This window comes from Pseudophryne corroboree, chromosome 3 (genome assembly GCF_028390025.1).
Source record: "Pseudophryne corroboree isolate aPseCor3 chromosome 3, aPseCor3.hap2, whole genome shotgun sequence".
NCBI classification, from domain to species: domain Eukaryota; kingdom Metazoa; phylum Chordata; class Amphibia; order Anura; family Myobatrachidae; genus Pseudophryne; species Pseudophryne corroboree.
This window is the reverse complement of record NC_086446.1, coordinates 520,158,966-520,447,323: the sequence shown is the minus strand read 5'-3', so window position 1 is coordinate 520,447,323 and position 288,358 is coordinate 520,158,966. Positions and strand designations below refer to the sequence as shown.

The 288,358-nt window shown below is 45.9% G+C and overlaps 1 protein-coding gene across 3 annotated transcripts; it reads left to right on the top strand.

Annotated features, from left to right (window-relative positions):
• The first annotated feature begins 98,973 nt into the window (after positions 1 to 98,973).
• On the top strand, positions 98,974 to 286,704 carry LOC135056213 (alpha-N-acetylgalactosaminide alpha-2,6-sialyltransferase 2-like). Of its 3 annotated transcripts, none has more exons than XM_063961098.1 (9): positions 98,974 to 99,383; positions 173,450 to 173,798; positions 208,755 to 208,920; positions 239,867 to 240,032; positions 240,122 to 240,260; positions 247,558 to 247,661; positions 261,451 to 261,534; positions 267,265 to 267,364; positions 285,558 to 286,704. In XM_063961098.1, the coding sequence occupies exons 1-9, from the start codon at positions 99,223 to 99,225 to the stop codon at positions 285,588 to 285,590; spliced, it is 1,302 nt and encodes a 433-aa protein (XP_063817168.1). In that variant the 5' UTR covers positions 98,974 to 99,222; the 3' UTR covers positions 285,591 to 286,704. The 3 variants fall into 3 exon arrangements, with proteins under 3 accessions (XP_063817168.1, XP_063817166.1, XP_063817167.1); XM_063961096.1 differs by lacking the exon at positions 285,558 to 286,704 and adding an exon at positions 274,411 to 275,039; XM_063961097.1 differs by lacking the exons at positions 267,265 to 267,364; positions 285,558 to 286,704 and adding an exon at positions 266,160 to 266,301.
• Positions 286,705 to 288,358: the final 1,654 nt, after the last annotated feature.

Below are 288,358 nucleotides of genomic sequence, written 5' to 3'. Positions count from 1 at the left end.
TGCTAGGTTCTCTTTAATGTATTCCTCCATAGAATGCGTCTCAGGCAGAGACAACGGATAAGTTCGGCCTCGAGGTGGAACCTTCCCTGGAACGAGATCAATCGGGCAGTCCCATTCTCTATGAGGAGGAAGGATATCAGCAGAAGCTTTACTGAACACATCCGTGAAATCTTGATATGGAGGAGGTGGAACATCAGACGACCTGGGGGAGGAAGAACAGACAGGCAATACTTTAAACAAACATGTCTCTGCACAGGAGGAACCCCATGCCAGGATTTGCGTAGTCGTCCAATCAATTGTAGGATTGTGAAGACGGAGCCATGGAAGGCCCAGGACCACAGGATGTGTGGCTCTTGGAATCACTAAAAGTGAAATAAGTTCGGAATGAAGAACTCCCACTCTCAGACGAACTGGTAGAGTCCTTAGAGCAAAAACAGTATCAAAAATTTTACTGCCATCCACGGCAGTTAAGGAAAAGGAGGAAGGAAGTCTCTCGGTGGGTAGGGACCACCGTTTAACATAGGCTTCAGTAATAAAGTTCCCAGCTGCTCCGGAATCAAGGAGAGCAATGACGTTCCGATAACGTTGAGCAACTTGAAGCGAGACTGGGAGATTACAATCATGAGGAGATGGAGAGGAGATCATTACTCCTAGCCGGCCCTCTCCTGGGCGAGCTAGGGTTTGGAGTTTTCCCGGACGTTCGGGACAGGCATTGATGGTGTGAGACGGAGCTGCACAGTAAAGACAAAGAGACTCAGAGAGACGTCTTCGGCGCTCAGCAGGAGTTAAACGGGAACGGCCAATTTGCATGGGCTCATCTTTAGATGGTGACAGTTGACGAGGAGGAGGAGCAGAAGATTTTGGAGCAGATGATCTTCCACGCTCAGTTGCTCTCTCTCTGAAACGTAAATCAACTTTCGTGCAGAGTGAGATTAGCTCATCTAACTTAGAAGGTAAGTCTCTGGTAGCTAACTCATCTTTAATAAGCTCAGATAAGCCATGCCAGAATGCAGCATACAGGGCCTCGTCGTTCCATGCCAGTTCGGATGCCAGGATCTGGAACTGTATCAGATATTGTCCTACAGTACGTGACCCCTGGCGTAAACGGAGAATCTCGGATGAAGCTGAGGTTACCCGGCCTGGCTCGTCGAAGATGCGCCTGAATGTTGACACGAATGCAGTGTAAGAAGATAGCAGGGTGTCGGACCTCTCCCATAACGGTGATGCCCAGTCAAGGGCGGAGCCACTGAGAAGAGAGATGATGTAGGCAATTTTTGTACGGTCACTGGGAAAATTGCCAGGTTGTAGCTCAAACTGAATCTCACACTGGTTGAGAAATCCCCTGCAGAATCTTGGAGATCCGTCAAATTTTGCTGGCGTTGGAAGATGAAGACGTGGAGCAGAAATGGGTAAGGTGGGTGGGGTTATAGCTGGAGTCACTGTGGTTGACGCACCAGATGCGCCTGATCCACGGAGAGTTGTCTGAATCCCATCCAGCCGAGTAGAGAGATCCTGGAGACAGCGGATGATGTGGCCCTGTGCAGCCTCCTGATGTTCTAGTCGGGCTGCCAGTTCTTGCATCGGCCTGGCCGCTTGATCCTGGTCTCCGGCTGGATTCATTAGGTCAGTGCTTACTGTCACAACTGAGGGCCTGAGCTGACGGGAGGCAGCCTCAGTTGTAGGGGCTGAGATGTACCGGAACCTGGGAGGTTGTATCAGACCCCTGGACATGTAAGTAACATGAATAATAACTGCCCGAAGGCGTGACCACGACAACTTAGATAAAAGTCAATGATGTTTATTATGACAACTCCGCAACACAGCAGCAGTAAAAGAAAACGTAAAAGTCAGCAAATAATAAATACAGTTCCTGGGTACTACAGGATGGCAGGAGCCACAGGGCACTGGTAGTGTGAGATAGTTCTTATGATCTTCTAGATGGAAAGTCCTTACCAGGCCCGACTGTAGCAATGGAGATAACCCAGGATTGTGCCAGCTGGTGTTCCAGGAAAAGCTGGGTTGCTGAAGGTAAAACAGCTGCTGTGGATACTGGCTGGAACCAGACTGTTGTTAGCACGGAGTGGATACTGGCTGGAACCAGTTAAATAATAAATGAACTTGGGAGCGATGAAATATGAACTGAAATGTAGAACTTGAGAGCGGAGAAATAATAATACCGGTGGAGAGTGGTAAAGTGTAGAAAGGACACCGGCCCTTTAAGGGAAGCTGTACTCTGCTGGAAGCAGGTAATGTTGTAGCTGGAAACAGATGAATCCACAATGGATTGGAGAGTCAGGCTACACCGCAGGTGGAATGCTGGTGCGGGTCTCTATGGTGGAAGTCTTGAGACAGGAGCTGGAACCTGGAAGACAATCACAGGAGAGAGACAAACAGGAACTAGGTTTGACAACCAAAGCACTGACGCCTTCCTTGCTCAGGCACAGTGTATTTATACCTGCAGCAAGGAAGGGATTGGCTAGGCAATTATGCAGATTAACAATACTGACAACAGATTGGAGGAAATGATCAGCTGACAGAATCCAAGATGGCTGCGCCCATGCAGACACTTGGAGGGAAGTTTGGTTTGTAATCCATGTGGTAATGAAAACAGTAATGGCGGCGCCGGCCACTGGAGACAGGAGACGCCAGGCTGACAAGTGCACATCCAACCACGCGGACACAGCGGAGGCCGCGGCTGACGTAATCGCCACTCTGACACTCTGCATGCAGAAGCTCAGGGACGGCGGCGGAGGCCGCGGGAGACGCCATGCCAGATGTAATAAGGCGTTACTGTGACAGCGTCTCAGAGAGACAGGAGAGGATGCAGGAATGTGAACATTAGGATAACAGATGGGATCCGGTCCTGGAGCGCTGAGCCAGCCTTAGGAGGCATCTGATGGGTAAGAAATGGCGTCCAGATACCCGGATCGTGACACACAGGTTGAACCAGGTGTCTAAATTTGATGCCTATCCCATGCCACGCGTTGATGAGATGATCGAGCAACTGACCCAAAGCCAATACTGGACCACTCCTGACCTTACTAAAGGCTATTGACAGATTACCCTCATCAAGGCTGCCAAGGTGAAACTTTTCCACCTCAGATGGCCTGTTTCAGTATCGAGTCTTGCCTAAGTTTAGGACTGGACCAAGAGGAAGCCCAGGGAGGTGTTGGGACACAGCAGGTTGTCATTCGGCCTTAGCACGGCCGGTTTTGGGTCCCTGGAGTTTGGATGGAATAGAGAGTGGGCAGGCCCCCATAAATGCAGGTCCGGTTCAGGTTTTGGAGCAGGCGCTCCCAGCAATCAGGCACACCTGTGCCACAGTTTTTTAAAGCTCGTTAGGGCAGGGGCTCAGGCCTCCTGATGCCAACTAGTGGCCAGGCGATAGAGGGCGGGCCAGTGGGTTAGAGACAGGGAGCATGAGATTTGTGTACATGCTGTTTGTGTACTGGTGCCTGGCTAAGGTACCCTGTAAACTTGCCGTGATAAAGACCTGTTTGCTGTGCTGTGGAAGTAAACAGACTGCTTTTCTCATACAACTGTGTCAGCGTCTTGTCTGGTGGAAGGTCGCTTTGTTACTATATATATATATATATATATATATATACACTGCTAAAAAAATAAATAAAGGGAACACTTAAATAACACAACCTAGATCTGAATGAATGAAATATTCTTATTAAATACTTTGTTCTTTACATAGTTGAATGTGCTGACAACAAAATCACACAAAAATTATCAATGGAAATCAAATTTATTAACCCATGGAGGTCTGGATTTGGAGTCACACTCAAAATTAAAGTGGGAAAACACACTACAGGCTGGTCCAACTTTGATGTAATATCCTTAAAACAAGTCAAAATGAGGCTCAGTAGTGTGTGTGGCCTCCACATGCCTGTATGACCTCTCTACAACGCCTGGGCATGCTCCTGGTGAGGTGGCGGATGGTCTCCTGAGGGATCTCCTCCCAGACCTGGACTAAAGCATCCACCAACTCCTGGACAGTCTGTGGTGCAACGTTGGTGGATGGAGCGAGACATGATGTCCCAGATGTGCTCTATTGGATTCAGGTCTGGGGAACAGGCGGGCCAGTCCATAGCATCAATGCCTTCATCTTGCAGGAACTGCTGACACACTCTAGCCACATAAGGTCTAGCACTGTCTTGCATTAGGAGGAACCCAGGGCCAACCGCACCAGCATATGGTCTCACAAGGGGTCTGAGGATCTCATCTTGCTACCTAATGGCAGTCAGGCTACCTCTGGCGAGCACATGGAGGGCTGTGCGGCCCCCCAAAGAAATGCCACCCCACACCATTACTGACACACTGCCAAACTGGTCATGCTGGAGGATGTTGCAGGCAGCAGAACGTTCTCCTTGGCGTCTCCAGACTCTGTCACCTCTGTCACATGTGCTCAGTGAGAACCTGCTTTCATCTGTGAAGAGCACAGGGCGCCAGTATCGTATTTGCCAATCTTGGAGTTCTCTGGCAAATGCCAAACGTCCTGCACAGTGTTGAGCTGTAAGCACAACCCCCACCTGTGGACGTCGGGCCCTTATACCACCCTTATGGAGTCTGTTTCTGATCGTTTGAGTAGACACATGCACATTTGTGGCTTGCTGGAGGTCATTTTGCAGGGCTCTGGCAGTGCTCCTCCTGTTCCTCCTTGCACAAAGGTGGAGGTAGCGGTCCTGCTGCTGGGTTGTTGCCCTCCTACGGCCTCCTCTACATCCCCTAATGTACTGGCCTGTCTCCTGGTAGCGCCTCCATGCTCTGGACACTATGCTGACAGACACAGCAAACCTTCTTGCCACAGCTCGCATTGATGTGCCATCCTGGATGAGCTGCACTACCTGAGCCACTTGTGTGGGTTGTAGACTCCGTCTCATGCTACCACTAGAGTGAAAGCACCGCCAGCTTTCAAAAGTGACCAAAACATCAGCCAGAAAGCATAGGAGCTGAGAAGTGGGCTGTGGTCACCACCTGCAGAACAACTCCTTTATTGGGGGTGTCTTGATAATTGCCTATAATTTCCACCTGTTGTCTATTCCATTTGCACAACAGCATGTGAAATTGATTGTCAATCAGTGTTGCTTCCTAAGTGGACAGTTTGATTTCACAGAAGTGTGATTGACTTGGAGTTACATTGTGTTGTTTTTTGAGCAGTATATATATATATATATATATATATATAGTATGGAGAGCACTAAGGGGGCATGTGCCCCGGGTGCAGGATTTGAGGGGGCGCCAAAGAGTAACAGAGGAGCAGGGTTTTTTGTTTTGTTTTTTACCAGCAGTGCTGTGCTACTCCAGTGAGACAGCAGACGGCTCCCGAGGCAATGTCTCTGATCCACCTGTCTACCAGCAGCTGGCTCTGACGCTCTGCGTGTGAGGTCCAGTACCTGAAATCTCTCCTATGCCGGCTACTGTCTTAAACTCTCTTCTTTGCCATGCAGTGCTGCGACTAGTGTGCAGTGCACCATGCAAGCTATAGAAGCGAGTCGTTGATGCTGTGTTTTTCAGCAGGCTATGATTCTGGCTACCTGCCCAGCACCAACGGATAACAAGCTGCAGGCTACACACCATTGAGAGGACACAATGTACCAGGCTTTTGTTTGTTAACAGGTGCAGTCATCGATGTTAGAGAAATAAAAGGCTCACTTTGCTGCTAGCTATCCACTTGACAGTGGAAACTAAGAGCCTGGACAACCTCCAACTCTCACCGAGTATCACTACAGCAGTTTTGTTGTGAGTTTAAACACAGACTTTATTATCGGCACTGTGCTCCCAGTTAGCAGTATCAACCTCCGCTTTGCCTCCCAGAAGCCGGGATTTGGTGTAGCTTATAGGGGGATGTTGTGTACCATATAGGGTATGTAGTGTAGTAATGTATTGCAATATATAGGGACATAAGATATTGAGAATTTTAAAAGTAATAAAAAAAACATATCTAACAAAAGCTGAACGAGCATTGAAAGATCTCTCCAATAATAAGGAGATAGTCCTTAAAAGTGTGGATAAAGGGGGGGGGGGGTGTATTTTTATATTGTATCGGTCATATTACATTAATGAAGCCATAGGAGTGCGCAGCTAATTTTATTAGGGGGTGCAACCCCGGAGGGGCATGTCTAATACTACCTTTTGGACGTATCTAGCACCGCCCATAGACATGTCTAGAACTATTTTACAATCTCTCAGTAAAATCACATGGCTTAATCTAATTTCTCCCTAATAATAAAGTAGATATAGTACACCCCAGAGTAAAAAAATGAAATATAATGGTGCGACCACCAGGCAGTACTTACGGTCCGCTACGGCATAACCCTGAGTGCTAGCCAGTGATCGCGCTGAGCCCCAAAAATAGTGGGTCCCAGGGACCCCTCACTTTTAAAAAATTGGGGTCCTACCCGTCCTTTTTTGGGTCCCATCAAAATAAAGGTTATTAATCTTATTACTTATTAAGACACAGACTTGATTTGGACACTACAAAACTGTTGCAATAAGGGGGAGGGGATGACGATACTGCTGGGCTGTGTAGCACACATGACACTCTGCCCCAGAGCTGTAACTAGACATTTTAGTGGCCTGTGTCAGAAAGTGAATTGGTGCCTCCCCCTCTGTACTACATCGAAATCAGGGACAGTGCGCGCCGAAGGCGCGCAGCAAAATGTAGGGGCATGTCTTCATGTAAAAGGGGCGTGACCGCATAAGAGTACCAATTCACATTACACCACACAGTTAGTGTTAGTTATTTGCATTACATCACACAGTAATGCCACTTATACATTGCGCCAGGTAGAGCCCCTTAGACAGTGTGTGTGTGTGTGTGTGTGTGTTACTCATAGACAGTGCGTGCAGACAGTCTTCCCCTTTGCCATCCCCAACGCTGCAGTGGACATTACAGGTCTCGCCACCAGCAACTCCCGATCTCTGCATCCTGACAGGCTGTATATGGCCTCTATGCTATAGGGATCAGTCACAACAGAGCTGCACATGTCCATAACTCAGGCCAGAATACCACATACATAGATAGTTACCGTTATACGTTCCACACAAACCAGACTTCTGCCAAGCTACAAACCCACCAATTAACCTGTGCATGTGGCCCCATCCATGGCACTTCATTACCCATCTTAGCTAAACAAACCCACTGCATAAATAATAAGTTTGCTGTAAGTTTTTACATCACGAATGAGTGAGGAAATCTGAATAATTGTTTATCCTATAAGTAAAATAAGAATTTACTTACCGATAATTCTATTTCTCGTAGTCCGTAGTGGATGCTGGGAACTCCGTAAGGACCATGGGGAATAGCGGCTCCGCAGGAGACTGGGCACAAAAGTAAAGCTTTAGGACTACCTGGTGTGCACTGGCTCCTCCCCCTATGACCCTCCTCCAAGCCTCAGTTAGGATACTGTGCCCGGACGAGCGTACACAATAAGGAAGGATTTTGAATCCCGGGTAAGACTCATACCAGCCACACCAATCACACCGTACAACCTGTGATCTGAACCCAGTTAACAGCATGATAACAGAGGAGCCTCTGAAAAGATGGCTCACAACAATAATAACCCGATTTTTGTAACAATAACTATGTACAAGTATTGCAGACAATCCGCACTTGGGATGGGCGCCCAGCATCCACTACGGACTACGAGAAATAGAATTATCGGTAAGTAAATTCTTATTTTCTCTGACGTCCTAGTGGATGCTGGGAACTCCGTAAGGACCATGGGGATTATACCAAAGCTCCCAAACGGGCGGGAGAGTGCGGATGACTCTGCAGCACCGAATGAGAGAACTCCAGGTCCTCCTCAGCCAGGGTATCAAATTTGTAGAATTTAGCAAACGTGTTTGCCCCTGACCAAGTAGCTGCTCGGCAAAGTTGTAAAGCCGAGACCCCTCGGGCAGCCGCCCAAGATGAGCCCACCTTCCTTGTGGAATGGGCTTTTACAGATTTTGACTGTGGCAGGCCTGCCACAGAATGTGCAAGCTGAATTGTACTACAAATATAACGAGCAATAGTCTGCTTAGAAGCAGGAGCACCCAGCTTGTTGGGTGCATACAGGATAAACAGCAAGTCAGATTTTCTGACTCCAGCCGTCCTGGAAACTTATATTTTCAGGGCCCTGACTACGTCCAGCAACTTGGAGTCCTCCAAGTCTCTAGTAGCCGCAGGTACCACAATAGGCTGGTTCAAGTGAAACGCTGAAACCACCTTAGGGAGAAATTGAGGACGAGTCCTCAATTCTGCCCTGTCCGTATGAAAAATTAGGTAAGGGCTTTTATAGGATAAAGCCGCCAATTCTGAGACACGCCTGGCTGAAGCCAGGGCCAACAGCATTACCACTTTCCATGTGAGATATTTTAAGTCCACAGTGGTGAGTGGTTCAACCAATGTGATTTTAGGAACCCCAAAACTACATTGAGATCCCAAGGTGCCACTGGAGGCACAAAAGGAGGCTGTATATGCAGTACCCCCTTGACAAACGTCTGAACTTCAGGAACTGAAGCCAGTTCTTTCTGGAAGAAAATCGACAGGGCCGAAATTTGAACCTTAATGGACCCCAATTTTAGGCCCATAGACACTCCTGTTTACAGGAAATGCAGGAATCGACCTAATTGAAATTCCTCCATCGGGGCCTTACTGGCCTCGCACCACGCAACATATTTTCGCCAAATGCGGTGATAATGCTTTGCGGTTACATCCTTCCTGGCTTGACCAGGGTAGGGATGACTTCATCCGGAATGCCTTTTTCCTTCAGGATCCGGCGTTCAACCGCCCTGCCGTCAAACGCAGCCGCGGTAAGTCTTGGAATAGACAGGGTCCTTGCTGGAGCAGGTCCCTTCTTAGAGGTAGAGGCCACGGGTCCTCCGTGAGCATCTCTTGAAGTTCCGGGTACCAAGTCCTTCTTGGCCAAACCGGAGCCACGAGTATAGTTCTTACTCCCCTCCATCTTATAATTCTCAGTACTTTTGGTATGAGAGGAAGAGGAGGGAACACATACACTGACTGGTACACCCACGGTGTTACCAGAGCGTCCACAGCTATTGCCTGAGGGTCCCTTGACCTGGCGCAATACCTGTCCAACTTTTTGTTTAGGCGGGACGCCATCATGTCCACCTTTGGTTTTTCCCAATGGTTTACAATCATGTGGAAGACTTCTGGGTGAAGTCCACACTCTCCCGGGTGGAGGTCGTGCCTGCTGAGGAAGTCTGCTTCCCAGTTGTCCACTCCCGGAATGAACACTGCTGACAGTGCTATCACATGATTTTCCGCCCAGCGAAAAATCCTTGCAGCTTCTGCCATTGCCCTCCTGCTTCTTGTGCCGCCCTGTCTGTTTACGTGGGCGACTGCCGTGATATTGTCCGACAGGATTAGCACCGGCTGACCTTGAAGCAGAGATATTGCTTGGCTTAGGGCATTGTAAATGGCCCTTAGCTCCAAATATTTATGTGAAGTGATGTCTCCAGGCTTGACCACAAGCCCTGGAAATTTTTTCCCTGTGTGACTGCTCCCCAGCCTCTCAGGCTGGCATCCGTGGTCACCAGGACCCAGTCCTGAATGCCGAATCTGCGGCCCTCTAGAAGATGAGCACTCTGTAACCACCACAGGAGAGACACCCTTGTCTTTGGTGACAGGGTTATCCGCTGATGCATCTGAAGATGCGATCCGGACCATTTGTCCAGCAGGTCCCACTGGAAAGTTCTTGCGTGGAATCTGCAGAATGGAATTTCTTCGTAGGAAGCCACCATTTTTCCCAGGACCCTTGTGCTCACTGACACTTGGCCTGGTTTTAGGAGGTTTCTGACTAGTTCGGATAACCCCCTGGCTTTCTCCTCCGGGAGAAAACACCTTTTTCCGGACTGTGTCCAGGATCAACCCTAGGAATAGAAGGCGTGTCGTCGGGATCAGCTGCGATTTTGGAATATTGAGAATCCAACCGTGCTGCCGCAGCACTATCTGAGATAGTGCTACCCCGACTTCCAACTGTTCCCTGGATCTTGCCCTTATCAGGAGATCGTCCAAGTAAGGGATAACTAAAACTCCCTTCTTTCGAAGGAGTATCATCATTTCGGCCATTACCTTGGTAAAGACCCGGGGTGCCGTGGACAATCCAATCGGCAGCGTCTGAAACTGATAGTGACAGTTCTGTACCACAAACCTGAGGTACCCTTGGAGAAGGGTAAATTGGGACATGTAGGTAAGCATCTTTGATGTCCAGAGAGACCATATAGTCCCCTTCTTCCAGGTTTGCAATCACTGCTCTGAGTGACTCCATCTTGAATTTGAACCTTTGTATGTAAGTGTTCAAGGATTTTAGATTTAAAAATGGTCTTACCGAGCCGTCCGGCTTCGGTACCACAATAGTGTGGAATAGTACCCCTTTCCCTGTTGCAGGAGGGGTACCTTGATTATCACCTGCTGGGAATACAGCCTGTGAATGGCTTGCAATACTGTCTCCCTTTCTGAGGGAGACGTCGGTAAAGCAGACTTTATGAAACGGCGAGGGGGAGACGTCTCGAATTTCTTGAGACGGGCCCCCACCGTGCCTGAGACCGCTTGTAAAGCCCCAGCGTCATGCTGAGGACTTTGCGGAGGCGGGAGAGGGCTTTTGTTCCTGGGAATTGGCTGTTTGCTGCAGCCTTTTTCCTCTCCTTCTGCCACGGGGCAGAAATGAGGCGCCTTTTGCCCGCTTGTCCTTATGGGGCCGAAAGGACTGCGCCTGATAATACGGCGTCTTCTTAGGTTGAGAAGCTACCTGGGGTAAAAAATGTGGATTTTCCAGTGGCCACCAGGTCTGTTAGACCTACCCCAAATAACTCCTCCCTTTTATAAGGCGATACTTCCATATGCCTTTTGGAATCATCATCACCTGACCACTGTCTTGTCCATAACCCTCTTCTGGCAGAAATGGACAGCGCACTTACTCTTGATGCCAGTCGGCAAATATCCCTCTGTGCATCACGCATATATAGAAAAACATCTTTTAAATGCTCTATAGTTAGTAATATACTGTCCCTATCTAGGGTATCAATATTGTCAGTCAGGGAATCCGACCAAGCCACCCCAGCACTGCACATCCAGGCTGAGGCGATTGCTGGTCGCAGTATCACACCCGTGTGAGTGTATATACATTTTAGGATATTTTACTGCTTTCTGTCAGCAGGTTCCTTAAGGGCGGCCATATCCGGGGACGGTAGTGCCACCTGTTTAGACAAGCGTGTGAGCGCTTTATTCACCCTAAGGGGTGTTTCCCAACGTGCCCTATCCTCTGGCGGGAAGGGGTATGATGCTAATAACTTTTTAGGAATTAACAGTTTTTATCGCGGGAAACCCACGCATCATCACACACTTCATTTAATTCCTCAGATGCAGGAAAAACTACAGGCAGTTTTTTCTCACCCAACCTAATACCTAATACCCTTTTTAATGAGTGAGGAAATCTGAATAATTGTTTATCCCATAACTAAAAATAGTATAACCACTATCCTGCCATGGGGTGTAGTACGGGTGACCGGCGGTCTCCTGACCGCCGGTCACCTTACCGACGCCGGGATCCCGGCAGCATACCGACGCCGGGATCCCGGCGGGGAGGGGCGAGTGCAGCAAGCCCCTTGCGGGCTCGCTGCGCTCGCCACGCTGCGGGCTCGGTGGCGACCTGTGGTCGCCACGGGTTTTATTCCCACTCTATGGGTGTCGTGGACACCCACGAGTGGAAATAGTCCCTGTTGGTCGGCATGCCGACCATCGGGATAGTGAGCCGTCGGGCTCACGGAGGAGGTCATGTGACTGTCGGTCAGCCGACCGGCGGTCACATGACTACCACCCCTGCCATGAACCCTCCAACTTCTCCACAGTGGCCTTAACGTCATAGCTATCCATCTCATACACTGGGCAAACACAGGAGCTGCCCACCTCATACCCGGGGTACACACTCAGCACCTGCCCACCTCATACCCTGGACACACACACACAGAAGCTGCCCACCTCATACCCCGGGCACACACACACACACAGCACCTGTCCACCTCATACCCTGGACACACACACACACACACACACACACACACACACACACACACACACACACACACACAAGCTACCCACCTCATACCCCAGACACACACACACAGCATCTGTCCACCTCATACCCTGGACACACACACACACACACAGAAGCTGCCCACCTCATACCCCAGACACACACACACAGCATCTGTCCACCTCATACCCTGGACACACACACACACACACACACACACACACACACACACACACACACACACACACACACACACAGCATCTGTCCACCTCATACCCTGGACACACACACAGCACCTGCCCACTTCATACCCTGGACACACACAGAAGCTGCCCACCTCATACCCCAGACACACACACCTCATACCCCAGACACACACACACAGCAGCTGCTCATCTCATAATCCTCCACCTCTTATACCCCGGGCACCCACTGACCCTCTCCCCTTACAATCCGGGCACACACGCATGTAACTGGCCCCCTCCACTTACACCCTGGCACAGTGCGAGCACCTCCTCACTGGCAGAGCCCATATGCAGGCACAAATACAGCGGGCAGCAAGTGGTCAGTACACGGCAGCGCAGAGACCGGGATATGGTGTGAGATATACACTGTACACACACCGTCCGGCGCTCAGTTCTGCTGACCGTAGCGGCGGGGACACTGACCTATGTAGAGGCGGGCCGCTCAGTACATGAGTGCGGGAACGATCCGAGGGCGCCGAAGCGAAGGTATCCAACAACAGCAGCGCTCAGTCTGCCGCGTCCATAAGTGACGAATCGGCGCCTCCGTGTTACTCCCCTCCTCCCCCCACAGTGGAATCACTCATTTAACAAGATTGTAATTGGCTGCAGCGGAGCGCGTCCCCAGGGACCCTCCCATTTTAGAGAAGTGAGTCCCCTGAACTCAAAACCGGGTAAAATACGCGCTATAGCGCGTTTTTGCGATCACTGCTAGCTGAGTGCTGAGTGCCACTGTACCCTATCACTGCTTACACTTCCCCAATCTATCCCTGACCCAGTGGTGGAACTAGAGAGTGATGGGCCTAGGTGCATATGCATTCCCATCCCGACCCCCACCCCATACACACCCCTTGCACCCCCCAGCATTACACCCTAATTTTGAGTGGGCCACTCTGAAAAGTATGGGAGATTTACTGAGCCAAATGGGAGGCGATCATGAGCCTGCCTGGCGGAATACCGGCGCCACAGGCTTTTCTTCACACCCATAGAGGGAGAATAGATCTTGTGGCGAGCCGGCGAGCCTGCAAGGGGTTTTCTAGCACTCGCCCAGCTGCAGGACATACTGGTGGTCGGTATCCCACTGTCGGGATCATGACCGCCGGTAAGAGGTATGTATTCCGGGACGAACATTTCCATTTTAATATAACACAAGTAAGTTTATAATTTACACATGTGCCATCAGAGCCTCATTTGCCTCTTTCTATGCCAACAGACCCCTTCTCTGCAGTACACCAGCATTTGTCACATATGTCCCCATGCTCACCAGCTACTGACAGTAGTGCCCCTTATTCACAATATGAGTCAAAATTCACATTATGCCACACAGTATGAGCCGAAATTCACATCACGCCACACAGTATGAGCCAAAATTCACATTACGCCACACGGTATGAGCCGAAATTCACATTACCCTACACAGTATGAGACAAAACTCACATTATGCCACACAGTATGAGCCAAATTCACTTTTTGCCATACAGTATGAGCTGAAATTAATGTTACGCAACACAGTATGATCCAAAACTCACGTTATGTCACACAGTATGAGCCGGAATTCACATTATGGCAAACAGTATGCCCCCAGCAGTGCCAGATACACATAATACCCTCGTGGTGCTCACCGCTATTCTAAAAGTATAACACATTATTAATAATAAATATTTTGGGGGATATAAGTAATGCATAGTAATAAAAAAAAAATCTAAAGTTAACATATATTAAAACAGAGCTGTCTCAGTGACACACTGACAGATAGGAGTGTGTCTTACCCTCTCTGCTGAGTGCTGAACTGTCTCAGGCTCACTCAGCTGTGTCCTCCGCTCCGGCGGCGGCTCCGATTCCTCCTGAGATGAACGCTACCTGGGCTGGGCCTGTGATGTTGGCGTGGCTGGCGGCGGCAGTTGCAGGACAGTGAGGACACGGCGCAGGAGCAAACACAGGATTTCTATGGGGGGGTTTCCATATATATATATATATATATATATATATAAACAGAGAACCCAGCACTCACCAAAGTAAACTCACTTATCCTCAACAATTCAATAAATAAATGATGGGGGTTTAGTTGGTGGATTGGCCAATGCACGGAAGCCTGTATACTGATTCAAGGTACCCCACCTTCATACAGGTCCTACACTATCACAGAGTCTTAAAACCTGACTACCACACTGCTGCATCATCTGCCTGCTAGATGTAATGTGTACCTGCCACAGACTTTATGGCTTTTAAAGGCACACTAGTCACCTATTGCACTGGCTCAAAGATGATTGCTAAAAAACAGCTGAGGTGACTAGTGTGCCTTTAAAAGCCATAAAGTCTGTGGCAGGTACACATTACATCTAGCAGGCAGATGATGCAGCAGTGTGGTAGTCAGGTTTTAAGACTCTGTGATAGTGTAGGACCTGTATGAAGGTGGGGTACCTTGAATCGGTATACAGGCTTCCGTGCATTGGCCAATCCACCAACTAAACCCCCATCATTTATTTATTGAATTGTTGAGGATAAGTGAGTTTACTTTGGTGAGTGCTGGGTTCTCTGTTTGTATTTATTAGAGCGATGTGGTCATGGGCTTCATGCACCCCGCCCTGTGAGTGGTAAGTACAGCTGTGTACCCCGCTTCTGTGGTGGAGAGTGCAGTGTTACATGCACCCCACCCTGTGAGTGGTAAGTGCATAGCTGTGCCCCGCTTCTGGTGCGGTGAGTGCTGTGGTTTTTACTTTGTGTGTATATATATATATACATACACACACACACACACACATATAGACAAGGTGTGGAGGCGGCACTCAGAGGCTTTCACACGGTGTATAAATCAAGCCAGGTGTGGTTATTCAAGTCAACGTTTCGGGGGACGAACCCCCTTCCTCAGGACACTACAAACAGTCCCCGAAACATTGACTTGAATAAACTCACCTGGCTTGATTTATACACCGCCTCTGTATCGGGGCTGCACCAGGGCAAATACACCTTGGGGGATGTTGGAGTGCCGGAGTGCCGGACTGCTGGATGTACTAATATCTATCTATCTATCTATCTATCTATCTATCTATCTATATATATATATATATATATATGTTCGCAAAGCCGTCACTCCACTGCTGTACATAAATTACTTGCGGCCGGTGCCCTCCAGGTGTATTCGTCCAGAACGGTCAGTCACGACTCACAATACAGGTCACGGGTAGGCGGCACTTACGGCGGGTATGAATAATCACACGAACCCCAGCAGTTTGATCAACGTTTCAATCTTGTATTCAGATTTTATTTTTATTTTATTTTTTTCAACAAAAACAATGGGCGGAACTCTTAGGAGATGTTAATAATTAAACCACATCACAGCATGTCACCAATCACATAGTACACACACACACACACACACACACACACACACACACACACACACACACACACACACACGCAGGAAACACACATAACAGTATACATACACATACATGACATACTTACATACATAAACACACAGACATAGCAGTAGTACACAACATGCATACATAAAGTAGACACACATAGTAGCATACATATACACAGCAGACACAGCTGACACCATAGTACATACTGCACACACACACATCTCTTTCACAAAATATAAAACACAGCCACCATATGTAGACGCTGCCAGCCCCTGCCGGGTCAGCTAGAGCCCGCCCGGCCAGCATCTTTAATCAAAGACGCCCGCGTACCGATCCCCCCCACCAGACCCGCCACTACCGCCGTCACCACCTGACGTGCGTCCCATACCTGCAGACAGGAGACCGTGCACCGACTCGGCCAGTCCACCCCCATGAGAAGGGAAATGCCTGAGGAGCTGCTCGCCTCTCACTCACCCCGCTGCGTGCGCGTAGCCGCGGGAGAAGACTGGAGGGCGCGGGCGGGAGGTGGAGCTTAACCTCAGTCACCCCCTGTGCGTCCGCTGGGCAACCATGGCCCATTAGTGACAGCAGCATATGATGATGTGCCTCTAGTCTATTCTATAAATATATTGTCCATGGCGGCGGGCGCAGCAGCTCAGTTTGACGGTGACAGACTGCAATGAGCAGCGCTGGCACAGCAGCAAGCTGAGATTGAGGGCTTATCATAGCCTGCGGCGATCATCGCAGGCAGGGGGTGCAGGACATTAGGGGGTGCCTGTGCGCACCAGGCACCCCCCGTGCGCACGCCTATGTACAGAAGACGTACAGTCCCTCTACACCGCAATACCACACAAAATGGGTATAGAAAGTGTAGAAAAGTGTTAACTACGGATCCTGGGATTAATAATGAATTGACTAACTATATTTATGAATGTCTAAAATTTGTGCTTAAACGCAACTATTATACTTTCCTTGATGAGTAGTATGTGCAGACCTGCGGGACGGCTATGGGCACGATTTGTGTGCCAACCCTCACAAATATTTACATGGGAAAGTGGGAAAGTGAAATAGCTACTTATGAAAATGCCAAACATATTGTCATTTTTAAACATTTTATAAATTATATACTAATTGCATGGGATGGAGCAGAAAGCGTGTTTGAGGGATTCATTGAGTCGATTAACATTAATTCATTTAATCTCAAATTTACACATATGATCCATAGTGACAAAATAGAGTTTCTAGACCTTATTTTTGACACTCATTTTCTTACCAATGGAAATTGAGACATACACTTTAAAAAAAAAAAAGGTGAATGTTAATAGTTACTTAGAAGTTACATATTGTCATTACTCTCAGTGGAAGAGAAACATCCTGTATTCCCAATTTTCTATATTAAGAAGAAATTGCACAAATCTAGATGTGTTTGATCAGCAGGCAGAAATATATGTAGATAGATTCCAAAAAAGGTGGTATCCTATGGAAATCATTCAGCAGTCTAGAAAAAAAGTGAAGGACAGTGAGATAGAGGAACTCTTATGCTGGGTACACACTAGTAGATATATCTGCAGATCAACTGATCTGCAGATATATTTACGGACGGATCAGGCAGTGTGTTGTGCATACACACTGCCCAATCCATGGGGACTGACGTCAGGAACTGGGCGGGCGTTTACATGTGCCCACCCAGTTTAGCTGTCAGTCACCGCTGGATGCTGCAGCATTTGTTTGGGCTGTCAGCTGACCACCCGTACACTCACTGTGATGCACCAATATATCGGTAGATATACTGATCATCTGCTTTGTTGCAGGGCCAATGTGATATGTCTGTGAACGATGGTGTTCACAGACATATATCGTTCACACACACTGGCCGACGGACCCGTGATATATCAGACGTTCAACAGATTGGCCGATATATCTGCCAGTGTGTTCGCACCATTAGTGTATAAGGACAAAGAGAATTCCGACCATTGACAACAAAGAATTAGAAATCGGTCTGCCTGTTTATTACCAATTATAATAGTGATGCCCCTATCATTCAGAAGATCTTGAAAAATAATTGCCACCTTCTCCAAATGGATCCTGTCTTAGTTGAGCAACTACCTGATCATCCTAATACTATTTTTTGAAAGGCTAGAAATATTAAATCACATGTGGCACAGAGTAGATAGGAACCAATAAGGGTCACAGATAGCAAAGGGATAAGTGTCTTGAACAACATAAAGGAAAGCTTTGCATGTGGGAGCTGCAAAGATTGTAAATTAGTTTATAAGAATCATAAAACCTTTAGTAATAGTGAGGGTGAGAGGATGTACACTATTAGGAGTTTCATTAATTGCACTTCCTTGTTTATAGTGTATAGGATTACATGACCTTGTGGCTATATGTATATAGGAAAGACCAAGAGAGTTCTGAAAATTCGTATTTTGGAACATATGCGCAATATAAAAAATTGAGTTCTAAATCACAGTTTACCCCATCATTTCAGGATTGCCATAATAGCGATCCATAAGCTTTAAAATTTAAAGGGATAGAACACTGGAATTAGGATAAGAGGGGATGACAGGGAAAAAGACTTAGGGAGTAATTCCGATCTGATCGCTGCTGTGCGTTTTCGCACAGTGGATGATCAGATCAGAACTGCGCATGCATATGCACCGCAATGCACAGGCACGACGGACAGCTGCAAAGTGGATCGCTGGTCAGCAACGTGTTTGTGCGAAGGATCCATTCGCAAGGAGATTGACAAGAAGAGGGTGATTGTGGGTGTCAACTGACCGTTTTCAGGGAGTGTCATGAAAAACGCACATGGGACCAAGCGTTTGAAGGGAGGGTGTCTGACGTCAAATACGGTCCCGAGCAGGCTGATCTGATCACAGCGGCTGAGTAAGTCCTGGGCTGCGCAGAGACTGCACAAAATCAGTTTGTGCATCTCTGCTACACATGCGTTCGCACACTTGCACAGCGAAAATACACTCTCCCTGTAGGCAGCGACTATCTGAACGCAGGACAGCAAAAATCGCTGCCTAACGATCAGATCTGAATTACCCCCTTAATTAGTATGGAACATACTGAATCCTGGCTCTAAATACTCAGACCCCAAAAGGCTTAAATGAAGAGTGTCACAACTGAGGGCCTGAGCTGACGGGAGGCAGCCTCAGTTGTAGGGGCTGAGATGTACCGGAACCTGGGAGGTTGTATCAGACCCCTGGACATGTAAGTAACATGAATAATAACTGCCCGAAGGCGTGACCACGACAACTTGGATAAAAGTCAATGATGTTTATTATGACAACTCCGCAACACAGCAGCAGTAAAAGAAAACGTAAAAGTCAGCAAAGAATAAATACAGTTCCTGGGTACTACAGGATGGCAGGAGCCACAGGGCACTGGTAGTGTGAGATAGCTCTTATGATCTTCTAGATGGAAAGTCCTTACCAGGCCCGACTGTAGCAATGGAGATAACCCAGGATTGTGCCAGCTGGTGTTCCAGGAAAAGCTGGGTTGCTGAAGATAAAACAGCTGCTGTGGATACTGGCTGGAACCAGACTGTTGTTAGCACGGAGTGGATACTGGCTGGAACCAGTTAAATAATAAATGAACTTGGGAGCGATGAAATATGAACTGAAATGTAGAACTTGAGAGCGGAGAAATAATAATACCGGTGGAGAGTGGTAAAGTGTAGAAAGGACACCGGCCCTTTAAGGGAAGCTGTACTCTGCTGGAAGCTGAGCTGGAAGCAGGTAATGTTGTAGCTGGAAACAGAAGAATCCACAATGGATTGGAGAGTCAGGCTACACCGCAGGTGGAATGCTGGTGCGGGTCTCTATGGTGGAAGTCTTGAGACAGGAGCTGGAACCTGGAAGACAATCACAGGAGAGAGACAAACAGGAACTAGGTTTGACAACCAAAGCACTGACGCCTTCCTTGCTCAGGCACAGTGTACTTATACCTGCAGCAAGGAAGGGATTGGCTAGGCAATTATGCAGATTAACAATACTGACAACAGATTGGAGGAAATGATCAGCTGACAGAATCCAAGATGGCTGCGCCCATGCAGACACTTGGAGGGAAGTTTGGTTTGTAATCCATGTGGTAATGAAAACAGTAATGGCGGCGCCGGCCACTGGAGACAGGAGACGCCAGGCTGACAAGTGCACATCCAACCACGCGGACACAGCGGAGGCCGCGGCTGACGTAATCGCCACTCTGACACTCTGCATGCAGAAGCTCAGGGACGGCGGCGGAGGCCGCGGGAGACGCCATGCCAGATGTAATAAGGCGTTACTGTGACAGCGTCTCAGAGAGACAGGAGAGGATGCAGGAATGTGAACATTAGGATAACAGATGGGATCCGGTCCTGGAGCGCTGAGCCAGCCGTAGGAGGCATCTGATGGGTAAGAAATGGCGTCCAGATACCCGGATCGTGACAGCACCCCCCCCTTTAGGAGTGGCCCCAGGACACTTCTTTGGCTTTTGAGGAAACTTGGAATGGAATCTCCGGACCAAGGCAGGAGCATGGACATCAGAAGCATTGGTCCATGAACGTTCCTCAGGACCATAACCTTTCCAGTCAATAAGATATTGTAGTTGACCGTAACGGTGACGTGAGTCCAGGATCTTGGCCACTTCATACTCAACGCCTCGTTGAGTTTGGACTTTCGGAGTTGGAGGAAGTGAGGAATGAAACCGATTCAAGATCAGCGGTTTCAACAGGGAAACATGGAATGTCCTGGGTATTTTTAAGAAGGGAGGCAACTGGTGTCTGTAAGCAACAGGATTGATGACTTGTTCAATCTTGAAAGGACCGATATAGCGAGGTGCAAACTTCATACTGGGAACTCTTAACCTCAAATTCTTCGTGGATAACCATACCCGATCACCCACCTTGAGAGCAGGAACTGCTCGACGCTTCTTATCCGCAAACTTCTTGTACCTGAACGATGCCTTGAGCAGAGCTGATCGTACGCTCTTCCAGATATTGGCAAACTGATGCAAGGTGATATCCACTGCGGGAACAGAAGTTGCTGGAAGCGGTTGGAACTCAGGGACTTTAGGGTGGAATCCAAAGTTAGTGAAGAATGGTGTTGAAGCAGATGAAGAATGATACTGGTTGTTATGACAGAACTCGGCCCAGGGAAGTAATTGAACCCAGTCATCTTGAGAGGAGGACACATAGATGCGGAGGAAGGCCTCCAAGTCCTGATTCACCCTCTCGGTTTGACCATTGGTCTGAGGATGGTAAGCCGTGGAAAACTTTAGCTTGACTTGGAGGACTTGACATAAACTTCGCCAGAATTTGGCTGTGAATTGAACTCCTCGATCTGAGATAATTTCTTCAGGAAGACCGTGGAGTCGGAAGATCTCTTGTATGAATACTTGAGCCAACTTGGAAGCTGACGGAAGACCGGTGAGAGGAATGAAGTGTGCCATCTTGGTGAACCGGTCAACTACCACCCAGATGGTATTGAACTTGTTGCACATGGGTAAGTCTGTAATGAAATCCATCGACAAGTGGGTCCAGGGTCGACAGGGAACGGATAGTGGAACCAGTTGCCCCGCAGGCGACTGGCGGGATACTTTATGTTGGGCACACTTTGGGCAAGATGCAATAAACTCCAAGACGTCCTTTTTCAGAGTTGGCCACCAATAGGACCTAGAGATAAACTCCAGGGTTTTTTGGATACCTGTATGTCCGGCAAAACGGGAAGCATGGGCCCAATGCATGAGCTTCTTCCTTAGCATCGGCTTTACAAAACTTTTCCCTGATGGGGGCGTAGAGTCCATCCCTACCGTGGAGAATGCCAACGGATTTATAATAGGATGCTTGTCTGAAGACTCTGACTCATTTTCTTGCTCCCATGAGCGGGAAAGGGCATTGGCCTTGCGATTCTGAGAGCCCGGACAGAACTGGAGTTTAAAGTCGAACCTGGAAAAGAAAAGTGCCCATCTGGCCTGACGAGGGTTGAGACATTGTGCGCCCTTCAGGTATAAAAGGTTCTTGTGGTCTGTAAGTATGGTGATTGAATGAGAAGCTCCCTCCAACAGATACCTCCACTCTTCTAGAGCGAGCTTGATGGCTAGCAACTCCTGGTCGCCAATGGCATAGTTGCGCTCAGCTGGGGAGAACTTCCGGGAGAAGAAACTGCAAGGGTGTAAATGGCCATCTTTAGCCCTCTGAGATAACACCGCTCCTACTCCAACGGAGGAGGCATCCACCTCTAAGATGAAAGGAGAGTCGATGTCAGGCTGTTTCAGAACAGGCGCAGAGATGAACCTTTGTTTTAAAAGATGAAATGCTTGCATGGCTTCTTCAGACCACTTGGACGGGTTAGCACCCTTCTTAGTGAAAGCAGTAATAGGCGCCACAATGGTGGAAAAGTCTCGTATAAACTTTCGGTAATAGTTGGCGAACCCTAAGAACCTCTGGACCCCTTTGAGGGTTAAGGGTACCGGCCAATTTTGGATTGCTTGTAGTTTCTCAGGATCCATCTCTAGTCCGGAACCGGACACAATGTACCCTAGAAACGGAATGGACTTGACTTCAAAGACGCATTTCTCTAATTTGCAATAGAGATGATTGACACGGAGACGGGACAGAACCTCTTTAACCCAAAAACGATGTTCCTCTAAATCGTTGGCAAAAATGAGGATATCGTCTAGATAGACCACGACATGACGGTATAGAATGTCTCTGAAGATCTCATTGACAAAATGCTGGAAGACAGCTGGAGCATTGCTCAATCCGAAGGGCATGACGAGGTACTCATAATGTCCGTCACGGGTCTTAAAGGCGGTCTTCCACTCGTCACCCTCACGGATCCGGATGAGATTGTATGCACCTCGCAAGTCCAGCTTTGTAAAGATAGTAGCTCCGCTAACTCTGTCAAAGAGCTCAGTAATCAGGGGTAAAGGATAACGGTTCTTGATGGTAATGTCGTTCAAACCTCTGTAGTCGATGCACGGCCGCAGACCACCATCTTTCTTTTTTACAAAAAAGAAGCCTGCGCCGGCTGGAGAAGAAGGTCGAATGAACCCCTTTGCTAGGTTCTCTTTAATATATTCCTCCATAGAATGCGTCTCAGGCAGAGACAACGGATAAGTTCGGCCTCGAGGTGGAACCTTCCCTGGAACGAGATCAATCGGACAGTCCCATTCTCTATGAGGAGGAAGGATATCAGCAGAAGCTTTACTGAACACATCCGTGAAATCTTGATATGGAGGAGGTGGAACATCAGACGACCTGGGGGAGGAAGAACAGACAGGCAATACTTTAAACAAACATGTCTCAGCACAGGAGGAACCCCATGCCAGGATTTGCGTAGTCGTCCAATCAATTGTAGGATTGTGAAGACGGAGCCATGGAAGGCCCAGGACCACAGGATGTGTGGCTCTTGGAATCACTAAAAAAGAAATAAGTTCGGAATGAAGAACTCCCACTCTCAGACGAACTGGTAGAGTCCTTAAAGAAATAACTGCATCAAAAATTTTGCTGCCATCCACGGCAGTTAAAGAAATGGACGAAGGAAGTCTCTCGGTGGGTAGGGACCACCGTTTAACATAGGCTTCGGTAATAAAGTTCCCAGCTGCTCCGGAATCAAGGAGAGCAATGACGTTCCGATAACGTTGAGCAACTTGAAGCGAGACTGGGAGATTACAATCTTGAGGAGATGGAGAGGAGATCATTACTCCTAGCCGGCCCTCTCCTTGGCGAGCTAGGATTTGGAGTTTCCCGGACGTTTGGGACAGGCATTAATGGTGTGAGACGGAGCTGCACAATAGAGACAGAGAGACTCGGAGAGACGTCTTCGGCGCTCAGCAGGAGTTAAACGGGAACGGCCAAGTTGCATGGGCTCATCTTTAGATGGTGACAGTTGACGAGGAGGAGGAGCAGAAGATTTTGGAGCAGATGATCTTCCACGCTCAGTTGCTCTCTCTCTGAAACGTAAATCAACTTTCGTGCAGAGTGAGATTAGCTCATCTAACTTAGAAGGTAAGTCTCTGGTAGCTAACTCATCTTTAATACGCTCAGATAAGCCATGCCAGAATGCAGCATACAGGGCCTCGTCGTTCCATGCCAGTTCGGATGCCAGGATCTGGAACTGTATCAGATATTGTCCTACAGTACGTGACCCCTGGCGTAAACGGAGAATCTCGGATGAAGCTGAGGTTACCCGGCCTGGCTCGTCGAAGATGCGCCTGAATGTTGACACGAAGGCAGTGTAGGAAGATAGCAGGGTGTCGGACCTCTCCCATAACGGTGATGCCCAATCAAGGGCTGAGCCACTGAAAAGAGAAATAATGTAGGCAATTTTTGTACGGTCACTGGGAAAATTGCCAGGTTGTAGCTCAAACTGAATCTCACACTGGTTGAGAAATCCCCTGCAGAATCTTGGAGATCCGTCAAATTTTGCTGGCGTTGGAAGATGAAGACGTGGAGCAGAAATGGGTAAGGTGGGTGGGGTTATAGCTGGAGTCACTGTGGTTGACGCACCAGACGCGCCTGATCCACGGAGAGTTGTCTGAATCCCATCCAGCCGAGTAGAGAGATCCTGGAGACAGCGGATGATGTGGCCCTGTGCAGCCTCCTGATGTTCTAGTCGGGCTGCCAGTTCTTGCATCGGCCTGGCCGCTTGATCCTGGTCTCCGGCTGGATTCATTAGGTCAGTGCTTACTGTCACAACTGAGGGCCTGAGCTGACGGGAGGCAGCCTCAGTTGTAGGGGCTGAGATGTACCGGAACCTGGGAGGTTGTATCAGACCCCTGGACATGTAAGTAACATGAATAATAACTGCCCGAAGGCGTGACCACGACAACTTGGATAAAAGTCAATGATGTTTATTATGACAACTCCGCAACACAGCAGCAGTAAAAGAAAACGTAAAAGTCAGCAAAGAATAAATACAGTTCCTGGGTACTACAGGATGGCAGGAGCCACAGGGCACTGGTAGTGTGAGATAGTTCTTATGATCTTCTAGATGGAAAGTCCTTACCAGGCCCGACTGTAGCAATGGAGATAACCCAGGATTGTGCCAGCTGGTGTTCCAGGAAAAGCTGGGTTGCTGAAGATAAAACAGCTGCTGTGGATACTGGCTGGAACCAGACTGTTGTTAGCACGGAGTGGATACTGGCTGGAACCAGTTAAATAATAAATGAACTTGGGAGCGATGAAATATGAACTGAAATGTAGAACTTGAGAGCGGAGAAATAATAATACCGGTGGAGAGTGGTAAAGTGTAGAAAGGACACCGGCCCTTTAAGGGAAGCTGTACTCTGCTGGAAGCTGAGCTGGAAGCAGGTAATGTTGTAGCTGGAAACAGAAGAATCCACAATGGATTGGAGAGTCAGGCTACACCGCAGGTGGAATGCTGGTGCGGGTCTCTATGGTGGAAGTCTTGAGACAGGAGCTGGAACCTGGAAGACAATCACAGGAGAGAGACAAACAGGAACTAGGTTTGACAACCAAAGCACTGACGCCTTCCTTGCTCAGGCACAGTGTACTTATACCTGCAGCAAGGAAGGGATTGGCTAGGCAATTATGCAGATTAACAATACTGACAACAGATTGGAGGAAATGATCAGCTGACAGAATCCAAGATGGCTGCGCCCATGCAGACACTTGGAGGGAAGTTTGGTTTGTAATCCATGTGGTAATGAAAACAGTAATGGCGGCGCCGGCCACTGGAGACAGGAGACGCCAGGCTGACAAGTGCACATCCAACCACGCGGACACAGCGGAGGCCGCGGCTGACGTAATCGCCACTCTGACACTCTGCATGCAGAAGCTCAGGGACGGCGGCGGAGGCCGCGGGAGACGCCATGCCAGATGTAATAAGGCGTTACTGTGACAGCGTCTCAGAGAGACAGGATATGATGCAGGAATGTGAACATTAGGATAACAGATGGGATCCGGTCCTGGAGCGCTGAGCCAGCCTTAGGAGGCATCTGATGGGTAAGAAATGGCGTCAAGATACCCGGATCGTGACAAAGAGTTTGAAATCACCACATTCATTTGATTATTTGAATAAACTGTGGTTTATCTACATGGTTTATACTAAGGCTAGCTGGTTATGAATGTTTGTCCTCCTCTGCGATTGGCCAGGCAATAAAGGTGTGTCAGAACGTCACAGAGCACAGCCCTCTAACGAAACACATTAGAGCGGAGCTTTGTGACATCACAATTCCCCGACGCCCACTGTACTGTTTTCAGCGGCTGTTATGATCCAACCTGCGGCGATCTCCATTGGCGGTCAGTGCCAGCTGATAGGAGTTCGTGTTGCCCTGTAACAGTGTACCTGTGTATGCCAGTTGAATTATATATCAGATCAAGTGGTAACCAGCCAACACTGGTTACATTGCAGTATAAGCAGTATAGATTTTATATTGTGCAGTGCCTTTTTTATGTTTTAAAATCAAAGCATTTATGCACTATGCTTTTTTGACATATCCCCTTCCGGGGAACGTGGCTGCAACGCTGACAGCTTCATTTCACTTGGCGGGCTCAACCTCTATATGGGTAAGTTTCTCTCTAGCACTCCTCACACCTTGACAAAGGGGTTAACAACCCCGAAACGTCTGAATTCCTGTTGTGGTACTTTTCAATACTATTTGCTATTAACAAGTCTCTGAGTGCCGCAGCCACCTTGCATATATATATATTAAAATAATTCTATCCTTAGATGTTTTATTATAGCCAGCACCAGAATATATTCATTAGATCACTAATTGACACTGTCATGAATGATACCCAAAGATATGTGATAAGATCTCTAGAATCACCAATATAGGTCTACATCTATAACAGCTGCCTTCCCTGTAACAATGAGCACACTAACTGTTATTCAACCAAGACTTCAGCTTAGTAAGGGTTTTATCATTAAAGTTGGAGAGTAGTGGGCTCCATTCTTTGTAGTGCAGTGACCCCCAGCCAAATGATGTGTAGCACTCATAGGTAAGACCTAACATCACTAACACTACCTGCCATACCGCTAATATCACCACCACTGTGTATCTACAATGCCACTATGCATAAACTTGCAAGCCTGGTCAGGGGCAGATTGGGATGGAAAACCAGCCCGGGAAATTATGGAAGCAGCCCTAATGGGGGTGTAGTCTGCTGAGGGGGTGGGGTCTGTTGAGGGGGACTCAATCCCTCCTTATACGGCCTGATTATACGCATTTGCTGCCTTCCTTTCGTCTTTTGCTGCAGTTGTGTCTGTGACCAGGGATGGATTGGGAACTAAAAGTGGCCCTGTAAAATGTTGTAGAAGTGGGCTGACATGGGCAGCACAGGAGGTGTAACATACCGTGTGGCCACGGCAGCATCACTGGATGGCAGAGTTACTGTACTGCAGAGATGGAATATCAGAATGAATGGAGACAATGCAGTGAACTGAGTGCGGTGGTATGCCTATTATGTGGGGTTGGGGCCACATGACAACATACAAAACAGGCCCCACAGACATGTTGGCCTACCAGGAATCTTCCTGGTGAGTAATATGTCCAATCGGCCACTGAGCCTGGTTAAGAATCAATGCATGGCCTAATCTTCCTTTCACATTCTGCTGGTGCCTATTGTACACCGCATAGGTTCTACACCAATAGGTCATCTCAGCAGGTTATGGGCCGAGGCTGTGAAGTATACAGTAAATTCCTGTGTTTGGATCAGCACACAAAATGCACCATGCAGCAGCTAGCATAACCTTCATAAAACTAAGAGGGTCAGATTTTAAACCACATGGAAGAACACTATGGAGATACAGCTGAAGCATGCAAAGCACAATCACAAGTAATCAAGATGACAATCCAAATCCTGATGAAGTAGATAGAGAGATGGGAAACATTGGCTTAGCTGTGGAGCAGTATGTGTATTCAAATATTTATGGGAAAGTGTTACACATGATAGGTGGATAGCCGTACAGGCTGCGTATGAAAATAAAGGTCTCAAGAGACATACACTCTACTGTACCAAACTGAAAGCATGCAGAGACATGAACGAATATATTGACAAGATGTTGTCCATATTTCAGCAATTGATATATGGGCCAGTATTTACTAAGAATCCGAGTTTGTCCGATTTGCGTTTTTTTTTCTAAGTCCCAATCCGGGAATACACTAAGCACTAATCTCGGCAGTGTTTGGACTATTCGTAATGGTTTGAATGACAACGTACACAAATACGAATGAATAGACCATCGGTCAAACGCGGCTGTTATTACATAGAATACGGGAATTCACTATTCATTCGTATTTGGGTGTTAGTCTCTGAGTGCTCAAATGCGGTCGTATTTTTTTGCGATTCGTTAAAAAAAGCGGCAAAAAATAGACCTGCTTTTTTCAGTCGTGTTTACATGTGTTGCAAATAAAAAATCACTCACACCTGAATTAGGATGCCTATAAAAGGATGTTAGGCCCATTTCAATACACCTACACTCAGAAATAGCAGCAGGACTGTGGGCCAGTGATCTTTTGTGTGCTGTGGGATTCCTCAGACTCAGACATCAGCCTGTAAGTAACCAGGGCCAAGAAACTGAACATGGTCAGCAGGTTGTACAGGTTCCGCGGAGGCTGCGCAGGCCTCGTTTTTTTAGGGGGCGTTTAAACTTGAATGCATTGTCCGATGATAAGGTCATACAGATGTTCCGTCTAAATCGTAACAACATTTTCCGTCTGTATGACCTTGTCAAACTGGGCCTAGACCCTGAGACAGCACGCTCTCGCTCTGTCTCAGGCCTGCACAAACTCCTGGCTGTGTTGCACTTTCTGGCTACTGGCAGCTTTCAGGCTGTGTCTGGGGATGTCATAGGAATCTCACAGCCCTCATTTTCCAGAATCTTAACACAGGTGATGTATACCTAACTACCTCTTCTGTTTTGTGTTTGTTTTAATTTCTCAGTGGCCAGTTCTGTCCTAAAATCTCATGTTTATTGTTCTTTAAAATATACACACAGGTGTTGGCTGTTTTGCAGCCCCACATCGAGGCCTCAATCTGCTTCCCTACGCAGGAGTCTCAGTAGCATGCCGTCAGGGTAGATTTCTATGAGCTGGCTGGCATGCCCAATGTGCTTGGAGCCATAGATTGCACACACATTCAGCTGAGACCACCTAGGGGCAGGCAGCACATATATACAAATCGCCATTTCGAACACTCCACAAATGTGCAGGTGGTTTGTGATGCAAATCTCAAAATAATGAGTGTTGTTGCTGGTTACCCTGGGGGCTGCCATGACTCCTTCATCCTCAGTCAGTCGTCCCTCTTTGATAAGTTTGAGGACGGACAAATGCCAGATGGATGGCTGCTGGGTATGTAATTTGAGATGTGTAGGCCTGCGTATACTTTGTCCAAATACAGGTGCAGATGTATTAACCTGTAGAAGGCATAAGGAAGTGAGAAACCAGTGATCTGTGCAAGGTGATAAAGGCACCAGCCAATCAGCTCCAATATGTAAATGAACATTTAGGAACAGATTGTCTGCTGCCTTTATTACCTTGCACATATCACTGGTTTTTCACTTCCTTATGCCTTCTACAGGTTAATACATCTGCCCCACAGTGTGTTACTTATGTGTTGCTCTATCTTAACATGAATCACGTTACTATATCTGTCTTTTAGGTGATGGAGGATATGGCTGTCTCTCTTGGCTTCTAACTCCATTGTCCCGACCTGATACCCCTGCTGAACACAATTACAATCATGCACATAAGTCCACGCGGAATGTGATAGAAAGATGTTTTGGTGTGCTGAAATCTAGGTTTCGGTGTCTGGATAAGTCTGGTGGCCTTTTGTTGTATAGTCCCTCCAAGGTGACTCAAATTGTGTTCTGCTGCTGCTTTCTTCATAACATGTGTTTGCAACAACATCTGCCACATGTTGAGGAGTAGGAGGAGAAGGAAGAAAGCAGCCAGCAAGCAGAGGAATTAGAGACATCTGGTGATACTTGGAGTACAGATGTAGGGAGGCAGGTTAGGCAAGAGATCATCAATCGCTATTTCTAAGGTAAGTTTGGTTTGCTTATTTCATTTGTTGTGTAATCATACATAGATGTTTTACCTTTTTTCTCCCAAAACCATTACTCAGAATGTGTCTGTCTCCTTGACACATACAAACATACCCTCGCTTTATGAAAAACAAATGTCGCATGTGTATTGTGTGTATTTTTATACTCAAAACAACAGATTATGAGTGGCATGCATTAAGTCTGGATAAGTGATCGTAAACTTGCAGTGCTAATTTCTTACAAGCCCACATAATCCATTTAGTATTTCACTTTATCATTGTGTGTAACGTCCTAATGCACAGGTTCACAAACTCGGCCCTCAGGACCACACACAGTGCATGTTTTTCACGTAACCCGGTAGAAGCACAGGTGTATGAATTACTCACAGACATATGTTAAAAGGTTCACAGGTGGAGCTAATTATGTCACTTGTGATTCTGTGAGGAGACCTGCAAAACATGCACTGTGTGGGTTCCTGAGGGCCGAGTTTGAGAACCTGTGTTCCCAAAAAACACTCCTCAACATATAATATGTTAGCCTTGAGGAATACATGTGTCCCTATATGTGATGCACCATCATATTTAAGACACACAAACTTACTGTAATCAGGAATAATTTATTTCCTAATGTTTGATGCTGTAAACTTGATGATGTGTAAGTAAATACACAGTTTGCCACACATATACATTATTATACACATTCTTTGATTTTTGTTGTAAAAGTACATATTTGTTTGTTTCAGCATCATGTGTAAAAACATTCTTACTAAATTTTTAACACACACAAACATGTCCCAACAATACTGACATTCATTTTGTAAATGTTTTTAAAACAAAACAAAGCCAACATATTACAAGCTTTTTACGCAACTCAATTGTGTTCTTCTTGTAATGTTGTATAGAGAAGAAAGCTAAAATATGTATCAATAACATTGTAATTTGGATTGTCTGCAGGAAAAGAGAATGATTGGAATCTAGAAAGAGTAATGATTAGAAAAAAGTCAAGTGGTCAGTTTACTTCCTGCTAAAGACATTCTGCCTGGCTGGCAATTATTGTGTCTGCAGGAAAAGAGAATGATTGGAATCTAGAAAGAGTAATGATTAGAAAAAAATAAAGTGGTCAGTTTACTTCCTGCTAACATGTATGTGTGGCTCCATCAACATTTCCCTCCACCAATACAAAAAAAAATGGTAAAGAATAAATGTGCGTACAAATTTTATGTTTTTGTTTGTACCACTTATAATTAATGATGTTGAAAAAATTGTCAAGGAGCTAAGTGTTATATATTTTTTGCCAAAAATACACTTACTAACTATTTTGAGTTACTTATCACAAATGTCTAACTTGTATTTTTTTCACGTTTTTTTTGGTGGCTGCTTGTCCTGCCCTTTGCCTTTAGCACTGTCATGTTGTCGTGCTCTGGTGGAGCGTCTTGGTGGTGATGAGACTGGCGTGATATTTGGAGTAGTCGTACCAGAACTGCTGCTTGTTTGCTGTTGGTGCATGCATCTGAGTGTTTCATTTAGGTTAGTGAGGGTGGCATTGAGTTCACGTGTAGCAGCATTTTGATTGTCTACTATTCGGAATAAACTTTCATTAATCTTTTGATTGTTTTGAAAAATGCTCATATAACTTTGCTGTTGTCTGTGCTGTTCTTCCATTATGCGCTGTAAGTTGCCCATGACCTGTGTAATGTCTGTACGCATGAGTTCCATGGTATTGCCTATTCTGGTTGTTTGTTCATTTTGTCTACTCAGATTTCTTGATATTCTTCTGAGGTGAGATGGTAGGCTTGCAAACATTTGTATCTGCTTACGCAGGCAATCTTCATTAGTGGCCTGCTGTCTAGCCCAAATGGACCAAAACACCTGATCAGGGCCTTGTGTTCCTGGTGTTGTTGGGCTGTGTTGTGGTGGTGGTGTGCTTTGCTGTGGTGGTGTACTCACAGGTGCTGGGGGGCTCATTCCTTGCATTAATGGCTGCATTTCTAAGATGTTTGTCTCCTCCATGTCACTGTGTTGCTGTTGTTGCGGAGGGATGCTGTTCCCAGTACTAGAAGCTGAAATGTTAAACAAATCTCCGTTAGCTATCCATATGTTTGAGAAATGTAAACAAATCACTACACATGGAACACATGTCATTCACTGTTGCTTTCAACTATTCTGCCTAGCAACATCATCACTCATAGCTTAAATACATACATATGCCTGTTTGTGGCAAATGTGTCTGGTTACTTAATTGTGAAAGCAAACACTTTAGTTTTATTGTAGCTCACACATACTACACCATAAAAACACATTGGAATACATAATGTGTAACCTTATAGCTTTGTTCAAACAAACAGTAATGTTTTTATATGTATTTTGCAATGTTACCTCAAACACACATGTGAAATTTGGAAAAACAAACTTTCTTTTTGCAATAAAACCAACATGCTTTTTTGTTGCAGCATCTTACACACAATGTCATACTGTATGGCTCAAGTGGACATACATATCTTTACTGGATGTGGACAAGGCCATTTAGCTTGGATTCCATTTCAGCTTTTACTTACTGCGGTAAGTATTTAAGTTTTTGATGTGTTTTGACTTAATGCGGTTATGAAATATTTTGATTATGTTCTGAAATTTTTCACATTTATTTCAGTTTGATACTCACAATCAAGATGAGGGGAGTGTGGATGACGTCTTGGAGGTGTGTCCAAAATTTGGAGTGGGGGGACAGAACATACGGACGATAATCTTCGTGGCGGGGTAGCCTGCTGTGTTTGGGCCGGGACATACGACCTTGCTTTCTTTTCGGCCACAGGTTTTTTGTGGTGATGTCTTACAGAAGTGCCACTTCTGCTGCTCCATACTTCTTTTGATGGACCTTTTAATGAAAGTGCAATTTTGTTATGGCCATTCCTTTACAAGCATACCCTATACTACAATGGACACTTTACCTGCTTCCGCAGCATCATCATCATCAGATGTGATAGGAGTTACTGGCCGACGAGTAGTGCTGCTTTTTTCTAACACTGTATAAAATTAAATAAATTTTTTTTTTCATGCTATTGTGTATACATCCACCCATTATGCTTATAAACATTTATTATTTTAGAAATGCTTGGTTTTTATTTATTAAAAACATAAGGACCGGAAATACAAAAATAAAAAACAAAAAACTAAAAACATTGTCCAATACACATATGCACTATGGCAACATCAACACAGGAAAACATGTACAGGACACTGACATAGGCCACAAGTTAAAGAAAAAAAAACACACACAGCTTCATTTTGTATTGAAAGGATAAATATTACAGATGCAATATATAAATTGCTCTGTGATGTGGCACTCCAAAGACACATTACCATTATATGAGCCAAAACAAAATGTAGCAATTTAAAAAAAAAATTACACTGCAGTGTGGTGCCACGGTACAAATACAAGCAAAAAATTATCAAAGAAATAGTGTTATTTTAATTAAATAATTAACATTATCTAATAATGACATTACACATGTAAGTGGTTTCCAAACCACTTTCCAGTACTCCAGCCTCTAACATGACAACCACTGTTTTTTAAACATTGCACATGGATCACTAAAATATAAAACATAGTCACAATTAAAAAAAAAAAAAACGCCCAAAAGGAAAACATTATTGCAGGACAATTCAGAGACACACCAAGTCCAAACTACACATGCAAAATATCTGTCAGAAAAACACATGACATACAATAAAGTAAGATGTTACATTGGCTTTTGTATAAAACATTAACCAAAACAATGTATTTGCTGACACACACTTGAAGATGGGAGTAATATGCAACGTCACATGACACACATTAAAATAAAAATAAAAAAAATCATAGAATGTAAATGCAAATACACATACTCACCATTCTTCCTGGGCCTATCTGAATCCCAGACATGGGTTGCAGAGACAACTTCTGGAGGTATTACACTCCGCATGGGCTCCTCATACTCCAGATATCTTGCAATATAGGGCTGCCCACCACCGGTTTGCCGAGCCGACTTGGCCTCCTTGGCCATTTTGGACTTGACACGTCGCTTTATGTCATAGTACCGTTTGCGGCACGTGTCCTCCGTCCGCTTGACCACCCCCTCACTATTGACAGCAGCAACAACTTTCGCCCACAACACCGTCTTCCTCCGTGTTGGCACCTTGGCGGACTCAGGGCCAAATAGCTGCCTCTGATACTTCATCAGCTCACGCACCAATGCCACATTTTCAGCAAAACTAAACTTTACATTCCGCCCAGTCTTAGTAGTGGTGCGTGGCTGCGGAGCACTCTGACTGTCACTATCACTTGAGGCTGCTGTAGCAACCTCACCCACCTCCTCCACCTCACTAACCTCACTAACACTCACCTCCTCCACCTGACCAACCTCCTCCCCCTCACTCACACCCTCCACCTCACCCTCCTCTGAGTCACACATAACTGTGTGTCTAAACAGTTAACACAGGGGAAAAAAAGACAAACAACACACTCCTCCACTACCACTACACAACTCCCCCCCCCCCCCCCCCCACACACACACACACACACACACACACACACACACACAAACACTGACAAGGGACTATAAAGAAAAATAACTTGGACTAAAAATGAGACAAAACCACAAAATACAAGACAACAAGAATGACAAGACGACTTTCAAATACAATACCACACTCAGAAATCGCTACCAACACTCCTCACCAAACCACAAATTCCCCTACCTCCACAGCACAACCTCCCTCCTCCTCACCACTAACTAAACCCACGAGGTGCGGACGGTTTGGAGCGTATTTATATGGTTGCGCACAGACACTCCTACCATCTGAAAGACAACGAATCACGAACGGGGATGAAAATCGAAACTGAAAGTTAAAATGCGGCCGCTGGAAAAAAAAACCCTGCCGCGTTCAACTTAGGAAAAAAAACAGAAAATACAACAAAAACACGTACGCAAACGACAATGACGGCCGTAAATGTGCCAAAAAAACCCGACTGCCATCGGCATCGGAAAACACGACAACCATAAAGTCGACTGCTTCGTAACTTTGCGTATATGGGCCCTCATTCCGAGTTGATCGGTCGCAAGGCGAATTTAGCAGAGTTACACACGCTAAGCCGCCGCCTACTGGGAGTGAATCTTAGCTTCTTAAAATTGCGACCGATGTATTCGCAATATTGCGATTACTAACTACTTAGCAGTTTCAGAGTAGCTCCAGACTTACTCTGCCTGTGCGATCATTTCTGTGCTTGTCGTTCCTGGTTGACGTCACAAACACACCCAGCGTTCGCCCAGGCACTCCCACCGTTTCCCCGGCCACTCCTGCGTTTTTTCCGGAAACGGTAGCGTTTTCAGCCACACGCCCCTGAAACGCCGTGTTTCCGCCCAGTAACACCCATTTCCTGTCAATCACATTACGATCGCCGGAGCGAAGAAAAAGCCGTGAGTAAAAATACTTTCTTCATAGTAAAGTTTCTTGGCGCAGTCGCAGTGCGAACATTGCGCATGCGTACTAAGCGGATTTTCACTGCGATGCGATGAAAAATACAGAGCGAACAACTCGGAATGAGGGCCATGGATTCAAAAAGTTGCATGAAAATGCACCCGATACAAAACAAGTTTAAACACTACACAAACCGACTCAAACACGAATATTAGTAAATATTGCCCATGGAGTCCAAGTCAATGACAAGGAAGACGCAATAGCAATGCTACAAAATCTAACATCAGAATTTGATTTCTGAGCAGTGGCTTTAGAATCCTGTGCAGCTAAGCTATCAACAGAGATTGTAAGGGCTAAACTGTTGAAACAAATGCTGAGTATTGTCCTTTACTCACAAAGAATACCAAACCCAAAAGGCTTAAATACAAGTGTTTGTATGTCACAAGTGAGACATACTTTAAGTCCTCTGAATGCATACTGAAAGATGTAAGTGGTGTGCAGCAAAAGGAGTGTGACAAGAGAAACAAGAGTGTTTTCTCTTACGACCTAGAGGATGCTGGGGTCCACATTAGTACCATGGGGTATAAACGGGTCCACCAGGAGCCATTGGCACTTTAACAGTTTGAGAATATGGGCTGGCTCCTCCCTCTATGCCCCTCCTGCCAGACTCCATTTAGAAAATGTGCCCGGAGGAGTCGGTCACAGCTAGGGGAGCTCTACAGAGCTTTTCTAGAAAAGTTTAACTTAGAGTTTTTATTTTACAGGGAGGCAACTGGCAACAGCCTCCCTGCAGCGAGGGACTAAGGGGGGGAGCAGTGTCCGCCCTGCGGAGTCTGAGCCACTGTCTCCGCTGACTGGACACTGTGCTCCAGAGGGGTCTGATCGATCTCCGCCACAGGGGACCGCTCACCCCAGCAGCATGCCACCAACCCCTTACAGAGGTGAAGAAGTGGTGACTGAGACACCGACCCCCCTAGCAAGCGGGGGGCTGGTGTGAAGATGGTGGCAGCGGGGAGGGAGCACAGTATTAACTGCGCTCCTGGAAGGCTCAGCGGTACATGGTGCGGCGCTGTGAGGAGCGCCTTGGGTCAGCGCTTACCCCCCACACTGGTTCACAAGCCTGTCGGGGTCCTCGGATCTCAGCCAGCACTAATTCCTCAGGCCAGTATAATCCATGAAGAGCGGGAAGTCAGCGCCATTAAGGGGGCGGAGCTTCACCTCAGAGCAGACGCAGCAGCATTTCAGCGCCATTTTCCTGCCTGCACAGCGCTGAGAGGAAGAACAGATCCCTCCACAGCAACTCCAGCTATCTGTACACTGTACCAGGGGGTTGTAGAAGGAAGGGGAGGCTGTAATACGACTGTGTGTCCTATTAAGGTGCACAGTCAGCGCTGACAAGGGGTCTCCCTTTGCTAAAAGTGCTGTGTGTGGGTTGGCTCCAATCTCTGTGTCTCTCTTGCCTTTCTTGGGGAGGGGGGGGGAGTCACCTGTCTGCCCTCACCTGTGTGTGTGTAGAGTGTTTGGTGGTCTCCTTTAGCTATGTCCAGGGACACTGTGTCATATTCTGCAGAGGATTTATCCTCCCAGGATGATCCCATTCCATGTAATCAGGATAGCACTGGTTTAGCACAGATACCAGCAAGGGAACCTGAGTGGTTACCTCTATCAAATCTTGGATTTCTCAGATTTCTGACAGGGTTGCAAGTAATGAATCTGCAACCAAGGTATTACAGAGCTCTATGGCAGTATGGCCGGTCTCTGGTACCTCAGGACGCCCCGCTATATACCCCCATAAGCGTGCGCTTGTGCATGTCACACAAGACGACACGGATACCGATTCTGACACCACAGACGGTGAAGGGGATGTGTTTTCGGGGGTCCGCATCTCTTGCAAAGGGGGTGCAATTGTTGATAGAGACTATCAGGGATGTGTTGAATGTTAATGATACCACACCGCAGCAGGTTGAGGAGGCCTTTTTCACTGAAAATAAAAAAGCCTTGCTAACCTTCCCTGCGTCAAAGGAATTGAATGCTATATTTGAAAAAGCATGGGAAAACCCTTAGAAAATATTCCAGGTCCCTAAAAGGGTCCAGGTGGCATTTCCTTTCCCTGAGGAGGATAGGAAAAAATGGGAAAACCCGCCAATTGTTGACGCATCTGTGTCCAGACTCTTAAAGAAGGTGGTTTACCTGTTCCAGGATCTACCGCCTTAAAGGAGCTGGCTGATAGAAAAATTGATAACACGCTTAAATCAATGTACACTGCTTCAGGGGCCATATTACGTCCCACTATTGCTACAGCATGGATTGCAAAGGAAATAGTAAAGTGGTCGGCTACCTTACTTGAGGATTTGGATACGATGGATAGGGATGACGTTGCATTATATTTACACAACATACATGATTCAGCAGGTTTTATGGTAGAATCCATGAAAGACCTGGGTTCCATGGCTGCGGGAATTTCTTCCATGTCTGTTTCAGCTCGTTGGGGACTGTGGCTGCGCCAGTGGTCGGCCATCGCGGAATCCAGAAGAAGCGTGGAGTCCCTAACCTATACAGGTCAGGCTCTCTTTGGGGAAGCTCTAGATGCATGGATATCCACGGCTACAGCGGGTAAGTCTCAGTTTCTTCCCTCAGCAGCACCTGCTTTGAAGAAATCCTTCTCTTCATCTGCAACGCAGTCCTTTCGGCCTAACAAGCCTAGAAAGGCCAGACCGTCCAATACCTTCTATATGGGAGGTCGAGTTAAGTCCAAGAAACCTGCCACTGCAGGTTCCCAGGAACAAAAGCCTACTTCAGGTATGCCACAGCCCTCCGCATGATGGTGGAACGCGCGGCCTGGAGGTGGGTCCAGTGGGAGCAAGACTCAGACACTTCAGTCACGTCTGGGTATCGTCCGGCCTGGATCCCTGGGTGATAGATATTGTGTCCCAGGGTTACAGGCTGGAATTTCAAAGTCTCCCCCCTCATCGTTTTTTCAAATCAGGCTTGCCAACTCTGTTGGGAGACAGCACTGTACTACAAGAAGCTGTCCAGAAGTTGGTGGAGGCATAGGTTATTGTGCCAGTACCACCTCACATGCAGAACAAAGGTTACTATTCAAACCTTTTCCTGTTGCCGAAACCGGATGGTTCGGTCAGGCCCATTCTGAACCTAAAATCATTCAACCTCTTTCTAAAGGAGTTCAAGTTCAAGATGGAGTCTCTCAGGGCGGTGATATCAGGTCTGGAAGAGGGGGAATTCCTGGTATCCCTGGATATCAAGGATGCGTACCTCCACATTCTGATCTGGCTGCCGCATCCGGCTTATCTCCATTTCGCATTGCTGGACTGTCATTTCCAGTTCCAGGCCCTGCCATTCGGCCTCTCCACAGCACCAAGGGTGTTTACCAAGGTGATGGCAGAAATAATGGTTCTCCTCCGCAAACAAGGTGTGAACATCAGTCCATATCTGGACGATCTGCTGATAAAGGCATCGTCCAAGGAGAAGCTGCTGCAGTCCATTGTTATCACAACACGCCTCCTCAAGAGTCATGGTTGGATTCTGAACCTTCCAAAGTCACATTTGGAACCAACCCAGAGGTTGTCCTTTCTGGGAATGATCCTGTACACAGAAGTACAGAGGGTGTTTTTCCACAGGAAAAGGCGTTGGTGATACAAGCTATGGTCCGGGATGTGCTGAAGCCAGCCCGGGTGTCGGTTCATCAATGCATTCGCCTATTGGGAAAGATGGTGGCCTCTTATGAGGCTCTCCAGTAGGGGAGGTTCCATGCTCGGTCCTTCCAACTTGATCTCCTGGACAAGTGGTCGGGATCTCATCTCCACATGCACCAGAGAATTCATCTGTCACCAAAGGCCAGGATTTCACTCCTCTGGTCGCTCCAATTGCCTCACCTTCTGGAGGGCCGCAGGTTCCGGATTCAGGACTGGGTCCTTCTAACCACGGATGTGAGCCTTCGGGGCTGGGGAGCAGTCACTCAAGGAGTAACCTTCCAAGGATGGTGGTCAAGCCTGGAAGCCGGCCTGCCCATCAACATCCTGGAAGTAAGAGCCGTCTACAAAGGTCTTCTTCAGGCGGCCCCTCTTCTAAGAAATCGGGCCATTCAAGTGCAGTTGGACAACGTAACAACAGTGGCTTACATACACCGACAATGCGGAACGAAGAGCAGAGCGGCAATGTCAGAGGTGACAAGAATACTCCTCTGGACAGAAAAGCACGCATTGGTGCTGTCAGCCATCTTCGTTCCAGGAGTAGACAACTGGGAAGCAGACTTCCTCAGCAGACACGATCTCCATCCAGGGGAGTGGGGTCTCCATCCGGAGGTGTTCAAGGAAATAATGGACCTTTGGGGATTACCCCAAATAGACATGATGGCCTCTCGTCTCAACAAGAAGCTTCGGCGTTATTGTTCCAGGTCGAGGGACCCACAGGCAGTGGCTGTGGACGCCCTGGTGTCTCCGTGGGTGTTCCAGTCAGTGTATGTGTTTCCACTACTCCCACTCATCCCAAGAATCCTAAAGCTCATAAGGAGAACAAGGGTTCAAGCAATCCTCGTTGCCCCCAGACTGGCCAAGAAGGGCTTGGTACGTGGACCTTCTGAATCTACTGCAAGAAGAACCGAGGCCTCTTCCTCTTCGGGAGGACCTGCTGCAGCAGGGGCCGTTCGCCTATCAAGACTTACCGCAGCTACGTTTGACAGCATGGAAGTTGAGCGCCTAATACTTGCTCAGAAGGGCATTCCGAAGAAGGTCATTCCTACCCTCATACAGACTAGGAAAGGGGTAACGTCTAAACATTACCATCGTATTTGGAAGAAATATGTCTCTTGGTGTGAATCCAAGAAGTTTCCTAAGGTGACGTTTCAACTCAGACGCTTTCTCCTCTTCCTGTAAGCAGGTGGGGATATGGGCCTGAAGTTAGGATCTGGGAAGGTCCAGATTTCGGCCCTATCCATTTTCTTTCAGAAACAATTGGCTGCCCTCCCTGAGGTTCAGACTTTTTTGAAGGGAGTTCTGCACATTCAACCTCCCTTTGTACTGCCTACGGCGCCTTGGGACCTTAATGTGGTGTTGCAGTTCCTCCAGTTGGATTGGTTTGAGCCTCTACAGGGGGTTGAGGTCAAATTTCTTACATGGAAGGTGGTCACGTTGTTGGCTTAGCTTCTGCTAGACGCGTGTCCGAATTGGGGGTTTTATCCTGTAAAAGCCCTTACTTGATTTTCCACGAAGATAGAGCTGAGCTCCGGACACGTCAGCAGTTCCTTCCGAAGGTTGTGTCGGCATTTCATATCAACCAACCTATTGTGGTGCCAGTGGCTACTGACTCCTCAATTTCATCAAAGTCCTTGGATGTTGTAAGGGCTCTGAGGATATATGTGAAGAGAACTTCTCGTCACAGAAAGTCGGACTCTCTGTTTGTCCTATATGATCCCAAGAAAATTGGGTGTCCTGCTTCTAAGCAGTCTATTTCTCGCTGGATTAGGTTCACTATCCAGCACACTTATTCTACGCCAGGACTGCCGTCTGTCCAAAATCTGTTAAGGCCCACTGTACTCGTAAGGTGGGGTCTTCCTGGGCGGCTGCCTGGGGTGTCTCGGCACTGCAACTTTGCCGAGCTGCAACATGGTCTGGGTCGAATACGTTTGCAAAGTTTTACAAGTTTGATACTTTGACCTCTGATGATCTGAAGTTCAGTCATTCAGTTCTGCAGGAGCCTCTGCGCTCTCCCTCCCGTTCTGGGAGCTTTGGTACATCCCCATGGTACTAATGTGGACCCCAGCATTCTCTAGGATGTAAGAGAAAATAGAATTTTGGTTACCTACCGGTAAATCCTTTTCTCGTAGTCCGTAGAGGATGCTGGGCGCCCGCCCAGCGCTTCGTTTCCTGCAATTGTTATTTGGTTCAGTACAACTTCGTTTTAGTTGAGTACTGCATTGTTGCTTTGTAAGTAATGTTTCAGCAGTTGCTGATTGTTCAAGCTAAGTTAGATTGACGTGCCTTGCAGTGGCGCACGCAGGGGGGGTTTCTGAGTACCCAGAAACCCCCCCTGTTAGGACAAATTCTTGTTCTCTGAGACAGCTTTGTCTCTGTCTCAATACAAACCGAGATCGCGACCGCTACCGCGATCGCGATCACAGCTACAGCGCGCCACTAGTGTTTGCCTGAACTTCCGGAAGCAGCCGCACGTGCAGCGCACAGGAGGACTAGGCATCGTCATGCACGGTGCGGCTGCTTCCGGAAGATGGAAGGAGGCCCGCATCAGAGACCCCACCAGCGGATAGAACGGACCGGCAGCCACACAGAGAGCCCTCTCCAGCCGACACACTCACCCCTCGGCGGCTGGCGTAGAGCGCGGACTGCAGTCAGTGACAGTGAGTCACTGTCACTCCTGCTGCAGAATCCGCGCTGTGGATATTACAAGCTCCTCTGATGGGAGCTTTCACGGACACCGCCTGTCAGACTCCGGCAGCTCTGAACACACACAGCAGCTCTCCCCCATGCTGGGAACAGGGGGAGGGACACAAGGCACAGTGCAGTAGCGTCTAAAGGAGGGTGAGCTGGCCTGTGATGACTGAGAAGGTATGCTCCCCCTGTACAACATGTGTGTGTGTGTGTGTCAGTGTGCATCAGGTCCCTATACAGTGTATGTGTGTGTGTCAGTGTGTATCTGGTCCCTATACAGTGTATGTGTGTGTGTCAGTGTGCATCTGGTCCCTATACAGTGTATGTGTGTGTGTCAGTGTGCATCTGGTCCCTATACAGTGTATGTGTGTGTGTCAGTGTGCATCTGGTCCCTATACAGTGTATATGTGTGTGTCAGTGTGCATCTGGTCCCTATACAGTGTATATGTGTGTGTCAGTGTGCATCTGGTCCCTATACAATGTGTGTGTCAGTCAGTGTGCATCTGGTTCCTATACAGTGTGTGTGTGTGTCAGTCAGTGTGCATCTGGTTCCTATACAGTGTGTGTGTGTGTGTGTGTGTGTGTGTGTGTGTGTGTGTGTGTGTGTCTTTATACTGTATATTGATTTTTTTTTATACACACACACACACAATGTATGTGTGTGTGTATATAGCCAATCCATTTACTGGGCACACTTTATTTTAAAGACGCCATGTGCATACTATACACGTGTGTGTGTGTGTGTGTGTGTGTGTGTGTGTGTGTGTGTGTGTGTGTGTGCGTGTGTGTGTATATATATATATATATATATATATATGGTAAACAAATTGAGAGCGCACTTGTAAGTGGTTAAAGAGCACAATCTTTACATAAAACATATGCTCACGTACATTCAAATTTAAAATGAGCAGCATGAATGGATCGCTGCAACTTAGCTGCTCCGGTTGTAAGGCAGACTTGTCTCAGTGTCTGCTCTGGTCTCGGCAGATGACGTCACAGCGTCCACGTCTAGGCCACGCCTAACGCATTTCGTCCAATGGGGGACTTCGTCAGGAGGAATGTACGTGAGCATATGTTTTAAGTAAAGATTGTGCTTTTTAACCACTTATAAGTGCGCTCCCCATTTGTTTACCAGTTGCGATACTCGGAGGGCTTGGAGGGATCAGAGCGACATTCTAAACTCTGGAGTCTGAAGGACTTTTTGCGCAAGGACTTATTTGTGTGTGTGTGTGTGTATATATATATATATATATATATATAGTCCATGAGGCAGCACTCCCATATGTAAATAAAAGCCCCGATGCCTTCCGATGGTGCCCGCCGGCCAGGAGCCCATATATAGCAAGTGGTGTCGGCGGCACTCAGGTAATGAAAAGTCTTTTCACTACCTGAGTGCCAACACTGCTTCCTATATTTTACATATATATTTAAAATACGGAAACCCCCCCAAGTAAATCCTGCGTTTGCCACTGCCTTGTATGTGTGAGCTGGTGTGAATCTCGCCACTATCTGTATCTAATCCTTCTCTCGAAGATATCCGTCTCCTCGGGGACAGTTTCTAGACTGAGTCTGGTAGGAGGGGCATAGAGGGAGGAGCCAGCCCACACTCTCAAACTCTTAAAGTGCCAATGGCTCCTGGTGGACCCGTCTATACCCCATGGTACTAATGTGGACCCCAGCATCCTCTACGGACTACGAGAAAAGGATTTACCGGTAGGTAACCAAAATCCTATTTTCTGTGGGAATGCAAGATTTGTACTTCCAGCACAGCCTGATGTTATGTACAGTGTTGCCTCTTTACAAAACCTGACTAAGCAAGATGTAACAATTTGGAATAAACACATTTTGTACCATGCTTGGTACTTTTTCAAGGATGACTAGTCAACCAATAGTGGGGATTTTATACTTAAAAATCTTTAAAAACTTTCATTTTTTTCTAAAAGAAGTCGATAGAAACAATAGTCTTAGAAAAACAGAAACCACTATACTGTATGGATGTATGCACGTTGGCACCAAAGACAAAGTTAGCGGCAGGTGGGATGTCCTTAAGAAAGAATATAGGTACCTAGGCCAGAAACTAAAAGAAAGGACATCTAAGGTAATATTCTCCGAAATATTACCGGTGCCACACGCTAGCCCAGGGAGGCAGAGGGAGATTAGGGAGGTAAATGTGTGGCTGAGAGACTGGTGTAGGATGGAGAGGTTTGTGTTCTTGGAACACTGGGCGGACTTCTCAGTCAGGCGCCATCTTTTTTGTCACAATGGATTGCACCTGAATGAGGAAGGGGCTGCGGTGCTGGGGGGAAGGATGGTTAGTAGGTTGGAGGAGCTTTTAAACTAGAAGCCTGGGGGGAGGGTTCAGTTAGAAAATACGGGTCATGCAGCGAGAATAGTAAAGATCTTGGTAGTGACCTAAATGGGGGCCGAGAATGAGGGGGGGTATGAGAGCAGTCGGCAAGGGTAAGGGTATTGGCATGGGTTCTAAAAAGGGTATTAACAAATGTAGTGCAAAAGCATTAACCAACAACGTCTATGTGTCATCTTTACAGCATATAGAACAAGATGTACGTAACATAAGGGGTAATACTCATTTCAGGGCAGAGAATTTAGGCCGAAACACTGGGATGATCAAAGAGACGAGTAAGGTGGGCAGTATTAATTATGGTGGGGGTGGTAATGAAGCGAGAAGGACAGTCCGCAAGAGTAACTCTAGGGAGGCTCTAGTAAACCATGATAGGATACCTTTAAAAAAACAAGCAGATAAGGGAACCACTAAACTAAAATGTATGCTTGCAAATGCAAGAAGTCTAGCAAGTAAAATGGGGGAATTGGGATTGTTAGCATCAAAGGCTGAGTATGATATTATAGGTATTACGGAAACATGGTGGGACGACTCTCACAACTGGGTTGCAAACTTGGAGGGGTATTCTCTTTTCAGGAGGGACAGGGTAAACAAAAGAGGAGGAGGTGTATGTCTTTATGTTAAACTGTCTCTTAAACCGTACTTAAAGGAGGTTATTTATGAGGGGATAGGTGATAACGTGGAGTCATTATGGGTTGAAATCTCAAGTAGGGGTATAGATGCAAAAAAATTAGTTATAGGCACGTGCTACAAACAGCCAGATATTATCATACTTGAGGAAGAACAACTCTTGCAGAAAATCGAAAGGGCTGCAGGATTGGGGGACATCCTAGTGATTGGGTGTTTTAACTATCCTGATATTAATTGGAGTAATGATTCATGTGTTAAAGCTAGGGGTAACAGGTTATTAAATTTGTTAAAAGATCATTACTTGTCTCAATTAGTCGAGGACCCAACTAGGGGTACAACTATTCTAGATCTAGTAATTACTAATAATGTGGACATCATAACGGATACTAAAGTTGGGGATACCTTGGGTAACAGTGATCACTATATGATCACTTTCGATATCAGTTTCAGGAAACATTGCTATAAGGGTTCAACAAAAACATTTGACTTTAAGAAGGCTAACTTCAGTATGCTGAGATGTGCATTAAACAACATTGAGTGGGAAGTTTTGTTTCATGGTAAGAACACTTCGGAAATGTGGGATGCTTTAAAAGGGTTGCTGGATAGCAATACTCACAAATTTATCCCCATGGGCAGTAAGCGCAGGAGTACCAAACTCAAACCGACGTGGCTTAACAAGAAGGATAAGGCCGAAATTGATAAAAAGAGGCGTGCTTTCAAGGCATTTAAATCTAATGGAAAGGAGCAGTACTACAAGCAGTACTACAAGGAATGCAATAAGAGATGCAAAAATGCAATAAAAGCAGCTAAAATTGACAACGAAAAGCTAATTGCTTTAGAGAGTAAAACCAATCCTAAATTTTTTTTTAAATACATAAACAGTAAAAGGTTAATAAAGGAGAACATAGGTCCATTAAAAGATGAATTTGGAGTATTGTTAAATGATGACGAATCAAAAGCAGAAATACTGAACAAATTTTTTTCATCAGTGTTCACTAGAGAAGTACTGACGGTGGGAATAGTGCATAGCGATAGTGACAGTAATGTTACGTACTTGCTTAAGTGACGAAGTAGTGAAGCAAAATAAAGATTAATAAATCACCTGGCCTGGACGGACTTCATCTGAGGGTTCTTATGGAGCTTAGGTCACAATTAGCAAGACCCCTGTACTTGATTTTCAACAGTTCAATTAGATCTGGCATGGTACCGAAGGATTGGCGTATATCAGAGGAAGTGCCATTATTTAAAAAGGGATCCAAAAATCATCCAGGTAACTACAGGCCTATTAGTTTGACATCTATAGTGGGGAAAATATTGGAAGGAATTCTAAGGGACAGTATACAGACTACTAAGATTATTAGCAAGAACTAGCATGGGTTTATGAGGGACAGATCATGTCAGACTAACTTAGTTAACTTCTACGAGGAAGTGAGCGACAATCTTGACCAAGGAAAAGCAGTGGATGTGGTCTCCTTAGATTTTGCAAAAGCCTTCGACACTGCCTCACAGGAGATTAATCATCAAATTAAAAGAGCTTGGCCTATGAAAAACTGTTTGTACATGGATAAGCAACTGGCTGGAAAACAGGGTACAGCGAGTAGTGGTCAACGGGAAGTCCTCAAGCTGGACACCGGTTTTCAGCGGAATACCACAGGAGTCCATACTCGGGCCACTACTATTCAACATATTTATCAATATGCAATATGCAGATGATACTAAACTGTGTAGGGTAATTAATTCAGAAATAGATGTGGAGTCTCTGCAGAATTACTTATATAAACTTGAAATATGGGTGTCTAAATGGAGAATGAGGTTCAGTATAGAAAAATGCAAGGTTATGCATTTTGGAACTAAAAACAAACTTGCATCCTACACATTAAACGGGGAAAGTCTAGGGGTAACAGTTTTGGAAAAGGATTTGGTGGTACTCATTGATAATAAACTTAATAACCGTATACAAGGTCAAAGTGCAGTAAAGAAGGCAAGTAAGGTGTTAGCGTGCATAAAACGGGGAATTGAGATAAGGGATGAGGATGTAATTCTGCCGCTGTACAAATCATTGGTACGTCCGCACCTGGAATATTATGTTCAGTTTTGGGCACCACTGCATAAAAAAGATATCGGTAAACTAGAGAGGGTTCAAAGGCGAGCTACTAAATTGATTAAAGGGCTTGAGGGACTGGATTATGAGGAAAGGCTTACTAGGTTGAACATGTATACGCTGGAAAAGAGGTGTCTAAGGGGAGACATTATTAATGTCTTCAAATATGTAAAGGGGCACTACAAAGAGTTATCAGAGGAATTATTTATTAAAACAACTCTGTTTAGGACACGTGGGCACTCGCTGAGGCTGGAGGAGAAAATTCTGCACGCAACGGAGGAAAGGGTTCTTCACTGTTAGGGCAATAAGGATTTGGAATTCCTTGCCAGGGAAGGTGGTAATGGTGGACACTATAAATGCATTTAAAAGGGGATTGGATGAATTTATGATTGAAAATGATATCCAAGGCTACAACATTTAAAATATTGAAGTTGTTAATCCGGGTGTAACATGATTGTAGTTGTTAACTAGTCATAAAACATTCTTCTGCAGGTACATTAAAATCAACTCAACTTAATTCAATAAACAGGTTGAACGCGATGGGAATTTTGCCTCTTTTCAACCTCAATTACTATGTTACTATGTATGTACGTACGTACTCGTATGTATGTACAGATGGAGCCACGGTCACTGAGCGTGGCTGCATTGCAAGCTGGGTTTGCAGCGTGCCTAGGCGTGCCCCTCCTGTACAAAAATGCTCCCATTCACTTTTAATGGGGTGTGTGCGAATCTAGTCACAGATGAAGCCACGATTCGCATGTCTCCATCTGTATGTATGTAATATTTATGTAAATTGCATTCTAATTACTTTATGGTGCTGTAGACATCTTGTGGCACCATATAAAAGATGGTAAATAATAATGTGGCAGCATGGCGGCATACTGGACAGCTGTGATGCCTCATAGCACTGTGGTCATGGGTTCGATACCATACAAGGTCTTATCTATGTGAAGTATGTATATTGTTCCAGTGATAGTGTGGATGTCAACCAGGTAATCCAAATACCTCCTACAAAAACATACTGTACTGGTATGTTAACTGGCTTCTGAGGAAAATTTACACTGTATGCAGTGCTATTTCTCTGGAAAAATAGGTTCAGGAAGGGCGGGTTCTGGGTGGAGCTATTAAAAAACAATTATATATACACACACCCCTTAATGAAGTCTTAAGGGTGAAACGCATTGGACTATCCCTAACTGACCTCTGGTTTCCAACAAAAGATAAGCCTAGTTCTAACTGTGCTACCTCTATCATTTTATCATTTTAATATTTTTTTGTTTTACTAAAGTATTCCCTCCTTTTCTTAATGTATTTTTATGGATCTCTTTTAAGAGACTCAATTGTGACATTTTCACCATGTGGACTAATGACACAATTAGCCTGGCCATACCCCCGTTGCCTACCACCTATTTCTCCTATCTGGGCATCTTCTGGAAAGAAAAATTCAAGGTAGGTAGACAAGATATGTATGTGTGTATGTATGTATATATATATATATATAGAGAGAGAGAGAGAGAGAGAGAGAGAGAGAGAGAGAGAGAGAGAATTTATAGGAAAGGGCACTCAATCCATCTTAAAAAATATTCCTTTTATTATCACCCACAATTGGGCATTCAGTGAATAAACAGCAAACCACGGTGGCTCAGCATGGAATATCAAAAAAACAACAACATTTCCAACAGCTGTGGCATCTTCAATGCCTACGTGGTATTTCCATTAATGTATTTCAGAATGAACAGAGATTGGTTGATAACTGACAGATAAGTTAAGCACATGTGACAGATGTGACAGAGTCTGGAGACGCCAACGAGAACGTTCTGCTGCCTGCAACATCCTCCAGCATGACCGGTTTGGCAGTGGGTCAGTAATGGTGTGGGGTGGCATTTCTTTGGGGGCCGCACAGCCCTCTATGTGCTCGCCAGAGGTAGCCTGACTGCCATTAGGTACCGAGATGAGATTCTCAGACCCCTTGTGAGACCATATGCTGGTGCGGTTGGCCCTGGGTTACTCCTAATTCAAGACAATGCTAGACCTCATGTGGCTGGAGTGTGTCAGCAGTTCCTGCAAGACGAAGGCATTGATGCTATGGACTGGCCCGCCCGTTCCCCAGACCTGAATCCAATTGAGCACATCTGGGGCATCATGTCTCGCTCCATCCACTAACGCCACGTTGCACCACAGACTGTCCAGGAGTTTGCGGATGCTTTAGTCCAGCTCTGGGAGGAGATCCCTCAGGAGACCATCCACCACCTCATCAGGAGCATGCCCAGGCATTGTAGGGAGGTCATACAGGCACGTGGAGGCCACACACACTACTGAGCCTCATTTGGACTTGTTTTAAGGACATTACATCAAAGTTGGATCAGCCTGTAGTGTGTTTTTCCACGTTCATTTTGAGTGTGACTCCAAATCCAGACCTCCATGGGTTAATAAATTTGATTTCCATTGATAATTTTTGTGTGATTTTGTTGTCAGCACTTTTCAACTATGTAAAGAACAAAGTATTTAATAAGAAAATTTCATTCATTCAGATCTAGGATGTGTTAAGTGTTCCCTTTATTTTTTTGAGCAGTGTATGTATATATATATATATATATATATATATATATATACATATATATCAAGGTAGGTAAGTATATATATATATATATATATATATATATATTACACACACATGTACTTATATGTGTGTATATAATAAATTATATATATTTATAGTTATTAGAAAGGAAGGCTCTTAAAGGGGACATTTAAATAAAACTTATCTTGTGGAAACTATATTATGGTCCAGGACAGGACCATATAAGCATAGGATATGCCTTGTAAATGACTGCCCCTTTAGCCAGCCTCCCGGACATCGGGCGACCGCAGGCTCCATTACATGCCACCCATAATGTTACATTAGACAAGCTAAGGTTCACATTCTGCAAGTTATATGCATTCACTGTATACAACAAGCAACTTTTTTACTTACATTTTCTGTGTTTAGAAATTCCTATCTGGCAGGTTACAAAAGCACGTATTAGAGGGTGGCTCATATTGTATGTAGGTCAGTATGATGAATTAATGTCACAGTTATACTCTGATGTAAAGGTGGAGATGACTAATGCTTTTCTATACCTCTATAGAAAACAAACTTATATAAACTTACAGAGTATGTAATTGTCCAATGCCATGTCTCTCAAGAAGGGGACAAAAGATTACATTCCATCTGGTACACATTTTATACATTTGGAACTTAGCCATATATAGAAAGTTATTCAAGTTGAGGAGGAGGGATTGGCCTTTTGTTACCATTTCAGCTTTGCAAAATCACCAAGGCTTACTTACCTGTGATTGGAAGGAGAGAGTGAGTATCTTAAAATACTTTTACACTGATCCATTAAACTCTGCTAATTAATCTTTGCAACTTTTCTGGAAAGATACAAAGCTACCATATATGTCTGTATTAGAGGGAAATTTCTTTGTAGCACCTACTTCAGAAAATTTAATTGGTGCTCAGATCCCTAAAACCTTTCACAGGTCCTTGGCCAGACAAATCTTATTAGACTTAAGGGGGGTACTCACGGAGAGATCCATGCTTAAAATCTAAGCAATCTGACTAGGTTGCTTAGATTTTAAGCACAGATCACTCGTGTGTAGCCCCCGCAGCGATAGCGATGCGCGGCCCCGCACATCGCTATCGCCGCTGCTAGATTGAACCTGCATGCAGGCCAATCTAGCAGGTCGCTCATTTCACCTGCTGGGTGAAATGAGCGGCCCCGTCCTCCCCCCGCATCGCTCAGCACACATTGCGCTGTGCTGAGTGGCGGGAGAGATGTGTGCTGAGCGGTTCGCTCAGCACACATCTCTCCCGTGTATACCCCCCTTTACTATTTGAACCCCATTCTAGGTTCTTTAAACCCTTTGCTGCTAAAGTGCTTGTCCTAAGCACCTAGATAAGGCCAAATGGAAACAGGCGAAAGTTTGAGATAAAATAAATCAGAGGTCTGATGGATGGAAAGGGTGCCGTGCAGAAGAGGAGAGAGGGCATCCTGGAAGTCATCAGAACCTATTACACTGATTTGCTGTCTAAGAAGGCACTTAACAGAGAAAGGATGGAGGAATTTCTTGGGAGGATACCAGGTCTTGTGGAACCGGATGCCTCAATTTACTGTTTGGAGAGTGAGATATCTATGGAGGAGGTCAGAGAAGCAATTGGCGGATAATAATCAAAAAAGACACCTGGGCCAGATGGCTTAACAGCCGAGTTTTATAAAGAATTTTCTGATATCCTGGCACCGCATCTTGTGGAGGTCTTTAATAGTGGTCTGGCAGAGGGTGAACTCCCTCCCTCCATGAAACTTTCTGCACTTATCTTGCTCTCTAAAGGGAAGGACCCAGTACGTATTGAGAACTGGCGCCCCATAGCTCTTCTCAATATGGACAGAAAGGTGTTGACAAAAATTCTATTTAATAGGCTGATGGAATTTTCCGGGCAGTTGCTCTCAGCTTCTCAGCATTGTACGGTGATAGGCCGAAGCACATTTAGTGCTGTCCTTGGTGTCCAGGAGGCCATAGAACGGTGTAAGGCTAAGAAGTGGGGTAAGTACTTACTGGCATTGGATCAGTCCAAGGCTTTTAAATGAGTCAACCATGAGTACCTATGGACCTTGCTTGAAAGGTATGGCATTCCAGTAAAATTGGTTAATTGGCTACGTGTATTGTACAGCAAGGCCGAGAGCTTCCCACTTGTTAATGGTTGGGTAGGGCCTACCTTTGTGGTAAACTCAGGAGTCCGTCATGGTTGCCCCCTGAGCCCTCTTTACGTGTTCACAATCGATCCTTTTAGTCAGAGGATTGAGAGTGGCATGGTGGGAGGGGTGCAGCTGGGCCCGGGCGAGCCACTAAGGGTAACTGCCTACGCTGATGACGTCACAGTAGTTCTGTCATCAGCGACAGAGGCTTGTGAAGTTGACCAACTGATAGGTGAATACCCTGGAGCCTCGGGCTCCATGATAAATCAGGACAAGTGTGAAGTTTTCTGGATGGGGGAGGAAGATAAAGGATTTTGCCTTTTAGACAGCCTCCCCGTGGCCAGTCAGCAAATTAAGATTCTCGGTATAAGATATGACCAGGGCGATTATGCCACAGCAAATTGGGAAAGGAAACTGGAAGAGGCAACCCGGAAAGTAAAGAGCTGGAGAGGATGGAAATTCGATCCCATTGTTTTTATATGTCAGTTATGCATGTTTTTTGCGGCAACCATTGTGGTCAAAGATCGGTTTATTGTTTTTCCTGCTGCTATTGGGGAACAAAATGAACATGGTCAAAAGGGGTATCGCATGCAAACCGAGGGCCGAAGAGGGACTGGATATGGTCAACCCAGTCGTTTTTTTCATAACAGCTTTTTTAAAGAAAAATTTTGGTGGTCTTCTTTCAGAGACCCCCCCTCGGTGGGCAGATGGTTTTTGAGAATGGTGGTCCCCCTTTCTCACAGCATGGATAGAAGGAGGTTGTTTGAAAAGTCTTCGGGCCAGGAGAGGCTTCCTCCCGATCTACGAGATCCGGTGCTTGAGAGTGATTGGGCTATGGGGCTTGGAGGTGGGGGATTTAAGAGACCTCGGTAGGAAGGAATTGGGGAAGAGGGTCTTGCAAACTCACTTTCATGTCCCATTGGCCCTGAAGGATTGCCAGGATCTGTTTGTTCTGAAGGGATTTCTCTGATAAATTCTCAGAGGATCCCATTAAAATTTAAGGACATCGCCTGGCTCACTTTCCAAGGGAAGCTCTATGTTAGGGGGAATTTGACGTTTAGAAGACCCAATGATCATGATTGTCCACGGGAGGAGTGTCAAGGTATGGAAGAAAGTATGGACCACTTCTTGCTTCAATGTCCCTTTAATGTAGATATTTATAAAAGAGTGTCGAGTGCTCTTGGTATACCTTGCCTTTCTGGTTTGGATTACCAGGGTTGGGCCTATGGGGCACTCAAAAGGTGTGATAATTCTGATTTGTGCACAATTTTTATGATTAGTTTAGCGGTTAGGTATCATTTATGGAATGCACGGTGCCAGGTTTCTTTGAGAAATAAAGTTTTTCCCTGTGAGGAGGTTGAGGGTTTAATACTACACGAGGTAAAACGGATGATGGAATTGAATTGGAGGATGTGAAATTGGACGCCATCAGCTGGTCCCATCTGTTGCGGCAGCTGAAGCCCCCTTAGTGGGAGGTGGAAGATTTCTGGTTTTTCAAATTACTGGCATAACTTTTCTATAATGTCTTCACTTTTAGTTGATTTGTTTGTTTTGTTTTCTCAGGTTTGTTTGTTTTGTTTTCTTTTCAAAAATGGTTGCATACACTGAAAGGGCTACCTAAATGTATTAGTTACTTCTCATCTAAATGTTGGATTTGTCCAGAGAGAAAGATGAAAGAAAGGTGAGAGTAGGGGTGTGTTTGGTATGCGTGTTGAGTGAGTGGTGGTGGTGGGGCATGTAAGGTAGAGTGTTTGTTGTATGTGTGGGGCTCAAGAACGGGATTGGGGGAAGTACGGAGGAGGAGGAGGTGGTCAAGATTGTAAAATATGAAACTCTGGGTTTAGAGTAAAAGGACAGATTTCTTTGAAATTAGGCCTTAAATGAAAGGAATAGGCAGGTTAGGAGAAAGAACAAGTGAAATGCCAAATGTAAAATATTATGTGATTTTGGCAATGTAAAGATCTTTTGTAACTGCTTTTCCTTTTATTTATGTATTAATATTTATTGAAATCACTGTAAATATGTATATACAAAAGTATGTAAGTTGCAATATCTGTAATAAAAAACATTGCCAAATGGAAACAAAAAGTCTCCTCATTAAAGTTGATGTTGCTTGGACCCAAGAAAGCCCAGGGTTTATGTGATGTCATTATTCCTGAGACACAATGACATCATTAAGCTCTACACCTCCACGGTAAAACACAGCATACATTTTTACAAGCCACAAAATAGGAAGAGAGCATCAAAAGAGCTCTTTCTCCCCCACACTGGCACAACGGAATCAGGTTACCCTCAATGGAAAGAGACACCTTAGAAATTAATCTCCAGTGATCATGTGTGATCAAAACACTGCAGAAAACATTATGAAGTACATGGATACAGGAAAATAAAGCACTCAGTAATGCCCTTTTTTCACATTATGCTACACAGTGGTACCGCTTATACACATTATGGAATTACTGTGCCAGGCCGTGGAGGAGGTGGAACTAGTTCCACCTACAATTACAGGCGGTTGAACTCAGTTCCACTTTAACCCCTGGGTAAGGGCCTGTGCAGCGTCAGTGTCATGACATCATAATTCCAACACCATCAGGCCCGAGCCAAGTGACAGGATAATGATGGGGCCCATATGGGTGTCCCCTTTGTCTTCCCCCCTGTTGCTGGGCCTGCTACCATGTACACTCTTGGGGGCACCCTTGTTTGAAGGATGGGCATTCCATATGTAAGTAGTGTGTCCAATTAACGTTAAGAAATACAGATATTGGAAAGTTTGATGAACCTGTTTTTTTATTTTTCAAAATGGTAGACCTTGTTGGGCTATCATATTATTCCTACACATTGTAAACATTTCATCCAAACACAGAGAAAAAAGATAAACATTTTAAATGGCAGATTTTATTATACAAATAAGTGTAAGTAGAATTGGACTGGCAGCAGTACTGAGAGATTGTCCGCATCTATCTGGGTAGAAAGAAATGCAACTCTTATTCGCAGATGACACTGCATGTTTGAATATGGAAATGTCCATTCCTGCATACTTCATTTGATTTCCGTTTGGTAACTTTCTGGGCTACACATGTTTATTCAACACTTTTTTTTTTACATAATCCTAATTTAATATGCACCCACAGTAACTTAAATATTAAGAAATTTTCCATACATACTTGTTGACTGATTTAAATACAATCAATTATTCTATCATTAGACAAAAATAGAAACCATTATTGCAAATTGGCAAAAATAGTCATTCTTGTGCAGGAATGCAGTGATTACAACTGTAGTCTACTCTCTAAATGCATATGTTACAGATCCATTCCTACCAACCCAATCTGACATACTAAAGTGCACCTAATTATTTTCTAGGTTGTTATGGTACTATAGTAAACCTAAGTTCAAATGTAATCTACAGAGGTATAGATTGTGGCAGGATAGGCTTTCCTGATGCAGTGGCCTTTGCTAAATCTACATTACGTTTCTATATATCCAGCTGGCTTCTAGGCCAGGCTTACTAGGCTAATCTTTTGATTTTCCAGATCCTCTGCAGCATCTTTAGAAATTTTAATTTTCAAATCCTGTTTTTACAGAACATATTCTATATATTAAGAGCAGAAGGATGACGTTTATGAGTGACTTATTTCTATGATGCCGTTGTCATATGCCAAATTAAAGCTCTTGGGGCCTTAGTCAAAGGTGGATGCAGCCGCTGCGTTTCCATCCCTGAAGGATGCGGCCGCAAGGTGACTGGCAGTGGTGGCATTTGGTAGGTGGTGACACGGCATTACGGGTGCGTGCTGGGCATGTCAGGAGCATTTTTAGGGGTGGCTGCATGAAATCACACGCAGCAGCTCTGAGAAAAAGAATGGCGCCAGATCGACTGCCAGCACAGCCAAGCTGCGCAGGCAGGGGTCAACCTTAAAACGATGTGTTTCATAATTAAACTGCGACCGCATCACAGGGCGGCACCACACACAGACTGGTCTGTCTTTCCCTGTGCTGGGCACTTCCCAGCATGTGAGTAGATTGAGAAGTTCGATAGACTTCTTGGAAAAACAGCCACTAACCCCTATTGCACACTGTAACTGAAGCCGCTGCGGCTGCTGTAATAAATACTCTGTCCCCAGTTAGCGTACACACGCCGGAATAGCCGTGCAGCTTACACTCAGTGCATACACACAGACTGACACGCTGAGAGCACGAGGCAGCTCTAGGTGTGGCAATTATACTATACAAACGCTCAACAGAAACTGAATGCGACACCAGTATTTGATTGTATGTTGTGGTCCAAAGCAGCAACAAGTAATAATATATTTGTAAAAGGGGTTTACAATAAGTTAAAATATAATGGTACAACACAATACAATTCAATCACAGAGAGAGAGTCACACCCAATGATACGTACGCTTTGTTCGCCTGCGCAACCCGGATCCGGTCCTCTAGTCGATCTGGCAAGATGACCTATGAGTCTTTTTAAAAAGCAGAGAGAGCGTGACCGGCCCAGGTGCAAGGTTTATATACCCTTGCCCAAAATACAATACAATGGGGTTGTATGCTCTCCACTGATTGGTTGGAGGGATGGTCATTTACAGTACAGGAGAGGTCATTGGTCGGTTTGAAGAGATGGGCGATGCCTTGATCCAGGGGTGTGTAGCTCTGGATTCCAGCCGCAACCAAGTACATAATAAACACAAATATACCTTTAATCTGCCTTTGCGAATAACTATTCGCAACGACATGCGATCTTCTCCAAACCAACACCGGATTATTACTCATAATTATCCGAACATGTAGATACCATGCATGATGCTCTGATCAGTTACTGTCCCCTCGTATACTGTAAAGGTGTATAATTCCCTTGTTGTGCCTTTCAAATAAGTAAAAGTTGCATGAGGGGAAAGGGCAGACTATGTGCAATGTGTGCACCAAGTTTGGGAAACATGCAATGTGTGACAGATATTTCCATGTTCATTAGATTACCCTGTCATGCTATCTTCAAACAACATGATCCTACACATGAAATGACCAACCATTCTCAAGATACACACAAAAATATATATATATATATATAAATATATATACACACACATATATATATATATATATATATATATATATATACAAGTGTTACTGCAGGCTGCCTGTAGTTAATAATTTGTAACCACAAGCTTGTGTGTATCTATTTGGGATATTTGTCTCCCATTGTTCTGGTTTCCATTAAACAATGACAGTTTGGTTTGTGTGTATCTTTCTTCACAGACCAGGGGGTCTGTTCAAACATTGGAATACCAAGACATTGTGTTGGAAAGATCTGCATGTTTGGTTAGATTAGTGTGTGTGTGAACAGTGACTCGACACAGACTGTGGCATGTACTGCATTAATTTCCATTGCAAGTAAGAATCTTTCTGTAATTGCTCATACCACGCCCGTACGCGCACTCCCGTGGGAGGTGATTGTACGCAATTTGCGAGTATGCTACACGCACGCCAGACTAAGTACATATATGGATGCCATCTGTGTGGTGTTTGCATGTGGTGTGTGTATTGCAATATTTTCCGACTTCGACAAGATGGACACAAATCTTGCTGCAGGATTATATTAGCATTGTTATTGGTTGCTTTGTTTCGGAGTTAAGTGGCAAAATGTCCGCCTGCCATTTACAATGCATCACCATTGTGCTCTGGAAATGGTAACAGTTGGTGAACTCTCCCTGTGCACCTGCTGGGTGGCCTGGAACCATGTGACCTGCTGGGTGGTCTGGAAACAGTGACAGTCATTTGCTGTGTGTGTATATGTGTATAAGTGTGTGACTGCGTGCATATGTGGGTATAATTGCATGACTGTGTATAAATGTGTGGCAGTATGTATATATTTGTATGTGTGTGACTGTATGTATATATGTGTATAAGAGTGTGACTGTATATATGTGTATAGTATACTGTATGTGACCATATGTATATAGTATATGTGTAAGTGTGTGGCTGTATGTGTGTTGCTGCTTGTACTGTATGTGATTGACTGTACATACGTATGGGACTATATATATATATATATATATATATATATATGTGTGCAACTGTATGTGTGACTATATAAATTTACACTTGCAGTAAGCTCACTGACACCTGTCAAAGGAAGAGTGGCCCAACAGAGAATATCCCATTGCATGATGCGGACCGCCTTGCGTCTCTTGGCTGTTCAGTGGAGCTTCAACAGGTGTCAGCCCAAAGCACTCTACTCCTCCTCCTGGTCAGCGGACTATAAGCTAGATCACTGCAGCCAGGTACTGCGAATTGGGAGAGCAGGTTGAAAATCGGGGTGTGGAGAGGCAGTGGCGGAACTAGCAAGCGGTGGGCCCAGGTGCGACAAAATGCTTTGGGCCCCCCCCCCCCCCCACATCCCATCCAAGTCCACCCCCTCACCCCTGAAGAGGATCTGGTGAGGGGGACCTGCTCAGGGCCAGAGAAATGGATACCTAGCAACAGTGCCGTAACTAGACATTTTAGCACTGTGTGCAAGAAACGGCATCGGAGCCCCACCCCTGCATGCAAAACAGGGGCAGTGCGCGCCGTAGGCGCGCGCATAAATACATAGTGGCGTGGCTTCGTGGGGAAGGGGTGTGGCCACAAAATAATACCAATTCATAAAACGGTGCACAGTAGTCTCCATTCTTCAAATTACGCCGCACAGTAGCACCACTACACCAGGTAGAGACCCTTTTACACCTTACTGCTGACAGATTCCTCTTTTTACACATTACGGCAGACAGCGACCCCTTTTTACACATTACGGCAGACAGCGTCCCCCTTTTTACACATTACGGCAGACAGCGTCCCTCCTTTTTACACATAACGGCAGACAGCGTGCACTTTTCACACATAGCGGCAGACAGCGTGCCCTTGTTACACATAGCGGCAGACAGCGTCCCCTTGTTACACATAACGGCAGACAGCGTGCCCTTGTTACACATTACGGCAGACAGCGTCCCACTTTTTACACATTGCGGCAGGCAGTCCCCCATTTTTACACATAGCGGCAGGCAGTCCCCCATTTTTACACACAGCGGCAGGCAGTCCCAAGAAAGAAAGAAAGAAAGAAAGAAAGAAAGAAAGAAAGAAAGAAAGAAAGAAAGAAAGAAAGAAAGAAAGAAGAATTATACTTACCCTCTCCGCTGGCTCAGGCTCCTCAGTGCAGCGTCAGACGATTCCCGGGCTGGAGACTCACCATGCACATAAGGAAATTAGGGAATGACCGGCAGCTCCAGCTCCTCTCTCTCCCTCCCATTATGACAGTGGGCGCCGGGGACGGCCACGAGATCTTGGCGTGATGCTTGTCAGATCCCCGGCGCCCAAACACAGAGAGAGAGAGAGAGAGAGAGAGAAAGCCGAGGGAGGGGCGGAATATAAACAGGAAGGGGGAGGAGCTGAGTTAGCTGCTCCTCCTCGCTTTCCTGATTGACATCATGATCTTGCAGCACTGCAGCAGCATTTTATTATAGGAGGAGGAGGACGTGTGGAGGAGGAGGCGCTGGAGAGAGCATTCCCTCCAGCAGCAGCAGCAGCCAGTCACAGTGAGTGAGACCTGTTTGTATGAGGGAGGGACGGACCCTCCTCCCTCTTCGGCCGGGACCCCTCCTGCTCCTTCCCCTTCAGCCGGGCTGCCGCTGAGTGTGTTACAGAGGCGGCAGCCGCGGCAGCCGCGGCAGCGTGTCTGGTGCTGCGGCTGCTGCCCTAGTGCCCTGATCTGTTCGTTACGACGGGCGGGCGGCGGGACGCAGATCCGACGGGAGCGCTGGTGCCTGGTGTGCGGCCGCGGCGGCATGATACAATGAGTCATTGTGACTCATTGTAATGCCGGCGGCTGTGGGCCCTTGAGTGCGGCGGGGCCCCAGTGCAATGCACTGGCTGCCCTGCCAGTAGTTTCGCCCCTGGGGAGAGGATACCTTGGGAGAGCACCCCCAGAGAGTGTGATACGTAATACCGGCGGACGAGATGCCGGCTGTTAATATTCCGACAGCAGCATCCTGGCCGCCAAAATGCCATCAGCAGGGCGAGCGCTAAGAGTCCCCTTGCGAGTTCGGTGGCTCACTGCGCTCGCCACAGGATCTATTCCCACTCTATGGGTGTCGTGGACATCCACATGTGGGAATAGCCCTGTTGTGCAAGGATTTCAGCTCTGTTGGCACTGTCGGCTGTTGGGATTCCAGCGTCAGGATACTGAACACCGGGATCCCGACAGCCGGCATTTTAACTGCACCCCCCCCCCAGAGAATAGCAGCAGCACACAGCACTTATTCCCAGGTCGCCACAGAGTGGGTTTGTGAGGTGGGTTTAACACACAGCCACCATGTCAAACTGTCCTTGCATATCTTCAAACCGTGCTGCAGCTCTCCCTTTGTGACCTCTTCTTTCTGCAATCTGTTCTCTATATAACTCTTTGCTCCCAGCTATCTTTCCTCTTTGTCTCCCATTATTCCTGTTCTCTGCCTGTTGTCTGTCACTTTTTGTTCCACTTTATCTTTATTTCTCTGTGCATACACACTTCTCTGTACTTTATTCTGCCTGCACTGTACTCTGCACTTCCATTATCTGTCCTGTCTACATTATCAGCCAATAATGCCAAACAGCTTCCTCCTATCCCTGGCACCCCAATATTCTGCCCTGTCCTTTAAACCCTCCACAGAATGGCATCCACATACTACTGTCACAGCACTATGCTGTTTTAACTAGAGATGAGCGGGTTCGGTTCCTCGGAATCCGAACCCGCCGAACTTCAGGTTTTTTTACACGGGGCCGAGCGACTCGGATCTTCCCGCCTTGCTCGGTTAACCCGAGCGCGCCCGAACGTCATCATCCCGCTGTCGGATTCTTGCGAGGCTCGGATTCTATCGCGAGACTCGGATTCTATATAAGGAGCCGCGCGTCGCCGCCATTTTCACACGTGCATTGAGATTGATAGGGAGAGGACGTGGCTGGCGTCCTCTCCGTTTATAGAGAAGAGAGTGAGACTAGAGTAGAGAGAGACACAGTATTTACTTTAGTAATTTTGGGGAGCATTAGGAGGAGTACTACTACTTGCTGAAGTGATAGTGTGACTGTATATCTGACTTGTGGGGGAGACAGTGGGGAGCAGTTAGAGTCTGAGAGCAGGAGTACATATTTTAACGTACAGTGCACACTTTTGCTGCCAGAGTGCCACACTGCCATTGTGACCACACTGACCACCAGTATATATTGTGATTGTCTGCTTAGGAGTACTACTTGCAAGTTGCTGATAGTGTGACCAGTGACCTGACCACCAGTTTAATTAATCACCACCAGTTTAATATATATATATATATATATATATATATAATTGTATATAATATATATATAATTGTATACCACCTACCCGTGTTTTTTTTTCTTTTCTTTCTTCTTGATACATACTACTATAGTAGCTTACTGTAGCAGTCTGCGGTGCTGCTGAGCTGACAGTGTCCAGCAGGTCCGTCATCAGTCATTACATAATAAATATATATACCTGTCCGGCTGCAGTACTAGTGATATTATATATATATATATATTTATTAATTTCATCTCATTATCATCCAGTCTATATTAGCAGCAGACACAGTACGGTAGTCCACGGCTGTAGCTACCTCTGTGTCGGCAGTCGCTCGTCCATCCATAATTGTATACCACCTACCCGTGTTTTTTTTTTTTCTTTCTTCTTGATACATACTACTATAGTAGCTTACTGTAGCAGTCTGCGGTGCTGCTGAGCTGACAGTGTCCAGCAGGTCCGTCATCAGTCATTACATAATAAATATATATACCTGTCCGGCTGCAGTACTAGTGATATTATATATATATATATTAATTTCATCTCATTATCATCCAGTCTATATTAGCAGCAGACACAGTACGGTAGTCCACGGCTGTAGCTACCTCTGTGTCGGCAGTCGCTCGTCCATCCATAATTGTATACCACCTACCCGTGGTTTTTTTTTTCTTTCTTCTTGATACATACTACTATAGTAGCTTACTGTAGCAGTCTGCGGTGCTGCTGAGCTGACAGTGTCCAGCAGGTCCGTCATCAGTCATTACATAATAAATATATATACCTGTCCGGCTGCAGTACTAGTGATATTATATATATATATATATTAATTTAATCTCATTATCATCCAGTCTATATTAGCAGCAGACACAGTACGGTAGTCCACGGCTGTAGCTACCTCTATGTCGGCAGTCGCTCGTCCATCCATAATTGTATACCACCTACCCGTGGTTTTTTTTTTTTTCTTTCTTCTTGATACATACTACTATAGTAGCTTACTGTAGCAGTCTGCGGTGCTGCTGAGCTGACAGTGTCCAGCAGGTCCGTCATCAGTCATTACATAATAAATATATATACCTGTCCGGCTGCAGTACTAGTGATATTATATATATATATATATATATATATTAATTTCATCTCATTATCATCCAGTCTATATTAGCAGCAGACACAGTACGGTAGTCCACGGCTGTAGCTACCTCTGTGTCGGCAGTCGCTCGTCCATCCATAATTGTATACCACCTACCCGTGTTTTTTTTTTTTCTTTCTTCTTGATACATACTACTATAGTAGCTTACTGTAGCAGTCTGCGGTGCTGCTGAGCTGACAGTGTCCAGCAGGTCCGTCATCAGTCATTACATAATAAATATATATACCTGTCCGGCTGCAGTACTAGTGATATTATATATATATATATATATATATATATTAATTTCATCTCATTATCATCCAGTCTATATTAGCAGCAGAAACAGTACGGTAGTCCACGGCTGTAGCTACCTCTGTGTCGGCAGTCGCTCGTCCATCCATAAGTATACTAGTATCCATCCATCTCCATTGTTTACCTGAGGTGCCTTTTAGTTGTGCCTATTAAAATATGGAGAACAAAAATGTTGAGGTTCCAAAATTAGGGAAAGATCAAGATCCACTTCCACCTCGTGCTGAAGCTGCTGCCACTAGTCATGGCCGAGACGATGAAATGCCAGCAACGTCGTCTGCCAAGGCCGATGCCCAATGTCATAGTACAGAGCATGTAAAATCCAAAACACCAAATATCAGTAAAAAAAGGACTCCAAAATCTAAAATAAAATTGTCGGAGGAGAAGCGTAAACTTGCCAATATGCCATTTACCACACGGAGTGGCAAGGAACGGCTGAGGCCCTGGCCTATGTTCATGGCTAGTGGTTCAGCTTCACATGAGGATGGAAGCACTCAGCCTCTCGCTAGAAAAATGAAAAGACTCAAGCTGGCAAAAGTACCGCAAAGAACTGTGCGTTCTTCGAAATCCCAAATCCACAAGGAGAGTCCAATTGTGTCGGTTGCGATGCCTGACCTTCCCAACACTGGACGTGAAGAGCATGCGCCTTCCACCATTTGCATGCCCCCTGCAAGTGCTGGAAGGAGCACCCGCAGTCCAGTTCCTGATAGTCAGATTGAAGATGTCAGTGTTGAAGTACACCAGGATGAGGAGGATATGGGTGTTGCTGGCGCTGGGGAGGAAATTGACAAGGAGGATTCTGATGGTGAGATGGTTTGTTTAAGTCAGGCACCCGGGGAGACACCTGTTGTCCGTGGGAGGAATATGGCCGTTGACATGCCTGGTGAAAATACCAAAAAAATCAGCTCTTCGGTGTGGAAGTATTTCAACAGAAATGCGGACAACATTTGTCAAGCCGTGTGTTGCCTTTGTCAAGCTGTAATAAGTAGGGGTAAGGACGTTAACCACCTCGGAACATCCTCCCTTATACGTCACCTGCAGCGCATTCATAATAAGTCAGTGACAAGTTCAAAAACTTTGGGCGACAGCGGAAGCAGTCCACTGACCAGTAAATCCCTTCCTCTTGTAACCAAGCTCACGCAAACCACCCCACCAACTCCCTCAGTGTCAATTTCCTCCTTCCCCAGGAATGCCAATAGTCCTGCAGGCCATGTCACTGGCAATTCTGACGATTCCTCTCCTGCCTGGGATTCCTCCGATGCATCCTTGCGTGTAACGCCTACTGCTGCTGGCGCTGCTGTTGTTGCTGCTGGGAGTCGATGGTCATCCCAGAGGGGAAATCGTAAGACCACTTTTACTACTTCCACCAAGCAATTGACTGTCCAACAGTCCTTTGCGAGGAAGATGAAATATCACAGCAGTCATCCTGCTGCAAAGCGGATAACTGAGGCCTTGACAACTATGTTGGTGTTAGACGTGCGTCCGGTATCCGCCGTTAGTTCACAGGGAACTAGACAATTTCTTGAGGTAGTGTGCCCCCGTTACCAAATACCATCTAGGTTCCACTTCTCTAGGCAGGCGATACCGAGAATGTACACGGACGTCAGAAAAAGACTCACCAGTGTCCTAAAAAATGCAGTTGTACCCAATGCCCACTTAACCACGGACATGTGGACAAGTGGAGCAGGGCAGGGTCAGGACTATATGACTGTGACAGCCCACTGGGTAGATGTATGGACTCCCGCCGCAAGAACAGCAGCGGCGGCACCAGTAGCAGCATCTCGCAAACGCCAACTCTTTCCTAGGCAGGCTACGCTTTGTATCACCGGTTTCCAGAATACGCACACAGCTGAAAACCTCTTACGGCAACTGAGGAAGATCATCGCAGAATGGCTTACCCCAATTGGACTCTCCTGTGGATTTGTGGCATCGGACAACGCCAGCAATATTGTGTGTGCATTAAATATGGGCAAATTCCAGCACGTCCCATGTTTTGCACATACCTTGAATTTGGTGGTGCAGAATTTTTTTAAAAACGACAGGGGCGTGCAAGAGATGCTGTCGGTGGCCAGAAGAATTGCGGGACACTTTCGGCGTACAGGCACCACGTACAGAAGACTGGAGCAACACCAAAAACGCCTGAACCTGCCCTGCCATCATCTGAAGCATGAAGTGGTAACGAGGTGATGCTTCAGAGGTTGGAGGAGCAGCAAAAGGCCATTCAAGCCTATACAATTCAGCACGATATAGGAGGTGGAATGCACCTGTCTCAAGCGCAGTGGAGAATGATTTCAACGTTGTGCAAGGTTCCGCTGCCCTTTGAACTTGCCAAACGTGAAGTCAGTTCAGACACTGCCAGCCTGAGTCAGGTCATTCCCCTCATCAAGCAAGAAGATACCAGCGCTAAGAGTTGTTTTAACCAAAGTATTGATAGGAAACAGTTGGATCAATTAATCAGTAGCTTTATTTTACTTAATAGATATAAAATAATATTGTTAAAACATTAATAAAAACCGTAATAAAGACTAAATAGTCACCAACAGCATATAAATATAAATAAAAAATAGGAAACAATAATTGATCCTATATGGCTCTGAGATAATCAAAATATTAGGTTTTGCTGATAGGAACAATACCATCAATTTAAAAGATCCCGGACTTAAGTGGAAATCCGCTCCTCCTCAAATAGCAGTAAAAAGCACAGTCAGCTGGTAATACCCTAGATATACCTCATCCACAGTTCCACGAAAAAGATGACTCTCAATATTCGTCTGTGTAGGTGATTGAAGGGGTTTCCATAAATTGCTGGAAGTGCTCAACACAGGGAGTATCTGCGGTTTAATTGTATTCCAATGTGAAGGGAAAAGTCCTTATCCAGATCGATAATAGATGGTAGAAGGTGCAAAAGTTCCTCAGCATGGGCCTTAACGCGTTTCCCTGGACTAGGTCGTCCAGCTTCCTCAGAAGTGAATCATAAAGACACCGGGAGCCATTTTTATACCTCACTAATAATTAATTATGCAACAGCTGTGACAACTCTAATTAGCTGATCCTTATTTTGAAACAGACATTAGTAAGCTTTTTTGGGGAGGCAGTCCTAAACCACTTGTAATACATGTTTTTAAAAGTAAATTTATTAGAAGACAAGCTGTAATATATATAAATAAATAAAGACAAAAACACATGTGCCGGTCATGTGACCATTTTGTCACTTACCGGTATCCTAATTGGTATCAGATGTGTGGTGATCCCGCTATTAGGTCCATTGTGCCCCAGGGTCCGTCGGGACGTCCACCCATATGCTGGGTGAGCGCACCTGTGTCACGCTCCCCCATGCGTCACCACGTCTCATCGGTCATAGACCGGAAGACGCCCGTGAACCGCATGAATGGAGCGCACCCGACGCTCCCTGGGACAGCGTCACGTGCTCCAGAGTGGACACGTGATCAGACCAACGTAGCGGTCCGCCCCACCATTCCTGAATGTGTTGCCTAATTTAACTTTCACTTCACATTTTCACCCCTCCTCGATCACATTTTTAGATGTGGCACTTGAAATAGTCGACAATAGAATTGTTACTTCTACATATACAAAAGAAACTAATACCAATTCATTCTTACACTATGATAGCTCTCATTATAAATCATGGAAACAAAATATACCCAAAAGTCAACTATTGAGACTACGTCGAAACTGCACGGAGATCGAAATTTTTGATCACCAGGCAGATACCCTTATGGAGTCTTTTAGGAGACGTGGATACCCAGATAGCTTGTTACAAAGTGCATTCGAAGAGACTCGCAACCTAGATAGGAATACTCTCCTGATAAATAAAAAAGAGACTAACAAAAAGAATAATTTAGATAAGGATGAAGAATCCACTATTGATAGAAATCTACCATTTATCTGCAAATATAATACATGTGCGGGTGAAATTAAAAATATTATAAGAAAAAATTACAAAATATTAAGACATGATAATATTTTGGGAACCATTATTCCCTCCAATCCCAAAATCATTTATAAGAGGAATAAGTCCTTGAAACTAATATTAGCCTCAAGCCATCTGAGGAGCATTAAGGAAAATACAGATGACACTGAGAGTAAAAATTGGCTAACCTCAATGGGAAAACCATGTGGTTTCTTTCAATGTGGACATAAAAAATGCACCACCTATCAATACATGGGGAGAAGAACAACCCAGGTAGAGATACCATACAAAAAAGAGATACATATTATAAAATCTTTTATTAATTGTAACTCTTCATATGTAGTTTACCTACTAACCTGTAGCTGCAATCTCCCATATATAGGACGCACCACCAGACCGTTAAAAATACGGTTTCTGGAACATCGAAGAAACATACTTAGAAAATATATGAAACATAGTGTCTCGAGACATTTTTGCCAGAAACACAATGGTGATCCGGAAACTCTAAAACTTTTAGCTTTAGAGATTGTATATCCGACAGCAAGAGGGGGGGATAAATATACCAATCTATGTAAAAGAGAAGTCTTTTGGATGCTTCAATTCAACTCTGTATACCCCGATGGTTTAAATGAAAGTATGGAGATTAATTCCATTATATGAATGTCCTTTAGTGATGTATACATATTGAGATCTATGGTCTCTATCCATTCCTTTCTATCTCGTTCGTATAATGATCCTAACGATGTGTAGATAATAATAACAAAAAAACAGTGTTAATGAAAAATTCTTCCTTCTGCCCAGTATCCATGTACAAGTGCCCTATATATGTTTCTCAAGATTCTTTCCATTTATTCTGTATAACCCTCTTCTAAAAAAATCTATAATAAATGTAAATATAAAACCTTTTTAAAAATTCTCTCGTTCAAAAATTCTCTCCTTTTACTCTTTCTTTTTCTTTGTATATCTATATATATGTATGTATATGAGATTACTGAAACTACATTAATTATACAATCGTATTCATATCATATTGATACATACAAGGTGAAACACGTGTATGTTGTCTGTATCTAGGCAACACATTCAGGAATGGTGGGGCGGACCGCTACGTTGGTCTGATCACGTGTCCACTCTGGGGCACGTGACGCTGTCCCAGGGAGCGTCGGGTGCGCTCCATTCATGCGGTTCACGGGCGTCTTCCGGTCTATGACCGATGAGACGTGGTGACGCATGGGGGAGCGTGACACAGGTGCGCTCACCCAGCATATGGGTGGACGTCCCGACGGACCCTGGGGCACAATGGACCTAATAGCGGGATCACCACACATCTGATACCAATTAGGATACCGGTAAGTGACAAAATGGTCACATGACCGGCACATGTGTTTTTGTTTTTATTTATTTATATATATTACAGCTTGTCTTCTAATAAATTTACTTTTAAAAACATGTATTACAAGTGGTTTAGGACTGCCTCCCCAAAAAAGCTTACTAATGTCTGTTTCAAAATAAGGATCAGCTAATTAGAGTTGTCACAGCTGTTGCATAATTAATTATTAGTGAGGTATAAAAATGGCTCCCGGTGTCTTTATGATTCACTTCTGAGGAAGCTGGACGACCTAGTCCAGGGAAACGCGTTAAGGCCCATGCTGAGGAACTTTTGCACCTTCTACCATCTATTATCGATCTGGATAAGGACTTTTCCCTTCACATTGGAATACAATTAAACCGCAGATACTCCCTGTGTTGAGCACTTCCAGCAATTTATGGAAACCCCTTCAATCACCTACACAGACGAATATTGAGAGTCATCTTTTTCGTGGAACTGTGGATGAGGTATATCTAGGGTATTACCAGCTGACTGTGCTTTTTACTGCTATTTGAGAAGGAGCGGATTTCCACTTAAGTCCGGGATCTTTTAAATTGATGGTATTGTTCCTATCAGCAAAACCTAATATTTTGATTATCTCAGAGCCATATAGGATCAATTATTGTTTCCTATTTTTTATTTATATTTATATGCTGTTGGTGACTATTTAGTCTTTATTACGGTTTTTATTAATGTTTTAACAATATTATTTTATATCTATTAAGTAAAATAAAGCTACTGATTAATTGATCCAACTGTTTCCTATCAATACTTTGGTTAAAACAACTCTTAGCGCTGGTATCTTCTTGCTTAATGTTCATTCACTTTCTGGAGGTCTGACAAACCTCTTCCAGCAGCTGTGACTTTCCAGTGGGTTTATATACATTTTCCATTCCCCTCATCAGGCTTTTGCAGAAGAAGCTGGAGACATTGAAGGAGGAGCTAACACGGAGCGATTCCGCTAGGCATGTGGGACTTGTGGATGGAGCCCTTAATTCGCTTAACAAGGATTCATGGGTGGTCAATCTGTTGAAATCAGAGCACTACATTTTGGCCACCGTGCTCGATCCTAGATTTAAAACCTACCTTGGATCTCTCTTTCCGGCAGACACAAGTCTGCTGGGGTTCAAAGACCTGCTGGTGAGAAAATTGTCAAGTCAAGCGGAACGCGACCTGTCAACATCTCCTCCTTCACATTCTCCCGCAACTGGGGGTGCGAGGAAAAGGCTCAGAATTCCGAGCCCACCCGCTGGCGGTGATGCAGGGCAGTCTGGAACGACTGCTGATGCTGACATCTGGTCCGGACTGAAGGACCTGACAACGATTACGGACATGTCGTCTACTGTCACTGCATATGATTCTCTCCCCATTGAAAGAATGGTGGAGGATTATATGAGTGACCGCATCCAAGTAGGCACGTCACACAGTCCGTACTTATACTGGCAGGAAAAAGAGGCAATTTGGAGGCCCTTGCACAAACTGGCTTTATTCTACCTAAGTTGCCCTCCCACAAGTGTGTACTCCGAAAGAGTGTTTAGTGCCGCCGCTCACCTTGTCAGCAATCGGCGTACGAGGTTACTTCCAGAAAATGTGGAGAAGATGATGTTCATTAAAATGAATTATAATCATAAAAAGAAGCAATTAATCTCTCCTTGCACAAACTGGCTCTACAGAGGCAAGATGTCCACCTCATCATCATCCTCCGATATATCACCGTGTACATCCCCCTCCTCACAGATTATCAATTCGTCCCCACTGGAATCCACCATCTCAGCTCCCTGTGTACTTTGTGGAGGCAATTGCTGCTGGTCAATGTCTCCACGGAGGACGTGGAGACATTGACCAGCAGCAATTGCCTCCACAAAGTACACAGGGAGCTGAGATGGTGGATTCCAGTGGGGACGAATTGATAATCTGTGAGGAGGGGGATGTACACGGTGATATATCGGAGGATGATGATGAGGTGGACATCTTGCCTCTGTAGAGCCAGTTTGTGCAAGGAGAGATTAATTGCTTCTTTTTTGGTGGGGGTCCAAACCAACCCGTCATTTCAGTCACAGTCGTGTGGCAGACCCTGTCACTGAAATGATGGGTTGGTTAAAGTGTGCATGTCCTGTTTATACAACATAAGGGTGGGTGGGAGGGCCCAAGGACAATTCACTGCAGTGCCACTCCTAGATGGGCCAGGTGTTTGTGTCGGCCACTAGGGTCGCTTATCTTACTCACACAGCTACCTCATTGCGCCTCTTTTTTTCTTTGCGTCATGTGCTGTTTGGGGAGTGTTTTTTGGAAGGGCCATCCTGCGTGACACTGCAGTGCCACTCCTAGATGGGCCAGGTGTTTGTGTCGGCCACTAGGGTCGCTTATCTTACTCACACAGCTACCTCATTGCGCCTCTTTTTTTCTTTGCGTCATGTGCTGTTTGGGGAGTGTTTTTTGGAAGGGCCATCCTGCGTGACACTGCAGTGCCACTCCTAGATGGGCCAGGTGTTTGTGTCGGCCACTAGGGTCGCTTATCTTACTCACACAGCTACCTCATTGCGCCTCTTTTTTTCTTTGCGTCATGTTCTGTTTGGGGAGTGTTTTTTGGAAGGGCCATCCTGCGTGACACTGCAGTGCCGCTCCTAGATGGGCCAGGTGTTTGTGTCGGCCACTAGGGTCGCTTATCTTACTCACACAGCTACCTCATTGCGCCTCTTTTTTTCTTTGCGTCATGTTCTGTTTGGGGAGTGTTTTTTGGAAGGGCCATCCTGCGTGACACTGCAGTGCCACTCCTAGATGGGCCAGGTGTTTGTGTCGGCCACTAGGGTCGCTTATCTTACTCACACAGCTACCTCATTGCGCCTCTTTTTTTCTTTGCGTCATGTGCTGTTTGGGGAGTGTTTTTTGGAAGGGCCATCCTGCGTGACACTGCAGTGCCACTCCTAGATGGGCCAGGTGTTTGTGTCGGCCACTAGGGTCGTTTAGCTTAGTCATCCAGCGACCTCGGTGCAAATTTTAGGACTAAAAATAATATTGTGAGGTGTGAGGTATTCAGAATAGACTGAAAATGAGTGGAAATTATGGTTTTTGAGGTTAATAATACTTTGGGGTCAAAATGACCCCCCAAATTCTATGATTTAAGCTGTTTTTTAGTGTTTTTTGAAAAAAACACCCGAATCCAAAACACACCCGAATCCGACAAAAAAAATTCGGTGAGGTTTTGCCAAAACGCCGTCGAACCCAAAACACGGCCGCGGAACCGAACCCAAAACCAAAACACAAAACCCGAAAAATTTCAAGTGCACATCTCTAGTTTTAACTCTCCCTATGAAGCCTTACATCCCACTACTGTGTCTTTACCCCACTAATTCTGTAGCCACTACTCCCACTACTGTGCTTTTACCCCTAACCCTGCACTCTATACTGTACCCTTACCCCTTAGCATGAGATCGCACCTTTTCTGTGAGGCGCCATGCCGCTTCATCATGTCTGCGCGCAAAAGCTCCCACATGGGGGGGGGGCGCACCAGACGTAGGAGTCTATTTACTAAGCCCTGGATGGAGATAAAGTGGACGGAGATAAAGTACCAGTCAATTGGCTCCTGACTGCCATGTCACAAGCTGTGTTGAAAAATAAAATTTAGGAGCTGGTTGGTTGGCACTTTGGGGGACATTTACTAAGCAGTTATAAGAGCAGAGAAGTCAGTCAGTGGAGAAGTTGCCCCATCAACCAATCAGCAGCTCTGTATCATTTTATAGTATGCAAATTATAGATGTTACTTCAGTGCTGATTGGTTGCCATGGGCAACTTCTCCACTGGCTCACTTCTCCGCTCTTATCACTGCTTAGTAAATGTCACCCTTTATCTCCAGCCACTTTATCTCCACCCAAGGCTTAGTAAATAGACCCCAAAATGTTGTCTAGGGCACCAAATCGGTCAGGGCCAGCTCTAACTACACATTCATCATAATTTTCGGACTCAAGATAGAAAGCTGGAAGGTGTCTCGAATGATCTTCCAATAATCCTCCTCCAGGGTGGGTCTTGGTCTCCCACTCTCTTTCATGTCTCATTTGAGATCCAATTGTAATACCCGGGCAACGCCGGATCCGTCAGTGATTTCAAGCATTGGATGCACTGATTTCAAGCATTGGATGCCAGGCCATCTCATCAGAAACAGCAAGCAGTTTATTTAAAGTTCAGATGGTCATCACATTTAATCCATTGTTCTTCTCTCTCCAGCACAAACTTTATTTTGATTATATTAGATTACAGCAGTTCAGCATGTCCTTCCATTCGCTTCAACGGCAATAAAAGCATAAACAATGATGGGACAGCATTACATTACATACCCGCGCAGTCTCTGGCAATCAGTAGTGCGGCGGACGCAAACTGAGATGATTTTCGGTGCGTTCTCCCCCTATTCACTGGGGGATCTCTACAGTCTATCTATGTGGTATCTCTTCTGAACTCATCGCTGGGGGCCTTTCACGCCTCACGTGGTTTCCTACCACTCACCCAGACTGTCCCCTCCCGACACTCACATCTCCCGTCCTGCTGCTACTCTCACACTGCGAATCTGCAATCTCTTGCTCTTTCCAGCAGCATCCACACACTGTTGCATAATGCCAGGGGCTGTGGGATGTCATGCCTGTCCCACAGCCCCATCATGGGCTCTCTTCCCTTGACACTTAGCCTGTGCCCATCATGCCTGGTCAGCTCCCACTCTCCAACCCACTAACTGTCCTTTCCTTTGTTCAAAAACAACTCCTCACTTCCTGTCCTACCCCCCCCTTCCCCACACACACCCCTACATGTGGCAGGGTCTGCCAGAACTGGTTTAACTGGTTTAGGTCATAAACTCCCCCACTCACTGATAAGAATCAACTGGCTTTTGGAACTTTCCCGTATCTCTTGTCTCCTAACATTCCAGTATGCCACACAAGTATGGAATTTTAAAGTACACCATAGAGGCCAGAGATATTTCTTCTCTAGCAGTGGTGAGGACAGTCTTTCAAATGAGATATATGAATGTTAGGGGTTGGTATTGGTAGTGACCTAAAGAAAAGTTGTATTTGTATAACAAAAATTGGAGCAGGACTTAGAATCAAATTGTAACAGGTTATTATTTGTGGAGCAGAGTATGCAGGAGAGAGGCCTGGCCGGGGGAGTCAGGATTGTACCAAAAAGGGGTAAGGGAGTAGAACATATTGTTTTATGTGAAAAAATGGGTGGATATTGAAAATGCTTTAACAGAAGATCAGCAAGTTGGGTTCTTCAACATAACTTCCCCCATCCTTGGTCCATGCCGTTCCATGTGTATGGTGCACTGTGGCTGTATATGATAAAATGAACAAATGCATTAGTCTGGCACCCTACCCAGCCCCTTTAATGCCTATTTGGCAACACCGTTATTTCCCACTGGGATGTGTCTGGCCATAAATGCGGCCTTAGTTCACAGCAGGAGTCACTAGATTTTCGCCTACATCTGGTGACTTTGCATCTCATTTATTCACAGACCTGAGTGAGAAATTTGGATTACCAGTTAGGCTTCTTTCTGAGCATTTGCAAAGTTTTTGCAGATCAATAGCTACTTTCATGTAATTGCCTTATCTTAGATCACTCAAACTTTTTGAAAGCTTTTGCCCTTACGTCTATGGTCATTTGGGTGCCATTTTAATTCTTTATTACTTTAGCCATCCTGCCCACTGATGAAACTGAGCCATTTGAGATTGCTTGGGAGAGTGATCTGGGGATCTGTCTGGCTGAGGAGGAGTGGTCACTCATTCGTCAACATGTGGCTAAGTCCGTTATTAATATTTAAATCAGAGAAAATACATCAAAGGTTTATTCTTGCTGCTATGTGGTCCCTACAAAACTACATTCCATTTTTTACTGTCGTCTGACCTCTGCTGGTGGCAAGGCAGACAAAAATGTACCCATACTGCATAAATGGTGGTAGTTCCCTACACATCTAAGAATTCTGGAATATGGCACGGATTCTCATAGGTAGGATGATCAATTGTAACACTTCCTAAGGACCTACTACATATACTGCTCTGTAAGCTGCTTCGAGCAGTCCTAAATTCACACGATAAAGTTTTTGGACTCGTATGTAACTCAACTATGCTCCTTATCGCCACGAATTGGAAATAATCTATCATGCCCTCTTCTGGCTTTGGTTAATAAAACATGGGTGGTCATTCTGAGTTGTTTGCTCGTTGCCATTTTTTGCAACACAGCGATTAGGTGGAACATGCGCATGGTACGCAGTGCGCATGCGCTTAGTAATTTAACACAAAACTTTGGAGATTTACACAAGCTCGAGCGACGTTTTTTCAACGCTCGAGTGATCGTAGTGGGATTGACAGTAAGTGGGTGTTTCTGGGCGGCAACTTGGCGTTTTCAGGGAGTGTGCTAAAAAACGCAGGCGTGCCAGGAAATAACGCAGGAGTGGCTGGAGAAACGGGGGAGTGGCTGGACGAACGCAGGGCGTGTTTGTGACGTCAAACCAGGAACTAAACAGACCGAGGTGATCGCAATCTAGGAGTAGGTCTGGAGCTACTCAGAAACTGCAGGGAATTATTTAGTAGCACTTCTGCTAATCTTTCGTTCGCTATTCTGCTAAGCTAAGATACACTCCCAGAGGGCGGCGGCCTAGCGTGTGCAATGCTGCTAAAAGCAGCTACCAAGCGAACAACTCCGAATGACCACCATGGTACTGTAAATTGCTTCCATGGAATATATAACAACTCTCCTGACTGACAAAGTCGCAGTGTACCACGGTTTACCCTGCCTGGGACGATATAAATAGATTTCCGCATGGATGAATCTGACATGCAATGCTCTGTAAGGAGGCCCACTGACGCCTCCTCCAAACTTGTGGTGTTCCCTACAATCCCCCCCCCCCCAGTGCCGTTTCTTGCGGCGGGCGAGCCATGCAACCGCCCGGGGCGCCCGCTGCGGCACTTCCTGAGCACTTTCAAACCCCACACCCCTCTCCTCCCGAGTGCCCAGCTCGGGGGGCGGGGTTTCGCGGAATGACGCGTTTGCGTCGTGACGTCACGACGCAATTGCGTCATTCCGCGAAACCCCGCCCCCCGAGCTGGGCACTCGGGAGGAGAGAGAAGGGGGAGCCATTCCGGCCAGCGCTGCGCAGACGAGGGAGAGGCGGCTGAAGAGCGGGAAGAACCGCTTCAAATTTAAGTCAGCCTCTCTCTCTCTCTCCCTCTCCCCCACCACCATCTGCCGTACTGTGTAAAATGGGGACACCTGTCTGCCGGAAAGTGTAAAATGGGGACACTTGCCTGCCGTAATATGTAAAATGGGGACTCTTGCCTGCCGCAATGTGTAAATTGGGGACACTTGCCTGCCGTAATATGCAAAATGGGGACACTTGCCTGCCGTAATGTGTAAAATGGGGACACTCGCCTGCCGTAATGTGTAAAATGGGGACACTTGCCTGCCGCAATGTGTAAAATGGGGACACTTTCCTGCCGCAATGTGTAAAATGGGGGCACGTGCCTGCCGCAATGTGTAAAATGGTGACACTTTCCTGCCGCAATGTGTAAAATGGGGGCACGTGCCTGCTGTAATGTGTAAAATGAGGACTTTTTTTTTTTTTATCCTGTGGTGGCCGTGATGATGAGATCAGATGAGGCCACGCCCATCTTAACAAAGCCACGCCCATTTTAACGAGGTCACGCCCCCTTGCCGGGAGCGCGCGCGCCTTTGGCGGGCGCATACTTTTCCTCTTTATATCTATGGGGGGGGGGGCGCATTTTTTCTTATGTGAATGGGGGGGGCGCATTTTTAAATCTCGCACTGGGAGCCAAATTGGCTAGAAACGGCCCTGCGCCCCCCCCCCCCCCAAATTATCCTTCCCCCTCCCCCCGCTTCACTACAGATTGCACCTGATTCATAGGTGGATGCAGTTGCATTCACAACTGACTTTTAACGGACAGCGGCTCTGCAAAAATATATTAATGACGCAGCCGCAGGGATTTGTACAGAGAGGCCCACTTACGGCATCTCGGATTGGCTGCTCGTGTACAAAGACGCTTAATCGTTTGCCCCATCGGACATCTGAGCAACTCTATAGCTGCTCATAATGTCTGTTGCAAGTAAGCCACTGGAGCCTTTACAGCTGCACATGAACTCCCAGTCATAGGTTCAGACACGCCCCAGAAACGGTCTGCATCTCCCACACATGGTCACTACATCTCACTCACTTTACAAATCGCCACCACTAATCCATTGTCACATGCACACAGTGTGACTCTGATGCATGCAGCAGCAAATTTACCGCTAGGCAACCAAAGCGGCTGCATATGGCCCAGTGGGTCCCGGGGGGCCCACCGACAGGGCTGAATCATGAAGGGCATTTTATTACCAGCAAACAGTAACTGTTTGCACCACAACAAGAATGTCGTCCATCATGCTGGGCGGCTCTGCAACTATACAGACACACAGCCAGAGCATTATTAAGCGCCTTGAGTCCTGTTGGAGAAAGAGCGCTATATAAATAAAATTATTATTATTATTATTATTAATTATTATTAAATGCTGGAAGATCCGGCCGTCTAGCTTTGAAACTATACTGACATATAGTGACACAGGCTCGGACTGGCCCACAGGGGACAGGGGAAACCACCGGTAGGCCCCACTGCCTGGGGGGCCCTCCTCCTCTAGGGATCAGGTTCTAGACTGTGCACTTGAATTATATATTATACATATGTTACCTTATACTGCGCAGGATTATGATGTATTCTCTACAGTACATTGCTGACATTAATCTGGCACATTAACATGCATGCACTAGCATTAATTACTATATAAATTATCAAGGAGTCCAGACCAGGTTCTCTATAATGGTTAGCCAAACCTCTGTGGTGGCTGGCCAGTGGCCACACCACCGTTGGATGCTGGCCACACCTCTAATAATGGGCCCCTACCAGTGCATACCCCCGGTGGACCCTTCATGCTCCAGTCCGACACTGTAGTGACAGCACTACTGAACATTGTTGATCTAATATATCCATTTCATTTGGATGATATGCATGAGGCACTTTGTTTAACTAATACCTCTTTTCCAACTAACTTTCCAGGTCTGACCCAGACCTGGGACTGGCTTCTGTCCATCGTTGCTCCGATGCGGATTATGCCTGGGTTGGCGTCACTTACACTTCACACGGGTGCAGTAGATGCTGGGAGTCTCAGCCACAGTTAGACTCTGGTTCCACCCACTAATATTATTCGCTCCACCCCTGGATAGTGACATCACTGCAGGAAGCAGCCAGCAATGTTGCCGCCCTCTCCATTCTGTAAACGGGAGACGGGTCAACTGAACCGGCTTATCCATTTATACTGCCCCTTTATCCGGGTCCTTCCAAGGACCAACCCTGCAAGATAGCCGGATTGGATTCCGAGGTCACTGGACCCGGATTAATCCATTTCCACTGAGACCTGTGTTATCACAGCAATAATCTGGGTTTTAGCTGCAGTATTAGTCACAAATCTAAAAACACAGCAAAGGACTTCCATTGCTTTATTTAATTACCAATTTGCATGCAATGGCACAAGGCAGTATCACCATCACGTCACCTGCCTAAATATGCAAGCAGTAAAGGCATAATACTTTATATGAAAACAGATCACCTTTATCCCAGGTGATAATAAATCTATGAGTGAATCATTAAACTACTTTAAACAAAAGCCGTTATCATTAAACGCTGTTTAGCTCAGCCTTGTATAAATGTCTGCTCTATATAACAATAGAGTACTGACATCTCAGATAAACTGCTGAGGTGATTAAACCATACCAAATTGATATAAATTGTTATTTTATTTGAAGCGAAAACACATGGTGATTTGGTATTATATACATAGCAGGTTTAACATCAGTTTGAGACCCTTGATAACATATTTATTATAGGGTCATTTGCAAAACATCTATATGTAAATTCATAACAGAATACGATTTCCATAAAAAGTCAGTATAATTAATGCGGGCTACTGCTTAACCTAATAAGCTCTCTATAAATGTCTTGATGGAGTTCATGAATACAGCCTGTATAGGAAGATCTTTTCCTTATTATAGAATGATCCTCTTATATTGATCAAAAAAGCTCTACATGCCCGCATAAGTGTTAATTAGGATATCTCTTCTGAATGTTTACTAATGATTATAATCACTGTCTGAGTCAGGAGGATGGATAGATAGATAATGTTACCCTGTCATTTGTACAACAAACCATGCTGGTGGTTGTAAATGTATCAAAATGTGGACAAAAGAGATTAAATTGGACACCTATCCCCCTCCCGGGAAACGCATTGGTGAGCTCCTGCAGCAGACACGTGTTTGTGAATGTATACAACGGGTAGAGGGGCCCTTATTAGATCATTTGCTAATGAAATGGATTACTGGAAGGAGCTAAACGGGTTTAAAAAGCGGATCATCGTGACTGTGCGATGTCATTATTCCAGGGTGGAGCTGGACTGGTATACAGAAAATTCAGTAACCTGGATGGACTGGCCAGCTCAGAGTCCAGATCTTAACCCCTTTGAGATACTCTGGGACGAACTGGACCGACTCGATCTTCTTCAGTGTCGCAGTTAGTCACTGTACTGAAGACCTTATTCAGTAAGTATAGCAAATTCTGCTTTTTAGCAGAATTTGCAACCCTTTCACTCCAGGAGAAAGGAAGAAAGAATGTCTCTTTGTTGGCGCACAGAAATGTAGTTAAGATATAGGGGCTAATTCAGTAAGGGTCGTAAAAAGTACAAATTTGCAAAAACTGCGACCAACCGCAAAATTGCGAAAGCAAGCACAAAAGGAAAATCTGCAACACTAATTTAATGTTACAAAAAAAAAAGGTGGACTTGTCAAATTTGCAAATTTTGCGATGAGATTTAAAAATCTGCAAAACTTACACTTAGTTGCATTATTTGCATAAAGGTTTCTGATGTCACAATTTAACATCAGCCACACTTAACATTGAGCCAACCATGCCTACAGACAGGATGCATCGAACAACAAGACGAGCTACTTCCGCTGGTGAATCCACAAACGCAGGCGGAAAACAAAAAAGTGTTTTTTTTATGTTGAAAGTTTACATACATGACATATTAATGTTTCTTTGTTATTATTAACATTCCTTATGTTATTGTTTAAAGTGAAAATATTTAAAAAAAATAACCCAAAAAAGTGGTGCATAATTAAAATGTCCACAAAATCACAATTATTGTGGTGATGTTATTGAACATATGTTTCTTTGTCAAGGGGGGAGAAAAAACCTTACACATGTATGTGGGTATGATTTTTGAAGATAATAATTGTTTGTTGCTTTAAATCATAAATAACTCAGTTTTTAAACTAAAAGCCATTGATATAAAAAAAACAACTTGCTTGTAAATGTTATTGTACATGCTTGTAGGAAAACAAGTGTGTTGTTGACAAACCTGCATTGTTATTAACTTAAAGAATTATTAGGTTACTAACATATATTTTAGAGTAATACATGTGTTAAATAGTTTAAAGCTCCCTTACATGTTGTTAAGTTTCAGTGCAGCTGAATAAAGTGAATTGTGGTCAGCAGTGTGAACTGCTTCAGCTCGGGGTAATGAAGCAATGATTGCAGTATACATCGAACATTCTACAACTGAGGTCAGCTTATGCAGATTTTAAGGTGACCTGTAGTCGCTCAGAAACTGCACACCATAAATGTGTGTTCAGTTGCAAAAAATGCGTAGGCACCGCCTCTCGAAAATCCGCATACGCCCACAACACGCCCCTGCTCATAGTTTTTGCGAGACCGGCCTTTTGGTACGCCCCCTACATGCCTACTTTTCGGAGTGTATATGCAGTTTTTGCTACGTCTGAGAAGTTGTAATTTTAGACGTAGATTTTACTTCACGCATGACAGTTGCGTTCCGTACACATGCGCACTATGCGGATTTTCGCAATTTTTACGTTTTAGCAATTTTGGGTTCATTACTGAATTAGCCCCATAATTTTTATTAGAATTACTAAAGACATCCAACCACGAAATAAAGACAATAAAATTAGACATACACACATATAACACACACAGTGAATAAAGTGTTTAAAGTGACAATAAAAACAAGGCTCACTACCTATCTGCTATTTTAATTTATAATTCAATTGATTTATCTCTCAATACGAATAGAAATAAGGTGATGTTTTTGTGCTAGGGAATAAGCTTATGACAATAAGTATTTGGTAAGTATATTATCAACTGGGGAACCAGCTTTTCAATAAGTGTATATGTCAATCCATTTGTTGAAGATACCCTAAGTATCTATGAAGCAACAACAGCCATATCTTGGATCCAATATTCCTCATATGTAAAGGTTAGTATCATAGATTGGAAATTTACAGAGGGTTACAAGTAACACTTTCTTTTATATATCACTGTATTATGCTCAGTTAGTTTCAATTCAATTGGGAAGTATTGTTTATATGCACACTATGCCGGATACAGTTTATTGCTGTATCCGGCATAGTGTGCATATAAACGATACTTACCAATTGAATTCAAATTAACTGAGCATAATACAGTGATATATAAAAGAAACTGTTGACCTAATATGATTTGCCAAATCAGTCTAAGGGGACGATTTATCACCATCTGCATCTGAGGATGCGCATGTGAGGTGATAAAATCCGCCCAATTTGCAATGCGATTATTGATTACATATCAGTAATCATATGCAGGTACAGAGCTTGCCAGAAAGCTCTGTACCTGCAATGGCACTCTGCAGCACTCAGGGTAGTGCCGACAGCTGCCGGTAACCCCCCTCACACCGCGACTTCCCCCGACCGCTGACCATACTCACCAGCGGTGATCAGTGCTCCAGTGCATGCTGCCGGTCCTTGGGGCTCCCTGCTGCTGTGACCTCCACTGAAATGCCTAATAACTGCAAAAAAAAAAATGTATTCAAGGCCAGGCATGCGCCTATTATAATGAGAATACCAAGGAGTCCATACTTCGTGAAATTTGGGGATTTTGTCATGGAGGAGGGCAGTAAGAAGCAGTATACCAAATTATGGAGGATTCCATAGAAGCGGTATACCAAACTCTATTGACTAAAGGAGCAATAGAAGTTGCGGCAAACCGCTTCCAGTCAGTAGCAATAAGAAGTTTAGCAGCATTAAATATGTGACCACATAATTTCTTACATGGTTTAGAAGTGTCTGGGAATGGTTTAGATAACAGAACATGCAACGGGTCCTTATGAAGTATGTTGTCAAACAATCTGCCCATCAGTGATAATACGTCATCCCAATATGTAGAAATCGTTGGACATTCCCACCAAATATGAAAGTATGAACAAAGAAGCCATTTCTTTACAGCTTGACGTACAGTAACTTCTGCAACACAATGAATAGAACTGAGCTGAAAATCTCACCCCTTATACACTCAAGGTTTTTCAGTGTATCAGTGCATCTAAACTGTCAGTCTTCAAAAAAACATTTACCCATCTTGGGAAAGCTCACTTCTGGGTGCACAGCAATACCCCTTTCACACTTGTGCTTCAACCTGGGTTATTGCTAGGGTAACCCACGATGTGGCTCGGTGTGAAAGGGTCCCCGAAAAATAACCCTGGAAATCGAACCCGGGTAGCGTCCTGGGTTGGAAACGGGAGCGACCCATGTAACGGAACAGTGTGAACAGTCTACCCTGGGTCACATGACCCATGTCCCATTTATAGTATAGGAAGAGCCAGATCACCAGTGTTTGGAGTTTATATCATCTCCAAGCGCTGGCAGAACAGTTATACTGCAGTTGTGTGCAGTGTAAATGGCTCGGACTCGGGAATAACTGTGTTGTGAACGGGGTCTGTCCTGCCTCTGACCCAGACTGAAGCTGTGTTTCACGTCCCAGGTTGGACTCGAGATTATGGTGTGAAAGGGATATTACAAAGCTGTAAAGCGCCTTGAGTCCTGTTGGAGAAAGAGCGCTATATAAATAAAATTATTATTATTATTATTATTACAAGAAGGCTCTAATAAAAGCGAGGCGATTGCCAAACAAAGTATTATAGGATATAGCTCCAGGGGTAACAGGTTAATTAAAATAAATCATCAGCATACATCATATTCCTTGAAGGAACAAAGCCAATTTAGCAAGTCAGGCATTCCCAGGCAGGTGACAAACGCTAAATTCATAGGGAAGCTGGAACCTTGCCAGAAATAGTTTATGACAAAATTATGTACAGTGCTCATTGACTATTAGCAGACTGGAAACTATTTCAGGATACTATGATACAAGTTCAAGGAAATAGTTTCATACAGATATGTCACAATCAACCGGTCCCCAGGTACATCACTCTGAAACTGCAGTATGTGATAATGGTCAGCGCTCACTAATAAAATCACAATTCTCACTGCCGCCATAATGTCTACTTCAGGAGGGTTTCACTCCACTTCCCTTGAGTTATACTTACAACTTCAGTTATCACAATTATTACTCACACAATAATCTCACACAAATGTGTAGCATTTATTTGAGCAATCTACAGGTTTATGGATTTACACAGAGAAAGCAAAAATGAATTATTTTAATTTGAGCACAATTACTCTAATGCTTAAAGGTTACAAAATGACAGCTATGACACACAGATATATTTATTTATTTATTAACAGTTTCTTATGTAGCGCAGCAAATTCCGTTGCAGTTTACAATTGGAAATAACAATGATATAACAAAACTGGGTAATAACGAACAGTCATAGAGGTAGGAGGGCCCTGCTCGCAAGCTTACAATCTATAGGGAAATAGGCATGGATACACAAGGATAGATGCTATCTATTGCATAGTTGTCCACCAGATTGCAAAGGTTCTTGGTGGGCTGTATGATATGGCCATACAGCAATGATGAACCAGGGTCGAGAGGAAGGGAAAGTGAAGAATGAGAAGACACATGACGATGTGTGTGGACTGTGCAGAGTGGATGCAATTTGATAGGGAGGTTTATGAAAGTTATGTGGGCGGTTCTGGAATTTGATAGGCTTGCCTGAAGAGGTGAGTTTTCAGGGAACGCTTGAAGGTTTGGAGACTAGAGGAGAGTCTTACTGTGTGTGGTAGGGCATTCCACAGAGTGGGTGCAGCCTGAAGAAAGTCCTGCAATCGTGAGTGGGAGCGAGTAATTACAATTTATTTATTAACAGATTCTTATATAGCGCAGAAAATTCTGTTGCGCTTTACAATTGGAAAAAATGATATAACAAAACTGGGTAATAACAAACAGTCAGAGGCGGATTGGCCATAGGGTTTACAGGGAAGATTCCCGGTTGGCCGACGCACCCGCAGGGCCTGTTTTGTTTGAGGACATGTGGTCCTTTTTATAGACATAATGAATAAGATGCAAAATAATTTGCATATATGAAAATGACTTTGCCACTTAGCCTGTGATTGCAGATGATCTAGTGTATGCTCTGTCTGCCTGCTTGGCTGACATATAAGATTGAGTGAATAGTGATTGGGATACGGTTGGTGTAATAAGCAAGTAAATATATCTTTCTAAAGAATGATATAGTTTCCTAAATTCTGAAGGTGTATCATATAATGTGCTCATAACATTTAATTTTATTTCTTTTTAACTTCCCCCTTGATGCTGGACATGCCCACTATCTGGAAAGTCTTGAGGGGGGAGGGTGCTGCTGCCACGGCCCATGACTAGCCTTACACCTCTGGTGCTGCCCATGTGGGGCCACTAGTACAAATTTTTCCAGGGCCGCTTTTTGTTCCCAATCCGCCCCTGCAAACAGTCATAGAGGTAGGAAGGCCCTGCTCGCAAGCTTACAATCTATAGGGAAATAGGCATGGATACACAAGGATAGGTGTTATCTATTGCATAGTTGTCCACCAGATTGCAAAGGTTCTTGGTGGGCAGTATGATATGGTCACACAGCAGTGATGAACCGGGGTCGGGAGGAAGGGTGAGAAGACATGTGAGGATATGTGTGGACTGTGCAGAGTAGATGCAATTTGATAGGAAGGTTTATGAAAGTTATGTGTGCGGTTCTGGAATTTGATACGCTTTCCTGAAGAAGTGAGTTTTCCGGTAACGCTTGAAGGTTTGGAGACTAGAGGAGAGTCTTTGTCACGATCCGGGTATCTGGACGCCATTACCTGCCTTTCAGATGTCTCCTGAGGCTCGCTCAGCGTTCCAAGGCCGGATCTCATCTGTGTCCACATACTGCACATTCCTCCTGTCACGCTGAGATGCTGTCACAGCGGAGCCATGTTTGAATCCTGCATGGCGTCTCCCGTTCTCCGCGGCCTCCGTCGCCGCTCCTGTGTTATAGGTGCAGGTTGTCAGTGTGGTGTTCCATGCCTGCCGCGGCCTCCGTTGTCATCCACGAGTCTCAGCATACATTTGTCAGTCTGGCGTCTCCTGTCCTCTGTGGCCGGCGCCGCCATTACAGTTATGTTTCCACATGGTTTCCCAAGCCAGTTTTCCCTCCAAGTTCTAACATGGGCGCAGCCATGTTGGATCTAATCACATGTCTCAGTTCCTCCAATCCACTGCCTCTGGAAATCTGCATAATTGCCCAGCCAATGCCTGCATGGCTGCAGGTATAAGTATCCTGTGCCAGGAAATCGTCAGTGCTTTGTTTGTCATACCTTGTTCCAGTCTCTCTCCTGTGGTTGTGTTTCCAGGTTCCAGCTCCTGTCTCCAGCATCCACCAAAGAGACCCGCACCTGCCTACCATCCTGCGGTGCAGCCTGACTCTGCAGTCCTCCGTGGCTGATCCAGTTTCCAGCTTCCAGCTATTTCATCTGCTTCCAACAGTATCCACTACCACCGGTAATCATCCTTCAATTCCTCTGTTTCCACGCTCCCTAGCATCTTACTATATTCACTCCGTGTTTCATCACCTGGCTGGTTCCACCCAGCATTCATTCAGTGACTTTATCATCTGGCTGATTCCATTCCGCATCCACTCCGTGTCTTACCACCTGGCTGGTTCCATCCAGCAATTACAACAGCTGATCAAAGTTACCAACTTCATCTGTTCCATCTACTGGCATGTTCCTTGGATATCTTCACTACTACAGCCAGGCCAGGTAAGGTTATTCCATCTAATGACTGTAACAGCTGTTCTTACCTACCAGTGTCCTGTGTAACCATTTCATGGTCAGAGTGCTCCAGGAATCATATTATTTATCTTTGCCATTATTTACCTTGAATGCTGTTTGTTTACACGGAGTCTGTTAATAAACTTTTATTTTGACTTTTACCTGGTTGTCATGGTCACACTTTCGGGTTTCCTTTTAACACTTACATGTCCAGGGGTCTGATTAAACCTCCCCGGTTTAAGTTCCTCTCAGCCCCTACAACTGAGGCTTTCTCCTGTCAGACAAAACCCTCAGTTGTGACAGTAAGCACTGACCATATAAATCCAGCCGGAGACCAGGATCAAGCGGCTAGGCCGATGCAAGAACTGGCAGCCAGACTCGAACATCAGGAGGCTGCACAAGGCCACATCATCCGCTGTCTCCAGGATCTCTCTACGCGGCTGGATGGGATTCAAACGACCCTCCGTGGACCTGGCACGTCCGGTGCGTCCACTACAGTGACACCAGCTGTAACCCCACCCACCTTACCCATTTCCATTCCACGTCTTCATCTCCCAACGCCAGCAAAGTTTGACGGATCTCCAAGGTTCTGCAGGGGATTTCTTAACCAATGCGAAATCCACTTTGAGCCTCAGCCTGGCAATTTCCCAGCGACCGTACTAAAATTGCCTATATCATTTCCCTTCTCAGCGGCTCAGCCATTGACTGGGCATCACCTTTATGGGAGAAGTCTGATCCCCTGCTGTCCTCCTATACGGACTTTGTGGCAACATTCAGGCGCATCTTCGACGAGCCAGGCCGGGTAACCTCTGCTTCATCTGAGATTCTCCGTTTACGCCAGGGAACACGTACTGTGGGACAGTATCTCATACAGTTCAAAATCCTGGCATCCGAACTGGCATGGAACGACGAGGCCCTGTATGCTGCATTCTGGTATGGCTTATCAGAACGCATCAAGGATGAGTTAGCTACCAGAGACTTGCCCTCTAAGTTGGATGAGCTAATTTCTCTATGCACGAAGGTTGATCTACGTTTCAGAGAGAGAGCAACCGAGCGAGGAAGATCGTCTGCTCCAAAATCTTCTGCTCCTCCTCTTCGTCAACCGTCTCCATCCAAGGATGAGCCCATGCAAATTGGCCGTTCCCGTCTATCTCCCGCTGAGCGCCGAAGACGTCTCTCTGAGTCTCTCTGTCTCTATTGTGCAGCTCCATCTCACATTATCAATGCCTGTCCCAAACGTCCGGGAAACTCCAAATCCTAGCTCGCCAAGGAGAGGGCCGGCTAGGAGTAATGATCTCCTCTCCATCTCCTCATGATTGTAATCTCCCAGTCTCGCTCCAAATTGCTCAACGTTACAGGAACGTCATTGCCCTCCTTGATTCCGGAGCAGCTGGGAATTTCATAACCGAAGCTTATGTTAAACGGTGGTCCCTACCCACCGAGAGACTTCCTTCGTCCATCTCCTTAACTGCAGTAGATGGCAGCAAGATTTTTGACGCAGTTATTTCTCTAAGGACTCTACCAGTTCGTCTGAGAGTGGGAGTTCTTCATGCAGAATTTATTTCCTTCCTAGTGATTCCAAGAGCCACACATCCAGTGGTTTTGGGCCTTCCATGGCTCCGTCTCCACAATCCGTCGATTGACTGGACGACTACGCAAATACTAGCATGGGGTCCCTCCTGTGCTAAGACTTGTTTGTCCAAAGTGCTTCCTGTTTGTTCTTCTTTCCCCAGGTCGTCTGATGTTCCACCTCCTCCATATCAAGACTACACGGACGTGTTCAGTAAGGCTTCTGCTGATATCCTTCCTCCTCATAGAGAATGGGACTGCCCAATTGATCTCATTCCAGGCAGGGCCGTTTCTAGACAATTTGGCTCCCAGTGCGAGATTTCAAAATGCGCCCCCCCCCCCCCATTGCTATAAAAAAAAAATTGCGTGCCACCCCCCCCCCCCCATATAGCCAGAAAAAAAGCATGCGCGCGCCCAAGGCGCGCGCGCTCCCGACAAGGCTGTGTGGCCTGATTAAAACGGGCGTGGTCTCATTACAGTGGGCGTGGCCTCATCTGATATCACACCCACCACAGGGGGAAAAAATAAAAAAAAAAAAGTCCCCTTTTTACACATTACACCAGGCAAGTGTCCCCATATTACACAGCGCGGCAGGCAGGTGTCCCCATTTACAAAGTGCGGCAGGCAGGTGTCCCCATTTTACAAAGTGTGGCAGGCAGGTGTACCCATTTAACAAAGTGCGGCAGGCAGGTGTCCCCATTTACAAAGTGCGGCAGGTAGGTGTCCCCATTTTACAAAGTGTGGCAGGCAGGTGTACCCATTTAACAAAGTGCGGCAGGCAGGTGTACCCATTTAACAAAGTGCGGCAGGCAGGTGTCCCCATTTTGCACAGTACGCAGGCAGATATCCCCATTTTACACAGTACGCAGGCAGGTGTCCCCATTTAACAAAGTGCGGCAGGCAGGTGTCCCCATTTTACACAGTACGCAGGCAGATATCCCCATTTTACAAAGTGCGGCAGGCAGGTGTCCCCATTTTACACAGTGCGGCAGGTATCCCCATTTTACACAGTGCGGCAGGTGCCCCCATTTTACACAGTGCGGCAGGTGCCCCAATTTTACACAGTGCGGCAGGTATCCCCATTTTACACAGTGCGGCAGGTGCCCCCATTTTACACAGTGCGGCAGGTATCCCCATTTTACACAGTGCGGCAGGTATCCCCATTTTACACAGTGCGGCAGGTGCCCCCATTTTTAGTGCGGCAGGTGCCCCCATTTTACACAGTGCGGCAGGTGTCCCCATTTTACACAGTGCGGCAGGTGTCCCCATTTTACACAGTGCGGCAGGTGTCCCCATTTTACACAGTGCTGCAGGTATCCCCATTTTACACAGTGCGGCAGGTATCCCCATTTTACACAGTGCGGCAGGTGTCAAGTGGGGGGTAGGGGTAGGGGGGGAGAGAGAGAGAGAGAGAGAGAGAGAGAGTACTTACAACTTGCCGCTCTTCGGGTCCCGCGCGCCGGCCGCCTCCTCCGTCGATTGTTATCTCCAGTCATCTCCTCCCTCTCTCTTCCCCCCGAGCGCTCCTGCTCGGGGGGCGGGGCTTCGCGGAATGACGCGTTTGCGTCCTGACGTCACGACGCAAACGCGTAATTCCGCGAAGCCCCGCCCCCCGAGCAGGAGCGCTCGGGGGGAGAGAGAGGGAGGAGAGGAGTAGTCACAAAGTGCCGCGGCGGGCGCCCTGTGCGGTTGCACGGCTCGCCCGCCGCTAGAAACGGCACTGATTCCAGGGAAGGTTCCACCTCGAGGCCGAACTTACCCGTTGTCTCTGCCTGAGACGCACTCCATGGAGGAGTACATCAAAGAGAACTTGGCGAAAGATTTTATCCGACCTTCTTCTTCTCCAGCTGGCGCAGGCTTCTTCTTCGTTAAGAAGAAGGACGGTGGTCTGCGACCGTGCATCGATTACAGAGGTCTGAACGACATTACCGTCAAGAACCGGTATCCTTTACCTTTGATTACAGAGCTCTTCGATAGAGTCAGCGGAGCAACCATCTTTACAAAGTTGGATTTGAGGGGTGCCTACAATCTCATCCGGATCCGTGAGGGTGACGAGTGGAAGACCGCTTTTAACACCCGTGATGGACATTATGAGTACCTCGTCATGCCCTTCGGATTGAGCAACGCTCCAGCTGTCTTCCAGCATTTCGTGAATGAGATCTTCAGAGACATCTTATACCGCCATGTCGTGGTTTATCTAGATGATATCCTCATCTTTGCCAATAATCTAGAGGAACATCGTTTCTGGGTAAGGAGGTTCTGTCCCGTCTCCGTGTCAATCATCTCTATTGCAAATTGGAGAAATGTGTCTTTGAAGTTAAATCCATTCCGTTCCTAGGTTACATTGTGTCCGGTTCCGGACTAGAGATGGATCCTGAGAAACTACAAGCAATCCAGAATTGGCCGATACCCTTAACCCTCAAAGGGGTCCAGAGGTTCTTAGGGTTCGCCAATTATTACAGAAAGTTCATACGAGACTTTTCCACCATTGTGGCGCCTATCACTGCATTAACCAAGAAGGGTGCTAACCCGTCCAAGTGGTCTGAAGAAGCTACGCAAGCTTTTCATCTTCTAAAACAACGTTTCATCTCTGCACCAGTTCTGAAACAGCCTGACACCGACTCTCCTTTCATCTTAGAGGTGGATGCCTCCTCCGTTGGAGTAGGAGCGGTGTTATCCCAGAGGGCTAAAGATGGCCATCTATATCACTGCAGTTTCTTCTCCCGGAAGTTCTCCCCAGCTGAGCGCAACTATGCCATTGGCGACCAGGAGTTGCTAGCCATCAAGCTCGCTCTTGAGGAGTGGAGATATCTGTTGGAGGGAGCTTCTCATTCAATCACGATACTTGCCGACCACAAGAATCTTTTATACCTGAAAGGCGCACAATGTCTTAACCCCCGTCAGGCCAGATGGGCACTTTTCTTTTCCAGGTTCGACTTTAAACTCCAGTTCTGTCCGGGCTCTCAGAATCGCAAGGCCGATGCCCTTTCCCGCTCTTGGGAGCAAGAAAACAAGTCAGAGTCTTCAGACAAGCATCCTATTATTAATCCGTTGGCATTCTCCACGGTAGGGATGGACTCTACGCCCCCATCAGGGAAAAGTTTTGTGAAGCCGGTGTTAAGGAAGAAGCCCATGCATTGGGCCCATGCTTCCCGTTTTGCCGGACATACAGGCATTCAGAAAACCCTCGAGTTTATCTCTAGGTCCTACTGGTGGCCAACTCTGAAGAAGGACGTCAAGGAGTTTATTGCCTCTTGCCCAAAGTGTGCCCAACACAAAGTTCCCCGCCAGTCTCCTGCGGGGCAACTGGTTCCATTATCTGTTCCCAGTCGACCGTGGACCCATTTGTCGATGGACTTTGTTACAGATCTGCCTATATGCAATAAGTTTAATACCATCTGGGTGGTAGTTGACCGGTTCACCAAGATGGCACATTTCATACCCCTCACCGGTCTCCCGTCAGCTTCCAAGTTGGCCCATGTGTTTATCCAAGAGATCTTCCGACTTCACGGTCTTCCTGAAGAGATCATCTCCGATCGTGGAGTACAATTTGTAGCCAAATTTTGGCGAAGTTTGTGTCAAGCCCTCCAAGTCAAGTTAAAGTTTTCTACAGCTTACCATCCTCAGACCAATGGTCAAACCGAGAGGGTGAATCAGGACTTGGAGGCCTTCCTCCGCATTTATGTGTCTTCCTCCCAAGATGACTGGGTTCAACTCCTTCCCTGGGCCGAGTTTAGCCACAACAATCAATACCATTCCTCATCCTCCTCAACACCATTCTTCATCAACTATGGATTTCACCCTAAGGTTCCAGAATTCCAACCGCTTCCAGCAACTTCTGTTCCAGCAGTGGATGTCACCTTGCGTCAGTTTTCAAACAACTGGAAGAATGTCCGCGCAGCCCTGCTTAAAGCCTCATTTAGGTATAAGAAGTTTGCCGATAGGAAGCGTAGAGCGGTTCCGGCTCTCAAGGTGGGTGATCGAGTATGGTTGTCCACGAAGAATTTGAGGTTGAGAGTTCCCAGCATGAAATTTGCTCCTCGTTACATCGGTCCTTTTAAAATTGAACAAGTCATCAATCCTGTTGCTTACAGACTCCAGTTACCTCCCTTCTTAAAAATACCCAGGACATTCCATGTTTCCTTGTTGAAACCGCTGATCCTGAATCGGTTTCATTCTGCACTTCCTCCAGCTCCTAAAGTTCAGACTCAACGGGGAGTCGAGTATGAGGTGGCCAAGATTCTGGACTCACGTTTCTGTTACGGTCAGTTGCAGTATCTTATTGACTGGAAGGGCTATGGTCCTGAAGAACGCTCTTGGACCAATGCGTCTGATGTCCATGCTCCTGCCTTGGTCCGGAATTTCCACTCGAAGTTTCCTCTAAAGCCTAAGAAGCGTCCTGGGGCCACTCCTAAAGGGGGGGGTGCTGTCACGATCCGGGTATCTGGACGCCATTACCTGCCTTTGAGATGTCTCCTGAGGCTCGCTCAGCGTTCCAAGGCCGGATCTCATCTGTGTCCACATACTGCACATTCCTCCTGTCACGCTGAGATGCTGTCACAGCGGAGCCATGTTTGAATCCTGCATGGCGTCTCCCGTTCTCCGCGGCCTCCGCCGCCGCTCCTGTGTTATAGGTGCAGGTTGTCAGTGTGGTGTTCCATGCCTGCCGCGGCCTCCGTTGTCATCCACGAGTCTCAGCATACATTTGTCAGTCTGGCGTCTCCTGTCCTCTGTGGCCGGCGCCGCCATTACAGTTATGTTTCCACATGGTTTCCCAAGCCAGTTTTCCCTCCAAGTTCTAACATGGGCGCAGCCATGTTGGATCTAATCACATGTCTCAGTTCCTCCAATCCACTGCCTCTGGAAATCTGCATAATTGCCCAGCCAATGCCTGCATGGCTGCAGGTATAAGTATCCTGTGCCTGGGCCAGGAAATCGTCAGTGCTTTGTTTGTCATACCTTGTTCCAGTCTCTCTCCTGTGGTTGTGTTTCCAGGTTCCAGCTCCTGTCTCCAGCATCCACCAAAGAGACCCGCACCTGCCTACCATCCTGCGGTGCAGCCTGACTCTGCAGTCCTCCGTGGCTGATCCAGCTTCCAGCTATTTCATCTGCTTCCAGCAGTATCCACTACCACCGGTAATCATCCTTCAATTCCTCTGTTTCCATGCTCCCTAGCACCTTACTATATTCACTCCGTGTTTCATCACCTGGCTGGTTCCACCCAGCATTCATTCAGTGACTTTATCATCTGGCTGATTCCATTCCGCATCCACTCCGTGTCTTACCACCTGGCTGGTTCCATCCAGCAATTACAACAGCTGATTCAAGTTACCAACTTCATCTGTTCCATCTACTGGCATGTTCCTTGGATATCTTCACTACTACAGCCAGGCCTGGTAAGGTTATTTCATCTAAGGACTGTAACAGCTGTTCTTACCTACCAGTGTCCTGTGTAACCATTTCATGGTCAGAGTGCTCCAGGAATCATATTATTTATCTTTGCCATTATTTACCTTGAATGCTGTTTGTTTACACGGAGTCTGTTAATAAACTTTTATTTTGACTTTTACCTGGTTGTCATGGTCACACCTTCGGGTTTCCTTTTAACACTTACATGTCCAGGGGTCTGATTAAACCTCCCCGGTTTAAGTTCCTCTCAGCCCCTACAACTGAGGCTTTCTCCTGTCAGCCAAAACCCTCAGTTGTGACAGTCATATTGTACGTGGTAGGGTATTCCACAGAGTGTGTGCATCCCGAAGAAAGTCCTGCAGTCGTGCATGGGAGCGAGTAATGAGTGTGGATTAGAGACGCAGATCTTGTGAAGAGCGAAAAGGTCGGGTTGGCATATATTTTGAGATGAGCAAAGAGATGTACGTTGGTGTAGTTTGGTTAATGGCCTTGTGTGTAAGTTAAAAGTATTTTATACTGAATACGGTAGAATACAGGTAACCAATGGAGGGACTGACAGAGTGGATCTGCAGATGATGAACGTCTAGCAAGGAAGATTAGCCTTGCAGCTGCATTCAAAATGGATTGTAATGGTGAGAGTCTCATTTTGGGAAGACCAGTTAGGAGACTATTTCAATAATCAATGCAGGAGATGATGAGAGTATGGATTAGAGTTTTAGCAGTGTCTTGTGTATATATGCAAATACTGTAAGTCTAAAAATAAAAAGGAATAAAAACAGAATCACTATCACTTATGATTTATGAAATTATGAAGCTGTATTGAAGGAGATCACAAAAAAATTGATGAAGCATTTCAGCATGGCATAATCTCCTATGAAATGAACAATAGGTCCTGGGTGACTCTGAGTTACACATACCAAAAGAAGGGCAGTAAGTTCATCCCAGGTGCCTGCTGTCCAACCTCCTGTTGGTGCAGTAGCACAGGTACCCATTTCTCCCCAGCCTTTTCCTGCGTGTTTCTGCAGTTCCACATGGCCAGTGTCTCACAAGCTAGTGACTCCTCTTCTGTCTCATCAACCAACCACCTTCTGTGTTATCAGCCAGCCAGCACCCCTTCTGTCTCATGAGCAAGCCAACCCCCCCTTTTGTCTCATCAGCCAGCCAACCTCCATCTGTCTCATCAGCCAGCCAACCCCCCTTCTGTCTCATTAGCCAGCCAGCACCCCTTCTGTCTCATCAGCCAGCCAACCCCCCTTCTGTCTTATCAGTTCAGCAAGCACCCCTTCTGTCTCATCAGCCAACCAGCACCCCTTCGGTCTCATCTGCCAGCCAGCCCCCGTTCTGTCTAATCAGCCAGCCTGCACCCCTTCTGTCTCATCAGCCAGCCAATCCCCCTTCTGACTCATCAGTCAGCACCACTTTTATCTCAGCCAGCCAACCCCCCTTCTGTCTCATCAGCCAGCCAGCACCCCTTCTGTCTCATCTGCCAGCCAGCCCCACTTCTGTCTATTCAGCCAGCACCCCTACTTTCTCATCAGCCAGCCAACCCCGATTCTGACTCATCAGCCAGCCAACATACCTTCTGTCTCATCAGCCAACGCCCCTTCTGACTCATCAGCCAGCCAGCACCCCTTCTATCTCAGCCAGCCGGCACCACTTCTGTCTCATCAGCGAGACAGCACCCCTTCTGTCTCATTAGCCAGCCAGCCAGCCCCCCTTCTGTCTCATCAGCCAGCGCACATTCTATCTTATCAGTCAACTAGCACCTTCTGTCTCATCAGCCAGCCAAACTCCTTCTGTCTCATCAGCCAGCCAACACCCCTTCTGACTCATCACCCAGCACCCCTTTTGTCTCATCAGCCAGCCAAACTCCTTCTGTCTCATCAGCCAGCCAACACCCCTTCTGACTCATCACCCAGCACCCATTTTGTCTCATCAGCCAGCCAACACCTCTTCTGTCTCATCAGCCAGCCCCCTTCTGTCTCATCAGCCAGCAAGCACCCCTTCTGTCTCATCAGTCAGCCAGCACCCCTTCTGACTCATCAGCCAGCCAGCACCCCTTCTGACTCATCAGCCAGCCAGCACCCTTTCTGTTTCATCGGCAAGCCAGCACCCCTTTTGTCTTATTAGCCAGCCAGCACCCCTTTTGTATCATCAGCCAATCAACCACCCTTCTGTCTCATCAGCCAGCCAGCACCCCTTCTGTCTTATCAGTCAGCCAGAACCCCTTTTGTCTCATCAGCCAGCACCCCTTTTGTCTCATCAGCCAGCCAACACCCCTTCTGTTTCATCAGTCAGCCAGCCCCCCTTCTGTCTCATCAGCCAGCCAGCACCCCTTCTGTCTCATCAGTCAGCCACCACTCCTTCTGACTCATCAGTCAGCCAGCACCCCTTCTGACTCATCAGTCAGCAACCCTTCTGTCACAGCCAGCCAACCACCCTTCTGTCTCATCAGCCAACCAGCACCCCTTCTGTCTCATCAGCCAGCTGGCACCCCATCAGTCTCATCAGCCAGCACCCCTTCATACTCATCAGCCAGCCAGCACCCCTTCTGTCTCATCAGCCAGCCAGCACCCCTTTTGTTTCATCAGCCAACCCCCCTTCTGTATCATCAGCCAGCCAAACCTCTTCTGTCTCATCAGCCAGCCAACCCCCTTTCTGATTCATCAGCCAGCCACCCCCTTTCTGATTCATCAGCCAGCCCCCCTTCTGTCTCATCAGTCAGCCAGCACCCCTTCTGACTCATCAGTCAGCACCCCTTCTGTCTCAGCCAGCTAACCACCCTTCTGTCTCATCTGCCAGCCAGCCCCCCTTCTGTCTCATCAGCAAGCTGGCACCCCTTCTGTCTCATCTGCCATCACACATTCTGACTCAACAGCCATCCAGCACCCCTTCTGTCTCATCAGCCAGCCAACCCCCTTCTGTCTCATCAGCCAGCCAGACCCCCTTCTGTCTCATCAGCCAGCCAGCATCCCTTCTGTCTCATCAGCCAGCCAACCCCCCTTCTGTCTCATCAGTCAGCCAGCACCCCTTCTGTCTCATCAGCCAGCCAACCCCCCTTCTGTCTCATCAGCCAGCACCCCTTCTGTCTCATCAGCCAGCCAGCACCCCTTCTGTCTCATCAGCCAGCCAAACCCCCTTCTGTCTCATCAGTCAGGCAGCACCCCTTCTGTCTCATCAACCAGCCAACCCCCCTTCTGTCTCATCAGGTCAGCAAGCACCCCTTCTGTCTCATCAGCCAGCAAGCACCCCTTCTGTCTCATCAGCTAACCAACACCCCTACTGTCTCATCGGCCAGCCAGCCCCCATTCTGTCTCATCAGCTGGCAAACACCCTTTCTGTCTCATCAGCCAGCCAACCCTCCTTCTGTCTCATCAGCCAGCCCCCCTTCTGTCTCATTAGCCAGCCAACCACCCTTCTGTCTATTCAGCCAGCCAGCCCACCTTCTGTCTCATCAGCCAGGCAGCACCCCTTCTGTCTCATCAACCAGCCCCCCTTCTGTCTCATCAGGTCAGCAAGCACCCCTTCTGTCTCATCAGCCAGCAAGCACCCCTTTCTGTCTCATCAGCTAACCAACACCCCTTCTGTCTCATCGGCCAGCTAGCCCCCATTCTGTCTCATCAGCTGGCAAACACCCCTTCTGTCTCATCAGCCAGCCAACCCTCCTTCTGTCTCATCAGCCAGCCCCCCCTTCTGTCTCATTAGCCAGCCAACCACCCTTCTGTCTCATCAGCCAGCCAGCCCACCTTCTGTCTCATCAGCCAGCCAACCCTCCTTCTGTCTCATCAGCCAGCCCCCCTTCTGTCTCATTAGCCAGCCAACCACCCTTCTGTCTCATCAGCCAGTCAGCCCACCTTCTGTCTCATCAGCCAGCCAACCCTCCTTCTGTCTCATCAGCCAGCCCCCCTTCTGTCTCATTAGCCAGCCAACCACCCTTCTGTCTCATCAGCCAGCCAGCCCACCTTCTGTCTCATCAGCCAGCCAAGCCCCTGAGGTGCCACGCAATCTGCTGATAGCCCAGTGAAAGAATTTCCATCAATTTCCGCTTGTGGGCTTTAAATAGAGAGACTTGTGAGTAGCATGGCACCTGCGCTTTACAAAGGATTATCTGTAATCCAATACACACTGTGCGGATGTCATACTAAACTGACTGGGACTCCAGGGGGTATATTTACTAAAATTCGAGTTTGGAATCATCTTTATCAATATTCAAAATCGATTGAAATCGAAAAAGGTAATTGGTATTTCACTATCTATAGTGAGAATAGAAGCTGCAAATATTCTGTCCACTGTGTAAAACATTACAACTTCCATCAATTTTAGGATATAATACCCATGGTAGGTACACGTGTCATTCCAGAAGCTGAACTTACTACTTCAATTAAATAATCTGTAATTTTAGTAACTTTCCTAAATATAAATTATACACATGCTAATAACAGATTTTTTATGTATACATTCACAGCTGTGGAGATCACCTTGTGGAATTTCATGTTAGAGAAAACTGACAGAAGTGATGTGGAAACACACAGCCCCACCAAGGGCTGAGAGATACATGCTTCTGCTGTGACCATGTGGCCAAACTACAAAGCATGACAATGTAAAATTCCATTTTGGATGAGAGATGACCCAAGTGTCTATTTTACGATGTTGGAAATCGAATTTCCTCTTTGCCTTTACTGGGGCATATGGCCCCTTTACCAAGATGACTGCTGACATTGCTACCGTGCCTGCATAGTAACATCTTGTCACTGTGTTTGAGCACCACAGTACTACATGGACCTGCAGGGGTGTTTTGGGCCTCCTTCTCTCCACAGCCCAGTAGACTCGCCATGTTCAGGAGACTAATTTTACCACCCAGTAAATGCCCACTTAATTTTCACAACTCTTCTACCTGCGCCTGAAATTAGAACTGCGACTCTGTACTGGGACACATGCAGGAGTTAAAGTGAGCCGGAATGGGGCAGAACTGCGTTCCACCAGTTCTATTTGGAGACGGAACCAGTTCCGTTTCCTCCGGCCCACTAACCCAAGGTCAGGCTGGAGCCACATGGAAATGCCGCGCACCTGCTGAGATTTTGTTACCAGCTGGCGCTCGGGTCCTTCCCAACAGTGGCAGCCGGAGGCAGGAGCTCACTCATGAGCTCCGGCTACCAGTTCTGGCTGTGTGCGCTATGGGAGAGACATCATGAAATCTCTCCCATAGTTCTGAGAACCGGGCGCCAGACGAACATCAGCGGTCGGATGCAGGAGCGGGGCTTAAGGTAAGTATTGTGGGGTTTTTTTGGGGGGAGGGGGGGAGATTGTGTGTGTATAACAACTGGGGGCATTACTACACTGGGGCAATACTACTGGGGGCAATATTAAATGGGGCATTACCACTGTTGGCACTACTACTTGGGGCAGTACAACTTGGGGCAATACTACATGGGGGCATTACTAAATGAGGGCAATACTACTGAGGGCAATACTATATGGGGACAATACCACTAGGGGCACTACTACAGGGGTCATTACTACTGGGGGTATTACTACAGGTGCATTACAACTGGTGGCAATAGTACACAGGGGCATTACCACTGGGGGAAATACTACATGGGGGCATTATTACTTGAGGCACTACTAATGAGGGCATTGCATAAGGGGCACTTCATAAGGGGCATCACTCCTGTGGAGATAAGGGGCACTACTACTGTGGGCACTGCATAAGGGGCAGCACTACTATCGGCTCTGCATATCCGGCACTACCACTATAGTGGGCATACTACTACTGTGGGCATTGTATAAGTGGCACTACTGCTGTGGGCATTATGTGTATTAGGTGTGCTTCTACTGTGGGCTTTGTGTATAAGGGGCACTAATGTGTGTAAGGGACACTACTATGTGATGTAATAAGAATAAGATTGTGTGCTATTGAGCGGCGTAATTTTAATTGGGGATACTAGTGCTTGAGACCACGTTGCAGGTGTGCACAGTCCCTTCATTACATAGGCGCCGGGAGGTGGGTGGGGGGTGAGTTCCACCTCCTTTCTAGGACCACTTTAAGCACTGGACACATGTGAGCAGTGACTTAGATGCATGCTTAGTAGCAAATAATTGTCCCACTACGTCCGACATCGGCAGTGCGTAGGTTGTTGAATCAGGCCCAATATGGTTTGTTTGTTTGTTTGTTTGTATTACTGATACCACATAATACAAGGGAATCAGTCTTGTTAATCGTAGGTGTAACAAAAATTCAGCAATAGTTTGGGACTGCATTAATTAAAGACTCCTTCCACTTATTGACCATTTTCTACTATTCCTGCGTCTACTGAGCTTGCTAGCAGCAGTTTATATCAAACTTAGGGTCTAATTCGGAGATGTACATAAACCCAATGAATTACAGTGCGTACATCTCCGATGGTGGATCACCTGCTCGTGTGCAGAATGGCTCCTGATTGAGAGGCTGCGGCGGTTTGGGTATGGTGGAGTTGGGCAGCATTCCTGGTGACACTGACAGTGGCATCCTGACCATTAGAATCCCGACAACCCCCCAGAAAGTACCTTAAGCCTCCTCTGCCCCCTAGCCTAACCCTTCCTTGTGGGTGCCTAACCCTAGCCTTCCCCGGTGAAGCCCAACCCTAACCCTCCCTTCCCTGCTGACTAAACGTAACCCTTCCCGCTTGGTGCCTAACCCTAACCTCCCCTTCTAAGTGCCTAACCCCCACTCCCCGGTACCTAACCATACCCATCCCTTCCCTGTACCCTAACCCTAACCACTCTTCTAATGCCTAAACCTAACCTCTCCCCACCACCACCACCCCCGCGCGGACGAGAGCGTAACCCGCTGAAAGAATGATCATGATTCCAGGTGTCTGTATTTTGAAGCCGGGATCCCGACCTCTGTCGGGATTTTGACACCGGATTTATGCCATCGTTCGGGATTTCGGCATCGGGATTTCCCACTTTAACTACATCCCGCTGAAAATGGGGGTGCATTGCCCACATTTTTTGAAAGTGATGAGGCTAGGGTCTGCATATTTCCTGGCCAAAGTAATGTAAACTGCTTGGCCATCCTGTGTAATCTGAGGGTTACTGAGAGCTTCGATGATCAGATGCAGCAGCGGATCACACAAGTATGCAGGAGGCCATCTGTTTGCACAAGACGCCTACTGCTGCTGTTGCATACTTTTGTACAGCAGCTGCGTCCAACAACATATCTATTGTCCATCTGTCAATCAGACCCTTATATTTCAAAATACTTTTTTGATAGCAACTCTGCTTACTTGGAAATACTTTAGCGGGCTTAATAAGAGGTGTCATAAATACTTTTTTCTTTACTGACAGATTAGCATGTTCAGTGAGATTTCTCTGCTGTAAATGTGCCCTGCAGACACCAAGTGTACTGGACTGAGTAAGGAGTTAATCATTCTGCAGTTCAATAGTTCTACAAGGCAATTATAGCCAGCCCTAAAACACACTACTTTAATGACCCGCCCTCAAGTGTACAAACTTAAGTGACAACCATGAAATGCAGTCACACACACATACTTCTCCAGAGCACATCCACTCAAACAGTACATGGGGATAGGTATTAGGAGATTTAGTTCACACGCGTGTTGGAACCTGTCAAGAGTGACGGGCTAGTGCAGAGCTGACTGGAGAAATTTAGGCTTATACTGTACTTGAAATACACGTCTATAACTATACAAGCATACACAGTGGTGTTGTTAATATGGAACATATTTCTGGAGTGCTGACAAAATACTTGTGATCACTGACAACATGCAGATAATAGTAAAGATTATACCATGCCTGAGAGGGAGCTTCAGGATCTATAAGAAACTCCTACTTCTACTATGTGTGGCGACAGTTTTAGTACTGCTTGTTGGCAACAAAGAAAAGCTATTCAACAAAATATTGCCAAGGCAATCAGCCAATGAAAGGTAAGAGTTACAGAGTCCTATTATTTTTTCTTTATTAATTTATATATATACTGTACGTATTTATTTATATATTCATTTATTAGAATTTGTAATTTTATCACAATTCGTATGTTTAATTTTACAATCAGCCATATAGATCACGCTGTGTTAGAAGTACCAAATTGTTAGAAGAATCCTGTTGAATAAACATTCTGATCTCATGAAAAGCTTACAGCGTGCCTAAACCCGTTACACCTAACACTGAATACTGCACAAGTTTCTAGGGCTGATTCAGTGGTGTACGCTAATAACACAGCTGCTGCGTCTTTGTATGCAGCAGCTTTGCCAAATTATGCAAAAGTCGCAGAAGGCGTTTTATGTAATAGATGTCCACAGCCAGCTTCTGTGATTCGCTACTGTGTGCAAAGACCAGCATCAGATCAACTGTGTGAGCATCGGGCATCTGAGTATAACAAGGACGTAGCTACTTGACTAGATATTACTAATCTGCCCCCACACCGCATTAACGTAGCAACATGGACTGCTACATGGAGATATTTTTACCTGTTTTTACCTGTGCTTCCATATTTTCCCAGTGCCTATATCCATTCCTCTTACAGCCCAGACCAATAACTGTGGGGTGGGTGCTTAAGCAAAAGGACCAATCACAGAATGAAACCAGCAGATTACTGGATATTGGTCATCCCACACCCCCCTCCCCATCTTCCCGGTTGCCATTGCCATGTTATACATAAGGAAGAAATTGGTTAAGAATGATTTTCCCAATTTTGGTTAATGATAATTGAAAATGAACGGCTGGGGAGGTAATATTTTGAAATAAATCATATGTATAGTTTATCTGTAAGAAAAGGCATTTATGTTATCAGTATTAGCACTAGGCCTGGGGTATCCTAGCTAGCATCCCTACAAAGAACAGCGAGTAGGGATTGTATCCTCTACTACTCAGTGAGAGTTTAGTGCATGGCTATGACATTACATCCAAGCACCATACTTGCAGCCCATCACAGACACGGAGGAATAGCAGCTGGCAGCTTCTCTTTCATTCCATGTCAGCCTCAGTAAATACAACAAATGAATTAATAAATAAATAGAGACAGAGAGAGAAAGAGAGATTTCACTAATGGTGTGTACACACGGTGAGATCCTTGCTATGCCCGATTTTCACTTTGTGATTTCCCCTGAACTCCCCGGAGCCCAGCACCACCGATTTTCACTAACTTTTCTTGAGATATGGACTATGTGTGCTTACGATTTTGGCTTATGTGAGATGTCATTGACATGTGAGATGAACTAGATAGTACACCGATCTAGCAAGGATTGACTTGCCTGCACAGTCTATCTTTTCTAGCGATAGCGACCAGGCGGGACCGCGCATCGGGATCGAATCGGGATCGCAAGTGGCATAACACCTTGCGATTTGCACTAACTTTTCTTGCGATTTTGACTGTATAGTCAAAATCGAAAGAAAAAATCTCACCGTGTGTACACGCCATAAGTGTGCCAAAGGCTCTGCGAATAATCTAGTAAACTTTACAAATACCAAAATAAAGTCAATAGTCAAGAAGTCCAATACATTCCCTCATCCAAAAGGTGGCCACTCAATTGCTTCAAATGTAATTCATATTCCAAAATGACGTGGAATGAAATCCAGATGATAAGTAATAGCGCCTTCAGTGTAATGCTTATCCTCCATTACGGATATTATATGTGCACCAAACAAGAAAAATTCTTATCTATACTTGCCTATATTTACATTTTATCCTCAGACCTTTCTTCCCATCCATGATATTCGGATGTGATATAGACGATGTAAAAGAAAAATTGCATTGTGTAGTACTGATACTATTCTGTGTTCTCGTGCAATAATTATGAAAAGACAGAAAAAAGAATAAAGTCACATAATGTGAATAAAACGCTCCAAATTGTAATTTCTCTGCACCAATATGTAAGAGGTTGCAATCAGCATGTTAGTGGTGCTGGCTTTCCACTGCTGGGCTTAGGATTGTATGTTCTGGAAAGAGCCTCAGGGTCAGGAGCTGATTCAGCTCAGCTGAACGATCATGGCCGCGTTGAGCTGGGCTCACGGCTTGTAGGGGCAGGGCGGAAAGGGCTCCTCTCCTCTGCTTTCTACATTAATATACATACACTAACATATTGCACTGCACAATGTCAACATGGAAAATAGGTATAAAGACATGTTGACACCAGAATGTCACCATACTATTTCTACTTATTTAGCATAAACCTAATACTAAAAATAACAAAAATGGCATGTTGGCATCAACATCACCATTCTGAACCGGTCTACATTTTGACCATGTTGACATTGGTAGGTGTCAACATTTTACATGTCGACCTATTGTCAATGTCAACATTCTTGTGTTGACATTCTGTCAACATTCTGATTACTGACCTACTGACTGGATTCCTCGGTACACAGTTGTACTTTAAAGCATAAAACAGGTCAGAAACAGGGATCTTTCATTTCATAGTAGTCTCACTTAATCTCAATACAAAGGTTTTACATATTCATTATACATATTGAGTATCCCTTATCCAAAATGCTTGGGACCAGAAGTATTTTGGATAACGGATTTTTCCGTATTTTGGAATAATTGCATACCATAAGGAGATATCATGGCAATGGGATCTAAGTCTAAGCACACAATGCATTTATGTTTCATATACACCTTATACACACAGCCTGAAGGGAATATTAGCCAATATTTTTAATAACTTTGTGCAGTAAACAAAGTGTGTGTACATTCACACAATTAATTTATGTTTCATATACACCTTATACACACAGCCTGGAGGTCATGTGATACAATATTTTTTATAACTTTGTGTATTAAACAAAGTTTGTGTACACTGAGCCATGAGAAAACAAGGGTTTCACTATCTCACTCTCACTCAAAAAAATCCGTATTTTGGAATATTTGGATTAGGGATACTCAACCTGTATTTCAGTGCAATCACAAATGCAAAGTGTGGTATTTAATTTCCGTACTCACTTCTTGTTTTTGCCAGTGTGTACTGTCATCCAGATAGCCAGGCAGATCTGTAGCAGTCATATAGTTTTACAGCAGATGTTGTCTCAGGATATAATGTAAAATGCATGTAAAACGCAGTCATACCACTCTTACATATAGTATATATATATATATATATATATATAAATAGTTTAATAGTTTTATTTGAGGAGCGCTATAATGAATTAGAAATGTCTCAATTGGTTAAAAACCACTTAGAATATTAGAGAATATGAACTGTGGAATGACTGTTATTACCTTAATGCACACCCAATGTATTCATATATAAAGATTAATTTATTAAAATACAGCAAAAACAATTGTTAAAATATTAGAGATTTCATTTTCACAAAACAGTTTTTCACCAAAAATAGCAATGACAACTTTCAGGCTTTTAATAGCCCATTCACTTTTACAGATATAACATATTATAGTGTTCACTATATGTTATATCTGTAAAAGTGAATGGGCTTGGTAGAAAACAGTAGATCAAAGTCACAGATAGGGAGTAAATATTTTTAAACAACACAATATAAGTAATCTTCAACAAGCAATGGCTACAGGTGTCAGATGATCAAGCGTTATACATTTTCAAATGAATAATAATAACTGTGCTTTATAGAAAGAAAGAAAAAAAGCTTATATGCTTAACTCCCAATTTTCTTGATTAAGGAGAGACAGTGTAGATTCTAAAATACTAGAATTCTTCTATTAATTCACTTTGCATGGGGAGAAAAGGAATGGGACTTTGGAGCAGACTTTGTGCTTCAGGTGCATAGAGACACTTCAATATAATGCAGGAACAAACGTAGTGTGACGCCTGCAAGCCCTCTTTTCTAAGGGGTGACACCGCAAATGTATTGTGTACATGAAATAGAGAGTCACACAATGGTGTATTTAATTTTATGAGCTGTTCTCTTCTAATGGATGTATTTTAGGATAGGAATAATGAATTAAAGAAGAGAACAGCATATCTGTATGAAGAGTACACACCAAATAACTTATTACAAAGAGCCTCCATACAGCTGACTTGTAAGCCTTTAATTCAGCCATGGAACATACCATGGTAGATCTACTTACTGGATTCCTCGGTACACAGTTGTACTTTAAAGCATAAAACAGGTCAGAAACAGGGATCTTTCATTTCATAGTAGTCTCACTTAATCTCAATACAAAGGTTTTACATATTCATTATACATATTGAGTATCCCTTATCCAAAATGCTTGGGACCAGAAGTATTTTGGATAACGGATTTTTCCGTATTTTGGAATAATTGCATACCATAAGGAGATATCATGGCAATGGGATCTAAGTCTAAGCACACAATGCATTTATGTTTCATATACACATTATACACACAGCCTGAAGGGAATATTAGCCAATATTTTTAATAACTTTGTGCAGTAAACAAAGTGTGTGTACATTCACACAATTAATTTATGTTTCATATACACCTTATACACACAGCCTGGAGGTCATGTGATACAATATTTTTTATAACTTTGTGTATTAAACAAAGTTTGTGTACACTGAGCCATGAGAAAACAAGGGTTTCACTATCTCACTCTCACTCAAAAAAATCCGTATTTTGGAATATTTGGATTAGGGATACTCAACCTGTATTTCAGTGCAATCACAAATGCAAAGTGTGGTATTTAATTTCCGTACTCACTTCTTGTTTTTGCCAGTGTGTACTGTCATCCAGATAGCCAGGCAGATCTGTAGCAGTCATATAGTTTTACAGCAGATGTTGTCTCAGGATATAATGTAAAATGCATGTAAAACGCAGTCATACCACTCTTACATATAGTATATATATATATATATATATATATATATATATATAAAATAGTTTAATAGTTTTATTTGAGGAGCGCTATAATGAATTAGAAATGTCTCAATTGGTTAAAAACCACTTAGAATATTAGAGAATATGAACTGTGGAATGACTGTTATTACCTTAATGCACACCCAATGTATTCATATATAAAGATTAATTTATTAAAATACAGCAAAAACAATTGTTAAAATATTAGAGATTTCATTTTCACAAAACAGTTTTTCACCAAAAATAGCAATGACAACTTTCAGGCTTTTAATAGCCCATTCACTTTTACAGATATAACATATTATAGTGTTCACTATATGTTATATCTGTAAAAGTGAATGGGCTTGGTAGAAAACAGTAGATCAAAGTCACAGATAGGGAGTAAATATTTTTAAACAACACAATATAAGTAATCTTCAACAAGCAATGGCTACAGGTGTCAGATGATCAAGCGTTATACATTTTCAAATGAATAATAATAACTGTGCTTTATAGAAAGAAAGAAAAAAAGCTTATATGCTTAACTCCCAATTTTCTTGATTAAGGAGAGACAGTGTAGATTCTAAAATACTAGAATTCTTCTATTAATTCACTTAGCATGGGGAGGAAAGGAATGGGACTTTGGAGCAGACTTTGTGCTTCAGGTGCATAGAGACACTTCAATATAATGCAGGAACAAACGTAGTGTGACGCCTGCAAGCCCTCTTTTCTAAGGGGTGACACCGCAAATGTATTGTGTACATGAAATAGAGAGTCACACAATGGTGTATTTAATTTTATGAGCTGTTCTCTTCTAATGGATGTATTTTAGGATAGGAATAATGAATTAAAGAAGAGAACAGCATATCTGTATGAAGAGTACACACCAAATAACTTATTACAAAGAGCCTCCATACAGCTGACTTGTAAGCCTTTAATTCAGCCATGGAACATACCATGGTAGATCTAAACCTGGGGCCTAATTCAGATCTGATCGCAGCAGCAAATTTGTTAGCTAATGGGCAAAACCATGTGCACTGCAGGGGGGGGGGGGCAGATATAACATTTGCAGAGAGAGTTAGGTTTGGGTGGGGTGTGATCAAACTGAAATCTAAATTGCAGTGTAAAAATAAAGCAGCCAGTATTTACCCTGCACAGAAACAATGTAACCCACCCAAATCTAACTCAACCCACCTATTCTGCCTCTTTTTTTATTATTTGATTGCATAATCGTGATAATGCAAATGGCGTCATCATACCCACCGCAATTGATCCTTTTGACTTCCGCCAGGAAATATCTCAGAGGAGAGGTCCAAAGTATAGGCAAATATTATTTATTGTTCCGGAGCTTCGTACATTTAGCATTTAAACAGCCCCCATAGAAACTTAGGGGGCTGCCTTATTGGTCAAAATCGTGTATTGCAGCAGGTATCTGCTGAAGTCCCCCCTAGATACATCCACAGGATGCTTAACATTTGCATGTACCTGCTGGAAATGGGTGTTGTTGATAAATATGCTCCTGAATCTGATAAACTGAAGTACAATCCATTCCTAATTTTAGATGATAATATCTGGTGTTTTTGATTCATTATACATGCAGTATTTTGTTACTTAACCTTATTGAAGATGAGTATTTAGAATGAAATATGATTTATTATGATGATGCTCAGTGATAATATGTGATGTCATCAATGCACCTGCAGAGGAGGATGGTGTTCCTGGCAATTATATATTATACTAAAGATGCACCTTCATTATACTGTATTATATGTAGTTAGTCCCAGATCCGGATTAAGACCTCATGGAGCCCTAAGCAAGGTATTGGTTTGGGGGCCCCAGCTGATTCATTCCTGCAAAAAGACCTTAGTGTTAAATTTATTAATGATTGAGGTTTATACCCAATAATTATAATGTGTTATTGCCTCTTGTCATAGGAATAAGAAATGAATCGCCACCCTAATTAATTAAAAATAATATGCAGAGACAGGGACTACAATAGGATCCCGTTCCAATGATGTGTTAGATGTGTTAGATGTGAAGTGAGCACTTACGCGATCTCTTCACTTCTCTCCTTCCTGCTGAGCGCGCATTTATAAAATCTGCGGACATCTGAAGGTGGCATTAGTTACCAGGGCCAAAAAAACGGCCATGGGGACTTCTTTTATAGTTGAAAAAGGGAGACCACAGCATATATCTCCGACATAGGCTAACCCCACTCCGTCGCCTCTCCGGACATACACTAGTCCTTAGTGAAAAAGTCTACCCACAACACCAAACCTCCTTCCCTGGACATATAGTACCTGTCTTTGTCAATAATCCAGCTCTGGTAAACGTTGCTAAACTGATAACAAGCTGATTGGCAGCAGGAGTTAATTGAAGAAATTGTCAGTATGATATATTCGGGCTTTATTTAGATTTATTTACTTTCGGTAACAGAGTCGGCTTATGTAGCTTCGTATCAGAATCGGAATTAGCTTTATTGGCCAGGTATACTTGGAATTTGTCTTCGGTTTGCTATACAACAGCCATGTAGGTAACAGATAAACAGGTGGGGATGGTGGGGGGGGGAAGAGGGGGGGGGGGGGCAAGTACAGTCATACAGATAGGTATACCGTAGGTACACAAGTGAATTACATGTATGTCTGGTCAGTCAATGTTCAGGAGCTCAGCAGGCGGACCGCTTGGGAAAATAAACTTTTGAGGCTTCAGGTGGACCCGACGGGGACGTCCCTGTAACGCCTGCCTGAAGGAAGCAAGGTAAACATGCTGTGGCCGTGGTGTAGCTGGTCCTTTACTATCTTCGTTGCCTGCTTTTTAGCTCTGGACAGGCACAGGTCCTGGACTGAGGGAAGGTCGGCCCTGTTGATCTTCTCTGCGCTTCTGACCACCTTTTGGAGCCTGCATCTGTCCCTCGCACTGTAGCCGGCATGTAGTGAGAGACAGGGACAGCGGCATTTTAAATGTGGAATCGGTCAGCGGCTCCTGATTGGCTGCCAATCCTCAAGCTCCGATTGGCTCACGGCCGATGCCATATTTACAATGCAGCTCTTCCTGTCTTTCTCTATATGCCGGCTACTGCCTGCCGCTGCCGTGCTACCTGGAACACTGGTGGGTCCAGCACTACATATACCACACTGCCGACACCCGGGCCCCCTTTCTGCCTAGGCCTGGAACTCAAGTACCCACAGATGGCGGGCCTGGTCCCTATGAACTTGAAGGAGTCCACTAGCGATACCACACTGTCAACAATCGTTAGCGGAAGTGCACTAGCTGACTTCTTCCTGAAGTCCACTATCATCTCGACAGTTTTGAGGGGGTTTTGAGGGGGTTGAGTTCAAGGTTTTTGTGGCTGCACCATTGGGCCAACCGGTTTACTTCCCATCTATAGGCCAATTCGTCCATTGATGAGGTCGATGACGGTGGTGTAATCGGTGAATTTAATGATCTTTACTGATTGCACTTGTGAGGTGCAGTCATTTGTGTACAGGGAGTAGAGCAGGGGTGAGAGGACACAGCCCTGAGGGTCCCTGTACTAATGGACCTCGCATGAGAAGTGACTTCCCCCTCTTTCACTACTCGTGTCTTTCAGGAAGTCTACTATCCAGGAACAGGTAGATTCAGGGACCCCTAGGCAAAGTAATTTGGGGTGGAGGCAGAGGCGGATTGGGAACAAAAAGCGGCCCTGGAAAAATTTGTACTAGTGGCCCCACATGGGCAGCACCAGAGGTGTAAGGTCTAGCCAAGGTCTAGGCATGGGCCATGGCAGCAGCACCCTCCCCCCAAGACTTTCCAGATAGTGGGCATGTCTAGCATCAAGGGGAAAGTTACAAGGAAATAAAATTAAATATTATGAGCACATTATATGACACACCTTTAGAATTTAGGAAACTATATAATTCTTTAGAAATATATATTTTCTTGCTTATTACACCAACCATAACCCAATCACTATTCACTCAATCTTATATGTCAGCTAAGCAGGCAGACAGAGCATACACTAGATCATCTGCAATCACAGGCTAAGTGGCAAAGTAATTTTCATATATGCAAATTATTTTGCATCTTATTCATTATGTCTATAAATTGGACCACATGTCCTCAAATAAAGCAGGCCCCACAGGTGCGTCGGCCCACCGGGAATCTTCCTATGAGCCCTATGGCCAATCCGCCTCTGGGTGGAGGATGCTGGGGACTATTGTATTGAAGGCCGAGCTGAAATCGACAAACAGGACCCTCGTGTAGGTACTGGGCATGTCTAGGTGCTGTAGAATGTAGTGCAGGCCCAGGTTGACTGCATCCTCGACACACCGATTTGATCGATAGGCGAACTGTAGGGGGTACAGTTGGGGGTCAATCACAGATTTCAGGTGATTCAAAACCAGATGCGCAAACGTTTTCATGACCGCAGACGTCAGTGCTATTGGCCTGTAGTCATTCAAGTTTGTGATAGAGGGTTTCTTGGGGACCGGGACAATAGTGGACCTTTTGAGGCAGGAAGGGACTTTATGTAACTCCAGCGATTTGTTGAAGATCTTGGTGAATATGGGGCGAGCTGACCCGCACATGCTCTCAGGGCAGATGGTGACACTCCATCAGGACTCAGAAATTTCCTGGGTTTGGTCCTTTTGAATAGTGCCTCCACCTCTTCTTGGCCGATTTGCAGTGCCTGGAGTTGGCCGTCGGTGTTCGGGGCATCGTAAAGGTGATTGTTTGGGTCACAGGGGGCTTCTTTTGTGAACCTGCAATAAAAGTGGTTCAGCTCGTCCGCTAGGTCTTGGTGCATGGTGGTGGACTTCGATGTTTTCTTGTAGTTGGTTATGGATTGTCCTAGAACCACTTTTTTGCTAGTCTGATTTCTTTAGTCAGAGAGTTCCTAATTTGGTTGTATAGTGCTCCGTCACCATTGCTATAGGCCTCCTCTTTGGCCTGACGAAGTTGCCTGAGCTGGGAGTTGAACAAGGGCTTGTTGTTGTTGTAAATGCTGTAAGTCTTGGTAGGTATACACATGTCCTCACAGTAGCTGATGTAGGATGTGACAGTGTCTGTCAGGTCATTCAGATCAGTTGCAAAGGCTTCAAAGACCCCCTTTCCGTGCAGTCGACGCAGGCCTGGAGCTTCAGCTTAGCCTTGTTGGTCCATTTCTAAACAGTCTTGACGACAGGCTTAACTGCTCTCAGCTTCTGTGTATAGGTGCAGCACATGGGATAGACCGGAAGGCAGACTTGAGAGTAGTGTAGCAGTGGTCAAGGGTGCACCCATCCCTAGTGGGACACATGACTTGTTGTTTGTACTAAGGTAGCTCCTTTCTCAGGTTAGTTCTGTTGAAGTCGCCCATCACTATATACAGAGAGTCTGGGTGTTTTTGTTCTATGTCAGATATGCGTACGGCCAGGTGGTGCAGGGTTTCGTTCGCGCAGGCAAGGGGTGTAATGTACACTCCCACAAGGACAATTGAGGGAACTTACCGGGGGGAATAGAAGGGGTTGCAGTTGATAATTAGCATCTCCAGGTGAGGGCTACATGATTTGCCTAGGATTGTGACATTGGTGCACCATCTGTCATTGATGTAGAAGCAGATGCCACCACCCTTCATTTTTCCTGAGAGAACCTTGGAGCGATCTGCCCTGAAGAGACTGAAGCCCGGCAGAGACATCGGGTCGTCTGCAATATGGTCGTCCAGTCATGTCTCTGTAAAGCAGAGGACGGACGACCCTGTAATGCAGGCATTCCCAACCTCGGTCCTCAAGGCACACTAACAGTCCTGGTTTTTGTGATCTCCAGGCTTGAACACAGGTGACTGAATTAGTACCTATTTTGATTTAACCATCTGTACTGAAGCCTGGATATCACTAAAACCTGCACTGTTGGTGTGCCTTGAGGACCACGGTTGGGAATGCCTGCTGTAATGCCTGACCCTGCGCTGCCCAGACGGAGGGACAGTTCATCGAACTTATTTGTCAGTTAGCGCACGTTCGAGAGTCATTTCCGCTCATCCATTTCCAGGTTTTCATTCCAACCATCCAGATCTGACAATAAATCTTAAAAAACCTACACTTGATCCAAACACTCTCTCAAACTACCAACCCATCTCTCTCCTCCCTTTTGCCTCCAAACTCCTTGTGCGTATTGTCTACAACCGCCTTACTTCCTTTCTTTTCTCACACTCACTGCTTGACCCATTCCAGTCTGGCTTCTGTCCTCTCCACTCCACTGAAACTGCCCTTACAAAAGTATGCAATGACCTCCATGCTGCTAAATCTAAGGGACACTACTCTCTACTTATTCTACTCGATCTCTCTGCTGTTTTTGACACTGTGGACCATCCTCTCCTACTGCAAATCCTTCACTCCATTGGTCTGTGTGACACTGCCCTCTCTTGACTGTCTTCCTACCTCTCTGTCTCCTCACATGACTCCACCTCCCTCTCACTTCCACTAACTGTAGGTGTACCCTAAGGTTCTGTCCTTGATCCTCTTCTCTTCTCTCTCTATACGTCCTCACTAGGTAAGCTCATTAGTTATTTTGGTTTCCAATATCATCTCTATGCTGATGACACCCAAATCTATCTTTCCTCTCCAGACCTCTCCCCTGCTCTCCAACAGTCTCTCTGCTACCTCTTCCTGGATGTCCCAGCGCTTTCTTAAACTTAACATGTCTAAGACCGAGCTGATCATCTTCCCTCCCTCCCACATAACCTCACCTCCTACAATCTCATTATCTATTGATGGCACTACTATCTCCTCTAGCCCCCAAATGCGCTGTCTTAGAGTAATCCTTGACTCCTCCCTCTCCTTCAAACCACACATTCAGCACCTCTCACAAACCTGCCGTTTTCATCTAAAAAATATTTCCAGGATCAGAACCATTCTTACCCAGGATGCTACTGAGACTCTTATCCACTCACTGGTCATCTCCAGACTGGACTACTGTAATCTCCTCCTGACTGGCATTCCTGAAAACCACCTCTCTCCACTCCGATCTATCCTCAATGCTGCTGCCCGGCTCATTTTCCTCACCAAACGAACTACGTCTACATCTCCTTTTATACTAGACCTTCACTGGCTCCCCTTCCCTTTCAGAATCCATTTCAAGCTTCTCACACTTGCTTACAAAGCCCTCACCCACTCCTCTCCCATCTACATCTCTGATCTTATCTCCCTTTACACTCCCACCCTTCCTCTTCGCTCTGCTAAAGCACGACGACTCTCCTGCCTACGGATTACTTCCTCCCACTCCTACATCCAAGATTTTTCACGTGCTGCTCCACTTCTCTGGAATTCCCTACCTCTCCCCCTCAGACTCTCCACCTCTCTACATAACTTCAAACAGGCTCTTAAGACCCGCTTTTTCATCAAACCCAGCCAAATCTCATCCTAACCCTCTGTTCCACGTTTTCTATGTACCCCATCTGTGTCACCCCTGTCTGTCTACCCCTCCCCTTTAGATTGTAAGCTCTCACGAGCAGGGCCCTTTTCCCTCATGTGCTTATCCTTTGTCTTATTTTAATAATCTTCAACTGTACCACATCCAGCAGTCTTCTGCCACCTGATACTTATTCCAGTGTCATCTGCTGATGTAACTGTTTATTTACCCTGTACTTGTCCTATACTGTCATCAACTGTAAGTTGCTGTTTTCCTGTTTGATTATTTGTTTGATCATTTATGTACTCTATAATTGGGTGCTGCAGAACCCTTGTGGCGCCATATAAATAAAGGATAATAATAATAAGGTGTATGGGCAGCATTAGGAGGGCTTCCCTGCTTTATTTGGTCACCGGTGGGGTAGACAAGGGCATCAAAAAACAAGGGGAAACAGGTATTTTGGCTGAGCTGCATAGCTCCGAGGCAGCCATCTGCACCGCCATCTTGGATTGTAATTGCTATAATCGTTGCTGCTCTTTAATCCAATGGGTTTATTTGAAACAAGTGATAAATAAAATAACTTTGCTTTTTCTGTTGCTGATTTAGTCAATTATTCCAGGACAAAGCAGGCTTGTGGAAAGGTGTTATAATCCAATTCCGATTGTGTAGGTGTGAAAAATCTCAGTGTGAGAGGCCTTTGAAGTAAATTTCTTGTGGGGGTAGTGATAATGTGTCTTGGGGAATGGCTAGGATTCTGCAATTTGAAATGAACGGTGACCCTTCTGCAATTCAAAGCCTACTCAATATACTGTATATAAGTTGATTAATGCAAGTCAGAGTTATTTGTTGCCCAGAGAACAGAGGTGAATGATGTCTAATGACGGGCTGGATGGAGCCAAAGGTGGTCATTCCAAGTTGATCGCTCGCTAGTAGTTTTTTGCAGTCATGCAAACGCTAAGCCGCCGCCCTCTGGGAGTGTATTTTAGCTTAGCAGAAGTGCGAACGAAAGGATCGCAGAGCGGCTACAAAAATAAATTGTACAGTTTTAGAGTAGCTCCAGACCTACTCAGCGCTTGCGATCTCTTCAGACCATTCAGTTCCAGATTTGACGTCACAAGCACGCCCTGCGTTCGGCCAGCCACGCCTGCGTTTTTCTTGGCACGCCTGCGTTTTTTCGAGCACTCTCTGAAAATGGTCAGTTGACACCCAGAAACGCCCACTTCATGTCAATCACTCTGAGGCGGCCATTGTGACTGAAAAGCTACATTAGACCTTGTGTAAAACTACATCGGCCATTATGAAAGTACGTCACGCGTGCGCACTGCGCCGCATACGCATGTGCAAAAGTGCTGTTTTTTTACTTAATTGCAGCGCAGCGAACATTTTCAGCTAGCGATCAACTCGGAATGACCCCCAAAGATAGGTTGCAGTCCACAACAGTACCTTGTCTGGGACATCAAATGCAGAGTACAGTAGATTCCAAACTGAAGGACTTCTCAGTGGAGAGATGCAGAGGTCTCAATCCAGTGTGTTTCATAGCACATCCCTTGGTTTTGATGAGATGTCCGTGTAGAGTAGTACAAGTTAAAGGTAGGTCCTTGGATATTTTTGATGATTCATAGGTCAGTTGTGGTGAATTTAAACTGTTTTATGGAGATGATCAGGAGCATGCAAAAAACGAGGCAGCCATCTTGGCTGGCTGTTGATTATCATTTCTATTTTGTCTTCTTGTTTTTTTGGTTTTAATAGTTAATAACTATGATAAAAGGATTGAATGAATAGTTTGGTCAATTTAAAGTTGTGGAAGAATACACCCAAACCCCTCCCCCCCCCCCCCCCCCCCCACCACCACCACCACCACCACCCCCACCGCCCCAAACAGTCCTCTATAATGGGCCTGAGTAGTATGCACTGCCAATGTTGTAGAGGGATGTTTTTCTACTGCCTAAACATCTAATTTGCCAACACATGACCCACGCATGTGTCCATCTGCACACGGAGTCACTGTACTGATTCTCTGCTGCGGTTCCCTGTACATACATTCAGGGGATATCACACAAATAATATTGGATAAATAGGCCCCACAGTAACCAAGAGGAAACAGCACACACTACTAACCAACCAAAGGCCTCCTTTTCATTACTATGACAGCAAGCACAGGATGAGCCAGAGGTGGTGGAAATTTATTTGGAGCTCCACTAGAGCTGTAAGTGACTGTGACAGGATACGCAGCTTCAGGCCCTGCAGGAGCTGTACCCCTTGGTAATATGGCAGTTCCACCCCTTCTGTCAACTTTTAACTTGAAAATAAAGACATACTGCATTAAACCATACTCCAATAAATACCTCCAAACATTTAAAATGCAACTCCAGTTATTGTGGTGTGAATATTTTTTGGACAAGATAACAAATTATGTTACAATGGGTTACACTGGCATGACATCAAAGTAACCCTCTTTTGTCTGGGTAGTATGACAACACAGTGAAGATGACCACACTATCTCAAGATGGGACTAACATAACAAAAGTTTAAATGTTTATTTGTAACAACTCCAAATATAAACATATTGGTGCAAGGTATAGTACAATGTCTGCAGTAAAGCACCAGGTACAAAGCAAAACAAACAACACTTATCAGTTAGATAGTTAGCAACAGATGCTCTCCAGCCCAGTGAAGGAATAAAAGCTGAAAAGATTCTATTAAGCAGATCACAAATAGCAACCAGTGAATAGAAAATTGCCCTGTAATGCTGCGAAATCCCACCAAATCTGAAACAGTGTCAATAGCCCTACAACATCTCCAGTTTATAGGGGACCAGATTATACGTCACATATAGCAGTGTATACAGATTTTCAGCAATGTACTCTCTGATGCTCTCTAATAAGCAACTACCACCCTTGTACGCCCAATTTCCCTTCATTTCACTTGCACCAGAACCTGCCCTCATAGGGGGTCATTCTGACCCGATCACTCGCTGCAGTTTATCGCAGCGCAGCGATAGGGTCAGATCTGCGCATGCTGGGCGGCTGAAAGCCGCTGTATTGTAGCGATCGCCTCTGCCTGATTGTACAGGCAGAGGTGGTCGCCGGGCGGGAGGGGGCTGGACGGCGGCGTTAAGCCGCCGTTTAGGGGGCGCGGTCCGGCCAGCGCAGGCGTGGCTGGACCGTTGGGGGGCAGGCCGTGGCGGCTGCGTTACGGGCAGCGAGGAGGTTCTCCCGGCCAGCCGCAGGAGCTGTGCTGGCCGGGAGTTACTCCTGAAATGCAAAAGCATCGCCGCTGAGCGATGCTTTTGCATTTCTGCAGGGGAGGGGGGCGTCATTGACATGCGGGGCGGTCTAGCCCTGTGCTGGGTGCCCCCCCGTCTGAGTGCCTGATCGTAGCTGTGCTACATTTAGCACAGCTACGATCAACTCGGAATGACCTCTAAAGATTCTACACTAAGGGGGTCATTCCGAGTTGATCGCTCACTAGCTAGTTTTAGCAGCCGTGCAAACGCTATTCCGCCGCCCACTGGGGAGTGTACTTTAGCTTAGCAGAAGTGCGAACGCATGTGCAGCCGAGCTCTACAAAAACAGTTTGTGCAGTTTCTGAGTAGCTCTGAACCTACTCAGCTCTTGCAATCACTTCAGCCTATTCGTGTCCGGATTTGACGTCATACACCCGCCCAGCGAACGCCCAGCCATGCCTGCGTTTTTTCAGACACGCCTGTGTTTTTACAAACACTCCCTGAAAACGGTCAGTTGACACCCAGTAATGCCCCCTTCTGGTCAATCTTCCTGCGGCCGTCAGTGCGAAGAAAAACTTTGCTAGAACCTGAGCACAACCACAAAGAGCTTTGTACCCGTACGTCGCGTGTGCGCATTGCGGGGCATACGCATGCGCAGAAATGCAGTTTTTTCACCTGATTGCTGTGCTGTGAAAATGGTCAGCGAGCGGTCATCTCGGAATGACCCCCTAAGTGCAAACTTGTTGTTCCTGACTAGTGTTGGACTGGGGCATGAAGGGACAAACAGGCAGTATACTATGTCAGGGACCCAGCTGTAGGGATGTGGTCAACCACTGGTGGTGCAGGGCTAGCCATGGAAGGAGGTATTAGCCAACAAAGGAAAAGGCATAACATTATGCAGTCTTATAGTCAAAAACATACTGTAGCACTGTTGTTTATATCATGTTAAATTATAATGGGGGAATTCTATTGTTTTTATAGGCGTCTAAACTAATGGGCGTCTATCGGAGCTATTCAATTGTTGCTCCGATCAGACGCCCATTAGCCACGGCAGACACATTTCAACTCACGGCCCCCAGAGGTGGCGAGCTGAAATGTGGGGAAAGTCGGCTGTTTGAGCGTTCAAACAGCACTTTTCCCGTCGCACCTATTAGTTTAGTTCAGTTTTGCCACATTTTACGCGGCTAAACCCTGTCTGATTGGGCGTGATAAGCACAATAATTAAAGGGTGCCCAAAACAATTGAAATTCAACAATGGACAGCAAGTAATTATCAAGGTTTAAAAAACAATTGAATCACAATCTCAAAATGATCATAGTATTTAAAACTGTCAATAGAGGACTGTTTACAATATACTGGGTGGCATTCAGTTGTTTGAAAAGTCAGTTGGGTGTCTGTTTTTTTTACCCTCTAATAGACAGGAAAAACAGACACCCAACTGACTTTTCAAAAATAATTTATTTATTATTATTTATTTATTACCAGTTATTTGAATAGCGCACACATATTCCACAGCCCTTTACAGAGAATATTTGGCCATTCACATCAGTCCCAGCCCCAGTGGAACTTACAATCTATGGCCCTCATTCCGAGTTGTTCGCTCGGTAATTTTCTTCGCATCGCAGCGATTTTCCGCTAACTGCGCATGCGCAATGTTCGCACTGCGACTGCGCCAAGTAAATTTGCTATGCAGTTAGGTATTTTACTCACGGCATTACGAGTTTTTTTCTTCGTTCTGGTGATCGTAATGTGATTGACAGGAAGTGGGTGTTTCTGGGCGGAAACTGGACGTTTTATGGGAGTGTGTGAAAAAACGCTACCGTTTCTGGGAAAAACGCGGGAGTGGCTGGAGAAACGGAGGAGTGTCTGGGCGAACGCTGGGTGTGTTTGTGACGTCAAACCAGGAACGACAAGCACTGAACTAATCGCACTGGCAGAGTAAGTCTCGAGCTACTCAGAAACTGCACAGAGAAGTCTTTTCGCAATATTGCGACTCTTTCGTTCACAATTTTGATAAGCTAAGATTCACTCCCAGTAGGCGGCGGCTTAGCGTGTGCAAAGCTGCTAAAAGCAGCTTGCGAGCAAACAACTACCTATATTCCCTATCACATGTACACACACACACACACACACATACACACACACACACACACACACACACACACACACACACACACACACATTCATGCTAAGGTTAATTTTATATATTTGTCACCTTGACAAAGGAGCCCCAGCGCCCCGAAACGTTGGTCACTTTATTTGCTGTTATGGATTAAAAGTCCTTTTTTCACGTTACCTACTGGGATCTAGTCTCTGAGTGCCGCTGCATGATTCCTATTGCTGTATGTTTATTACTCCAGAGGGCACCGGAGCATTATTCTTCTTGGGGTGAGTGCCAGTTCTCTCCAAGATATATATATATATATATATATATATATATATAAAACACAACAGTATCTTTATCTTGCGCCAAGTTCAAAGCAGCAAATATATATATATATATATATATATAATGTCATCTCTTTCCCCCTTCCAGCACCTCCATCCCTTATATATTTAAAGATGCACCCTCACCCACGGACTTTGCTGTATAGATTAAATAATCCCCCCACCCCTTAAGTATTTCCCCCCCTCTCACCCCCAACCGTTATATATTAAATGAAGCTCTCACCTACCCAACGAGCCCCTGGTCCTTTATCCTGCCATATGTGGTGGTGCAGTAGGAGGGACCCGACTCCTTGACCACCCTCTGTGTTGCGATCATGAAGAGTAGGGCGGGAGGGCCCGCAGGGGCAAACGCAGGATTTCTAAGAGGGGGTTTCCAGATAAATGCTATACATTTAAAGAATATATATATATATATTTATATATATATATATAGAAAATCCACAAGATGTTCTGCCCTGCTTTAATAACATCAAAATTAAGAACTTCAATATGACAAAATCAGAGAGGTTAGCAACTAAAACTTTGAGAAATAACACCGGTATTATCATACGCCCCGCTGATAAAGGCGGGGGTGTGGTATTACTGAATCGAACTGATTATGTCGATGAAGTTAATCGACAACTGGCCAACACGCAATGTTACAAACAGTTGCATTTTGATCCAACTGACAATTTCAAACGTGAGGTGGATTCAGTTATTGAAATGGGTGTGTCTAAATTGGATAGATGAACAAACGGCTAACTTTCTGACTCAGGAATTTCCTCGAATTCCATTGATCTATATTTTGCCCAAAGTTCACAAATGTTTGAACAAGCCCCCTGGAAGACCGATTATATCCTCCAGGGGATCTCTATGTCAAACGTTGTCTCAATTTGTAGATTTTTATCTACAACCGGTGGTACAATCTAAGCCTTACTTTATTAAAGATACTTCTGATTTCTTGAACAAATTGAACTTGGTTGGCCCACTTCCTATCAGATGCATACTGGTGACACTAGATGTCACCAGTTTATATACCTGTATTAATCACTCTGACGGTATAGAGGCCACTCGGGCTGCGGTTTCCTCCCGTCCACAGTATGAGGGTCCACCGAGTGAATTTTTGTTACTGCTGTTGGACATTATTTTACATAAAAACTATTTTTTGTTTGAAAATTCTTTTTATTTGCGATTACAGGGTACTGCGATGGTGTCCAATGTGGCCCCATCGTATGCAAATTTGTTTATGTTTCAGTATGAAAAGAACCACATTATGGCAGATACAGAATTTTCATCATTTATTAAAGTTTTATGTTCGATTCATAGATGACCTTTTCATGCTGTGGACTGGGGGTGAAACCGAATTGCTGCAATTCATTGCGAAATTGAACCGTTTACCAGGGTCAATTAGGTTCACATGTGCTTATGATTTTGTTTCCATCAATTTTTTGGACGTCACCATTAAGTTGCAAAATGGATCATTTGTTACAGAGGTGTTTAGAAAACCTACGGACAAGAACTCCTTATTGTTAGCATCTAGCTTTTATCCTCAACCATTGAAGAGGGGTTTACCCTTTTTGCAACTTGTACGAGTAACACGGATAACCTCTGATGACGGAACATTACCAGGTGCCCTGGCTGACATGGGTAGTAAATTTATTGAAAGGGGCTATGATCCCAAAGAGGTGCAAGAAGCTATCTCTAAATGTTTGAAGATTGGTCGGACAGAATTGATGAGATCTAAAACTAGAGACGATGAACTCGAGCGACTAGTCTTCTCTAGTACATATTCCATTGCTTCTGGTGTCACGAGACGAGCGATTTCAAAATACTGGCATATCTTGCAGGCAGATCCGACGATGGGGGAATTTTGTGGCAATTTACCGTTGTTTTGCTACAAACGTAGCTCAAACCTCAAGGATCAGATTACTTACTCTGACATAGTGCCGATGTCACAACATGGAAACGGTTGGTTACAACTGAAACCAGGAGCATACAAATGTGGCTCCTGTGTTAATTGCAAGCATATGCATACAGGTAGCAGTTTTTCGCATCCAATCAAGGGCAACACGTTTCGATTGAAGTATCGCATGACATGTGAAACGAGATATGTGATTTATGTGATCCAATGCCCTTGCAAAAAACTGTATGTTGGAAAGACAATCAGAATGCTGAAAGAGCGCATAGCCTTACATCGCTCATCCTTTAAAAAGGCGTTCACCAAAGTTGAAAGTTCAACACCACCAGTCGCAAAACATTTTGTTCACCATGGACACAATATTAAAGATCTTTTATTTATGCCCATTGATCATGTACCGCCACTCAAGAGGGGCGGTGACCGCCATAAATTGTTATTACAACAAGAGTGCCGTTGGATCCGTCGTCTTGATGCGCTTACCCCTTCTGGTCTTAATGAAGACTTTTCTTTTGTGCCATTTTTGTAATACGATTATGGTGACTTGTTCAGTGTTTTGTTCTCTTCTTTTTTTATTTATCTATTTTTTCATTTATAGCACATGTGATCCTTGACCTTTTTATGATATCGCATGGGGATCCATTACCTGAGATTTAATAGGTTGATTTTGGATTTTGATTTTATATATATATATATATATATATATATATATATATGTATTGTTTATTGTGTATTATGTAGTGGTACAGATGGAGCTGTGGATTAGCTTTTTATTAGGTGATGCCACATTTTTGACTTTAGGGTTATTGATCGCTAATTTGAAAAAAGCTTGAACTTACCTATTGTTAATTGATACTGTATATTCATTATTGATTATTGGTATGCTCCATGTGCCCACTACTTGCATATTCATTATTGTTTGTGTAGTTGTCTATTTATTTATGATTTGGATTTTGCATACCTGGGGGCTTTTTCTCCATTCCCGGGAATTGGGATGTTGTTCTTTTGGTTCCGGGTTTTTGGGCTTTGAGCTGATCGGACACCTCCCGCATGTTGTCATTTACTGTGCGTCTGTTATGATGTGCGGGATTTGGCGTCATGAGTCACGTGGTCGCATTCTCGGAGGTATTTACTTCCGTGTGGGGGATGGCTGGCCGGCTCCTTCTGGTGCTTCACACGGGAGGTGCGCCGGATTGTCATTCCCCTGACGCCACTTCCTGAGCGCGTTCTTGAGCGGCGCTTTTGGGTGACGTCAGATGTGTCCACGTGTGGCCGGGCGGGAGAAACAGTTCCCAGGTAAGCACTTCTCACACTATAAATTGTTTTGTTGTGGCAGGCTCATTAGGCACATGACACTTTGAAAACTGACACTGCAGTGTGTGCAGTGGTCGGCACTATGACACTTTATTCATTCCCCTGAAGAAGATATTCGACACAGCTGTCGGGATGTTAAGTATCTGCTGTTCATTCATATATGCTGCTACATACATGTGTGCTATATGCTTGCTACTTCAGTATGCACCTTTTTGGAAATAAGTAAAACGTCTTTCATTCAATCAGTGTGCTGGTCTATCTGAGTTTGATCCCTCTGGTGGTTACTCTTGGACTTTATATATATATATATATATATATATATATATACAAATCCACAAAAGCAGCCGCTTCTCACTTATATTTAGACAGAACGCTAGTGCACGGTTAGTGTAATCATGCAGAAAAAAATCCAAGGAAAACCACCAGGGCGATTAAACTCAGAAGAACCAGCACACAGCTTGAATGCAAAAAGGAGTTTTTACTTGTCCAAAAAATTCATTAAAAAAGGCAACAAGCATATAGCACACATGATGGTAGCAGCATGAATAGATCAATGAATACTTAACATTCCGACAGCTGTTTCGACTATCTTCTTCATGGGAATGGATAAAGTGACATGGTGCTGCACACTGCCAACCGCAGTGTCTGTTTCCAAAGTGACATGTGCCTCAAGTGCTTAACCCATAAGTGTATTATATAGTGTGTGGAGTACTTACCTGTGAGCTGTCTCACCTGTTCCCAGTCACACGTGGAAGCCAGTTACGTCACACCCAAACAACACGGCAAACCGTGAACCGGAAGTGACGTCTCGGGGAGGGTTTAATCCGCTACACATCGCGTGTAACCATACGATGGAGCCGGATCCTGTCCTCCCTAGACGGTACTGGTGGTACAACAGGTCAACACTGACATTGACAATATTAAGAAGGAAATATTGGGCTATGAGCGTGCAGGCTTAGAAACTTTAAAAACAGACTCTACAAACGATTGGTTAACCAAATTAGACGACTCAATCCAAACATTTAAAAACGAATTATTGTTTTTTAAAAAAACTAAATACCGTAAGGTTAAAGACGATTATAGGGATTTGAGAGTCTATCCGTGGTTATTCATGCAGACCAATAGACGTCCCTGGAGAAAAGGTCATAATTTCCGTAATAAAACTGAGGTCCAATTTACGGATATAGAATCACACACCTCTCAAAGTGATTCAGACCATTCAGGCAATTACAGGGGTCGTTTTTTAGCACTTGAGGCACATGTCACTTTGGAAACAGACACTGCGGTTGGCAGTGTGCAGCACCATGTCACTTTATCCATTCCCATGAAGAAGATAGTCGAAACAGCTGTCGGAATGTTAAGTATTCATTGATCTATTCATGCTGCTACCATCATGTGTGCTATATGCCTGTTGCCTTTTTTAATGAATTTTTTGGACAAGTAAAAACTCCTTTTTGCATTCAAGCTGTGTGCTGGTTCTTCTGAGTTTAATCGCCCTGGTGGTTTTCCTTGGATTTTTTTCTGCATGATTACACTAACCGTGCACTAGCGTTCTGTCTAAATATAAGTGAGAAGCGGCTGCTTTTGTGGATTTGTTTATACTTCATGGTAACGGACTGTTATTATGGACTGGGAGCTGCACCACAAGTAAAAGATTCATCTTTTCATATTTTTCTATTTTCCATTTTTTCATTTTTTATTTTTTGGAACTTGTTTTTCCTATATCAATTGTTTTTGTGTATCAAAAAAAATTTTTTTGTGTGTTGGGTATTTTTTTTGGACAATGGATCTGGATGCTAAGGATATTACTGGGACAAAACGTTTCTTGGACAAAGAGGTTTCCAAGATTTTGTTTTCTTCCACTGAACAATTAGCCTTTGATGTAGACACTCCCACTGAAATATACTCTGATTTGTTGCGATTACGTAAAAGACTTGTAGAACTAGAACTACACGGTTTAACGATATCTCAATATCATAAAGAGAATTTAATTCCCCGTGGTTTCAGAATTAAAAATCAGCCTACACTTGGTCGGAACAACAAAGAGTTTTGTCGTCAGTGGTGTCAGATACTTAATCAATGCAGTTTTGACTTGATGGTACTGGTGGTACAACAGGTCAACACTGACATTGACAATATTAAGAAGGAAATATTGGGCTATGAGCGTGCAGGCTTAGAAACTTTAAAAACAGACTCTACAAACGATTGGTTAACCAAATTAGACGACTCAATCCAAACATTTAAAAACGAATTATTGGTTTTTAAAAAAACTAAATACCGTAAGGTTAAAGACGATTATAGGGATTTGAGAGTCTATCCGTGGTTATTCATGCAGACCAATAGACGTCCCTGGAGAAAAGGTCATAATTTCCGTAATAAAACTGAGGTCCAATTTACGGATATAGAATCACACACCTCTCAAAGTGATTCAGACCATTCAGGCAATTACAGGGGTCGTTTTTTAGGGGACAAAACATTTACCAGGAGCAAAACAAAAGAGACCACGGACTCAAGAGACCGTGCAGGAGAGGGGGGCTCAAACACAAAAAGTGCAGGAGGCAGGAATTACAAGGGGGGACGGAAATAACTGTTTTCAATTTATCAGAATATACACCGACTGAGGCAGAAATGTCAGTACTATCTAAAGGACTCACTTTTGTTCAAACGTATAAACAAAATGAGTTTGAATGTGAGGTTGAACTATTTAAATTTTTTCGACAACTTAAACTTAAAGACTATTTCTCAAAAAAGGACACTGATTCTGCCAAAAGGAGTCAATTTAGAACACCCAGTAATTTTGACCCACCTTCTATGAATCCTGCCATTGAGGTATTCATGAATTTAGTTAAAAAAGAAACCTTACCCTGCATTAACAACATCAAAATTAAAAATCACAATATGACTAAATTAGAAAGGCTGGCAGTCAAATCTCTAAGAGACAATCCAAATGTCATCATACGCCCCGCCGATAAGGGTGGGGGCGTGGTATTATTAAATCGTACTGATTATATTGATGAAATTAATCGACAACTAGCCGACAAACAATGCTACAAACAACTGCGTTTTGATCCAACTAATAACTTTAAACGTGAGGCAGACTCCATCATTGGCTTAGGAGTGTCTAATTATTGGATTGATGACCAAACCGCCAAATTTCTGACTCAGGACTTTCCCCGTATTCCTTTGATTTACGTTTTACCTAAAGTCCACAAATGTCTGGACAAACCCCCTGGAAGACCTATTATATCCTCCAGGGGCTCTTTGTGCCAGACATTATCCCAATTTGTAGACTTCTTTTTACAGCCGGTCGTGCAATCAACGCCATATTTCATCAAAGACACTTCAGATTTTCTTTCAAAACTAAAGGCGGTTGGTTCTCTTCCCAATGACTGTATACTGGTGACACTTGATGTCACCAGTCTATACACTTGTATTAATCATCTTGAGGGCATTGAGGCAACCAGGAAGGCCATCGCCTCCAGTCCACAGTATGAGGGTCCACCAAGTGAATTTTTGTTACTTTTGTTAGATTTCATTTTACATAAAAATTATTTTTTGTTTGAAAATTCATTTTATTTACAATTACAGGGCACGGCGATGGGGTCCAATGTGGCCCCATCGTATGCTAATTTATTCATGTTCCAGTATGAACAACAATATATCATGGCAGATCCAGAATTTTCTACTCACATTATGTTTTATGTGCGATATATTGATGACCTGTTCATGCTGTGGACTGGGGGTGAGACTAAACTTCAACAATTTATTACTAGATTGAATCAAATTCCAGGGTCCATCAGGCTCACATGTGTTCATGACTTTATTTCTATTAATTTTTTGGACGTTACGATTAAGTTAAACAATGGTTCTATCACCACTCAGGTGTATAGGAAGCCTACAGATAAAAATTCGCTTTTGCTGGCGACAAGTTTCCATCCGCAGCCATTAAAGAAGGGTTTACCCTTTTCACAACTTTTACGTGTGATGCGAATAACCTCTGATGAATCACTAATACCAGCTGCTTTGGCCGAGATGGGCAAGAAATTCATTGAGAGAGGCTATGACTCGACAGAGATACAAGGAGCCATCACGAGATGCCTCCAGATGGAACGCACAGATGTATCAAGATCTAAGAATAAAGATACTGAGATTGGACGATTGGTCTTTTCCAGCACATATTCCGTTGCCTCTAGTGCCATGAGACGTGCGATCTCTAAACATTGGCACATTCTACAGGCAGATCCGACTATGGGAAAATTTTGTGACAGCTTACCATTATTCAGCTACAAACGTAGTCCAAATCTCAAAGATCAGATCACCTATTCTGATATAGCACCAATGTCACAACAAGGCACTGGCTGGCTACAATTGAAACCAGGAGCACACAAATGTGGCTCCTGCGTTAATTGCAAGCATATGCACACAGGCAGCTCGTTCGTCCATCCAACCAGGGGCGATACTTTTCGATTGAAATATCGAATGACATGTGAGACCAAATATGTCGTTTACGTGATCCAATGCCCCTGCAAGAAACTATATGTCGGAAAGACCATCAGAATGCTCAAAGAACGAATGGCCCTGCATCGGTCATCTATTAAGAAAGCGTTCATTAAAATTGAGAACTCTACTCCGCCAGTTGCTAAACATTTTGTTCATCTAGGTCATCATATTAAAGATCTAATATTTATGCCCATCGATCACATACCACCATTAAAGAGGGGTGGTGACCGTCATAAGCTGCTACTACAACAAGAATGCCGCTGGATCCGACGACTATTTTCCCTTTCACCTTTGGGACTTAATGAGGAATTTTCGTTGGTACCTTTTTTATAAAAATAATTTTTTCCTTTTTCCTTTTTTACGCTTTTTTCATTTTTTGTATCTGAACACATGTGGGTCTGATGACTCCGCATCCGTATCCATTGTCCAATTCAGTTAATATTTTGTTTATCAATTAATGTGTGCTCACTTGTATATTTTAGTAGATGATTCACATATCTATTTATCAAAAAGCTTGCATTCTTTGATTTTTTATAAAGCATGACCTATTGGATACAATCAATGCATAGTAATTAGAAACGAGCCAGTGACATACGCAAATTCATATTAATTCATTGTCAGATAATTTATCACTGGCCATCTACATGCTTTATCATCATACTGCATTTGTGCATTTATTATGTGATTCATCTTTTGATATTATTTGTTTTATGTTATGTTGCACTGTAGAGTATTTATTGTTATTTCATGTCTGTGCGCCTCTCCCCTTGTCCCCGGAAACAGGCTTGGTGCCTCTACAGTTCCGGGTGTGCTCATTTGCCCGGACTGTTTTGAGCGCGGCCTGCTGGTTGCCACGGGTGACGCGCTAGCAGTGACGCGCAGCCCGAGGGTGAACCACAACACGGGACGCAGTTACGGAGATATTTTTCTCCGTCTAGGGAGGACAGGATCCGGCTCCATCGTATGGTTACACGCGATGTGTAGCGGATTAAACCCTCCCCGAGACGTCACTTCCGGTTCACGGTTTGCCGTGTTGTTTGGGTGTGACGTAACTGGCTTCCACGTGTGACTGGGAACAGGTGAGACAGCTCACAGGTAAGTACTCCACACACTATATAATACACTTATGGGTTAAGCACTTGAGGCACATGTCACTTTGGAAACAGACACTGCGGTTGGCAGTGTGCAGCACCATGTCACTTTATCCATTCCCATGAAGAAGATAGTCGAAACAGCTGTCGGAATGTTAAGTATTCATTGATCTATTCATGCTGCTACCATCATGTGTGCTATATGCTTGTTGCCTTTTTTAATGAATTTTTTGGACAAGTAAAAACTCCTTTTTGCATTCAAGCTGTGTGCTGGTTCTTCTGAGTTTAATCGCCCTGGTGGTTTTCCTTGGATTTTTTTCTATATATATATATATATATATATTTACATATACACACACACACACACACACACACACACACACACACACACACACACATAAATATACTCAAATGTGTAAGACTGCACCCCAAACCTAAACATAACACACTACAAAAGATCAAACCCATATCCCATAGTATCTGCGCCACTCCTCGATATGAGGTATCCAATGTAGTTTGTGACCTCCAAGAGACACAGGGGTATTCAGAGTTGATCGCAGGAGCAAATTTGTTAGCAGCTGGACAAAACCATGTGCACTGCAGGTGTGGCAGATATAATATTTGCAGAGAGATTTAGATTTGGGTGTGTTATTTTGTTTCTGTGCAGAGTAAATACTTGCTGCTCTATTTTTTCACAGCAATTTTGATTTCAGTTTGAACACACCCCACCCAAATCTAACTCTCTCTTTGCACATGTTATGTCTGCCCCCCCCCCCCCCCGCAGTTACATGGTTTTGCCCAACTCAGTGGCGTAACTACTGCCCCCGCAGTCCTCGCGGTGGCTTGGGGGCGAGGGGCTGCGGGGGCGCCACTGACTTTGCACAGATTGACATGCAGACGAGCGTCCGCATGTCAATCTGCGGTCTCTTTCCCTCCGCTGCTGTAAGGAGGGACACGGAGCGCACATCGCGCGCCTCTCCTGTGTCCCTCCCTGGCTCTCCCCCGGCCTGTCTAATAAAGGAAGTGCCGTTCGTGAGCTCTGATTGGCTCACGAACCGGCACTTCCTTTATTAGACCGGCAGGAGAGCCAGGAGGGACACAGGAGAGGCGCGCTATGCGCTCCGTGTCCCTCCAACACAAAGGAGCGGGGGGGGGGGGGATCTGGCACTGGGGGCATATACCTGGCACTGTGGGGGAAGATCTGGCACTGGGGGCATATACCTGGCACTGTGTGGGAAGATCTGGCACTGGGGGCATATACCTGGCACTGTGGGGGAAGATCTGGCACTGGGGGCATATACCTGGCACTGTGGGGGAAGTTCTGGCACTGGGGGCATATACCTGGCACTGTGGGGGAAGATATGGCACTGGGGGCATATACCTGGCACTGTGGGGGAAGATCTGGCACTGGGGGCATATACCTGGCACTGTGGGGGAAGATCTGGCCCTGGGGGCATATACCTGGCACTGGGGGCATATACCTGGCACTGTGGGGGAAGAGCTGGCACTGGAGACATATACCTGGCACTGTGGGGGAAGATCTGGCACTGGGGGCATATACCTGGCACTGGGGGCATATACCTGGCACTGGGGGCATATACCTGGCACTGTGGGGGAATATTTGGCACTGGGGGGAGCAGGCACTGAGGGGGCATATGTGGCACTGTGGGGGAATATCTGGCACTGGAGGCATATACCTGGCACTGTGGGGGAATATCTGGCACTGGGGGGAGCAGGCACTGAGGGGGCATATGTGGCACTGTGGGGGAATATTTGGCACTGGGGGGAGCAGGCACTGAGGGGGCATATGTGGCACTGTGGGGGAATATATGGCACTGGGGGCATATACCTGGCACTGGGGGCATATATCTGGCACTGTGGGGGAAGATCTGGCACTGGGGGCATATATCTGGCACTGTGGGGGAATATTTGGCACTGGGGGTAGCAGGCACTGAGGGGGCATATGTGGCACTGTGGGGGAATATTTGGCACTGGGGGGGAGCAGGCACTGAGAGGGCATATGTGGCACTGGGGGGGGGGGGGTATATGTGGCACTGGGGGCATGTACCTGGCACTGTGGGGGAATATCTGGCACTGGGGGCATATACCTGGCACTGTGGGGGAATATCTGGCACTGGGGGCATATGTGACACTGGGAGCATGGCCCTAACAACAAGCACTACCCCCTAGCAACGAGCATGACACCCAGTGCATGAAACCCCTGGCAACAAGCATGACACCCAGTGCATGAAACCCCTGGCAACGAGCATGACACCCAGTGCATGAAACCCCTGGCAACAAGCATGACACCCTGAGCATGAAAACCCCTGGCACCGTGCATGGAACCAAGAGTATGAAACCGCTGGCAACGAGCATGACACCCAGTGCATGAAACCTCTGGCAACGAGCATGACACACTGAGCATGAAAACCCCTGGCACCGTGCATGGAACCAAGAGCATGAAACCCCTGGCAACGAGCAGGTAATTTAAAAGTAATTAGAAGCCTTACTGTAGAACTTAATGTGTAATGGGCATTACGGTGTGTGGCATAATGTATCACGGACATTGCGGTGTGTGTCATAATGTGTCAGGCATTACGGTGTGTTGTATACTATATCATGGGCATTGTGGTATGTGGTATAATGTCTCAGGATCATTGTGGTGTGTGTCATACTGTGTCACAGACATTGTATGTGCTATAATGTGCTATAATGTATCAGGGGTATTGCAGTGTGTAGCATAATGTATAACGGGCATTGCGATTCCTGTCATAATGTGTCACAGGCATTACGGTGTGTGGCATAATGTGTCGGGGGCATTACAGTGTGTGCATATTGTGTCATGTGCATTATTGTGTGTGGCATAATGGCTAAGGCCATTGCAGTATGTGGAATAATGTATACTGGGCATTACTATAAGGAGGAAAAATGACAAATAATGTAAGGGGCATGAATCAGGATTATTTTTCTTTTCTGTGGTGGCTAACGTCTGGGCGTGCAGGTTGCAAAACTGGGGTATAAGGTAGTCTTTTCCTGCAATACCACGCCCCTTTATGCGAAACCACGCCCATTTCAATAAGGCCACACCCCTTTTTGGCGGCATATTTGTCCCTTTACTAGTGCCAATTATGGGGGGGCGCCGAAGGATTTTTTGGCTTGGGGGAGAAAAATTTCTAGTTACGCCACTGGCCCAACTGCTAACTGCAGCTGCCTATGGGCGCGGACCACTGGAGGCTGCCGATGAATGCTTCCCTTCTTGTCATGTGGAGCGTTACCCCGGAGAGGAGCAGGAGACTGTTGCTAGAACAACTGTAACCATAGCCGTCAGCACGCTGCTTACTCTAAGTGCATGTTGCCGCCCCGCACAACAGACGTCCGCGATCTCCTCCGCAATAACACCCCCCCCCGACCCCGCGATTGCATATCATTAATATTACACCCCACTCCCGGATGAAGGCAGCTTTATATGTGTGTATGTGTGGTGTGTTTATGTATATAAATATACAGTATGTGTGTAATAAATATATATAAATATATATATATAATATATATATATATATATATACATATACATATATATAAATATATTTACATACATACATACATATATACATACACACACACACACACACACACACACACACACACACACACACACACACGCAGAGTTAATAGCTCCTCTTATAAAAAATTATACAGCCACAGTTTTTCTGGGTTTTCTTTTTTTTTTAAAACCCATGGAGTGTCATCTGGTTGCTGTATTGCATTGAATGGGGAGGGGGGGGGGGGGGTGCAGAGCCGGCCATAGGCATAGGCAAACTAGGCAATTGCCTAGGGCATTTGATATGCCTAGGGGCATCAGCAGCTTCTGCTGATTAAAATGATATGCGGCATGCCTATATTCTGTGTGTAGCATTTCATATGCAGATACAGCCACAGTCTCACACAGTATATAGGCATGCTGCATATCATTTTAATCAACAGAAGCTGCTTGTGCATCCTAGCCCCATAGCAATGCAAATAAGATGCATTTTCATTAAAAAAATGAGCCCGACATTAGCATTGAGGCAAGATTTATGAGGACACATCTGTATCCAAGCAGAGGCAGAGGTCACAGTGGTAGTGGCAGTGTGAGTGCTGTGTGCATGTGAGTGGGTTGGTTGTGCAGTAGTGTTCGGAATATGTGTAAGGAGCATTATGTGTGTCATGTAAAAATGCATTAATAATGTGCGGCATATGTGTAACAGGGTACTACTGTATGTGTGTCATGTGTATAGGGACACTAATAATGTGCAGCAAATGTGTAGGGGGCACTATGTGTGTTATTATGTGTATAAGGGCATTAATAATGTGCAGCATATGTGTAAGGGACATTATGTGTAAAAGGGCATTAATAAAGGTTGTCATAATGTGTAAGGCGCATTATGTTTATATGGACATTAATAATGTGTCTCATGTGTGTAAGGGGCATTACTGTGTAGCATTATGTTTATAAGGTGCTCTACTATGTGGCATTGCGTATACAAGGGACACTACTGTGTCGTCTAATTTGAATAAAGAGCAATAGGGTGTGGTGTAATGTGAATAAGGAGCAATTCAGTGTGATGTAATGTGAATAAGGGGCTCTACTGTGAGGAGTAACGTTTATAAGGTAAAGTGAGATACTACTGTGGGATGTAATATGAATTATGGACACTATCGCATGATCAAATGTGAATAAAGTTGCAGTACTGTGTGGCGTAATTGGAATTGGGGTTACTATTGTGTGGCCATGCCCCTTGCCAGCAAAAACACACCCCTTTTTGGGCTGTGCGCCAAACATGCAAACTGTTCCTATTTAAAATATAGGGGGTACAAACACCAAAATAAGGACTGCTATGGATGAGGGGTGGTGGTGCTGGGAAAGAAGTACAAGGTCAGAGGCGGAACCAGCGGTGGTGCTAGGGGGCACCAGCCAAAATCTTGCCTAGGGCATCATATTGGTTAGGGCCGGCTCTGTAGGTTTATATAAAGAAAGGTTCATAAATTATTAAATATACATAATTCCAGTACTATACAGATCTCTTACAACTGGGATAGTGCATATTAGAGTTTTAAAGCTACAAAGTAATGGTGCATGAATAAGGATATAAGGTATTACAATCTAAATAAACAAAGGTTCTTAATGTTCTTATACACAATCATATGAAACATTGCTGACTAACTGCCAAACCAGCTTTTAAACAAGAGACATAATATTTTCTCCCCTGTATTGTGCAGGTTTCTGAAGCAATATATCATCTACAGTATGTGTACAAGGTGGCAAGTTACAGAACAATAGGTTGCTTTGACAATTTTGTAAATGAAAGGTGTGTAAGGTCATGAAACAGCACATTGATATAGTAGAGAAATTAACGCATGGTTTGTTCAGATGGGAAAATGGGCAAAATAGAAAATCTAAAAAGTACATACCGTACTTTTTTTAATCTTAGCTACAATTTGTTGGAAATTGTTTTACCGCAGTTCTTGGGCTCAACTGACCTTTATTCTTGGTTGGGTCTTAAATGCTAAATTTACAAAAAAGCATGTTATTGAAACCTCTACATATGGTTGGTTATTTTCCCTCCAAACAGCAAGATATACTATACTGTGGTTTGGAGGGTCAAAGTCAAATTCATTCATACATACAGGTGACCCGCCACCGAGCTGCACAACGGCCAATACGGCCAACCGGCGACCTGGCGGCAGGGGGTGGTGACGGGGGGAGTGAAGTTTCTTGGAGAAGTTGCCCATGGCAACCAATCAGCACTGAAGTAATCTATAATTTGCATACTATAAAATGATACAGAGCTGCTGATTGGTTGATGGGGGTCACTTCTCCACTGGCTCACTTCTCCACTCTTATCAATGCTTAGTAAATGTCCCCCAATGTTTCCAAAAGACAGAAAAAATGGATCAACTCAAAGAAATGAAAACTTTACATTAAAGACTCTATAGAGAAAATACTGTATAAATATAATATTCCCATTAAGAACTTAAAGTACATAAACCATAGACATCAGAGTCACGTTACTATTTCCAGATCGCAGACTGTTGGTTGGTAAAATTAATAATGTATTAGGAAATAATTTGCGAAAGGGAAGGGGGAGGGCAAGATTTCAACTGCCTAGGGGCTTCCACAGGGTTTAATCCGGCACTGGGTGCGAGTTAAAAGTCTGAGAAGAGCTGGTCAACCTTACTGGACCAGTACATTCTCAGGGCATATTTGAAAACATGCAGGCTGGTATACATTCTAATATGATGAGGGAGGGAGTACCTGAGGAGGAGAGCAGCACAGGAGATATCATGGATGTGGAAGTGGGAGGAGGTAGTCAGCACAATGGCAAGACAACAGCCAGTCGAAGAGCAAAGAGGTCAAGGGGCTCATATATCAATGAGTGATAAAACGCGTTGTGAATGATAAAACATGTTGTGTATGATAAATGTTGCAGAAGCCAATCATCTCCTAACTGTCATGTGTTTGAAAAAGGTCAGTGGGGAACCGATTGATAAATGGGCCCCCAAGTGTGAGCATGGATCGAGAGGAGAGCAGAGCTATAGCAATGAAGTGCTTTGAATATAATGGCGAGGAGCTTAAATTGGATTCTGTAGGGAAACGAGGGCCAGTGAAATAGACAAAAGGTACATTGAGTAGGAGATTGCAGCAATCCAGGTGGGAGATAACAAGGGGATGAGTAAAGGGGGGTACGCACTAGAGATGAGCGGGTTCGGTTCCTCGGAATCCGAACCCGCCCGAACTTCATGTTTTTTTTCACGGGTCCGAGCGACTCGGATCTTCCCGCCTTGCTCGGTTAACCCGAGCGCGCCCGAACGTCATCATGACGCTGTCGGATTCTCGCGAGACTCGGATTCTATATAAGGAGCCGCGCGTCGCCGCCATTTTCACACGTGCATTGAGATTGATAGGGAGAGGACGTGGCTGGCGTCCTCTCCATTTAGATTAGAAGAGAGAGAGTGAGATTGATTTGAGACAGAGACACTTGATTTACTGGAGCTTAGGAGTACTGTAGAGAGTGCAGAGTTTAGTAGTGACTGACCACAGTGACCACCAGACAGTGCAGTTTTATTTAATATAATCCGTTCTCTGCCTGAAAAAAACGATACACAGTGACTCAGTCACATACCATATCTGTGTGCACTGCTCAGCCCAGTGTGCTGCATCATCTATGTATATATCTGACTGTGCTCACACAGCTTATAATTGTGGGGGAGACTGGGGAGCAGTGCCAGTTATAGGTTATAGCAGGAGCCAGGAGTACATATTATTAAAATTAAACAGTGCACACTTTTGCTGCAGGAGTGCCACTGCCAGTGTGACTGACCAGTGACCTGACCACACTGACCACCAGTATAGTTAGTAGTATACTATATTGTGATTGCCTGAAAAAGTTAAACACTCGTCGTGTGACTTGTGTGGTGTTTTTTTTTTATTCTATAAAAAACTAATTCTGCTGACAGACAGTGTCCAGCAGGTCCGTCATTATATAATATATACCTGTCCGGCTGCAGTAGTGATATATATATATTTTTTATATCATTATTTATCATCCAGTCGCAGCAGACACAGTACGGTAGTTCACGGCTGTAGCTACCTCTGTGTCGGCACTCGGCAGTCCATCCATAATTGTATACCACCTACCCGTGGTTTTTTTTTTCTTTCTTCTTTATACATACATACTACATCTCTTTATCAACCAGTCTATATTAGCAGCAGACACAGTACAGTAGTCCACGGCTGTAGCTACCTCTGTGTCGGCACTCGGCAGTCCATCCATAATTGTATACCACCTACCCGTGGTTTTTTTTTCTTTCTTCTTTATACATACATACTACATCTCTTTATCAACCAGTCTATATTAGCAGCAGACACAGTACAGTAGTCCACGGCTGTAGCTACCTCTGTGTCGGCACTCGGCAGTCCATCCATAATTGTATACCACCTACCCGTGGTTTTTTTTTCTTTCTTCTTTATACATACATACTACATCTCTTTATAACCAGTCTATATTAGCAGCAGACACAGTACAGTACGGTAGTCCACGGCTGTAGCTACCTCTGTGTCGGCACTCGGCAGTCCGTCCATAATTGTATACCACCTACCCGTGGTTTTTTTTTCTTTCTTCTTTATACATACATACTACATCTCTTTATCAACCAGTCTATATTAGCAGCAGACACAGTACAGTAGTCCACGGCTGTAGCTACCTCTGTGTCGGCACTCGGCAGTCCATCCATAATTGTATACCACCTACCCGTGGTTTTTTTTTCTTTCTTCTTTATACATACATACTACATCTCTTTATCAACCAGTCTATATTAGCAGCAGACACAGTACAGTACGGTAGTCCACGGCTGTAGCTACCTCTGTGTCGGCACTCGGCAGTCCGTCCATAATTGTATACCACCTACCCGTGGTTTTTTTTTCTTTCTTCTTTATACATACATACTACATCTCTTTATCAACCAGTCTATATTAGCAGCAGACACAGTACAGTAGTCCACGGCTGTAGCTACCTCTGTGTCGGCACTCGGCAGTCCATCCATAATTGTATACCACCTACCCGTGGTTTTTTTTTCTTTCTTCTTATTACATACTACATCTCATTATCATCCAGTCTATATTAGCAGCAGACACAGTACAGTACGGTAGTCCACGGCTGTAGCTACCTCTGTGTCGGCACTCGGCAGTCCGTCCATAATTGTATACCACCTACCCGTGGTTTTTTTTTTCTTTCTTCTTTATACATACTACATCTCATTATCAACCAGTCTATATTAGCAGCAGACACAGTACGGTAGTCCACGGCTGTAGCTACCTCTGTGTCGGCACTCGGCAGTCCATCCATAATTGTATACCACCTACCCGTGGTTTTTTTTTCTTTCTTCTTTATACATACATACTACATCTCTTTATCAACCAGTCTATATTAGCAGCAGACACAGTACAGTAGTCCACGGCTGTAGCTACCTCTGTGTCGGCACTCGGCAGTCCATCCATAATTGTATACCACCTACCCGTGTTTTTTTTTTCTTTCTTCTTTATACATACATACTACATCTCATTATCATCCAGTCTATATTAGCAGCAGACACAGTACAGTACAATAGTCCACGGCTGTAGCTACCTCTGTGTCGGCACTCGGCAGTCCATCCATAATTGTATACTAGTATCCATCCATCTCCATTGTTTACCTGAGGTGCCTTTTAGTTGTGCCTATTAAAATATGGAGAACAAAAATGTTGAGGTTCCAAAATTAGGGAAAGATCAAGATCCACTTCCACCTCGTGCTGAAGCTGCTGCCACTAGTCATGGCCGAGACGATGAAATGCCAGCAACGTCGTCTGCCAAGGCCGATGCCCAATGTCATAGTACAGAGCATGTCAAATCCAAAACACCAAATATCAGTAAAAAAAGGACTCCAAAACCTAAAATAAAATTGTCGGAGGAGAAGCGTAAACTTGCCAATATGCCATTTACCACACGGAGTGGCAAGGAACGGCTGAGGCCCTGGCCTATGTTCATGGCTAGTGGTTCAGCTTCACATGAGGATGGAAGCACTCAGCCTCTCGCTAGAAAACTGAAAAGACTCAAGCTGGCAAAAGCACCGCAAAGAACTGTGCGTTCTTCGAAATCCCAAATCCACAAGGAGAGTCCAATTGTGTCGGTTGCGATGCCTGACCTTCCCAACACTGGACGTGAAGAGCATGCGCCTTCCACCATTTGCACGCCCCCTGCAAGTGCTGGAAGGAGCACCCGCAGTCCAGTTCCTGATAGTCAGATTGAAGATGTCAGTGTTGAAGTACACCAGGATGAGGAGGATATGGGTGTTGCTGGCGCTGGGGAGGAAATTGACCATGAGGATTCTGATGGTGAGGTGGTTTGTTTAAGTCAGGCACCCGGGGAGACACCTGTTGTCCGTGGGAGGAATATGGCCGTTGACATGCCTGGTGAAAATACCAAAAAAATCAGCTCTTCGGTGTGGAAGTATTTCACCAGAAATGCGGACAACATTTGTCAAGCCGTGTGTTCCCTTTGTCAAGCTGTAATAAGTAGGGGTAAGGACGTTAACCACCTCGGAACATCCTCCCTTATACGTCACCTGCAGCGCATTCATAATAAGTCAGTGACAAGTTCAAAAACTTTGGGCGACAGCGGAAGCAGTCCACTGACCAGTAAATCCCTTCCTCTTGTAACCAAGCTCACGCAAACCACCCCACCAACTCCCTCAGTGTCAATTTCCTCCTTCCCCAGGAATGCCAATAGTCCTGCAGGCCATGTCACTGGCAATTCTGACGAGTCCTCTCCTGCCTGGGATTCCTCCGATGCATCCTTGCGTGTAACGCCTACTGCTGCTGGCGCTGCTGTTGTTGCTGCTGGGAGTCGATGGTCATCCCAGAGGGGAAGTCGTAAGCCCACTTGTACTACTTCCAGTAAGCAATTGACTGTCCAACAGTCCTTTGCGAGGAAGATGAAATATCACAGCAGTCATCCTGCTGCAAAGCGGATAACTGAGGCCTTGACAACTATGTTGGTGTTAGACGTGCGTCCGGTATCCGCCGTTAGTTCACAGGGAACTAGACAATTTATTGAGGCAGTGTGCCCCCGTTACCAAATACCATCTAGGTTCCACTTCTTTAGGCAGGCGATACCGAGAATGTACACGGACGTCAGAAAAAGACTCACCAGTGTCCTAAAAAATGCAGTTGTACCCAATGTCCACTTAACCACGGACATGTGGACAAGTGAAGCAGGGCAGGGTCAGGACTATATGACTGTGACAGCCCACTGGGTAGATGTATGGACTCCCTCCGCAAGAACAGCAGCGGCGGCACCAGTAGCAGCATCTCGCAAACGCCAACTCTTTCCTAGGCAGGCTACGCTTTGTATCACCGCTTTCCAGAATACGCACACAGCTAAAAACCTCTTACGGCAACTGAGGAAGATCATCGCAGAATGGCTTACCCCAATTGGACTCTCCTGTGGATTTGTGGCATCGGACAACGCCAGCAATATTGTGTGTGCATTAAATATGGGCAAATTCCAGCACGTCCCATGTTTTGCACATACCTTGAATTTGGTGGTGCAGAATTTTTTAAAAAACGACAGGGGCGTGCAAGAGATGCTGTCGGTGGCCAGAAGAATTGCGGGACACTTTCGGCGTACAGGCACCACGTACAGAAGACTGGAGCACCACCAAAAACTACTGAACCTGCCCTGCCATCATCTGAAGCAAGAAGTGGTAACGAGGTGGAATTCAACCCTCTATATGCTTCAGAGGTTGGAGGAGCAGCAAAAGGCCATTCAAGCCTATACAATTGAGCACGATATAGGAGGTGGAATGCACCTGTCTCAAGTGCAGTGGAGAATGATTTCAACGTTGTGCAAGGTTCTGATGCCCTTTGAACTTGCCACACGTGAAGTCAGTTCAGACACTGCCAGCCTGAGTCAGGTCATTCCCCTCATCAGGCTTTTGCAGAAGAAGCTGGAGACATTGAAGGAGGAGCTAACACGGAGCGATTCCGCTAGGCATGTGGGACTTGTGGATGGAGCCCTTAATTCGCTTAACAAGGATTCACGGGTGGTCAATCTGTTGAAATCAGAGCACTACATTTTGGCCTCCGTGCTCGATCCTAGATTTAAAACCTACCTTGGATCTCTCTTTCCGGCAGACACAAGTCTGCTGGGGTTGAAAGACCTGCTGGTGAGAAAATTGTCAAGTCAAGCGTAACGCGACCTGTCAACATCTCCTCCTTCACATTCTCCCGCAACTGGGGGTGCGAGGAAAAGGCTCAGAATTCCGAGCCCACCCGCTGGCGGTGATGCAGGGCAGTCTGGAGCGACTGCTGATGCTGACATCTGGTCCGGACTGAAGGACCTGACAACGATTACGGACATGTCGTCTACTGTCACTGCATATGATTCTCTCAACATTGAAAGAATGGTGGAGGATTATATGAGTGACCACATCCAAGTAGGCACGTCACACAGTCCGTACTTATACTGGCAGGAAAAAGAGGCAATTTGGAGGCCCTTGCACAAACTGGCTTTATTCTACCTAAGTTGCCCTCCCACAAGTGTGTACTCCGAAAGAGTGTTTAGTGCCGCCGCTCACCTTGTCAGCAATCGGCGTACGAGGTTACATCCAGAAAATGTGGAGAAGATGATGTTCATTAAAATGAATTATAATCAATTCCTCCGCGGAGACATTGACCAGCAGCAATTGCCTCCACAAAGTACACAGGGAGCTGAGATGGTGGATTCCAGTGTGGACGAATTGATAATCTGTGAGGAGGGGGATGTACACGGTGATATATCGGAGGATGATGATGAGGTGGACATCTTGCCTCTGTAGAGCCAGTTTGTGCAAGGAGAGATTAATTGCTTCTTTTTTGGGGGGGGTCCAAACCAACCCGTCATATCAGTCACAGTCGTGTGGCAGACCCTGTCACTGAAATGATGGGTTGGTTAAAGTGTGCATGTCCTGTTTATACAACATAAGGGTGGGTGGGAGGGCCCATGGACAATTCCATCTTGCACCTCTTTTTTCTTTTATTTTTCTTTGCGTCATGTGCTGTTTGGGGAGGGTTTTTTGGAAGGGCCATCCTGCGTGACACTGCAGTGCCACTCCTAGATGGGCCCGGTGTTTGTGTCGGCCACTAGGGTCGCTTATCTTACTCACACAGTCAGCTGCCTCATTGCGCCTCTTTTTTTCTTTGCGTCATGTGCTGTTTGGGGAGGGTTTTTTGGAAGGGCCATCCTGCGTGACACTGCAGTGCCACTCCTAGATGGGCCCGGTGTTTGTGTCGGCCACTAGGGTCGCTTATCTTACTCACACAGTCAGCTACCTCATTGAGCCTCTTTTTTTCTTTGCGTCATGTGCTGTTTGGGGAGGGTTTTTTGGAAGGGCCATCCTGCGTGACACTGCAGTGCCACTCCTAGATGGGCCCGGTGTTTGTGTCGGCCACTAGGGTCGCTTATCTTACTCACACAGTCAGCTACCTCATTGCGCCTCTTTTTTTCTTTGCGTCATGTGCTGTTTGGGGAGGGTTTTTTGGAAGGGCCATCCTGCGTGACACTGCAGTGCCACTCCTAGATGGGCCCGGTGTTTGTGTCGGCCACTAGGGTCGCTTATCTTACTCACACAGTCAGCTACCTCATTGCGCCTCTTTTTTTCTTTGCGTCATGTGCTGTTTGGGGAGGGTTTTTTGGAAGGGACATCCTGCGTGACACTGCAGTGCCACTCCTAGATGGGCCCAGTGTTTGTGTCGGCCACTAGGGTCGCTTATCTTACTCACACAGCTACCTCATTGCGCCTCTTTTTTTCTTTGCGTCATGTGCTGTTTGGGGAGGGTTTTTTGGAAGGGACATCCTGCGTGACACTGCAGTGCCACTCCTAGATGGGCCCGGTGTTTGTGTCGGCCACTAGGGTCGCTTATCTTACTCACACAGCGACCTCGGTGCAAATTTTAGGACTAAAAATAATATTGTGAGGTGTGAGATATTCAGAATAGACTGAAAATGAGTGTAAATTATGGTTTTTGAGGTTAATAATACTTTGGGATCAAAATGACCCCCAAATTCTATGATTTAAGCTGTTTTTTAGTGTTTTTTGAAAAAAACACCCGAATCCAAAACACACCCGAATCCGACAAAAAAAATTCGGTGAGGTTTTGCCAAAACGCGGTCGAACCCAAAACACGGCCGCGGAACCGAACCCAAAACCAAAACACAAAACCCGAAAAATTTCCGGCGCTCATCTCTAGTACACACAGAGCGATGTTCACCTAATTTCTAAGCAATCTGACTAGATTGCTTAGAAATTAGAAACACATTGCTCTGCGTGCAGGGGTGTCGGCGACAGTGATGCGCGGCCCTGCGCGTTACTATCGCCTGTGCTAGATTGTCCTGCATGCAAGCACAAGCTAGCAGGTCGCTCATTTAACTGCTGGGTGAAAAGTGCGGCCCTCCTGTCCGTCCCTCCTTGCTCAGCACACATTGCACTGTGCTGAGCGGGGGAAGAGATGTGTGCTGAGCGGTCTGTGCTAGATCGCTCAGCACACATCTCCCTCCGCATCTCCCAGTCTGTACGGCCCTTAAGAGTTTTGATAGCATTATAGGTGAGGAAGGATCCATTTCTAGCTATTGCGAAGGCGGAAGCATTAGATTTGTGAGAGAGCTGGAATGTTGGGGTTAAGAGAGAGGGAAAAGTCAAGAATGACCATCAGGGAGCAAGCAAGGATGGTGTTGGTAATATGAAAAGGATAGGTGGGAAGGAAAATGTGTCATGGATAAAGGAAGACAATAGCTCAGTCTTAGACAGTTAATGTCCTATAAAGCCCTCCAATGTTCCCATACTGTAGGTTTGTGCCTCGTGTGCCAGTATGGAAATACAAAATACAGCATTACAATGTGTTAAAGGATAGGCAACTGCTAAGGATTTAGGTGGATTGTTTGACTTAAATTAGATTCTCCTTGAAGCTCAATCATTTATCAATTTAATGTAAATATAGCTTGGCTATACACTATTACACAGTTTCAAAGATAATTTATAAAATCTAATATGAAATTCAGGAAAAACAGGAGGGCTTTGTAGGTTACTAAAATAATTTGGGGCTGAAGGCAATTATTACATTTGCCCTCCTCTTTAAATACATTGAATTCCCCACCACAATAATCAGTGAAAATATTATTTAAAAGTGATCATCAGACACAGCTGTCCTGTGAGCATAACAAAAGCTCTGTGAGGAGAACGGGTTCTGCATATTCGCTGGGGAGCAGTGGGGGTGGCAACCAGGACCATACTACAATAGGGGGCGTGTTGCCACTGTTCTGTGGGCATGCCGAGCACAGGGTATGCATCTTCGGACGCAGAATTCCTCAACCCAGCAGAGGGTTTCCGACGGCCAGTATAAGTAAGCTTTGACTTGTGCAGACTAGCCGAGGGTAGGAACCAGAGCAACCGGTCGTGATGGTGATCCGATGCTGCATATTCAGACACAGCACTTGAATCGCAGATGCTGGCAGCAGGTGTCTATTTCCTACAGACGCCTCCTGCTACATTTGAATTTTACTTGTACGGTTTCGCACAGCCGCTTCCCTGCGGCTGTGCAATATATACCACATTGGAATCAGGCCTTGTATCCAATGTAAAAAGCACAGGTTAGGCCTGGCTACAATACCTAGGCTCTAAAAATAAACACACACAATCTGACAATCTGGGCATGTAATTTAACAACATGAGACAACCTCCCCCCCCCCCCCCCCCCCTCTCCAAAAAAAAAAAAAAAAAGAATATACTGTAAAACAAACAATGTATTTAGCAATAGTTGCAGAAGCAGATTTACAAGTCTTTAAATTAAATTGATTGGTTGACCAAAGGCTATTATCTAATTAGTTTTAATGTGTAGTAAATATGCAGCAGAATATGGATTTTCATTGTGTAAACACTGATGACGTAGAGAGATATTAGGAACAGGCTGCATTTGGTACTCCAGGTAAATGGGAGCTTGATCCCACATGAGCTATTAAGCACCATCACAGCTCTGTACTAATAATGCTGCTGGGCTGTGCCTTGGTAGTGACTGAACATCCAACGGCACACATCACATGGCAAGAGGTTTCTTGGTCTTTTCTGCTGTTTACCTAAAAACTCGCCCTGCCGAACATCTTAATGTGGTGAAATACATGTTTTTGATTAATGAGATGTTCTTAAAGTATGCAGTAGAGAATTGGGTTAAGGATGCCGCACAGGACTGAGTGATGTTAAGTAAATTAGTGATTTGAGTATGTTTCCAAGAAAACCGACCAACCCAAAGAAAACTTTCGGAATTTATCACCATCTACCATTGAGGAGAACATTTTTATAGGTAGATAAAGAAGGTGATTGTCGATGGTGCTCCCATAGGTCTATTACATAGGTAATAAAGGGAAGAAAAGTAAAGAAAAAGTGACCTTTGTTGGGAGCACTCACTCTTGGAAACAGTTATGATTTAATTTATGCATAATAATGTGAATATGAGAAAATTAAAACGTAACCTTTAATTATTTTAAAATAAAATAAGAGTACACCAGAATTTTTTGTTCTTAAAGTACAAAGATTCCGTTTGGAGGGATTATGATGAAAAATTCCGTAAGAATCAGGATGGCAATCCGGCGTTACCTTTGGGCTTTAAGGATGTCGAGGTTTGGATGGAGGTTTCCAACCAAGGGAGTAGTGCGGTTGAGGGGCAGACCAAGAGGAAGTTTTCGGGGGGTAAGAATGTCCCTGGGACGGCGGCGAAGGGCAAGTGTTTTGCGTTTAACGACTCTAAATGCACTAGGGGTGCGGGCTGTCGTTTTCGTCACTCCTGCCGCGTCTGTGGAGCCAATCACCCTGCCGAGGATTGTAAGTCCGGAGGCGGGGATAAGCAGGCCGACCAGGGTGCTGCAGGCGGCAGTGCGAAGTAAGGCACCCTCACCCATAGTTGTACCTGAGTTGGCTAAATGGTTGCACCGTTACCCCAAGACGGCGGATGCTGAGTTCTTGTTAGCCGGGTTTAGATGCGGTTTTCATTTGCCCATTTCGGAATCAGTTTATGTTGTGTCTCGCAGGAATTTGAAGTCGGCGACGGAGTTTCCTCATGTGGTCAGGCAGAAGGTGGAGGCGGAGGTGAAGTTAGGTCGCATGTGCGGCCCTTTCACATGTGAGCCTTTGCCTGGGTTATGCGTATCTCCCTTGGAGGTGGTTCCCAAGAAGGCGCCGGGTAAATTCCGCTTGATCCAGCATTTGTCCTACCCGCATGGGGGCTCCGTTAACGACGCCATTCCTGAGGAGTTTTGCACAGTCAGGTATAAGTTGTTTGATGAGGCCCTGGAGTTGATCCGGGGTTTTGGGCCCGCAGCACTGTTTGCCAAGTTAGATGTTGAATCCGCTTTTCGCCTTCTTCCCCTTCACCCCGACTCTTTCAGGTTCATGGGTTTTCGGTTAGGCGGTTTTTTCTATGTTGACAAATGTTTGCCGATGGGTTGTTCTGTCTCTTGCGCCTACTTCGAGAAATTTAGCTCGTTCCTGCATTGGTGCATTTCTGCTGGAACTGGGCACGTTGGCATCGCACACTATCTCGATGACTTTCTTTTTGTAGGCCCAGGAGGCAGCAACATTTGCCAGGAGCTCCTTTTTTCGGCGTCCGCCTTGTTCAGGGTTCTGGGAGTGCCTGTTGCCCACGATAAGACAGAGGGACCCACGTGTTGCCTTTCTTATCTGGGCATTGAGGTTGACACTAGCGCAGGTTGTTGTCGCATTCCGGCCGACAAGGTGAGGAAGCTTTTAGGACAGATCGAGGACTGCTTGAGTAAGCGTAGAGTTAGACTTTGTCAGGTGCAGTCCCTTTTAGGCTCCTTTAATTTTGCTTGCCGGGTCATTCCTATGGGGAGGGTTTTTTGCCGTAAGCTTGAGAGGGCCACGGCTGGAGTGACTGGGCCACATCACACCATTAGTCTGTCTCGGGAAATTAAGGACGACCTTAGAACTTGGTCGACCTTTTTGGTAACTTTTAATTCAGAATCGTTGTGGCCCCTCCGGCCCGTCGATAATTCTTCCCTTGAGCTGTTCGCAGATGGTGCAGGTTCTAGGGGTTTTGGTGCTTTTTTCCAAGGTGAGTGGTGTGTTTCGGCCTGGCCCCAGTCTTGGGTATCTTGTGGTTTTACTGCTAACCTACTTTTATTGGAACTGTTTCCGATAGTTGTGGCGGTGGAGTTGTGGGCCTCTAAGTTGGCGAACCGGACGATTGTCTTTTGGTGCGACAATTTGGGGGGGGGTGCAGGCGGTGAACAATCAACGTGCATCATCGCCACAGGCTCTGCGGCTGTTGAGATTTTTGGTGTTGCAATGTCTCCGTTTTAACATCAATTTCATGGCGAAGCACGTGCCTGGGGTCGAGAACGGCATCGCGGATGCGCTGTCGCGTTTCGACTTTGCCAGGTTTCGCATGTTGGCCCCTCGGGGCGGAAGCCCTTGGCTTGACATGTCCAACTTCTGTCTGGCAGATTATAGAACTGGCGTAGCTGGCTTGGCGCTGAACTCCTTGGCCCCTTCGACCCGTCGGGCATACGCTGCGGCTTGGCGTGAGTGGCAGGCGCACCAGCTTAGGTGTGGGGCCGGGGGTAAGTCAGAGGAGGATGTTTCGTTGGCCTTTGTTTGGGAGTGTTACCAGAGTGGTAGGTCCAAGGCATCCATGTGCGCGGCGTTGGCGGGGATTTCGTTCCATGCTCGGATGCAGCAGGGGACGGACCCCACCAGGTCTTTTACTTTATCCAAGGCACTCAGGGGTTGGGCGAGGTTAAGTCCGTCCCAGACGGATACGCGCAGACCTATTGACACGCAGTTGTTGCGCGAGCTCATGGCGATTCTGCCGGCGGTGACTGATTCTGCGTTTGAGGCGTCCCTTTTCCGTGCAGCCTTTTCCTTTGCGTTTTTTGGGGCTTTTCAGGTTGGCGAGCTGGTGGCCGCTAATAAATGGTCCACTGATACGGGCATGCTTTTCAGGGACCTGGTGCTCACGTTCCAAGACCGACCAGCTGGGTCGAGGACGCTGGGTGACTTTAAAGGCTCATGAAGATGACGAATTATGCCCTGTACTGCTCGCGAAAATGTATTTGCCCTTACGGCCTAAAGGTGGTGCTCAAGTACTGCTGCATGGGGATGCATTGCCTCTTTCAGTTTGCCGCTGTGTTGAAGTGCTGTTTGGCCGCCCTGGGGCTTAATAGCGCTGAATATGGGACACATTCCTTCCACATCGGTGCGGCAACTTGCGCTGCGGCGCGCGGACTTACACTGTCAGCCATTCAGGAAATGGGTCGATGGAAGTCTGCTGCGTTTAAATCTTATATTATATTGGATAAGGTTTAATGTTGCGCTACTTGCGCTAACCCAAAAACGTTGTTTACCTGACAATTTTGGAATGGTTAGCGTTCAACAATTGGGGGTGTGAAGGGATTTTTAAAAAATTTCCTCCGAGGAGGCCTAATTACAATTGGCTGTCACTCCAGGTCCACGGGAGGTTTTTTACGTTTTCTCCTTCACTTGGGTTTTATGTTACTAACTGTTCGGTTCGGTCTAACGGTTCTAATTACCCGTTTTATGTGAACTGCCTGACAGCTAGGTTACTTTTTCTTTTACAGTGTCCACTGATTCCACCGAACAGATTTGGGTAGTTGGCCATTCTTACGTGTTTTGGGCCGAGCGTCATCCCCTTGCTGATAGGTCGTCTGAGTTGTTAGGTGGTCGCAGAGTGCGATGGTTAGGTGTGAGAGGTCTCAGATGGTCTGGACTTTTGGATCTGTTGTTTCAGCAGGAGCAGCGTTGGGGGCGTCCCCAGTGGTTGCTGCTGCACCTGGGTGGTAACGATGTAGGTCAGATTCAGGCGGATTTAAGTGAACTTAGATCACTTTGGCCTGTTGTACGCTTGGTTTGGTCTGACATTATTCCTAGGTTTGTCTGGAGGGGATCCCGGAACGTGACAGCGCTTGACAGGGCTAGGAAGAAGATTAACTTTGCTGTGTCGAGGTTTGTGTTGGCTGTTGGTGGTTTGGCTGTTAGACATCCGCTATTGGTGCTCCAGAGTCCCTTTTATTTTAGGAAGGATGGTGTGCATCTCTCCCATCTTGGGATTGGAGTTTTTCTGAGGGCTCTGTTTTCTTGTCTGGATTAGTTTGTTGTCTTTGTAGTTAGGGATTGGAGTTTTTTTGATAGGTATTTTGTTCTTGTTGGTTTGGTTGGATTTCATTCGTATTGGGTTGGCGGGCTGCGTTTCTCTGAAACTGGCAGTGGCGGGAAGGTGCTACTGGCCAGTGGTCACTTGTAGCATAAGTGGTGTTGTGGGGCACTTACCCCTTTTTGAAGGATGGCGAGTGTGTCCTGCCCTTGTGGGGGGGGGGGGCAAGGGGTGCTTCTTTGGGGAGCGTCCTCACTCTGCTATAGGAAGGGGTGGTGAGACCTTCGCAACACAGGTTATGCTGATATATATAGATGGGGCGTTTCAGTCGCACCCATGACAGTTGGGGTGTTTAGTCGCCGCCATTTTGTAAGATCTTGACTAGACCTGGTTAGTGGTAGCTCTTCCTGGCCACCCACTATGAGTGAGGTCATTCCAATTAATAAATTCAATGACCATTTAATCCAACGCAGTTGTGTCCGTGTCTTTATTTTTAGTTGATAAGCTAGCTTAAAGTTTTTAGTTAATGTCAAGCACAATAAATGAATAGACGGCTTATATTATTTAAAAGTGATCATCAGACACAGCTGTCCTGTGAGCATAACAAAAGCTCTGTGAGGAGAACGGGTTCTGCATATTCGCTGGGGAGCAGTGGGGGTGGCAACCAGGACCATACTACAATAGGGGGCGTGTTGCCACTGTTCTGTGGGCATGCCGAGCACAGGGTATGCATCTTCAGATGCAGAATTCCTCAACCCAGCAGAGGGTTTCCGACGGCTAGTATAAGTAAGCTTTGACTTGTGCAGACTAGCCGAGGGTAGGAACCAGAGCAACCGGTCGTGATGGTGATCCGATGCTGCATATTCAGACACAGCACTTGAATCGCAGATGCTGGCAGCAGGTGTCTATTTCCTACAGATGCCTCCTGCTACATTTGAATTTTACTTGTACGGTTTTGCACAGCCGCTTCCCTGCGGCTGTGCAATATATACCACATTGGAATCAGGCCTTGTATCCAATGTAAAAAGCACAGGTTAGGCCTGGCTACCTACAATACCTAGGCTCTAAAAATAAACACACACAATCTGACAATCTGGGCATGTAATTTAACAACATGAGACAACCTCCCCCCCCCCTCTCCAAAAAAAGAATATACTGTAAAACAAACAATGTATTTAGCAATAGTTGCAGAAGCAGATTTACAAGTCTTTAAATTAAATTGATTGGTTGACCAAAGGCTATTATCTAATTAGTTTTAATGTGTAGTAAATATGCAGCAGAATATGGATTTTCATTGTGTAAACACTGATGTAGAGAGATATTAGGAACAGGCTGCATTTGGTACTCCAGGTAAATGGGAGCTTGATCCCACATGAGCTATTAAGCACCATCACAGCTCTGTACTAATAATGCTGGTAGTGACTGAACATCCAACGGCTCACATCACATGGCAAGGTGTTTTTGTTCTTTTCAAATCACACTGAATGCATTTTCAAGACAATCAATAAAACACTGCAAATAAAGAGGCAAAAAAACTAAATAACCAAAACCAAACCAATCTGAAACATTGTATATTTGTTAGAAGTTTATAATAAATCTATCATGACGGTCATTTTATTAATAAAGTGTAGGGAAATAGTTTGTGGTTAAATCTTTACCATCTATAACTTGCTTATTAAAATATCTAACATAATTGGCAACTGGTCTCCCCTGACTCTTCTTGTCTCTTTTTTTCCCTTCTATGGCTCTTGCCAGTGGCGTAAGTTCGCCCCAGTCGCCCGGAGGCATGATAAATGTTGGTGCCCCCCCTACATACTGTATACACTCACACCCTTCATATGTAGCTATCCGGCACTCGTGTTGAACAGTAGTAGCGTGCTCAGGTGCCTTTCCAAATAGTAATATAGATAGATATACATACAAACTGGACGGCACTCCAAGTCAGTCATCACAATAAAATAGACACCAGCATACCTTTATAGCACACCTACAGTACTCCCTCACCCACCGGTGTGTCACAATGTAGATGCTTTGGCGCAGTGGTGTGCCGATATACAGTATATATATAAAAAACACACAAACGCCTCTTTCATTTAAACACACACACGCCTCTCACTTACACTCACACCTCTTACTTACACACGCCTCCTTAGCTTAAACACACAAATGCCTCCTTCGCTTAACCACACACACCTCCTTCGCTTAAACATACACCATCCTCATTTACACACACGCCTCTCACTTACACACACACCTCTCACACACACGCCTCTCACTTACACAAACGCCTCTCACTTACACATGCTTCCTTCACTTAAACTCACACACACACACACACACACAACACACACACACACCTCCTTCATTTAAACTCACACACACACGCTTCCTTCACTTAAACACACAAACATGCCTCTTTCACTTATACACACACACATACACACATATATGCCTCTCTCACACATACACACACACACACACGTCTCCCTTACACACACACCCCTCTTTCACTTAAAAACACACACACACACACACACACACACACACACACAAACAAAATCAAACACATGCTTCCTTCACTTACACACAAACGCCTCCTTCATTTAAACTCTCTCTCTCTCACACACACACACACACACACACACACACACACACGCTTCCTTCACTTAAACACACAAACATGCCTCTTTCACTTACACACATACATACACTCACATATGCCTTTCTCACACATACACACACACACACACACGTCTCCCTTACACGCACAGACGCCTCTTTCACTTAAAAACACACACAAACAAAAACAAACACGCTTCCTTCACTTACACACACACACACACACACACACACACACACACACACACACACACAAACCTCACTTAAACATGCACACATAAAACACAGTGCTGCCAACATTTATTAAAGACCCCCCAGCACCCCTCCCCTTTCCAACTACACACAACCCCACAGTGCAGCTTGAGGCAAGTGCTGCCAGTGCCTACCTGCTGCTATCAGCCCAACGGAAGAACAGAGAGTATCACTTGGCCAGAGAGTATCACTTGACTTCATCTGGAAGGGCCTGGCAGGAGCTGCGTTCTGGAGCTCCCCCTAGCTGTAGCCACAGCCAGCTCTCTGTATATACTAGGACAGGGGTGGCCAACCAGTCAGAGGCAAAGAGCCAGAAAAGATCTGTAGTCAAGGGCAAGAGCCAGTATCATGCGCGCGCGCAAAAATGGGGGCATGCCCTAGTTTTCACAAAGCCACAACCCATTTTGTGCGCACACCTTTCGTTATGACATTTGTAGGAGTATGACCTTGTGTCATAACTCCGTTTTTAGTCATGTTATACATTGCCAAATACATATAATGCCCCAGTACAGTGCCACATACATATAAAAATGTCAAAAAATGGGTGCCTCCACAGTGCCAGATACACTCTTGTCTAAGCCCTCTTCCTGACACATTTCACTCAGCGACCATCTTTACCTGCTTTTTCTCGTGCTGGTAAATGGCCCCTCTCTATCTATGGCCGCCAGCCCCAAGTAGTACAATGATTACTCCTTCGCTACTTACATCTAAGCTGTATTATGTTTTGAGAATTGTGGTGCTCATTGTTACCTGCACTCCATTTTTGTTATTTATTTACTGTTATGCTAAGTTTTGTCTCCCTGTACTGTCCTTTGTACGGCGCTGCGAAACACTTGTGGCGCCCTATAAATAAAATGTAATAATAATAAAAAATATATATATGCCCCCACAGTGCCACATACACATATGTTCCCACAGTGCCACATACAATTATGCCCCAGAGTGCCAGATACATATATGCCCCAAAGTGCCAGATACATATATGCCTCACAGTGCCAGATACACATGACCCCCCAGTGCCAGATATACATGTCCCCCAGTGCCAGATATACATTTCCCCCCAGTGCCAGATATGCCCCCAGTGCCAGATATATATGTCCCCACAGTGCCAGCTATGCCCCTAGTGCCAGATATATGTCCCCAAAGTGCCAGCTATGCCCCCAATGCAGTGTCCCCACAGTGCCAGATATGCCCCCAGTGCCAGATATACATGTCCCCACACAGTGCCAGCTCTGCCCCCAGTGCCAGATATACATGTCCCCCCAGTGCCAGCTATGCCCCTGTGCCAGATATGCCCCCAGTGCCAGATATATATGCCCCCACAGTGCCAGCTATGCCCCTAGTGCCAGATATATATGTCCCCAAATTGCCAGCTATGCCCCCAGTGCCAGATATATATGTCCTCACTTTGCCAGCTATGCCCCTAGTGCCAGATATATATGTCCCCACAGTGCCAGCTATGCCCTCCAATGCCAGTGTCCCCAGTGCCAGATATGTCCCTCAGTGCCAGATATACATGTCTCCCCAGTGCCAGCTGTGACCCCAGTGCCAGGTATACATGTCCCCACAGTGCCAGCAATGCCCCCAGTGCCAGATATACATGTCCCCCAAGTGCCAGATATATATGTCCCCACAGTGCCAGATATATATGTCCCCACAGTGCCAGCTATGCCTCCAATGCCAGTGTCCCCACAGTGCCAGATATGCCCCCCAGTGCCAGATATGCATGTCTCCCCAGTGCCAGCTGTGACCCCAGTGCCAGGTATACATGTCCCCACAGTGCCAGCAATGCCCCCAGTGCCAGATATACATAGCCCTCAAGTGCCAGATATATATGTCCCCACAGTGCCAGCTATGCCCCCAATGCCAGTGTCCCCACAGTGCCAGATATGCCCCCCAGTGCCAGATATATATGTCCCCACAGTGCCAGCTATGCCCCCAATGCCAGTGTCCCCACAGTGCCAGATATGTCCCCCAGTGCCAGATATATATGTCCCCATAGTGCCAGATATATATGTCCCCACAGTGCCAGCTATGCCCCCAATGCCAGTGTCCCCAGTGCCAGATATGTCCCCCAGTGCCAGATATACATGTCTCCCCAGTGCCAGCTGTGACCCCAGTGCCAGGTATACATGTCCCCACAGTGCCAGCAATGCCCCCAGTGCCAGATATACATGTCCCTCAAGTGCCAGATATATATGTCCCCACAGTGCCAGCTATGCCCCCAATGCCAGTGTCCCCACAGTGCCAGATATGCCCCCCAGTGCCAGATATATATGTCCCCACAGTGCCAGCTATGCCGCCAATGCCAGTGTCCCCACAGTGCCAGATATGCCCCCCCAGTGCCAGATATATATGTCCCCATAGTGCCAGCTATGCCCCCAATGCCAGTGTCCCCACAGTGCCAGATATGCCCCCCAGTGCCAGATATATATGTCTCCCCAGTGCCAGCTGTGACCCCAGTGCCAGGTATACATGTCCCCACAGTGCCAGCAATGCCCTCAGTGCCAGTTATACATGTCCCCCAAGTGCCAGATATATATGTCCCCACAGTGCCAGCTATATATGCCCCCACAGTGCCAGCTATGGCCCCAATGCCAGTGTCCCCACAGTGCCAGATATGCCCCCTAGTGGCAGATATATATGTCCCCACAGTGCCAGCTATGCCCCCAATGCCAGTGTCCCCACTGTGCCAGATATGCACCCCAGTGCCAGGTATACATGTCCCCACAGTGCCAGCAATGCCCCCAGTGCCAGATATACATGATGACCCCCCCCCCCCCCCCCGTGCTGCTCACCGCGCTGCTGCTGCTGTCTGTGAGGGGAGGAGAGCGCAGCATGCGCCTCCCCTGCCCCTCACTCTCCAGAGGCTGTGTCTCTCTTCAATTAGACGCCGGTCCGTGAGCCAATCAAAGCTCGCGGACCGGCAGCCTTAGCCTCCTCCCCTCACAGACAGCAGCAGCGCGGTGAGCGATCGTCAGCAGGAGACAGTGGAGGAGAAGTGCCCCCTTAAGGACAGGAGCCCGGCGGCAGCCGACTCCACTGCCTCCCAGAGTTCCGCCCCTGCCTCTTGCCCCTACCAGGGCCAGATTAATCCTTAGGGGTGCCTAGGGCACTTAAGACAGGGGGGCCCTGGTGGAAGGTGGGGGATGTATATTAGATTGTGCATACCTCCCAACATGTCCCATTTCAGGAGGGACAAAATGCTCTCTACCTGGACTTCCCTCTTAATATATGATTGATGTCACCTGTGTTGAACTATTTAATTGATAAGAAAGGTAGTTCAACACAGATGTTTGCAATCATAAATTAAGAAGGAAGTCCAGGTAGAGAGCATTTTGTCCCTCCTGGAATGGGTCATGGTGGGAGGTATAGATTGTGTACTGTATATTAAATGGAAACCAATAGTGTATATTAGTTTGAAACTAATAGTTTAATAATGCTTGGGTATTGTTTATACAGTAGCTCCACCTAATTGAAAGGCAACTATTTTATAAAATGTTCTTGTAGTGGAATAAAGACAACTTAAACAACCTTAAAATACACATAGAAAAATAAAATAATTTATCTTGTCACATGCAAGAATAGCTGCAGCCTCTGTACTACTTACACACTGGGAAAGGACTCAGGAGGACTCCCTGTGTGTCTCTCTATCTCTAGACTCAAATGGTTTAGTTGCATAACAATTTACACAGGACTCAGACACCAAGTCGGGGAGGAGGAGAAGCTGGGATCCGTGTCACTTAGAGCTCTCTCCACCCTCCTATCTCTCCTCTGGTCAGAAAGCTCCGTCTGTAGCTCATGAAACATGCTATTCCTGCACTGCATATTGCCCTGCTCGCATTCTGGTTCTCTCATTAAGATCGAAAGCTAGTCATATCAGTGTGCTTTGGGGGGGCCCCGGGGTACAGTATGCCCTGCATTCCCCCCTTAATCTGGCTATAGCCCCTACCCCTCCCTTCCTTCTCTTTTTATGTTCTCAATAACTTTTGTGGGAAGAATTGTGTTTTCTTTTTGTCCACTTGGCACTGCTACCCCAAGATCTTTAATATTCTTTTATCTACTCTTGTATTTGCTACCTTTATAATGCTGTTCTAATTTAAAAATGTAAAACCCAACTCTAATTTTGTGTTTTGTATATTGTTTTCTTTTGCTCTTATTTGTGATGTTTTTTTTTCTTCTTTTCATGTGACCATAATTATTTTTAATAACTTGCTTTATGTCTGTGATTTTGGAAATGGGGTCACTCTTTATAGCTCACTGTTTTATATGTTGTTGCACATACAAAAAAATAGATTTCTTTAAATATTACATTTTGCCACCTACGTAACATAAATATGAAAATAAGATATAATGAAAATAAGTAATTATACTAACAAAATTAAAGTAAATATTACAACTGTCACAATGAAAATGAAGGTACAGACTTGGATTTTACTTTCATAATAAAAACAGAGAGCAACATGAATAGAGTATGAGCTGGAAGATATATTAAGCCTGGAGAAGTGATAAAGCAGTGATAAGTGGAAGGTGATAACGCACCAGCCAATCAGCTCCTAACTGTTATTTTTCAAACCCGTGATGATTGGCTGGAACGTTATTCCCTTCCATTTATCACTGCTTTTAACTTCTCCATGCTTAATAAATTTGCCCCATAGTGCCTAATTCAGTAAGGATTGCAACTGCAATGCAAATGCAGCAGCTTTGCAATTGCAATCCTTTTCAATGCAAATGCAGGAGGAGGTGCATATCACCTCCTTTCTGCATTTGCGATCACGTTGCATCTGTGATGAACATTTTGACCATTGGTCTTTGTGTTCAACTGCGAAGGCAGGTGACCTTGTGAGGCCAAGCAAACTGCGTCCATGATGCAGTCCTTGGCCTCGCCACTTCTGGAAAATGCTGTCCGCCCCCACCCCACGAACGCCTCTGCCTGTTAATCAGGCAGAGGCGTTGCATCCTTGCGATGCAATCGCAGGACCCGTCCTGCACATGCGCGGAATGGTTCCTGGCGTGTGCAATAACTGACCCTTGAGAAAATGCAGTAAGGATTGCTTAGGCCCTTAGTGCATTTTAAGTGCATATTCATTTTTTGCTGATTTTAATTGTTGTGTTGTTTTAAACCATTTATTTGAAGGGAAAAAAAACAAAAAAAACCTCTCCTTCAATATATCCAACAAGCTGAAAGATTATATGTAACAATTCCAAGAATTAATGTTTGTATTAAAACTGTAACCACAGACTACGAATTTGGTAATATTATAAATAAATGTTATAAATATACAGTAGTTATATATTAATTTAGCCATTTACCTTTTACCTTTTGGTTGTTGTCTTAGGGCGATAATCATAGGAGGTCTGAATCTGCCTTAGTGCAAGCCTTGGCCCGCCATGAGAGGTGCATTAATTACGGGTGTGGGTCATAGGGTCAACCACACTTAGGTCGACAGTGTGTAGGCCAACCACTGTTGGTCGACAGTAAGTGGTTCGACATGGTTTCTAAGTCGACATGGTCTCTAGGTCTCCGTAGAGTGACCAGGAACCCCAATTAGTGCACCGAGTCCCCTCACATTGGCTCGCTTCGCTCGCTATGCTTCGGCAAGGTGCCTCGCTCCGCTACTGCTGCACTCGGCACAGGTTACCTTTCCCAATTGTAGTCCATGTGGATCGTAAAGCATGAAAAAGTTCAGAAAAATTAAAAATGTTTTAAAAAACTCATGTCAACCTTCTGTCAAGTCAACCTAGAACATGTTGACCTAGAGACTATGTCGACCTAGAAACTATGTCAACCTACTTACTGTTGACCAATAGTGGTCAACCTAGACATTGTCGACCTAAGTGTGGTCGACCTAGAGACCTGATACCATGTCTGCAGGGCTGTGTTACCTACAGTTAGCATTTGCAATTCCCAATGCTATGTCTATACCCCAATCTAAGTATGCTTATTGATTACATAAGTTAAAGGAGAAGAAAATGTGCCACAGTGCAAACACTCCCTGCTGCAGGCACAAATGCTAATGGGTAAGTGTCCATTGGAAGTTCACCATTGGGTTCTAAGCCCATACCCATAACAAACATTTTCTTTCCCTATCAGACAAAGGAGATGTTCTAAGCAGTGAAAAGAGTGGAGAAGTGAGCCAGTGGAGAAGTTGCCCATGGCAACCAATCAGCATTAAGTAACATTTATAATTTGCATACTATAAAATTATACAGAGCAGCTGGTTGCCATGAGCAACTTCTCCACTGGCTCACTTCTCCACTCTTTTCACTGCTTAGTACATTCCCCCCAAAATGTTTTAAGTCAGCAGTAATCTGGTATACAGATACCATGTTGTTTTAGAGCTTCCCCCAGCATTGTCCAAGGTTTCTATAACTGTACAAAAAGAATTCACAAGCACAGTGCCTACACTTTCATTTGCACAGCAAGAAATCATTACCATGGAAACAGACACAGAAAAACATAATAAACTCAATACAAGGCAACATGTTCCTTCCTACTTCCCTCCTGTACAGTAACTGATAGCCTTGGAGAGTGATTAGGGGCAGCAAAAGCTGTGCAGAGAGATGAAGTACCAGTCATTCAGCTCCTTACTGCATGTTACAGGCTGTGTTAGAAAAATGACAATTAGGAGCTGATTGGTTTGTACTTTATTTCTCTCCGCTTTATCACTCTCCAAAGCTTAGCACATTTGCCCCATTCTGTTACTACTTATGCACACATGCTAATTAAGTAGGAGTCTGAGATTGAAAACTTGCCTACTCTCCCACAAAGGCCAGGAGGCTCCTGAAAATCAGGTAGCACTCCCATCCCCCAGGCGAAGTGGGCAAATCTCCCGCATCCTGCTCCCCCTCGACCGCTTAACCCCACTCTCACCGCCACCCGCTCCCCACGGAATCCTGTCATGTCACATAAAGGAGGAGGGAACAGGCCGATGACGCAATTTGCGTTAAATCTTGTTATCGTAGCCCCGCCCCCCACTTTGCAATGCCGGTTATGTGGGCATTTTAAAGTGGGGGCAGGGCTACGATGATGCTATTGCATCACCCCGCCCCCGTACTGCCTCCTCTACGCCCCCTCCTGTGTGATCTGGCAGCTAAAAAGTAGTCAGGTATGAGAGAAGTTGACCGCTGAAGTTGGCCATAGCAACCAATAAGGTTTGAGAAAGCATTTATCAAGTATATTCTATAAAGTGATAGGTAGATGCTGATTGGTTGCCAAGGGCAACTTCTCCATTGGTCTACTTCACCACTCTTACACTTCTTATATACATCAACCCTGTATTTACACCCTGAACATAAACTGTATAACAGGTTTAGAATCCTAATCTAATATAATAAATTAATGACATGTAACAGGTTTAACTAGCCTGTAAAACAATTTTATTTTTGTAATTAAGGAAATAAATCTTCAAGCCTTGAGAAAAAAACATGATGCCTTGCTGTTACGGTATGTTTAGTCATATTGTAAAAGGCCGTGCACCTTTTCAGAATCTGTCAGATGGGCTAATTAGTGGTTGAGGGGGAGATTTAGCAAAGCTTGAAGAGAGATATAGTGGAGAGAGATAAAGGGGGTAATTCAGATCTGATCGCTGCTGTGCATTTCCGCACAGCGTGCGATCAGAACCGAACTGCGCATGCATCTGTGCCGCAATGCGCCAGTGCGACGGACGGCTGCTACGGGGATCGGCACCCTGCGACGGGATGGTGCAAAGGATCCAGTCGCACATGCATTCGTAAGGAGATTGACAGGAAGAGGCCGTTTGTGGGTGGCAATTGACCATTTTCCGAGAGTATTTGGAAAAATGCAGACGGGCTCAGGCGTTTTGAGGGAGGGTGTCTGACGTCAGCTCCGACCCCGATCAGGAGGATTCAATCGCAGTGGCTGAGTAAGTCCTGGGCTGCGCAGAGACTGCCCAAACTGATTTTTGTGCAGCTCTGCTAACGAAGCGATCGCACACTTGCACAGGCTTTTCCCCTCCCACTGTAGGCGGTGACTATCTGATCGCAGGGCAGCAAAAAACGTAGCCCAGCGATCAGATCTGGATTACCCCCCAAGTACCAACAAATCAGCTCCTGCCATCTTTCAGGCTGCGGGGGTTATTCAGGTCGCATTGTGAAACAATGCGACAATAACCCCAGTGGCGGTGGAGGTGCCATCCTGCACGTGCGCGGCTGCCAAATGCATTTGGGGGTCATTCCGACCCGATCGCTCGCTGCAGTTTGTCGCAACGGAGAGATCGAGTCAGAACAGCGCCGGCGCATGGCAGCTTTCATTGCCTCTGAGACAGGAGGGGGCTGAACGGCGTCGTTAAGCCGCCGTTTAGGGGGAGCAGTCCGGCCAACGCAGGCGTGGCCGGACCGTTGGGGGGGCGGCCACGTGACGTCTCACGCTGCCGTTGCGGCCAGCAGCAGCGACAATTCACTCCCGGCCAGCCGCAGGAGCTGCACTGGCCGGGAGTTACTCCTCAAATACAAAGGCATCGCCACTGTGCGATGCTTTTGTATTTGTGCGGGGGGAGCAACACTGACATGCGGGGCGGACTAGCCCTGTGCTGGGCGTCCCCCGAATGTCAGAGCAGATGATCGTAGCTGTGCTAAATTTAGCACAGCTACGATCAACTCGGAATGACCCCCTTGGCCCACTGGGTGCAAACTCCTCTGCCTGATTGACAGGCAGAGGCATTCGCTGAGCAGAATCTGCAGTCCGTACTGAGGGCCTGATTCAGCATGGATTGCAAAAGCAAAATCTTTCTCTAATGGGCAAAACCATGTTGCACTGCAGGTGGGGCAGATGTAACATGTGCAGAGAGATTTAGATTTGGGTGGGTTATATTGGCCCTCATTCCGAGTTGATCGCTCGGTAATTTTCTTCGCATCGCAGTGAAATTCCGCTTAGTACGCATGCGCAATATTCGCACTGCGACTGCGCCAAGTAATTTTACAATGAAGATAGTATTTTTACTCACGGCTTTTTCTTCGCTCTGGCGAACGTAGTGTGATTGACAGGAAATGGGTGTTACTGGGCGGAAACACAGCGTTTTCGGGGCGTGTGGATAAAAACGCTACCGTTTCCGGAAAAAACGCAGGAGTGGCCGGAGAAACGGGGGAGTGTCTGGGCGAACACTGGGTGTGTTTATGACGTCAAACCAGGAACGACAAGCACTGAACTGAACGCAGATGCCGAGTAAGTCTGAAGCTACTCTGAAACTGCTAAGTAGTTTGTAATCGCAATATTGCGAATACATCGGTCGCAATTTTAAGAAGCTAAGATACACTCCCAGTAGGCGTAGGCTTAGCGTGAGCAACTCTGCTAAATTCGCCTTGCGAGCGATCAACTCGGAATGAGGGCCCTTGTTTCTGTGCATGGTAAATACTGGCTCCTTTATTTTTATACTGCAATTTAGATTTCAGTTTGAACACACCCCACCCAAATCTAACTCTCTCTGCACATGTTACATCTGCCCCACCTGCACTGCACATTGTTTTGCCCATTAGAGAAAGATTTTGCTTTTGCAATCCATGCTGAATCAGGCCCTGAATAACCACCTTTGTTTGTAAAATGCCAAAATAAGTTATGTAAAACAGAGTGTGTGATTAGCAGTGACGGTGCTGTCTTTCCGACCATCTCCCCAACATCAGAGATTTTTCCCCTCACCCAACAGACAGAGCCGGCCCTAGGCATAAGCAAACTAGGTAAATTCCTGGGGCATTTGGAATGCCTAGGGGCACAAGTAGCTTCTGCTGATTAAAATGATATGTGGCATGTCTATATTCTTTGTGTGACTGCGGCTGTACCTGCATATGAAATGCTACACTATAGTGTATTCAAATCACTGCAACATAGCATTTCATATGCAGATACAGCCACAGATGCACACAGAATATAGGCATGCCGCATATAATTTTAATCAGCAGATTAAAATGCTATGCTAAATGCCCTAGGCACCTGTCGTTAGCAGAGCTGCCATCTGATTCATGCCAGGCATCTCCTGCTGCATGGCGTATTGAGGCAAGATGTATGAGGACACATTTGTATCCAAGCAGAGGCAGAGGTCACAGTGTTAGCGGCCATGTCAGTACTGTGTGCGGGTGGGTTGGTTATGCAGTAGTGTTCGGCATATGTGTAAGGGGCATTATGTGTGTTATGTGTATAAACGCATTAATAATGTGCGGCAAATGTGTAAGGGGCACTACGTGTGTCATTATGTGTATAAGTGCACTAATAATGTGCGGCATATGTGAAAGGAACATTATGTGTCATTATGCATATAAGGGCATTAATAATGTGCGGCATATGTGTAAGGGACATTGGGGAACATTTACTAAGCAGTGATAAGATTGGAGAAGTGAGCCAGTGGAGAAATTTCCCCATCAACCAATCAGCAGCTCTGTATCATTTTATAGTATGCAAATTATAGATGTTACTTAAGTGCTGATTGGTTGCCATGGGAAACTTCTCCACTGGCTCACTTCTCCGCTCTTATCACTGCTTAGTAAATGTACCCCATTATGTGTATAAGGGCATTAATAAAGGTTGGTATAATATGTAAGGCGCATTATGTTTATAAGGACATTAATAATGTGTGTCATAAGTGTAAAGGACAGTACTGTGTGGTATTATGTGTATAAATGCATTACTAATGTGAGGCATTATGTGTATAAGGTGCTCTACTGTGTGGCATAACATATATACTGGGCACTACTGTGTGGTCTAATGTGAATAAAGAGCAAAATGGTGTGGTGTAATGTGAATAAGGAGCAATACAGTGTGATGTAATGTGAATTAAGGGCACTACAGTGAGGGTTAATGTTTATAAGGTAAAGTGGTACTACTATGTGTTGTAATATGAATAAGAAGCAATTCAGTGGGATGTAATATGAATAAGGGGCACTACTGTGAAGAGTAATGTATATAAGGTAAAGTGGTACTACTGTGTTATGTAACGTGAATTAGGGACACTATCGCATGATCTGATGTGAATAAAGTTGCACTACTGTGTGCTGTAATTTGAATTGGGGGTACTATTGTGTGGCCATGCCCCTTGCCAGCAAAAACACACCCCTTTTTGGGCTGTGCACTGAAGTGCGCACTGTTCCTATTTAAAATATAGGGGGTAGGAACTCCAAAATGAGGACTGCAATGGGTGAGGGGTGATGGTGCAGGGTCAGAGGAGGAACTAGCGGTGGTGCTAGAGGGCACCAGCCAAAATCTTGCCTAGGGCATCATATTGGTTAGAGTCGGCTCTGCTGCTGGACGTACCATCGCTGTCCCACGACCTCTGCATCTGCCTAGAAGAATGGCATCCTGCAGCCAGTATCACTGCTGTTGTGCTGTCCAGAGTATCCTTTGGATGCTCTGGGCATGCCCTCTGCAACCTGCACAGCCACCGGGAGCATCCTGAGTACTTCCTGGTGCAGGAGGCCCTGTCCCCTTGGCACAATGTCATGATGTCATGAACTTTGGTGGCAGGAGCGTTATAGCACTGCTAGACAGTGCTTGAGTAGTATGATGCAGCTTCCATTTCCGTACAATTAAGGCAAGAGTACTCACTGGGCTATCCAAGCACTTGGATATTATTTTGTAGCCTTTCTATGTCTATAAATTAATTTTAAATTTTCTTAGAATGCTCTTAGGTATTAATTTTCACAGCTTTCACTGTATTTCACGGTATTTCGCAGATTTATGGTACAGGCAGCCAATGTTATTTGATTCCCAAGTAGTGATGAGCGGGTTCGGATCCTCGGAATCCGACCCGCCCGAACTTCACCTTTTTTTTACACGGGTCCGAGCGACTCGGATCCTCCCGCCTTGCTCGGCTAACCCGAGCGCGCCCGAACGTCATCATCCCGCTGTCGGATTCTCGCGAGATTCGGATTCTATATAAGGAGCCGCGCGTCGCCGCCATTTTCACACGTGCATTGAGATTGATAGGGAGAGGACGTGGCTGGCGTCCTCTCCGTTATAGTAGAAAAAGACTGAGTATAAAGACTGAGTGACTTACTTATAATTGTGGGGAGGATTGGGGACGGGGAGCAGCTGTTAGGGAGTACAGTGCAGGGTTTTGATTATACCACCAGTGAGTTTAATCCTTTGTTTGTTTCTCTGCCTGAAAAAAAAAACGCTCCACCATATCTGTGCTCACTCAGTGTGCTGCACTGCTGCATGATATATCTGTGCTGAGTGCACTGCTCTGCTCACACTGCCTAATTGTGGGGACTGGGGAGCAGTTATAGCAGGAGTACAGCGCACAGTTTTGCTGACAGTGACCACCAGTCCAGTATACGTTTGTCTGCCTGAAAAACACTCCTGTGTTTTTTTTTTTTCTTCATACTAGTTTAGCAGTCTGCTGACAGTGTCCACCAGGTCCGTTATACAGTATATTATATATATAAGCAGCAGTACGGTAGGCCACGGCTGTACCTACCTCTGTGTCGTCACTCGTCGTCCATAAGTAATATAATACTATATTATCCATCCATCTACATTGTATACCTGTGGTGTTTTTTTTTTCTTCATCCTAGTTTAGCAGTCTGCTGACAGTGTCCACCAGGTCCGTTATACAGTATATTATATATATAAGCAGCAGTACGGTAGGCCACGGCTGTACCTACCTCTGTGTCGTCAGTGCACTCGCCGTTCATAAGTAATATAATACTATACTATCCATCCATCTACATTGTATACCTGTGTTGTTTTTTTTTCTTCATATTAGTTTAGCAGTCTGTTGACAGTGTCCACCAGGTCCGTTATACTGTATATTATATATATAAGAAGCAGTACGGTAGGCCACGGCTGTACCTACCTCTGTGTCGTCAGTGCACTCGTCGTCCATAAGTAATATAATACTATACTATCCATCCATCTACATTGTATACCTGTGTTGTTGTTTTTTTCTTCATACTAGTTTAGCAGTCTGCTGACAGTGTCCACCAGGTCTGTTATACAGTATATTATATATATAAGCAGCAGTACGGTAGGCCACGGCTGTACCTACCTTTGTGTCGTCACTCGTCGTCCATAAGTAATATAATACTATACTATCCATCCATCTACATTGTATACCTGTGGTGTTTTTTTTTTCTTCATACTAGTTTAGCAGTCTGCTGACAGTGTCCACCAGGTCCGTTATACAGTATATTATATATATAAGCAGCAGTATGGTAGGCCACGGCTGTACCTACCTCTGTGTCGTCAGTGCACTCGTCGTCCATAAGTAATATAATACTATACTATCCATCCATCTACATTGTATACCTGTGTTGTTGTTTTTTCCTTCATACTAGTTTAGCAGTCTGCTGACAGTGTCCACCAGGTCCGTTATACAGTATATTATATATATAAGCAGCAGTACGGTAGGACACGGCTGTACCTACCTCTGTGTCGTCACTCGTCGTCCATAAGTAATATAATACTATACTATCCATCCATCTACATTGTATACCTGTGGTGGCTTTTAGTTGTGCGCAAAATATGGAGAACAAAAATGTGGAGGTTAAAAAAATAGGGAAAGATCAAGATCCACTTCCACCTCGTGCTGAAGCTGCTGCCACTAGTCATGGCCGAGACGATGAAATGCCATCAACGTCGTCTGCCAAGGCCGATGCCCAATGTCATAGTACAGAGCATGTAAAATCCAAAACACAAAAGATCAGTAAAAAAATGACCCAAAAATCAAAATTAAAAGCGTCTGAGGAGAAGCGTAAACTTGCCAATATGCCATTTACGACACGGAGTGGCAAGGAACGGCTGAGGCCCTGGCCTATGTTCATGGCTAGTGGTTCAGCTTCACATGAGGATGGAAGCACTCATCCTCTCGCTAGAAAAAAGAAAAGACTTGCGGCAAAAGCACAGCAAAGAACTGTGCGTTCTTCGAAATCACAAATCCCAAAGGAGAGTCCAATTGTGTCGGTTGCGCTGCCTGACCTTCCCAACACTGGACGGGAAGAGCTTGCGCCTTCCACCATTTGCACGCCCCCTGCAAGTGTTGAAAGGAGCACCCGCAGTCCAGTTCCTGATAGTGAAATTGAAGATGTCAGTGTTGAAGTACACCAGGATGAGGATATGGGTGTTGCTGGCGCTGGGGAGGAAATTGACAAGGTGGATTCTGATGGTGAGGTGGTTTGTTTAAGTCAGGCACCCGGGGAGACACCTGTTGTCCGTGGGAGGAATATGGCCATTGACATGCCTGGTGAAAATACCAAAAAAATCAGCTCTTCAGTGTGGAAGTATTTCAACAGAAATGCGGACAACAGGTGTCAAGCCGTGTGTTGCCTTTGTCAAGCTGTAATAAGTAGGGGTAAGGACGTTAACCACCTCTGAACATCCTCCCTTATACGTCACCTGCAGCGCATTCATAATAAGTCAGTGACAAGTTCAAAAACTTTGGGCGACAGCGGAAGCAGTCCACTGACCAGTAAATCCCTTCCTCTTGTAACCAAGCTCGCGCAAACCACACCACCAACTCCCTCAGTGTCAATTTCCTCCTTCCCCAGGAAAGCCAATAGTCCTGCAGGCCATGTCACTGGCAAGTCTGACGAGTCCTCTCCTGCCTGGGATTCCTCCGATGCATCCTTGAGTGTAACGCCTACTGCTGCTGGCGCTGCTGTTGTTGCTGCTGGGAGTCGATCGTCATCCCAGAGGGGAAGTCGGAAGACCACTTGTACTACTTCCAGTAAGCAATTGACTGTCCAACAGTCCTTTGCGAGGAAGATGAAATATCACAGCAGTCATCCTGTTGCAAAGCGGATAACTGAGGCCTTGACAACTATGTTGGTGTTAGACGTGCGTCCGGTATCCGCCATTAGTTCACAGGGAACTAGACAATTTCTTGAGGTAGTGTGCCCCCGTTACCAAATACCATCTAGGTTCCACTTCTCTAGGCAGGCGATACCGAGAATGTACACAGACCTCAGAAAAAGACTCACCAGTGTCCTAAAAAATGCAGTTGTACCCAATGTCCACTTAACCACGGACATGTGGACAAGTGGAGCAGGGCAGACTCAGGACTACATGACTGTGACAGCCCACTGGGTAGATGTATTGCCTCCCGCTGCAAGAACAGCAGCGGCGGCACCAGTAGCAGCATCTCGCAAACGCCAACTCGTTCCTAGGCAGGCTACGCTTTGTATCACCGCTTTCCAGAATAGGCACACAGCTGAAAACCTCTTACGGCAACTGAGGAAGATCATCGCAGAATGGCTTACCCCAATTGGACTCTCCTGGGGATTTGTGACATCTGACAACGCCAGCAGTATTGTGAGTGCATTACATCTGGGCAAATTCCAGCACGTCCCATGTTTTGCACATACCTTGAATTTGGTGGTGCAGGCTTATTTAAAAAACGACAGGGGTGTGCAAGAGATGCTGTCGGTGGCCAGAAGAATTGCGGGCCACTTTCGGCGTACAGGCACCACGTACAGAAGACTGGAGCACCACCAAAAACACCTGAACCTGCCCTGCCATCATCTGAAGCAAGAGGTGGTAACGAGGTGGAATTCAACCCTCTATATGCTTCAGAGGATGGAGGAGCAGCAAAAGGCCATTCAAGCCTATACATCTGGCCATGATATAGGCAAAGGAGGTGGAATGCACCTGTCTCAAGCGCAGTGGAGAATGATTTCAACGTTGTGCAAGGTTCTGCAACCTTTTGAACTTGCCACACGTGAAGTCAGTTCAGACACTGCCAGCCTGAGTCAGGTCATTCCCCTCATCAGGCTTTTGCAGAAGAAGCTGGAGGCATTGAAGCAGGAGCTAAAACAGAGCGATTCCGCTAGGCATGTGGGACTTGTGGATGGAGCCCTTCATTAGCTTAACCAGGATTCACGTGTGGTCAATCTGTTGAAATCAGAGCACTACATTTTGGCCACCGTGCTCGATCCTAGATTTAAAACCTATCTTGGATCTCTCTTTACGGCAGACACAAGTCTGCAGAGGTTCAAAGACCTGCTGGTGACAAAATTGTCAAGTCAAGCGGAACGCGACCCATCAACATCTCCTCCTTCACATTCTCCCGCAACTGGGGGTGCGAGGAAAAGGCTACGAATTCCGAGCCCACCCGCTGGCGTTGATGCAGGGCAGTCTGGAGCGACTGCTGATGCTGACATCTGGTCCGGACTGAAGGACCTGCCAACGATTACTGACAAGTCGTCTACTGTCACTGCATATGATTCTCTCACCATTGAAAGAATGGTGGAGGATTATATGAGTGACCGCATCCAAGTAGGCACGTCAGACAGTCCGTACGTATACTGGCAGGAAAAAGAGGCAATTTGGAGGCCCTTGCACAAACTGGCTTTATTCTACCTAAGTTGCCCTCCCTCCAGTGTGTACTCCGAAAGAGTATTTAGTGCCGCCGCTCACCTTGTCAGCAATCGGCGTACGAGGTTACTTCCAGAAAATGTGGAGAAGATGATGTTCATTAAAATTAATTATAATCAATTCCTCCATGGAGACATTCACCAGCAGCAATTGCCTCCAGAAAGTACACGGGGACCTGAGATGGTGGATTCCAGTGGGGACGAATTAATAATCTGTGAGGAGGGGGATGTACACAGTGAAAGGGGTGATGAATCGGACGATGATGATGAGGTGGACATCTTGCCTCCGTAGAGCCAGTTTGTGCAAGGAGAGATTGATTGCTTCTTTTTTGGTGGGGGCCCAAACCAACCAGTCATTTCAGTCACAGTCGTGTGGCAGACCTTGTCGCTGAAATGATGGGTTCGTTAAAGTGTGCATGTCCTGTTTTTACAACATAAGGGTGGGTGGGAGGGCCCAAGGACAATTCCATCTTGCACCTCTTTTTTCTTTCATTTTTCTTTGCGTCATGTGCTGTTTGTGGAGTATTTTTTTGAAGGGCCATCCTGCATGACACTGCAGTGCCACTCCTAGATGGGCCAGGTGTTTGTGTCGGCCACTAGGGTCGCTTAGCTTAGTCACACAGCTACCTCATTGCGCCTCTTTTTTCTTTGCGTCATGTGCTGTTTGTGGAGTATTTTTTTGAAGGGCCATCCTGCGTGACACTGCAGTGCCACTCCTAGATGGGCCAGGTGTTTGTGTCGGCCACTAGGGTCGCTTAGCTTAGCCATCCAGCGACCTCGGTGCAAATTTTAGGACTAAAAATAATATTGTGAGTTGTGAGGTGTTCAGAATAGACTGAAAATTAGTGGAAATTATGGTTATTGAGGTTAATAAATACTATGGGATCAATATGACCCCCAAATTCTATGATTTAAGCTGTTTTTTAGGGTTTTTTGAAAAAAACACCCGAATCCAAAACACACCCGAATCCGACAAAAAAAATTTGGTGAGGTTTTGCCAAAGCGCGTCCGAACCCAAAACACGGCCACGGAACCGAACCCAAAACCAAAACACAAAACCTGAAAAATTTCAGGTGCACATCACTATTCCCAAGTAGAGGTTATTTGAAAGCAAATTGTTAGGGCAATATCGTTTATCTGTGAAAACTTGAAGCTTCCACAGCACAAAGGTTAAATACTTATGAAAGCAGCATTTTGCAACTTTATTTTGAAATCTATTGACAAGTAATGAATTATGAGTTCAAAAATTTACTATGAGAGCCTACTGGTTCACAATAGAAATATTCTGAAATCTGAAACAATCTGTGCATGTGCAATTATTAATACAGACAAATGTGTTGGGGTTAAACACTTCTGTAAGTGGGGTGTAGTATGGTATGCCGGCGGCCGGGCTCCCGGCGACCAGCATACCGGCGCCGGGAGCCCGACCGCCGGCATACCGACAGTGTGGCGAGCGCAAAGGAGCCCCTTGCGGGCTTGCTGTGCTCGCCACGCTGCGGGCACGGTGGCGCGCTACGCGTGCCACGCTATTTATTCTCCCTCCAGGGGGGTCGTGGACCCCCACGAGGGAGAATATGTGTCGGTATGCCGGGTGTCGGGGTTCCGGCGCTGGTATACTGTGCACCGGGATCCCGACATTCGGCATACTGAAGACCACCCCTGTAAGTGTGTGTGTGTGTGTGTGTGTGTGTGTGTGTGTGCGCGCGCTTCTGTCCGATTGAATGGTGCAGAAGTTGTAGCTTGTTCCATCTACCTGGGACTGCGACATTTAAAAGAAAAGGATATTGATCAAGTTTTTTAAACTGATCATTCTTTTAAAATGTACGGGTGGAAACACAGGTGTTGTGCTTAATAAAACTTTTCAGAAATACTACACTATCATCTCTATTCAATATTGGGGTGCTCTGTGGTGTGTGGGTGTGTTCTGGAGAGACAACATGATGAAAAGCCTCATCCAGAAGTACTGTATGAAAAAGAGGTAAGGGGATACTGCAGTAGCAGGAGGTCATTGATGGGGGCTGGGCAGGGGCACTTTTTCACTCTACCGGGATTCCGATAATAGGAAGGTGGTAGGCCTAGCTCCCTATCTTCCATCTGGTTGATTGTTTTGTGTAATATATGATATTTGTGCTTCACAGTTTTACAAGCAAATAAATACAGGTTGAGTATCCCATATCCAAATATTCCAAAATACGGAATATTCCGAAATACAGATTTTTTTGAGTGAGAGTGAGATAGGGAAACCTTTGTTTTCTGATGGCTCAATGTACTCAAACATTGTTTAATACACAAAGTTATTAAAAATATTGTATTAAATGACCTTCAGGCTGTGTGTATAAGGTGTATATGAAACATAAATGAATTCTGTGAATGTACACACACTTTGTTTAATGCACAAAGTTACTAAAAATATATGCCTTCAGGCTGTGTGTATAAGGTGGATATGAAACATAAATGCATTCTGTGCTTAGACTTGGGTTCCATCGCCATGATATCTCATTATGGTATGCAATTATTCCAAAATACGGAAAAATACAATATCCAAATTACTTCTGGTCCCAAGCATTTTGGATAAGGGATACTCAACCTGTATAAGTAGAATAAACTATGAAATACCTAAATAGCTGTGAAATATCTTGTGCAAACATGGTTTATATCTGCATATTTGGCTTTTTAAACCACTTGACTGACAAATTGTCTCCCCAAAAACCAGGCAGAAATATTTTTTTTTGCGTGTTTGTTTTTATTAAATAAAGTTTAAAATGTGTCCCAGAATGCTGCTCGAACTGCATTCTGGGCTGCGATTTTGAAGGTGATGTCGGCGGTCACAGACCGCAACAGCACTCCCAGGCAGCACTTGTGAGAACAGATTTCCTCCGTACAGACGACGAGGGACCCAGTGGGGCAGCACCGACGTTTAGGATATGACCAGGTAACGCTCTCCTGTCTGCGGTCATATCCCACACATAAGTGCCAGGTAAGTGGTTAAAACATTTGAGCAATTCAATATTTAGGGCCTAATTCAGACCTGATCGCAGCAGCAAATTTGTTAGCAAATAGGCAAAACCATGTGCACTGCAGGGGGGGGCTTTATTTTTACGCTGCAATTTAGATTTCAGTTTAAACACACCCCATCCAAATCTAACTCTCTCTGCACATGTTATATCTGCCTCCCCTGCAGTGCACATGGTTTTGCACATTTGATAAATTTGCTGCTGCGATCAGATCTGTGAGGGTAATTCAGACTTGATCGTAGATGTGCTAAACCCAGCACATCTACGATCACTTTCACAGACATGTGGGGGCACGCCCAGCAGAGTCTGCTCCGCATGTCTGGCTCTGCCCCCCCCCCCCCTGCACAGGTACAGAAGCATCGCACAGCGGCGATGCTTTTGTACCTGAAAAGTAGCTCCCTACCAGCGCAGCTCCTGCGCACTGGCAGGGAGCTACCCAGGGGTTAAAGTGAGCCGGAACGGGGCGGAACTGCGTTCCGTCAGTTCCACCAGGAGACGGAACGCAGTTCCGCCTCCCCCGGCTCACCTAACCCGATGTCCCGGGCGGCGCTGCAGGGAGATGCCGGGCGCCCGCTGAGATCGCGTTACCAGCGGGCGCCCGTCTCCCTCTCCGCAGCGGCAGCCGGAGCTCAGTACTGAGCTCCGGCTTCCGGCTCTGTCAGTGCGCGCTATGGGAGAGACATCATGACGTCTCTCCCATAGTGCCGAGGAGCGGGCGGCGAGAGAGGACTGCGGCGGGAGCGGGGCTTGGTAAGTACGGTGCTTTCCCCCCCCCCTCCCTCCTATATGTGTACCACTAGCGGTGTTTCTACTGGGGGCTAGTTACTGGGGGGCTTTTACTACTGGGGGGCTTTACTACTGGGGCAAACTACAGAGGGGCAAACTACTGGGGGGCTTTACTACTGGGGCAAACTACAGAGGGGCAAAACTACTGGGGGGCTTTACTACTGGGGCAAACTACAGAGGGGCAAAACTACTGGGGGGCTTTACTACTGGGGCAAACTACTGGGGGGCTTTAGTACTGGGGGCAAACTACTGGGGGGCTTTACTGCTGGGGCAAACTACAAGGGGCAAACTACTGGGAGCATTACTACAAGGGGGCAAGCTACAAAGGGGCAAACTACTGGCAGCATTACTAACTTTGGCAAACTACATGGGGGCTAAACTACAGGGGCTAAACAACTGGGGGCACAACTGCAGGGGGCATTACCACTGGTGGATAAACTACATGGGGCAAACTACATGAGGGCAAAACTACTGGGGGCATTACCACTCAGAGGCTAAACTAAAGGGGGGGGGGGAGTAAATTGCTGGGGTCATAACTGCAGGGGCATTACCAGTATGGGCATGACTACTGGGGCTAAACGACTAGGGGCAATACTACACAGGGGCATTACCATTAAGGGCATTACTGATGGGGTGCACAGCTAATGAGGGCATTGTAAAGGGGGCACTTCATAAGGGGCACTACTGTTGGGGGCATTGCATAAGGGGCACTACTACTGTGGGCATAGTATAAGGGGTGCTACTGCTGGGGGCATTACTGTATGGGCCGACAAAGAAGCTGCGTTCCCGGTCCGCCCTCCGTCGCTCCACCCCTACCATCGCCGCCGCACTGGAAGCCCAGGTTCCAGACTCCCAGCTGCAGCGGATCTGGGACCAGGCCGGCTTTATTATCCCTGCCGCTGCATCGAGCTCCTGTGACCACGGCGCTACTAGTTCAAATCTGTCGCTGATTGGCTGCCGGTCCGCAGCAGTTTTGAAATATTAGCGCCGTGGTCACAGGAGCTCGATGCGGCGGCAGGGATAATAAAGCCAGCCTGGTTCCAGATCCACTGCAGCCGCCCTCAGCCTCTTCTGCCGCCCCGCCCTCGGACCTCTGCGCACCCACAGCCTCCTCCTCCGCACTATCTCCGAGGCCCACAGCCTCCTCCACTCCACGCCTACCACAGCCTCCTCCTCCGCACTATCTCCGAGGCCCACAGCCTCCTCCACTCCACGCCTACCACAGCCTACTCATCCACAGCACCGCAGACCACCGCCGCTGCTAAACAGGTAATCTAACCTGCTGCCTTTCTCTCTCCCTAGTCCCTACTGTATTCCCTTGCTGTCACTTTCCATGTCCCTGCTGTCACTGTCCATGTCCCTGCTGTCACTCTCCCTGTCACTCTGTCACTCTATAATGTGAATTTCGGCTCATACTGTGTGCTATAAAGTGAATTTCGGCTCATACCGTGTGCTATAATGTGAATTTCGGCTCATACCGTGTGCTATAATGTGAATTTCGGCTCATACTGTGTGGTGTAATGTGAATTTTGGCTCATACCGTGTGCTATAATGTGAATTTCGGCTCATACCGTGTGCTATAATGTGAATTTCGGCTCATACCGTGTGCTATAATGTGAATTTCGGCTCATACCGTGTGCTATAATGTGAATTTCGGCTCATACTGTGTGGTGTAATGTGAATTTCGGCTCATACCGTGTGGTGTAATGTGAATTTCGGCTCATACTGTGTGGTGTAATGTGAATTTCGGCTCATACCGTGTGGTGTAATGTGAATTTGGCTCATACTGTGTGGTGTAATGTGAATTTGGCTCATACTGTGTGGTGTAATGTGAATTTCGGCTCATACTGTGTGGTGTAATGTGAATTTGGCTCATACTGTGTGGTGTAATATGAATGTGGCTCATACTGTGTGGTATAAATGTGAATTTCGGCTCATACTGTGAGGTATAATGTGAAAGGGGTCCTACTATTGTGGTGCATAATGTGTATAAGGGGTATATGGTGTGGTAAACTACACTGAAGGGCACGCCCCCTTTTGCGTGGCCACGCCCCCTTGTCAGGAGTGCGTGCGCCTTCGGCGCGCACATAATTGCACCCTTCACTTTTCCATACCCCCACTTCAAAATTTCCACTTGGGTACTACTACTGTGGGCATTATTACTATTGTGTGACCACGCCCCTTTCTTTTTGAGGCCACCCCCCCTTTTTGCTGCGCGCGCCTACGGCGCGCGCAATACCTTTATTACATGGGCACCGTGGGGAGGGGGGTGAGTTCCACCACCTCTCTAGGACCACTTTAAGCACTGGAGCTACCCATCACTCTCCGGGTCGCAACGGCTGCATATGACATCACGCAGCCGCCGCAGCCCGCCCCCCGCACGGTCCAGGTTCGACTGTGTTGCCCGGATGGCGCCCCCAAAAAGGCGGCCCAACGCTGCCGAACTGACCCCTATTGCCCAACGAATGCCTCTGCCTGTCAATCAGGCAGAGGCGATCGCTGGGCTGAGATGCCGATCGCATTTCTGGCATGCGCAGTTCAGACCTGATCGCCCACTGTGCGAAAACGCACAGCAGCAATTAGGTCTGAATTAGCCCCTGAATTAGGCCCTTAGGGGCAGATGTATTAACCTGGAGAAGGCATAAGGAAGTGATAAACCAGTGATATGTGCAAGGTGATAAAGGCACCAGCCAATCAGATCCAATATGTAAATTAACAGTTAGGATCTGATTGGCTGCTGCCTTTATCACCTTGCACATATCACTTGTTTATCACTTCCTTATGCTTTCTCCAGGTTAATACATCTGCCCCTTAGTTCTCTGTCATGCTAAAGTGAACACCCATTTATAGACTATACTAGATCACAAGTGACAATCATTTTGATTACAGTAGACATATTCTGTGGCATTATTTAAAAAAAAAAAACATTTACTAGCAGGCTAAGCCACCTCTGGCCACAAGTTATATATAGGATAATGTACCCGCTATTGAAAAATAGTAAAAATGTATGTGCCAAAAAAGAGTTCCTTAAAATTATAAATACCACATCTCACAAAAATCTGAGGAGAATTTAATATCTGGAATAATTTATAAAAGGGGGTGTGTTATTCTATAAAACTCACAAGTTTAATAAAAACATGAAATATTAAAATCCAAACTCATGAGTTAAAATATCAGAAGTCACCATTTATACAGATATTTTACTGTTTTTTTTCAGATAATAACATAAATTTTGTATTCTAAATTGTTGGCTCTTACCTTGGGCTTCACTGAAATGTTCCCCCTCCGCAAACATTTCCCTTCTCATCCATCTGGGTCAGTACGGATAGTGTAGGGCAGTAAGGGTGTAATGGTTAGCATTACTGCCTCACAGTACTGAGGTCATGGGTTCAATTCCTGCTAAATGTGTAGAGTTTGTATATTCTCCCCTTGCTTGCATGGGTTTCCTCCCATACTCCATAAATATATTGGTGAGTTAATTGGCTCCCAACAAAAATGTATCCTAGTGTGTAAATGTGTGCGTGTACATGTGTTTAGGGCAGACTAGATGGACTAAGTGGTTCTCATCTGACATCAAAATTCTATTCCAGTGGTTCACAAACTTTTTTGAATAATGGCGCCCTAGAGCATCACAATTTTTTTCACGGTACCACTAGGCCAAAAGTTTCTTATTGAGAAAATTGGAAAAATGAAGATAATTGTGTTTATATGTCATCCTTGGGTTCTATTGTGTGGTGAAGGACAAGAATTGCTTCTGCTTGTCCACATATTTTATCAATCATCACTATTACATTGACCATAAATAATTTAAATTGGTCCTGGACCACCAATCCAACGTACTCCTGCAAGTGTCTTGATGTACCCAGTTTGAGAACCACTGTTCTATGCTATTCTATGTTTCTAATCTTCTCTTGCTCCTCACTGTCACCCCTAGATTTCTAACTGACTATTATTGATGACATGTTATGCCTTACTAATACGTCATCCACTACTCCCGCATATATTGGTTAATTGATGTGTTTTTGACATACAGTATGGTATTCTATTTCTCAACCTTATTATGTTATGTGTTTCCAACTACTGTGAATCGTTATTTTATATTCAATAACCATTACTTAAAATTCCTGGTTGGGTACAGGATACTGGCAATGAGGATGCCGATAGGTGCCAGTAACTAAACTAACCCTACCCCTAAACCTAACCCTCCCTTCCTGCAGCCTAACCCTTACCTTCCCTTCCAGCCTAACCCTAACCCTCCCCTCCAACAGCCTAACCCTAACCCTCCCCCTCAGCCTAACCCTATCCCTCCTTCCCTCAGCCAACCTCTAACCCTCCTCGGCATACTTTTGTTCTGGATTCCGGCGTCGGTCTCCTGACCGCCTGCATCCCGTCTGTCGGGATGCCAACTACGGCCCAAATGTATCAAGCTTTAACAAGAGATAACTGTCATTTTTCAAACACAGCCTGTGACACGATTTTAGGAGCTGGTTGGCTGGTACTTTATCACTTTTTATCTGTCTCCACTCCGTCTCTTGTTAAAGCTTAATACATTTGGGCCTACATCCCAAAATGTATTCCTTTGAAATGTAATATATGTAGAATTGTGAAAGGAAATTGTTAAATTCACATGAAATCAGTCATTCACACTAACCCCACTGTCATCTTTTTACAGGTATGACTTGGAAATGGTAGTAGACTACAATACAGAAAGCATAGCTAAGGATTCGTTGACAAGTGTAAAACTATTGACAGAATCTATAAAGCAGGAACCTCTTACCACTTTGGCACCTCTAAATGTAACTCCAACACCTAAAGTAGCCACCAAGCTGACCACGCTACGTAATGTGTCCAATAAATCATCACAGCTGATCACCAGCAAACAACATGTGGCCGTCAAGGAACAGGATGTGACAAAAGCTACAACCTCAAAAGCCATAGCGAGAAACACAGTGAACCATAACTCCACAACCTTCTCCTATTTGGGTGACAAGTATGCTACAGATGACACGTATCTAACTTCTGTAAGTCAGGAACTTTTCTTTCCCTCTAAATGGAGTAAGTTGTGTTCGCAGTGTGTGACTTCTGTCTAAGGCCACCTTCTATCCTCTGTTCCCAGTGACTACTTTCCCATGACTTGTTCAACTCATGTTAACCTACTTTTCATAACTTGAGAAGCGAAGGTATGAAAAGAATGCATGACTGAGGCTTCATGACACAGTTTGCATCAAGCAGGCAAGGCAAGGTGTTTATTGCCACAGATCAAGGGCCTAGAGAGTTAGATTTGGGTGGGGTGTGTTCAAACTGAAATCTAACTTGCAGTGTAAAAATAAAGCAGCCATTATTTACCCTGCACAGAAACAAAATAACCCACCCAAATCTTACTCTCTCTGCACATGTTATATCTGCCACACCTGCAGTGCACATGGTTTTGCCCAACTGCTAACAAATTTGCTGCTGCGATCAACACTGAATTACCCCCCATGTCTTTGCAGCACTGTTCAGTGCTCACTGTGATGAGGCTTGATGATGCAATTGGTATCATTACAGCACATTTCTGGTCACTTTACTGGTTATGAACAATCACCTGCTAGCCCCAGAGTCCAGTAGGCCTACCAATATTTTAGGCATCTCCTGGCCATTCTGGCATAATAGGCAACTATTGCCCAGCCCACAAAATTGCTTGCCCCACTGTGGCTGTGATGGATACAGTTTAAATGCCGTGACCATTTTATCCCTTTTAACTGGGACTATACTTGCCTACTCTCCCGGAAGCTGCGGGAGGCTCCTGTTTTTTGGGGTAGCCCCCCGCACCCCCGGAAGAGTAGGCAGGACTCTCTAGTGATGCGGGCAGGATGGAGAGATAATCTCCCGTATTCGTGGGTCCGTGGAGTGGGGAAGGGGTTAAAATTATGCAAATTGCGTCATTATAGCCCTGCCCCCTTCCCGCGGACCCGCAAATCGCGGCATTTTCCAATGTGGGGCTTGATTATGTCACAGCCCGGCCCCGCCCCCCGAAGTCTCCTGCAGCGTCTCCTCTCAGGGCTTCTCCCGGAGAGGAGACATTCAAAGTAGGCAAGTATGCCTGGGATGCTCATGGATTACACAGGTTCTGTGGCTGGCTGACTTCAAGCCTACATTTCAGCTGGTTTTAATCAGCCACAGAACCTGTGTAATCCATGAGCGTCCCAGGTAAAAGGGATAATATGGTCACTCTAGTTTAAATAAAGAGCAAATACAATGCTATTTATTAGAGATGAGCGGGTTCGGTTCGTCGAGATCCGAACCCCCCCGAACTTCACGTGGTTTACACGGGTCCGAGGCAGCCTCGGTTCTTCCCGCCTTACACGCAAAACCGGAACGGGGGAAAACGTCATCATCCCGCTGTCGGATTCTCGCGAGATTCGGATTCCATATAAAGAGCCACGAGTTGCCGCCATTTTCACTCGTGCATTGTAGATTGAGCGGAGAGGACGTGGCTATGTTCTCTGCCTGAATAGCCCAATATCAGCTAAATATCAGCTCAATATCTGTGCTTAGTATCAGTGCTGCATTGTGGTGACCAGTATATAGTAGTACAGTAGTCCAGTGCTGTTCTCGCTGCCCAGTGTCAGTTCTATTATCCTGAACAGTGCTCAATATCTGTGCTCATTATTATCATTGCTGCATTGTGGTGACCTCTGACCAGTATATAGTAGTACAGTAGTCCAGTGCTGTTCTCGCTGCCCAGTGTCAGTTCTATTATCCTGAACAGTGCTCAATATCTGTGCTCATTATTATCATTGCTGCATTGTGGTAACCACTGACCAGTATATAGTAGTACAGTACAGTAGTCCAGTGCTGTTCTCGCTGCCCAGTGTCAGTTCTATTATCCTGAACAGTGCTCCATATCTGTGCTCATTATTATCATTGCTGCATTGTGGTGACCAGTATATGGTAGTCCAGTGCTGTATTTTGCTGCCCACTGTCAGTTCTATTATCCTGAACAGTGCTCAATATCTGTGCTCAGTGTCAGTGCTGCATTGTGGTGACCAGTATATAGTAGTACAGTACAGGAGCCCATTGCTGTATCTTGCTGCTCCGTGTCACTTCTAGTATCCTGAACAGTGCTCAGTATCACTGGTCAGTGTCATGTCAGAACAAAATGTTTTGGAGGTTGTGGAGGTGTCTTCCTCAGAGGAGTCTGTACCAGGTACTCAGGATTGCCTTGAGTGGTTTCATCCCATTAGGATGGAGACAGAATGGCTGGATAGCCTAGGAAATAAGATTCCTCAGAGTTCATTAGGGCATACTCTATTAAGTTGCTGGAAAAAAAGCTACGAAGAATGCTCTAGATATGGATCAGTCCATTTAATCTAAGACCCCCTCAGCTCCTGATACACAGGTCTTGCAGGCCAACGCGGACATTGATGCCGACACAGGGATCGACACAGAAGTTAGAGGGGGGCACTATGATAGATTGGAATATAAAATTCAGCAATTTATCAATGCCATTAGGGATGTGTTAGAAATACCTATACAAATAGAAGAAAATTCTTGTATGCTAACTGCAAAATCATTAGTGACATTCCCGGTTTCGGAAGAGTTGAATACCCTATTAGAAAGATCCTGGCCAAACCCAGAAGAGGTTTTTCACATCCCCAATAAAGTACTTAAGACATATCCCTTTCCTGAGGAGGATAGAAGGAGATGGGAGATTTCTCCCATAATGGACATTTCGGTGTCCAGGCCATCAGGGGTAATTACATTACCTGTACCAGGCTCGGCCTCGTTAACGGAGCCGACTGACCGCATGATAGAGATAACTCTAAAATCCATTTACACGGCTACTGGAGCTGCCCTTAGGCCCACTATTGCATGCACCTGGGTAGCTAGGGCTATGTTAAAATGGTCAGACAATGTAATAGAAGACCTTGATACAATCCATAGGGATGATGTTGTCTTGATTCTAGGTCACATAAAGGATTCGGCTAAATTCATGGTGAAAGCCATGAGGGACATTGGGCTGATGAATTCTAGAGCATCCTCCATGGCAGTAGCGGCTCGCAGAGGTCTCTGGATCTGCCAATGGAATGCAGACGCCGAATCCAAGAGGTACCTCCCCTTCGCAGGTGAGACACCGCTTGGGGACACTCTGAATACAAATCCTTCCGCAGCACCACCTGTGAGAAGGTGTAACTCTGCTTCTCTGATGCAGTCCCCTTGGGCTGCCAGATCGAGAAAATTCGGGAGGGCCTACTTCTGCGCGAGGCTAGGCCATAGAAAGAGCAGAAAGTCTGCACCCCCTACAGGTGCACGGGTTCAGAGGTTGGATTCTACTCCCTTAGCGTCCTTAGCGTGACGCAGAAGGACTCCCATGTAGGGGTCCACTGGGTGGTGGGGGGGGGGAGATCTTATCTACATCACTACAGGGGAGCCTTAGTGATTATTATTATATCCCGGGTAATGAAAATTATTACCCATTAGAAACTGGATTCAGGAATTTCCCCCTGGCTGTTTGATTAATCAGCCCTGCCAATTGTTAGGACAGTGGGTTTGTCTCTGTCATATAAAAAAAAAGTTTTTTTTAAAGTGCAATCATGCTGACACTTCCGTATATGTCCAGTGGTACTGCCATTTGATATAATTCCCGACATTACTGCCATTTAATTCCAGTGATTTTGTCATTTTCTTCCAGTGATTTGGACCAATAATACCATTGATTAGAACAAATAATTCCTGTGATAATGGCTTTTAATTCCAGTGATTTTGTAAGTTTCTTCCAGTGATTTGGACCAATAATACCATTGATTAGAACGAATAATTCCTGTGATACTGGCTTTTAATTCTAGCGATTTTGTCATTTTCTTCCAGTGATTTGGACCAATAAATAATACCATTGATTAGAACGAATAATTCCTGTGATATTGAGGTGTTTGTGTCGCCATCCAGCGACCTTGGTGCACCTCTTTTTTTCTTTGCATCATGTGCTGTTTGGGGACTATTTTTTAAAACTGCCATCCTGTCTGACACTGCAGTGCCACTCCTAGATGGGCCAGGTGTTTGTGCCACCCACTTGGGTCGCTTAGCTTAGTCATCCAGCGACCTCAGTGCAAATTTTAGCACTAAAAATAATATTGTGAGGTGTGAGGTGTTCAGAATAGACTGGAAATGAGTGGAAATTATGGTTATTGAGGTTAATAATACTATAGGATCAAAATTACCCCCAAATTCTATGATTTAAGCTGTTTTTGAGGGGTTTTTTAAAAAAAAACACCCGAATCCAAAACTCACCCGAATCCGCCAAAAAATCTTAAGGGAGGTTTTGCCAAATCACGTCCGAATTCAAAACACGACCGCGGAACCAAATCCAAAACAAAACACAAAACCCGAAAAATGTCCGGTGCACATCTCTACTATTTATATAGGGGGTAATTCCAAGTTGATCACAGAAGGAATTTTTTTAGCAGTTGGGCAAAACCATGGCCCTCATTCCGAGTTGTTCGCTCGCAAGGCAATTTTAGCAGAGTTACACACGCTAAGCCGCCGCCTACTGGGAGTGAATCTTAGCTTCTTAAAATTGCGAACGATGTATTCGCAATATTGCGATTACAAACTACTTAGCAGTTTCAGAGTAGCTTCAGACTTACTCGGCATCTGCGATCAGTTCAGTGCTTGTCGTTCCTGGTTTGACGTCATAAACACACCCAGCGTTCGCCCAGACACTCCTCCGTTTCTCCAGCCACTCCCGCGTTTTTTCCGGAAACGGTAGCGTTTTTATTCACACGCCCATAAAACGCCGTGTTTCCGCCCAGTAACACCCATTTCCTGTCAATCACACTACGATCGCCGGAGCGAAGAAAAAGCCGTGAGTAAAAAAACTATCTTCATAGCAAAATTACTTGGCGCAGTCGCAGTGCGAACATTGCGCATGCGTACTAAGCAGAAAAACGCTGTGATGCGAAGAAAATTAGCGAGCGAACGACTCGGAATGAGGGCCCATGTGCACTGCAGGGGAGGCAGATATAACATGTGCAGAGAGTGTTAGATTTGGGTGGGTTATTTTGTTTCTGTGCAGGGTAAATACTGGCTGCTTTATTTTCACACTGCAAATTAGATTGCAGATTGAACACACCCCACCCAAATCTAACTCTCTCTGCACATGTTAAATCTGTCTCCCCTGCAGTGCACATGGGGGGTCATTCCGAGTTGTTCGCTCTGTATTTTTCTTCGCATCGCAGCGATTTTCCGCTAACTGCGCATGCGCAATGTTCGCACTGCGACTGCGCCAAGTAAATTTGCTATGTAGTTAGGTATTTTACTCACGGCATTACGAGGTTTTTTCTTCGTTCTGCTGATCGTAATGTGATTGACAGGAAGTGGGTGTTTCTGGGCGGAAACAGGCCGTTTTATGGGAGTGTGTGAAAAAACGCTACCGTTTCTGGGAAAAACGCGGGAGTGGCTGGAGAAACGGAGGAGTGTCTGGGCGAACGCTGGGTGTGTTTATGACGTCAAACCAGGAACGACAAGCACTGAACTGATCGCAGATGCCGAGTAAGTTTGAAGCTACTCAGAAACTGCTAAGAATTGTCTATTCGCAATTTTGCTAATCTTTCGTTCGCAATTTTACTATGCTAAGATTCACTCCCAGTAGGCGGCGGCTTAGCGTGTGTAAAGCTGCTAAAAGCAGCTTGCGAGCGAACAACTCGGAATGACCACCATGGTTTTGTCCAATTGCTACCAAAATTCCTGCTGCGATCAACTTGGAATTACCCCCATAGTGCGCACATATAGGGGGTCATTCCGAGTTGTTCGCTCGCAAGCTGCTTTTAGCAGCTTTGCACACGCTAAGCCGCCGCCTACTGGTAGTGAATCTTAGCTTCTCAAAATTGCGAACGAAAGATTAGCAGAATTGCGAATAGACACTTCTTACCAGTTTCTGAGTAGCTCCAGACTTACTCGGCATCTGCGATCAGTTCAGTCAGTTTCGTTCCTGGTTTGACGTCACAAACACACCCAGCGTTCGCCCAGACACTCCTCCGTTTCTCCAGCCACTCCCGCGTTTTTCCCAGAAACGGTAGCGTTTTTTCACACACTCCCATAAAACGGCCTGTTTCCGCCCAGAAACACCCACTTCCTGTCAATCACATTACGATCACCAGAACGAAGAAAAAACCTCGTAATGCCGTGAGTAAAATTCCTAACTGCATAGCAAATTTACTTGGCGCAGTCGCACTGTGGACATTGCGCATGCGCATTAGTGACTAATCGCTCCGTTGCGAGAAAAAAATAACGAGCGAAAACTCGGAATGACCCCCATAATGCAGCACGTTGCAGAGAATATTTAGTCATTTACATCAGTGCTTGCCCCAGTGCAGCTTACAGTCTGTGTACATGTGTATAGACTAGGGTTACTTTATTTGTCAGAATCTCAGTAACCTACTACAGGTTGAGTATCCCATATCCAAATATTCCGAAATACGGAATATTCTGAAATACGGACTTTTTTGAGGGAGAGTGAGATAGTGAAACCTTTGTTTTTTGATGGCTCAATGTACACAAACTTTGTTTAATACACAAAGTTATTAAAAATATTGTATTAAATGACCTTGTGTAAGGTGTATATGAAACATAAATTAATTGTGTGAATGTACACACACTTTGTTTACTGCACAAAGTTATTAAAAATATTGGCTAAAATTACTGTATCTTCAGGAAATTACCTTCAGGCTGTGTGTATAAGGTGTATATGTAACATAAATGCATTCTGTGCTTAGACTTAGGTCCCATCACCATGATATCTCATTATGGTATGCAATTATTCCAAAATACGGAAAAATCCCATATCCAAAATACCTCTGGTCCCAAGCATTTTGGATAAGGGAGACTCAACCTGTAGTATGTTTTTGGCTTGTGGGAGGAAAGGAGTACCTTAGGGAAACTCACACAAACCCTTGGAAAACATACGAACTCCAAACAGATAAGGCCCTGGGTGGAATCAAACCCATGACCCCAGTGCTGCACCCAAATACAACAGATTTGTTTGTTTAATGTGCACAGGATAACAATATATCATCTTGGACTGGCACTTGACCTTTGGCAACCCTGCGTGTAGATGTATTATAGCACAGGTTCCCAAACTCGGTCCTCAGGACCCCACACAGTGCATGTTTTGCAGGTCTCCTCACAGAATCACAAGTGAAATAATTAGCTCCACCTGTGGACCTTTTAAAATGTGTCAGTGAGTAATTAATACACCTGTGCACTTGCTGGGTTACCTGCAAAACATGCACTGTGTGGGGTCCTGAGGACCGAGTTTGAGAACCACTGTATTATAGCAAAGACACAAATGCTATTCTGTGCACAGCAAATTATCCTATATGAAGTATGTTTACCTGTAAAGCAGGACAAGACATCCCTTGTATAAATCAATAATTATTTACTATAACATTATATATCAATTTATAAGTTATTCACTGTTAAAGCAGGGGTTACCTATATACCCAGGACGGGAGGCAGTCAATTGATCACCTGTCGGGATCCCGGCGGTCAGAGTCCTGACCGCAGGCTGGTTACCCCTCTTGGGTGGTGGTCCACGCCACCACCTGGAGGGGAATAGAAACCTGTGGCAACCGAAGGTCACCACCGGACCTGAAGCGTGGCAAGCGCAACGAGCCCGCAAAGGGACACGTTGCGCTCACCGCCGGGATCACGGCTGTCGGGATCTCGTACTGATACCCCCAGGACTATGAAGCACTATTTAATTAAATTGCGGATACTTATTTCCTATATTTTAAGAGGAACTGATCTCAGGTGTATTCTTAGAATTGTATACCGAAACTATGGCCCTCATTCAGCATGGATCGCATTTGTAAAGCTGCTAGCAGGCAGCTTTGCAACTGCGATCCATATTAATGTAAATGCAGTAGGAGGTGTTAATCACCTCCTTGCTGCATTTGCGTTCCTATCACTGTGACCGTGCCGCAGCCTAGGATCAACATCGCGACTGATGATCGCGATGTTCCCCGCGATGTTCAGCTTACTCAGGCTGGCCTTCGCAGGGGCCCTAGCGAGGCCAAAAAAACTGCATCTGAAACACAGAGCTTGGCCTCGACACTCCCGGAAAATGGCGTAACACGTCCCCATTTCCAGAAATGACAGACGTCTCTGCCCCCCCGAACACCTCTGCCTATCAATCAGACAGAGGCTGTTTAAAAAATGCGAGCCACACCGATAATCGGGAAACTTTGCAGAGGATCGCAAAATAGAGCCATGCAGAATGAGGGCCTATATGAGCAATACATTAAAACACAGTTATATTGAGTCCTAACTATGTTACTTATCATAACTGAATATCCATATAGATACCTATAGACCTATGAGAGTACTACTAGTCAGTGTGCACTGTCGTCATCAGCAGTACTGGCTTTAGGTGCGGGCTAGCAGGGTGGATTGCGCTGGCGGCGCGCTGCGCTGTTTGGACTGCACTGACCGCACTCCACCTCCCACTACCCGTCCTCCACCCCTGCGCTGCAAGCCTCCCACTGGCCGCAGTCCGCCTCCCACTGCCAGCCCCCCACACACACACTCACTTCAGCCCAGCATGTGGGTAAAAGAGCAGGAGCCAGGGGACTCACAGCCGAGGCCGGATGGTGAGTGACAGGGACACAGGCAGCGGTGTGGATGGTACGCACACACACACTCACTCACTCACTCACTCACACACACACTCTCTCTCTATGGGGGTCATTCCGACCCGATCGCTCGCTGCAGTTTGTTGCAGCGATAGGGTCGGAACTGCGCATGCGCCGGCGCCGCAGTGTGCCGGCGCATGGCAGTCGTCGGTGCCCAGTAATCGCCTCTGAGACAGAGGCGGTCACTAGGCGGGAGGGGGCTGAACGGCAGCGTTAAGCCGCCGTTTAGTAGGCGCGGTCCGGCCAACGCAGGCGTGGCCGGACCGTTGGGGGGGCGTGGCGCAGTGGCTGCGTGACGTATCACGCAGCTGCTACGGCCAGTGGCAACGAGAAACAACTCCCGGCCAGCCGCAGGAGCTGCGCTGGCCGGGAGTTACTCCACAGATACAAAGCATTGCCTCCGTGCGATGCTTTTGTATTTGTGCGGGGGGGCGGCACTGACATGCGGGGTGGACTTGCCCTGTGCTGGGCGTCCCCCCGCATGTCTGAGGTTACAATCGTAGCTGTGCTAAATTTAGCACAGCTACGATCAACTCGGAATTACCCCCTATATCTATATATAATTTAGTGATGTGCACCGGAAATTTTTCGGGTTTTGGGTTTTGGTTTTGGGTTCGGTTCCGCGGCCGTGTTTTGGGTTCGGATGCGTTTTGGCAAAACCTCACCGGAAATTTTTTGTCGGATTCGGGTCTGTTTTGGATTCGGGTGTGTTTCAAAAAACACTAAAAAACAGCTTAAATCATAGAATTTGGGGGTCATTTTGATCCCATAGTATTATTAACCTCGATAACCATAATTTCCACTCATTTTCAGTCTATTCTGAACACCTCACACCTCACAATATTATTTTTAGTCCTAAAATTTTCACAGAGGTTGCTGGATGGCTAAGCTAAGCGACACAAGTGGCCGACACAAACACCTGGCCCATCTAGGAGTGGCACTGCAGTGTTAGGCAGGATGGCACTTCAAAAAAATAGTCCCCAAACAGCACATGATGCAAAGAAAAAAAGAGGCGCAATGAGGTAGCTGTGTGACTAAGCTAAGCGACCCTAGTGGCCGACATAAACACCTGGCTCATCTAGGAGTGGCACTGCAGTGTCAGACAGGATGGCACTTGAAAAAAATAGTCCCCAAACAGCACATGATGCAAAGAAAAAAAGAGGCGCAATGAGGTAGCTGTGTGACTAAGCTAAGCGACCCTAGTGGCCGACACAAACACCTGGCCCATCTAGGAGTGGCACTGCAGTATCAGACAGGATGGCACTTAAAAAAAATAGTCCCCAAACAGCACATGATGCAAAGAAAAAAAGAGGCGCAATGAGGTAGCTGTGTGACTAAGCTCAGCGACCCAAGTGGCCGACACAAACACCTGGCCCATCTAGGAGTGACACTGGAGTGTCACGCAGGATGGCCCTTCAAAAAAATACTCTCCAAACAGCACATGATGCAAAGAAAAATGAAAGAAAAAAGAGGTGCAAGATGGAATTGTCCTTGGGCCCTCCCACCCACCCTTATGTTGTATAAACAGGACATGCACACTTTAACGAACCCATCATTTCAGCGACAGGGTCTGCCACACGACTGTGACTGAAATGACTGGTTGGTTTGGGCCCCCACCAAAAAAGAAGCAATCAATCTCTCCTTGCACAAACTGGCTCTACAGAGGCAAGATGTCCACCTCATCATCATCGTCCGATTCATCACCCCTTTCACTGTGTACATCCCCCTCCTTACAGATTATTAATTCGTCCCCACTGGAATCCACCATCTCAGGTCCCCGTGTACTTTCTGGAGGCAATTGCTGCTGGTGAATGTCTCCACGGAGGAATTGATTATAATTCATTTTAATGAACATCATCTTCTCCACATTTTCTGGAAGCAACCTCGTACGCCGATTGCTGACAAGGTGAGCGGCTGCACTAAACACTCTTTCAGAGTACACACTGGAGGGAAGGCAACTTAGGTAGAATAAAGCCAGTTTCTGCAAGGGCCTCCAAATTGCCTCTTTTTCCTGCCAGTATACGTTAGAGATGAGCGGGTTCGGTTCCTCGGAATCCGAACCCGCCCGAACTTCATGTTTTTTTACACGGGTCCGAGCGACTCGGATCTTCCCGCCTTGCTCGGTTAACCCGAGCGCGCCCGAACGTCATCATCACGCTGTCGGTTTCTCGCGAGGCTCGGATTCTATCGCGAGACTCGGATTCTATATAAGGAGCCGCGCGTCGCCGCCATTTTTCACACGTGCATTGAGATTCATAGGGAGAGGACGTGTCTGGCGTCCTCTCCGTTTATAGAGATTCGAGAAGAGAGTGAGACAGAGAGAGACACAGTAGTAATTTGGGGAGCATTAGGAGGAGTACTACTACTACTAGTACTTGCTGAAGTGATAGAGAGAGATAGTGTGACTGTATTATCTGACTTGTGGGGGAGACACTGACAGTGGGGAGCAGTTAGAGTCTGAGAGCAGGACTCAGGACTCAGGAGTACATATAACGTACAGTGCACACTTTTGCTGCCAGAGTGCCAGCCACACTGCCATTGTTTGTGACCACACTGACCACCAGTATAATATATATTGTGATTGTCTGCTTAGGACTCAGGAGTACTGCAAGTTGCTGATAGTGTGACCAGTGACCAGTGACCTGACCACCAGTTTAATAAATCACCACCAGTTTATGAGTTTAATATAGACGCTGAAAGGAGCGGAGGGAGAGACATCCATCAGCGGCCGCTGAAGCGATTGCGAGTGCCGCGACTGATAAAGACCAAGCCTACTGACGAAGTCGAATGACGAAACGCGTATGGGCGTGGTCTGACGTTGTGGATTTGAAATCGAGATCACTGCTTTGCACAGTGGGGTAAAACATTAAGCTGGTTATACAAGCGGTGGTTTGACCGCCTTTTATGGTACGGGTTTTTTTACTTGTAACCGAGTTGGATTTTTAAAAAAAATAAAAATCATTGTACTCTTTTAATGCACTATTGGCGCTCCCTGCTTCTTCAATTTCTTGCCATATATATATATATAATTGTATATAATATATATATAATATTGTATACCACCTAGCACCTACCCGTGTTTTTTTTTTTTTTTTCTTTCTTCTTTATACAGTACATACTACTATAGTAGCTTACTGTAGCAGTCTGCGGTGCTGCTGAGCTGACAGTGTCCAGCAGGTCCGTCATCAGTCATTACATAATAAATATATAATATATACCTGTCTGGCTGCAGTACTAGTGATATTATATATACATATATATTGATTTCATCTCATTATCATCCAGTCTATATTAGCAGCAGACACAGTACGTTAGTCCACGGCTGTAGCTACCTCTGTGTCGGCACTCGGCAGTCCATCCATAATTGTATACCACCTACCCGTGGTTGTTGTTTTTTTCTTTCTTCTTTATACATACTACTATAGTAGCTTACTGTAGCAGTCTGCGGTGCTGCTGAGCTGACAGTGTCCAGCAGGTCCGTCATCAGTCATTACATAATAAATATATAATATATACCTGTCCGGCTGCAGTACTAGTGATATTATATATACATATATATTGATTTCATCTCATTATCATCCAGTCTATATTAGCAGCAGACACAGTACGTTAGTCCACGGCTGTAGCTACCTCTGTGTCGGCACTCGGCAGTCCATCCATAATTGTATACCACCTACCCGTGGTTGTTGTTTTTTTCTTTCTTCTTTATACATACTACTATAGTAGCTTACTGTAGCAGTCTGCGGTGCTGCTGAGCTGACAGTGTCCAGCAGGTCCGTCATCAGTCATTACATAATAAATATATAATATATACCTGTCCGGCTGCAGTACTAGTGATATTATATATACATATATATTGATTTCATCTCATTATCATCCAGTCTATATTAGCAGCAGACACAGTACGGTAGTCCACGGCTGTAGCTACCTCTGTGTCGGCACTCGGCAGTCCATCCATAATTGTATACCACCTACCCGTGGTTGTTGTTTTTTTCTTTCTTCTTTATACATACTACTATAGTAGCTTACTGTAGCAGTCTGCGGTGCTGCTGAGCTGACAGTGTCCAGCAGGTCCGTCATCAGTCATTACATAATAAATATATAATATATACCTGTCCGGCTGCAGTACTAGTGATATTATATATACATATATATTGATTTCATCTCATTATCATCCAGTCTATATTAGCAGCAGACACAGTACGTTAGTCCACGGCTGTAGCTACCTCTGTGTCGGCACTCGGCAGTCCATCCATAATTGTATACCACCTACCCGTGGTTGTTGTTTTTTTCTTTCTTCTTTATACATACTACTATAGTAGCTTACTGTAGCAGTCTGCGGTGCTGCTGAGCTGACAGTGTCCAGCAGGTCCGTCATCAGTCATTACATAATAAATATATAATATATACCTGTCCGGCTGCAGTACTAGTGATATTATATATACATATATATTGATTTCATCTCATTATCATCCAGTCTATATTATCAGCAGACACAGTACGTTAGTCCACGGCTGTAGCTACCTCTGTGTCGGCACTCGGCAGTCCATCCATAAGTATACTAGTATCCATCCATCTCCATTGTTTACCTGAGGTGCCTTTTAGTTGTCCCTATTAAAATATGGAGAACAAAAATGTTGAGGTTCCAAAATTAGGGAAAGATCAAGATCCACTTCCACCTCGTGCTGAAGCTGCTGCCACTAGTCATGGCCGAGACGATGAAATGCCAGCAACGTCGTCTGCCAAGGCCGATGCCCAATGTCATAGTACAGAGCATGTAAAATCCAAAACACCAAATATCAGTAAAAAAAGGACACCAAAACCTAAAATAAAATTGTCGGAGGAGAAGCGTAAACTTGCCAATATGCCATTTACCACACGGAGTGGCAAGGAACGGCTGAGGCCCTGGCCTATGTTCATGGCTAGTGGTTCAGCTTCACATGAGGATGGAGGCACTCAGCCTCTCTCTAGAAAAATGAAAAGACTCAAGCTGGCAAAAGCACCGCAAAGAACTGTGCGTTCTTCGAAATCCCAAATCCACAAGGAGAGTCCAATTGTGTCGGTTGCGATGCCTGACCTTCCCAACACTGGACGTGAAGAGCATGCGCCTTCCACCATTTGCACGCCCCCTGCAAGTGCTGGAAGGAGCACCCGCAGTCCAGTTCCTGATAGTCAGATTGAAGATGTCAGTGTTGAAGTACACCAGGATGAGGAGGATATGGGTGTTGCTGGCGCTGGGGAGGAAATTGACCAGGAGGATTCTGATGGTGAGGTGGTTTGTTTAAGTCAGGCACCCGGGGAGACACCTGTTGTCCGTGGGAGGAATATGGCCCTTGACATGCCTGCTGAAAATACCAAAAAAATCAGCTCTTCGGTGTGGAAGTATTTCAACAGAAATGCGGACAACAGGTGTCAAGCCGTGTGTTGCCTTTGTCAAGCTGTAATAAGTAGGGGTAAGGACGTTAACCACCTCGGAACATCCTCCCTTATACGTCACCTGCAGCGCATTCATAATAAGTCAGTGACAAGTTCAAAAACTTTGGGTGACAGCGGAAGCAGTCCACTGACCAGTAAATCCCTTCCTCTTGTAACCAAGCTCACGCAAACCACCCCACCAACTCCCTCAGTGTCAATTTCCTCCTTACCCAGGAATGCCAATAGTCCTGCAGGCCATGTCACTGGCAATTCTGACGAGTCCTCTCCTGCCTGGGATTCCTCCGATGCATCCTTGAGTGTAATGCCTACTGCTGCTGGCGCTGCTGTTGTTGCTGCTGGGAGTCGATCGTCATCCCAGAGGGGAAGTCGGAAGACCACTTGTACTACTTCCAGTAAGCAATTGACTGTCCAACAGTCCTTTGCGAGGAAGATGAAATATCACAGCAGTCATCCTGCTGCAAAGCGGATAACTGAGGCCTTGACAACTATGTTGGTGTTAGACGTGCGTCCGGTATCCGCCATTAGTTCACAGGGAACTAGACAATTTATTGAGGCAGTGTGCCCCCGTTACCAAATACCATCTAGGTTCCACTTCTCTAGGCAGGCGATACCGAGAATGTACACGGACGTCAGAAAAAGACTCACCAGTGTCCTAAAAAATGCAGTTGTACCCAATGTCCACTTAACCACGGACATGTGGACAAGTGGAGCAGGGCAGGGTCAGGACTATATGACTGTGACAGCCCACTGGGTAGATGTATGGACTCCCGCCGCAAGAACAGCAGCGGCGGCACCAGTAGCAGCATCTCGCAAACACCAACTCGTTCCTAGGCAGGCTACGCTTTGTATCACCGCTTTCCAGAATACGCACACAGCTGAAAACCTCTTACGGCAACTGAGGAAGATCATCGCGGAATGGCTTACCCCAATTGGACTCTCCTGTGGATTTGTGGCATCGGACAACGCCAGCAATATTGTGTGTGCATTAAATATGGGCAAATTCCAGCACGTCCCATGTTTTGCACATACCTTGAATTTGGTGGTGCAGAATTTTTTAAAAAACGACAGGGGTGTGCAAGAGATGCTGTCGGTGGCCAGAAGAATTGCGGGACACTTTCGGCGTACAGGCACCACGTACAGAAGACTGGAGCACCACCAAAAACAACTGAACCTGCCCTGCCATCATCTGAAGCAAGAAGTGGTAACGAGGTGGAATTCAACCCTCTATATGCTTCAGAGGTTGGAGGAGCAGCAAAAGGCCATTCAAGCCTATACAATTCAGCACGATATAGGAGGTGGAATGCACCTGTCTCAAGCGCAGTGGAGAATGATTTCAACGTTGTGCAAGGTTCTGATGCCCTTTGAACTTGCCACACGTGAAGTCAGTTCAGACACTGCCAGCCTGAGTCAGGTCATTCCCCTCATCAGGCTTTTGCAGAAGAAGCTGGAGACATTGAAGGAGGAGCTAACACAGAGCGAATCCGCTAGGCATGTGGGACTTGTGGATGGAGCCCTTAATTCGCTTAACAAGGATTCACGGGTGGTCAATCTGTTGAAATCAGAGCACTACATTTTGGCCACCATGCTCGATCCTAGATTTAAAGCCTACCTTGGATCTCTCTTTCCGGCAGACACAAGTCTGCTGGGGTTCAAAGACCTGCTGGTGAGAAAATTGTTAAGTCAAGCGGAACGCGACCTGTCAACATCTCCTCCTTCACATTCTCCCGCAACTGGCGGTGCGAGGAAAAGGCTCAGAATTCCGAGCCCACCCGCTGGCGGTGATGCAGGGCAGTCTGGAGCGACTGCTGATGCTGACATCTGGTCCGGACTGAAGGACCTGACAACGATTACGGACATGTCGTCTACTGTCACTGCATATGATTCTCTCACCATTGAAAGAATGGTGGAGGATTATATGAGTGACCGCATCCAAGTAGGCACGTCACACAGTCCGTACTTATACTGGCAGGAAAAAGAGGCAATTTGGAGGCCCTTACACAAACTGGCTTTATTCTACCTAAGTTGCCCTCCCACAAGTGTGTACTCCGAAAGAGTGTTTAGTGCCGCCGCTCACCTTGTCAGCAATCGGCGTACGAGGTTACATCCAGAAAATGTGGAGAAGATGATGTTCATTAAAATGAATTATAATCAATTCCTCCGTGGAGACATTGACCAGCAGCAATTGCCTCCACAAAGTACACAGGGAGCTGAGATGGTGGATTCCAGTGGGGACGAATTGATAATCTGTGAGGAGGGGGATGTACACGGTGATATATCGGAGGATGATGATGAGGTGGACATCTTGCCTCTGTAGAGCCAGTTTGTGCAAGGAGAGATTAATTGCTTCTTTTTAGGTGGGGGTCCAAACCAACCCGTCATTTCAGTCACAGTCGTGTGGCAGACCCTGTCACTGAAATGATGGGTTGGTTAAAGTGTGCATGTCCTGTTTATACAACATAAGGGTGGGTGGGAGGGCCCAAGGACAATTCCATCTTGCACCTCTTTTTTCTTTCATTTTTATTTGCGTCATGTGCTGTTTGGGGAGTGTTTTTTGGAAGGGCCATCCTGCGTGACACTGCAGTGCCACTCCTAGATGGGCCCGGTGTTTGTGTCGGCCACTAGGGTCGCTTAGCTTACTCACACAGCTACCTCATTGCGCCTCTTTTTTTCTTTGCGTCATGTGCTGTTTGGGGAGGGTTTTTTGGAAGGGACATCCTGCGTGACACTGCAGTGCCACTCCTAGATGGGCCAGGTGTTTGTGTCGGCCACTAGGGTCGCTTAGCTTACTCACACAGCTACCTCATTGCGCCTCTTTTTTTCTTTGCGTCATGTGCTGTTTGGGGAGGGTTTTTTGGAAGGGACATCCTGCGTGACACTGCAGTGCCACTCCTAGATGGGCCAGGTGTTTGTGTCGGCCACTAGAGTCGCTTAGCTTACTCACACAGCTACCTCATTGCGCCTCTTTTTTTCTTCTTTGCGTCATGTGCTGTTTGGGGAGTGTTTTTTGGAAGGGCCATCCTGCGTGACACTGCAGTGCCACTCCTAGATGGGCCCGGTGTTTGTGTCGGCCACTAGGGTCGCTTAGCTTACTCACACAGCTACCTCATTGCGCCTCTTTTTTTCTTCTTTGCGTCATGTGCTGTTTGGGGAGTGTTTTTTGGAAGGGCCATCCTGCGTGACACTGCAGTGCCACTCCTAGATGGGCCCGGTGTTTGTGTCGGCCACTAGGGTCGCTTAGCTTAGTCACACAGCTACCTCATTGCGCCTCTTTTTTTCTTTGCGTCATGTGCTGTTTGGGGAGGGTTTTTTGGAAGGGACATCCTGCGTGACACTGCAGTGCCACTCCTAGATGGGCCCGGTGTTTGTGTCGGCCACTAGGGTCGCTTAGCTTACTCACACAGCTACCTCATTGCGCCTCTTTTTTTCTTTGCGTCATGTGCTGTTTGGGGAGGGTTTTTTGGAAGGGACATCCTGCGTGACACTGCAGTGCCACTCCTAGATGGGCCAGGTGTTTGTGTCGGCCACTAGGGTCGCTTATCTTACTCACACAGCTACCTCATTGCGCCTCTTTTTTTCTTTGCGTCATGTGCTGTTTGGGGAGGGTTTTTTGGAAGGGACATCCTGCGTGAGACACTGCAGTGCCACTCCTAGATGGGCCCGGTGTTTGTGTCGGCCACTAGGGTCGCTTATCTTACTCACACAGCTACCTCATTGCGCCTCTTTTTTTCTTTGCGTCATGTGCTGTTTGGGGAGGGTTTTTTGGAAGGGACATCCTGCGTGACACTGCAGTGCCACTCCTAGATGGGCCAGGTGTTTGTGTCGGCCACTAGGGTCGCTTAGCTTACTCACACAGCTACCTCATTGCGCCTCTTTTTTTCTTCTTTGCGTCATGTGCTGTTTGGGGAGTGTTTTTTGGAAGGGACATCCTGCGTGACACTGCAGTGCCACTCCTAGATGGGCCAGGTGTTTGTGTCGGCCACTAGGGTCGCTTAGCTTACTCACACAGCTACCTCATTGCGCCTCTTTTTTTCTTCTTTGCGTCATGTGCTGTTTGGGGAGTGTTTTTTGGAAGGGACATCCTGCGTGACACTGCAGTGCCACTCCTAGATGGGCCAGGTGTTTGTGTCGGCCACTAGGGTCGCTTAGCTTAGTCATCCAGCGACCTCGGTGCAAATTTTAGGACTAAAAATAATATTGTGAGGTGTGAGGTATTCAGAATAGACTGAAAATGAGTGGAAATTATGGTTTTTGAGGTTAATAATACTTTGGGATCAAAATGACCCCCAAATTCTATGATTTAAGCTGTTTTTTAGTGTTTTTTGAAAAAAACACACGAATCCAAAACACACCCGAATCCGACAAAAAAAATTCGGTGAGGTTTTGCCAAAACGCGGTCGAACCCAAAACACGGCCGCGGAACCGAACCCAAAACCAAAACACAAAACCCAAAAAATTTCAAGTGCACATCTCTAGTATACGTACGGACTGTCTGACGTGCCTACTTGGATGCGGTCACTCATATAATCCTCCACCATTCTTTCAATGGTGAGAGAATCATATGCAGTGACAGTAGACGACATGTCAGTAATCGTTGGCAGGTCCTTCAGTCCGTACCAGATGTCAGCACTCGCTCCAGACTGCCCTGCATCATCGCCAGCGGGTGGGCTCGGAATTCGTAGCCTTTTCCTCGCACCCCCAGTTGCGGGAAAATGTGAAGGAGGAGCTGTTGACGGGTCACGTTCCGCTTGACTTGACAATTTTCTCACCAGCAGGTCTTTGAACCCCTGCAGACTTGTGTCTGCAGGAAAGAGAGATACAACGTAGGTTTTAAATCTAGGATCGAGCACGGTGGCCAAAATGTAGTGCTCTGATTTCAACAGATTGACCACCCGTGAATCCTGGTTAAGCGAATGAAGGGCTCCATCCACAAGTCCCACATGCCTAGCGGAATCGCTCTGTTTTAGCTCCTCCTTCAATGTCTCCAGCTTCTTCTGCAAAAGCCTGATGAGGGGAATGACCTGACTCAGGCTGGCAGTATCTGAACTGACTTCACGTGTGGCAAGTTCAAAGGGTTGCAGAACCTTGCACAACGTTGAAATCATTCTCCACTGCGCTTGAGACAGGTGCATCCCACCTCCTTTGCCTATATCGTGGCCAGATGTATAGGCTTGAATGGCCTTTTGCTGCTCCTCCATCCTCTGAAGCATATAGAGGGTTGAATTCCACCTCGTTACCACCTCTTGCTTCAGATGATGGCAGGGCAGGTTCAGGTATTTTTGGTGGTGCTCCAGTCTTCTGTACGCGGTGCCTGAACGCCGAAAGTGGCCCGCAATTCTTCGGGCCACCGACAGCATCTCTTGCACGCCCCTGTCGTTTTTTAAATAATTCTGCACCACCAAATTCAAGGTATGTGCAAAACATGGGACGTGCTGGAATTTGCCCATATTTAATGCACGCACAATATTGCTGGCGTTGTCCGATGTCACAAATCCCCAGGAGAGTCCAATTGGGGTAAGCCATTCTGCGATGATCTTCCTCAGTTGCCGTAAGAGGTTTTCAGCTGTGTGCGTATTCTGGAAAGCGGTGATACAAAGCGTAGCCTGCCTAGGAACGAGTTGGCATTTGCGAGATGCTGCTACTGGTGCCGCCGCTGCTGTTCTTGCTGCGGGAGGCAATACATCTACCCAGTGGGCTGTCACAGTCATATAGTCCTGAGTCTGCCCTGCTCCACTTGTCCACATGTCCGTGGTTAAGTGGACATTGGGTACAACTGCATTTTTTAGGACACTGGTGAGTCTTTTTCTGAGGTCTGTGTACATTTTCGGTATCGCCTGCCTAGAGAAATGGAACCTAGATGGTATTTGGTACCGGGGACACAGTACCTCAATCAAGTCTCTAGTTGGCTCTGAATTAACGATGGATACCGGAACCACGTTTCTCACCGCCCAGGCTGCCAAGGCCTCAGTTATCCGCTTTGCAGCAGGATGACTGCTGTGATATTTCATCTTCCTCGCAAAGGACTGTTGGACAGTCAATTGCTTACTGGAAGTAGTACAAGTGGTCTTCCGACTTCCCCTCTGGGATGACGATCGACTCCCAGCAGCAACAACAGCAGCGCCAGCAGCAGTAGGCGTTACACTCAAGGATGCATCGGAGGAATCCCAGGCAGGAGAGGACTCGTCAGACTTGCCAGTGACATGGCCTGCAGGACTATTGGCTTTCCTGGGTAAGGAGGAAATTGACACTGAGGGAGTTGGTGGTGTGGTTTGCAGGAGCTTGGTTACAAGAGGAAGGGATTTAGTGGTCAGTGGACTGCTTCCGCTGTCACCCAAAGTTTTTGAACTTGTCACTGACTTATGATGAATGCGCTGCAGGTGACGTATAAGGGAGGATGTTCCGAGGTGGTTAACGTCCTTACCCCTACTTATTACAGCTTGACAAAGGCAACACACGGCTTGACACCTGTTGTCCGCATTTGTGTTGAAATAATTCCACACCGAAGAGCTGATTTTTTTTGTATTTTGACCAGGCATGTCAAGGGCCATATTCCTCCCACGGACAACAGGTGTCTCCCCGGGTGCCTGACTTAAACAAACCACCTCACCATCAGAATCCTCCTTGTCAATTTCCTCCCCAGCGCCAACAACACCCATATCCTCATCCTGGTGTACTTCAACACTGACATCGTCAATTTGACTATCAGGAACTGGACTGCGGGTGCTCCTTCCAGCACTTGCAGGGGGCGTGCAAATGGTGGAAGGCGCAAGCTCTTCCCGTCCAGTGTTGGGAAGGTCAGGCATCGCAACCGACACAATTGGACTCTCCTTGGGGATTTGTGATTTCGAAGAACGCACAGTTCTTTGCTGTGCTTTTGCCAGCTTAAGTCTTTTCTTTTTTCTAGCGAGAGGATGAGTGCTTCCATCCTCATGTGAAGCTGAACCACTAGCCATGAACATAGGCTAGGGCCTCAGCCGTTCCTTGCCACTCCGTGTCGTAAATGGCATATTGGCAAGTTTACGCTTCTCCTCAGACGCTTTTAATTTAGATTTTTGAGGCATTTTACTGATCTTTTGTGTTTTGGATTTTACATGCTCTGTACTATGACATTGGGCATCGGCCTTGGCAGACGACGTTGATGGCATTTCATCGTCTTGGCCATGACTAGTGGCAGCAGCTTCAGCACGAGGTGGAAGTGGATCTTGATCTTTCCCTATTTTTTTAACCTCCACATTTTTGTTCCCCATATTTTAATGCGCACAACTAAAAGGCACCACAGGTATACAATGTAGATGGATGGATAGTATACTTTATGGATGACGAGTGATGACACAGAGGTAGGTACAGCAGTGGCCTACCGTACTGCTATATACAGTATAATGGACCTGGTAGACACTGTCAGCAGACTGCTAAACTACTAGTATAAAAAAAAAAGCCACCACAGGTATACAATGTAGATGGATGGATAGTATACTTTATGGATGACGAGTGACGACACAGAGGTAGGTACAGCAGTGGCCTACCGTACTGCTATATACAGTATAATGGACCTGGTGGACACTGTCAGCAGACTGCTAAACTACTAGTATTAAAAAAAAGCCACAACAGGTATACAATGTAGATGGATGGATAGTATACTTTATGGATGACGAGTGACGACACAGAGGTAGGTACAGCAGTGGCCTACCGTACTGCTATATACAGTATAATGGACCTGGTGGACACTGTCAGCAGACTGCTAAACTACTAGTATAAAAAAAAAAAGCCACCACATGTATACAATGTAGATGGATGGATAGTATACTTTATGGATGACGAGTGACGACACAGAGGTAGGTACAGCAGTGGCCTACCGTACTGCTATATACAGTATAATGGACCTGGTGGACACTGTCAGCAGACTGCTAAACTACTAGTATAAAAAAAAAAAGCCACCACATGTATACAATGTAGATGGATGGATAGTATACTTTATGGATGACGAGTGACGACACAGAGGTAGGTACAGCAGTGGCCTACCGTACTGCTATATACAGTATAATGGACCTGGTGGACACTGTCAGCAGACTGCTAAACTACTAGTATAAAAAAAAAAGCCACCACAGGTATACAATGTAGATGGATGGATAGTATACTTTATGGATGACGAGTGACGACACAGAGGTAGGTACAGCAGTGGCCTACCGTACTGCTATATACAGTATAATGGACCTGGTGGACACTGTCAGCAGACTGCTAAACTACTAGTATAAAAAAAAAAGCCACCACATGTATACAATGTAGATGGATGGATAGTATACTTTATGGATGACGAGTGACGACACAGAGGTAGGTACAGCAGTGGCCTACCGTACTGCTATATACAGTATAATGGACCTGGTGGACACTGTCAGCAGACTGCTAAACTACTAGTATAAAAAAAAAAAGCCACCACAGGTATACAATGTAGATGGATGGATAGTATACTTTATGGATGTCGAGTGACGACACAGAGGTAGGTACAGCAGTGGCCTACCGTACTGCTATATACAGTATAATGGACCTGGTGGACACTGTCAGCAGACTGCTAAACTACTAGTATAAAAAAAAAAGCCACCACAGGTATACAATGTAGATGGATGGATAGTATACTTTATGGATGACGAGTGACGACACAGAGGTAGGTACAGCAGTGGCCTACCGTACTGCTATATACAGTATAATGGACCTGGTGGACACTGTCAGCAGACTGCTAAACTACTAGTATAAAAAAAAAAAGCCACCACAGGTATACAATGTAGATGGATGGATAGTATACTTTATGGATGACGAGTGACGACACAGAGGTAGGTACAGCAGTGGCCTACCGTACTGCTATATACAGTATAATGGACCTGGTGGACACTGTCAGCAAACTGTTAAAAACTACTAGTATAAAAAAAAAGCCACAGGAGCGTTTTTCAGGCAGACAAACGTATACTGGTGGTCACTGTCAGCAAAACTCTGCACTGTACTCCTGCTATAGCTGCTCCCCAGTCCCCACAATTAAGCAGTGTGAGCACTCAGCACAGATATATCATGCAGCACACTGAGCACAGATATGGTATGGAGCGTTTTTTTCAGGCAGAGAAGAGAACGGATAAAAAACTGGTGGTCACTATCAGCAAAACTCTGCACTGTACTCCTCCTAACAGCTGCTCCCCAATCCTCCCCACAATAGTAAAATAAACAAGCAAAGCAATCAGATCAACTGTAGTGTCTCGTATAAACGGAGAGGACGCCAGCCACGTCCTCTCCCTATCAATCTCAATGCACGTGTGAAAATGGTGGCGACGCGCGGCTGCTTATAGAATCCGAATCTCGCGAGAATCCGACAGCGGGATGATGACGTTCGGGCGCGCTCGGGTTAGCCGAGCAAGGCGGAAGGATCCGAGTCTGCTCGGACCCGTGTAAAAAAAGGTAAAGCTCGGGTGGGTTCGGTTTCTCGGAAACCGAACCCGCTCATCACTAATATATATATATATATATATATATATAGAGAGAGAGAGAGAGAGAGAGAGAGAGAGAGAGGCTCTACCTGGTGCAAAGTGTACAAGGGGCAACCTGGCACAGTGTATTTAAGAGGCTCTACCTGGTGCAATGTGGATAAAGAACTACCTTGTGCAGTGTGTATAAGAGGCTCTACCTGGTGCAGTGGGTATAAGAGACTCTGCCTGGTGCAATGTGTATAAGATGCTCCACCTAGTTCAATGTGTATAAGAAGCTACCTGGTGCAATGTGTATGAGGGGCTACCTGGTGAAATGTGTATAAGAGGCTCAACCTGGTGCAGTGTGTATAAGGGGCTCTACCTGATGCAAGGTGTATAAGGGGCTACCTGGTATAATACGTATAAGAGGCACTACCTGGCGTAATATGTGTAAGGGGCTCTAACATAACATGGCATAATGTGTATAAGGGATACTACTGTGTGGTGTAATGTGACTGAAGGACAATAGTGTGAGGTGTAATGTGGATTGGTACTATTCTGTGGCCGCGCCCCTTCCCCATGAAGCCACGCCACTTTATTTTTTGTGTGCAACTTTGGGGTGCACTGTCCCTATTTTGAATTTTTGAATGGGGGGAGAGGGGTGATAGCCATTGCATCCTGTAGGCATTTATAAAGAAGGGAAAAGCATATTTTCCCTTTTATAAACAGACCTCTTACAGCTTCACTATTAATAATTAAAATATTACAGACCAGTCAGAAAACTGGAGTGTAAGTGGGGGACAAATCACAAGCTACAATCAACAGATTGCGTCTTGTGACTGTTTTACATATTTCTCTGTGACTAATAATAACATAGTTTTAAGAAGGAAATGTTCATTTCAATGTTGGATTTCTACTTTGAAAAGAATTAGGAAAAACACATTTGTAGAGGGTAATTTTTTTTTTTTAACAATTTAAAAAGAGTTCCCAAGACTCTAATCTGCATCCCCATTGCACACAAGTAAATGCAATATTTAGTTAATTCCCTAACAGCTCCAGAGACGTTGCACACATGCAGTACAGGATGTTCCGACTTCTGAATTATCTAGTAGTTTGGAGGGTCCTATCTATAGAAGGCATATTGAAATCTCCCAGAATTATCACCTCACTTTTCAATGAAATCTCAGTGATTTCCAATTTGTGATCACATCCTGCTTATGATTAATAATTTGTTCCTATTTTAAAATCTCATCCATCATTATGTAGAGACTGAGTTACCAACATACACTCAGTACAATCTACAGTGCCCTGTATTACAGTTGCTTTTATTTTATTCTTTGCTTAGTTATAATATTTTATATACTGGGAATAACTACTGTACATCCACAAACATATGGTAAGCTTTCTTCCCTACTCATTCATAGCTATGAGATCTAAACTATCTATTCACATGACTAATATCCATTTTAACCAAGGTGACATCAGCGTCATAGCTGTTGACATTGTAATGTCGATATGAATATCGACATTGTTATATACTTGCCTACTCTCCCGAAATGGCCGGGAGGCACCCGAAAATCGGGTGATCCTCCCGGCACCCCGGAAGAGCAGGCAACTCTTCTGATTCAGGGGTCCCCCCCAGGCCGGCTGCCCACTTAGCGAGTAAAGTGGGCGGTCCAGACAGGTGATGGCGCGATTCTTGTTGTGGGGCGATTCATAGACACGCCCCCTGCTGTATAATGCGGTAATAGCGCCGTTCCGCCTCTGGCGCGCCCCCCCCTGCTGAGCCGACCTGGCAGAAGTCGGCAAGTATGCATTGTTATTATCGACCTTTTGACAACAACCTTTGAAATAATGTAAAGACCTCATTCCCTAACCTGCAAGCCTTGCCTTTTCCAGGCCCTGGTATGCCTGTAGATGTGTCAGATAGTAGTGATGAGCGGGTTCGGTTTCTCGGAAACCGAACCCCCCCGAACTTCACGCTTTTTACACGGGTCCGAGGCAGACTCAGATCTTCCCGCCTTGCTCGGTTAACCCGAGCGCGCCCGAACGTCATCATCCCGCTGTCAGATTCTCGCGAGGCTCGGATTCTATCGCGAGACTCGGATTCTATATAAGGAGCCGCGCGTCGCCGCCATTTTCACACGTGCATTGAGATTGATAGGGAGAGGACGTGGCTGGCGTCCTCTCTGTTTAGAGTAGACTAGAGAGTAGTAGAGACACTTGATTTACTAATTTTGGGGAGCATATTAGGAGTACTACTTGCTGATAGTGTGACCAGTGACCACCAGTTTAATTAATCCGTTCTCTGCCTGAAAAAAAACGATACACAGTGTGACACAGTCACATACCATATCTGTGCTCAGCCTCAGTGTGCCCTCAGTGTGCTGCATCATCTATGTAATACTGTATATCTGACTGTGCTGAGTGCTCACTGCTCACACAGCTTAATTGTGGGGGAGACTGGGGAGCAGTTATAGCAGGAGTACATATTTTAACAGTGCACACTTTTGCTGCCAGAGTGCCACTGCCAGTGTGACTGACCAGTGACCACTGACCACCAGTATATTGTGATTGTCTGCCTGAAAAAGTTAAACACTCGTCGTGTGGTGTTTTTATTCTATAAACGCATTCTGCTGACAGTGTCCAGCAGGTCCGTCATTATATAATATATACCTGTCCGGCTGCAGTAGTGATATATATATATTTTTTATATCATTATCATCCAGTCTATATTAGCACTGCAGCAGACGCAGTACGGTAGTCCACGGCTGTAGCTACCTCTGTGTCGGCAGTCGCTCGTCCATCCATAATTGTATACCACCTACCCGTGGTGGTTTTTTTTTCTATCTTCTTGATACTAGTAGCTTACTTTAGGAGTCTGCAGTGCTGAGCTGACAGTGTCCAGCAGGTCCGTCATTATATAATATATACCTGTCCGGCTGCAGTAGTGATATATATATATTATTTATATCATTATCATCCAGTCTATATTAGCAGCAGACGCAGTACGGTAGTCCACGGCTGTAGCTACCTCTGTGTCGGCAGTCGCTTGTCCATCCATAATTGTATACCACCTACCCGTGGTGGTTTTTTTTTTTCTATCTTCTTGATACTAGTAGCTTACTTTAGGAGTCTGCAGTGCTGAGCTGCCAGTGTCCAGCAGGTCCGTCATTATATAATATATACCTGTCCGGCTGCAGTAGTGATATATATATATTTTATATCTCATTATCATCCAGTCTATATTAGCAGCAGACGCAGTACGGTAGTCCACGGCTGTAGCTACCTCTGTGTCGGCAGTCGCTCGTCCATCCATAATTGTATACCACCTACCTGTGGTGTTTTTTTTTTTTCTATCTTCTTGATACTACTAGTAGCTTACTTTAGGAGTCTGCAGTGCTGAGCTGACAGTGTCCAGCAGGTCCGTCATTATATAATATATACCTGTCCGGCTGCAGTAGTGATATATATATATTTTATATCTCATTATCATCCAGTCTATATTAGCAGCAGACGCAGTACGGCAGTCCACGGCTATAGCTACCTCTGTGTCGGCAGTCGCTCGTCCATCCATAATTGTATACCACCTACCCGTGGTGTTTTTTTTTTTTTTCTATCTTCTTGATACTAGTAGCTTACGTTAGGAGTCTGCAGTGCTGAGCTGGCAGTGTCCAGCAGGTCCGTCATTATATAATATATACCTGTCCGGCTGCAGTAGTGATATATATATATTTTTTATATCATTATCATCCAGTCTATATTAGCAGCAGACGCAGTACGGTAGTCCACGGCTGTAGCTACCTCTGTGTCGGCAGTCGCTCGTCCATCCATAATTGTATACCACCTACCCGTGGTGTTTTTTTTTTTCTATCTTCTTGATACTAGTAGCTTACTTTAGGAGTCTGCAGTGCTGAGCTGACAGTGTCCAGCAGGTCCGTCATTATATAATATATACCTGTCCGGCTGCAGTAGTGATATATATATATATATTTTTTATATCATTATCATCCAGTCTATATTAGCAGCAGACGCAGTACGGTAGTCCACGGCTGTAGCTACCTCTGTGTCGGCAGTCGCTCGTCCATCCATAATTGTATACCACCTACCCGTGGTGTTTTTTTTTTTCTATCTTCTTGATACTAGTAGCTTACTTTAGGAGTCTGCAGTGCTGAGCTGACAGTGTCCAGCAGGTCCGTCATTATATAATATATACCTGTCCGGCTGCAGTAGTGATATATATATATATTTTTTATATCATTATCATCCAGTCTATATTAGCAGCAGACGCAGTACGGTAGTCCACGGCTGTAGCTACCTCTGTGTCGGCAGTCGCTCGTCCATCCATAAGTATACTAGTATCCATCCATCTCCATTGTTTACCTGAGGTGCCTTTTAGTTGTGCCTATTAAAATATGGAGAACAAAAATGTTGAGGTTCCAAAAATAGGGAAAGATCAAGATCGACTTCCACCTCGTGCTGAAGCTGCTGCCACTAGTCATGGCCGAGACGATGAAATGCCAGCAACTTCGTCTGCCAAGGCCGATGCTCAATGTCATAGTACAGAGCATGTAAAATCCAAAACACCAAATATCAGTAAAAAAAGGACTCAAAAATCTAAAATAAAATTGTCGTCGGAGAAGCGTAAACTTGCCAATATGCCATTTACCACACGGAGTGGCAAGGAACGGCTGAGGCCCTGGCCTATGTTCATGGCTAGTGGTTCAGCTTCACATGAGGATGGAAGCACTCAGCCTCTCGCTAGAAAAATGAAAAGACTCAAGCTGGCAAAAGCACAGCAAAGAACTGTGCGTTCTTCGAAATCACAAATCCACAAGGAGAGTCCAATTGTGTCGTTTGCGATGCCTGACCTTCCCAACACTGGACGTGAAGAGCATGCGCCTTCCACCATTTGCACGCCCCCTGCAAGTGCTGGAAGGAGCACCCGCAGTCCAGTTCCTGATAGTCAGATTGAAGATGTCAGTGTTGAAGTACACCAGGATGAGGAGGATATGGGTGTTGCTGGCGCTGGGGAGGAAATTGACCAGGAGGATTCTGATGGTGAGGTGGTTTGTTTAAGTCAGGCACCCGGGGAGACACCTGTTGTCCGTGGGAGGAATAGGGCCATTGACATGCCTGGTGAAAATACCAAAAAAATCAGCTCTTCGGTGTGGAAGTATTTCAACAGAAATGCGGACAACATTTGTCAAGCCGTGTGTTGCCTTTGTCAAGCTGTAATAAGTAGGGGTAAGGACGTTAACCACCTCGGAACATCCTCCCTTATACGTCACCTGCAGCGCATTCATCATAAGTCAGTGACAAGTTCAAAAACTTTGGGCGACAACGGAAGCAGTCCACTGACCAGTAAATCCCTTCCTCTTGTAACCAAGCTCACGCAAACCACCCCACCAACTCCCTCAGTGTCAATTTCCTCCTTCCCCAGGAATGCCAATAGTCCTGCAGGCCATGTCACTGGCAATTCTGACGATTCCTCTCCTGCCTGGGATTCCTCCGATGCATCCTTGCGTGTAACGCCTACTGCTGCTGGCGCTGCTGTTGTTGCTGCTGGGAGTCGATGGTCATCCCAGAGGGGAAGTCGTACTCATAAGACCACTTTTACTACTTCCACCAAGCAATTGACTGTCCAACAGTCCTTTGCGAGGAAGATGAAATATCACAGCAGTCATCCTGCTGCAAAGCGGATAACTGAGGCCTTGGCATCCTGGGCGGTGAGAAACGTGGTTCCGGTATCCATCATTACTGCAGAGGCAACTAGAGACTTGTTGGAGGTACTGTGTCCCCGGTACCAAATACCATCTAGGTTCCATTTCTCTAGGCAGGCGATACCGAAAATGTACACAGACCTCAGAAAAAGACTCACCAGTGTCCTAAAAAATGCAGTTGTACCCAATGTCCACTTAACCACGGACATGTGGACAAGTAGAGCAGGGCAGGCTCAGGACTATATGACTGTGACAGCCCACTGGGTAGATGTATGGACTCCCGCCGCAAGAACAGCAGCGGCGGCACCAGTAGCAGCATCTCGCAAACGCCAACTCTTTCCTAGGCAGGCTACGCTTTGTATCACCGCTTTCCAGAATACGCACACAGCTAAAAACCTCTTACGGCAACTGAGGAAGATCATCGCAGAATGGCTTACCCTAATTGGACTCTCCTGTGGATTTGTGGCATCGGACAACGCCAGCAATATTGTGTGTGCATTAAATCTGGGCAAATTCCAGCACGTCCCATATTTTGCACATACCTTGAATTTGGTGGTGCAGAATTATTTAAAAAACGAGAGGGGCGTGCAAGAGATGCTGTCGGTGGCCAGAAGAATTGCGGGACACTTTCGGCGTACAGGCACCACGTACAGAAGACTGGAGCACCACCAAAAACGCCTGAACCTGCCCTGCCATCATCTGAAGCAAGAAGTGGTAACGAGGTGGAATTCAACCCTCTATATGCTTCAGAGGTTGGAGGAGCAGCAAAAGGCCATTCAAGCCTATACAACTGAGCACGATATAGGAGGTGGAATGCACCTGTCTCAAGCACAGTGGAGAATGATTTCAACGTTGTGCAAGGTTCTGCAACCTTTTGAACTTGCCACACGTGAAGTCAGTTCAGACACTGCCAGCCTGAGTCAGGTCATTCCCCTCATCAGGCTTTTGCAGAAGAAGCTGGAGACATTGAAGGAGGAGCTAACACAGAGCGATTCCGCTAGGCATGTGGGACTTGTGGATGGAGCCCTTAATTCGCTTAACAAGGATTCACGGGTGGTCAATCTGTTGAAATCAGAGCACTACATTTTGGCCACCGTGCTCGATCCTAGATTTAAAACCTACCTTGGATCTCTCTTTCCGGCAGACACAAGTCTGCTGGGGTTCAAAGAACTGCTGGTGACAAAATTGTCAAGTCAAGCGGAACGCGACCTGTCAACATCTCCTCCTTCACATTCTCCCGCAACTGGGGGTGCGAGGAAAAGGCTCAGAATTCCGAGCCCACCCGCTGGCGGTGATGCAGGGCAGTCTGGAGCGACTGCTGATGCTGACATCTGGTCCGGACTGAAGGACCTGACAACGATTACGGACATGTCGTCTACTGTCACTGCATATGATTCTCTCCCCATTGAAAGAATGGTGGAGGATTATATGAGTGACCGCATCCAAGTAGGCACGTCAGACAGTCCGTACTTATACTGGCAGGAAAAAGAGGCAATTTGGAGGCCCTTGCACAAACTGGCTTTATTCTACCTAAGTTGCCCTCCCACAAGTGTGTACTCCGAAAGAGTGTTTAGTGCCGCCGCTCACCTTGTCAGCAATCGGCGTACGAGGTTACATCCAGAAAATGTGGAGAAGATGATGTTCATTAAAATGAATTATAATCAATTCCTCCGTGGAGACATTCACCAGCAGCAATTGCCTCTACAAAGTACACAGGGAGCTGAGATGGTGGATTCCAGTGGGGACGAATTGATAATCTGTGAGGAGGGGGATGTACACGGTGATATATCGGAGGATGATGATGAGGTGGACATCTTGCCTCTGTAGAGCCAGTTTGTGCAAGGAGAGATTAATTGCTTCTTTTTTGGTGGGGGTCCAAACCAACCCGTCATTTCAGTCACAGTCGTGTGGCAGACCCTGTCACTGAAATGATGGGTTGGTTAAAGTGTGCATGTCCTGTTTATACAACATAAGGGTGGGTGGGAGGGCCCAAGGACAATTCCATCTTGCACCTCTTTTTTCTTTCATTTTTCTTTGCGTCATGTGCTGTTTGGGGAGTGTTTTTTGGAAGGGCCATCCTGCGTGACACTGCAGTGCCACTCCTAGATGGGCCAGGTGTTTGTGTCGGCCACTAGGGTCGCTTAGCTTACTCACACAGCTACCTCATTGCGCCTCTTTTTTTCTTTGCGTCATGTGCTGTTTGGGGAGTGTTTTTTGGAAGGGCCATCCTGCGTGACACTGCAGTGCCACTCCTAGATGGGCCAGGTGTTTGTGTCGGCCACTTGGGTCGCTTAGCTTAGCCATCCAGCGACCTCGGTGCAAATTTTAGGACTAAAAATAATATTGTGAGGTGTGAGGTGTTCAGAATAGACTGAAAATGAGTGGAAATTATGGTTATTGAGGTTAATAATACTTTGGGATCAAAATGACCCCCAAATTCTATGATTTAAGCTGTTTTTTAGGGTTTTTTGAAAAAAACACCCGAATCCAAAACACACCCGAATCCGACAAAAAAAATTCGGTGAGGTTTTGCCAAAACGCGTTCGAACCCAAAACACGGCCGCGGAACCGAACCCAAAACCAAAACACAAAACCCGAAAAATTTCCGGTGCTCATCACTATCAGATAGGAGCTTCTCATCTGGATCTCTTGGTGTGATATCTCCAACCAAATCTTGTGTTGTCTCCTTAGGGTAGTATGTTGTTCATCTCCAACCAGGGGACAACTTTTGATTGTGTTTATTTATAATTTTAACAGTTTACATCCACAATACACAAAATATACGGGAGACATGGCAAGGCACAAAAATATAAAATCATTCACATATAGGGGCTAATTCAGACCTGTTCGCGCTAGGGTTTTTTTGCAGTCCTGCGTTCGCATAGTCACCGCCCATAGGGGAGTGTATTTTCGCTTTGCAAGTGTTCGAACGCATGTGAAGCAGAGCTGTAAAAACAGATTTTGTGCAGTTTCTGAGTAGCCCAGGACTTACTCAGCCACTGCGATCACTTCAACCTCTCCGGGACCAGAAATAACGCATACCTCCCAACACTTCTTCCTTCTAAAGCGGGACACACGCGCGCTCCCGGAAAAGGGGTGTGACCTAAGAAAAGGGGGTGTGGCTTCACGGAGGGCCCGCGATCGCGAGCCACGCCCCTGTTTTCGTCACTGAGGGGGCATGCTCTGTGAGCCGCTGGCATGCCCCCTCTCCCTCTGACTTCAGTGAATAGACGCTGTGCGCATGCGCACAGCGTCTATTCACCGCTGCTCTGCTAAGCAGGGCAGCGACAGACAGAGCCTCCCAACTGCCCCCCCCCCCACCGCGGGACACTGCGGCCCGCGGGTGGGACAGCGGGACAGTCCCCAAAAAACGGGACTGTCCCGCGAAAATCGGGACAGTTGGGAGGTATGATAACGTCAGGAACCCTCCCGGCAAACACTGCGGTGCATACGCATGTGCAGTTTAGACCTGATCGCCCGCTGTACAAAAACGCAGCCTAGCGATCAGGTCTGAATTAGGCCCCATAATACAGAATACTTAAAAAACAGAATCATCAGAGCAGGCAAAAGGATCCGCAGCAGAGTGAATAAGTCACAGCTCAAATGTTTCAGTAAGAAACAGCACTAAATAAGGACCCAATGAATAAAGAACATGAATGAACATTAATGAAGTGCAAACCTGAAGGCGCCATCCAGGCAAAACAACAAAATAACAAAGACAATAAAACATCCAGTTATTCACTCACATCTTTATACCAAAAATCAATGCCTTCTGGCTCCATGCAAGAGAGTCTAAAGGGGGGTACACACGGAGAGATCCGTGCTTAAAATCTAAGCAATCTTGCTAGATTGCTTAGATTTTAAGCACGGATCTGCCGTGTGTATGCCCTCCAGCGATAGCGATGCGCGGCCCCGCGCATCGCTATCGCCGATGATAGATTGAGCCTGCATGCAGGCTCAATCTAGCGGGTCGCTCACTTCACCGTTGTGTGAAGTGAGCAGCCCCCCGTCGGCTTTCCCCCTCGCTCAGCACATCGCGCTGTGCTGAGCGGGGTGAGAGATGTGTGCTGAGCGGTCTGTGTTAAGATCGCTCAGCACACATCTCTCCCGTAAGCTAAACAAACTGCACACTGCCTCACAAGCAAATGTGCACAGCAACTTACTGTACTCTATTGCAGTTTGACTTACACTGTGCCTTTATTGTGGCTATTTATTAATAGTTCTAGTGTAAATGCAAAAAGAAATTCACTGCAATTTATAATCCAGGATTTTTCACAGGATCAATATTTTTATTCACAAGCACTGTGGCGCTAAACTCTGACATTGCTCATCTCCTGTAAATACTCTAAAACAGCGGTGGGCATATGTGTATCTGGCACTGTGGGGGCATATATGTATCTGGCACTGTGGATGCACCCATTTTTTGGCGTTTTATATGTATGTGGCACTGTACTGGGGCATTATATGTATGTGGCACTGTACAACATGACTAATAACGGGGTTACGACACAAGGTCATACTCCTACAAACGTCATACCGAAAGTTGTGCATACAAATGGGGTGTGGCTTTGTGGCAACTAGGCCACACACCCATTTTTGCGCGCACGCATATCTTTTCTGGCTCTTTGCCTTTGACTGGTTGGCCAACCCTGCTCTAAAAGATTCACGGAAGGTAAATAGGGATCAAACTGCAATTAGAGTAGCAAAATTAGACTAATCTCAATATACATCACAATAATACACAAGTGATGATAATATATGTATAAACTCATGTAAATAATACTTGAATAAATTCTAAGTTCTAATTGCTTGTAATTGATGAGTTCTAATGTCATACCTACCCAGGGCTGACTTGCACGTGGACACCACCCAAAGGGGGTGCCGTGCGGCCACTTCTGCCAGGACCGTTGACTGTGTTAGTTGTAGGACCTGACTCCTGTGTTCTGCTGGATTTAAGCTCTGCCCCCCGATAATGTAGATGGGAGCCATTGGTAGAGTTGGATAAGGAGGGAAAGCGTCCCGCATGCATGACATCAGAACCTGAGTCTTTACTCAAGGAGGAGGCGGCAGGTTGGGAAGGCGGACAGTTTTGAATAGTTTATGAACAGCTATTGTCTTTCTGAGGCTCCAAAAATTCTCGCACAGGGTGCCCATAGACCTGAGGCCGGCCACGTCCTACTGAAATCATTAGCAATTCACCCCTGTGACTTATAATATACTTATAATTAATAGTAGCCTAGGAGGTATATTATGTCATATAAAAAATTGTATTCATTCACCATTTACATGTCCCTCTCTATCTTTCACTATCCTTATTATAATGTAAGCTTTGGTATTATACGTATAAACTGTACAGTTATGGGCAGCAGTCATCGCATAGGTGTACTGGGTCAGCAGGCCCAATAAATACATTAATGAAAAGCACATTGAATAGGGATCCCTTTGTAACATCATCAGGCTGAACAAAAATATTTGACTTTGAGAACACACACAAAAGTGCAAAATGAATGCCAGGGCTGTGTCCGGTTCCAGCCTCGCCCTGAAACCAGGATGAAGAAAGTAAACTCCTGAGACCTGCTAGCAAAAGGCTGGACGTCATCAACTGTGGGTTCCATTTTTGTTGCAATACCTCTTGCTGCATTTTTATGTCTGTCTTTTAAGAGACTCTCCACAGATGATTGTAAAATGTTTTTAAATCTCCATAGAAATGCCCAAACCGCATCAGAGATATACTCCAGAGAGAAGAATTTCAGGAGATGTTTGTGGAAACAATACCAGTTTTTCAGTGGAAGAAACATGCAGAGGAGCTAGAATACAGAAGACTTCAGATGTATGCTGGTTCTCAAGGCTGGATGGGTGTTACGTGGAGAAGTAAGTTATCAGTTCATATGCCAGTGGTCCCTAAGCATGGTGCTCAAGGCACCCTAACAGTGCAGGTTTTAAAGAAATCCAGAGCTCAGCACAGATGGTTAAATCAAATTGACCAAGGTACTAATTAAGCCGTATTTGGCCAAGCATGGATATACTTAAACCTGGACCATTATTGTGCCTTAAAGGACCGAGTTCGGGAACATCTGCCATCCAGTTTTCAGCAAAAATGACAGGTGATAGGCAAAGAGACCTGCATTCTCTAGCATGACCATTATGTAAAACATTACAAAATAAACACACATGGCGCCATCCAACTGTGAAGCTTGATTTCTGAAAGACTATAATTGCAGCTGACTTGGAGTGACCATGTGTATTCTCAGATTGTTACTTATTACTTATAAAGCAATCTACATTTAGGCGACCATGACACAAACCAATTACATACAATAACATGAAACATAAGGAAGAGGGCTCTTCCCAAATGAGTTTACAATCTAAGACGTGTTACCAGTGCCGTAACTAGGCATTTTAGCGCTGTGTGCAAGAAACAACGTTGCCCCCCCCTCCCCCATGGAAGACAGGGGAAGTGCGCGCCGTAGGCATGTGAAAAATATATGGGGCGTGGCTTCATGGGGAAGGGGCATGGCCACAAAATAATACCAGTTCATACTACGATGCACAGTAGTCTCCATTATTCAAATTACGCTGCACAGTAGCGCCACTACACCAGGTAGAGACCCTTTTTACACATTACGGCAGACAGCGTCCCCTTTTTACACATTACGGCAGACAGCGTCCCCCTTTTTACACATTACGGCAGACAGCGTCCCAATTATTACACATTACGGCAGCCAGTACCTCTTTTTACACATTACATCAGACAGCATCCCCTTATTACACATTACGGCAGACAGCATCCCTTTTTACAAATTACGGCAGACAGCATCCCCCTTTTTACACATTACGGCAGCCAGTCCCCCTTTTTACACATTACGGCAGCCAGTCCCCCTTCTAACACATTACGCCAGACAGCATCCCCCTTTTTACACATTACGGCAGCCAGTCCCCCTTTTTACACATTACGGCAGACAGCGTCCCCCTTTTTACACATCACGGAAGCCAGTCCCCCTTTTTACACATTACGGCAGACAATCCCCCTTTTTACACATTACGGCAGACAGCGTCCCCTTTTTACATATTACGGCAGACAGCATCCCCTTTTTACACATTACGGCAGCCAGTACCCCTTTTTACACATTACGGCAGACAGCGTCCCCCTTTTTACACATTACGGCAGCCAGTCCCCCTTTTTACACATTACGGCAGACAGTCCCCCTTTTTACACATTACAGCAGACAGCGTCCCCCTTTTTACACATTACGGCAGCCAGTCCTCCTTTTTACACAATACGGCAGGCAGCATCTCCCTTTTTACACATTACGGCAGACAGCATCCCCCTTTTTACACATTACGGCAGCCAGTCCCCCTTTTTACACATTACGGCAGACAGCGTTCCCCTTTTTACACATTACGGCAGACAGCGTTCCCCTTTTTACACATTACGGCAGCCAGTCCCCCTTTTTACACATTACGGAAGCCAGTCCCCCTTTTTACACATTACGGCAGACAATCCCCCTTTTTACACATTACGGCAGACAGCATCCCCTTTTTACACATTACGGCAGACAGTGTCCCCCTTTTTACACATTACGGCAGACAGCGTCCCCCTTTTTACACATTACGGCAGCCAGTCCTCCTTTTTACACATTACTGCAGACAGCATCCCCCTTTTTACACATTACGGCAGCCAGTCCCCCTTTTTACACATTACGGCAGACAGCGTCCCCTTTTTACACATTACGGCAGCCAGTCCCCCTTTTTACACATTACGGAAGCCAGTCCCCCTTTTTACACATTACGGCAGACAATCCCCCTTTTTACACATTACGGCAGACAGCATCCCCTTTTTACACATTACGGCAGACAGTGTCCCCCTTTTTACACATTACGGCAGACAGCGTCCCCCTTTTTACACATTACGGCAGCCAGTCCTCCTTTTTACACATTACAGCAGACAGCGTCCCCCTTTTTACACATTACGGCAGCCAGTCCCCCTTTTTACACATTACGGCAGCCAGTCCCCCTTTTTACACATTACGGCAGACAGCGTTCCCCTTTTTACACATTACGGCAGACAGTCCCCCTTTTTACACATTACAGCAGACAGCGCTCCCCTTTTTTACACATTATGGCAGCCAGTCCTCCTTTTTACACATTACGGCAGCCAGTCCCCCTTTTTACACATTACGGCAGCCAGTCCCCCTTTTTACACATTACGGCAGCCAGTCCCCATTTTTACACATTACAGCAGACAGCGTCCCCTTTTTACACATTACGGCAGACAGCATCCCCCTTTTTACACATTACGGCAGCTAGTCCCCCTTTTTACACATTGAGGCATACAAAATAGATAGTGAGATAGAGAGAGAGAGACAGATAGATAGACACTTACCATCTCTCCCCGCTGGCAGTCAGGCTCCTCGTGCTAGCAGATCCCGGGCAGTCGCAGGGGGGAAGGAGGAGGAGGGAGGGGGACTGGAGCCGCAGCAGCGTAGTGTAATTGATAGAGGCGCCGCTGCAGCAGTCCCCTCTCTTTCAGCATTGGCTGCCCGCCGCTGTGATTGTTGGAATGAGGGAAGCGCATCCCAGCATTCACAGCAGCGCCGGGCAGCCAATGTGGAAGGAGAGGGGACTGCTGCAGCGGTGTCACTACCAATTACATAGCGCTGCTGCGGCTCCAGTCCCCCTCCCTCCTCCTCCTCTCCTGCCTCCGGCGCTGCTGCTCTCCTCCCCTGCCTCCGGCTTCAACGCGGCACACACAGCAGAGGCAGCTTGTAATGAGTCAATTTAACTCATTACAAGCCGCTGCCCGTTGCGCCCCCAGGGCAACTGCGCTGTATGCCAGGCACACCTGGCACACGTAGTTACGGCGCTGGGTGTTACAACACTTGATACCAGTGTTGAAAGTGTGCCAAAATGAGAAGTTGGGTCTATTTACTAAGCCTTGGATGGAGATAAAGTGGACGGAGATAAAGTACTAGCCAATCAGCTCTTAATTGCCATGTCAAAGGCTGGGTTTAAAAAGTGACAGTTAAGAGCTGATTGGCTAGTACTTTTTCTCAATACACTTTACGTCCATCCAAGGCTAAGTAAATAGACCCCTTTATAACATACCAAAACTTCTAAATTGACATTGTCTCTGTAGATCGTCCCAGTGATGGATGATCCAGCAGGCATGGGGTGATGAACTGTGGCCTACCACATACTGACTACTTGGTTTTTGTTTCCATTATTGAAGTCTGAGGTGCATGCTCCAACTACCCATTGCATAGCAAAAACTGTACTGGGGGCATGGGTCTTTAAACTCTCTCCAAAAGGAGAAGGACCACATTTCACTCCATCCCCTGAAAGCCAAAAGGACTAATAAGGGAAACAGTGAATCTTCTGGTCCTCCTTTGCCAAAGCTAGGGAGGACCCTTGACTCCCCTACCCCAAAAGACAAAAGGCCCTTTACAGGACTAGGGTCTTCAGGCTTACCTCCACTGAAAGGCTCTGTGTAGCCCATTTTCTCTTCAATGTTGGCGGAAGCTTTCCCCTGAGAAACGGATTATTCAGCTATCCCCAAAAGGAGAGAGCCTCAGAAGATTTGGGGAGAGGGCAGCCCATAAGGATCTACACACAAAAAAAAAAAAAACATAAAAAGGTGAAGTGAAGGTGCAAAAAGTGCAATAAATAAATAAGTAGGCCCCAGCCTTTTGGTTAAGGATATAGAAAATTATCCTTGCTGTGGCCAGAAGACTAGGGCAAAGGTAAATAGTGCTTTCTGAAAAGTGCATAGTGCAATGTGCCTTACTAGTGCATTGTGTGTGGTTCATCACCCATGCATTTTCAAGCACCCCTGGCTCAGATGGCACCAGTTGCAGATAGCACCTCGGGATTCAGGCAGCTGGCCTCCTGGCCATAGGACCAGATGACAGCCCATCCCCTGAGAAGCAACTACAAGTTTACCCCCACTCACTGCAAGAACTTTACTAACAACTGATTTCATTTGTGGATTATGGCCTTTTTAAATCCCATACTATATATAGTAACATAGTAACATAGTTGATGAGGTTGAAAAAAAGACAAGTTGTCCATCAAGTTCAACCTGTATTAAAAATCCTACACTATTCTGTATGTAACTATAGGTTAACTATAATGCCTCAAGTGAAGACTATTTTTAGTCTAGTTGACCACTAGGATGCATACTGTCACTAAAATACCTTCATTTTAAATGCTATATCCTTGGATATCTTTTTCAGTTAGAAATTTATCTAATCCATTTTAAACATATTGACTGAGTCCTCCATTACACCTTCTCTGGCAGAGAATTCCAAATCCTTTCTGCCCTTACTGTGAAGAAGCCCTTCCTTCGTTGGGTATGGAATTTTCTCTCCTCTAACCTCAGAGGGTGTCCACGTGTCCTTTGAAGAGGTTTCTCAATAAACAAATCACCTGATAGCTCCATGTATTGTCCCTTTATATATTTGTAAATATTAATAATGTCTCCTCTTAGACGGGAAGTGGTCACCATACCGCTAGTCGGGATCCCGGACGTCACTATGCTGATGCTGGAATCCCGACTAGCAGGGAAATACCGACTCTGGAATCCTGGCGCCACAGACTTTCCTCACTCTATGGGTGTCCATGACACCCATAGATGGAGAATAAATATTGTGGCGAGTCCAGCGAGCCACCATGCACGCAGCATGGCGATCGCAGCAAGCCTGCAAACCCGTGGTCGGGATCCCGCTGTTGGTATACTGACGGCCGGGATCCCAACCATCGGGTTTACATACTGATCCCTCTTAGACGCCACTTTTCAAGTGTAAACATATGTAACCTAGTAATCCTTTCCTCATAATCCAGTGTCTCTAGCCCCTTCATCAATCTTGTAGCCCACCTCTGAACCCTTTCAAGCTCCAAGATCTCTTTTTTATAGTGTGGTGCCCAGAATTGTACATAATACTCAAGATGTGGCCATACCAATGATTTATCTAATGGCAGGATTGCACTCTCATTCCTTCTCTCAATTCCCCGTTTTATCCATGCTAATACCTTATTTGCCTTCTTTGCTGCATTTTGACATTGGGTACTATTGTTAAGTCTATTATCAATGAGCACGCCCAAATCTTTTTCTATTACCGTTTCCCCTACAGTGTCTCCATTTAATTTGTAGGTTGCATGTTTATTTTTAGTCCCAAAGTGCATAACTGTACATTTCTCATACGTCCTAGAGGATGCTGGGGTCCACTTCATGACCATGGGGTATAGACGGTTCCGCAGGAGCCATGGGCACTCTTAAGACTTTTCAATGGGTGTGAACTGGCTACACCCTCTACAGACCTCAGTTTTAGAAATGTGCCCAGGCAGACTGGATGCACTCTAGGGGAGCTCTACTGAGCTTCTCTGAAAAGACTTATGTTAGGTTTTCTATTTTCAGGGAGAACTGCTGGCAACAGTCTCTCTGCTTCGTGGGACTGAGGGGGCAGAAGTAGGAACCATCTTCCTGAAGAGTTTCATGGCTCTGCTTCTGGCTGACAGGACACCATTAGCTCCTGAAGGGTACTGAACGCTAGCCGTGTCTAGATGCTCACTCCGTCAGCACGCCGTCACCCCCCTCACAGAGCCAGAAGTCAGAAGACAGGTGAGTAGAAATAGACAGATCTTCTATCAAGTAAAGTGACGGCTGAGGTACAGCGCAGCAGGCGGGAGCGCAGCGCGCCATTGCTGCCCACACACACAGGCACTGCAGGCTGCAGGGCGCGGGTGGGGGAGGGTGCCCTGGGCAGCAAAAACACCTCTATAAACTGGCAAAAAGGGGGCATTAGATGCCCAGGCACAGCCCTACCCCATGCCAATATAAATATTATGAAAAGTTTCTGAGGTAAAAACGTGCCATTGGGGGGGCGGAGCTTCTTCCTCAGGCAGCCAGCACGCTGCTCAGTGCCATTTTCTCTCTCCTCAGGCTGCAGAGACATGGCTGGTCCTCCTTCACTTCTGACTACAAGTATCAGGGTGCAAAACAGGGGGGGCACAAGCGAATTTGGTGCTGTACAAGTGTGTTTTACTGTGTAAAAAGCGCTGCATGTCAGTGGGCATTCTGTGTTCACAGGCATTAGATACTGGCGCTGGGGTTGTGAACTGGCTGCTCCTAAACTGTGTCCATCTGACAGATTTTACTGTGGGTCTGTCCCCTATAAGTCCCAGTGTGTCTGTGTGTGTGTGTGTTGTACACGTGTGTAAGACATGTCAGAGGCAGGGAGTTCCTCCCCGGAGGAAACCATTTTAGGGACACAGAAGTGTAATGTGGTGGCGCTGCCGGCACACCAAGAGCCTGCATGGGTGAAAGAAATACGTGATAGTATGCATCATATCAATAGAAGATTAGATAAGTCTGAATCTCATGCTGAGTGCTGGAGAAAATCTGTGGAGGATGTGATTTTTCAGGGCTCTGTTCTTCCATCCGCAGGCGAGCCCTCTGGGTCACATAAGAGACCATTTGCGAATATTGTGAATACTGAATCCGACACGGACACTGATTCTTGTGTCGACGATAGTGACTCCAGAGAAATAGATCTTAAATTGGCAAAAAATATACAATATGTGATTGTAGCTATAAGGGAAGTTCTGGAAGTCATGGAAGCCACTCCTGTACCTCAGGAGAAGATTTATTTCTATAAAGAAAAGAAATCCAAGGTCACTTTCCCTCCTTCCCACGAGCTTAATGCTCTCTTTGAAGGGATGTGGGTGAATCCCGAAAATAAATTTCGTATTCCCAAGAGAATTCCGATAGCTTATCCTTTCCCAGTGGAGGACAGAAAAAAATGGGAGTCACCCCCTGTGTTAGACAGTGCTCTGTCCAGGTTGACAAAGAAGGTAATTCTCCCTGCACCTGGCACGGCTTCACTAAAGGAGCCAGCAGACCGCAAAATGGAGACTACATTGAAATCCATTTATGTTGCCAATGGTACGCTGCTCAGGCCCACAATTGCTTGCGCGTGGGTGAGTCGCGCTATTGAAAAATGGTCAGAAAGCATGTCATCAGAAATTGACACGATTGATAAAGATGAGATACTCCTTAAGTTAGGGAATATCAAAGATGCTGCCGCATACATGCAAGAAGCGATGAAAGATATTGGACTCTTGGGTTCACAAGCCGCTACCATGGCAGTATCGGCTCGGCGGGCGTTGTGGATTCACCAGTGGAACGCGGATGCAGATTCTAAAAGAAATATGGAGGCTCTCCCATATAAAGGTGAGGCCTTATTTGGTGATGGACTGGATGCGTTAGTCTCGGCGTCTACCGCAGGTAAGTCGACATTTTTGCCTGCACCGGCAAAAAAGACATATCACCCGCACATGCAGTCCTTTCGGCCCAATAAATACAAAAAAGCGAGAGGTTCCCCCAGGGCCGGTGCAAGGTTTCTTGGCACCCTAGGCAAAACATCTCCCTACTGCCCCCCAACACTATCAATTACCCACTTTCGAAGTCAGTAAGGTGAAAGAGATTAGGCAGAGTCTTATACGTTTCCCAGTCGTCTGACTGCATTGACTACAACAAGGATGTATCTCTCAAAGACATCCTTAATTATTTGATGGGTACCCCCTTCCCAGATCCTGGCACCCTACCCAGCTGCCTATCTTTTTCTATTTGATTTGTCTCTCATACATACATCCATACACTGCCTCTCACATACATCCATACACTGCCTCTCACATACATACATACATACATACATACATACATACATTGCCTCTCTCATACATACATACATACATACATACATACACACACTGCCTCTCTCATACATACATACATACATACATACATACACAGCCTCTCCCATACATCCATACACAGCCTCTCTCATACATCCATACACTGCCTCTCACATACATACATACATACATACATACATACATACTGTAACACTGTAGGGGTACAAGGCGCCTCTTCCTGGGGAATATGGCAGCACGCAGCAGCTGAGGAACAACACAAGTCCAGTGTCTGGTACAACTGGCCCCGGCCAGTTTTATTGAAACAGAAAATAAAACAAACACCAAAAGAAAATACCTTGCCTGTCCGGCACTAGCTAAACACAAGATGTTCCTAACTATCACTAAACAAAAACACAGAGTTCTCCAGTAAACACTGTATAGCTCACTTGTATCAGGAAGCGTGTTTCTCTCACACAGATCCCTCCAGTCTTCCAGGCAGTCTGCCCATACTAATCAGGCTAGCAGCCCTATAACACTCTTACACAGCTGAAACCCTGATTAGCCCTCTGTGAGGCCAAAGACCCGAACTGGGCCTAATGTCTAGAACTCACCTTATCTCTCTCTCAGAGCCTTTACCCAGCTTTTACAGCAAACTGAAAAGGTTCTGACAAAACAAAAGCATTTTTCCTAGAAGTTTTCATTTTCTAAAACATGTAAGACAAGAACCTGGGACAAACATACCTGCCCTCAAACACTATCCCAGTGTTCTTGTCACATATCCCCCTCCCCTGTTTCGACCTAGGGGCCGGAACACTTGTTGCCCCCAAACAGAAGATGCGGGACAATGCATCTGCGTTGGCCAATTGTGTTCCCGGTCTATGTTCGACCGTAAACTTAAAGTCCTGCAACGCTAGAAACCATCTAGTTACACGAGCATTCTTGCCTCTATTTACATACATCCATTTTAAAGGGGCATGGTCTGTCACTAGTCTGAATCGTCTACCCAAGAGGTAATATCTCAAGGTATCTAGTGCCCACTTAATGGCCAAAGCCTCCTTTTCCACAATGGCATACCTTTTTTCATGCTCATTGAGTTTCCTACTCAAATAAATGATAGGGTGTTCGTCCCCATCTCTGGTTTGGGACAGCACAGCACCTATCCCTACCCCTGAGGCATCTGTCTGTACCACAAATTCTTTTGAAAAATCTGGTGTTATCAACACCGGTTGTGAACACAAAGCCACTTTTAACGCTTGGAACGCTTTTTCTGCATCAGGGTTCCATTTCACCATATTTGACTGCTTCCCTTTGGTAAGGTCTGACAACGGCACCGCTGTGGTCGCAAAATTGGGAATAAACCGTCTATAGTACCCAGTAATTCCCAAAAAAGCCCTTACTTATTTTTTTATTCACTGGACGAGGCCAGTTTTGAATAGCATCAACTTTATTCAATTGGGGCCTAATCAGACCTCTGCCTATGGTGAAGCCCAAGTATTTGACCTCCTCCATTGCAAGGCAGCACTTCTTTGGGTTAGCAGTTAACCCTGCCTCTCTGATTGAGTTCAGTACTGCTTGTACTTTAACCAAATGGGACCCCCAGTCTGTACTGTGAATTACCACATCATCCAAATAGGCAGCTGCATATTTTCTATGGGGCCTCAAAATTTTATCCATCGCCCGTTGAAAGGTTGCTGGAGCCCCATGCAACCCAAAGGGTAACATCTTATACTGGTACAGCCCCTCCGGAACCGAGAAGGCTGTTTTTTCTTTGGCGCTATCAGATAAAGGTATTTGCCAGTAACCTTTGGTCAGGTCCAATGTGGTGAGAAACCTGGCTGTTCCCAGCCTTTCTACAAGCTCATCCACACGGGGCATGGGGTATGCGTCAAACTTGGACACCTCATTTAACTTACAAAAGTCATTACAGAAGCGTATGCTACCGTCGGGCTTCGGGATGAGAAATTCTTTAACCTGATTGTTCTGATCAGCTGATAATGTCTCTGACACCTTCACTGCGGGAAGCAACCGGGGTGAAGACACCGAAGGGCAAGGCTCCGCTGACAGAGACAACCTATCTTTCCAGGGTTTGATTAAGTTAACATGGTAGATCTGTTCGGGTTTTCTCTTTCCCGGCTGGTATACTTTGTAATTAACCTCATTCACTTTTTCCCTAATCTCAAATGGACCCTGCCATTTAGCTAGGAATTTGCTTTCCACAGTGGGTACCAAAACAAGAACTCTATCTCCAGGAGCAAATTCCCGTATCTTGGCACTCCGGTTATAGACCCTCTGTTGAGCACTTTGGGCCTGTTCCATGTGCTCTCTGACAACAGGTACCACGGCTGCAATCCTATCCTGCATTTGTGTTATATGTTCAATAACGCTCCTATAAGGAGTGGGCTGTCCTTCCCACGTCTCTTTGGCAATGTCCAACAGCCCTCTGGGGTGTCTACCATACAACAAATCAAATGGAGAAAACCCCGTAGAGGACTGAGGAACTTCTCTGATGGCCATTAACAAGTAGGGCAACAAACAATCCCAGTTTTTCCCATCTCTCTCAACAACCTTTTTTAACATACTTTTTAATGTTTTATTAAACCTTTCCACCAACCCGTCAGTTTGGGGATGGTAGATCAACGTCCTGAGGTGAGTGACCTTAAATAATTTGCACAATTCTTTCATGACCCTTGACATAAATGGAGTACCTTGGTCAGTCAAAATTTCTTTTGGTATTCCCACTCTACTAAAAACCTGCACCAGCTCCCTAGCTATCGCCTTGGTTGTGATAGTGCGTAAAGGGACAGCCTCAGGATATCGAGTGGCATAGTCCATTATTACCAGGATATACTGATGGCCCCGAGCGGACTTCAACAAGGGCCCCACGAGATCCATGGCTATTCTGTCAAATGGGACCTCTATAATAGGCATGGGAACTAGTGGGCTTCTGAAATGGGGTCTAGGGGCATGATACTGGCATTCAGGACAGGAAGAACAATATTCAGACACTTCTTTATAAACCCCTGGCCAAAAGAACCTTTGTGAAACTCTTTCAGTGGTTTTTTCTGCCCCTAAATGTCCTGCTGTAGCGTGACTATGAGCTAAATCTAGTACCGTTCTCCGATAAGGCTGGGGTACTACCAGCTGTTCCACCACATCCTCACCCTTTTTGACAATGTGGTACAAGAGCTCATTACAGATGGCCATGTGGGGATACGTAACCCTGTCACCTGGTACCACAGGCTCCCCATTAACAATCTTAACATTCTCTCTAGCCTTTATCAAGGTAGGATCCTTTAACTGTTCAGATGCAAACAGATCCTTTTTTACCTCCAGGTCAGGCACGCTTTCGTTTCTAACCACTATGTCTCTGTTCCCAGCAAGAGGGTCCTCACTGGACTCCCCATCTGTCACTTCCCCAGCCAAACTGGCAAAAGGCAAAGGGTCAGAAAGTTCCGAAGACACACGTACATCCATACAATCACCGGTATTACCAACTGGCTCTTCCCTTCTCACATCTGTTGATAAACGTGATTCCCACAGTTTCCAAAAATGAGGAAAATCCCTCCCTATTATGGCCTTATGCACCAAGGTGGGGACCAGTCCTACTTTAACCACTGCTGACCCACAACAAGTTTCTATATTCACTTCAGCAGTGACATAATATTGGGTATCCCCATGTATGCAAGTTACCCCAATAGGTATTTGCTGGACCTTTAAGGGGTTCACTAACCCAGCTTTCACGAGGGTAACTAAACTTCCTGAATCCAGCAGGGCCTCTACCCGGTTACCCTCTAAGAACACATCACACATTTGTTTTTCCAGCTCAGGTGAAGGTACCACAGTACAGGCTAACCTAGCAAAGAAAGACATTCTGCGACATTCAAAGGCAGCATCACATTGCATGGGTTCTTGCATGACTGGGCAATTGGCAATAACATGACCTGGCATACCACATCTAAAACATTTAACCACACGATTATCAACCCGTTTGGGCAACATAGACCGTTCTAGCCCCATTGGCCTGTCTCCAGGGCCAGTGTTTACAGTCTCTCCAGCCTTGCGTTCTCTTAACCGCCCAGCAACGTTTTCCCACGGAACAGTCTTACCAGTCTTTACTGAAGGGCGCTGTCGAGGATCTATGGGTTGCTGGGTGGTCATCAGTAGTTCCTCTGCTGCCAAATACCGCTCTACCATGTCCACTAATTGGTCAGCAGTACCCGGGTTTCCATGGCTCACCCACTTGCGCAGGACCATGGGCAAAGATCTCAAGTAGCGGTCCATGACGACTCTTTCAACCATCTGAGGACCAGTTAATGTCTCTGGCTGTAGCCATTTTTTTGTTAGCTGAGTAAGGTCGTGCATCTGGGAGCGCGGAGGCTTCTCCATGGCGTACACCCAACGGTGCACCCGTTGTGCTCGTACTGACAGCGTGACTCCCAGGCGGGTCAGGATCTCAGTCTTTAGTTTATCATAGTCCCGAGCCTCAGCAGGGCTTAAATCAAAGTACGCTTTTTGGGGCTCGCCTGACAAAAAAGGTGCCAGCAGACTGGCCCACTGCGCTTTCGGCCAGTTCTCACGCTCGGCAGTCCTTTCAAACGTGGTCAGGTAGGCCTCCACATCATCAGCCTCTGTCATTTTCTGCAGGAAGTGACTGGCCCGTATAGAACTAGAGCTGGTCGGAGCACTGACGGCCACATCTCCAATCCGGGCTGCAAGGCTCTGCACCACTTCTGCTAAGGCCTCTCTATCCTGACGCTGTTGCCTGTAAAGTTCGTCAATAGCCACCTGCTGCTGTCTCCTATTTTCCTCCATTGCCACCTGCTGCTGTCTGTTGGCCTCCTGCTGAGCCGCTGTAGCTTGCAGCAAGGCTTTAAGCAGATCCTCCATGTCGACAGATTTTTCAGGCGGCTTTGTAGCTGCTTTCACCCAGGACATATATCAAACCCTCAGGGGTGAGTCTCAGTAACTTCCCACTGGGCTGTATCTGCATAAACCACCGTTTTCTGCAGGCCTCACCAAGCTGCTGCTTTCACTTATGCGCAGAACGGCGTGCTCGCATTCTCCACCAAGTTGAAACACTGTAGGGGTACAAGGCGCCTCTTCCTGGGGAATATGGCAGCACGCCGCAGCTGAGGAACAACACAAGTCCAGTGTCTGGTACAACTGGCCCCGGCCAATTTTATTGAAACAGAAAATAAAACAAACACCAAAAGAAAATACCTTGCCTGTCCGGCACTAACTAAACACAAGATGTTCCTAACTATCACTAAACAAAAACACAGAGTTCTCCAGTAAACACTGTATAGCTCACTTGTATCAGGAAGCGTGTTTCTCTCACACAGATCCCTCCAGTCTTCCAGGCAGTCTGCCCATACTAATCAGGCTAGCAGCCCTATAACACTCTTACACAGCTGAAACCCTGATTAGCCCTCTGTGAGGCCAAAGACCCGAACTGGGCCCAATGTCTAGAACTCGCCTTATCTCTCTCTCAGAGCCTTTACCCAGCTTTTACAGCAAACTGAAAAGGTTCTGACAAAACAAAAGCATTTTTCCTAGAAGTTTTCATTTTCTAAAACATGTAAGACAAGAACCTGGGACAAACATACCTGCCCTCAAACACTATCCCAGTGTTCTTGTCACAATGCATACATACATACATACATACATACATAGCCTCTCTCTTACATACATCAATACACTGGCTCTCACATACATACATACATACATACATACATACATACATACATACATCCACTGCCTCTCACATACATACATACATACATACATACATACATACATACATTCACTGTCTCTCTCATACATACATACATACATACATACATACATACTCTGCCTCTTTCATGCATACATACACAGCCTCTCTCATACATCCATACACTGCCTCTCGCATGCATACATACATACATACATACATACATACATAAATACTCTGCCTCTTTCATGCATATATACATCCATACACTGCATCTCATACATACATAGCCTCTCATACATACATACATACATACATACATACACTGCCTCTCATATGCATACATCCACTGCCTCTCACATACATACATACATACATACATACATACATCTATATACTGTCTCTCTCATTCATACATAGCCTCTCATACATACACTGTCTCTCTCTTACATACATACATAGCCTCTCTCATACATCCATACACTGCCTCTCGCATGCATACATACATACATACATACATACATACATACATACATACACTACCTCTTTCATGCATATATACATCCATACACTGCCTCTCATACATACATACACTGCCTCTCTCAAACATACATAAACTGCCTCTCTCAAACATACATACACTGCTTCTCTCAAACATACATCCATACACTGCCTCCATACAGACATACATATACATCCATACACTGCCTCCTTGCGTACATTATACATCCATACACTGCCTCTCTCACACACACATACATACATACATACATACACTGCATCTCTCATACAAACATACACTGTCTCCACACATACATATATACATCTATACATACATCCATACACTGTCCCCATACATACAGCCATACACTGCCTCCATACATACATCCATACATACACTGCCTCCGAACGTATGTACGTACGTAAATTCATACATATATACATCCATACACTGCCTCTCATACATACATACATACATATATCCATCCATACACTACCTCTCTCGTTCGTACGTATATCCATCCATACACTACCTCTCTCATACATACATACATATATACACTGCCTCCATACATACATCCATACACTGCCTCCGTATGTTTGTACGTACGTACGTACATTCATACATACATATATACATCTATACACTGCCTCTCATACATACATAAATACATATATCCATCCATACACTACCTCTCTCATACATACATACATACATACATACATATATATATCCATCCATACACTACCTCTCTCATACATACATACATGCATACATACACTGCCTCCATACATACATATATCCATCCAAATACAGTCTCCATATATACATACTCATACATACATAAATCCAACTCCCCCCCCCCTCCTCCCCCAGCCAGGGTGAACTTTGGTCACTTCCCCGGGGTGTGACTCCAGGCAGCGACATCTTACCGCTGGCAAGGGAGCCATGGAGGAAATACTGCCAGTGGCGTAACTACTGCCCCCGCAGTCCTCGCGGTGGATTGGGGGCGAGGGGCTGCGGGGGCGCCACTGACTTTGCACAGATTGACATGCGGACGAGCGTCCGCATGTCAATCTGCGGTGTCCTTCCCTCCGCTGCTGTAAGGAGGGACACGGAGCGCACATCGCGCGCCTCTCCTGTGTCCCTCCCTGGCTCTCCCCCGGCCTGTCTAATAAAGGAAGTGCCGTTCGTGAGCTCTGATTGGCTCACGAACCGGCACTTCCTTTATTAGACCGGCAGGAGAGCCAGGAGGGACACAGGAGAGGCGCGCTATGCGCTCCGTATCCCTCCAACACAAAGGAGCGGGGGGGTGGGGGGGGGGTGAGCAGGCACTGTGGGGGAATATCTGGCACTGGGGGCATATACCTGGCACTGTGGGGGAAGATCTGGCACTGGGGCATACTTGCCTACCTGACCCTCTCCATGAGGGAGAAAATGCTCTGTTCCTGGACTTTCCTGGTAATGTATGATTGCCATCACCTGTGGTGAGACACCTTTCTTATCAATTAACTAGCTCACCACAGGTGATGGTAATCATACATTACCAGGAAAGTCCAGGAACAGAGCATTTTCTCCCTCATGGAGAGGGTCAGGTAGGCAAGTATGCACTGGGGGCATATACCTGGCACTGTGGGGGAAGATCTGGCACTGGGGGCATATACCTGGCACTGTGGGGGAAGATCTGGCACTGGGGGCATAACCTGGCACTGTGGGGGAATATTTGGCACTGGGGGGAGCAGGCACTGAGGGGGCATATGTGGCACTGAGGGGGCATATGTGGTACTGTGGGGGAATATCTGGCACTGGGGGCATATACCTGGCACTGTGGGGGAATATCTGGCACTGGGGGGAGCAGGCACTGAGGGGGCATATGTGGCACTGTGGGGGAATATTTGGCACTGGGGGGAGCAGGCACTGAGGGGGCATATGTGGCACGGGGGGGGTATATGTGGCACTGGGGGCATGTACCTGGCACTGTCGGGGAATATCTGGCACTGGGGGCATATACCTGGCACTGTGGGGGAATATCTGGCACTGGGGGCATATGTGGCACTGGGAGCATGGCCCTAGCAACAAGCACTACCCCCTAACAACGAGCATGACACCCAGTGCATGAAACCCCTGGCAACGAGCATGACACCCAGTGCATGAAACCCCTGGCAACGAGCATGACACCCTGAGCATGAAAACCCCTGGCACCGTGCATGGAACCAAGAGCATGAAACCCCTGGCAACGAGCAGGTAATTTAAAAGTAATTAGAAGCCTTACTGTAGAACTTAATGTGTAATGGGCATTACGGTGTGTGGCATAATGTATCACGGACATTGCGGTGTGTGTCATAATGTGTCAGGCATTACGGTGTGTTGTATACTATATCACGGACATTGTGGTATGTGGTATAATGTCTCAGGATCATTGTGGTGTGTGTCATACTGTGTCATTGTATGTGCTATAATGTATCAGGGGCATTGCAGTGTGTAGCATAATGTATAACGGGCATTGCGATTCCTGTCATAATGTGTCACAGGCATTACGGTGTGTGGCATAATGTGTCGGGGGCATTACAGTGTGTGCATATTGTGTCATGTGCATTATTGTGTGTGGCATAATGGCTAAGGCCATTGCAGTATGTGGAATAATGTATACTGGGCATTACTATAAGGAGGAAAAATGACAAATAATGTAAGGGGCATGAATCAGGATTATTTTTCTTTCCTGTGGTGGCTAACGTCTGGGCGTGCAGGTTGCAAAACTGGGGTATAAGGTAGTCTTTTCCTGCAATACCACGCCCCTTTACGCGAAGCCGCACCCATTTCAACGAAGCCACACACCCTTTTGGGGGCGGCTGTGGCCTCTGCTCAATTGCCGGCTTTTATCTTCAATCCCCCAGCCCCTCCGGAACCCGCAGAGATATATATATATTTTTTTAAACGGTACTGTTGGTTGCGGGGGACATTGGCGGCCGCTCATCCCTCATGTTAATGTGCTGACTAAGCGGTGCCCTCCAGTGGCCGGCGCTCTAAGCAGCTGCTTAAAGCTGCCTAATGGTAGCACCGGCCCTGGGTTTCCCCTTCTTTGCAGGTAGGGGAAGGGGAAAGGGAAAGAAGTCCACAGCGGCTTCAGGTTCCCAGGAGCAGAAGTCTACCCCTGCTTCTACCAAATCTTCAGCATGACGCTGGGGCTCCTTTGCGGGAGGCCGCTCGGGTGGGGGCACGTCTCAAACTGTTCAGCCAAGGTTGAATTCTGTCTGGCCTGGACTCCTGGGTTTTGCAGATAGTATCCCAGGGGTACAAGCTGGAGTTTCAAGACATTCCCCCATGCCGATTTTTCAAATCAACCTTGCCAGCTTCTCTTCCGGAAAGGGAAGCAGTAACAGCGGCAATCCAAAAATTATGTCAGGATCAGGTCATAGTCCTGGTACCTTTGTCACAACAAGGGGAGGGGTTTTATTTAGAGATGAGCGCCTGAAATTTTTCGTGTTTTGTGTTTTGGTTTTGGGTTCGGTTCCGCGGCCGTGTTTTGGGTTCGAACGCGTTTTGGCAAAACCTCACCGAATTTTTTTTGTCGGATTCGGGTGTGTTTTGGATTCGGGTGTTTTTTTCAAAAAACACTAAAAAACAGCTTAAATCATAGAATTTGGGGGTCATTTTGATCCCAAAGTATTATTAACCTCAAAAACCATAATTTACACTCATTTTCAGTCTATTCTGAATACCTCACACCTCACAATATTATTTTTAGTCCTAAAATTTGCACCGAGGTCGCTGTGTGAGTAAGATAAGCGACCCTAGTGGCCGACACAAACACCGGGCCCATCTAGGAGTGGCACTGCAGTGTCACGCAGGATGTCCCTTCCAAAAAACCCTCCCCAAACAGCACATGACGCAAAGAAAAAAAGAGGCGCAATGAGGTAGCTGTGTGAGTAAGATTAGCGACCCTAGTGGCCGACACAAACACCGGGCCCATCTAGGAGTGGCACTGCAGTGTCACGCAGGATGGCCCTTCCAAAAAACCCTCCCCAAACAGCACATGACGCAAAGAAAAAAAGAGGCGCAATGAGGTAGCTGTGTGAGTAAGATTAGCGACCCTAGTGGCCGACACAAACACCGGGCCCATCTAGGAGTGGCACTGCAGTGTCACGCAGGATGTCCCTTCCAAAAAACCCTCCCCAAACAGCACATGACGCAAAGAAAAAAAGAGGCGCAATGAGGTAGCTGTGTGAGTAAGATTAGCGACCCTAGTGGCCGACACAAACACCGGGCCCATCTAGGAGTGGCACTGCAGTGTCACGCAGGATGTCCCTTCCAAAAAACCCTCCCCAAACAGCACATGACGCAAAGAAAAAAAGAGGCGCAATGAGGTAGCTGACTGTGTGAGTAAGATTAGCGACCCTAGTGGCCGACACAAACACCGGGCCCATCTAGGAGTGGCACTGCAGTGTCACGCAGGATGTCCCTTCCAAAAAACCCTCCCCAATCAGCACATGATGCAAAGAAAAAGAAAAGAAAAAAGAGGTGCAAGATGGAATTGTCCTTGGGCCCTCCCACCCACCCTTATGTTGTATAAACAAAACAGGACATGCACACTTTAACCAACCCATCATTTCAGTGACAGGGTCTGCCACACGACTGTGACTGATATGACGGGTTGGTTTGGACCCCCCCCAAAAAAGAAGCAATTAATCTCTCCTTGCACAAACTGGCTCTACAGAGGCAAGATGTCCACCTCATCTTCACCCTCCGATATATCACCGTGTACATCCCCCTCCTCACAGATTATCAATTCGTCCCCACTGGAATCCACCATCTCAGCTCCCTGTGTACTTTGTGGAGGCAATTGCTGCTGGTCAATGTCTCCGCGGAGGAATTGATTATAATTCATTTTAATGAACATCATCTTCTCCACATTTTCTGGATGTAACCTCGTACGCCGATTGCTGACAAGGTGAGCGGCGGCACTAAACACTCTTTCGGAGTACACACTTGTGGGAGGGCAACTTAGGTAGAATAAAGCCAGTTTGTGCAAGGGCCTCCAAATTGCCTCTTTTTCCTGCCAGTATAAGTACGGACTGTGTGACGTGCCAACTTGGATGCGGTCACTCATATAATCCTCCACCATTCTATCAATGTTGAGAGAATCATATGCAGTGACAGTAGACGACATGTCCGTAATCGTTGTCAGGTCCTTCAGTCCGGACCAGATGTCAGCATCAGCAGTCGCTCCAGACTGCCCTGCATCACCGCCAGCGGGTGGGCTCGGAATTCTGAGCCTTTTCCTCGCACCCCCAGTTGCGGGAGAATGTGAAGGAGAAGATGTTGACAGGTCGCGTTCCGCTTGACTTGACAATTTTGTCACCAGCAGGTCTTTCAACCCCAGCAGACCTGTGTCTGCCGGAAAGAGAGATCCAAGGTAGGCTTTAAATCTAGGATCGAGCACGGTGGCCAAAATGTAGTGCTCTGATTTCAACAGATTGACCACCCGTGAATCCTTGTTAAGCGAATTAAGGGCTGCATCCACAAGTCCCACATGCCTAGCGGAATCGCTCCCTTTTAGCTCCTTCTTCAATGCCTCCAGCTTCTTCTGCAAAAGCCTGATGAGGGGAATGACCTGACTCAGGCTGGCAGTGTCTGAACTGACTTCACGTGTGGCAAGTTCAAAGGGCATCAGAACCTTGCACAACGTTGAAATCATTCTCCACTGCACTTGAGACAGGTGCATTCCACCTCCTATATCGTGCTCAATTGTATAGGCTTGAATGGCCTTTTGCTGCTCCTCCAACCTCTGAAGCATATAGAGGGTTGAATTCCACCTCGTTACCACTTCTTGCTTCAGATGATGGCAGGGCAGGTTCAGTAGTTTTTGGTGGTGCTCCAGTCTTCTGTACGTGGTGCCTGTACGCCGAAAGTGTCCCGCAATTTTTCTGGCCACCGACAGCATCTCTTGCACGCCCCTGTCGTTTTTTAAAAAATTCTGCACCACCAAATTCAAGGTATGTGCAAAACATGGGACGTGCTGGAATTTGCCCATATTTAATGCACACACAATATTGCTGGCGTTGTCCGATGCCACAAATCCACAGGAGAGTCCAATTGGGGTAAGCCATTCCGCGATGATCTTCCTCAGTTGCCGTAAGAGGTTTTCAGCTGTGTGCGTATTCTGGAAAGCGGTGATACAAAGCGTAGCCTGCCTAGGAAAGAGTTGGCGTTTGCGAGATGCTGCTACTGGTGCCGCCGCTGCTGTTCTTGCGGCGGGAGTCCATACATCTACCCAGTGGGCTGTCACAGTCATATAGTCCTGACCCTGCCCTGCTCCACTTGTCCACATGTCCGTGGTTAAGTGGACATTGGGTACAACTGCATTTTTTAGGACACTGGTGAGTCTTTTTCTGACGTCCGTGTACATTCTCGGTATCGCCTGCCTAGAGAAGTGGAACCTAGATGGTATTTGGTAACGGGGGCACACTGCCTCAATAAATTGTCTGTGAACTAACGGCGGATACCGGACGCACGTCTAACACCAACATAGTTGTCAAGGACTCAGTTATCCGCTTTACAGTAGGATGACTGCTGTGATATTTCATCTTCCTCGCAAAGGACTGTTGAACAGTCAATTGCTTACTGGAAGTAGTACAAGTGGGCTTACGACTTCCCCTCTGGGATGACCATCGACTCCCAGCGGCAACAACAGCAGCGCCAGCAGCAGTAGGCGTTACACGCAAGGATGCATCGGAGGAATCCCAGGCAGGAGAGGACTCGTCAGAATTGCCAGTGACATGGCCTGCAGGACTATTGGCATTCCTGGGGAAGGAGGAAATTGACACTGAGGGAGTTGGTGGGGTGGTTTGCGTGAGCTTGGTTACAAGAGGAAGGGATTTACTGGTCAGTGGACTGCTTCCGCTGTCACCCAAAGTTTTTGAACTTGTCACTGACTTATTATGAATGCGCTGCAGGTGACGTATAAGGGAGGATGTTCCGAGGTGGTTAACGTCCTTACCCCTACTTATTACAGCTTGACAAAGGGAACACACGGCTTGACACCTGTTGTCCGCATTTCTGGTGAAATACCTCCACACCGAAGAGCTGATTTTTTTGGTATTTTCACCTGGCATGTCAACGGCCATATTCCTCCCATGGACAACAGGTGTCTCCCCGGGTGCCTGACTTAAACAAACCACCTCACCATCAGAATCCTCCTGGTCAATTTCCTCCCCAGCGCCAGCAACACCCATATCCTCCTCATCCTGGTGTACTTCAACACTGACATCTTCAATCTGACTATCAGGAACTGGACTGCGGGTGCTCCTTCCAGCACTTGCAGGGGGCGTGCAAATGGTGGAAGGCGCATGCTCTTCACGTCCAGTGTTGGGAAGGTCAGGCATCGCAACCGACACAATTGGACTCTCCTTGTGGATTTGGGATTTCGAAGAATGCACAGTTCTTTGCTGTGCTGCTTTTGCCAGCTTGAGTCTTTTCATTTTTCTAGCGAGAGGCTGAGTGCTTCCATCCTCATGTGAAGCTGAACCACTAGCCATGAACATAGGCCAGGGCCTCAGCCGTTCCTTGCCACTCCGTGTGGTAAATGGCATATTGGCAAGTTTACGCTTCTCCTCCGACAATTTTATTTTAGGTTTTGGAGTCCTTTTTTTACTGATATTTGGTGTTTTGGATTTGACATGCTCTGTACTATGACATTGGGCATCGGCCTTGGCAGACGACGTTGCTGGCATTTCATCGTCTCGGCCATGACTAGTGGCAGCAGCTTCAGCACGAGGTGGAAGTGGATCTTGATCTTTCCCTAATTTTGGAACCTCAACATTTTTGTTCTCCATATTTTAATAGGCACAACTAAAAGGCACCTCAGGTAAACAATGGAGATGGATGGATTGGATACTAGTATACAATTATGGACGGGCTGCCGAGTGCCGACACAGAGGTAGCCACAGCCGTGAACTACCGCACTGTACTGTGTCTGCTGCTAATATATAGACTGGTTGATAAAGAGATAGTATACTCGTAACTAGTATGTATGTATAAAGAAAGAAAAAAAAACCACGGTTAGGTGGTATATACAATTATGGACGGGCTGCCGAGTGCCGACACAGAGGTAGCCACAGCCGTGAACTACCGCACTGTACTGTGTCTGCTGCTAATATATAGACTGGTTGATAAAGAGATAGTATACTCGTAACTAGTATGTATGTATAAAGAAAGAAAAAAAAACCACGGTTAGGTGGTATATACAATTATGGACGGGCTGCCGAGTGCCGACACAGAGGTAGCCACAGCCGTGAACTACCGCACTGTACTGTGTCTGCTGCTAATATAGACTGGTTGATAAAGAGATAGTATACTCGTAACTAGTATGTATGTATAAAGAAAGAAAAAAAAACCACGGTTAGGTGGTATATACAATTATGGACGGGCTGCCGAGTGCCGACACAGAGGTAGCCACAGCCGTGAACTACCGCACTGTACTGTGTCTGCTGCTAATATATAGACTGGTTGATAAAGAGATAGTATACTCGTAACTAGTATGTATGTATAAAGAAAGAAAAAAAAAACCACGGTTAGGTGGTATATACAATTATGGACGGGCTGCCGAGTGCCGACACAGAGGTAGCCACAGCCGTGAACTACCGCACTGTACTGTGTCTGCTGCTAATATATAGACTGGTTGATAAAGAGATAGTATACTCGTAACTAGTATGTATGTATAAAGAAAGAAAAAAAAACCACGGTTAGGTGGTATATACAATTATGGACGGGCTGCCGAGTGCCGACACAGAGGTAGCCACAGCCGTGAACTACCGCACTGTACTGTGTCTGCTGCTAATATATAGACTGGTTGATAAAGAGATAGTATACTCGTAACTAGTATGTATGTATAAAGAAAGAAAAAAAAACCACGGTTAGGTGGTATATACAATTATGGACGGGCTGCCGAGTGCCGACACAGAGGTAGCCACAGCCGTGAACTACCGCACTGTACTGTGTCTGCTGCTAATATATAGACTGGTTGATAAAGAGATAGTATACTCGTAACTAGTATGTATGTATAAAGAAAGAAAAAAAAACCACGGTTAGGTGGTATATACAATTATGGACGGGCTGCCGAGTGCCGACACAGAGGTAGCCACAGCCGTGAACTACCGCACTGTACTGTGTCTGCTGCTAATATAGACTGGTTGATAAAGAGATAGTATACTCGTAACTAGTATGTATGTATAAAGAAAGAAAAAAAAACCACGGTTAGGTGGTATATACAATTATGGACGGGCTGCCGAGTGCCGACACAGAGGTAGCCACAGCCGTGAACTACCGCACTGTACTGTGTCTGCTGCTAATATATAGACTGGTTGATAAAGAGATAGTATACTCGTAACTAGTATGTATGTATAAAGAAAGAAAAAAAAACCACGGTTAGGTGGTATATACAATTATGGACGGGCTGCCGAGTGCCGACACAGAGGTAGCCACAGCCGTGAACTACCGCACTGTACTGTGTCTGCTGCTAATATATAGACTGGTTGATAAAGAGATAGTATACTCGTAACTAGTATGTATGTATAAAGAAAGAAAAAAAAACCACGGTTAGGTGGTATATACAATTATGGACGGGCTGCCGAGTGCCGACACAGAGGTAGCCACAGCCGTGAACTACCGCACTGTACTGTGTCTGCTGCTAATATATAGACTGGTTGATAAAGAGATAGTATACTCGTAACTAGTATGTATGTATAAAGAAAGAAAAAAAAAACACGGTTAGGTGGTATATACAATTATGGACGGGCTGCCGAGTGCCGACACAGAGGTAGCCACAGCCGTGAACTACCGCACTGTACTGTGTCTGCTGCTAATATAGACTGGTTGATAAAGAGATAGTATACTACTAATATTATATATACTGGTGGTCAGGTCACTGGTCACTAGTCACACTGGCAGTGGCACTCCTGCAGCAAAAGTGTGCACTGTTTAATTTTAATATAATATTATGTACTCCTGGCTCCTGCTATAACCTATAACTGGCACTGCAGTAGTGCTCCCCAGTCTCCCCCACAATTATAAGCTGTGTGAGCTGAGCAGTCAGACAGATATATAATATATATAGATGATGCAGCACACTGGCCTGAGCCTGAGCAGTGCACACAGATATGGTATGTGACTGACTGAGTCACTGTGTGTATCGCTTTTTTCAGGCAGAGAACGGATATATTAAATAAACTGCACTGTGTGTCTGGTGGTCACTCACTATATAATATATTATGTACTCCTGGCTCCTGCTATAACCTATAACTGGCACTGCAGTAGTGCTCCCCAGTCTCCCCCACAATTATAAGCTGTGTGAGCTGAGCAGTCAGACAGATATATATAATATTATATATAGATAATAGATGATGCAGCACACTGGCCTGAGCCTGAGCAGTGCACACAGATATGGTATGTGACTGAGTCACTGTGTGCTGTGTATCGCTTTTTTCAGGCAGAGAACGGATTATAAATAAAACTGGTGGTCACTGGTCACTATCAGCAAAACTCTGCACTGTACTGAGTACTCCTAATGCTCCCCAAAATTAGTAAATCAAGTGTCTCTCTAATCTATTCTAAACGGAGAGGACGCCAGCCACGTCCTCTCCCTATCAATCTCAATGCACGTGTGAAAATGGCGGCGACGCGCGGCTCCTTATATAGAATCCGAGTCTCGCGATAGAATCCGAGCCTCGCGAGAATCCGACAGCGTCATGATGACGTTCGGGCGCGCTCGGGTTAACCGAGCAAGGCGGGAAGATCCGAGTCGCTCGGACCCGTGAAAAAAAACATGAAGTTCTGGCGGGTTCGGATTCAGAGAAACCGAACCCGCTCATCTCTAGTTTTATTCAAGCCTTTTTGTAGTTCCGAAGCCGGACGGCTCGGTCAGAACGATCCTAAACCTAAAAAATCTGAATCTCTACTTGAAACGATTCAAGTTCAAAATGGAATGACTGAGGGTAGTGATTTCCAGTCTGGAGGAGGGGGACTACATGGTGTCTGTAGACATAAAGGATGCTTAACTGCATGTTCCCATTTATCCTCCTCACCAGGCTTATTTGAGATTCGCGGTTCAGGATTGCCATTACCAATTCCAGACGTTACCTTTCGGTCTCTCCACGGCGCCGAGGGTATTCACCAAGGTGATGGCTGAGATGATGGTTCTCCTGCATCAAAAAGGAGTCAATATAATTCCTAATCTAGACGATCTCCTGATAAAGGTGAGATCCAGGGAGCAGTTGTTACAAAACATCACACTCTCCCTGTCAATACTCCAATAACACGGTTGGATCATAAATTATCCAAAGTCACAGTTGGAACCGACGACAAAATTGTCTTTTCTCGGGATGATTCTGGACACAGAAGTTCAGAGAGTATTTCTTCCGGTGGAAAAGGCTCTGGAAATCCAGAAAATGGTAAAACAGATATTGAAACCATCCAGTGTGTCGATCCATCAGTGCATTTGATTGTTGGGGAAGATGGTGGCGGCCTACGAGGCCATACAGTTTGGCAGGTATCCATGCCAGAGTTTTCCAGTGGGACCTGTTGGACAAATGGTCGGGATCCCACCTACACATGCACCAGAAGATAATCCTGTCGTCAAAAGCCAGGATTTCGCTCCTGTGGTGGCTACACAGTTCTCACCTACTTGAGGGACGCAGGTTCGGGATTCAGAACTGGGTCCTGGTAACCACGGTTGCAAGTCTCCGAGGCTGGGGAGCTGTCACTCAGGGGGAAAGCTTCCAAGGAAAATGGTCAAGTCAGGAAGCCTTCCTTCACATAAACGTGCTGGAATTGAGAGCCATTTACAACGGCCTTCAACAAGCGGTACATCTTCTTCAAGATCATCCCATGCAGATCCAGTCGGACAATGTAACAGCAGTCGCATACATAAACAGGCAGGGCGGAACGAAAAGCAGAGCGGCAATGGCAGAGGTGACGAAGATCCTCCTCTGGGCAGAAAGACAACTGGGAAGCAGACTTCCTCAGCAGACACGATCTGCATCCAGGAGAGTGGGGCCTCCACCAAGAATTCTTCGCAGAGGTGACAAGTCTTTGGGGAGTTCCTCAAGTAGACATGATGGCATCTCGTCTCAACAAGAAGCTTCAGAAATATTGTTCCAGGTCGAGAGACCCTCAAGCAATAGCAGTGGATGCGCTAGTGACCAAGTGGGTATTCCAGTCAGTGTATGTCTTCCCTCCACTTCCGCTGATCCCAAAAGTTCTCAGGATCATAAGAAGAACAAGGGTTCGAGCAATCTTCATTGCGCCAGACTGGCCAAGGAGGGCTTGGTACCCAGATCTTCAGGAGTTGCTCATAGAAGATCCTCGGCCTCTTCCTCTTTGCGAGGACCTGCTGCAGCAGGGGCTGTGCGTGTATCAAGACTTACCGCGGCTACGTTTGACGGCATGGCGGTTGAGCGCCGGATCCTAGCCCGAAAGGGTATTCCCAAGGAAGTCATCCCCACCCTTATTCAGGCCAGGAAAGGAGTAACGTCGAAACATTACCACCGTATTTGGAGAAAATATGTGTCTTGGGGTGAATCCAAGAAGGCTCCTACGGAAGAGTTTCAGGCGGGACGTTTTCTCCATTTTCTGCAGGCTGGTGTGGAGGCGGGCCTCCGATTGGGGTCAATCAAGGTCCAGATTTCGGCCTTGTCAGTGTTCTTCCAAAAACAATTGGCCTCTCTTCCAGAGGTTCAGACCTTCGTGAAAGGGGTTCTGCACATCCAGCCTCCATTTGTGCCTCCAGTGGCACCATGGGACCTTAACGTGGTGTTGCAGTTCCTTCAATCGGATTGGTTTGAGCCTCTACAAGAGATAGAGTTGAAGTTTCTCACTTGGAAAGTGGTGATGCTTTGGGCATTGGCATCCGCACGGCAGGTGTCTGAATTGGGGGCCTTGTCTCACAAGAGCCCTTACCTGATCTTCCATGAAGATAGGGCAGGGTTGAGAACTCGTCAACATTTTCTTCCAAAGGTGGTTTCATCTTTCCACATAAACCAACCTATTGTGGTGCCAGTAGTTACTGACACGTTCACTGAGTCAAAGTCTCTAGATGTGGTTAGAGCTTTGAAGATTTATGTCGCTAGAACAGCTCAAATTCGTAAAACAGAGTCTTTGTTTGTCCTGTATGCTCCCAATCCTGGCGGCTGCCCAGGGGGTCTCGGCATTGCAACTTTGCAGAGCAGCTACTTGGTCAGGGTCAAACACGTTTGCAAAATTCTACAAGTTTGACACCTTGGCCGATGAAGACCTCAAGTTCAGTCAATCGGTGCTGCAGGGTCATCCGCACTCTCCCGCCCGTACTGGAGCTTTGGTATAAACCCCATGGTCATGAAGTGGACCCCAGCATCCTCTAGGACAGGGGTGGCCAGAGTTTTGGAATCGGCGATCTACTTTGAAAGCTGAAAAGCTTTTGTGATCTACCCAGGTGGGATAATAGCGTGCGCCGCAGGTGCGCGCCCAAAAAAGGGGTGTGGCATAACAAAGTGGGCGTGGTATAACAAAAAAGTGGGCGTGGTGTAACAAAAAAAGGGACGTAGCCTTGCTGCACAGAGTGTAATGACTGTCTCTCACGAAATAACACATTGGCCCCCACAGGTAAAAACCTCAAACACATATGCCCCCACAGTGCCAGATACACATATGCCCCCACAGTGCCATGTGCCCACAGTGCCAGATATGCCCCCACGTGCCAGATATGACCCCACAGTGCCAGATACAGATATGACCCCACATTGCCAGATACAGATATGCCCCCACAGTGCCATGTGTCCAGAGTGCCAGATATGACCCCACAGTGCCAGATATGACCCCGCAGTGCCAGATACAGATATGCCCCCACAGTTCCATGTGCCCACAGTGCTAGATTTGCCCCCACAGTGCCAGATACAGATATGCCCCCACAGTGCCATGCCCCCACAGTGCCACATATGCCCCCACAGTGCCACAAATGCCCCCACAGTCCAGATACAGATATGACCCCACAGTGCCATGTGCCCACAGTGCTAGATTTTCCCCCACAGTGCCAGATATGCCCCCACAGTGCCAGATACAGATATGCCCCCACAGTGCCACATATGACCCCACAGTGCCAGATATGCCCCCACAGTGCCACATATGACCCCACAGTGCCAGATATGCCCCCACAGTGCCAGATATGCCCCCACAGTGCCAGATGCAGATATGACCCCACAGTGCCATGTGCCCACAGTGCTAGATTTGCCCCCACAGTGCCAGATATGCCCCCACAGTGCCAGATACAGATATGCCCCCACAGTGCCATGCCCCCACAATGCCAGATATGCCCCCACAGTGCCACATATGACCCCACAGTGCCAGATATGACCCCACAGTGCCAGATACAGATATGCCCCCACAGTGCCACATATGCCCCGACAGTGCTGCTCACCGCTGTGTGTGGAGAGCGCAGCGCGCGCCTCTCCTGCCTGCCGCCCTGCCTCTCAGTCTGGTCTCCGGCGGTGACGGCAGCGTGTATATCTCAAATCAGGCGCCGGTCCTCGAGCTCTCATTGGCTAACGAACCGGCGCCTGATTTGAGCTATACACTCCGCCGTCACCGCCAGAGACCAGACTGAGGGGCAAGGCGGCAGGCAGGAGAAGCGCGCGCTGCGCTCTCCTCGCCTCGAGTGGATGGGCAGCGGATCGCGATCGACTGGTCGCATGTCTGCGATTGACCAGTCAATCATGATCGACTGTTTGGCCACCCATGCTCTAGGATGTATGAGAAAACAGGATTTTGATACCTACCGGTAAATCCTTTTCTCCTAGTCCGTAGAGGATGCTGGGCGCCCGTCCCAGTGCATACTTTACCTGCAGTTTTGTTATTAGAGTTACACAAGTTGTGTTATATTAGTTTCAGCATGTTGCTGTCATTGGTTCATGCCTGTTGGCGTGTGTTCTTTTGAATGCCATGTTGTGCGGCATGGTTGAGGTGTGAGCTGGTATGTATCTCACCACTAGTATTAAAGTAAATCCTTTCCTCGAAATGTCCGTCTCCCTGGGCACAGTTCCTATAACTGAGGTCTGGAGGAGGGGCATAGAGGGAGGAGCCAGTTCACACCCATTGAAAAGTCTTAAGAGTGTCCATGGCTCCTGTGGAGCCGTCTATACCCCATGGTCATGAAGTGGACCCCAGCATCCTCTACGGACTAGGAGAAAAGGATTTACTGGTAGGTATCAAAATCCTGTTTTTTCTACATTAAACCTCATTCTCCATTTAGCTGCCCAAACTTCCAGTTTAAATAAGTTATTCTGTAGGGAATCAGCATCCATGTGCAAGTTAATTAACCTACACAGTTTAGTATCATCTGCAAAAATTTACACTGTGCTTTCCAGACCTGCTCCTAGGTAATTAATAAATATGTTGAACAGTAGTTGCCAGAGTACTGACCCTTGTGGCATCCCACTGAATACTGTGGCCCAGTTTGAAGACATCCCATTAACCACAACTCGCTGTTCCCTGTTATCCAGCCAATTACTTACCCAAGTACAAATAGTGTTTCCTAGACTGAGCTCTCTTAATTTGAAAATCAGCCTCATGAGAGGCACTGTATCGAATGCTTTAGCAAAATCTAAAAAGACCACATCCACTGCATTTCCCTGGTCAAGATTGTCGCTCACTTTCTCATAGAGCTAATTAAGTTAGTTTGACATGACCTGTCCCTCACAAAACCATGCTTTGCTGGTTCCTATTAATAACTTTGGAGGGCTCCAAGTACTCCTGTATGCTATCCCTTAATATTACTTCCAATATCTTCCCCACTATAGATGTCAAACTTACTGGTCTATAGTTACCAGGATGAGTTTTGTTCCCTTTTTAAATATTGGCACTACCTCTGCTATACACCAGTCCTTTGGTATCATTCCTGTTTTAATTGAATCATAGAAAATCAAATATAATGGCCTTGCTAGTTCTGAGTTTAGCTCCATAAGAACCCTTGGGTGAAGTCCATCTGGCCCAGGAGATTTATCAATCTTAATCTCATACACGATTAGGATTAGGGAGACTATAAATATCTCTATCTATTTATCTATCTCTATATATATTATATATACATATATTTCATAATAATTACTATATGCTAATCACCATTCATTTAAGGGGGGGGGTAAATTATGTATTATTCATAATTTTAGAGATTTGAGATAGACCATTGCTGGCAACAATGGCAGTTCCTCACCATTTAACTTAACTGAACCAAACAGACTTTTGCTGTTGTGGTTATTTGCCAGCTCAAAGTAGTTACGTACCCGGTGTTATTCTTTAGCATCATCATGCTCACTAATGGAAAAATAGTCAGGTCATATGTTCCCTATGTTCGTCACTGGACATCACAAAAGGAAGGGCAAAATCACAATCATAATCTTCTAAGGCCAGCAAGCTGATTTTCCAGTCAGCCCACTATAAATCTGATAATCGGTACAAATAATTATGCTTATTTGAGGTCATACAGAGCAATGCTTGGCTAATTTGGAAGAAAACAACCAAGACAGCCAACAAAATTACTTTGTGTGTGGCTAGCATTACACAAAGAGCACTACCTGCAATATTTCTGCACATCTGTTTACTATTTCTCCAGTGCTGTCCAATTTTATGGGGTCTTGGTCTAAGCCTAAAACAGAGCAACCGTTCAGCACATATCTCGCCTATCTGTATCTAATCACTTTTACAGTATTAATTGCCAAATGTAGGCAGCACGTATTGTGATTGCATAATCTACTTCTGTCTGTACAGTATGTACTAAGGCATTCCAGAGACTTCTCTTTTGAAACACTGGAAATAATTACATAAAATATGACACAGAGATTGAGGAAAACGTCCATGCTAGTTAGTAAGATCTTGCATTATTTCTCCAGTAATAAAGGACACTCTGAACCTGCTGAACTCTACAAGTAATGCCTATATGTTTGACAACTGGAAGGGGCATTCTCCCTGTATACGATGTGCTGTAGTGGGCAATGCAGGCATCTTAAATGGATCTGGAATGGGAAAAGAGATTGATGAGCATGACTACGTCTTCAGGTAAAAAAAGACACCACTGTTTGTTCAGTTTCCAATGCCCTATACACACAGTAATTTGGGTATTTTCTCATTGCCGATTTAATCTATAGGGTGAATGGAGCTGTTACAGAAGGCTTTGAAGAGGATGTTGGGACTCGGACATCATTCTTTACTTTCTCAACAAACACATTGATGAACTCTTTAGGTGCATATCGTAGAAATGGCTTCAAGAGTGTTCCTCGTACACAGGTAAAACAACACATCCAATGTTTATTATCCATTCCCCAACATACTCTCATGATGGTAGCATCCCCAAATAATAAGAATCATCCCCAATATTGCTGACTGCTTTAAACAATATGTGCCTACTCTACCGGAAGATCCAGGAGACGTCAGAATTTGGGGAAGGCTTCCCAAACTCTCAAGAAGAGCAGGCCACCCTCCTGCATCCTGTCCAATTAACTAGTGAAATTGGCAGGACGGAATCATGTTGACATGATTCTCAGCAAATTAGCAAATCATGAAATCATGGTATGTTTTAAAGATAAATACAACCTTCCACAAGTAGCAGAATAGACCTGTAAACTTATTAAAAAGATAATAATGCTTATGTGTAGAGTCAGATATAGTTGTACTCCAAAGCACACAGGAAAAGATGCATGCCGGAAATATGGCATTTACATAGATATGTGCAGCTGACATAATGTGTCTGTTTAATAGCTGGACATAATGTGTCCAGCTATTAAACAATATCATACATCAGTCATACACATTGCATATACTCATGCCTCATGATATTGGTTGGACAGTGTTAGCAGTAATGCAAAATTTGCAGAACCCGACTTAGAAATATAGAATTTGACAAATAAAATTTGACGACAGATAAGAAGCACTTGGCCCATCTAGCCTGCCTCTTTTATTATCCTTTAGGTAATATCAAACCTTAGAGAAAATACTTGTACATAATATAATAGTGTAATGACGTCTTATATGTATAAGAGACAGTAGTGGACTTTTTCTAGGGTCTGCAAGGCTGCAGCCCCCTCAGTAAAATCCACCACCTCCTACCGTATTCAATATAAAATACTTTTACTTACATACAAAGCTATTAACCACACTGCACCAACATACATCTCTTCACTCATCTCAAAATATCTCCCTACCAGACCTCTCCACTCTGCACAAGATCTGCGTCTCTCATCCACACATATTACTTGTTCACACTCAAAATTACAAGACTTTATCCGTGCTTCACCCACTCTATGGAATGCCCTCCCACACACAATAAGACTCACCTCTAGTCTCCAAACCTTTAAACGTTCCCTGAAAACTCACCTCTTCAGACAAGCCTATCAAATTCCAGACCCACCCACATAACCTTCAATTCTTCCCAGTTACATCCTCTCTGTACAGTCCACATAACCTCACATTTTGTCTTCCAACATTGCTGGGTGATCATATCATACAACCCATTAAGAACCTAGCAATCTGGTAGACCATTAAGCAATAGGTAGCATCTATCCTTGTGTATCAATACCTATTTCCCTATAGATTGTAAGCTTGCGAGCAGGGCCTTCCTACCTCTATGTCTATCTGTTTTTGCCCAGTTTTGTTCTATTACTGTTGTTCTAATTGTAAAGCGCAATGGAATATGCTGCGCTTTATAAGAAACTGTTAATAAAATAAATAATAATAATAGTGACTACGAGCGTTATGAGGAGGAGTGGGAGGACTGGACTAGCAACAAGTGGCTCCTCAATGGAAGCTCTTTCTACTAATGTCATGCATACATTGAAAATGTAGGAGCTCCCAATGATAACAGAGAATAGTGTCAGGAGTATTTGTAAAAGCTAAGCGGCATTCTCAATACAAAATGTACCGTATATACTCGAGTATAAGCCGACTTTTTCAGCACATTTTTCTATGCTGAAAAAGCCCCCCTCGGCTTATACTCGAGTCAACGGCTGCAGCAGACGCCGTGGTCTGTGTGGGCATCCGCTGCAGCCGGCTCCAGGGACAGACACTAGAGGTCATTATTGACCTCTAGTGTCTTTGCGGCGTTGCTATGGGAGAGACGTCATGACGTCTCTCCCATAGAGATGATAGAGATGATCGGGTGCCGGGAAGCGGGCGCCGGAGCGGGCGGCCAGACGGAGCGGCAGCAGAAGAAGCGGTCGGGAAGCAGGAGCGGGGCAGTGGTAAGTATTGTTTTTGTGTGTGTTTGTAAGCGGCGACGGGGGCACAGCAACAGGGGGCAAAGAAAGAGGGGGCACAACTACTGGGGGCAAAGAAAGGGGGCACAACTACTGGGGGCAAAGAAAGGGGGCACAACTACTGGGGGCAAAGAAAGAGGGGTCATAACTACTGGGGCAATGAAAGAGGGGGCACAACTACTGGGGGCAAAGAAAGAGAGGGCATAACTACTGGGGGCAATGAAAGAGGGGGCACAACTACTGGGGGCAAAGAAGGGGCATAACTACTGGGGGCAAAGCAACGGGGGCATGTTTTTATCTGGCACTGTGGGGGGATCTGTCACTGGGGGTATATGTGGCACTGGGGGCACAACCCTAGCAACAAGCATTACCCCCTGGCAACAAGCATAACACCTACCGCATGAAACCCCTGGCAACGAGCATGACACCCTGAGCATGAAAACCCCTGGCACCGTGCATTTCCCACCCTAGGCTTATACTCGAGTCAGTCATTTTTTCCATTTTTTTGTGGTAAAATTAGGTGCCTCGGCTTATATTCGGGTCGACTTATACTCGAGTATATACGGTAATTATTTTAAACATAGAAAGCGCAAATTGAATTATATTAAATTACAGTACATAAAAATTAAATTAATAGGAAACAGTCACATTCTGTTACTATTAAGTTTATAAATGACATTAAATATACAGGTTGAGTATCCCTTATCCAAAATTCAAAATCCCACATTTTTGGGTCCCCTACTGAGATAATAACATATATATTATATATTATGTGTATATATAGATATATTATATAGATATACAATATAATATCTATATATATCTATATCTATATATATATATATATATATATATATATTTATATATATATGTCACTATCTCTGTAGGGGACCCAAAAATGTGGGATTTTGAATTTTCGATAAGGGATATTCAACCTGTACTATTCTATGGTTTCTGTTCTGGTTGGTACCATTCTCTTATCATAAGGAACATTCTTTAAAGAAGAGTATGGACAACCTAAAGACTGTCTATAGATTAGCCAACATGTTTTTTCACTTATCCTGCCCTTATGTACATAATGGTTAAGTTTCACTTTGGCATATTTACCTAGTACACTAGAAGGCTCCTGTTTTTCGTTTACTTTTTTCAGGCTCTTAACATATGGTTCATTATTGGGTCACCAAAGTATGGTTGCTACCTGATATATACTAATGCAGTGCTTTTGATTGGCACATACACAGGGATGTAGCGAGGGGTGTGTGACTGGTGTCATCTTCCAGGACACAACATAAAGGGGGTGGGATAGTCATACCTCGCTGCATGGAAACCACTGAGTGCATTAGCCATTTTTCTGCTTCCATTACTCCCCTGGTGCTTGGGTAATGTCAGGACATGGTGGTGGGTGCCAGCCTAGGGTGCAGAAGGGTCCTGCTACGGCACTGCACATTGTTATATGTACATGTGTTTTTGAGTTTAATGTCATTACCACTTATCCTCTGCATTGATTAATTGAACAGGTTCAAGAAACGGTAAGCACACACTTTTTGCAACACTACTTAAATTAAGACACCCCAATATCACTTTAATGTCATAAGTTCTGTAATACATAATCAGGGTTAATGGAGAATATATAGATTTTCTCAATGGCCACTAGGTCGACAGTGACTATGCTGACATGAGAATGCCAGTATCCCAACACAATTCTAATATGTAAAGTATTTTAGCGATACAGGCATTATTTACCAGGATGTTTAAAGTTATAATGCCAGCATGGTTAAAATAATAATAATAATAATAATAATAATAATAATTTTATTTATATAGCGCTATTTCTCCAATAGGACTCAAGGCGCTTAACAGATACAGTACATAGCATAATATAGTACAGAAAATAATGAAGTACATTTTCATAAAATTCAGAAGCATGAAGATACTAAAAGGGACATTATGGAAATGCTTGAGTAAACAGGAAAGTCTTGAGTCTACATTTGAAGGATTCTATAGTTGGGGCCTCTCGCACTGTGCGGGGAAGGGAGTTCCATAGAGTCGGAGCCGCATGACTAAAAGCTCGACCCCCAGATGAGTTACGAGAGATTCTAGGTACTGCTAAAAGTCTTTCATCTACAGATCGCAGTGATCGAGTGGGGCAGTATGGGGTCAGAAGCTGCTTCAGGTACCTTGGGCCCTGGTCATGTAACGCTTTGAAACTCAGTATTCCAATCTTGAAGATGATTCGCCATTTTACAGGCAGCCAGTGAAGAGAGTAAAGTATGGGTGTTATGTGGCAAGAACGGGGCTGGTTGGTTAACAGCCTGGCAGCTGTATTTGCACCAGCTGTAAGCGTTGCAATTCTTTTGCTGGGAGACCAAGGTAGAGGGCATTACAGTAGTCTAATCGAGATGATACAAATGCATATATGACTTTTGGCATATCATCTGAGGGAATTAAGTGCTTGATTCTGGCTATGTTCCTCAGGTGAAAGAATGAGGATTTGATTGTGGCTGATATCTGATGTTTAAGTGTCAAGCCACCATCCAGGACAACGCCAAGATTCCGCACACGATCACTGGTCTGTAATTCTGATTCCCAGAGTGTAAGTCCAGTTGGTTGGCTATGCTGCAGTCTTGTCCTTTGATGTTGCGGTCGTATCATAAGGACCTCTGTTTTATCCGGGTTCAGTCGCAGCCAAATGGCGCTCATCCACTCCTGTAGCTCAGCTAGACAGCCATTTAGGGTTGCTATTGGGTTATTAGTGCCCGGAGCAAAGGACAAGTACAGTTGTGTATCATCTGCATAGCAGTGGTAGACCAGGCCATGGCGCCTGATTATTTCGCCCAATGGGAGCATGTATACTGCAAAAAGCATGGGGGATAGTATAGAACCTTGTGGGACACCACATGGCAATGGCACTGGTGGTGATGAGTATAATCCAGACGATACTCTCTGTGACCTGCCTGTGAGAAATGATTTGAACCAGCTTAGGACTGTGCCATCCAGACCACAGAAATGTATCAGTCGCTTGATCAGAAGCCCATGGTCCACGGTATCAAATGCTGCCGAGAGATCCAGAAGGATTAATATTGAACAGTCACCTCTGTCTCTTGCCATCAGAAGATCATTTAACACACACACCAGGGCTGTTTCAGTGCTATGTCTTCTCCTGAATCCTGATTGGAATGGATCCTAAATATCATGGGTTGTCAGGCGGGTTTCCAGTTGATTTGCAACCACTTTCTCAATAACCTTTCCTAGGAAAGGAAGGTTTGATACCGGTCTGTAGTTGGTCATGCAGTCGGGATCTAAATTAGGTTTTTTAAGAAGCGGTCTAACAATTGCTTCGTTTAGGGGTCCAGGAAAAATGCCTGTCTGCAAAGAGCATTGAACAATTTTTGCAAAGACAGGACCAATTATATCCATACAACCTAGTAGAAGCTTGGTTGAGGCCGGGTCCAGATCACAGGTGGTGGGACGCAAAATCCGAGCAATTTCAGCAGTGTCCTTTACATCCACTGGGTCAAAGCTGGTCCATGAAGGCAGGTAGCTTATATTGGCAGGCTTTGTAGTTTGGCACTCTTTTGATGGCACTGTGGAGATTCCAGCCCGGATGGTGGGTATTTTATCTGCAGAGAAGTTTGCAACCTCGTTGCATCTTGCTTGGGAGAGGGTTTCATCAGTCTCCAGGCATGCTAGCTTGCAAAGCATCTCCACTGTGCGGAAAAGTTGAGCTGGACTATTGTTTGCTGCTGTGATCTCATTTGACAGGAACTGTGATTTCTTACGAGTGATTGTCGATTGATATTCTTCGTTATGCTTTACTAGTTTTATTTTGTCATCCACTAGGTTAGTCTTCCTCCATCGTCTTTCCAGTCTACGCCCCCTTTTCTTGAGCTCACTAACACTGTTGTCGAACCATGGAGCTTGACGTTGTGGTTTACGAGGTCTTATACGCACAGGGGCAATAATACCAATTGCAGCCATAACATCCCTATTATAATATCGGACTAGGGAACAGGGATCTTCACAGGCACCCAGTATAGCAGAGAGATCCAGATTTGCGGCAAGAGCCTGGGGAGTCATACCCCTCCTTGGACGATACCTGGTCAACTCCACGGGTAGAGATCTTATTTGAGGGGTTGCAACTGAGAACCAAAGGGAGTAGTGGTCTGACTAAATGACTGGGTTTATTTTTAGGTCAGTGACTTCTAATCCAATCTGAAAGACAAGATCGAGAGTGTGACCACTTTTAAAATGCTTTATGTAACATTAGAACTGTGTTGGGATATTGGCAGTGGTATTCTCATGTCGACATACTGTAGTCAATGGGCCTAATTCAGACCTGGTCGTAGCAGCAATTTTGTTAGCAGTTGGGCAAAACCATGTGCACTGCAGGTGGGGCAGATATAACATGTGCAGAGAGAGTTAGATTTGGGTGGGTTATTTTGTTTCTGTGCAGGGTAAATACTGGCTGCTTTATTTTTACACTGCAATGTAGATTTCAGTTTGAACACACCCCATCCAAATCTAACTCTCTCTGCACGTTATATCTGCCCCCCCCCCCCTGCACTGCACATGGTTTTGCCCAACTGCTAACAAATTTGCTGCTGCGATCAACTCTGAATTACCCCCAATTTCAACATAGTGACTACATACCGAACTGAACATTAAATTAGGCAATCTACTTCAAATCAATGAATGAATGAGTTGGGAAGTCCAAATACAATAGTAGACAGTGCTTTGAGCTGACTCTTTTAATCTTTCAGACCATACATGGTTGATTAACATTAAAGAAATAGCCACTGTGGAAAGGAGCTTTGCAAATGAGTCTTTAGACTGTTCTTGGAGCATTCAGCTTATTTTACAGGGCTGATTAATTAGGATCAATTGTGTGTAGAAAGTGAAACGGCTGTGCTGCTGCATTTTTTAACACTGTAAATACCTCCAATATCTTTTCTATAGGCAATAGGTGTGTATTTTAGAAAGTATCTTTTCACAAAAAAGCAACAAGGATGTCAATACTCAGAAAAGGCAACAGTACTCACCCAGCGTTACCAGTTGTTACAAGATTTCTAGAAGCTTTCATACTCTGGAAAAGTGTGCAGATTCTTATTTTAATAATTTCTGAAATGATTTTACAGATTATTTTCCTGTTTCAGTAACTAGTTCTAACTTCTAAGAATTAAAAATAAGACAAATAAAAGGTGTCCGTACAGCGTACCCCTGAGTACCGCCACACAAGAAAAAGCATGGATTCTAACCAATGTATAACCTGACAAAATAACCACAAAATACTAGGCGTGTGTAAATAATCTAACTCCAAACTCTCCTCTGCATAGGAAACTCGCTTTATTGTTTTACCGGATCACGACAGAGACTATTTAATGGTACAAGCTGCACTCACAAAGTCCACCATTGACAGGGGCGTAATGAAGGGTATAGAGTAAGTGTTTATCTGCTTTCTTAATGTGTTTTCCTATCACTGACAGTTTCTTCTTTTTTTTTTAAAGAGTGTTAGGGATACAATAAACTAGTATACTGAATTATGTCATTCTAATGAAACCATAGTTTTAATTAACACCCATTTTAAACTAAATCCCTCTATTTTTCATCAACAATTTTTTACGAATCATCAGTATGTATGTATTTTTTGACTGTAGTCAGGCTGACCATATTATCCCTTTTACCTGTAGATGCTCATGGATTATACAGGTTCTGATTAAACCAGCTGAAATGTAGGCTTGAAGTCAGCCATCTACAGAATCTGTGTAATCCATGAGCGTACCAGGTAAAAGGGATAATATGGTCAGCCTACATTATATATATATATATATATACTCACACACACATATATTGGAACCGTGTTTTTTTCTTCAATACTATTTTTTCTTTTTCTTTTTTGCTTTAAATAGAAAGTCTTCTCTATGTAAATTTTAGCTACCACCATCAACCTATGTGATCGGTGGTGGTGTTTCACTGAATAGACTTATGTAATAGGACACCAGAGCAGAGGCTGGTTCACTGTATTGGAATGGAGTTCTAAGCAATACTGGTCCTCATTTGAAGTATCTCTATTTCAGGGGGTAATTCAGACCTGATCACTGGGCAGCGATTTTTGCAGCCCTGCGATCAGATAGTCACCACCTACAGGGGGAGTGCATTTTTGCTGTGCAAGTGTGCGATCGCATGTGTAGCAGAGCCTCACAAACAGATTTTGTGCAGTCTCTGCGCAGCCCAAGACTTACTCAGTCGCTGCGATCACTTCAGCCTGCCCGGGACCGGAATTGACGTCAGGAACCCTCCCTGCAAACGTATGGACACGCCTGCGTTTTTCCAGACACTCCCAGAAAACGCACAGTTGCCACCCACAAATGCCCTCTTCCTGTCAATCTCCTTGCGATCGCCCGTGCGATCGCTTTTTTTGCACCATCCCATTGCTGCCCGGCGATCCCCGTTGCTGCAGTCCGAGGCGCCTGCGCATTGCAGTGCATACGCATGCACAGTTCAGATCTGATCGCAGACTAGCGATCAGGTCTGAATTAGGCCCTCACTCAGATGCATATATTAACAATAAAGCAACCAATGCTAAGATTTATCAAGCCTTGGACAGTAATAAATAGCATGGTGATAAAGTACCAACCAATCAGCTCCTGTCATTTTTCAAATACAACCTGTAACATGGCAGTTAGGAGCTGATTGGCTGGTGCTTTATCACCGTGCTATTTATCACTCTCCAAAGCTTGATAAATGGGCCGCTATATTTCATAGAGAGGGCAGGGGGTATATTTACTAAAGTGTGGGTTTTCAAATGTGATATGTTGCCCATAGCAACCAATCAGATTCTACTTATCATTTATCTAACACCTTCTAGAACAGGGATTCCCAACCACGGTCCTCAAGGCACACTAACAGCGCAGGTTTTAGTGCTATCCAGGCTTGAGCACAGGTGACTTAATTAGCACCTCAGTTATTTTGATTTAACCATCTGTGCTGCAGCCTGGATATCACTAAAACCTGCACTGTTAGTGTGCCTTGAGGACCGTGGTTGGGAATGCCTGTTCTAGAAGATAATAGCCAGAATCTGCTATGGGCAACATCTCCACTTTTGCACACCTGCACTTTAGTAAATATACCCCCTGGAGTGAGGTGAATACTGGCAAGCTTGTAATGAATAATTGCATGGCATTTCACCTATCATTTTCCACTACTATTAAGGTGGGTACACACTTGCCGATAAAATAAACGACGCCGCTCATTTTGCCCTTCCTGAGTGATGTTGTTTACTATATCGACTAGTATGTACGCTGCCCAGCCACGAGCAATGCGCGGCCCCGCAGGTCGTTAACAACTCTCGCTGTCGGCCATGCATGCAGCTCAATTTGGACTGTCGTCCAAAAACTGTATGCCCGGCCACGGCGTGACGTTCCTTAGCGATATTGTTTGCATATCGCTCACTGCCGACAACCGCCCCCGAAGGGAAGGGAACACACTAGGCGACGTCGCTCATAGAGCATATCGCCTAGTGTGTACCCACCCTTAGCTCTTAATCACCACTGTCTCTCTTCTGACAGGCTACATGGCAAAGTATGCTTGCCTACTCTACTGGAACTCCCGGGAGACTCACACATCTCGTTTGGCTCTCCCAGACACATGTAAAAGTAGGCAAGTATCCCAGAGGCTGCTCTCTTATCACTCATTGCTGCCGACTTCACGAGTGGAGAGGGTTGTCCAAGCGGCTTGATGACATGATCTGCACTCTGCCCCACACCCACCTGGCTGCACAATGCCCTTGTACCTCCTACCTGGCTGTCACATCCTGGAGGGGACAGCCAGTATATCAGTATGCAGCACTGATAGGAGGTGTGTGGATCACCGGGACAGGGAGTAGGTTATTCTTCAATGATGACCTATTGGTGTTGGGGGGGAATCTGATACTGGAGAATCTGTTACCATTGGGGGGGGGGGAGGTAATACCAATGGAGCAAGGTGGGATTAAGCCTTCGGGGGGCCCCAGGAACTTAAGACAGGGGCCATTCCCCACTATTCAGCACTGCCCCTCTGGATGTGTGTGTGTGTGTGTGTGTGTGTGTGTGTGTGTGTGTGTGTGTGTGTGTGTGTGTGTGTGTGTGTGTGTGTGTGTGTGTGTGTGTGTGTGTGTGTGTGTGTGTGTGTGTGTGTGCCTCCTCTCCCTGCGTCTCACTGAGATAGCCTCAGCCACTCAGGTTTTAACCACACTCCTGTGGCGGGGGCAGGCTCAGGAGCCTCCTTTTGGGTAGTATGGGGACCGATTCTGCTTGTCTCCTGCTCCGCAGCAGCTCTCCCTGCAGTCGCATTTACCATGGCTTTCTCCAGATTGGCAAATATCTACTATTTTCTACCAATAGCACTGGTACATATTCTGCCTTCAAAGAGTTGGGCACTTCCTGAGATACATTCAGCTCTGCAAACTGTGGGGGGGGGGGGGGGGGAATCAGCATTTTTGGCACAAAATGTGTCCAACTTTTCTTCTGTCCTCAGTGTTGATTCTTAAAGAGATGGGATATTTATTTAATATTTGTCCCATGGAAAACAGACCAGCAGATTTTAAAAAACTTTGTACAACAGGTGGAAACAGGGCTAGGGACACAAGTGATTGTGTTCATTGGTCAAAATTAATAAAGAATAGTATATATAATATAGAACAGAGCTGGCCAAACCAGGCCTCGAGATCTACCAACAGTTCACATTTTCCAGCCCACCTAGCTGGTGCACAGGTGTCGTCATTGCTAATTAAGATGTGCTGCATTCATTCCTAACTGACCATTCTACAGATCTCCAGGAGGCCTGGAAAACATGAACTGTTGGTAGATCTCGAGGACCGGTTTGGCCAGCCCTGATATAGAATATACAGAGCCATAGCTTAACATTTTGGTGCCCTATTCCAGAAAGAGAATTGGTGACCCCTGCTACCCATATTAAAAATAGGGACAGTGGGGGTAATTCAGACCTGATCGCTGCTGTGCGTTTTCCGCACAGCGGGCAATCAGATCTGAACTGCGCATGCGTATGCACCGCAATGCGCAGGCGCGACGGACCACAGAGTAAGTCCTGGGCTGAGCAGAGGCTGCACAATCTGATGTTTGTGCAGCACTGCTAATGAAGCGAACACACACTTGCGCAGCATTATCCCCTCCCCCTGTAGGCGGTGACTATCTGATCGCAGGGCAGCAAAAATGTAGCCCAGCGATCAGGTCTGAATTACCCCCAGTGTGTGCCGAAGGGGTGCGGCAAAAAACAGGATTTTAATACTTACCGGTAAATCCTTTTCTTCTAGTCCGTAGAGGATGCTGGGGTCCACTTATTGACCATGGGGTATAGATGGTTCCGCAGGAGCCATGGGCACGCTTAAGACTTTTCAATGGGTGTGAACTGGCTCCTCCCTCTATGCCCCTCCTCCAGACTTCAGTTATAGGAACTGTGCCCAGGGAGACGGACATTTCGAGGAAAGGATTTACTTTAATACTAGTGGTAAGATACATACCAGCTCACACCTCAACCATGCCGCACACATGGCCATCAACACAACACACGCCAACAGGCATGAATCAATTGCAGCAACAAGCTGAAGCTAACATAACACAACTTGTGTATAACTAAGGTAGGTAAAGTACGCACTGGGACGGGCGCCCAGCATCCTCTATGGACTAGGAGAAAAGGATTTACCGGTAGGTATTAAAATCCTGTTTTCTCATACGTCCTAGAGGATGCTGGGGTCCACTTATTGACCATGGGGTTTATACCAAAGCTCCAGTATGGGCGGGAGAGTGCGGATGACCCTGCAGCACCGATTGACCAAACTTGAGGTCTTCATCGGCCAAGGTATCAAACTTGTAGAATTTTGCAAACGGGTTTGACCCCGACCAAGTAGCTGCTCGGCAAAGTTGTAATGCCGAGACCCCCCGGGCAGCCGCCCAGAATGAGCCCACCTTCCTAGTGGAATGGGCCTTCACCGACTTCGGTAACGGCAATCCAGCCGTAGTATGAGCTTGCTGAATCGTACTTCTGATCCAACGTGCAATAGTCTGCTTGGAAGCAGGACACCCAATCTTGTTGGGAGCATACAGGACAAACAAAAACTCTGTTTTACGAAGTCGAGCTGTTCTAGCGACATAAATCTTCAAAGCTCTAACCACATCTAGAAACTTTGACTCAGTGAACGTGTCAGTAACCACTGGCACCACAATAGGTTGGTTTATGTGGAAAGAAGAAACCACCTTTGGAAGAAAATGTTGGCGAGTTCGCAACTCTGCCCTATCTTCATGGAAAATCAGGTAAGGTCTCTTGTGAGACAAGGCCCCCAATTCAGACACCCGCCGTGCGGATGCCAATGCCAAAAGCATCACCACTTTCCAAGTGAGAAACTTCAACTCTATCTCTCGTAGAGGATCAAACCAATCCGATTGAAGGAACTGCAACACCACGTTAAGGTCCCATGGTGCCACTGGAGGCACAAAAGGAGGCTGGATGTGCAGAACCCCTTTCACGAAGGTCTGAACCTCTGGAAGAGAGGCCAATTGTTTTTGGAAGAACACTGACAAGGCCGAAATCTGGACCTTGACTGACCCCAATCGGAGGCCCGCCTCCACACCAGCCTGCAGAAAATGGAGAAAACGTCCCAAGTGAAACTTTTACGTAGGAGCCTTCTTGGATTCACACCAAGACACATATTTTCTCCAAATACGGTGGTAATGTTTAGACGTTACTCCTTTCCTGGCCTGAATAAGTGTGGGAATTACTTCTTTTGTAATACCCTTTTGGGCTAGGATCCGGCGCTCAACAGCCATGCCGTTAAACGTAGCCGCGGTAAGTCCTGATACACGCACGGCCCCTGCTGCAGCAGGTCCTCGCGAAGAGGAAGAGGCCGAGGATCTTCTATGAGCAACTCCTGAATATCTGGGTACCAAGCCCTCCTTGGCCAGTCTGGGGCAATGAAGATTGCTCGAACCCTTGTTCTTCTTACGATCCTGAGAACTTTTGGGATCAGTGGAAGTGGAGGGAAGACATACACTGACTGGAATACCCACTGGGTCACTAGCGCATCCACTGCTATTGCTTGAGGGTCTCTCGACCTGGAACAATATTTCTGAAGCTTCTTGTTGAGACGAGATGCCATCATGTCTATTTGAGGAACTCCCCAAAGACTTGTCACCTCTGCAAAGACTTCTTGGTGGAGGCCCCACTCTCCTGGATGGAGATCGTGTCTGCTGAGGAAGTCTGCTTCCCAGTTGTCCACTCCCGGAATGAAAATTGCTGACAGAGCTTTTGCATGTTTTTCTGCCCAGAGGAAGATCTTTGTCACCTCTGCCAATGCTGCTCTGCTTTTCGTTCTGCCCTGCCTGTTTATGTACGCGTCTGCTGTTACACTGTCCGACTGGATCTGCACGAGATGATCTTGAAGAAGATGTACCGCTTGTTGGAGGCCGTTGTAAATGGCTCTCAATTCCAGCACGTTTATGTGAAGGCAGGCTTCCTGACTTGACCATTTTCCTTGGAAGCTTTCCCCCTGAGTGACAGCTCCCCAGCCTCGGAGACTTGCATCCGTGGTACCAGGACCCAGTTCTGAATCCCGAATCTGCATCCCTCTAGTAGGTGCGGACTGTGTAGCCAGGGGCGGATCCAGAAGAAAATGATAGGGGGGGCACCATAGAAGGGGCAAGTACATTTGCGTGCGGCTTCGGTGCATGTGAGGTGGCGCTTCTTATACAATGCCCACAGTTGTAGTGCTCATTATGCAATGTCCACTGTACTGGTAGTGCCCGTTATATAGACCCCATAGTAGTGGTGCCCCTTATGCAATGCTCGTATTACCCCCAGTAGTAATGTTGCCTGTAGTAATGCCCCCAGTCATTTAGCGCCCTAGTAGTTATGCCCCCAGTGGTAATGCCCCTGCAGTTATGACCCCAGTAGTTTACACCCACCCCTTTAATTTAGCCTCCCAGTGGTAATGCCCCCTGTAGTTTGCCCCATTGTAGTTTAGCCCCTGTAGTTATGCCCCCCTTGTAGTTTAGCCCCCAGTAGTAATGCCCCCAGTAGTTTGGCCCCTGTAGTTATCCCCCAGTAAATTGGCCCCTGTAGTTATGCCCCCAGTAGTTTGCCCCCCCTGTAGTTTAGCCCCCAAGTAGTAATGCCCCTGTAGTTACGCCACCAGTAGTAATGCCCTCCTGTAGTATGCCCCCAGTAGTTAGCCCCTTTGTAGTTGACCCCCAGTAATAATGTCCCCCAGTAGTTTGCCCCCAGTAGATGCCCCCCAGTAATAATGTCCCCCAGTAGTTTGCCCCCAGTAGTTGCCCCCCAGTAATAATGTCCTCCCAGTAGTTTGCCCCCAGTAGTAATGCCCCCTAGGAGTTTGCCCCCAATAGATGACCCCCAGTAGTAATGCCCCCAGTAGATGCCCCCCAGTAATAATTCCCCCAGTAGATGGCCCCCAGTAAAAATGTCCCCCAGTAGCTGCCCCCAGTAGTAATGCCCCCGATAGATGACCCCCCAGTAGTAATGCCCCCTGTAGATGCCCCCCAGTAATAATGCCCCCAGTAGTAATGCCCCCCCCAGTAGTAATGCCCCTTGTTGATGCCCCCCAGTAGTAATGTCCCCCCGTAGTTTGCCCCCAGTAGATGCCCCCGCTGCATTAAGGAAGATAAAAAAAACGTCATACTTACCGAACCCCGTTCCCGCTTCCAGACTTCCTCCTGGCGTCCTCTCCTCAGCACTATGAGAAAGACGTCATGACTGACGTCTCTCCCATAGCGCACGCCGCACAGTGACAGCGCCGGAAGCCGAAGCTCAGTACTCAGCTCCTGCCTCCGGCTGCCGCTGTGCAGGGAGACGGGCGCCCGCTGGTAACACAATCTCAGCGGGCGCCCGTCATCTCCCTGTGCGGCGCTGGCGCCGGGGGAGAACGGGGGACGGAGGCCACAAATGACAGGGGGGGCACGGGCCCGAGTGCCCCCCCCCTGGATCCGCCACTGTGTGTAGCCACCACAGGAGTGAAATCCTGGCCTTTGACGACAGGACTATTTTTCGGTGCATGTTAAGGTGGGATCCCGACCACTTGTCCAACAGGTCCCACTGGAAAACTCTGGCATGGAACCTGCCAAACTGTATGGCCTCATAGGCCGCCACCATCTTCCCCAACAACCGAATGCACTGATGGATCGACACACTGGATGGTTTCAATAATTGTTTTACCACTTTCTGGATTTCCAGAGCCTTTTCCACCGGAAGAAATACTCTCTGAACTTCCGTGTCTAGAATCATCCCGAGAAAAGACAATTTTGTTGTCGGTTCCAATTGTGACTTTGGATAATTTATGATCCAACCGTGTTTTTGGAGTATCGACAGGGAGAGCGTGATGTTTTGTAACAACTGCTCCCTGGATCTCGCCTTTATCAGGAGATCGTCCAGATAAGGAATTATATTGACTCCTTTTTGACGAAGGAGGACTATCATCTCCGCCATCACCTTGGTGAATACCCTCGGCGCCCTGGAGAGACCGAAAGGTAACGTCTGGAACTGGTAATGGCAATCCTGAACCGCAAATCTCAGATAGGCCTGGTGAAGACGATAAATGGGAACATGCAGGTAAGCATCCTTGATGTCTACCGACACCATGTAATCCCCCTCCTCCAGACTGGAAATCACTGCCCGGAGTGATTCCATCTTGAACTTGAACCGTTTCAAGTAGAGATTCAAATTTTTTAGGTTCAGGATCAGTCTGACCGAGCCGTCCGGCTTCGGAACTACAAAGAGGCTTGAATAAAACCCCTCCCCTTGTTGCGGCAAAGGCACCAGGACTACGACCTGGTCCTGACATAATTTTTGGATTGCCGCTGTTACTGCTTCTCTTTCTGGAAGAGAAGCTGGCAAGGTTGATTTGAAAAATCGGCATGTGGGAATGTATTGAAACTCCAGCTTGTATCCCTGGGATACTATTTGCAATACTCAGTGATCCAGGCCAGACAGAATCCAACCTTGGCTGAACATTTAGAGACGTGCCCCCACCCGAGTGGCCTCCTGCAAGGGAGTTGCAGCATCATGATGAAGATTTGGCAGAAGTAGGGGTAGACTTCTGCTCCTGGGAACCTGGAGCCATTGTGGACTTCTTTCCCCTTCCTCTTCCCCTTCCTGCAAAGAAGGGGGAACCTCTCGCTCTTTTGTATTTATTGGGCCGAAAGGACTGCATGTGTGTGTGATAGGTCTTTTTTGCCGGTGCAGGTGCAGACGGCAAAAACGTTGACTTACCTGCGGTAGCCGCCAAGACGAACGCATCCAGACCATCGCCAAATAAGGTCTCACCTTTATATGGGAGAGCCTCCATGTTTCTTTTGGAATCCGCATCCGCGTTCCACTGGCGAATCCACAATGCCCGCCTAGCTGATACCGCCATGGTAGCGGCTTGTGAACTCAAGAGTCCAATATCTTTCATCACTTCTAGCATGTAGGCGGCAGCGTCTTTGATATACCCTAACTTAAGGAGTATCTCATCTTTATCAACCGTGTCAATTTCTGATGACACTCTGTCTGACCATTTTTCAATAGCGCGACTGACCCACGCGCAGGCATTAGTGGGTCTGAGCAGTGTACCATTGGCAACATAAATGGATTTCAATGTAGTTTCCATCTTACTGTCAGCCGGCTCTTTTAGTGAAGCCGTGCCAGGTGCAGGGAGAATTACCTTCTTTGTCAACCTGGATAGTGCACTGTCTAACACAGGGGGTGATTCCCATTTTTTCCTGTCCTCTGCTGGGAAAGGGTAAGCTACCTGAATCCGCTTAGGAATATGAATTTTTTTCTCAGGATTCACCCACATCCCTGCAAAGAGAGCATTTAGCTCGTGGGAAGGAGGGAACGTGACTTTGGATTTCTTTTCCTTACATAAAGAAGCCTTCTCCTGAGGTACAGGCGAGGCTTCTGTAACTTCCAACATGTCCCTTATAGCCACAATCATATATTGTATATTTTTTGCCAATTTATGATCTATTTCTCGACACAAGAATCAGAGTCTGTGTCGGTATCAGTATTCACAAATGGTCTCTTATGTGACCCAGAGGGGCCGCCTGCAGAAGGAAGAACTGAGTCCTGAAAAATCACATCTTCCACAGATTTTCTCCAGCATTCAGCCTGAGATTCAGACTTATCTAACCTCCTGTTAATAAGATGCATACTGTCACGTATTTCTTTCACCCATGCAGGCTCTTGGTGTGCCGGCAGCGCCACCACATTACAACTCTGTGTCCCTAAAATACCTTCCTTCGTGGAGTAACTCCCTGCCTCAGACATGCCTTACACGTGTACAGCACACACTCACAGACACACTGGGACTTATAGGGGGACAGACCCACAGCAAAATCTGTCAGAGGGACACAGTATAGGAGCAGCCAGTTCACAACCCCAGCGCCAGTATGTAATGTCTGTGAACACAGAATGCCCACAGACAACAGCACTTTTACACAGTAATTCACACTAGTAATGCACCACCAAACGCTTTGTGCCCCCCTTATTTGCACCCTGTACTTGTTGCCAGAAGTGGAGGAAAGGACCAGTGTTGTCTCTGCAGCTGAGGAGAGAGAGAGGAAATGGCGCTGAGCAGTGTGCTGGCTGCCTGAGGAAGAAGCTCCGCCCCCGCAAATGGCGCATTTTTCACTCAGCAATGTCTGTTAATATTTATGCTGGCGGGGGTAGGGCTGTGCCAGCAGCATCTTATGCCCCCTTTGCACCATTTTAAGGTAATATTTTGCTGCCCAGGGTGCCCCCACGCCCTGCAGTGCTCTGTGTGTGTGGGCAGCAATGGCGCGCTGCGCTCCCGCCAGCCGCGCCGTACCTCAGCCGTCACTTTAGTTGCTAGAAGATCTATCTTCTCATACTCACCTGTCTTCAGACTTCTGGCTCTGCGAGGGGGTGACGGCATGCTGTGGGAGAGAGCATCTGGGCACGGCTAGCGTTCAGTTCCCTTCAGGAGCTAATGGTGTCCTGTCAGCCAGAAGCAGAGCCATGAAACTCTTCAGGAAGTTGGTTCTGCTTCAGCCCCCTCAGTCCCCTGAAGCAGGGAGTCTGTTGCCAGCAGTTCTCCCTGAAAATAAAAAACCTAATATAAGTCTTTTTCAGAGAAACTCAGTAGAGCTCCTCAGAGTGCATCCAGTCTCCTGGGCACATTTCTAAAACTGAAGTCTGGAGGAGGGGCATAGAGGGAGGAGACAGTTCACACCCATTGAAAAGTCTTAAGAGTGCCCATGGCTCCTGCGGAACTGTCTATACCTAATGGTCAATAAGTGGACCCCAGCATCCTCTAGGACGTATGAGAAATATAGGGGTGTGGCTTTACAGAGAAGGGGCATGGTTTCACAGGGAAGGGGTGTGGTCACAAAATATTACCAATTCACATTACACCACACAGTAGAGCTCCTTGTACATGGTTCACCACAGTAAAGCCGCTTATAACAGTGAGCCCCTTATACACATTACACCACAGTAGAGCCACTTACATCCTTCTGTATCATTAAGGATGCTAGCTATATGCTGCAAGAAGTGTCCCAGCATATCTACTATAGGTACTGTATATAATACTGTAATTTCCTGTTAACTGACCTTAGGAGTAACAGTGATCATATGATGTACAATATACTTAAAGGCCATCCACCTGTCTATGTGCTCTCCTGTAGTTGTGCAGCACATATGTACCATACAGTACATGAAGCCACGTTATCCACAAGCAGCAGTTAATGGGGGAAACAGGGTACAAGTGAAATAGCAAAGGACTGAGGCTGTCACAATTCACCTTCTCATTCTTGCAGCATAGACCTCCCTTGTGTATAGACCTTACATTACCACCTGAGACGGGGAGCTCTATGGAGGAGCTAGAAGTGACTGGTGTCCGGCTGCCATTGCAGGGCTCTGTGGGAGTGGGCTGGGGCCAGAGACAGGAAAGCCAGGAGAGGGCAGAGCATGCAATTGACAGTGATCACACTGAGTGGAAAAATATGTGGGTCCCAGGGATCCCTCACTTTAAAAAATGTGGAGTCCAATTTTACTGTTTTTGGGTCCCATCGCAATTTATGCTTTTGAGCTCCCTATATGCCTCCCAACATAGCATTAGACCATCCCACATGCTCTACATATATACCATGTCAAATCACATTCATATTTTCAGTACTTATAATGCTTGTAAATACATTGCCTTGATCTCACATAGCCAACAGGTGCAGTGCTAGGGGTAGAGAGGGTGGTAAAGGCAGGCAACAGGTGGAACAGTGCTGACGGTGGTTGTCCTGGGGTACCTTATGCAATGCTGGGAGAAGGTAGCAGTTAGGGTAGAGGGGTGCAAAGGCAGGTGGCAGTTGGGGCAGGGAGGGGGTAAAGGTAGATAGCAGTTATGGCAGTATTGGGGCGCAAGAAGGAGGTTAGCGGTATGTAGTACTGTAGTCAGTGTTAGGGGTAGGGAGACATCAGTGCTTCCTGCTCCCCCATCGCCTTTTAGAAGGCCTCCTGCTATAGCACAATCCCTGAGGTGTGTGTGTATGCTGGGCACTGTGTGGGTATGGGGGTTGTATGTGTGTATGCTGAGCACTGTGTGTCTGGAAGTGGGAGTTTATGTATGCTGGGCACTGTGTATGGGGGGGGGTGTGCTGGGCACTGTGGGTATAGAGTACACATATGCTGGGGACTGTGTGAGTATGAGGGGCGTATAATGAGCACTGTGTGGATATGCACAGAGTTATGGGCACTGTGTGTGTGTATACTGGGCACTGTGTAGGTATGGGGGTGTTTATAATGGGCACTGTGTGGGTATGGGGGTGTTTATAAAGGGCACTGTGTGGGTATGAGGGTGTGAATATGATGGACATTGTATGGGTATGGAGGGTGTTGTAGGCAATGTGGGGGGTGTATACTGGGCACTCTGTGGTATGGGGATGTTTTTAATGGGCACTGGGTATGAAGAGTGTATAATGGACACGGTGTGTGTATTTGTGGGGGGGGGTATCTGTTGTCCACTGTGGGGGTATTGGTTGTGTGTGTATATTGGGCACTGTGGGGGTATGGGCAGAACGGCACTGCCCCATCTCTCACCGTTTGCATTATTAGCCACCTTATTCCCCCCCACATATACCCCGACTCCCTCCATCTGTTGCTTGCAAGGTCAACTTTCATAGTCCCCCAGGATGTACAGACTTTAGGATCTATGCTCTTTTGCAGCATTTCATTCCTGGGCAGCAGTTCACTTGCTAACATTAGCAGCTCTGTAGCCTAGAAAATCAGCATTTGCGGACAAACATGAATTAGACCCTTAATCGACTCCCAGCAATAGGGATGACCATCTGTGGATTAACTATTGATGGTGCCATCGGTGGTTCACCTCAATGGTATAAAACCATTTACCAGGGAAACCATTGATTGTTTCGCCCACCGATAGTCATCCCTGCTCAGCCTGGGGGCATATCTTCATGGATGTGTCATGGGCGGAGCTAGGCACCATACCCGTCATTAAGTGTAACAAGCAAAAAAAGAACATTGGGGACTCTCTACCATCAATGGTGTAGAACCACTGGGTCTATGTCTTCTATGGCAAAACTATCTGTCATCAGCCATTAACCATCAATGGTTTGTAATCACCGATGATCAATGGCCATCCCTACCTCAGCAATGCAACTATTGCGACTGCCCTAGCGCTGATGCAGGTTTTGATGGTGCGTCTGATGGTGCACCGATGGGGCTTTAAAGACCCACCAAGACAGATTTGCACTGCCACAAGGCACTGCAAGTGGGCATCTCAGTTTTGTAGAAATTGTTGGCGACATTAGCATAAAGTTGCAGATGCGGTTGCAGTAAAAGAAGCAACTGCGGTCGTGTCCAACTCATAATCAGGCCCTAATTTCCTTGCCTCATTTAAAATAAATGGGTAACTCTAGGAAATAAAATAATGATGTGGAAGGTAATGGATCTGTACTACATGGTAACACCTGCAAGCGCGTTAGCAAGTGACATTACAGAAACTTTGTAACAGCAATATTTTTATACAATCATTTGGTAGCATTAACAAAGAATCTATAGAACAAAAAATAAAGTTTAAAGTCCCTTTGGCTAATCTGCACTGAATATTTCAATATTGTTTGTGATTAATTTTTTGTTAGTGATTTTTTTTATGATTAAAACATTTTTAAAGCAATAAAGTAGCCAACATCTTTCTATGCTTCTCTCTGCAGCCCAACCAAATTTTTTGGTAAAAATCTGACAACAGAGCATTTCAAAATCCTTCACCCGGATTTCATGCGCTACTTGCGAAACAGGTGATTTTCTAATACCTACAGTAGCTTATTTATGTATATGTATAGCTGCTAGTGAGAGGTTAGTAAGATACTATGTAGAGTCTGATGGTGAGTATATCCACTGTCAGATCCAAGCTGCAATTTCACATTTTTCTGATTTTGCATGCCCAACAGAGCAATAATTGCTGCTCAGTCGTGGCCATATAAGGTACAGTAATCGTCCCAATCAGACGATAATTGCACAGTGTATGGACACCTTAAATATCAGACTTTACAAGTAGCAGTTATCTGCTAATAAACCAAAGAACTTTTAAAAATGAATCAAGTCATTTAAAACATAGATAACTGGTAAATGAAAAATAAGTTGTTTTATATATTAAATATCAAATTTAAGTTTACAAAATATATTTACAATTCCCAGGAGCTTTTCAGAAATATTTGACATCTGTAAGATTAGAGATGAGGGTTTGATAACAAAAGGAAGCCTTTTTCAAGGACTAGACTTTTTCATACTTATGTATAATAATAATAATAATAATAATAATAATAATAATAATAATGTGATTTATAAAAATTTGGATCTGAACTTCTGCCTAAAGCTAGCTACACACTGCGATTTTTTTTTGCTTGAACCGACAATCGGCACAATTTTTCAGCAAGTGGAAGGCACACACGCTGCACGATACCGGGACCTTTTAGCCTATATCTTTTGTCAAGACTGACCGTTATATTGGCAAAACGCTGAAATGCTTGTGCTTATACACTGCACAATAAAACAGGCCAAATCAACCGATTATTGGCAAATCTGCCCAGTAATTGTAATTGTATAGTGTGTAGCTAGCTTTAGTGCATGCACATGTCTATGAACACAAGAAACAGGGTGTTTTTAAATTGAAAAAATGTGTTTCTGGTACTTAAAACCTTCAGAGTTATTAAGACAGTGTAATAAAGTGACCTTACTAGCAAACCTGAAAAAAATACACTTTCTTTTCATGATATACATGGGAAATGTTTTGATTACGCACTTTACACACTTTAGGGATTGCTATAGGATCTAAACTGTGTGCTAATTCTCTGATCTATAGTTCTTAGTGGCAGATTTATCAAAAGACATGCAGCCCTATTGCCTGCCGTAACTCTGCTGGCTGTAAGTTGTGCCAGTGGGGGTCATTCCGAGTTGATCACTCGCTAGCAGTTTTTAGCAGCCGTGCAAACGCTAAGCCGCCGCCCTCTGGGAGTGTATTTTAGCTTAGCAGAAGTACGAACGAAAAGGATCGCAGAGCGACTACAAAAAAACAGTGTGCAGTTTCAGAGTAGCTCCAGACCTACTCCTAGCTTGCGATCACTTCAGACTGTTTAGTTCCGGATTTGACGTCACAAACACGCCCTGCGTTCTCCCAACCATGCCTGCGGTTTTCCTGGTACGCCTGCGTTTTTTCGAACACTCCCTGAAAACGGTCAATTGACACCCAGAAACGCCCACTTCATGTCAATCACTCTGCGGCAACCAGTGCGACTGGAAAGCTTCGCTAGACCTTGTGTAAAACTGTATCGGCCGTTGTGAAAGTACGTCGCGCGTGCGCATTGCGCCGCATACGCATGCACAGAAGTGCCGTTTGTATGCATCATCGCTGCGCAGCGAACATTTTCAGCTAGCGATCAACTTGGAATGACCCCCTGTATTCACTGGCAAAGGCTTCACCATACCTTCTAAAGGGGAAGACTGTTTAACATGTACTGTAGCTGTCTCAGGGGTCTATTTACTAAGCCTTGGATGGAGATAAAGTCGCTTGAGATAAAGTATCAGCCAATCGGCTCCTAACCGCCATGTCACAGCAGGCTGAGTTTGAAACATGACAGGAGCCGATAGGCTGGGACTTTATCTCCATCGGATTTATCTCCATACAAGACTTAGTAAATAGACCCCTCAGACCTTCGGGGGGGGGGGGGGGAAACTTTGTTCATACCAACCTACTCTTTCTCAAATTTTAGGACAGCCCCACAGACTCCCAGCTCCGCTGGAGCCAACCTTATTATGTCTAGGGGTAAAAGACAGTGTTGTCCTTTATCGCCCTTGCTATTTAATTTGACCCTTGATCCCATGCTTCAAGTGATACAGAATTGGTAATTATTTCAAGGAATTCAGATTGGAAAAGAGGTAGTTAAAATCTCTGCCTTTGCAGATGATATCCTCTTATACGTATCAGAACCGATAAAAACCTCTGATGGAATGAATAAAAGAATTCGGGTTAGTATCAGGCTTCACAGTGAATTTAGAAAAGTCTACCGCTATGTACCTTTGTAGGGCTATATATGCCCAACATGGTCGAGAAACATCCCTAGTACACGGGCATCCGAAGCAATCATATATCTAGGGGTGCAAATACCTAAAAATATTAACAATTTATATGCTTTTAATGTCTAAAATTATACTTAGTATTCGGGAAGATACTGAGCATTGACGTAAACTTACTCTTTCCTACCTAAGACGGGCCAATCTAGTAAGAAATATTTTATTCCCCTAAACCCCCTTATCCCCTTCAGTCCCTCCCTATTTTATTTACCAGAAAAGACACCGCCGAAATTGAAGAACTGATCTGCATCTTCATTTGGAATTGTAAAAGAGCATGAATAGTACTTGTGATACTCCAACAAAGTAGAACAAATGGGGGTATTCATTTTCCTGGCATAAGTGCTTAGAGGCATGCTGCTCACCTCAGTTATTTGGGAGAATGGTTACATAACAGTGATATATATTCAAACATATCTTTAGGTTCCGCTTTTTTAGGTGGAATCAACTTGACCACTTTTCTTCATTTACATAATAGCGAAATTCCTTTTTGGGAATCGAACCCATTGCTAATGTCCATTTGGAGACTTTGGCACAGTCTCCAACATATGCTCTCATTAAACCCATTTGTATTTCTTTTTCTCCCCCTAAAACATAACCCGGACTTTCAAAATGGAGAGGCGAGATATCCCTTTACCCTGTGGTCTGAAATGGACCTTACCTACGTTTGGCAACTTACAAACCCCTTCACTAGGAAACCCCTATCATTTTTGCAAGTAATCACCAAATATCCTGCTCTTGGGTTTTTGTCTTAAGTTTACTTCCAAATACAAGATTATGTGGTTACTCTTTCTAAAAAATGATTGCCAGCAGACTGGGATAACCCCCTGGATAAAGTACTACTTCAATACACTCCAAATAAGAAAGCCATATCCATTCATTATTTATTTTTAAATACCCCACTAAAATATGACACAATAACAACTGGGCTTGCTCAGTGGAGAAACCAATTCCCGCCCTTAACCATACAGACACTGTTACAAACACTAAACAACTCAATTAAAATTATACCTGCAGTAACAAATGCTGAACCTTTCCTTAGCATAGTTCACAAAACATATATTTTTCCTCACCGTAGATACTTAATGGGAATAGCAGAGGATCACTCTTGTCCCATATGAATCTTTGAAGGCAGGCCTATTAAATTTTCTTTGGGCATGCCCGATGATACGGCGCTGCAGGTGGCTGGGAGGGAGGGCGTGACATGACATAGGGGGCGTGGCTATGTAGTTGAGGCAACACAGGGGCATGATGCTTGTGGTCGCGTCACCGTAGCCATCCCTTGCTACACAGTACACGATTACAGGCATTGTACAGCGGGAGGCAGGGCAACGATGACGCGATTCATTTTGTCCCCTTGGACATCCACTTGTTCTCTGTAAGTGGGGTGAGGGAGAGCTGCGGCGCTGCGGGAGACTTGCCCACCTTTCTGGGGGGCCAGGAGGGGCACCTGATTTTGGGAGGGTAGTTAAGTATGCTATGTAGCATAATAGTAACTGGGTCCTTACAGTAATGAAAAAAATGAAAAACAAAGGTGACAGTATAACAGGATTCAGAAAGCATGATTGAAGAATATAAATTCAATTATAAAATAACTGCCTTGAAAAGGTCACTAGCGAGATTAGCAAACTGTCAAGGTACCACAAGTACTGATAGAGGGACTGGAACTTGGACCATCCATTACCAAATGTCTTGTTCTGCCTATGCATGAAATGTAACTGACTAGTTAAGGTTGAAAGGATTGGTAGAGTCAGCCTCTGAAATGAAACTAGGGGGCATGATACATAAATTCATGCTGGCCTTACCTTTCATCCCAGTTATCTCCACCTTCATACTGTATGTACATGGTAAAGGAAGACATGGTTTATATCATAGTATGGCACACATCTGCCAGCTCAACCAGAGAGCAGATACATTAAGCACGTGCACCTAAACCTCAGGGGTTCATAAGATTGGTCACTCATGCAACTGCTGCATGCACTGTAAAAGTTCTGCAATGTCTTCCAAAAAAAAAAAGTCAGAACCTGAATATTATGCGTGCAATCTAGATAATATACATGGTGGACAGTTTATTGGCATCTATTCTCTTCATGTGAGCACCTTCCTGGTACAAGAATACCTACAGTAGGTGGGTGAAGGCATGGGTTGCTAAACAATGAGTGTGAGGTGTGAGGTGTTATAGACTGGTAATGAGTGGAAATGAATGTTATTGAGGTTAATAATACTGTAGGATCAAAAATACCCCCAAATTCTGTGATTTTAGCTGTTTTTATGTTTTTTTTTCAAAAAAATCCAGATCCAAAACCAAAAACGAAAGGATGGTATTGGAAAAACCAATCCAGATCCAAAACACGAACAGAGATCCAAATCCAAAACCAAAAGCCGAAAAGGGTCCAGGGCACATCTCTAATATAAATTTTAATAAAGTATAAAATATTCATGTGTAGTTGGTGTGTCTACGCTCTGTACTTATCACAACCACTGTGTGTCGGCAATGTCTAGTTATCTACACTGTCTAACATACATAGACTGACAGTACTATTTTTTTTTAACATCAGAGTAACACCAGAATATTTGATCATTAGATACAACATAGCCCTGCTGTGGCAAGCTGGCTGCTGCCAATTCTGAGATGACGGAAGACTTTGTCGCGCAGAGAAGGGGAGGGAGCAGGGAGTTGTGCAAATCAACTGAGGGGAGGTAACCCTTGACCTCAGCATTTATATAGCACTCATTTACTTACACTACATTTACTAACGAGGTGTCACGTTCGAAGACTGGCCAACTCTGTCTGTAGGCCGGGAGCGCCCCCTAAATTTGGGAAATTCCTGTACTTTCCAGGAGAGTTGGCAAGTATGCTTTTAGATCATATGCACTCTTGGTGCATACACACTAGGCTTTATAGCGTACGATCTGGCCAATATCGTCCGGTTCAGAGCGATATCGTCTAGTGTGTACAGACAATATATTGCACAATGCCCACTCCCGTGGATCGTCTGCAATGTTGCCCGTCGGACCTGCATCAGGTCCGACAGCTGATATCGCAGACGAGGGCCATGCTGTCGAATGCAGCATGGCCACCCCCGTCGCGTCAGGCATTGGCAAGTGTGTATGCACTTGCCGGTGCCGGGGTTCCGTTGCAAGTTAAGTCACATCGTGCGGACATTGTTCTATTGTGTACATAGCATAAGACATAGAAATCAAATATTTTCTTTAATTTTGTAGCTTGCACTACACAGCTAAAACTGCTGTAGTCCTATGCACATTTGTAGGTACAGTATATGCAATAAGCTCTTGCAGCAAAGGGAGTAGATTTGCAGTAAACTACTTAGTTTTGCAATCTTTTCATTAAGTGGTACATGTTGTTACATAGCATTTATTTATTTTTATTTCTTTCCCAGGTTTCTGTGGGCTCCAGTTTTAAACACAGCGCACCGTAATATTTACCGCCCATCCACTGGAGCCTCAATGTTGCTGGCTGCTATACACACTTGTGATAAGGTGAGATGCAGTTCATAAGAGGGAATTATTAAAGTTATTAAAGTTTATGTCATTCTAACTACAGATAGATCCACGGTTATCTTGGCTAGTTTGCTGCGCCTAGGCACACCATGGTTTATTTACATAAACCCTCCATCTATTGTTCTCAGCTGCAATACAATACAGAGAGAACAATACAGCAGCGGATTAAGTCATTACAGCAGGGGATTAAGTCTGACTGCCCAATCTCAGTTAATCCTATTAAACACCAAGATAAACATGGACCCATCTGTATTACCAGGGCTGGTGCTAGGATGTTCGGCGCCCCCCTGCACACTATAAATTTTTGCCCTCCTACATATGGGAGTGGGAGACAAGAAGTGGGTGACACTGGGGAGAGGCAGTGGGTGACAGGCAGTAGGTGATGCTGAAAAAAGGCAGTGGGTGACACTGGGGAGAGGCAGTGGAAGACAGGCAGTGGTGAAGCGGAGGAGAAGCAATGGGTGGCAGGCAGCGGGTGATAGAAAGTGGGTAACTCTGGGGAAAGGCAGTGGGTAATGGTGACAGGCAGTGGGTTATGCTGGGGAGAGGCAGTGGGTTATAGGCTGTGGGTGGTGCTGGTGAGAGGCAGTGGGTGACACTGGGGAGAGGCAAAAGGGTAATGCTGGATAGAGGCAGTGGGTAACATTGGTGAAAGGTAGTTGGTGACACTGGGAGAAGCAGTGGGTGACAGGCAGTGGTTGACGCTGGGAGAGGCAGTGGATGACACTGGAGAAAGGCAGTGAGTGACAGGCAATGGGTAGCAAGCAGTGGGTAACACTGGATAAAGACAGTGGGTGACACTGGTGAGAGGCAGTGGATGACAGGCATTGGGTGACGCTGGGGAGAAGTAATAGGTGGCAGGCAGCAGGTGATAGACAGTGTGTAACTCTGGAGAAAGGCAGTGGGTAATGGTGACAGGCTGTGGGTGGTGCTGGTGAGAGGCAGTGGGTGACACTGGGAGAGGCAGTGGGGGACAGGCAGTGGTTGACGATGAGAGAGGCAGTGAGTAACACTGGGAAAAGGCAGTGGGTAACGATAGTGGCAGGTAGTGGGCAATGCTGGGGAATGGCAGTGGGTGTCACTGGGGAGAGGTAGTGAGTTATAGGTAGTGGGTGATCCTGGGGAGAAGCAATGGGTGACAGGCAGTGGGTAACAGACAGTGGGTAACCCTGGTGACAGGCAGTGGGTGACACTGGAGAGAGGCAGTGGGAGCCGCTGGGAAAGGCAGTGGGTGACAGGCAGTGGTTGAGGCTGGGAGAGGCAATAGATAATGCTAGTGGAGTTTCGCAAAATGACACGTTGCGTCGTGATGTCATAACGTAAATGCATCATTCCGCGAAACTCCACCCCTGAGTTGAGTACTATGACAGAGAGGAGGGGGAGCGGTCTAGGGACAGTGAAAAGTACCGTGGCGGGTGCCCCGTGCAGTTGTACTCCTCATCTGCCGCTAAAACGGCACTGTGGCAGTGGGTGACAGACTGTGGGTAATGCTGGGAAGAGGCAGTGGGTGACAGGCAATGTGTGACCAGCAGTTGGTGATGCTGAGGAGAGGCATTGGGTGACAGGCAGTGGGTATAGCTGAGGAGAGGCAGGGGGTGACAGGCAGACGTCGTTATCGCCTTTGTTATTACTGGTGGAGGCAGCTATGGTGGTGGCAGTGGCAGCCACATTCCTCATCTTTGCCAACATATCCTTGTGTCTCCAGGTCCCTCTCAGGCTAGCAGCACTCTCTCACCTTAGCGTCAGTGGCATGGCATAGAAAAAAAACCATGATAGACGTGGCAGGGGATAGCAACAGAGCAGGCTGGATTGACTTTCTCTCCAGCATGATGTTCCCTGCAATACTCAGGGGTCTATTTACTAAGCCTTAGACGGAGATAAAGTGGATGGAGATAAAGTACCAGCCAATCAGCTCCTACCTGCCATGCCACAGGCTGCGTTTGAAAAATGACAGTTAGGAGCTGGTTGGCTGGTACTTTATCTCCGTCCACTTTAGCTCGATCGAAGGCTTAGTAAATAGACACCTAATTCTGCTTAGCGCATTGCGACGGCCAACACATTACACAGCACTGTATTGAGATCACATCACAAATAAATAACACACAGTGACATACAGTAAAACAGAAGGTAAGGATTGTCTATCACAAGTGAGTTTATAATCTAAGAGGTGTAGTGAACAACTGAGGTAATGGAATAAGTGTTGTGTGTTCTGATTAGTGACTATATCAACGGGGGTGGGGGTAATTCAGACCTGACCGCTTGCTTGCATTTTTTGCAGCACTGCGAACAGGTCAGAACTGCGCATGCGTATGCATGGCTATGCACAGTCGCGTCGCACGGGTACAAAAGTGGATCGTTGCTGTGTGATGGGCTTTACGAAGAATCCATTCACACAGCCGATCGCAAGGAGATTGACCGGAATAAGGCATTTGTGGGTGGCAACTGACCGTTTTCAGGGCGTGGTTGGAAAAACGCAGGCGTGTCCAAGCGTTTGCAGGGCGGGTGTCTGATGTCAATTCCGGCCCAGGACATGCTGAAGTGATCGCAGCGGCTGAGTAAGTCCTGGGCTACTCAGAAACTGCAAAAGATCTTTTTGTACTGCTCGGCTGCACATGCGATCGCATACTTGCACAGCTAAAATACACTCCCCTATAGGCGGCGACTATCTGATCGCAGCACTGCAAAAAACTGCTTGCGAGCTATCAGGTCTGAATTAGGCCCAGGATGCGCTCCAAAGGCAACCTGCTGTTGTTTGCATCACTTCCCACTTACGTTCAAGTTGTATTTTGTGACTATTCGCAGGATAGTTCTGACTAGTTACATTCAGTTAATAAAAGCACATTGGTTATGTCAATTGTAAAGCGCAACAGAATTTGCTGCGCTATATAAGAAATTGTTAATAAATATGTAAACAGTTACGCTGTTGACTGTCAAACTGTAACCAGCGTAATATAGACCTGATAAGCTGATGCGATAGTAATATTACTTAAAGCATTTTAAGAGTGTCGGCACTATAAGCATAATGGTAAACCCGCAAACAAGAATACAAGAGTTGTTGAGGTGGTGCACTTTAGAGACCAATTCTTTTTATTAACATTTAATATAAAATAACCTAATTAAATCAAGGGTTGTTAATTCCAGACTAGCATGCACAATCTACTGTTAACATAATAATGACACAATAACGTCATTACCGATGCATGGCTTGCGTTGCAGGAAACAGACAATTGGATCAAAATTTGGATTGCACCTCCAGTGGGTAGAATTTAATAAACTACAAAGATGGCCCTTTCACTTTTTACTGTATGTGCTACGGGTGCTCTTCGGGTAACGCCTAGAACCATGGATTAATATTCACTTACATTAAGACGTCTCAAATGTACATCTCTATAGATTTACCAAATGTTTAACACTATATCTGCAACCGTGAAAATCAGAAACTCCCGTGCGAAGAACCGGCAGAATAGCTAGTTTGATTTATAATTAAATATAATATCAGTGAACCGCAGGGTTTAATTTTACTATACACCTTTCTTTACTATAGTTTTAATATTTTGCCGCCATAATGATTTCCAGTAGGAGATATTTTAATGCATACTGTATCTTACCAATAAAGTTGCATTATTTTATCAAACATTTAAACAAAAATGGGATTCTAGAGTGCACCACCTGAACAACTCTTCTTTTGTTGTTTGTTAATGCACTTATTTATAGTTAGTGATAGCACCTCAGTCATTACATACATACATAGGAAGTAGAAATTCTATTCTTAAAGCTATGAGTACACCATATTGAGAAGAGACAAATAGCAATTTAAAAAGGTATAAATATACACTGGTGTGGGATCTATTTTGTATGCATGATGGTAAACCCATTTGCTAAATAAACCTGTCTAGGACAACATGCAGACGTGACTTCTGACATTAATTTTATAATAGTGTCATAGAGACACAGCAGAAAATGCTGACATGCGTTTCACTATCACAACTTTTACAAGGCTGACTGGAGAAAAGACATTTTTATGTTTACTTAAATAAAGCATTACATACTCCCAATCCCATGGACACTGATTTAATGGAATATAACTGCAAGACAGGCATACAGCAAATTATACTTTTTTAATCGATGTTTCATACTTCGAGCACTTATTCTATTACAAAATTTGCTGATGTTATTAATTAATAAAAGTTACATTTTATTCTTATACTTCCTTATACTTCTGTATAGGACAGTTACAGATATGTCAGTGAGGAGTCCAGTCAGCTTTATTGTCACAATTTCACTTAGCAGGGTAGTCATTCACACTTGTCAGAATGTCAGCCTGAAGAAAAGCAAAGAAAGTAACATAACCTCGTGATTGCAACTGGTACTTCAAGATCATTGTGAGACATCAGGCATTACACAAATAGTGTGTCTGATGGCATGTGTCATCAAGGCTGACAAAATAATACCTCTGCTGTATAACTATAACACACAAGGGATACAGAGCAAATGATCTTATCTGATGACCTTTTCTGTTTCGCGATCTTAAAACAAAACAATGAATTAACACCTACTGTATAGTGTCACAATAGCATCACAATATGAAAACCAAGTTTGCACTGCGTAATACACATTCCGCAAAGGTGACAGCACTGCTGGTTGCTCTGATTCACATTTGCCATTCCGAGCCCTCCACTCAAGGGTTGACACTCATCATTTATATTATTTTTTTATTGAAAAAGCAGTCTTTATTGACATAAAGAAGCAAAAAAACATACATAAACACTACACACATAAGTACCGTGTCGCAGCACAGCTAAAACACAAAACAGATGCAGACGGTATAGCACATTTCAAGAACTACGGCACAGGCCAGCCAACACTATAAATAATGAACTGCACTATGCATTTAAACTATACAATAATACAACAGTTAATAAGGCTATGGGTATGGAGGGTAGGAGGGTGAGGGAGAGGGAATCACATGCCCGAAGCTTTATTGAAAGGCAGACACATATAAGGGGAGGGGCAATAAATAGAAAGACATCAGTAAAACAACAGACATTTTGAATGAGGGGAAAGGGGCCACGGTCCCAAGTCTTATTATGCAGTTCAAACAAGGGGAGAGGGGCAGAAGAAGGGGGGTTTAGTCCTCTTCTTCCTCAGGGCTGTCCAATATGGAATAGTCTCTTAGCAGGCTGTGAACCAGCCTGCAACAGTCCTGGATGGACATCCTCTCCCTCCGCAATATGAGGCGGTTCCTGGCGATCCACGAAGCGTCCTTAACACAGTTCATAAGGCGCCAGGCTTCCTGGATCGCCCCATAAGTGTGGGAGCCAGGGAATAGTCCACAGAGTACCGAGTGGTACGTGTAATAGTTCCTTGGCACACAGTCTTTCAGTTTGTTTTCCAGGGCATCCAACAACAACTGTGCACAGGCACAGTCCCAAAACAAGAGCATAGATGTTTCCTCATGTATGATGCACCTGGGGCAATGTATGTACCTGCACAGGTTCCGGGAGTGCATGAATGACCTGAGTGGCAAACCCCCTTGAAGGGCCATCCACGACAGGTCTTTGTGTCTGTGAGCCTTTTGGAGGCCCCATTCTCCCAGACCTGTTTGGCAGTTGCTGAAGGGAGCCCCGGAATCGGCTCCATAACGTCTTTAGCTCTGATGAGCTTGTAGATGGTCCTTGGTTTCCACAAGCCAGGTTCAACTCCCTCCAGTTGGTGCTCCCTCACAAACTTGGACACGTCCAGGTAGAACCAGGGGGTTTTCCAGTTGTAAGAGATGGAGCTGTGCCATTTGTCCCAGCCGAGGACCCTCCAAAGGGGCAGGAGGAAGAAAGAGGACTTATATTATTTATTTATTTTTTTTCTTTTACTTGAAGCCCGAGGTGCGCGACTTCATCTCCCAGTGTCTGTGCCAAATGTGCTGGGGGCGTAGGTTCTTGGACCCTCTCCAAAAGGAGAAGGGCCCCATTACTCCCCTACCCATCAGAGCTAAAAGGCCTACTGAGGGGAAAAAGGGGCTATGGGTCCCCCCTTGCCGAAGCGTAGAGGGACCCTTGGGTATCCCCAAGGTTGGCCGAAGCTTCCCCCTGGGGATCCAAACAGCCTCTGGCCCTCCCCAAAAGGAGAGGGCCTCGGCAACTAGGGGAGAGGGTGGCCCATAAGGGTCTCACCTAAACCCCAACAAAAAACTGTGACGTGACTTACAAAAAACATAAATAAGTGCAGTGTAGTGCAAAATAGTGCAAAACACGTGAATAAATAAATAAATAAGCCCCAGCCAGAAGGCCAGGGGAAATATAAAAAATTATCCCTGCCCTAGCCAAAAGGCCAGGGCAAAGGAAGTGGGTGCAGACAGGAAGGATTGAAGTTTTCTGTGCTAAAGTGCCCTAGTGCAATGGTGGTCCGAATCCCCAGTGTATTTCAGGCACCCCTGTACTTTCCAGTTCCAGGGGCACAAAACACCTCAAGCTTCAGGCTGCTCCTGACCTCTCAGCCAGACCAAGCTTCATACCCACTCTGTGTCAGGGTCAACCCCCAGTACGAGAGTAGATACTAGACCAGGCCGTTCCAGCTCCACGTAAGGGGTCCTATTTCAACCCCAAAGAAGGCAACGGATACTAAGCCCAGTTTTTCTCCACTCTCGACCAGAGGCATTGCCACACCCTGGCATGGTACTCCACAAGGTGTTTCTCCATTCCACACTAGGAACCTCTCACGCTCCTAGTGTAAGAACAGGTACTCCACCAAGTGTTTCCAACGAGCAGGTACTACACTTGATCTTAGCCAAAAGGCCGAGAAGCCTAGGGTTGGGTCTGGAAATATGCCCGTTAAAGAGAGTTATAATTATAAACTTATAATATACCCCAGGATTTATATAATGTCACATAATCCAAAGTAATTTCGATTCTAACATTTTCCTATCTTATAGTGTTCTAGTTTGCTTAACTTTTGTAAAAGTTATTTACAAAACTCTGTACATACATTATTGGTTTACACACCCATAACCCATTTCTGACTGATTTCTCCAGGTCAGTGCCTATGGATTCATAACACCAAACTATAAGAAGTTCTCAGACCATTATTTCGATACCACCTACCACAAAGTCATTTTCTACATAAACCACAGCTTTGGTAAGGAGATGGAACTCTGGCAGAAACTGCACAAGGCTGGCGTGATTAAACTGTACATGAGAGACGAGGAGGAGACCTAAAGTCTGTAGTGTGAAGTGGTCATCAGGAAATATTACTGAGAAATCTTGAGACATGGGTACACAGAAGACTACTACACCTCCATGTCCTGCAGGATTATTTAACTGAAATGACATAGCAATGGCGGGACCAGCCTCTTCTGCCATGCCTCTCGTTTGGACTCTTTACTGAAGAACTTAACGGTCTATCAACGGCTATGGCTTTAAACAAAAAAAGTTTTTTCTACAAAATTACATAAGTCTAGTTCTATACAACCTGATACTGCAACATACACTGTAGAAACTGAAGTATATACTGTAGGTTAAATTCAAACACTAATCAGGGGCTGTACATCACTGTGAAGAAATGTTTTTTTATATGTGACTGTGTTCTATATTAATTTAAAGCTGTGGGGATCCTTTACACAGTAATCGACCACACAATTAGAAATGTTTATTTATATTTTTCATGGGATGATAATGACAATTGTTAATTGTTCAGAATAATTATTATATTATTTATGTAATTGTTTTTTAAAAAATGTTATTGAACAGTTGCTTAACTCTTATTGGATATATTATTATTATTATTATAAAGAAATAATATAAAAAAGAAATCTAGACTAGTAAAATTTATATATATATATTTTTTTTTTCATGGGGCCTAACCAGGGATGGATTAACCATTAAGCCAAATAAGCACATGCTTAGGGCATCTCTTGAAAGTGAGCACCACACAATCGTTCCATTGCTGGATTTACCATGGACCATAGGGGTCATTCCGAGTTGATCGCACGTAGCAACTTTTTGCTGCTCCTGCGATCAACTAGACGCCGCCTATGGGGGAGTGTATTTTAGCATAGCAAGGCTGCGATCGCTTGTGCAGCCCAGCTAAAAAAGTTTTTTTGTAAAAGAAGACTAGCCCTGCAGTTACTTACCTTGTGCGATGAATCCAGCGATGAAGGTCCCGGAATTGACGTCAGACATCCGCCCTCCAAACGCCTCAACACACCTGCATTCGGATCTCCGTACCCGGAAAATGGTGAGTAGACGCCCCGATCCGCCTTTCAATCTTTCAATCTTTCCGCCTTTCAATCTTCTTGCGATCCACGCTGCGACCGCTTTCTTCGTTCCCAGCGTCGTTGCCCAGCGACTACCGTAGCTGAGCAATGACGCGCCTGTGCATTGCATCCGCCGTGCATGCGCACAACTGGCCCGTTCGCACTGCTGCGATGAACCGCAGCATGCGAACAGGTCAGAATGACCCCCCATATCGGGCAAAACTGCAAATGGTGCAGCTGAACCAGGTTCCACTAAAAGGGTCTCCCACAATAAATTAGAAAAATACATACATATACATATAATAGAGTCTAATGATATTCATTAATCCAGTGGTTCAAGTAGAAATTTTTTCTTAGTGGTACTGATATTAAAAATGGGCATTGTCACACAAAACTAGGGGAGTGGCTACGTGACAATAGGAGCATGGCCACATTATGCCACACACCGTAATGCCCCTTACACATTATGCCAAACACCGTAATGCTTATTACACATTATGCCACACACTGTAATGCCCATTACACATTATGCCACACACTGTAATGCCCATTACACATTATGCAACACACCCTAATGCCATACATATTATACCACACACCGTAATGCCTATTACATATTATGCCACACACAGTTATGCCACTGACACCATTTTATGTCCCACACAAAAATTCCCCTTATAAATTATGCCCCAGCGGTAGGCTGGTGGTACTGCGTACCACCTCCATATTTCTTAATGGTACTCAGTACCTCCCCGTACCACCCTACTTTCAGCACTGTGTTAATCTTGGCAATGCAGCAACATTAAAATCTGGTAATTGGTAAACTGCCACATGGTCCACTAAGGCTCACGTGATCGTTCTTGTCTTGATCATGTCAGCTGTCCTGGTCAGTCATCCACTGAGAGTGAGTGCAGTAGTGCTCAGTACAGTGTTGCCATATCGGGGGGGGGGGGGGGGGGGGTCTCCAAATTTGGAGGGTTTTAAATAGAGATGTGCGGTGAACAGTTTTTGGATTTTGTGTTTTGGTTTTGGATCTGGATCCCCGCTCGTGTTTTGGATCTGGATTGGTTTTGCCAAAACCACCCTTTTTTGTTTTGATTTTGGATCTGGATGATTCTTGAAAAAAAACATAAAAACAGCTAAAATCACAGAATTTGATGGTCATTTTGATCCTATGGTATTATTAACCTCAATAACATTCATTTACACTCATTTCCAGTCTATTCTGAACACCTCACACCTCACAATTGTTTTAGGCCAAAAGGTTGCACCGAGGTCACTGGACGATTAAGCAAAGCAACACAAGTGGGCGGCACAAACACCTGACCCATCTAGGAGGGGCACTGCAGTGGCAGACAGGATGCAGTTTTAAAAAATAGGCCCCAAAGAGCACATAATGCAAAGAAAAAAAAGAGGTGCACCGAAGTTGCTGGATGACTAAACTAAGCCACACGAGTGGGCGGCACAAACACCTGGCCCATCTAGGAGTGGCACTACAGTGGCAGACAGGATGGCAATTTTAAAACATTAGCCCCAAAGAGCACATAATGCAGAGAAAAAAAAGAGGTGCACCAATGTTGCTGGATGACTAAGCTAAGCAACACAAGTGGGCGGCACATACACCTGGCCCATCTAGGAGGGGCACTGCAGTGGCAGACAGAATGGCAGGTTTAAAAACTAGGCCCCAAAGGGCACATAATGCAAAGAAAAAAAAGAGGTGCAAGATGGAATTGTCTTGTGCCCTCCCACCCACCCACCCATATGTTGTTTAAACAGGACATACGCAGTTTAATAAACCCATCATTTCAGCGACAGGTGGTCCCCCTGGAAAAAGTTTGCCAGGTTCTCCGAATCATACCTAGCTACAAACGTACCACCTCCTTCTTTGATGACTTTTCACATTATGAGAAGAGGCAAAAAGAAAAGGACAGTGTCAAGAAGGTGATTAAAAATTAGAGAGGCACACACAATCAGAAACAACACACAGGCTTTCACCTCCACTACTATATTAGTGTGGAACAGAAAGGACTTCAACCAAGTAAATATATAATTATTAATTACCACATTAATGGACAAACTGAAAAACTAGGGGCCAAAGCCTCCAAATTTGTACCCCCTTCTCAATGTTCAGGGATTAAGATTGTCGAAGTCAAAAATATTACATGCAGAAAACATACAAACTCCACACATTATGAGTCGCTATGCTTGCGAATACGCGCAGCGAGCACAGCGATATATGGTAACATACGCACTCACACAGACACGCCACAAAGATATATTCAACACATATTTCATACCACACATAAATGAAACATGTCAAGCACTAGACATTATAAGGTTTTAAATTATACAATGGAGTATAACATCACGTATGTGTATTGTTGGAGCGCAGCAAGATGGGCATGTCGTGCTTGGTGTCAAAATTATCGGAGGAATGTCTGGATTGGTTTGATACCTGTGATTAGGTTGTAGCACATTGCAATGAGTAGTTATGATTAAATGTAGGAATATAAAGTCACTCTTATTGGAACAAAAGGACATGCCAAGGAAAGCAGATGGACAGGAAACCAGAAGCCAGCAACAAAGAACAAAAGCCCTCACACTGACCAGTGACTCATCATGAATGAGAAAGTTCCCTTCCCTGGACCAATAACAGAAGACATGTACTCCCCCAACATACACAGTGTATAGCTGATTGCAGACTCACAAGAAGTTCTGTTTTGCTGTTTCTCTGCTACTGTGAGCATTGAGAGAGAGAGAGAAAGAGAGAGAGAGAGATGGAGCAGAGTGTAACTAATGAATTCTCTTGTCTTGTGTAAATGTAACATTATAACTGAATGATATATACTGTACATGTGTTATATTGTATGCATATCCTTTTAAATATCAAATATATACATCAATGAGCGTTGGACCTCAGCCAAAATGAGTGCGTGTACTTGTTTTCTCTTAAGGGATGTAGTGTTTGCGACGTACAGTGCACTTTTATCGTATATGGTAATAAGATGCGCCTTGCGTCCGCTGCATATATTAACGCTGGCATTTTAGATATTTATTAGAAATTAACCTGAATTTCTCAAGATAATCTCGGATTTAATGCTGTGATGCAAATAAACTGGTGTATATCACAGAATCAAGATTAGATATTTTCCCCTCCACGGAGTCTGGAGACTTATTTTGTGAAAATCTTGTGGGTTTCTTTTATTACATTTTTTATTGCATTTTTATTTACATATTTTGTGGCAGATGCCTTATTTTCATTTTTCACAGCTCTCTGTTACACGCATGTGAGCATAGCTGTGTGTCAAGGGTGTACTTATCATAGGTGCAGGTAGTGCAGCTGCTATGGGGCCCAGAGCTGAGAGGGGCCCACCTTCCCTGTCACAGTTACATGTGTTATATACATTTTTCGGCATTGGGTGGTACATAGGGGTCCTTTCAAACTTTTTCCTTGGGGCCTGCAATATATCTAGGTATGCCCCTGGACCTGCTCATTGTAGTGTGGTATAAAATGAACTGGAGGGCATTTTAATATAATATGAACCAGGGCACTGTAATGAGGCACAATATGAATGGGGAGCACTATATATAATAATGTGCATTGGGGGTACTATGCAGCATAATGTGTACTGGCAGCTCCGATCGTGCCACAGAGAATGTGCAGAGATGAACGCTGCGTATGCAGCGATATGCATTCATCTCTGACTAAACCCCAGTGTGCAAAGTAGTGCACCGGTACGGGAAAGGGGTGGGGACGAGTGGGCACCAGTCAGTATTGTGGGAACTAAGGGGGTCATTCCGAGTTGATGGTAGCGGTGCTAAATTTAGCACCGCTATGATCATCTTCCCTGACATGCTGGGGGACGCCCAGCACAGGGTTAGTCCGCCCCGCGAGTCAGGCCGCCCCCCTCCCCAAGTACAAAAGCATCGCTCAGCGGCAATGCTTTTGTACTTTTAGAGTAACTCCCGGCCAGCGCAGCTTACTGCTGCTGGCTGGGAGTTACTTGTCGCTGCCAGGGTCGCAACGGCTGCGTGTGATGTCACGCAGCCGCTGCGGGCCGTCCCCCTGCACGATGTTGTCCAGACCACGCCCCTAAAATGGCAGCTAAATGCTGCCGTGCCGCCCCCTCCCGCCCAGTGTTCGCCTCTGCCTGTCAATCAACTGCAGCGTGCGATCGGGTCAGAAAGATCCCCTAATACCATTTACCCATTGCCTGCATGTCCCTGACTGCAGTGATGCTGACTCGGGTGGGCGCCCCCTACCCAGTACTGGTGTGCGTCTTTGCACACTGTTGCTGTACTTGAATAAAATGAAATTTTTCCTAAATAATGGGAGGAAGGGTTGACTTGCCCCACCCCCCGAATCCGCCTATGCATGCGTACGTTGTTGCTGTGTCACTACCACCAGCACACACAAGACAACACGTCTGCAAGTCAAACTCAAGTCTACGTACAGTATATAGCACTCCCGGTCGCACAGGCACTATATGAGTGGGCTCCTTTTGCGTTTGACGTGTCCATGCAATCTTCAAGAATTTTCATATTACGACATCTTTGCACTTTTGTTAAGATATCTGTTTTTATTTTTCAACGTTAAGTATTACTCAAATAAATAACTAGAAGATATTAAGACAGATGAGTAAACTAAAAATATGGGAAAGACAAAAATGTATCATTTAATAAAATTAATAATAACTCAGCAACGATGCGAGTCATACAATTTGTAACAAGCAGAAGCACAACCCTGACCACTACCACATAACTGATCCTAAGGATGACAGGTAAGCACAACCTACTTAATTTAGTAATTATTTCTGAATAAGAAACATTAGGCTTAGGGGCAGGGGCGTAACTAGAACTTTGCAGGCCCCATAGCAAAATTTTGGAAGGACCCTCACCCCCTATCATTTGTCACTACAATGACCCATAGGGGCAGGAAAGAGAGGGCAGCGAGAGAGCAAAAAGGGTGCCAGGGGGAGAGAGAGAGAGAGAGAGAGAGAGAGAGAGGAGCGACTTAGAGAGGGAGAGAGAGAAAGATATAGAGGATTTTCATGGAAAAAGAGAGAATGAGAGAAAGAGAGAGAGACAGTGTCAGGGAGAGAGAGAGAGTAGCGAGAGAGGGGGGGGGAGAGAGAAGGAGCAAGCAGGAGAGACACTACTTGACTACAGCAGAGGACGGGGTGGAGGTATAGACAGACAGATGGATACATTGTTACTCTATTGCAATCAGTAACCAGGAAGAGCATGAATATAGATAAACAGTCAATGCACTGTAGTCAGAGGCTTAACTAGGGTTTTCGGAGCCCAGGGCAAGATGGAAAATGGCACCCCCCCCCCCCGACAAAAAAAACATACAAGAAGAATCATGAGCGCGCGCGGCGAAAAAAATGGGCATGGCCACACTCCAGAAGGGGTGTGGCCACGCTCCAGAAGGGGTGTGGCCACTGAAAATGGCCCACAGTGCCAGTTACATTGCCCCACAGTGCCAGTTACATTGCCCCACAGTGCCGAATACATTGCCCCACAGTGCCGGATACATTGCCCCACAGTGCTGGATACATTGCCCCACTCAGTGCCAGTTACATTGCCCCACAGTGCCAGTTACATTGCCCCACAGTGCCAGTTACATTGCCCCACAGTGCCGGATACATTGCCCCACAGTGCCAGTTAAATGCCCCACAGTGCCAGGCCCCACTCAGTGCCAGTTACATGCCCCACAGTGCCAGGCCCCACTCAGTGCCAGTTACATGCCCCATTTGGTGCCAGTTACATGCCCCACAGTGCCAGATACATTGCCCCACAGTGCCAGATATATGCCCCACAGTGCCAGGCCCCACTCAGTGCCAGTTACATGCCCCCATTTGGTGCCAGTTACATGCCCCACAGTGCCAGATATATGCCCCACAGTGCCAGGCCCCACTCAGTGCCAGTTACATGCCCCATTTGGTGCCAGTTACATGCCCCACAGTGCCAGATACATTGCCCCACAGTGCCAGTTACATTGCCCCACAGACAGTGCCAGATACATGCCCCACAGTGCCAGTTACATTGCCCAACAGACAGTGCCAGATACATGCCCCACAGTGCCAGGCCCCACTAGGTGCCAGATACATGCCCCACAGTGCCAGATACATTGCCCCACAGTGCCAGATATATGCCCCACAGTGCCAGGCCCCACTCAGTGCCAGTTAGATGCCCCATTTGGTGCCAGTTACATGCCCCACAGTGCCAGATACATTGCCCCACAGACAGTGCCAGATACATGCCCCACAGTGCCAGTTACATTGCCCCACAGACAGTGCCAGATACATGCCCCACAGTGCCAGGCCCCACTTGGTGCCAGATACATACCACCCCGTGCCGCCGGACCCCCCCCCCCCCCCGTCACTTACCGGCCGGTGGCTTCTTGTTGCTATGTGAGGGGAGGAGAGCGCAGCGCCTCTCCTTCCCCTCGCCGCTCCAGGTCTCCGGCGGCTGTGTGGCGCCGGTTCGCTAGCCAATCAGAGCTCGCGGACCGGCAGCCAATCAGGAGCCGGTCCGCAAGCTCTGATTGGCTAGCGCCGGAGACCGGACACAGCAGCGCTGCTAGTGCTGGCAGCGGCGGTGAAGGGAGGGAGAGACGCTGCGCTCTCCTCCCCTCACATTTAGGGTTTACAGGGGCGAGTGGGGCATGATGCCCTGGACGCCGGCGGCGCCCCCCTCTCCTGGCCTGCCAAGGCGCCCAGGGCACGTGCCCCACTCGCCCTACCCTAGATACGCCTCTGACTGTAGTATGCATGTTGTCTGCAGGCTATGTCCTATATTACGGTTAGCCAAGCCTCTATGGTGGCTGGCCACACCCATTAAGCATGGGCCCATGTGACTGCCTTCCCTCCCTGGGCCCATCATGTCCCAGGCCGACACTGATGCCACCACTACTCTATCCCTTTATCCCTTTCAAAATAAAATATACAGTGTGGAAATGGGATAAGAAGATGTCCGAGGACAAACACAGAGACATTCAAAAGGAATAAGGGCCCTTAAATTCGAAATTAGCAACCAGGTGCTCAAGTAAGAGAAATCTCGGCCACCTATAATACCAAGGTGAAGATACAAGGAGAACACGTCGGAAGTTCTGGGAAGGTGGCGGACATGAAAAAGAGCTGCTCCCAGGTGAAGACGCAGTGAATAAATAATTAAAACAGTATGTGTTGTGTTTTTATTTTAATATTTTCTTTACAGGTGGACTACAGGTGCCAACGGGCCCTTTATGTCCGAGCATGCTGGCACTTGTGGTTCTCCATGTGCCAGCATGCTGGGGCAGGCTTGCTGGGACCTGTAGGCGACCTGTAAAGAACAATATTAACATACAATGAACCCCGCACCCACCACCACCAGGGGTGCGGGGGCATAGCAATGGGGCTGGTAGTTGCTCAGGAGGTGGGGACCCCATTTTATTTTTTGCGGGTCCCCACTTTCCAAGGAATTCCAGGCCTGGGCTGACCTGTTTGAGGGCTGGTTAATGTAATGGCAGGGGGACCCCACACTGAGTGTCCCTCCTTCTTGTGCCAGGTGCTGGTTTTTGTTAAATGGGGAAACTGCACGCAATATTTTTTTTTTAAAGGGAAGGGGGGATGTTAATTAGGCAGTGCCTCCCCAGTCATACAACTCACTGCATGTCACTGCACTATAACACCTTCCAATGGGAGTCCCAGCCATCTTCAGCACTCAGGGAAGAAGAATAAACAAACCTTGATTAGCTATATATAGATAAAGAAATAATTAATGTTGGGCATTGACGTGAGAACAGACTACTAGGCCCCACAGTTCTACCAATGTGTGAAAAGACATAAAAAATAGGGATAAGTCAGACAAGCTAAGCGACTGGAGCAAACATTATCCCGGCAACATTGTAAAAAGATTGGGTGAAAACCGTAATAGTCCGGACCCTGGAATTCTGTCTCTCTGCAGCAACCTCTGCCATTCTGGAGCTTGTAGCCCTTCAGGGGCTGTCCCATCCAGTGGGGGTGTCTGTGACAGCTGTCACTAAGAAGATGGAGAGTATTAGATTATTGCCTCTGTGAATGGCTCAGACAGTTCTGGTTTTTACCCCATCCCTGGACTATACAGGGAGGTTGTAACCTCTCCCTCCCTCTCTCCCTGGTGACAGATGTCACAGACACCCTTAATGATGGAACACCCACCTGGATAGGAATGTGCACTACAATTTCCGGAGTGGCAAAGGTTGCTGCAGGGAGCCAGTCTGGTCTGGTATTCCGGTGTCCGGATCAATCCGATTTTGACCTAATCCCGAAGATTGCCAAGCCACTAAGGACAAGAGGGCTATGATGTATCAATTGCTGACCTGGACACTGAAGGCAAAGAAATCTACGGTGTACACCTTCGATAAAGTCACGTGAGCGTGACGAAACGCGTCAGGACCCCGCCTCTATGCACACTTTGCTCAGGTGAACGTCAGGTGCAATCCGAACTGTTTTAGCCATAACACCAATTGACTACTTCATCACTGCAAGCGGCCGCCTCTGATCATACCGCTCCGGTCAGCGAAAGTCATCTGGCGGCTATTGCATTTCCTCTCCGCTGCACAGTGTTGTGGGCAACACAGGACTTTTAGCCGAGGACGCTCGGCTAATTAACCAGCCCACCAGAGAGGTAAAAACCTACATAACTATTCTACCTGGTGACTTTGAGCTACTAACTATTTGGAACTGCACCCCCAGCACTTTAATTTTCTCCACTTCAGCCACCTTTAACAATTTGTGGAGTACGGACATTGTCAATTCATATTTACTATTAAGTACATGGCAAACTAGTTTATGAATTACCTGAGATAATTTCAGGTGTGCTTCTGTTGTTTTTTATTATTTTCTATATGTTTTAATTTGTGAAGCATCGTTATTAAATTTTATACATTCACACGTTGGCTCTCCTGGGCACAGCAATGTACTGGGGCCCCTACCCACCCATCAGCGGTAGGGGTGGGGGGTGCTATCAGCGGCATCTTTGATGTCCTGCGGGCGGTAGGGGGTGATCTATCTTTCGCTCAGCATGTAGGACCTGGAGCAGTAATTTCTGCTAGTTACTCCTTTACTGCACAAATGGGACGGGAGGGAGAACACTAAACTGTAGAAGGGGACATTGGGCTGAATGAAGGGGCCAGGGTATGTGACTTCCAGGATGGTAGGGGGTTTTAATACACAGGGGAGGGTGGATAGTGGAGTGGGCTTAATATTCATAATTTTCCGGGGGTCAGGGCAGCTTGCTTTACTGCAGATATCTCCAGTTCCTGGAAATAGATTTCTTAGCTTTAATGGGATAAAAAAAACTAGAGAATCCCAGCTTTCACGAGGTACTGGGGACTTGAGGATCAGAGTTCAGGAGCAAGAGCAATCCACCAACAAAAATATAAACTGCATACCAGGCGTGTGGAGCTGGAGCAGGGACCAGCTGCTTGAAGGCTGCTATCTCTGGTTTTGGGCATAGTAGAGACAAGCTGCTAGTGTCCACTGAAAGGGTAGAGTGCCAGCTTTTGGAGTATACCCTCAGAAAAACTCTAAGTCAGACAGACCCTGAGATATCAGGCTGGGAAGAGCAATTAACAGGCTTGGATGGGGACCACTGCTTTGAAGTCGGATATCTCCGGTTCCCCAGGGCCGATTTTCAAAAATCTGGTACCCCTGGAAAGAGGGGACCCTCAGCTATTAGCCTAGGGCCCTTATACTCCTGGGGCCCTTGGGCAAGAGCCCATTGAGCCCATACGAAAAGACGGCCCTGAGCGCAGCCGTTGTTTTTTTCTTTGTTTGCTCTATCACTCCACATAGTGTTTTCGGCAAGCGCAGTCTCTCAGGAGTTTTTAATTTTACTTAACACATATACTTGTAATATTGTTGTTGAGGCACTGTTTAGTAGTTTTTTGTCTTTATCCAGGTCGTAGAGCCTGGACAAGGTCACCCCAAGTAGAGAGTACCAGGTGTCACTGCAGCAGTCAGGAAACTGCCTCAGCTCCCAAAATAATACCCGCCAGAGCAAGCAGTGCAGAAACCGAGGTGCAGGTACTGATGAGACCACAGAGTTCAACAGAGTCTCTGGACTTCCAGTGAATACAAAGTCCCTCCAAATGTCCCCAAGTTTTGAGGGACTGTCAGGAAACACAGAGAATGGGCACAATGAGAGCTGAAAACGCCATTCAATTTCTGACAGAGCCCACTCAGAATGTGCGCATCATGTTGGGCCACCAGGACATGTCCCCACTTGTGCTTTATTTAACACATAAAACACTAGAAAGATTGAAAAGGTTTGGGTATTAAAAACCATTTCTCTGTGCGGATGTGATTGTCCATAATACCCAATTTCCCGTTGGAAGTACCTGTTTTTGGTCATAAGCAGTGGCGATTGTTGTGGTGGAGCTGTATCACAGCCCAAAATTGAAGTAATAGAGTCACACCAACTGCTCCCCCATACACTGCCCCACATCGCTGTCTAGGACTCACTGTCACTCACTACTACCAGGAACCGCATGCAGCAGCAGCAGCAAAAGACAGGATAACACCAGCGCTGCATCATCAGCCCGCCCCTCAGGCCAACCAACTTCTATTGGCTAGCTATCTGCCCGCCCTAAGACTCATGAGTCATAGATAGATAGTTAGATACCCAATAGTAGATTGTTGGCTACTGAGGCTGGGGTCAGGCTGATGATCAGACGCTGGTGTCAATCCTGTCGGTTGCTGCTGCTTATCATTAGTACTGTATGTGCACTGCCCCATTCTACTTGAAGTGCAAGAGATCCATCAGAAACAGGCTTCCTTTCTCCGTTTGTATGATTCTTCGCTCTTGATGTTCCCACAAGTCAGCATAGTTGTGTGTAATCACAATGTTACCGACCAGATCCCACATTGAAATGACCAATATTCACGGAAAGACAGATCTGCCCCAATTCCGTCCAACTGAAAATAGGCCAGACATCCATACAAATGTGTAAATTAGCATCTGCGCATGAACTGAATGGAAAAAGTCACTGTTTGCATCCATGTACAGAGATCCGTCCTGATCTGCCTCATTATCTCTGAGTGATCACGTTAGGATGCCAATGTTTCAGATTGTTTCATCTGTCTTTTGAAACGTATCAATTTGCTGCGCATCCTTTCATAGCATTCTAAATGGTGATGGGAAATCAGTAAGCTGTGAAATAAAGTTTGCCTTTCTTAAACTTGTCTCATTTCTTATCCCCTAGTCTGGTTGTTTCATGTTGGAAATTGCTGTAATCTTAGCTGGGTCTGTCCAGAGACCTTCTGCTGACACTATGTAATCAATCATCAAAGGACTTTACTTCACTATTATTATTATTATTATCCTTTATTTATATGGCGCCACAAGGGTTCCACAGCGCCCAATTACAGAGTACATAAACAAATAATCAAACAAGAAAACAGCAACTTACAGTTGACGACAATATAGGACAAGTACAGGGTAAATAAACATAGCTACATCAGCAGATGACACTGGAATAAGTATCAGGTGGCAGAAGACTGCTGGATTTGGTGCAGTTGAAGATTATTAAAGTAAGAAAAGGGTAAGCACATGAGGGAAGAGGGCCCTGCTCGTGAGAGCTTACATTCTAACGGGGAGGGGTAGACAGACAGGGGTGAGACAGATGGGGTACATAGAGAGCGTGGAACAGAGGTTTAGGATGAGATTTGGCTGGGTTTGGTGTAGAAGTGGGTCTTGAGAGCCCGTTTGAAGTTTTGTAGAGAGGTGGAGAGTCTGAGGGGGAGAGGTAGGGAATTCCAGAGAAGTGGTGCAGCGCGTGAAAAATCTTGGAGGTAGGAGTGGGAGGAAGTAATCCGTAGGCAGGAGAGTCGGCGAGCATTAGCAGAGCGAAGAGGACGGGTGGGAGTGTAAAGCGAGATAAGATCAGAGATGTAGATGGGAGAGGAGTGGGTGAGGGCTTTGTAAGCAAGTGTGAGAAGCTTGAAATGGATTCTGAAAGGGAAGGGGAGCCAGTGAAGGTCTAGTAAGAGAGGAGAGGTGGACGTAGTGCGTTTGGTGAGGAAAGTGAGCCGGGCAGCAGCATTGAGGATAGATTGGAGTGGAGAGAGGTATTTGTCAGGAATGCCAGTCAGGAGGAGATTACAGTAGTCCAGTATGGAGATGACCAGTGAGTGGATACGAGTCTTAGTAGCATCCTGGGTCAGAAAGGGTCTGATCCTGGAAATATTTTTTAGATGAAAACGGCAGGTTTGTGAGAGGTGCTGAATGTGAGGTTTGAAGGAGAGGGAGAAGTCAAGGATTACTCCAAGACAGCGCACTTGGGGGGTAGAGGAGATAGTAGTGCCATCAATAGATAATGAGATTGTAGGAGGTGAGGTTATGCGGGAGGGAGGGAAGATGATCAGCTCGGTCTTAGACATGTTAAGTTTAAGAAAGCGCTAGGACATCCAGGAAGAGATAGCAGAGAGACAGTTGGAGATACGAGTGAGGAGAGTAGGGGAGAGGTCTGGAGAGGAAAGATAGATTTGAGTGTCATCAGCATAAAGATGATATTGGAAACCAAAAGAACTAATGAGCTTACCTAGTGAGGACGTATAGAGAAGAGAAGAGGACCAAGGACAGAACCTTGGGGTACCCCTACAGTTAGTGGAAGTGAGGGGGAGGTGGAGTCATGAGAGGAGACAGAGAATGAACGGTTAGAAAGGTAGGACGACAACCAAGAGAGGGCAGTGTCACGCAGA

Bases quoted from the DNA above. Each gene is read 5' to 3' on its own strand.
- LOC135056213 (XM_063961096.1), top strand. From the start codon at position 99,223: ATGCAGATAATAGTAAAGATTATACCATGCCTGAGAGGGAGCTTCAGG. The intron at 99,384-173,449 runs GTAAGAGTTACA...ATCTTTTTACAG, and splicing joins AGGCAATCAGCCAATGAAAG to GTATGACTTGGAAATGGTAG. The intron at 247,662-261,450 runs GTAAGTGTTTAT...TTCTCTCTGCAG, and splicing joins GGCGTAATGAAGGGTATAGA to CCCAACCAAATTTTTTGGTA.